This window comes from Danio rerio, chromosome 25 (assembly GCF_052040795.2).
Source record: "Danio rerio strain M-AB ecotype USA chromosome 25, GRCz13ab, whole genome shotgun sequence".
Classification (NCBI taxonomy): Eukaryota; Metazoa; Chordata; class Actinopteri; order Cypriniformes; family Danionidae; genus Danio; species Danio rerio.
Window position 1 is genome coordinate 11,394,510 of NC_141045.1, and position 288,358 is coordinate 11,682,867.

The window sequence follows — 288,358 nt, forward strand, 5'->3', positions numbered from 1 at the left end:
TAATTGGCTTCATTATGTCTTCTCTCCACCAATCAGCTGGTGTGTAGTATGTGGCCTGGCATAACATGGCTGCCATCACTTCATCCATGTGGTTGCTGCACACTGGTGGTGGATGAGGAGATCCCCCCAAAAAATGTGTAAAGCAAGTGTCCAGAAAAGTGCTATATAAATGTAAGGAATTATTATTATTATTAACTGGTGCTTAACCCAAATATCTAATCAGCCAATCACATGTCTCAATTTTATTTCAATCTCAAACTTTAAGCATTTAAATGTCGTCAAGAGTATCTGCTGAAAGTCAAAAGGAATATTTAACAGACTTTGATTATCCCAAGCTAATATCTTAAACAAAAAAGTAATGAGTTCATTAGTCAAATATCCTCTACAGTCAACAGATCTGTAATTAATTTTAGTAGAATTAGACCACGTCCACAAGTATTTTTATAAACAGTTTTCTCAAACTGTGATACACTCTCAAGTGCAAGTCATTGCCAAATCAGCAGGTGGTCATAAAAGCCTTAGAGCAGGGGTCACCAATCTCGGTCCTGGAGGGCCGGTGTCCATGCAGGATTTAGCTCCAACTTGCCTCAACAAACCAGCCTGGATGTTTCAAGTATACCAAGTAAGACCTTGATTAGCTTGTTCAGGTGTGTTTGATTAGGGTTGGAGCAAAAATCTCCAGGACACCGGCCCTCCAGGAACAAGTTTGGTGACCACTGCCTTAGAGTAAAGCCAAATTGGCCAATCAGAAAAAAGTAAATAGTGTGCACACTGACGTCACAAGACAAAAGCTTTTGTTTAATTTTTTGATCAGATTTATCTTTAATCACTGATGGGCATCACGGTGGCCTAGTGGGTAGCATGATCACCTCACAGCAGGAAGGTCAGTGGTTCGGCCTCTGCTGGGTTAGTTGGCTTTTCTGTGTGGAGTTTGTATGTTCTCCCTGCGTTCACGTGGGTTTCCTCCGGGTGCTTCAGTTTCCCCCACAAGTCCAACAACATGTGGTATAGGTGATTTGGGTAAGCTCAATTGTCCGTAGTCTATGTGTGTGAACGAGTGTGTATGTATGTTTCCCAGTGATGGGTTGCAGCTGGAAGGGAATCTGCTGCGTAAAACATTCGCTGGATAAGTTGGCAGTTTATTCCGCTGTGGCAACCCCAGATTAATAAAGAGATTAAGCTGAAAAGAAAATGAATGAATGAATAAATAAATCTTCACTCTGCCTGGAGTTTTACAAAAGTTTTGGTTTCTGTCACCTGGTAGGGTGTTGTCATGTGGACGAATGGCCAAACTACCCATGTAAAATATCCTTGTTCGTGTGGACAAGGCCTTACCGTGGTTGTCAAGCTAACTATAACAGATTGGAAAGATGTCATATGATAGTTACTCACCCATCGACAAAAACACCCAATAAAATCCATCACGATACTTTCTCACAAAGCAAATCCACCTTTGTGGCAAAGTTGTGTATTTAATCAATTTTTCAATTCCCACTTCATTGGCAGCAGATTGTTTGGAGCTCCTCCTTTTAATTAGCTTCCCTGTTGCACCGGGGCATAATGTTTCAATTAGACACTTAATGAAATTCAATGATCATAAAATACAATTACCACCGTGGTGCAGCTCTTCGCTGAAACCAATTAAGGTGGTGGTAACAAGCGAGAAGAAGTTCTTTCATCATGGACGAGAAGCAGACAGGGGCCTGGGGACGTGTGCTTCTGTTCTCCTGTTAGCACTGGCGTGGGCAGAGCGAAATGGTGGGAGGCCTGGCGTGGTGCTTGACCCTCTTGAGACAAGCAATTAATGGTGATTTGCAAGTTGCTGAGGTGATAACCAGATGTGTGTGCTTCGGCAACCGCTCATTTATCTCGAAGTGAGTATTTCACTCCAGAATGCATTTAAGAAATTTAAAGTGGAGATTCTGTGCTACTTTAACAATCCTGGCTGCCATTGATCTGGATAAACAGATGTGCTCCAACATTGAGCAAATGCAGTGCTGGCATGGTTGAATTGTTCAGAAACAGTGGAATGTTTACAACATTCTGGGGGAGAATCGGAGTGTTGGTTTATTTATAGTTGTTTAAAGTTTAACTGCACTCTTTATGTGCTCCATTATTCTGTTTTAAAGGATCCTAATTTTGTTTTGGTGGTCTCCTTCAGCAGTTTTACACCCATCCAAGGCCTAAAACCCTCTTTCTAAGAACCTGTTCTGCACTGATGGTCTTTAGAGATCTTCCAATTACTGTGTGTGTTGGTAACTAAAAGCTACACATATTACCATATCCAAATTTCAACGTTGTAGGCTTCCTCAATACATCATATATTACTAGTTACTTTTATTTGAATGTAATTAGTATTAGTGGTAGGGTTCCTCACAAATTATTCAAGTTGTCCCAAGACAAATCAATTAAGTTCATTCATTAATTTTCCTTCAGCTTAGCCCCTTATTTATTAGGGGAAGCCAACTATTTACGCAGCAGTTGCCCAGCCGCAACCCAGTACTGGGAAACACCCATACATTCCCTCATTCAAACTCATACACTACGGCCAGTTTAGTTCATCCAGTTCACCTACAGCGCATGTCTTTGGACTGAGGGGGAAACTGGAGAAAATCCACATGAACATGGGGAAAACATGCAAACTCCACACAGAAATCCCAGCCGGGACTCGAACAAGCGACCTTGTTGCTGTGAGGCGACAGTGCTAACCACTTAGTCAGCATGCCACCCATCAATTGAGTAAATTGATCAAATTTAAGATGATTGAAAACAGTTAAGTTGTCCCAAAAAACTCAATTCAATCTCATTTTGTTGTTTTAGTTTATTTTAAAAAAGTAAAAACGTTTATAATACTTTTTTTGAGTGTAACATTACAATATTACTGTCTTTTAAATGTAATCAGTTACTTTTGTATTACTTTTAAGTTAATTTCACCAAAATAAGCACAAACATGACTGCATTTCCAAATGTTCACTTTAAATAAATCGTAAAGAATCTGAGATTTTGTTAAAAAATACATATAACATTAAAAATATTTTCGAAATGTATCACCTTTTTCAACAATAATCACAATATCTGCTCATTTTTATGACACCAGAATGCAGATGGCGTGTTAAGTTGTCATGGCAAACGTATACAATGCACGTTACAGTATATGCACCAATAAAAGAGTAGAAAATGTGTACGTTTAATAAATGAAATATTATTAGACTTTGGCATAATTTGAGATTAATTTGTGCGCATTTTACCACCTTTTTTTTCTGCACTCGATTCGTAAAGCAGTAGGCTTCAGACTACAGTCCCCAGGTTTGTGAGAATGTTTACAGCCTAACCATCACAAACATATTTTGTTACATGAATAATTTTACTCATGACTAGCTACAGATTAGAAATGCTTTTATATTTGACATTTTATACTTTCCAAATGCAAATTTGAATAAATATAAAAATTAAATAAATATTTATATTTTGAGCCAATTTTCTGAAATTACGTCGGCTCAATATCCTAGTGGTTAGTGCACTGACATATGGTGCAGTAGCATGTGAGGGTGTCCCGAGTTCGAATCCCGGCTCAAGGACATTTCCCAACCCTACCCCCTCTCTAAAATTCTAAAATTACACCTATAAAAGCGATGTATAGACATACTGGAGTAGGTCTCCCAAAAAAAATGACAACTTGTTGTTGAACTATGACAGTAGCTGTTTTGTTTGCAGATCCAGCGTTTGAACCATGTTAGTTCTAACATAAAACATCCATAATTACGCCCTAAACAGGGTCTTCTTTAGAGATAAAACTTACTTTTTTGTGCAAATTATATTGTTTTACATGCACACACATTAAAAAAAAATCTAATATTAATTTTGGTAAAAACATGCACTCGCTTTCCATATTATTTGAAATACATGTCAACATTACATATAGAGCATACGTTTGCTTTAGAAATATTATTGAAATTATACCATATTTTATTCTAAAACATAAAAACCACTTAGCTAACATGCTAATCTCATATATAAATTATATAAATTGTTAGGCTAATGATTGTAATTTACAGTATGCTATTTATTAAGAAAAGAATAAAAACCCTACTTACTAATCATTATTGTTATTAATGTTTTATTATTATTGTTATAAATAAGTAGGATATTGTTCATTTATTTATTTACTTTTACAATTTGACCCATTCAAACCACTGCAGAAATGTTCTAACCAACAGGCTCATGTCATATAGGCCTACAATACAAATGCGTTTCTTAATAAATAACCTACTATAAATTAAAACCATTGATGTATGTTATATATTTTTGTTTTTACAAGCTTTGGAGACGTAAAGTAAATTTCGCTTTTATATAATAGGTCACATATAGCTTTCGTCAAGAGCCACGGCTGCGTTCAAAATGGCATAAATGTTTTCAAAGTGCACTGCGAAGTGAATGCAATTGTCAATATGAAGATCGCTAAAACTGAACTGTAAAAATGCTTTAAAGGAAATTACACAAGAGAGATGATTTTTTCATTATTCCAAGATAAAATGTTGGAACGTTCGAAAGGAATAAGGCAAAAGGGGATAACTGGGAATAGAACACAACCAGGAACTTTGTTTTTAACTACTACTCTAAAGATGTAGTTGAAAACCTACAAGTTTCCTCGCAGTTTGGGAATGTCAATTGGCACGATGGATTTGGCAAATGTCAAATCAACGAACTATGTTTGTAACAACGGAACTTGCAACCTTAGTTGGCTATCGTTGGTATTTAGAAACGCACCCCTGTATAGTACTTTTTTACCAGCATATACTTCTTTCTAATATTATTAAAAATAATATTTTTAGTACATTGTTTAAAATGTGTTGTTGTGTATTGTGTTTCTAGGATTGTAAAAAATATTAATATATTATTATTTTTAAGAGTTCATACTTAGCTTTTACTTGATACTAGTTGCAGGTTTGGCATGCTGTCCTGGGAGAGAACCCTAAGCTTGGAGGTATTTAAGCCCAGGGCTCCCGTCTGGTTGTATAGCATAGAGGAGGGTCCAAGGTAGGTCTCTAGAGCTCCACTTTGTAAAGGAAACATGGGGTGGATGCGTGGATTCTTCAAAAATTAACAAACCAGGCTATATATATTGAAGGCTTGGATTATCCTGATTGGTTTATCAATGGTTGTATATGCGGGACCAGCCACGATCAATCATATCCTCTCGAAGTTAGTTTATAAAACTTCACAAAGTAATATACTTCTCTGATAACAAAGCTTTTTTTTAATGTGTCACTACCAGTAAACAAACTGTGAATATAGAATTAGCTTTTCCTTGTCAACGTGAGCCTGATTTCTCATCCTTCGAGTTTATGCAAAGTGGATCTGCTTTCACAGCACATGAAACAGCATCTTCTCGACATGTAAACAAACTCTTCCAGCTCTTCCTCAGTTGCAACTACTGTGTTTGCAGGGGGGGTAAAAGTACAGTAGACTTCGTTTGCAGGCTGCCACAATGCAAATTTGTTACAAACCTAATACTGCAGGGAAAGGAGAAAGTCTTTTAGCATTTAAAAAATGTACTCACTTCAGTTTTGAGTAGTCAAAAACCCTGACAGATGCCAACGGGAGCTGTTATTGAGTCAAATTATTGTTCTCGTTTATGACAGAGACAAATGGCTACTGTCGAAGGCAATTTTAAAGATGGGATTATGATTTTAGATACATTACAAATTGCAAATGTGCATTAGAGGACTTTTTTTGTACCTGTGGAGTAATGTAGCACTCTATCAATTCGACAGTAATATCAAATGTCGAATGCAAATGATGAAAAAGTTATGCGTGCCTGGAAAAGTTTGAGGTGTGGGAGGTAAAAACTTCAGATCGTCATTGCCTGTGGCTATATAAGGGACAATCAAATCACTCACCAGCAACGCTCGCCGTGTGCAGGGATTTCAGCCCGACGCAGACCGACCGCTGCGGAAAATTGGCCAGTGACCCCCGAGACGGGTCAGTCCCAATTCACAGATGGCAAATTGCGTGGAAGGCATTGATTAATGGGAAAGACACAACTCGTTATAGTCGGCGGTGTCATCCTCGCTCTCTGAGTAGCCCGGGCTCGCACCCTCTCATTCCCCTCCCTCGCCTTTCATCAAGCGTATGGATGAAATAACAATCTAACAATTGATCTCACCCCCCCTCCAGCAATTAATGGCCTTCTCGTTGGCGTAATTTGCAGAAGAGAATAAACAGCAACTTAACTGAGAGCAAATGGATGTGGGAGATACTTGTGTTCATTCGCCATTTAGCATATGAGGTACTTTGAGTTGATTGTCACTCAGAGGTAATTGGGGGTCTGCGTGTATATCAACACAGAAAGATGACTCTAATAATAGGACACAGCTATGTTTGTAAGAACACAATGGAGGTAGCCGTTTGTGAATCTGGAGATGACTGTAGCTAATGGCAAGTAGCAGCATACAGCAGTATATGTATTAGGTTTGATATACTGAATTGTGCAACCAACTTTACACAATTCCCAGCCACTTTATGAGGTATTTAGGTATTAGGGTTTTTTAATGTAAGCATTATTTAGAACACATTGAGGTAAAATTTTAATGGCAATGCATCAATTTTATCGTGACACAGCAGCCCAGATGATTTAGGCATATATCATTCTTTATTTTTTTCTCAAAATGTGTGTTAGAACATGTATCGCGTCATTTAATCAGCTTAATGAAGATCATATTATTTGATCTGTGACTAGTGATGGGCGCTGCAATGATCAGAGCTGCTGGATTTACAACATGTTAATTCATCAACTTCTCCTTAAATACATGAAAGCAAGTGGCTTAATTAGCTGAGTGTGAAGGAGAAGGGCTCCAAAATTTAACCCTAAGAAATGGGACACCACTACAGCACCCGCACACGTCAAACTATGTCATTGTGGTCTCTTGCTTTATATGAGTTCAGTTGATGGCGGTTGCTGTAGTTATTACAGTTGCTTTATTTTTTGGTATTATCTTCAAGAAATCACCTAAGGAAAGGATATCATGTAATCATAATGATCTAATGTAGCAATTAGATTGTAACTATACTGGGCATTTACACAGTGGATATATTCATTTATGTAAACACACCAAAAACAACATTAACATTATAGCAGACATTGTAAAAAGCTCATTCCCAGCCACTAGACGTTTCTGACAGGGTATTAGAGTGTCATAATGTTGTAAGACTGCTGTACAGAAGTTATTATTAGGGATTATAGATAACGATATTTAGTGGGTTTTACTGGGGGGTTTTTTTATAAAGCATGATGGTAAAACACGAACATGGTAATGAATATATTAAAACATATGCTTATTTGTTGTAAAACCCTTAATTGTTGGGTTTTATTTTACTTTTTTTTAAAGCTTGATAGTAAAACACGAACGTGGTTATGAATATATTAAAACATATGCTTATTTGTTGTAAAACCCTTAATTGTTGGGTTTTATTTTATTGTTTTTTTTTTTAAGCGTGATGGTAAAACACAAACGCGGTTATGTATATATTAAAACATATGCTTGTTTGTTGTAAAACCCTTGTTTGTTGGGTGTCATTTTACCGTTTTTTTTTAGCTTTTTTTTTTAAGCGTGACGGTAAAACACGAACGTGGTTATGTACATATTAAAACATATGCTTGTTTGTTGTAAAAATTCGCAATAATGACAAAAATATTATTTTGTGGATCTCCTTACTTACAGGTGCATCTATCTTGCCGTTTTGGCTGGTTTAATCTAGGAATTTTTCTTACCCCCTGGTTTTGAGTGTGGTCCTAAAAAATATTCATTCAAAGGGGTATTTACCCCTTTCCCTTAGCCCTACGCCTTCAAGCTTAAAACAATTGGGACACCCCTACCCCTTCACGGAAATGCTTAAAACGAGGGATAGGGGTAAGGGGAAGGGCTAAGGGGTAGAACTGGGATTAGGCCAAAAGATTCTGATTATGACTCTGACCCTCACACAACAAGGAATTAGTGTTGTCAAAAGTATCAACTTTAATACAAATCAGTACTGAAATTTTACAAAACGTCTATTTCCCACTAAAAATTTGAGCACTGTTACGTTCTTAAAAGTCACTGATTGGCCATTGTGTTTACATACTCAACAGAAAAGATTGTGATTGGCCGTAAAGATCATCAGTTCATTATGTATGGCTGCATTTTGTCTTTAAAACGAACGCTATGACGCTGATACTTTTCACGCTTACCAGCTGACCCCTTTGCCTCCGCATGAACGGCTTTCCCACTGTTACACGTTTTTTTTCTGTAGTTAGCCATGTATGTCGGCAGACTTGAGATGCAGAGAGGAGTTGACCACAACGATGGGGTTCGAGTCCAGTGAAGAACAGTTCCAGAAAGCAGGTAAGACAAACACAGAAGCCAAAAAAATATATGAAAACAAGTAAATAACAGGGTGAGAATATGGTCAAATCTAAAAACGTGGTAAAAATCAGGCGAGGGCTTTTCTTTTTTTGGATTGCTTTTTAAAATTGTCGGTAGGGTGTAGAAAAGTAGGTTGGTGGGTGGGTCAATCTGTGCTTTTGAAAACAATATTGGTTGGGCTTTGGGAAAGAGGAGGGTAAGTCAGTCAAACAGTAAAGCCTGGTTTATACTTCTGCGTCAAGTGACCGGCGTAACCCACAGCGCAGGCAACGCGCATGGCTGTGCATTTATACTTCTGTGCGCTGTCTCTGTTGGTCTGCATTAACACTTCCGAAACGCTAGTTGGCAGTAAGGTGTAAATGTGTCTCTGTGTCGAGTTTCTTCGCTGTTTTCTTGCTTCTCCTGAACACTTCCGGGATGTACAAGTGGCTCAAACTCGCTCATTTTGAGGCAGGAACCGGCGGACGTGCAACAACTTTAAATATGAGGTAAAAACAAAACAAAATTGTCCATCCTGAGCTCCTTTACGGTACTTCATACTTGTAAACAATCGCTCGCGCCATTCGCGCGGCTCTCGGTCCCGCCCAGACTGGTCAGCGCTACCAAGGCGACCAATCACAGAGCTTACGCTACGCGACGTTGCGACGTGTAGTTACATTTTTTGAGAGGTGCACGTCAGTGATGGCCACGGCAAAGGGCTATGCGTCAGCGACGCAGAAGTATGAATCAGCCTTTAGTCTGTCAGTCGACAGTAGCCTCTAGTGGATTTATGCGAGGACAGTAGGCACGAATGGCACTCGCGAGAGAAATTTGAGATCTCAAAAAGCATACACAGTGGCCTCTGATGGATTTGTGAAAACTAAAACTGCATTAAAATGTACTTCCTGAGATGTATCTGTAGCTCTCCAGATATGTATATAGCAGTACATTTTCAGAATGGGTTGAAAAAAAATATATATTTTATTCTTCTGAAAGTATGCAACATACTGAAGAAGCAGATGTAATCCATATTAATCTTCATCAAAACTTTCTTTCGAGTAACATCTTGTCCAGTGCCCCCTAGAAAGAGCATTTTTATTTCTATTTTATTTATTTATTTATTTGTTTATTTTTTTACCTTTTAAAGTGCATGCTTTTTATACGGACAGATGGCAAATTGCCCTGACTGACTCATAAAAGAACAGAGCAGTGCAGATGTATTGAAGAAATATCAGGTTTGATCCAGAACTCTTTCTCCTGCCGAGGCACAAGAAGACATATGGTTTGGACTCACTCACCTGTAAGAAGGTCTCTTTTTCTATAGCTGTCCAACAGAGGTAGGACAACAGGAGACACATTAACAATGACTTCTGAACAGAAATGAAAAAACTGCAGCAGTTCTTCGGGGATGAAAAGCGATCGAGTTGAAGATAAACGACCATATGGAAGTTAGAAATGTCATGGCAGTACATAGCGCTAGAAATATTATTTTTGGGAACTATTCCGTTAAAAAGTGGAATAAAAGCAGATGATGCATTTGACATGGATGTCAACACTGTTTTTCCGTTGCTACAGATATTGTTGAGCTGATGGCTTTGCATTTGCATATTTTGAGTGGGTATCTAATCCAGTGAATGCAGGTGCGATGTAAGAAAGAGCTTGGCTTGTTTTCACCTTCACCTCCATGCTGGGTTTTATCGAGGGTGGTGGAATTTGATTGACGGCGTACTACATCTTCACACATTTGCGCTGATGAAGAATACCTCTGCTTTTGCACTCATATCGCCTACACAGATAAACAACTAAATATCCTGACTGGAACAACATGAATGATGCCTCATCTTGGTGACAATTCAAAGATGGTAAGGTAACACTCAATCACACCACTTTGCAATGTGTATGCTTACAAAAGAAAGCAACATAGCCTCATTCTGAAAATGTAGCCCTATATAAATTTCTGAAGATCACGCAATTATGTAGCCAGAAGTCCACATAGCTGCATTTTGTATTTTAAACGAATGCTATGGGGTGTTCCTTTTTGGGCTAAGAGCTAACCGTTTACCTCCATATGTTACCAGTTCCAGTGGCTCGCAGCATACGTCAGTGGACTTTAGACGCAAGTGACGTTGACTGCAAAGACGGGATTCGAGTTGGCCAAAGGGTTCCAGAAGGCAGGTAAGACAAAAACAAAAGCCAAAAAATTAAATAAACAAGTAAACACAGCGTGAGAATGTGGCAAAATCTGAAAACGTAATAAAAATAAGGCTGCCGTGAGAGCTTTTCTTTGTCTGAATTGCTTTTTCAAAACACTGTAGGTTGGGTTTAGGGCAGGGTGGGTGCTGGTCAATCAGAGTTTTTTAAAACGCTGATGGTTGGGTTTAGGAAAGGGGGTGGGTGCGAGAATCGATCGATCGGTTGGTCAGTCAGTCAGCTAACAGCGGCCTCTGGTGGATTTACGTGAGAACAGCAGGCACAAGTGGCACTCGCGATACAAATGAGATCTCAAAAAGCATACTCAGCAGCCTCCAGTGGATACAAGAAAACAAGAACTACAAAAAATGCAGCTCCTGGGATGTATTTGGCACTTACCAGAAATGGATATAGGGCTACGTTTTTTAGAATGAGCCTGGGTAGAAAGAAAGTGTACAGGCGATGTCTTTATGGACGAATAATACTCCAAATTTAGCAAATACAGCAGTGCTAATCTGTTTTAAACTGTTGTTAGACAGCTTTTAAGCTGATTTAGGGTATGCTTACACTAAAATAATATAGTCAAAAACAGACATTAATTTGTTTATGAAAAATTTTCGACAATACAGTTAAGTTTAAAAAGCAGTATTATGCATGTTGGCCAGTAGATGGCAACATCATCAAAAACCTTAAGTATGCATGCATGGTCCCAAAATCCACACTTGTTGCTTTGATTGGACTAGTGTGCATCAATGAAAATGTAATATGCATTTCGACACATAGTGCTTCAAATGAATCTTCTTGATAACAAGTCTTTCGGCGTGAAGTCAGTACGATTGCTCAGCTGGATATTATCGGAAGTGAAAGATGAAACTGTGAAGAATCAGTGGATGAGGTCTGTTTTTGCAAAAATACCTCAGCATTATAGCCCTGCCTTGTGCTATTCTCGTTATTGTTCTGACAAGTGATACTGGAATATACAAGCATACAACAGAGGATTTGTCGGCAGTTTGTAAAAGAAAGGATCATAAAAGACTATTGATGTATGGGACTTTGTCAGAGCTCGACAGGAACTTTATCAGTACACATTTCATGAACCAGTTTCTTCCTCCATACCAAAATGCTGGGGGGTGGTTGAAATTACGTGAGTTTTCCGGGATAAATAGCAAAATGGGAAGGTGGAGCGAGATGGGTTTGAAATACGGCTGACTTCCGGGAAAATGTGAGCGTTGGCAGGTATGCTCACACATACATCTGCAATCTGACAACTTCAAAACTGTTGATAAGCCATGGTGGCCATTTTACTCTGTCTCGCGCTGAATGCTGTCGACCAATCTCAACAGGCTGTCATAGGTCCAATCAGTGCAGATTAGCTTCGTGCTGAAGAGGGGTTTGGGAACAAATAAATTGCTAAATGAATTATATGGGAGTCACTGGGATAATTTGGTAAAAATAAAGTCACATTATAAGACAATTAAAGCTTTTTTTTGACCTGGCATACACATCAGCCTGTTGTTGGAGACCTTTAAAGAGCCCATATTATACATGAAATAGGGTCATATCTTGGTTGTAAGGGTCTCCAACAACAGTCTAATATGCATGCAAGGTCAAAAAACACTTTCATGGTCTTATAATCTGCATTTATTTTTACCTAATTATCCCAGCGACTCCCGTATGAATCGTCCAGTGATTCATTTGTTCCCAAACCCCTCCTTAGCGCGAAGCTAATCTGCGTTGATTGGACCGATGACAGTCTGTCGCGATTGGTTGACTGCCTTCAGTCAGAGAGTGAAATGGCCAATAGCCAATCAGCAATATAAAAAGTAATCACAGTTCATACACGCTCGATAGTGTAGGCGTGGATTTTAGCTGCCACACACACACAAAAACACACACACACCTCCGGACGACAACGCTCCCGCTTCCGCCCGCACCCGCCAGGTTTTAGCCTGAGAACCCGCTCCGTTTTCTGCCCGCCGCGCCCGATCCCGCTAGAGCGGGGGAGAACACAACCAAAACTCACCCAGCTATACAGTCCAGACAGCCAAGCTGTCTGTATAAACACACACACACAGCACCAAGCACACAAAGCTCGTTCGCTCGCTCTCTCTCTCGCTCTCTCTCATACGCGCGCATGCGCACTAACACACACACAATCACCAAGCACACTCTCTCTTTCTCATTCGCATAGCAATATCCATGATATTGCTAAACAGCCCGCTCCCGGTCCCAAATTAAACCCGTTACCGACCGCTCCCGCGATTTATTCGGAAATTTATTCGAAATTTCGGCGCGGGAATAAATTTCCGAATAAATCGCGGGAGCAGAACTCTACCACGGAGCTCCATAAACAAAGCAGCACGCGTCGCGTTTTTAACGTGACTTTGCACGCGATAAGAGAATATAGCCAGTTAACCTGATATAGTACACTCGGTTCCAAGTAACAAATCACAACTAAATACATTTGCAAGCTAGAGTCAACGAGGCAACAACTTTAACCGCACGTACTTACACTTGAGAAATGGAGGAAATCCATCCTGACGTCCAGCAGTAAGTTACTCTTTACTGATCCTTCCTTTAACAAACTCAGATGAAGTATTCTTTGTAGCATGTAGCTTCCAGAAGTTTCCAACTGCTTGGTTATAATGCTGATGTTTCATCTTTGGGTAGAGACTCAATATAATATCCATCTGCAGTGTGACTTCAATCGACCGGCATGTTTGTGTGCGTGTGTTTGTGGGTGTGTGTGTGTGTGTGTGTGTCTGGGTTTCTGCGTCAGAGGGCGGGGCCTCAGGTTTGAAATCTCCCGGGTTTGCGCGTGCACGTGAATAACTTGGTTTCGTTCGTACGTCATGGCGAAACACCTAATGAATCGGTATCAAGGCGACTCGTTTGAAGCACTATGAGTCGACTCTTTTATAGATGAATCAACCGTTTCAAACACTGTATTCTTACAGATTTAAGCCTTAGCTGGATACTTCACTTCACTTAGAGCTGTGTTACACACTACATGGAGGGGAATTTTCAAAAACCCATAATATGGGCTCTTTAAAACCAAAATATGACCCTTTTAATGTGAAATAGGGGCTCTTTAAATTTTAACACTGTTAATTTTTTTATATAAAATTCTGGTTGATAATGCCAAATTAAAAAACTATTATTTTCAGGAAAATCAATAAGATTCATGTAGATACTAGTTAGATGCAATGGAATATAATGAGACTTGAACATTTTTTATTGCTTTATAAAGTCAGCATGTATTTCCTTCTGTTTGAAGCTAGTCTAGTAACAAATGAAAACACTTAAGAGACAATGAAGGTTTTCTAATTTAATAAAAAGGCAGAAAACTTCCCCAAAGTCCTTGTTGCAATTATATAAACTTATAGACACTGATGTTTTTAGATATTAGGGGCATTTTGTGCATGTAATTGCAAAATATCACTTGCAAGCATCGAATATAAAGTGTAATATGTGTAAGCTATATAAAGTAATTAAAAGCTCTCTTGGCTTGTCATATTCCCTGTTAACAGCTCTCTGTAGTTAATTTTCTCTCATTTAATTGCAGCATGAACACAAACCCTGAACCAGAACCACAGAGACGCTCGCTCATGCACTGAACGGCTGTTTAAGCTGCGGTGAACTCTGCACCCAGTGTGTTTAAAGCCTCATTATCATATTAGCCGAAATTGGCTAACAATGACTAAACAGGACTAGTGTTCTTGGATTAACAGAAGCTGGAGCATTATAGTACAAGCGAAACGGGCTTCTCGAGGCTTGTAAAGCGGAGCAAGACATCCTGCTGTGAAGGTGGAGTGCTAAGTCAACTGTAATCCACTTAAGATGGCTCAACATCATGAACTGCTCAACGCGCACAGAAGCCTGTTATTGCCATTTCTCACGCTTAACTCTCAAAAATCCTACTCTTTTGTTTATGATTGTCTTCATTTTGAATACTGACAATTGTTTTAAAGGGATTTTTCCCACTTTCAAATCCTCTTACTCAACCTTTAACCATAAGTTATTTGTTTTATTGCTAATTTATTTATTGATAATAATTAATGCAAGCATCATTAACTATAAGTATTACATTGTTACAGCTGTACTAGCATTCAAATGGGTATGATTTATAAGACAGAAGTAACTTTGTAAATGTCAATCAGTGATGGAATGCAAGAATAGTTTTTCCTACTCTCATAGTGGATGACAACAAGTAACTGCTGATGTGAACCCCCAGCAATCACATAGCAACAATAAGTAAAGATAAATATCTTTTTAAACCACATAGCGACAGTCTAATTTCCAATTATAACCCCCAGAAACCACATGCTGTACCAACACTCTAACTATATATTAAAACCCCTAGCAACCACATAGCAACATTCTAATAACAAGTATAAACCCAGCAACCACATGGCAACACTCTAACTACAGATCGAAACCCCTGGCAACCACATAACAACAGTCCAATTACCAATTACAACCCCCATAAATGACATAGTAACACCATCTATCTCTTAATCTGGACCCCCAACAACAACATGGCAACACTGACTTATTACAACTCCCGACAACAACATAGCAACACTCTAATAACCAATTACAACCCCCAGCAACTCATAGCAACCCTCTAACTACAGACTGGAACCCATGGCAACTACATAGCAACACTTTAATAACCAAATACAACCCCCAGCAAACACATAACAACACTGTAAATTGCAACCCTTTGTAGCCACATACCAATCCTCCAATAATGTATTACAGCCTCTGGCAACTACATAGCAGTGCTCTAATGACCAATTACAATCTCCACCACATAGCAGCACTCCAATCACCAATTAGAACACCCAGCAACCACAAAACAATCCACCAACAACCAATCAGAACTCCTTAGTCACCATATGGCAACCACCCAGCAGAAGCTTTGCATAGATATTTACATTTGATGTCGCCTACTCTATTGTTGTCTATTAGACGGAATGCGTCACTAGAGCCACCATTTTAGTACAGGGTAGGGCTCCTTTGAAATGAAAATGGGACTGGCCATCCAGAGCCATAGATATATACACATTAATACATATATCTATGATAAACGGCGGGGCATTGTCGACAAACAGTGTGTTAGTGTGCAAATGTATTATCCTCACTCCCTGTTAAATATAATCTAATCCATGTCCTGAAACACACCCCTCACCTGCTTTTATTTCTCATTCTAACAATCAAAGGACTGATTCGCTTGTGAATGAATCCCCCTCATGAACGACTCATTCACTTAGCCGAAAAGTTTCCAGCACCGCAGCATCTTGTTGTCATATTTAATTTACATCGTTTGCTTATTTTATTCAACAAAACTAGCATACGCCTAGTATTCAGTGCGAGTTGGTGCTACTTTGCCTTATGCTCAGTGCAGTAAGAGACTGTATTATCATCAATAATGTTACCTAGCACAAAAGTTTGAAACATACAAAAATGTATTTGTAAAATGTTCTGCAATTAAGCTTCTTTGTTTGCTCATTACTACACCCGTACACATCGCTAAAGTCCATAGTCTTGACTTGAGGTTGATTGACATTTGTCCTAAGAGCACTGTACAAATGTGGCAGCGCTATTAATGCATGCTCAGGGTCGGTAGGCCTCTGCGATATCTAGTGTATTCATCTATTGAAGCTTTGTAGCAACTGCAGGAAATCACCATGAACATTTTCTAATGTAAAAAATGTCATATTTGGTAATATACACAGTTTAGCACACTTAAAATGGCACTATTTATTAGTAATCGACTCTTCAGCGTACTTATTTATGAACACATTCATGCGTCGTAAGATATTTTAGCGAAGTGCTGAGTCATCTTTAATAAAGCCTGGCTTAATGTGACTCTGGATGGTGGCCAGATCTCCTCCTTTGCTCAATATATCACACATGTACAACCACAACAAGACTATGCGCATTACACCATCCATCCATCAGACGAGAGCTGCCGTCCCTCCTCTCCATCTTTGTCGGTGAGTGAAAGCACCTGTAAATAATTCCCTTTATTTTTGCAGCAGATTTTTCTTTTTATTTTACCTTGCTATTGTGTTACTTGTCTTTAGAGAGGTCCTGAAAAGCAGAAACTTTATCCTGGTATACCCCTGATTTCATATTAACCACTTTATCCACAGCAGACCTGTAGTGTTTTACTTCCATGTCGAGGTTTTGGGAGTGTATGGCGGTAATGCATTAGCATGATGAGAGTGGAAGGGTTCAGGTTCTCAGCTCACGGTTCAGGCTGTTGAATATTTTAGAGGTGTGATGATATTTAGATATCTGCTCGAAAATGTGCCATAAACCATCCAGCAAACAAATTACCAGGGATAAAAATCTCTGTTTGGGATGTGGGCTGCCGCATTTGCTGAAGAAAAGGTTTAGATCAGATTTTTTTCCAGCTGATAAACAAGAAGAACATTAACGGCTTATTTAGAATTCACACAACTTTCAGGAGCTTGAACATTTGAAGCAACAGATACTGCACATGTTATTTGTTAAATGGAAAAAGACTAAGGCTGTTTCTCAATATACGTTCTTCAGCGGTCTTGCGTCCTCGTGTTCTCGTGAAACGTCATCATCAGCTGCCTAAGTTCAGTTCCAATACTCAAGACCGCAAGTACGGAGGACGCGTGAAACTTCCCGGATGTGTTCTTGATATCGAGGACGCACCGATGCAGACTTCAGCACCGAACTCGCTCTGGACGTCCCAGAAGTCATTGCGACTGGAGGTGGGAAGCGCAGAATTTTATTTAGATTTATTATTTAAGTTCAGAGATATGAACTATTTACCTCAGGAGTTTCCCTAAATGAAACGGTGAAAGTAAACATTACCATGAACATCTTAATAAAGGAATAAACACATTAAGGGTGTTTGTTTGCTGAAATTTGTATTAAAATCTGTTTTATTTATATTGTGCAGAGTATATTTATAATGTTTTTATGCAAAGTATATATTTTGAAAAGGGGAAAAACAATAAATCGTTGTATGAATGCTGTAATGTTTAAATAATTTACCATTTAAAACACGTGAAGGTCATGTGATCATCAGGAAGAACGCAGCATCTCAATTCTCAAAGGACGCATTCTCTGCCCTCGCAGTTCGTTCTTCCGAGGACACCTGGCAAGACCGCTCTCCACAAGAACACAAGTCCGTTCTCTGCGTTCTTGAAATTGAGAAACAGCCTAAGATTATTGTCGTAATCTGCATGAAAATACTTAATAGAAATTTCACAGTCATTTTTAATTAACTTTTCCAGCAACATTGCACATTTTTAGGAAACTGCATGTTGTAGTGCTTTAATATAGATACTATTATAGTTGCTATAACTAGTTTTAAGATTGTTGTTCTCACTGTGTTTTGTTTTCAGACTAAATTTTTCAGAATACAGCAACCACATAGCAACGCTCTGATAACCAATTACAATTCCCAACAAGCGCATAGAACTGCTCTAAACTAGGGGTGCCCAAGCTCGGTCTTGGAGGTCCGGTGTCCTGAAAAGTTTAGTACCAACCCCAATCAGACACTCCTGGGCTAGCTAATCAAGCTCTTACTAGGCATTCTAGAAACATCCTTGCAGGTGTGTTGAAGCAAGTTGAAGCTAAAATCTGCTGGACCCCGGCCCTCCAGGACCGAGTTTGGACACCCCTGTACTAGGCTTTCTAGAAACAACCTTGCAGGTGTGTTGAGGCAAGTTGGTTTTAAAATCTGCAGGACACCAGCCCTCCAGGACCGAGTTTAGACACCTCTGCTCTAAACCAATTGCAGCGCCCAGCAACAAAACAGCAACACTTTAACATCCAATCAAAACACCAAGCAACCACATGTCAACCACCCAGCAGAAGTTTTGTCGAGATAACAAGTAGGCACAGTTGATATTTTTCCCATGTTTAAATCTAGTTTTTGACATTAAAAGTGATCTTATAACTTTATCTTAAATAAAATTAATAGAAGTTTTCATCATCACACTGCACAAAATGCAATGTCTTGTTTCCAGTCCAAAGATCTAGATAAGTTTTTTCTTAAAGAGGACTGTCACTTTAAATTCAAAAGAGATTGTGCTTTTTAAAAGTGGTCAGAGCTACAAATGCCTGTGTCAGCATATTCAGAGATTGAAAAACACATCTAATGTCCAATGCTAATGAGGGAGAAATAGTCACTAATGGGCGGAGCTTTCCCCCAACACAGGGTTATTCTAAAAATGTAGCCTTATATACATTTCTGGAGATCACAAAATATGTGGCCAGAGGTAGATATGGTTGCATTTAATTTTTACAATGGTATGATGATGTTTCTTTTTGCGCTTACCAGCTGACTGCTTCCCTCCATATGGACCGCTTTCTTTATGTTACCAGTTTGTCCAGTTGCACGCCGCGTACATTGCAGGATTTGAGACACAGAGTGGAGTTGGCCGTGATGAAGGGGTTCAAAGCTATTGAAGAATGGTTCCAGAAAGCGAGTAAAACAAAAACAAATGCTAAAACATAAAATAAGTAAATAACAGGGTGAGAATGTGGTAAAATCTGAAAACGTGGTAAAAATAAGGCTGCTGCTTCACTTTTTCTGTATTGCTTTTGAAAACGTCGTTGATTGGTTGTAGGGAAGGAGGAGGATGGGTCAGTTGATCAGTCAGTCAGTTATTCAGTCAGTTAACAGCGGCCTCTAGTGGATTTACGCAAAAAGAGCAGGCGCGAATGACACTCGCAAAAGAAATCTAAAAAAGTATAAACAGTGGCCTCTGGCAAATTCGCAAGAACGAAAGCTTTAAAAGAAACGTAGCTCCTGGGATGTATTTTGCACTCTCCAGAAATGTATATAGGTACCTAAAAAGAATGAGCCTGGGTTGTCACAGACTGCTGAACTGTTTAAATCTACAATAAAATTGATGTCCCTTTAAAGCGAGCTAATTAATTTGCCAATACAAGTAAACTAATTAAGTAAACTAATTGTGTTTCTAGCTGAAAACTAGAATATTTAGCTTGTGTTAAGCGTAAAAAACACTTCATTTAAAAAAAAATATATATATTTTTTTTTTTTATTTGTATAGACTGTACACTGTAAACTGTAGTTGATATGCTTTTAGACTAAACTCTGACGTCAAGTGGATGTGAATCCAAATGCGTGTTTCTGGAATTCATAAAAATTCTCAGTGAATATTTCATTCCAGAGTCGTTTTTTTATGTTATAAATCATACAGAAGTAAACACATGGGTAAACCCAAAATACTGCCTGAGGAGCCTGACCTTGCAGAGGGGGAAAATATAATAAAAATGAAAAGCAGGGGAGGAAAAAATCCCTTCCAGGGAGGCTGTAAAGTTAGCACGTCTTCCAAGTGTGCCCCCGGTGTCAAGCCCATTTCATCGCTGTTTAAAAGTTGGGCAGGACTGCACCGGATAGCCGAAGAATAAATTCTCCTCTTGGCTATATGGAGGGAAAAGCAGCTTATTTGTGATGCAGTCTTGAGAATGAACCAAATACACTCCGGGGAAGAAAAGTGCCTTGGGATAGAGAAGTGTGTAAGATGCACGGAAACTTGTGCAGGTTTATCTCCTTATGTTCTTTTGAGTGTTAAATCTTCCGACAACTTCCCAAGAATGTTTGCTTTAGGTTATATATAGAGCATGACACTTTCAGTCACCAAACTCATGAAAAAAAAACTGTGTACATTCTATAGGGATATTTTCTAGAAACATGATAATTCATAGTAGGAATGAGCTAATTCATTTTAACAATATGGTAGAAGCATGCTAGCAACATGTCAATTCATGTATAAATCATGTTAACAGCTTGCTAACCATGACAGAAACATACACATGAGTGCAGAATTAAATTACTGCTAAATTAATGCTAACTAGCTTTATGCTGGTTAGCATGAAAACAAAATGTTTTTTAAATAAATATTTGAGGTAGAGTGCCAACATGCTAATACATTCTGGATACATTTTAATTAATGGGAGGAACATAAGCTAATCCATATTAACAACATGCTTTTAATGCTAGAAACATGCTAACAACATGTTGATTCATGTATAAATCATGTTAGCGGCATGCTAATCTTGAAAGAGGCATGGTTGAAGGATAAAAATTCTGCTAAATCAATGCTAACTAGCTCTATGCCAACCAAGATAACATATATGGTAAAACCTGGTGGAAGCATTACAAACATGTTCATTAAGAAAGGTTAAACATGCCAGAAACATACATTTGAAGTTTCTTCAAATAAATTGAGATAGAGAAACAACATGCTAATGCATTCTAAATATATGTTAATTCATGATAGGAACATAAGCTAATTGGGTAACAATATCCTAGCAGTGCTAGAAACATGCTAGCAACATTTTGATTCATATATAAATCAAGCATAACAGAAACATGGGTGTAGCATAAGAATTCTGCTAAATTAATGCTAACTAGCTATATTCTAACCAAGATCGCAACATATGTGGTAAAAGCTGGTAAAAACATTAACAACACACCAGAAACCTGAAGGCAAAGTGTTTTTTAATAAATATCTGAAGTAGAGAAACATGCTAGTATTCTGGAAACGTTTTATTTCATGGTTGGAACATAAGTTAATTCATGTTAGCAATATCAACGCTAGAAGCAAGCTAACAATATGTTGATTCATGTATAAATCATGTTAGCAGCATGTTAATTACAACAGAAGCATGGTTGCAGGATAAATACTATGCTAAATCAATGATAACTATATGGTAAAACCAGCCTGATCTCGTGAGAAAACGGAAGTTTTTGTCAGTTTAGTGACTAATTCGTGCGAATTCTTAAGAGTTCAGTTGTATGAAAATGAAAGATTTTAAAAAGGAAGCGTGGCACCCAACCCCACCCCTACCCCAACCGTCATTGGGTGATGAGCAAATCATACTAAATTGTACGAATTAGATCGTACGAATTTATACGAATTAGCCACTAAATCAAACAGTTAAAACATGATGGAAACATTAACATGTCAATTAAGAAATGTTAAACATGCCAGAAACATGAACTTGAAGTGTTTTTAATTAAATATTTCAGGTAGAGAACCAACATCCCTACTAAAATAACAGCTTAAGCCAGGCTGGTTGGCTGGTTTAAGCTGGTCTACCAGCCTGGTTTTAGAGGGGTTTGGGCCATTTCCAGCCTGGTCTTACCTAGTCAGGCTGGGAGATGACCAGCTTAAACCAGCTTGACCAGCCTAGCCAGGCTGGGTGCCCAGCCAAAACCAGCTATCTCCAGCTTAAACCAGGCTGGTTTTAGCTGGTCATTTTCCAGCCTGACCAGCTAAGACCAGCCTGGAAATGGCTGGAAACCAGCCTGGAAATGGCCAAAACCCCTCTAGAACCAGGCTGGTCAACCAGCTAAAACCAGCCAACCAGCCTAGGCTGGTTTCAAGGATGCTAATACATTCTAGATTTATGTTATTTCATGGTAGGAACAAAAGCTAATTCATGTTTACAGCAGGTTATCAGCAACAACATGTTGATTCAAGTATTTAACAACATGCTAAATGCTAATCAGCCAGAAACATGGTTGTGACATAAAAATTCTGTTAAATCCTTGCTATCTAGCTATATGCTAACCGAGATAGGGTCATATGTGGTAAAAACATTATGTAAACGTTAACAACTTGTTAAAAACATGCTAACATGCTATTGCTAATATGTTACTTCATGGTAGGGAAATAAGATGTTAACAACATGCTATCAGTGATAGAAACATGCTAACAACGTGTTTATTCCTGCATTTATCAGCATTCTAATCAGACAAAGATATGGTTGTGGCATAAAATGTCTGCTAAATCAATGCTATAGCTTTATGCTTACCAAGATAGCGACATATGTGGTAAAACTATGTTAAAGTTAACAAAATATTAAAAACACACTAACGTGGTAATTTCTTGCTAGCCAAAATTTTTTTTAAGGTTTTGTAATCATGTACATAATGTTATTTTGTGCTAGCTGTTGCTTAAGCCGATATATATACATCTGTTCCCTGGCATTTTATCATTACATGACAAGTTTTTGATTTGTCTTTTGTACCTTCGATGAAACTGAGTAGGCTAACTTTATCTGACAGCAAAGAAACTTTTTCGCCAAGGCCATCCTTTGAATGAAAGCCTTCATGTTTACGGTCTCTGTGGAATAAGAAATCTAGGCCATAATGCTAACCAATTACTCTCTCTCTCCCTCTTTCTCTCAATGCAATTATGAATATTCACCAAAACATTAAATATTGATTGACCCGTGTTAACTTTGAGTCACAGTGAAAATTAAAACAAATATTAATCACATGCCGGAATGTTAGCAAAAATTTATGAGGTCCAGCACAGAGTCACAGAAGCAGCTGAAAATTTGCTGAGATAACGTCTGTGTTTGCATTCTCCAATCTCCAATCCTAATAGAGAGGGCCGTCTATGTCCAATTAATTCTTAAGCCCACTGATGCACACCTTTTGTTATTAAGGACATCCGTGTGTGCTAGCAGGAATGACTAAATGTCAACCTCCTGTGCTCACGTTCCCCTTGCGGGATGCGATAACGTTCCTTCTTATTGCGTTTAGAGCTCATCAGGTTTGTCCTTTATCTAGGGGTGTTAATGGACCACTTCACTAGCTATCTGTATGGTGAAATAACCCACAAAATGGAGGAAATGTCATTGGCGCTGACGTGGTGTAGCGCATTTATTGTGAGGGTGTGGCAAATGGTGTGAAGAGACGCCAGATGCTGTACGAAACTAGTCAGACCATCATAAAGCAATCTGCATTGGCGTATGGTGGTTATTTCTGGTGGGTGTGTGTGTATGTGTGTGCGCTTTGACCTACCTTCACTTTTGGGGACAAAATTGATGAAAAAGTTCCCAGAAGTGAGCTAAATCTTTTAAAACATTTGTCAAGGTAAGTCAATGTAAATGTTCTTTTACTGGTGACCTCAATAGAAAAGTGAAGCATAATTGGTAAGTATTATATATTTGCATGAGGATTGTTGCAATGCTAGTTGAACCATTTTTGCCTTCAGATTAGCATTATTCTTTGTGATTTAACAAGGTGCTGAAAACATGAAAAGATTTTGATCCATGTTGACATTTTATTTTCAATATTTGAGGTCTCCACACTGATGTATGGTAATATACTGTATGCAAATTACATATGAAATACGAGTTCCTATTTGTATTTCACATATATACTGTAGAACATATGTCATATGTGCAACATATATTTAGAAATATAAAAAAAAGTATTTTTCGTACATACACTTTTCAATCATTGGAATAACATTAGCTGTAATGTTATGTAAGGTTTCAAATCATATCATAGCAAATATGGCCATTTATATACAGTTGAAGTCAGAATTAGTCCCCCTTTTATTTATTTATTTTTATAAATTTACCAAATGATGTTTAACAGAGCAAGGACATTTTCACAGTATGTCTGCTAATATTTTTTCTTCTGGAGAAAGTCTTATTTGTTTTATTTTGTTTAGAATAAAAGCAGTTTTAAAATTTTTATAAATCCATTTTAATGTCAAAATTATTAGCCCCTTTAAGCTCTTTTTTTTCTCTCGATAGTCTAGAGAACAAACCATCATTGTTCAATAACTTGCCTAATTACCCTAACCTGCCTAATTAACCTAGTTAAGCCTTTAAATGTCAATTTAAGCTGTATAGAAGTGTCTTGAAAATTATCTAGTCAAATATTATTTACTGTCATCATGGCAAAGATAAAATAAATCAGTTATTAGAAATGAGTTATTAAAACTATTGTGTTTAGAAATGTGTTGAAAAAATATCTCTGTTAAACATGAATTTCGGAAAAAAAAAAAAAAACGGGGCTAATGATTCAGAGGCTAATGTTTCTGACTTCAACTGTAAATTTGAACGTTTATGTACACATTTGAAATTCAGATGGTTGAAAAATATAAATATAAAAGAGTAATTTTTGCAATATTTTGAAATATTTTTTGCATATATGACATATTTTATACATGTGAAATCCAGATATGAACTTGTACATTTACATGTTCACGACCTGACTATCTGGAACCCGCATGGACCCAAGATTCCTACAGAACTCAGTCAAATTTGGTAAAGGTAAAATCATAGTTTGGGGTTACATTCAGTGTGGAGGTATGCAAGAGATCTGCAGAGTGGATGGCAACATCAACAGCCTGATCAAAAAATTTGTGCTGCCCGTTACATTGCAAACCACAGCAGAGGGCAAATTTTCAGCAGGATAGCCCTCCTTCTCATACTTCAGCCTCCATATCAAAGTTCCTAAAAGCAAAGAAGGTCAAGGAGCTCCAGGATTGGCCAGCCCAGTCACCAGACATGAACATTATTGAGCATGTCTGGAGTAAGATAAAGGAGGAGGTGCTGAAGATGAATCCAAAGATTGTTAATGAACTCTGGGAGGCCTGTGAGAACGCTTTCTTTGCCAGATGACTTTATTAATATGTGATTTGATTCATTGCAGAGATGTATGGATGCAGTCCTCCAAGCTAATGGGAGCACACACAATATTAATTCTTCATCCACTTCACAATGACTATATTCTGTACTGTACATTATTTCTGTTAACTGACAAGACTTTTGTCAAAGCAAAGTCAGACCTTACTGTCCTAATTAAATCATTAAAAATCAAGACATTATCATCTCAACCAGGCTGGTTTTAGAGGTGATTTGGCTATTTTCAGGCTGGTTTCCAGCCATTTCCAGCCTGGTCTTAGCTGGTCAGGCTGGTAGATGACAAGCCTGGAAGTGCCCAAAACCCCTCTAAAACCATGCTGGTCAACCAGCTAAACCAGCCAACCAGCTTAGGCTGGTTTAAGCTGGGTTTTTTTTTTTTTCAGCAGGGCTTTGTAAAATAAGCGTAATCTAGAGGCCTTTCCTTTTATTTAAACCACTTCTGATACCAAATGATCAACTAGAAGTCAAGTTGTTATTTGTTGTTCCTAAAACTGCGACAAGACTGTTGTCTGGTAGTGTATGAGATTTCTATTTGGGATGTGGAGAAATGGCATGCTAAACATTATCTCACTCTTACATTCTACAAATATGTTAATTCATGAATCCATTAATTCATGTTAGCAATATGCTATACATGTTAGAAACATGCTAGCAATGAGTTAATCCATGTATAAATCATGTTAGCAACATGCTAAATATGACAGAAGCATGGTTGCAGCATAATAACTAATTTTTAACTAGCTATATGCTAACCATGATACCAACATAGCAACATGCTAACTAAAAAAAAAGCTAAACATGCCAGAAACAAGCTGTCTGTATTCTAATAGCGCAAATCCTTTGGTCTTATCCAACTGAAATGAGTATAAAGTGCCATAACAGACTAGTGCTAACACACTAGCCGCTTAAAGTAGCTACAAATAAAATCAAATCTAAACATATGATTTTGTTAGCTCGCATTGCTAGTTTTGTGGTGAACAATTTATTTGTGCATGTCATTAAGAAATTAAAAAAAAAAAATTCCACTTGTAATCTTTGATTGAAATGTAAAAATACACTTCCTGTTTGTTTTTTAAAGTTACATTGTCAGATTACGTCTATCTGAGGTATTGGGCGTGGTAAACATACTTAGCCACGCCCTTCCAACTGTCAGTTTTGACAACAAATAGAAATGTTGAGGAGGTGTCTATTAAGTTATAATAACTCTCCCAATTTCCTAATCTTTCTGAATGAAATGCCTACTTTATTACATCCAATCAGTTCGCAGTAGAAAAAAAAGCCCCGCCCACTGTGTTCTCATTTAATATTCCGTTTTTTCATAAAACTGTCACAGTACAATAAAAAAAAAATAGCCGCAGCTTCCAGTTCATGTGGACTTTAGGCATGAAAAAGTACCATTCAAAACAACTTCATAAAGGTTTCCACTCTTACCTGTGAACCAGTACAGTCCAGAATCAAGTCTAATTAGCAGCGATGTTGGCTTGGTCAGATTAAAGGTCAGGTAGTTCTCTGAAGCATGTCTCCTGCAGTCCCAGCCACGCAGGTGTGAGCAGGTGTCAGACGCAGTCAGGCAGAAATCTATCTGTCTGTTCACGCTCCTTAAGGCCCGAGGGAAAATGAGCAGCATCTGCTGAACAGGTTCATCTGTTGTAAAATTGGATGACTGCGTCTACCCACAGTCCACCTCGACTCAATGAGAGAGGGGATAAGGAGGAGGGATAAGAAAGAGGAAATATAGTGACTGTGATTTGTTTGATTAATCTTCGGGTCAGTGTTTGATTGAAAATCATATTTGCTTACAGTTGTGATTCATTATTAAGTATAATAATAATAATAAATATAGCTGCAAGCAGCAATTAAGGGGCCAAGCACTATTGGCCATAAGGTGGCGCTGCTCCAGACGTTTTTGAGTACTTTCAGGGCATGGGGTTGAAGATGCATACCATGTTTTGGAATGATATGTGAATGTGTTGGTAAAATATAGCATTTTTCGCCAAAAATCGAAATGGGCGACGCCCAAAATGGCTGACCTGTGAAATTCAGACATCATTCTACTCGGCATGCTCTGCCGGATGTAATGAGACCAGTTTCATGAGTTTCGGACGAAAGGTTGAGACGTTATAAGCCAAAAAGCAAGTTTTTAGTATCTCCGGACCACTAGGGGGCAGTGCGCTGAAACTCCGCAATTAACCTTAGACCCTAGTTGTCATAACACACACCAAGTTTGGTGTGAATCGGTAAATGCGTTACGGAGATATCTCCTCAAGTCTATTTTCGCAAGTTCTTTGTTAAACTTGATCGCAAGTTAAATAAAAACGGTTGGTCTAATCAACTTGAATTCCATAACTTTTGGTTGGCATGGTCTGTAGATCATGTGATTCAATTTTGGTGAAAATCAGAGACACGGCCTAGGACGAGTTTGATCAAATAGGTTTATCAAATAATTTAAAATAGCGCGAAAAAATTCATGACGGAAAATGACGTCATAGGGTGCGTTTGAATCGGACTGAGCCAAGGAATCAGAGAAAAAAAGATTTTGATTGTAGCCCATTCGGTTCAAAAGTTATGATGATAAACGTATGTGAAAGTTTGGACAAGTGGTGGCGCTAGAGAGTTTGATTTTGAGACTTCATAATTGGCCTGATTAATGTTAATACTGGCCTCTATCATTGTGCCAAATTATACAACTTTCCCGCATACGCCTATATGGGCTGCCATTCAAATCCGGCGGAAGAAACGGAAGAATAATAATAATAATAATAATAATAATAATAATAATAAATAGCTGCAAGCAGCAATTAAGGGGCCAAGCACTATTGGCCATAAGGTGGCGCTGCTCCAGACGTTTTTGAGTACTTTCAGGGCATGGGGTTGAAGATGCATACCATGTTTTGTAATGATATGTAAATGTGTTGGTAAAATATAGCATTTTTGGCCAAAAATCGAAATGGGCGACGCCCAAAATGGCTGACCTTTGAAAATCAGACATCATTCGACTCGGCATGCTCTGCCGGATGTAATGAGACCAGTTTCATGAGTTTCGGACGAATGGTTGAGACGTTATAAGCCAAAAAGCAAGTTTTTAGTATCTCCGGACCACTAGGGGGCAGTGCGCCGAAACTCCGCAATTAACCTCAGACCCTAGTTGTCATAACACACACAAAGTTTGGTGTGAATCGGTGAATGCGTTACAGAGATATCTCCTCAAGTCCATTTTCGCAAGTTCTACGTTAAATTAGTTCGCAAGTTAAACGAAAACGGTTGGTCTAATCAACTTGAATTCCATAACTTTTGGTTGGCATGGTCTGTAGATCATGTGATTCAATTTTGGTGAAAATCGGAGACACGGCCTAGGACGAGTTCGATCAAATAGGTTTTTCGAAAAATTTAAAATAGCGCAAAAAAATTCATGACGGAAAATGACGTCATAGGGTGGGTTTGAATCGGACTGAGCCAAGGAATCAGAGGAAAAAAGAATTTTGATTGTAGCCCATTCGGTTCAAAAGTTATCATGATAAACATACGTGAAAGTTTGGACAAGTGGTGGCGCTAGAGAGTTTGATTTTGAGACTTCATATTTGGCCTGATTAATGTTATTACTGGCCTCTATCATTGTGCCAAATTATACAACTTTCCCGCATACGCCTATATGGGCTGCCATTCAAATCCGGCGGAAGAAACGGAAGAAGAAGAAGAATAATAATAATAATAATAATAATAATAATAATAATAATAAGAACACTAACGAAAGCAATAGGTGCCTACGCACCTACGGTGCTTGGCCCCTAATAATTACTTACATTTATATAGCGCTTTTCTGGGAACTCAAAGCGCTTTTACACAATGGGAGGGATCTCCTCATCCACCACCAGTGTGCAGCATCCTTCTGAATGACGCGACAGCAGCCATTTTGCGCCAGACCGCACACCACACACCAGCTGATAGGTGGAGAGCAGACAGAGTGATGAAGCCAATTGAATATGGGGATGGTTAGGAGGCCATGATGGACAGAGGCCAGTGGGCAGATTTGGCCAGGAGGCCGGGGTTAAACCCCTACTCTTTTCGAAGGACATCCTGGGATTTTTAACGACCACAGAGAGTCGGGACCTGAGCAGTATAGCATCCCCGTCACTATACTGGGGCATTAGGACTCACACAGACCGCAGGTTGGGCGCCCCCTGCTGGCCTCACTAACACCACTTCCGGCAGCAACCTAGCTTTCCCATGTGGTCTCCCATCCAGGTACTGACCGGGCGCAGCCCTGCTTAGCTTCAGTGGGCGACCATGTAAGAGTTGCAGAGAGCTAGCTGCCGGCTGAGTATACATGAAGCTACATGCTAGTTACATTTGAGCGAATAACTAAAGTAAACCATTCATTTTAGTTTAATGTACAATACTATCATATATCCAACCCAGGCTCATTCTAATTATGAACACCTATATCCATTTCTATAGAGAAATATATATACACTTCGCAGGAGCTACGTTTTTTGCAGTTTTTGTTTTCGCAAATCCACCAGAGGCCGCTGTGTATGCTTTTAGAGATTCCAAATTTCTCTCGTGAGTGCCATTCGCGCCTGCTGTTCTCAGATACATCCACCAGAGGCTGCTGTCGACTGACTGACTGACCAACCGACCTCTGCCACCACCCTTGCCTTAACCCAACCAATAGTGTTTTTAAAAGGCACAGATTGACCCGCCCACCATTTCCCTAATCCCAACCACAGTGTTTTAAAAAGCAATCCAGAAAAAGAAAAGCTCTCACCTGAGTTTTCAGATTTTACCACATTCTCTCCCTGTTATGTACTTGTTTGTTTAATTTTTTGCCTTTTGTTTTTGTCTCACCTGCTTTCAGGAACCGTTCTTCACCAGACTCAAACCTTGTTGTTGCAGTCAACTCCACTCTGCGTCTCAAGTCCGTGGACGTACATGTCGAGCTACTGGACAAACTGGTAACTGCAGAAAAGTTGTCCATATGGAGGTAGGCGAGAAAGGGAATGGTGCCATACCGCCCAGTAAGCATGAAATGCAGCCAGCAGGTAGTACTAATGGCTGTTAGCTTGCTTAATGCAGACTAAACACAAAGAATTTGTTTGTTTACTTGTGGTGGTATAATGTAATGTGAAACATTCAAGCAATTAATTAATATATGTTGTAAGCTTACATCAGAAAATCAATAGATTAAAAGGGGAAACAACATTTTTAATCAGGCACAAAATGGAGAACCTAAAATGGCTGACAAAGATTGCAAATAAAATAGAGCTCCATTTGGAAAACTATAGCTGCGTCCAAAATTCCATACTTCCATACTATATAGTCTGCTAAAAACAGTATGCAAGCCGAATAGTATATCTAAATTCATAGAATTCAAGAGTTCACACCTAGCTGATGATTGATAATAAAGTGTATTTGGCATGCTGTCCTGGGAGAGAGCCCTGAGCTCAGGATATCTTCGAGCCCAGGGCTCCTTATTGTTTGAAGGGCGAGAGGGGAGTTTAGGTAGGTCTCAAGAACTCCCCTGCTTGTGAACGTGCTGAGATATAACTGGCTAAGATGCTAGTTTGAAGTTGTCAATTTACTTATGGTGTAAGTCTTTTGACAAGGGAGAACATGCAAACTCTGCACAGAAACACCAACCGGCCTTGTGAGGGGTCGAACCAGCTGCGTTCTTGCTGTGAGGCAACAGTGCTAACTACTGGGCCGCCTGGCCACCCTATCAGGAGAAGGGGAGGATTAGGGGTGGAAGGGGGTGTTCTTCAAGTCGAAGATGACTCGAGTGGTAAACTCTGTTTATTTATAGTGTGACAGTATTCATCTGATTGGTGCAATATACAAAACTGATGCTGTACAGTACCAGCCATGTTCAATCATAAGCACATGATCCTCTCAAAAGTAATCAATCAACAAACCGCACTTCGAAAAAACGCATGTGAGAATTACTCAGATGATCTAGGTGTTGGATGGACGCTATGCTATCCCATGATGCGCCGCAAGAGAATTCATGAATGGAAGTGAATCTGGTAGGTCACGTGATGACGACAAAATGGTGGATGTTGTACATCCCGTGTTCCAATCATACTACTCAATTCATACTGTAAACAATGTACTTTTTCTAACGGCCAAGTAGTACGTTCAAACTCAAATGCAGTACCAACTGAGTAGAAGGCGATTTCGGACAGCCTGTGACTACATATCTAACTATCAGATGACAATGATTTTATATGATTTTAATACAGTCATAGTGATTTAACAATAATTACTATAGTAAAATCCATGTAAATACCACAATTGTAGCAAGCCCATATTAACTAGAAAAATGAACGACAGTTTGACTGTAAGTTCTGCATACCTAATTTAATTAAATTTCCTTATGAAAATAAACCTGTTAACGTAAAAGTGGTAACCGTGTGTTGATTGGCATTTCAATAATCAAAATTTTACAACAAATACCATGGTTAAACTATGGTTAGTGAATCAAAACCATACTATACGATTACTCAACATATGCTCATTCTGAACACGTAGCCCCAATTACGTTTCCGGAGATTGCAAATTATGTAGCCAAAGCTACGTATGGCTGCATTTCGTCTTTAAAACGAACACTATGAAGAGGTATGACGCCTTTCCTTTCCGCGCTTACCAGCTGACGGTTTATCGGCTGGTTGGTCAATCAGTCATTCGCCAGTACCCTCTGGTGGATTTACATGAGAATAGCAGGTTCAAATTCCCCTCACAAGATAAATTTGAGATCTGAAAAAGCATACACAGCGGCCTCTGACAGATTCGCGAAAACAAAAACTGCAAAAAAATAAAATGTAGCTTCTGGAATGTATTTGGCATTCTCCAGAAAGGTATATAGGGGTACGTAATCAGAATAAGCCTGGGTTGCGATTACTATATTGTGGTTTGGCTATGTTAAAGGGTCGCGAAACAAAAAAAACACATTTTTTGAGCTGTTGACAGTCGTATATGTGTCCCACACTGCTAAAAACACTATTAGGACACCTATATTTCACTAAAAAGTGTAAATTGGTTGTTTTTGCGTCATTTCAAGCAAATTCGTACATCCGGTTTGATACAAATTTTTGAAGCTGCATCACGGTCATGACATAATAGCGTTGTATTCCAGCGTGCAGACTGGACGTCTGTGCCAGAGTGAGTCTTATTACGTCTTACAGTGTGTTGCATTAATGCATGAGTAAGGCTTGGTTCAAACCAATCAGCGCGTTCTATTGTGCAACTTCATTAATATTCATTACTGTCACAGTGTTTAGACAACACTCACACCACGTTGTATTGGCAAAACAAGCGTAAAGTGTTGCTTTTATAGTTTGCTGCAGTTAAGTTTCGTTTTTATTTTCTCTCTGTGAGAGCTCAGACTCACGTGTGGATTAACAGTGTATGCGACGCTCGACAACAATAACTTACTAAGGAGGAACATTGTTTACCTGAGAGCTGTTCTCATCTGCAAACGCTGAGATCCGGATTCGCTTGTAGTATTCTCTTCATAAAGACGCAGCTCTAGTTGCTGGTGATTGTCCTGTCTCTACAGATTTGGTAAGTGAGCGACCAGCGCTCTTTGTTTATTCAGTTTGTTCGTATCGAACTAAGTTAACCATTGCATCGAGTGTAAACATGTTAGCACCACAACCAAACTTTAACCTCCTGTAGGGTTTTCACCACATTTAGGGACCGGAATAACACACGCGGCTTTCTGACGCTACCTGTCGTGTGCATCTAAGTTTCCGGGAAATGCGGAGGATTTTTTTCTCTCATTCGCTGTGCGGTATCAAACATTATATCATCAAAATACACGCTTAGAGCAGTTCCTCGAATCAAATATCTCGTTTGTCGCGAGGGGCATGAATGAATTCCCTGAATGAAAGAGCCGAACTGCAGTTAAAAGTCCACCATTTAATAATTTGGCAAATAATTCGACTACAGATGTCCATGTAGGTTAAACACCATCACTTTCTACTGTGTGTGTGTGTGTGTGTTTTGACTCTGAAACTCGCGCATGCCCAAATAGACACTCCCAAACCATCCCACTTTTCTTGCTCCGACACTCCCCCCTAAACAGAGCTGGACACGCCCACTTTTCTGACTTTTTCCAAAGTAGAGGTGTGAAAACACCCTGCTGAAACGAGGGGGTTTCATGGCCCTTTAATTATGTTTTTGTTTGTTTGCTAGCTTAATTGTTTTGTTTTTTTACGTTAAGGAAGTTAGCAGAGCTAGCAAAGCATGTCGTACACTTCTACAATCTCTCAATTAAAGTAGATTTTCTTTGTTGTTGTTTGAATAGCCACAAACAATCGTAGGAAGAAAGTTGTGCAAGTGTGTAATTGAAGGAGTAAAATGAAAAACAGATGGAATAAATAAAAGGATTACACAACAGATAGAGCTGCTAGAAAAACTCCAAAAATGATGCTAATTTAGTTGTCTGTAAGAGGAACCAGGGGACTTTTTTGAGCTTCTTTCCACCACGAACTGTTTTGTATTGATCGACAGTGCTTTTTTTTTAATAATCCTCAGCGAGTTTTGGCGGCGTTCTCCCCAAGTCCCTGACAATCTGTTTCAGCTACGCCTCGCATCCCCTGGAAGCCCCTTCAGGACCCGCCGGCTAACTTCCCCAGCTCAGCACAAGCAAAGCAGATCAGAATCTCACTGGTAAATTTATGTAGTCTTTGTTTTTGTTGTCATGTTGCCACCTTCTTTGTCTCTCCCATGATGCAGATGCGCGCTTGGAAGTGGAAGAGGACGGATGGACCCCTGACTCCTTGGGGATTTCTGCTGAGGTTTACTTTCATGGCACTGTCAATAGCAATTACCGTGCAAGGTTTCTCCCCAAGCAGGCCTGGGAAAGATGCCGGCAGCCTTGTGCTCTCTCATTAATAAGACTGGAGAAAAGTTACCGGCAATATAAAACGCCTCTGACTTCAAGAATTGTGTCCGGTCAACACTCAAGGGGGAAACGAGAGGACACTGATGGAGAACGAAACCTAAAGCAATGGTTCGCAGACAAGGTTGGCGCCTTGTCAATTCCTGAGTGTAAATTTAAATTGAATTGGCCACAGCGTACAGGAAGTTGAACTAGAAAGGCAAGAAGAGAAAGTTATTCTGTCTATCTATTGTCTGTCTATCTTCCTGTTTTTCTGTCTAATCATCTATCTATCTATCTATCTATCTATCTATCTATCTATCTATCGCTCTCTCTCTCTCTCTCTCTCTCTCTCTATATATATATATATATATATATATATAATATTTCCTTTCTGTGTCTCTAATCGTCCATCCATCCATTCATCTTCCTGTTTTTCTCTTTAACCCTCCGTCAATCCATCCATCCATCCATCCATCCATCCATCTATTGATCTATCTTTATATCTTTCCGTTTATCTATCTTCCCATCTTCCTGTTTATCTATCTATCCTCCCATTTATCTATCTATCTATCCGTCCATCTATCTATCTTCCTGTTTTTCAATCTGTCTGTCCATCCATCTATCCGTCTGTCTGTCCAACCGCCCATCCATCCATCCATGTCTATCTGTCTGGCCGTCTATCTATCTATCTATCTATCTATCTATCTATCTATCTATCTATCTATCTATCTATCTATCTATCTATCTATCTATCTATCTATCTATCTATCTATCTGTCCGTCAATCTGTCTATCTATCCATTTATCTAAGTTCTTGTTTCTCTATCTCATTATAATTTACAATAATATGATTTTCTTTTAACAAATTTATATTCTGCTTTCTTATATTTAAAAATCAATTGCTGTCCTTCATTCTCTTTGTTAAGGAATTGAGCTAAAGGAATTTAGAAGTGACTCATTTAATTCTAAAAGGGGCAAGAATCAGTTACAAGTTAAAACTAAACAGTACAATGAACTGTGTAAATGAAACAGTCTGCATGATATAGGCTGAACACTATAAGCAGACAAATTTATAAATGCATAAACAACATCAGACGTGTGGTTTGCTCATTTTTTAGGTTCGTGTCCCAACAGTTGACAACAGCCGTTGTGAAGTATAGCTGTCAGAACGCTGCAGGACATTGGCTGGCATTGTACGTATAATTACGAAAAACACTTTCAGCATGAGCCATGGGACCCACTTTTCACCCATTGTTCAATATCCACAGTTTCGTGAATGCAAAGCTCAGCAATCCATCCGTCAGCATGCCCAGATTGTCAGATATTTTGATGCCGTGACTTTCCACATTAATAATTAACAAGCGCAGCTCCAATAACAGAAGCGTTTAAAATGGTCATTCATAAGCGGTTTTCCCAGAATCGGCCTAATTTCAGTGATTGACACTTCACCAAATGTGTCTGTAATTTGTTTTTGCTTGCTTTAGGATTCAATGTTCCACCAATTCGATTGCCCACACAATGCACATAATGCCCGTAGGGTTACAAATGAGTTCCTTTTGCAGGTTGGTGAGATGTTTTCCCATTGTTATGTCCTCTAGAGCAATCTGAGATGTTTAAAAACCAAGCCTGCCAGCTCATTTTACTAGCATCATTATCATTTGCCAAAGTCATCACTTTATATATCAACCTGGCATATATGTTTAAAAAGAGTCGAGAAGAATGAAGCTCTATTCAAGTACTGTTCTCCATGATGCCCCAACAATAGATTGCCAACCCTTCAATTGTCTAATTTTATTAATGTTTACATTGTCTGGCTAGCCTCAAGATAACTCTCCTTGTCCTTTTGTCCCTTATGGGACACTAAAGAACCACACTTCGCGGTGGCATTAAGCGAACATGACCGAAGCGTGAAGCATAACCATCCCATCCTGATTGCAGACCAACTTAATAACCTCTATCATATGAGCTGGCATTGTGAAACCAATGAACTGTAACCAATCATTCACATGATTGGACTATGGGGGGTTAAGCTTGGGTGGCCCAATAAAAACAGTTGGTGCTGAGTCGCAGTATTTATATAAGGGTGGCACAGATGGCTGAAAACTCTCAAAGCCCCCACAGTTCATTACTTTAGAGGTCCCCTGTTCGCCTCCAACCGTGTTTGTTCAACGCGCAGACGATAAACAAGAGTCATTGTGAGAGTCCCACCCTCATGTTTGCCCTTTAAAGCAAAACGTGCCATACAGATGTGGGAGGACTCCCAATGCATGCAGATGACACTAGCATGGTGATTTTAAACAGCGTAGCTGCTTAACAGAAGGCCTCTTATGAGTGTGTGTGATTTAGTGCTGTAAATGAATACTTTAGGGGGGAAGGATGTAGAAGATGGAAGGAACGGGTCGTGGCATAAAAGCAAAAACATGACGACAGTTACTCATAATGCTAATAGCTGGATTAGCGCAGTATAGATAAATCCAATTACCCGGTAATGCTCACCCGACTTGCAGATTTATGTAGTTTAGTATGCACATTTTCTGCCTCAACGCTGCCGGTCACAGTTATTCATTGCCGTTTGCTTTGGAGGCACCAGAATTGGCTTTCGTTAAAAGACAACAGGCACTAAAAAGAATTTTGTGCTTTAAATGTTGGGCGATTTTCTGTGTCCTCATTGATTTTGTGTCTTGTCTTTTTCATTTATTCAATGTCAAATTTAAGAGTTTTCAGTGTAAGTCCTATTTGCAAATTTAATTTTACTAATGATAAGGATGGGGCGACACGGTGGCTCAATGGTTAGCAATTACCTCATAGCAAGAAGGTCACTGGTTCCCTGCTTGGTCAGTTGGCATTTCTTTGTGGAATTTGCATGTTTTCTCCGTGTTGACGTGGGTTTCCTCCGGGTGCTCTGGTTTCCCCCACAGTCCAAAGACATGCGCTGCAGGTAAATTGAATAAACTTAACGGGCCATAATGCAAGTGTGTATGGGTGCATGTCCAAAGGAAATAGAGTCGGGTCTAGATCCTGAGCACGGAGATGCGTAAACAGGTGCCGTGAGGCATCCAGTGCAGTGATGAAAACGAACCAGGAGATGCCGGCTGATGCCCAGGGAAACAATTCGCCCTGAGAGAGAGGCTCGCGCTCTGGAGAGCACTTAGTTTCTGGAATCGTCCAGTGAGCTCTTGTCGGCCCTTGGAAATCCAGGAGAGAAGGTTCCCTGCAGGCACAGGACATCAACATGACATCATATTGATGTAGTATCACAACGTACCCCAACGTCGTGGTTTTTGTTTGGAAATCAAAATCGGGGTGACGTCAGAATCCAATGTCAGGCTATTGTCAATGTCTAATGTCCAACATAAAATCAACCGAATATCATTGTCTAATCATGTTACACCTTGACATTGTGTGGACGTTACAAAACTTGACATCTATCAGAAGTTGTATTTCACTTTCCAACACAAAATAAAATCAACCAAATATCAATGCTATTTGATGTCATTATTGGACTTCAAAAATCATTGTCCTTAGACTCTGGCTAGACATTGAATTTTGGTCATCTGACGTCATGACCTAAATCTAACCTAATATTAACATCTTATGACATTGTGTACCTGCCAGTGGTGGAAAGAGTACTGAAAAATCATTTTCAAGTACTATTACTTGCTTAAAATGTAGTGTGAGTAAATTATCTGTTGTAAATATATACTCAAAGTATGAGTAAAAAGTAGCCCTTTCAAAAGTACTCGAGTAGGGAGTAGTATGCTATAAAAGTTTGTAAAAGTAAATGCATTTACATGTCATTTGTGGATGTGTGTAAACGTAACATTCTGTAGTTAACATTCTCATTTAGTTATTGCCCTGCAGGCACACAATGTCATAGGATGTTTGGTTACATTTAGGTTGTGATGTCAGGTGACCAAATTTCAATGTCTAGCCAGCGTCTAAGGACAATGATACTTTGATGCCCAATTACAACATCAAACGACGTTGATATTTGGTTGATTTTAGGTTGTGTTGCAAAGTGACCAAAATCCAACATAGAGCCAATATCTTAAACCAGCATCATATAGATGTCAAATACCAATATTCATCAGATATGGCAACTGAAATTCAATGTGTGATAGATGTCATAGTGGTAACGTCCACGCAACATTAAGCCGTAACATCATTGGACATTGATATTTTGTTGATTTTAGGTTGGAAGTTGGACATTGACGTCGGCCTAACGTTGGGTTCTGACATCAACTTGATTTACATTTTCAAACAAAATGCAACGTCCCCACGACAATGGGGAACAACGTCAATATGGCGTCATGTTAACGTCTTGTGCCTGCTGGATGTTTAAGGCCATTTCGGTCATCATACAGTAAACATGCGTAAAGATGTTGGACATCTTCTTGGACACTTTTAATGCTTCCAAACAGTTTGCTGCAATTATAAATCGCCCATGTCTGTGTGCGATTTGATTGGACAGGAATAACAGGACTGATTTTTCTAATCCCCATAGACAAGAAAAAATAAAGTAGTGACTACAGGTTGAAGGAAAGTAGTGGAGTAAAAGTAGCGATACAGCACTTAAAATGTACTCAAGGGAAAGTAAAAAGTACACATTTTTTAAATCTACTCAGTAAATTACAATATCTGAGGAATACTACTTAATTACAGTCATTTGAGTATTTGTAAATTGTTACTTTACACCACTGGTACCTGCTGGGTTTAAGTTTCACGTACCCATATCCGCAGCAGCTTTCCTAGGTGAATAGCCTCTGACATGTTGGAACAAGGTGTGTAAGGGAGGTCAGCAAGTCAGATCCGTAACTTCAGGATAAGGATTGGCTCTAAAGGCTGAGCTGGTCGGGCTAAGGAGTGAAGCAGGCCTGGGCCAGAGGCACAACTGGGGGAACGGCCTCCCCGTGGCGCCCTCCCCCCTGTTCCCACATTATCTGAGGCATGGCCTCTATATGCTGGATAAGTTGGCAGTTCAATCCGCTGTGGAAACCCCTGATGAATAAATGGACTAAGCCGAAGGAAAATTAATGAACAAATTTTCTTTTTAACTTTTTTTTGAGAGTTTATGGCGTTTCATCTTCAGAATTTGCATCAGATTTTTGTAATTGTTGTTGTTTTTCTAACAACACACAGTGTTACACAGTATAATCAATCACAAACATTTCTGCTTTATGAGTTTTTGCAGAAATTCATAACCTGCAAATTAATTCCATCAAGTATTGCTCCTTTCTGACTTTGCTGTAAACAATCAATAATTTCGTAAATAAGTAAGGAGATGAGTAAAAAAATGAATCCATTTTTTTTTTGGATGGACCAGCCGTGTAAGATAGCAGTTTTATAGGAGTGTTCAAAAGAAACACTTTGCAACATAATAAAGGCAGCAATTAGTATTTCCACTAAATAATAATTTCATTATAAGCATGTTGTTTGTTATTACTGCCTAGCAATTACTCGCCTAATAAGTCTCAACATAAACACTGAATAAAAGGCAACATTTGTCAGGAGGAATGTGCTGCTTAAAAAACCTGTGTACATGCTAACACTACGGGTGATTATAAGAGTTCTCTGGCCAATCATTTCCAGCTTGTTTTTGTCACGTTAATTGCACTTTAGTGTGTTTTCCTTACATCAGCACTCAAACCAGCCATTAAAGCGTACAAAGACTAGACAAGGTCACAAACCACATAGCCGAGCGAACTCTCGTAATCAAGGTTAACGCTGCAAATCTTGACAGATTTGGTGATGAAATTACACGTCACGTCCCTTCTGCTAAAAATACATTTGATTGAAATGGACATGTCTAGCGAAACAGCACGGCAGATGGAGCCTAGGGTGCTTTTGCTTCCTTTTCAGCTATTACGGGGTCCTTTGAGGGCAAAGGCTGATCTGAGTCAAGAGGAGACCTGTGGATCACATGGTGCTGTCTGATATTCCCCCGTAAGCCTGAGGACAGTGTCAGAGAGTGATTTCGGCCCCTCGGGAGTGACCGGGCCCGCCGCTGTGTCCCGCTGTCCTCTCAGACAATAGGAAGGGTAATGGCCTCCCTAAGGCCTTTCCTATTCAGTCTGATTAGACCACCTGCATCAGAGGAACCCGCCACTACAACAATTAGCTCCATTTATCAAGCTCACATCCTTGAGAGTTGGAGCGAGAGAGAGAATGTGAGAGCGAAAATAAAGGGTAGAAAGTCTGAGCGGACTCGGATGAAAAGAAAACATAGACAATGGCGGCAAAATTGAGCAAAGACAATGGGGAAACGAAGGCTGATGGGACAGTTGAACAAGACAGAACATTGAGTCGTTTGTGAGGAAATTAACATTAGTGTAAAGGCTCAATGAATGCTAGGTTGTAAACTAGTTTGCAAGGACTGTTAGCAGCAAAATGATGTTTTTAAAGGAAAACTCCACGTTGTTTGGAAATAATGTAGGCTCATTTTGCTACTCCACTTGAGATAAACAGATGAGTTTTACCATTCTTGAATCCATTCAGCCAGTCTCTGAGTCTGGTGGAGCGATGAATCACTGAATCAGATTAGACCATTAGCATATTGCAAAAAAAAAATGACCAAAGAGCTCAATGAATGCTGTAAACTACTTTGCAAGGACTGTTAGCAACAAAGTGCTGTTTTTAAAGGAACTTTTATTTTGGAAATACTTTTGGCTTAATTTATACCTCCCCTTAAGATATACATTTGAGTTTTATAACCCTTGAATCCACTAAGCCATTAAGATTTTAGCTTAGCTTAGCATAAGTCATTAGCATCATGCTCAAAATTGACCAAAGAGCTCAATAAATGTTACAAACTAGTTCATAAGAACTGTTCATGACAAAGAAATGTTTTTAAAGGAACACTCCACTTTTTGGAAATACTTTAGGCTCATTTTGCAACTCCTCTTAAGATAAACAAGAGTTTTACCATTCTAAAATCCATTCAAACTCCAAGTCTGGTGGGAACGATTTTAGCTTAGCTTAGCATAAATCATTGAATCAGATTAGACCATTAGCATCTCGCTCAAAAATGACCAAAAGAGCTCATTAAATGCTGTAAACTAATAAGAAATGTTATTAACAAAGCAATGTTTTTAAAGGAACACTCTTTTGTTTGGAAATACTGTAGGCTCATTTTGCAACTCACCTTGAGATAAACAGTTGAGTTTTACCTTCCTTGAATCCATATAGCCAGTCTCCGGGTCTCTGGGAGTGATTTTAGTTTAGTTTAACATGGCCTAAGTAATTAAATCAGATTAGACCATTAGCATCGTGTTCAAAAATTACCAAAAAGCACAATGAATGCTGTAAATTAGTTTGCAAGGACTGTTCATGACAAATGTTTGTTGGAAATACCAGCCTGATCTCAGGAGGAAACGTAAGTATTTTACATTTTGTCAGTTTAGTGGCTAATTCGTACGAATTCGTATGAGTTCAGTCAAATGAAAATATATGATTTTAAAAAGGAGGAGTGGCACCTAACCCCAACCGTCATTAGGTGACAAGCAAATTGTACTAAATAGTTCGAATTAGATCATACTAATTAGCCACTAAATCAAAAAGTTACGAATTGCCGTTAGATTGTTTTGGAAATACTGTGGGCTTATTTTACTACTCCCCTTTAGCTGAACAGTTGGGTTTTACCATTCCTAAATCCATTCAGCTTGTCTCCAAGTCATTTGGAGCAATTTTAGATTTGCATAAATCATTGAATAAGATTAGACCATTACCATCTTTTGCAATGCCCCTTGAAATAAACAGTTGAGTTTTACAACACAATCTCACGGCAATTCGTAACTTTTTGATTTAGTGGCTAATTCGTATGAATTCATATGATCTCATTTGTACATTATTATCCCCCAATAAAAGTTGGGTTTGGGGCCAAGGTTGGCTGTCATAGCTTAAATCGTACATTATCATACTACTAAGCTCATATGAATTAATACAAATAGCCACTAAATTGACAAAATATACAATAGTCACGTTCCTAGTGAGATCAGGCTCGAGTTTTACCATCCTTAAATCCATTCAGTCAGCCTCCGAGTCTGGTGGGAGTGATATTAGCTTAGCTTAGCATAATTCATTGAATCAGATTAGACCATTAGCATCTCGCTCTAAAGATGCAAATGATAGTTTTTCTATTCAAACCTAAAGATAATTAAAAATTTCCTAGGCCGACATGGCTAGGTACTATACTCTCAATCTAGCTATACCGGCTTAGAATTTTGCAACAAAAAATAGAAATATTAGAAAAAAGTTTACAATTCTTGGCATGAACAGGCCTTTATACTTTGAAGAAAATCCAAAATGTTTTGCTTACAAACCATTCTGACATTCCTCTCTCCTTCAAAAACACAAGCCATGCATCTAGACGCAGCTTGTCTGCCGATATATTTTTTTTAAAGTTGGCCCAGCACAGCAGGTGAGTTGGATTAATGCATTTTTTATGCAAGTTCAGACACACTTAAACCGGAAAAACATAACTCTGTGGTCCCATTCTCACTAATCCCAGCATGCACTGGGGAATGAATAATTCATGCGGTTACATCGTTTGATCATTTGGCAGCATCATTTGTACCGTTGATGTTATATTTTGATGTCACTTTTAGGAACTCAATGACATTAAGAATTAATCATTTAAGGGCATGCATACAATAGTCTTCTCATTCAGACAATAAAAAAGTAAAATCATTTTTTTTATAAAAAAAAAAAAAAAGATTGGTAACACTTTAGAATGGTCCAACAGTAAATGTAGTTATTATCAATAGCTAAATTAAATAATCTTGTAAATCATTTATTGATCATAGTTTAACGTTTATTTAGCATTATTAAAATCTAAAGTTAAAGTTTGGCTTGGTAACATTAAAGGGGGGGCTGAACAGTGGCGTAGTGGGTAGCACTCACAGTAAGAAGATCGCTTGTTTGAGCCTCGGCTTGGTCAGTTGGCATTTCTGTGTGGAGTTTGCATGTTCTCCCATGTTGCGTGGGCTTCCTCCAGGTGCTCCGGTTTTTCCCACAAGTCCAAAGACATGTGGTAAAGGTGAATTGAGTAGGCTAAATTGTCCATAGTGGATGAGTGTGTATGGATGTTTGGAAGGACATCCACTCCGTAAAACATATGCTGGATAAGTTGGCGGTTCATTCCACTGTGGTGACCCCAGACTAATAAAGGGAATAAGTCAAGAAGAAAATGAATGAATTAGTCAAAGGGGTGGTCCAGAGTGTATTTTTAAGCCTTAGTTGTGTTTATAAAATGCAAAAAAGTGTGTGATGATAGCGTTATATATTTTCTTAAATTTTCTGGAACATATTTAAATTAAACTGTAAGCCCTTCCCTCTTTGTGTCATGTCCTTTGGAAGCCTAAATACAGAAACAGAACAAGCTCTGTGGAAATAGCAGCGTTTGGATGCCATTTTAGCTTTCTCTGCTATAACATTACAGCACCTCTGGAAAACGCCCCTTCGCTGCATGGGTGTATGCATGTGGTGAATGCATGTAACCTGAAGCGTTTGTAATCTCACTAACCCAAATTTTTTTTCTTTTTTTTTTTTTTGTAGTCCCCAAACTTTGTTCGCTGTAGGCTTTGCTAAGCTAAATGTCTCCCTTTGCTCTGAACTTTGCGCATATTACATTCCGAGATGTTGTTTATGTCCACACAGCTACATTACACATCAACTAAAGTTGAAAATATATTGTAGTGGACCACCCCTTTAGTTAATGCACCATGAGTTAACATTATTTATCTTAAATAACATCAATGTTAACAAAGATGAAAAAATACTGTAATAAATGTATTACTAATGGTTTGTTCGTGATAGTTAATACATTAACAAACAGATCCTTATTTTAAAGTTTTACCAAATCATTTATTAGGAAGAAATATCATATAGATTACGGGAAAGACTAACTTAAAGATATAGAGCACCTAAAAATTAAAATTTACTTTCAAGCGGTTACAGTCTGTCACAGAAGGAGGACTTGGACCAGAACTGAGTGAGTATGAAACGGGTAAAGTATTTTATCTTGCAGAGGAAGAGCAGTGGACTAGTGATGGAATGAACCGCAAACTGACGACGATGAGGAACACAGGTGAAATTAGGAAACACACAACCAGGAGGGAGCCACACTAGGAGAGAGACAAAGATACTGTGGATATACTTGGAACAGACAAGGTAAGTAAAGTATCTCAAACGTGAATAGACTGACCGTGATAGTACTTTCTACAAAAATAGAATTGGGATTTGGCCTAAATGTAAAATGATTTGTATTACATGTAAAGATGTATTTAACATAGGCTCATTCTGCAAACATAGCCGTATATACACGTTTCTGAAGATTACAAATTATGTAGCCAGAGCTTCTTTAAAACAAACGTTGCGGGGTGGTATGATGCTGTTCTTTTTCTCCTGGAACATATTTTGCTCTCCAGAAACATAACATAATCAGAATGAGCCTAGTTTGGATGTATTATATCCCATATTAACTTGCTATGATTTCCTTTATTATTATGGATCCATTATATTATTAAAGGTGCAGTAGGCGATTGTCTTCAGAAACATTTGTTGTTGTGCTGGTTGAAAGCAAGTGTGCCGCAAGCCTACGTTTGAGTGAAGGTTTCGGCCGTTAGATCGCCCCCTGGGGGCTGGCTGCAGTACAAGTCATAAAGCCCGCCTCCTCCGTGTTAATGAAGGAGACTTGAGCCCAAATAAAAAAAAATATTACACTTGCAATAAAATGTCTCGAAAGATAGTTCTGGTCGATTAAGGCACTGGTTATTGTGCTGAAATAGGTGCAGATCTTCATTTTTGTAAACAGTTTGTTTTTAGCAGTAATTTAATGCTGGGCGTGTCATCGTGATTGACAGCTGTGATTGACAGTTTCTCAAAGCGCGGCGTCTGAGCTTTGGCAGGAGACTGAAGTAGACTGAAATGTTATTATTCGATTTCTGTGTTATTTTACCATGACAAAATGAGTTCAGCAGTAAACTATAGTTTCTGACATACATGATCCTGGTGGAACACTGTTTATTCGCTAAGTTCAGGGCTTTTTTCGGGCTTTATTAGTTTGCTGATACACGCCTAGCCACCCAGATAGCAAAACACAGTTCCGGCTAGATTCTCGCCTGCCGGAGACTTATCTCTTAGAGCTCAGACTGACTAATGTTACCTCTGCTGGACCTACTCCGGATGCCTGGACTCACTACCCAATTCCAGCCCGAGTCAATCGAGCCAGATGCGGCGGCCGAGCGAGCAGGCGCTGCCGCATGCGAGCCGGAATCAGCCCGCGACGCCGCGAGTAAGTTATGCGCTGCGGCCTGGAGCTGGCGCGATTGAATATATAAAACCCTCATATTTGTTAACGTTATTACATCCATTTGTGTTGATATGACAGCAAACGCATGCTGAGAAGTTCGGGGGACGTAGTTGATTTTACATAAAGCGTTTGATTGGAAGCTCGACTCTGCTCATTTTCGCGGCTCCTCCTCTGGCTCCATCAGACAATCCTTCTGCGCATGTCTGGCTCCAATTTATTTATATATACATACATTTATATGTATTTTTATATTTCGGGTAAGTCATGAAACTAAAAAATGTTCATCCACTTAAATAGAGTTGGGCCGACATCTCTCATAATTCCGATAAGTAGGCTAAACTGTCTGTTCAATTCAATTCAATTCAGCTTTATTTGTATAGCGCTTTTACAATGTAGATTGTGTCAAAGCAGCTTCACATAAATGGTCATAGTAACTGGAACAGTGTGGTTCAGGTTTTAGTGTTTAAGTTCAGTTCAGTTCAGTTTAGCTCTGTTCAGTGTGATTTAATCATTACTGAGAGTTCAAACACTGAAGAGCAAATTCATCGATGCGTAGCTCTACCAATCCTGAACCATGCGAGGCAGTGGCGACAGCGGAGAGGGAAAAAAAAACTTCACCTGATGGGAGTGAAGAAAAAAAACCTTGAGAGAACCAGACTCAGTTGGGCACGACCATTTTAATTTCTCCGCTGGCCAAAAGTCTTGTGCAGAAATTCATTCGCCGTGGTTTATGCTGGAAGATGGCCTCAATGAAGACTCGTCTGTCCCTGGAGCGTCGCTGGAATCAGACACATGTTCTCCACTCCCCATGACCATCAGCGCAGCAGCAGCTCAGGATATGGCCTGGTCCCGAATATGGAATCCTTGGGGTCATCACGTCGCTGGTCTTGGATCCAATTAGTGACTCCGCCTAATCTGAGGACCTCGGGATGAGTATCCCCAGGTGAAAATAGAGAATAAAGAGAATAATTAGCGTAGCTGCTGTTCATAGTGTATATAAGCAAGATGTAGAAGCCAGTGTGGAACCCGCTAGGTGATGCACTGAGTGTATGCTTTACTAAACAGATAGGTCTTTAATCTAGTTTTGAACTGGGAGAGTGTGTCTGAGCCTCGGACATTACCAGGAAGGCTATTCCAGAGTGTAGGAGCCATGAAAGAGAAGGCTCGACCTCCTTTACTTGATTTTGCTATTCTAGGTACTACCAGAAGCCCTGAATTTTGAGATCTTAAGGAGCGAGTTGGTTCGTAGCGAGACAGAAGGTTGGTTAGATAAACAGGAGCTAGATTATTTAGAGCTTTATAGGTGAGAAGTAATATTTTAAATTCAATACGAAATTTAACAGGCAGCCAGTGTAAGGAGGATAAAATTGGGGTTATATGATCATATTTTCTGGACCTGGTCAGAACTCTGGCTGCTGCATTTTGTACTAATTGAAGTTTGTTAATAGAGGATGCTGGGCAGCCAGCAAATAGAGCATTACAGTAATCCAGTCTCGAAGTCATAAAAGCATGGACTAGCTTTTCTGCATCTGAGATGGATAGCATATTTCGTAATTTAGCGATATTTCTCAGATGAAAGAAGGCAGTTTTTATGACATGGGATATATGGTTTTTAAAAGTTAGATTGCTGTCTAATATGACACCCAGATCTTTTATAGTAGAGCTAAAGCTAACTTTGTATCCCTCTAATTGTAAATTGAGTTGCGAGATCTGCTGTGTGCAAGATTTAGGCCCAATAAGTAATAATTCTGTTTTGTCTGAGTTTAAGAGAAGAAAATTGTTGGTCATCCAGTCTTTGATATCTTTGATACACTCAGTTAGTTTAGAAAGTTCAGACGTCTCGTCAGGTTTAGTGGAAATATATAATTGAGTATCATCTGCATAGCAGTGAAAGCTGATCCCATGTCTTCTAATAATGTCTCCCATAGGTAGCATATAAATTGTAAACAGTAAAGGGCCTAAAACTGATCCTTGAGGCACCCCATACTTTACTGGGCAGATTTGTGAAGGCTGTCCATTAAGATTTACAAACTGGTAGCGGTCAGTTAAGTATGACTTAAACCATTGTAGAGCCTGTCCCTGGACACCTGTAGACTTTAAACGATTTATGAGGATATTGTGGTCAATGGTATCAAATGCCGCACTAAGATCGAGTAAAACTAATAGCGAGACGCACCCTCGGTCAGCAGCTAAGAGTAAATCGTTGGTTATTTTCACTAAGGCGGTTTCTGTACTGTGGTGAGCCCTGAAACCTGACTGAAACACTTCAAAAATATTGTTCGTCTGCAGATAAGAGCATAATTGAGTGGAAACAACTTTTTCTAGTATTTTAGACATAAATGGAAGATTTGAAATAGGCCTATAGTTAGCTAAGTTGTTGGTGTCTAGTTGCGGTTTCTTAATAATAGGCTTAATAACAGCTAGCTTGTAAGAGTTTGGAACATGGCCTATAGATAAAGAAGAGTTAATAATGTTAAGAAGAGGTTCTCCTATAGCAGGCAGCAGCTCTTTCAGTAATTTTGTTGGAATTGAGTCCAGCATACACGTAGCTGGTTTAGAGCTATTTATAATTTTTACTAACTCTTCATGTTCTATGATTTTGAAGCAGTGTAGGTTATTATTATGATTTAATGAAATATTTACAGGATTTGGAGTATAAGCCGGTGCAGAAAGTTTGGCATCTCCTATTTTCTGTCTAAAGCCTTCTATTTTATTACTGAAAAAATTCATGAAGTCATCACTGCTAATTTGCGGTGGAGTAGTTTGTTCCAAGGATGACCGATTATTTGCTAATTTAGAGATGGTGTTAAATAAAAATCTAGGATTGTTATGATTATTTTCTATCAGTTTGCGCAGGTGCTCGGTCCTGGCAGATTTTAGAGCCCTCCTATAGCTGTACATACTGTCTTTGTACGCAATTCTAAAGACCTCTAAACTAGTTTTTTTCCATTTACGTTCCAGGGCGCGGGTTGCTGTTTTGAGCGCACGAGTATGACTATTATACCATGGTATAGTTTTAATCTCTCTAGCCTTTTTTAATTTGATGGGTGCCACAGTATTTAGTGTGCTAGTAAAGATGGCATCCATACTGCTGGTTACTACATCAAGATCATTTGAGTTTGCGGGTGCATTACGAAATAGAGAGAGATCAGGTAAGTTATTTATAAATTCATCTTTAGTTGACGGAACAATAGTTCTACTAGGGCGGAGTATTGGAGCGGGTTTGCTGATTTCAGGTAAACATAGCTTATATAGTAAGAGGTAGTGATCTGTAATATCATCACTTTGTGGTATAATGTCTACGTCAATAACCTCGATTCCATAAGACAGAATTAGATCTAATGTATGCTTTAAGCGATGGGTTGGACCCACAACGTTTTGCTTTATCCCAAGTGAGTGTATTAAATCCATAAACGCGAGCCCTAAGGTATCATTAGCGTCATCTATGTGGATGTTAAAGTCACCTACAATTAGCATTTTATCAGTTTTGACTAATAAGTCAGAAATAAAATCAGAAAATTCTTTTAGAAATTTGACATAGGGTCCTGGGGGTCTATATATGGTGATTAAAGCGAGAGATAACATAGGTTTTTGTATAGTATCTGGAAGCTGAACATTAAGCGATAATACTTCAAAGGAGCTAAACATAAGTCCGTTTCTCTGTTTAATATTAAGGAAATCACTAAAGATTGATGCAACTCCACCACCACGACCAGTTTGACGAGCCTCATGTTTATATAAGAATCCTGGAGGAGTTGCTTCATTTAAGCTAATATAGTCATTTTGTTTCAGCCAGGTTTCAGTGAGACAGAGTGCATTAAGATTGTTTTCTGTTATTATTTCATTAATGATAAGTGCTTTAGGTGCAAGTGACCTGATGTTTAGGAGACCAAGTTTTACGAAATTTGTATTTTCACTTTCTACTGGTTTTTCTGGTTTGATTCTTACTAGATTTTTCCTGGAGCACACAGTACGTTTATTTCTTAATCTAATAATAAGTCTGTCAGCAAATGCAGATTTAAACAACTGCTCAGCTGTTTGTATGCAGCTTCTCTGACCGCTGTTTGTGCATAGACGTGGTGCCTGTTCACAAGATAGGGAGAGAGCGCTGTCGGCGAAAACCTGCTGAATCAAAGCTTATTCAAAACCTCAATCAATATTGGAGTTACCTTTGCACGCTGGAGACTGGATGACACCATGGCTAAAGGATTTCTCTTAGACAGGTAATGTTCTGTTTTGAAACATTTTAGCTTCACGCAAAGCAGATGTTGTTGTTACAAATGGGTTATATCTTCACAGAAGTGTTGTTCAGCCACTAAAATCTTCCGGTTAAAGATTGATAAAACTATTTTCAGTTTCACAAGGGACCTTTTACTGCATCGGTAATGAAGATTCTAATTAGTTTAACAACAAGACACAAGTAAATACCGCTATTCTGCCTAGTCTCTCCCTTTATTGTTTAACATGCAACTCTAAATATTCGCTCTGAAATAGCATGTCAGTTTGGCTTAGTAATGAGTGTACTTCCTTCACGCTGCCAAACAAGCACTAGTCGCTTTTAACACATGAGAGAGGGTTCCTTTGCTATCAACTTTAAGGTGTCCTGCTGAAAAAAACAGCTTAAACCAGCCTAGGCTGGTTGGCTGGTTTTAGCTGGTCGAGCAGTCTGTTTTTAGAGGGGTTTTGGCCATTTACAGGCTGGTTTCCAGCCATTTCCAGCCTGGTCTTAGCTGGTCAGGCTGGGAGATGACCAGCTAAAACCAGCTTGACCAGTTTAGCCAGGCTGGGAGCCCAGCCAAAACCAGCTATGTCCAGCTTAAACCAGGCTGGAAATGGCCAAAACCCCTCTAAAACCAGGCTGGTCGACCAGCTAAAAACAGCCAACCTGCCTAGGCTGTTTTAAGCTAGATTTTTCAGCAGGGTGCTCATGCTCCTGTTTCAGGAGGCGTGGCTCTGGATGGCAGGGGAGGGACTGTGATTCAGAGATTTATGCTAAGCTGTTAGCATTGTGGAAAATCACCTACTGCACCTTTAAACCTGTCCAATTTAGATTGTTTATAAATCTCTGAAAAACATTTCAGCGAACGAGTATCTGCTATTGACTCTGTCAAATAAATAATGACTGATCATATATGATGACTGATAGAAAACTCAGTCTATTATTTTGAATGCAATTCAGAAACAACGTTCCCCATTCACCCGTCTCGATCGCCGTATTTATGAAATAATAAAAACTGTTGTTTATTGTGTACATTATTTATTAACAATACATGAAAATATATCGATGACGAGGTCCGAGAAGACATTATTAACTTTAACATCCGTCGTAACCATATATGGTTCACCCCATGCCTGGATTGTGTGTCCTGAAACAAGTGTGGGTCTGCTTATTATTGGGCGTGTGTTCTACACAACTGCAACCCAACACTGGGAAACACCCATATACACTCGGTCACACACACTACAGCCAATTTAGATCATTCAATTCACCTATAGCGCATGTCTTTGGACAGTGGGGAAAACCTGAGCACATGGAGGAATCTCACCCCAACACGGGGAGAACATGCAAACTCCACACAGAAATGCCAACTGGTCTAGCCAGGACTCGAAACAAGCGACTTTCTTGCTGTGAGGGGACAGTGTTAACCACTGAGCCACCATATCACCTAAAAAAACAACATAATCTACAAATCAATTACTAGCTGCCTCTGATCCTTAGTTTGTTGTCTTCATTTAATTTACCAAACGCTCACGAAAATGTCTCCACATACAGATAGATGTGCTGGCCAGCAAATTTGTACACTTAATCTTAGCAAAAAAATAGTTTTGAGCAAGTGCCGAGAGCACAAATGTGAGAAATGTGTGTATAAAGAGTCTGGAGTAACCGTTGTTTAAGGACTAACCTTGACACCGCTGTGCTATAAATGTGAGACTAAATAGCTCAGCGTAGATGTACGGCAGCGATGGGCAATTCTTTCTCTCTACAGGTCTCCAGAGGGATCCTCCACTGAACCGAGGGGAGACGCGTGGCTGTTTTGTCTCGGCTAAATATAATATGCTATATTTTTCAACGTGTTTTAATTGAGCAGGAGGTATTTTTTATATGAAAAAAAGAGATATTATAGAAGCAGGCTAAAAAAAAAAACACAAACAGTTTTTACCGTAAGATTAAAAAAAAATGGATCACCCCCTCCAAGACTCCTTCAGAAACTCTTCCAGCTACTTTCCTCTTGAGGTCAGAGCCAACTTGAGACTCTGCCGCAACGCACTCTTGCCTGCCAAGCAGGACAAAATTACGCCGCTCTTATTTCTCACTCCGAGTTCTAGTGCTGCCATTTACCCAATTATTGGTATTCCAGCCCGTGTATGGCCGAGGTAAAGCACTTTACAACGCGTCAACATAAGGGCTTTGCTAATTATCCGTCCTCCGAAGCCGTACTTCATAATGGAGGGTTTTCGCGGAGTGCAGGGGTCTCCAATTCCCTCTCGGTCACCGTGCCCCCATAATCCCCCGTCTCATCACTGTTGTCAGCAAGACAGTATATCCATCGCCTGGAACCGTGGCCTTCGCAAAAGTCCTTAATTAAGTCCTGATCACCCTTTCCTCTCTCTCCCTCTCTCTCTTTGGCATTAGTGTGTTTAATTTCCTGCCTTCATATCTCTCTAACCCTCGCCGATATTTTATTAATCAAGTTTCGACTCATGTGTTTGGAAAAGGCCGTGCTCTCTTTTCCTAGCAAAAAAAAGGGAATGACAGTAAAGCTCTATTCATCGATTTAGCCATTAAGCGAGGCTTAGGCTGAATAATTCTGTTGAAACATTGCTCAGGGGTTCGTTCTGGCAATATTTAGATTACGTATATATGGATTAGGCTTTTCAGTCTGCTGATATAGTGTCTAGAAGACCTACAGATGTTGTTTTTTATTTGAATAAGGTGGAGAGATTGAAAGGTTCATCTCAGACTGTCAGGAGGGTGTTTGTTGTTTGAATTGAAAAGTCAGAACTACAGAAAATATCGTCTTTCAGTTTTATAAAATCTCTTTGTGTCCCATAAATGTGTTTTTGCATTACACAGCGTATCTTCTTTGAAAAAAAAAAAAAATCTTTAAGTAATTTTTTGTTTAACTTTTTTTTGAACATTGAAAGCCATCAAATTTAATTTCTGCGGACAATTGCCCACTTATCAAATTTCTAAAGTGTCTTGACTGGCAGGAAAGCACTTAATCCACATGGATAGATTTTTTATGAGCTTTTAAAAACACCATTTGTTAGACGAAGAAAGAAATCTATGCTTGTTTGTTTATATATATATATATATATATATATATATATATATATATATATATATATATATATATATATATATATACATACACACACACACACGCTTTCATCCGCTTGTTAAGTGTGACGTCACGCGAAGCGGCTTCCGGGTCCAAGCGCTCTATTCATCTGAATGAGGAGACTCATGAAGTGGTAATAATAAACGTTTACGAAGCGATTTAATACTTTCGAAAATCACGATTGCAGTATATATGTCCATGCCTAATATCCGATGTCAGAAAGTGATAAAAAAATTATATAAAATTAACTTAAATGTGTGATAGAAATAAAACATGATCATAAACGAATGATTTCTCCACTCATATAAATGGCGACTTGGACCCGGAAACAGTATTCCATACGTCATCACTTAACAAGCGGATTGCGTTTAATGAGGAAACACACTAAACTTGGAGGGCTCATGTGTAATGCCCTGTCTTTGACAGCTCGCAACTTCACCACAGACTTTCTGAGTAAATGTACATAAGACACTAATACTCCGATTTTAATATGATTAAGATTATATTCTTATTAAAAGTCTACCGTGTAAGCAGCGATTTTATTAACCTAAAGGAACACCAAGTCACGAAATGCGGAGGATTTTCTTTCTGTTCGCCATGCGGTATCAACTTACAACAGATGTCAAAAGTTAAAAATGAAACACCCGAAATTGCATGAAACTCTGGATAACCTCAAATATATATATATATATATATATATATATATATATATATATATATATATATATATATATATATATATATATATATATATATATTCATGTTATGGTATGTTAGTTTGGGAGGACATAATTAAAAAAAATTCAGTAAGATCATTAAATGACAAAGAAATTGACACTACGCACTACATACCATTAGATTGGCTCTGTTTGTATGTTAAGAAGAACGGCTTTTGAACATAGAACCCCATCGACTTTCAATAAATTATCCAAAATATATAGACAAATTACCATGTTTGTAAACATTCAGGATGCACACGCAGGGAGGTGGTACAAAAAAAAAAAGGAGCGCTACATACAGTTTGTTGTTGTCTTAGAAATAAGTTATATTGATTACATATTATATATACTACTTACATAATGCTTTCAGCTTAGTATAACAGCTCGTCACCCAGTGATAAGCACAGCGATTCGACAAAACTAACGTTAAAGTGAGCGGCGTTCATCTGACAGGTCCATTTGCGATAGCACCCTCCCAATGAATATTGGATAAGACGAAATGCATCCAGCTCGAAATATACAATCTCGTTGAAGGTTATTTCAGACCGAATATTCAAAACGCCGTGGTAAACAATATAGGGAGTGTGTCACAAGTTGTCACTGAATAAATGTGTGATTATAAAACCAACTTTACCTTAATGACTTACACTTTCACGTTTCATTCTTAGCACTCAGTGACCGCAGTTTAATTGAGAAGAACTGTTTATGTAGATTGGACCCCATTGACCTTGTCAATTTTCCCTAAATATATTCTTGCCATATACTCCACATGTACAGATTTGCAACAATGTGGGGGTGAATAAATATTTATAAATAATTATATTTATTATTATTATTATTATTATTATTATTAAGAACTATTTTTAACCATTGAACCTCTTTTGCTTTAATTTTAATGAACATAAACGCGATCAATTTTTAAAAAATACCTTGACTTTGATTAAGCCACGCAGTTCAAAGTAAATTTTAGATGAAGAGATCAATCTGATTCATAATACCTTCATTTATATCAATGTCTGATGGGATTGAAATGACATTAGTAAATGATAACATACTGTAGTTTTCTTGTTATGACAGTCATTGAATGTCAAAGAACTACATAATTCACACTATATAGCATCAAATTAGTTCTGATTTTCCAAAATATGCCTTTCCACAGCCAAACAAGTTTCTAACAATGTGAGGCTGAGTAAACAATGACACCATTTCCATTTTAGGCCAAAGCGAGCGTTCATTCCAGCGCTCCTTTGATCAAACTTTAAGATGCGTTAACAAACCCGCTCGACTTCCGCCTTGTTTTTCGTCAAACGCAACAAGAAGCGCTCACAGACCAAAAAACAAACAAATGCTGAGCAGCATTTGAACAGACTAGAAGACAGCTCCGAGTGTGTACAAGCACTCTATCAAATCTCAAAACCAACAGGGTGCAGAATTCACTTCCACCGTCATACCGGCCCGCCGTGGCACAAATAGAGATCTTGGCATCTTTTGATACGCGGAATCCACAGGTGGCCCCAGCAGCGCTCTTTCAATTCCGATTTCATGACTGACACCCCTCTCTCCGAGACCGAGAAGGACAGGGCTGTGATTTTCAGGAAGGTCGACCGGAGGAAAGATGGACGCTTTGCAGCATGGGACTGTCTCGGGACAGTGTGAGCTCTAATTTCACAGCTGAGCTCCGCTGGCTGGCGCATTCGGACCGCCGTTTCTGATAGACGTGCCTCTGACCCGGGCAGAGATGGTGTCAGTAAGTATTTGATTTATTTTTTTCTCTCTTTTACACCTCTAGCTGTCAGATTCATTACCTTGGAGGCATCCATCTTTTCAATGTGACAGCGCATATAACAGATTGTCATGACAAGTGTGTTTTTAATTTTTTTTTCTTCCTTCCAATGTCAAAGCAAGCGGAATTGTAATGTGAGACGTATGTCACCTGAAAAGACAGTTATGATGCTATTATTCCAGTCACATATAGTTGTCTCAAAATAGATGGTGGCATAAGGGTAATATGTTGACAATTGGCAAACTGATAGCAGTAACCTTGTTGGAGATGTGACTGCAATATCTGTTGCGCTGTTAAACAGCTCTTTTCTGCCTTGCGGTTTGAGGTATAGAGAGCACAACGGATTTTATAGCATCTGTGGTGGTTTTTGATTATTCATTCAATCGAAGTAGCGGAAGGAAGCGTTCTCGTAACTTAAATGATCATCTTTGAGCCAGAAATCAATTGTTGGATGGGGGATCAGGAGAGATGGATTGAGCTTGTTCTGGGATTTCTATAAAAACACTAAATTCTTGTACACTGAGGTACGCCGAGAGATCTGGTGTAGGAACAGGTTTCACGCTAATAAATAATTACAAAGAAACGGAAAGTTTGGAAGAGAGTCAAATGCAGGACTTAGAAACCAAACGACAAAGAGTTTTTGATGACAACAGTGTGCCTCATTTTTGAGAAGAAAGACTGAGGCAGTTGTTAAACTCCAGTGGTAAAACAAGTGCAAATCCAAATATAATGACAATATCCCAAATGACATGAATTTAATGTGAAAATCTTTAGGTCTATTTGACATCCACACACTGATGTCACCAAAATAACGATCTAAAAAGCATTATAATATGAGAAAAGTTTGATTCATCTGAAAGCTTTAATTGCAAATTGACATTGGATTTTGTATTCCTACAATGCATGTGAACTACCTTGATGTCAAAACGACATTAAATTGACATGTAACACTGGTTTAAAACTTCATGGCAAAAATCTAAATTATACGCTGGGTAATGTAGTAAAATCTAAATTCAAATTGATCCCTAGGGATGGGTATCGTTAAGATTTTAACGGTATTACTACTTTTATTGATACCACTCATCGGTTCGGTACTTTAACGGTTCTCTTATCTGTACTTTTTGTTGTGTTTTATTATAAAACAAAAATTGAACAGAATTAACGACACATTATTTTATTATTACGTTTTTAATGTTAAAAAAAAAAGCTAAACAAATATTTGTATAAACAAATGAATAAAAAATGTCCTGTAAAAGAATGCACAATGGTTTAAAGGAAAATGACTTTCAGATTTTAACCTCGTTTCTTCTGGAGAAAAATCGACATGTTTGCCTTTTCTGGCAGAAGTCGGGATCTTGGTTCGTTGTTCTCCTTGAGTTGCAAAATGCAGTTGAATAATCAGATAATGTTTATGATTTTTCTTTAACACATTCACATACTGTAAATGAGTCACCAGGGGTTTGGGAGTTGACAACGTAAAAATAAGCAGTTTTTTTTTTTATAATTTCTTAATAAAATTAGTTTATTATTATGCTAAATTTGTAAAAACAGCTGACATAAAAGCATTTTTAAATGTTTAACATTTATCTAGGCAACAGCAGTAAAAAAAAAATACTGTTTTCATTGTAACCGAATGTGTGTGTTTATTCAACTATTAATAATTGATAAATTATTAGAGAGACCTTATGTGTTTGACTGCTAGCATAACGATGTGGATGATGTACCTTTAGCTAGTCTAGTCAGTCAAAAACTTTTCAATTGTCTTTCTGCAGTTAATGCATTTTTAAAAGATACTTTTTCTTAGCCAGATTGCTTGTGTTTCTGCTTTTACAAGAAAACAACTTGTTGCGTTTTTTGCAACGGGCATTGTCGCTGTCCACTCGGGAAATACAACCCGTTTGGTTCACTCCGCAAGCTTACGAGCTGTGTGTGCGTGCGAGTCTGTGTCGCGAGCTACAGCCAAACACGGTGAAGGCTTTTATACTTGACGTGCTCGCCGCTGTACTTTTGGGCGAAAACACGAGCATTTCTCATGTGAGATTGCCAACTGTGCAGACGAATATCGCAAATTAGAAAAGGTTGTTCAGTTAAGTTATGCTTCTGTAAATAATGTTTATTTAGCAATTATTCTCCAGTACTAATAGCAGAACCGTTAACCGTCAGAGCTTATCAATAGTTCTGTTTTTATAATTTAGCACCAATTATTACAGTTCAAGTCAAATTATTAGCCAACCTGTGATTTATTTATTTGTATTATTTTCAAATATTTCCCAAATGTTGTTTATCAGAGCAATGAATTTTTCACAGTATTTCCTATAATATTTTTTCTTCCAGAGAAAGTCTGATTTGTTTTATTCCGGCTAGAATAAAAGCAGTTTTTAATTTTTAAACCCATTTTAAGGTCAGTATTATTAGCCCCTTTAAGCAATATTTTTTTCGATTGTCTACAGCAGTGGTTCTCAAACTTTTTTCATCAAGTACCACCTCAGAAAAAAATTGTCTCTCCTAGTACCAACAAAATGAGCAGTATTGAAATACAGTAGCGTAGTAGGCCCAGTAAAGCAGCTACAACTCTGCACAGTTAAAAAAACGTGGCAGAATACCTCAGAATTATAGGCTATATGTCCTATATGGCATATTATATCCATAATTTTTGATAAATTTTGAAATGTGTGTAGCATGTACATGACATATTTCATTCCTCCGCGTACCACTAGAAGGAAACCACTGGTCTACAGAACAAAACATCATTATTCAATCTTTTTTTTTTTCTTTTTTTTTTTTGCAACCGGGGACCCGTGTGACATAGGTTGTTAATTCTACTATATGATAACAGGTACAGATTTGCAACAAAATGTTGAATGAAATTATATATATATATATATATATATATATATATATATATATATATATATATATATATATATTTATATATATATATATATATATATATATATATATATATATATATATATATATATATATATATATTTAATTATTTATTGTTCATAAAAATAGTTTTTGAATAGTGAATCTAATTTACTTTAATTTACAAGGACATATAGTGGCGAAAAAAGTATTGAAAGTGTCATGTTTTTGTTTATTTGCTGAGAATAATATTTCTAAAGGAGCTGTTGACAGGGAATTAAACCAGATTTTGGTAAAAACCCAAACAATACAAACATAAAAATAAAACAAAACAAATCTGAAAATTGAGTTGTGTAAAATCAATGAAATGACACAAAGAGAAAGCACTGAACTACTGAAATGTTTTTAATACTTTATATAAAGGCTTTTTTTGGTGATGGCAGCTTAAAGACGAGGACAATGAAGTCACATATGAATTGCTTATGTGTAAGTTTTCCACAGACTTTACCAGAGTGTAAACATCTTGATGATTCTGTGGGTCTTGTCTTTCAAATCTGAGCTTTATTTTGTATTTTCTATTGGATTCAGTTCAGGTGATGGGCTGGGCCATTCTACAGCTTGATTTTCTTTCTTTGAAAGCATTTGAGAGCTTCCTTGGCTGTGTTTTGGATCATTGCCTTGCTGAAATATCCACTTTGGTTTTATCTTCATCATCCTGATAATGTACATGTTCAACTGAAGAAGCTAATATTAATTTACAATGATGAAGGGTAGAGGGATGCTGAAGAACTACTAAAGAATTCAGCTGCTGTCTGGGCTTTCACTGCCTTTTTACACCTCCCTTTGAATAAAAGCAACCGCAGCCGGTTGCTTTTCTTCATAAAAACTGAATAAAAGCAATTTTTAATTTTTAAACCCATTTTAAGGTCAGTATTATTAGCCCCTTTAAGTTATATATTTTTTTGATTGTCTACAGCACAAAACATCATTATTCAATAATTTGCCTAATTAATTGCCCAACTAACCTAAAAGTGCACTTTATGCTGAATACTATTGCTAATATGTTCTGTCATCATGGCAAAGATAACATAAATTACTATTATGTTATATAAAAAACTATTAAGTTTTAGAATGTGTTGGAAAAAAAACTTCTTTCCAATAAACAAAAATTAGGAAATAAAAATATACAGCGGGGCTAATAATTCTGACCTCAACTGTATATTATAGTCCATTATTAGAATAGCTTTTAAAGCTCTCCTTACATACATACTCTTTCCTCAAGAGCAATTTTTCCCCTGTTTGTCATTTCATCCCTTTTCAGTCTGACATGTTGGCGGCACAAACCTGTCGACCTTCCAGACCTACAAGCTTCGGTAAGTCCAGTCGAATCTCCACCACATGACGAGCCAAGACTCTGACATGCCAAAAAGAAGAGGCCTTGAGGGGAATTGCAGGACATTTACTACCTTTGTCTTGGTATCTCTGTTTGGCCCATTATATGTGTCAAGCAGCGGGTCATTTTTCCCCAGCGTGGCCCAGGCTGTCGCTCCCTGTGGTGGCAATCACCTTGCTGACGGAGGCCTAGTCGGTGCGGCGGGTATTTTTCGCCAGCCCTTCGGCTTCGACCCGACATGCTGCAATCTTTCATGCGGACGCCTCTGTGCCACGTTCTTAAATAAAGGCAATGCATCACTGGAAGGAAAGGTGTCAGTTATAGAGAGCGAGAGAATGGGGCTAATGACTTGAAAAGGGGCATTAAAAGAAAAAGTGGCACATGAAATTCAGGCTTCTGTAATACTGGAGGTATTAGCAATTTTAAAATATAATGCAATTAATACATACAAATTTGATTATAAATGATATAATAGTTTAAATGTAAAATTATTTTAGAAAACTTATGTGAAAAGTGTAAATTATATACACTCACCGGCCACTTTATTAGGTACACCTGTCCAACTGCTTGTTGACTTGATCTGCTGAAATGTTTTTAAGGAGCTTCCTGATGCTGACTTTAATTTTCTAGTCATTTCAACTTGCATCAGTCAAGCTATAAGTTAAACTTTGTATAACTTAAAATGAGTTGAAACACGATTATTTTTAAAATAAGGTAAAGCAACATTACATATTTATTGTCGTTATATTTTTTACAGTGTATTGAAAAATAAAACCCTTTGAGGTAGAGATTTCCAGGTATATAATCATTTTGATTATGCACAAGCTTTTTATATTACATCAATGATAAGAAGCTCCGGTTTCCCCACATGTCCAAAGACATGCAGTACAGGTGAATTGGGGGGTATTGAATAATAGGAACCATTTTTTATTATTTTTGTCTCTTTTTCTTTTAATCAAACAATTATTTTTATTGGTCATGTAAGGGTCATATATTAACTGAACTTTTAATGTTGTGTGTGAGTGCTGTGCATACTAATTAGCATTTTTGCAGAAGTAGATAGATGCGGGTCCAAAATTAAATTCAGCTCTGCAGAAACTTCCTGTCTGAAAAGAGGTGTTAAAACTGAACACGGAACACAGAAAGATGTATACTTTGTTGTTGGGCAGAGAATTCGTAGAAAAAGAGAAAGTATGTCGAAGGTGTGGCCAATGGAGGACTGAACAATGACTGACAAGTGACGTTACACCAAAACTCCACCTGTTAAGATCGGTTGTGTATATATGGTGAAGTCAGGAAATGTATGTTAGTTGCGAACCTCTTGAATGTAATTCTTGTATTGCATTGGGGTAATGTAACCCAGAGCTCTGTCATCGAATTATTCATTTGTATCCAATAAATTGTTACGATTTTTGACATTAAAGAAAAACCTCTCCAGACCTTTTCTTATTGAACACGCATGGAATAGAGATAGATATTTCAACAGTTGGCTAAATTGTCGGTAGTGTATGTGTGTGAATGAATGTGTGTGGATGTTTCCCAGAGAGGGGTTGTGGCTGGAAGGGCATCCGCTGCGTAAAAACGTGCTGGATAAGTTGGCGGTTTGTAACGTTGTGACGACCCCAGATTAATAAAGGGACTAAGCCGAAAAAAAAGAATGACAAAAACAATGCCAAGAGTAAGTGCTTAATACAAACATCTTGGGCATATTTTAGAGTCTCAAAGGCTTTTAATGAGTCATGAAACTCCTTAACAACAGTTTCCATTTTAGGGCAAGTTAAAAACGAATTCCTCCAGCTGGCTGAGGGTGTCGTAGTGGAGATGTTGCACCTGTTCCAAACGCTTAAGCGCTGGCCATCCGTGCCAAAGCCAAACCACAAAATGGACATAATATTCTGTCGCCAAACTTGGACACGCGTGACAATGATGGAGCCCCGGCGAATGGACTTAACACGGCACATTTGGTAATTTGCACACCTACCTGCACTTCAGAGCAGCACAATTACCCAGTTCTTCTGGCCGGCTCGCCTCTTTTTCTTTTTTTTTACTCTTCATTGGCAGACTGAGGCGCACCTTTTTGGCCCTGTCCGGCTGCGGTTGCGACGCCGTGAAATGGACGTTAATTCCCTCCGCTATCTGTACCATGCAGAGACTGTTTTAAAGCCTACATATGACTCTCACTCTTCTCTGCTGCTACAATCATCCAAATGCAGCGAGAGAGAGAGAGAGAAAGCAATGGGTAAAAAAATGAAAACATCAAACAAACCTGTGAAATGCAAAACAGCGCAAGTTTTACATTTGGTTGTTGCCATCAGTGGTGCTTAATGAGAATTTCACCTTCCAAGTTTGAAGGTAATGGAGGGAGAGGGAAAAAAACTGCATTTGTTCCTTAAAAATAAGGAGATGATGTACATTATGCAGTTAAGTCTTGAGTAATGAATGGTTTGACCTGTGTTTGGGGCTGCTGTCCATGGTCCTGAAATCAATCCTCAATCCTCATTCCTCATATGCACCAGTGGGAGATACTGTACTTTTTCCCACTGGGAAGATAACAGATTTTTCCTTTCGCCTAGTCCCTTATTTATCAGGGGTCTCCACAGCAGAATGAACCGCCAACTCATACACTAAGGCCAGTTTTGTTTACCCAATTCACTTATAGTGCATGTTTTTGGACTGTGGGGGAACGGGAGCCAGGGGCATAGTAAGTGGGGGGGTGACAGAGTGCGTAGGGGGCTGGCAATTTAGGGGGTTATGTGGCGGTGTTCTGACAATCTTTGCTACCTCCTCAGAATGTGCTACCGGTAGCTTAATCTGTCATATTTCAGCTAAAAAAAAACAGGATTCAAGAGTTCACACTTAGATAATGCTTGACTATTTTAGCAGGTTTGGCATGCTGTAGGCGAAGCAGTGGCGCAGTAGGTAGTGCTGTTGCGTCACAGCAAGAAGGTCGCTGGTTCGATCCTTGGCTCAGTTGGCCTTTCTGTGTGGTGTTTGCATGTTCTCCCTGCGTTCACGTGGGTTTCCTCTGGGTGCTCCGGTTTCCCCCACAGTCCAAAGACATGCTATACAGGTGATTTGGGTTGGCTAAATTGTCCGTAGTGTATGAGTGTGTGTGGATGTTTCCCAGAGGTGGGTTGCGGCTGGAAGGGCATAAAAATGTGCTGGATAAGTTGGTGGTTCATTCCGCTGTGGTGACCCCAGATTAATAAAGGGACTAAGCTGACAAGAAAATGAATGAATTGGCATGCTGTCCTGAGCTCGGAGATGGATGAACCCAAAGCTACCGCCTGGTCGATAAGCATTTGGGGGGATATGAGATCAGGTAGTTCTCGATTACTTCCCAAGAATAGACCTCTATCTGCGGCAGTTTGTAGTAAGTGCTTGTGACTTTAACTTTTGTTACATGTTTTTTGAGTGTGGGAGGAAACCGGAGTACCCGGGGAAAACCCACACGAACACGGGGAGAACATGCAAACTCCGCACAGAGTGTCGACTTGCTCAGCTAGTGTTTGAACCAACGACCCCCTTTCTGTGGGGCAACGGTGCAAGCCACTGAGCCACCGTATTGCCCGTACTTAGAATTGAGGAGGAGAGAGAAGGGATGGATGGGGGGTTTCCAAAACGAATCAATTTAGAATAATCCGATTGGCTAGTTAGTAATTAGTGATAGGACTGACTACAGCTGATTCCTATCATGTGCCTCCCCGGAAATTAGTTTGTGAAACTTCACTTAGCACATCTTGTCAGCTTTAAATGTCTATCAGAATGATCTACCTACTTAAAGAAGGGTGTAAAAACAGGGGGAGCAGATTTTGTCAGCTTCAAATGTCAATCGGAATAAACTATCACTCTAATAAACAAATTAAAAATAAAACTAATAATTTAAAAAACTAAAAATTAAAGCAGTAGTTTACTCTGATAGGCATTTGAAGCTGCTACGCCTTTTTCTACTTTGTTCAATAAAGTAGTAGCTATGCAGAGATATGCTCTACTCCCCCTCCCCTTTGCTCTTCATCCCCACCCCCACTTTTCTCTTTGGAGATTGCTAATGTAACTATCATACACCCCGCCCCACCTTCCCTTCACTTTGGGCTTGAAAACGTCACTATCACCTCCGCTCGGGTTTCAGTTCAGGTGAAGCTAGTTCCACACAAGAGACAAAATAGAATCGGGGTAAAACTACATGATTGCAGTGCAGTTTTCTGATACGTTTGCTTTTAAAAACATTGGTTGAGTTTAGGGAAGGGTTTAGTTTAGCTTTACTTGAAAACCAATTGAGTAAACCAGTTGTCTTAAAATAATTTGTTGTTATTACAGTATATTTAATGACAAGTACAGTCGAAGTCAGAATTATTAGCCCCCCTTTAATTTTTTCTTCTCTTTTTAAAATATTTTCCAAATGATGTTTAACAGAGCAAAGAAATTTTCACAGTATGTCTGATAATGTTTTTTCGTCCAGAGAAAGTCTTATTTGTTTTATTTCAGCTAGCATAAAAGCAGTTTTAAATTTTTTAAACCATTTTAGGAACAAAATTATTATCCCCTTTAGGCAATTTTTTTCCCGATAGTCTACAGAACAAACCATCATTCTACAATAACTTTCCTAATTACCTTAACCTGCCCAGTAAACCTAATTAACCTAGTTAAGCCTCTAAATGTGTTACCGACTGGGTGGAGTGACAGAGGACAACAGGAGGTAAGATCCAATATGCAGTTTATTCAATGTCAGGCAAGCAGTGGTCATCAGGTGCAAACAGGTATATATAGGCAGTCCAGAATCATAAACGTTAAACAGGCTAAAGGTCGAAAGGCAGGTGGCTAAACAGGATAACAAGGGTACAAGGCTAGGATCGAGACACGGAGAAACAAGACAGGTAAACGCGTTGTAATGTCACACTGGGTAAACAAGACTCGGCAACCTGGAAGCGTCAAAGAGTGGCTTATGAATGGAGTGAAATCAGTCTGTGAACAAGGTCCAGCTGGTGATTGCAATCAGGATAGATGAATGAGCAGGCGTGCGTGTTTGGGAGCAGTGCATGTATGAAAATGTAGTCCTGGGAAATGCGGAAATGTAGTCATGAGAGTTCGTGTGAGAACCAGCGATCCTCTGGGAAGCGATCGCTGGTTGTGTGACAAAATGTCACATTAAGCTGTATAGAAGTGTCTTAAAAAATAGTAAAACATTATTTACGGTTATCATGGCAAAGATAAAATAAATTAGCTATTAGAGATAAATGGTTAAAACAATTATGTTTAGAAATGTGTTGGAAAAAATCAGCTCTCTGTTAAACAGAAAACGGGAAAAAATTAACAGGGGGGCTAATAAATCTCTACATGTTCAGTAGCACTGGTTGACTAGTATCTAAAAATAGAGCAGCATAAACGAAAAAGGACAAGCCCCACATTCTCATAGACAAATGTACAATAAAACGTAGCCTAATTAACATATTTCAGATTCGCAAAAAAGTAGACAGCGCCCTCTAGTAGATTCGTCATCTGAAATCAGCTAAGCTTACCCGGAGCAACGTATTTTTTTAGTATTATGTTTTATGTTACGTATTTTGTAACATATTGCGTTCCACAAAAATGTAGGCTGAGATATGTATTTCCAATGAGCATGGGTTGCAAAAAAGCCCTTGTTTGATAATTACTAAACATTATCAGGATTATCAGATATTTAGATATTAAGTGTACTCATCACGTTTTTCTTGAGGGTACACAAAAGCCTTGTGAAAAAGACTAATTCAAAGGCATTGAAATATATGTTTTTCATCTATGTTTTCCATCACCATGTCCCCTTAGGGCCTCTGTAGTTTTCAGTAGACGAGTTGATTAGCGGAGCGGGGGAAAGTTGGTGCTTTCATCAGTAGAACCAATGCGCAGAAACAGTCCTGACCTTTCATTGCAGTAATTTCAGTTTTTGTTATTCAGTGTTATGCCTCCTGATTAATTTCATTTGCTTTACCTTTCAAATGTTAATTCTTGGAAAATAAACGACAGATAAAAACATAAGTTGTTTTATAACTTCACAGCTATCATCTCAGCGAGATGAAAGCTGAGCATCAAGCGATTATCATCACATTCATTAGCATGAGCCATGCTTGCAAAGCAAATGAGCAGGGCCGAAGCCGCTTTATCTCTCCCCTTTCTCTCTGTCAACAGTAAATAGTCAGTCAGCTCATCCCAGAAGCAGGGATGGGTGGGGTATCTAAAATCTCTACTCAAGTAAAACTAACAATCTTAATAGTTACTTGAGTAAGAGTAAAGAAATATATAAAGAAGAAACTACTCAAAGTAGCTAGTTTCTTCTGATCTGATTGATTAATTACATTCATTTATTTTCTTTTCAGCTTAGTCCCTTAATTAATCATGTGTCGCCACAGGCCTGAACCGCCAACTTATCCAGCAAATGTTTTACGCAGCGGATGCTGCAACCCATCACTGGGAAACATCCATACACACTCATTTACACACATACACCACTTTCAGATTATTTTTCCCAATTCACCTATAGCGCATATCTTTGGACTGTGGGGGAAACCAAAGCACCCGGAGGAAACCCACATGAACACGGGAAGAACATGCACAGAAATGCAAACTGACCAAGCCAAGGCTCCTCACAGCAAGAAGGTTTTGCTACCCACTGCACCACTGTGAAGCCCCTTGGTTAGAATAAATAAAATTACATTTCAAACTACTTTGCTTAGCTATCACACACAACTTTAGGTCACATCAACATCATAACATGCCATTTGCAATAAAATCTCAAACAGACCAGATGTTGTCTTTTCCACATTCTCAACACAAATTTGTCAACGCCTGCATGTACACAAAGAACAAAAGTTGAACAGTAAATTTGAATGAAAAAGGCAAATGGGAATATAGCAGCTTCCCCAGGACTTGCAAAAAAGTAATATGAACAAAATCCTGGCTCACACAGTACATTTACTAATCATAAATGATTGTAGTATGTCAGACTGCAACAACATTGCTCCCATGTTACACTGTAAGATCTCTGTTGTCATGACTGATCAACTGATGCAAGAAATCTCACCTAGAGTTTGACGTCTCCACTCTGTGACACTTTCACTATCCCATGGTCTCATAAACCAATTGTAGGGTTATTTCTGAGTAGGGTCTGTCCGCGGATTTCAAGAAAGGGTGGCGTAACGTATAGGGCCACAACTTGTAGTAGAGACGTAACTTGAAGTCCAATTTATCTTTATTTCTATAGTTGAAATACTGGAACAATAAACAACGTGATCTCACCTAATGACCCGATCTAATCCTGTTTACATGAAATAAACCTGCTCCCGAGCAGGTTTGAGCTACCAGAACTGTTGCTATGACAACAACTCTCGATAAGTTTTAAAGAACCAACCGTTCCTGGATCGAGTCAAATCGTCAATAACCAAATCCAGCTAATTGAGTAATCCACGTACGAAGAACGGACGCCAGTGCAAGGCAGGATAAACGCATCATAATAGTCACGGTTACAACATGACAGGACTTAGCAAAGATGTGTGTGTGCTGTAATAAAAGTCCCTGTAATCAGTCAGTAACGATCCTCCGACTGTGTGTATGCATGTAATAAAGCTGAAACAGGAACAGCTGTGTGCGAGGTGCATGATGGAACTTGTAGTCCATACACCGGCGACTTTGTAGTTCTATGGGGATCTGCGTGTTTAGCTGTCATCTACAATAATTGGTGATTGTGACAGTTCAAAACATCCAATTTTTTAGACGTATTAACGTTATTGTTTGGTTACAAAACATTTAATTCTCTTGTTAAATTAATGTTTTAATAACAATATTTAAAGTGTTATTAAAACGTAACCCCAACAACACAGTGATGTTTTAGTAATTTTTAGAATGTTTATTAATTACAAATAACATTATGGAAACGTTCTACAAACATTATCTTTTTTGATAACTTTGAGAGAACCTTTGGAGCACTGTTTCCCAAGCCTGTTCCTGGAGGCACACCTACAGTACATATTTTGGATGTCGCTCTTATCTGACCCATTCATTTGAGGTTTTGGAATCTCTTCCAATGTTCTGATAAGTTGATTCAGGTGTGTTTAATTAGTAAGAGGTTGAAAATATGTACTGTTGGTGTGTCTTCAAGAACAGGGTTGGGAAACACTGCTTTAGAGAACGTTAGCCAAAGTAACAAGATCATTCCCTGCTAGCTAGGTCTGCCCAGGAGTACTCTTAGATGGAGAAGCCGACTATATTGCAACCACACATCTACAATGACATGATAAGCATTGGCACCTGTCGCAACAAGTTACTCGACTCTCAAAAAGTGACCACCCGCCATCTGAATGAGGTCTTCATTTAAGTGTAAGTACCGTGACACTGCCTGGAAACCAGAAATAAGTGCACACACACACACAGGCATACTGACTCTATTCCTAACAGATGGGACTCTGTCTGTTCTACAAGGGCCCGCCGGCATGTTATAGTAAGTGCTCCCTTGTTACAGAGAGCATTGGCACATATGCAGGGCCTAAAAAGGACATGTTAGCACGTTAGAAGTGAGAAGATCCATCACAGAGAGCCCAACATCTCCTGAGATTCTTCGTATTGGCGTAATCAACTTCCGTAAAAATACAATAATACCCAGCTTTCAAGTATTAAACGGCTCTACCTCCGAATTGTTCTCCCGACCATCTGATGTGCACACATGCTTCTGTTTTTCGATCGCCTTAGACAAAACAAACAATAATAATAACGGAATAATCATAATTTCCCCCGTTGAGGATTGAAATGAGTTAGTGGCTGAACTGAGGCTCCACACAGTCACGCTTTGCTGATTTGGAACCCTCTTTGTTGTGTGTGTGTGTGTGTGTGTGTGTGTGTGTGTGTGTGTGTGTGTGTGTGTGTGTGTGTGTGTGTGTGTGTGTGTGGCAAGACTGCATCAGGCGCTCTTCCCGCTGGGCTTTGTCAAACTGAAGCGCTATGTTTCCCTCTAGTGGACGGTTTGAGAAGCACAACCCCCAATCCAATAGCATCTGTGTGGCTGAGCTAAACATCCAAGAAAATAAATCACTCCTTTGTCAATACCCTCATCCGCGCATCTTGTTTGAGAAAAAGTCTCAAACGCTGGTAAAATCCATTGCAGCAAAGTGATTCAAATGGATTGATTTTTTTTTTACCTCACAAACACAAGCGTGCTGATGCAGCTCTAAGCAAAGACACAGCTAGGGTACTTTCCTGAGCACGAGTGCATTGTGAGGTTTATTTTATTGATACGTTGGCTCAAGGCTGATTTCCAAACAAAGGCGATATGAAGGTAAGGGAAAATCCACTCACCAATGATCTATCGGAATATCTTCCTCAATGGCTCTTTAAAAGACAACCTCCAAAATCAAGCTCACCATTTTCTGTTTACTTCATAACATTTCTTGATGTGAATGTGGTCAAATGTTGCTGGTTTTCTTCTTAAGAAGGGATTCCTCAATGGTCATCCCATGTAGCCTCAAGTTCACCTGCAACTGACAAGATTAATCTATCAGAAATCCATTATATTGAAAAGACCTAACAATTTTAATCATAATGTTAACCGATGTGGACTTGGACCAGATTCAAAAGTAGCCGGTAGGTTTAGGCCCTGTCCACACAAATATCCACACCAATCACAAATTTTGCACGTTCGCAGTAAACATATCACGTATTCAGCATTGTTCAACTGCGGGACGGTAATTTGCCTCTGTTCACATGCCTGCATTGACTTGTATGCAATTTACTCACAACATATTCTTCAAGAGATCACACTTAGATATTGCTTGTTTATGTTAGCAGGGTTGGCATGCTGTACCGGTAGAAAATCTTGAGCTCGGAGATAATTAAGCCCAAAGCAAAAGGGGGTACGAGATCAGGTAGTTCTCGAGAAACCCCTGAATTCAATTGGCCTACTCCTTGATTACTTACCACACCAGCGCATACCCATGTGGTGAAAGCTCAGTACTAAAGCACTCATATACTAAATTGAATAATATTTTAATGCAATTGAAACTGGTTTCTATTTTTGTCTTTAGCTCTACAAAAGGGTTATATATATATATATATATATATATATATATATATATATATATATATATATATATATATATATATATATTAAGGGTGTAACGATATGCATATTCATATAGAAATGTTCGGTACGAGACTTTCGGTTCAGTACGCATTACAAACAGAACGATCCAATTCCGACTAACATCTAAAAAGATAAAAGAGAATAATTTCAAAATATAATGTTTTCAGTGCAATAACGCTCAACGTGGCATCCTAGATGACGTGGCAGACAACATGCTGCCTTCCCCGCTGTCATGTTAAATAGTAGACCATCGCTTTTGAACTCAGAATATCACTTTATTAAAGCTCATTAGCAATCTTGCTGCCTTCTGTGTCAGCCTGCTCGTGTTGGCTCCGCCCTCGTTGCCCCAGCAACTCTGGACCCCGAAACAAAACAGCCAACCCCAATTACCCATTTACATATCATCACATCTGCCCACCTCCAAACACTACTCCAGTCACACACACGCTACCAGGCATCCCAATTCTCCAGGAAGTTTCGGAAGACTCCCGGATGCCCAGATAATCATCCGGAGATTAAATATATATATAAATTTATTTATTTATTTATTTATTTTTTTTTTTTTTTTGCTTATAAATGTATAAGTTGGCACCCCTACCAAGTTAGACCGCTACAGTAGTATTTGTTTTTCCTATACTATTTAAGTTAATACTTTTTCAGCTTTCTTCAAAATATCTTCTTTTGTGCAGAAGAAGGAAACTCTTAAAAGTTTGGAACATTTTTAGGGTGAGTAAATATTTTCATTTTCGGCTGAACTGTCCCTTTAATGAAATTCTCTAACGCAACAATGCTCTTCAACCTTTAGAACTGAAATTAGTCATAAAGCATTTTGTTTACTTCAGCAAATTTCCTGCTGTAATTTCCTGGTGAAGATTCAAAAGCCAATCTTATTTCGCTCTATGCAGTTAGATTGGATTTGAATGTAATATAGTTTCCCATTTTAAACAAATTTGCCTTGGTCTTAAATGACTTCAGTGAATAATGCAACAATGTTGGGGATTCCTGAGGGATCATTTCGCTCAGGGATTTAGTCATAGGAGATATATTCATTGATGCAATTTGGTTTCTCTAATGCAGGGGCGTCCAAACTCAAGGTCCTGCATAGTTTAGCTCCAACCTCCTTCAATACACCTCCCTGGAAGTTTCTAGTATACCTTGAAAGGGTTGTGAAGCAGACATTAGTCACGTTTTTTAACAATATTTTAATTTATTTTACCAAATTTTACAATGTTTACAGGGTCAGGATTCAAACAGAGGCCAAGGGCTACCAAATTAAACCGTCTATATTTACAAAATCCAGTTTCGTTGACGCAACAAAGCCCTCAACCATCAAAAAGGATAATTGATTAGCTTTTGATAGATGAAGGTTTAAACAGAGTCTCCAAAATCCAGAACTAGCCAGAAAAACACATTTTGGGAACACGTTCTGTTTACTTCATCAAATTTCCTGATGCGAACATAATCAAGGTTCCCACATTGAAGGCAAGGACAACCACACTAGACTGTCTATACATGATGAGATGAAATCAGCTTATATAACACAACCGTGCTCTCTTCATCTTTCGAAAGGGATACTTCAATGGCTCTCTAAAGTTGACAGTTCTCATAGACACTCCGAAAATCAAGTTTGCTAGTAGATGGGGAGTAGGAATTAGTCAGAAAACCATTTTAATTGAAACATTTTTGGTTTATTTGATCAAATTTCTCGATGAGAACATAATCAAGAGACAAAGTTAGACAAACTAAGCCATCTACAGTCATGCTGTTTTTGGTGGTATAAAGCAACAATGCTCCTTCAGCTTTTGGAAAACCCTTAAAATATATTTTTGACAACATTTTGACAATTCCCACGGAGCCTTTCAAGTTCACCCACAGCTGAGTAGTTGGAATTAATCAGACAAGCATTATTAATGAAACAGCTCATGTTTCCTAACATGTTCAAGATCTGAAAATAATACCAAAGCCTAGCTGTACTTGTGATGTTCTCAAAGCATTTTATTCCCATCCAGCTCCACTCCAACCATATAAAAGCATTCAGAGGGGATTTCCCAGTGGCACACGCCCCTCGAGAGATTACATTTCCCATGGAGCCTTTCGGTGCTAAATCAAGTTCACCAGCAGCTGAGAAGTTGAGAGAACAATCCCTCTGAAGACAATCATTTCAGTCTTTACACTTCTCAATGTGACCATTTTTTTTTTTGCTGTAGGCCTTTCAAAAGCAAGAGAATTTATAGAGCTTGAGTGAGCCGGTTCAAGTTTTTTAGTTTTAATCGATAGCTTCTGATGGCTCGACGTAGACCGAACAAGTGCATGAATGAACTTCAACCAAAACTCCATCAATCCTTGAGTCATCCGGTCCACTCCAGTGTGACTCAGAATCAATGAGAAAACCATTATTACTGGGCCACGTTGACATTTATATCACCAATTCATACTTTTCAGACATGGGCGCGTAGACGGGGTTTGACTTTGACAGAATGATAATAGCCTGAACTTCTAGAGAAAACTGTTTCGACGGTGAAACAAGGAATTACATTCTGTGAGCTCTTTCTTTTTTGACTCTGTCCACGGGAAGTCCTTGAGGCCTTGTGATGGAGTTGGTTTGAGATGTGTTTATTTGTGAACTTCTCAACCTTTACTCTTTGAAAACAACACTCTCTCCACCACGGGTAGATGTCTCACTTTCCGGGCAAAAGGGGCGTCCTGCTGAGCCGCCGCTGACGCCGGAGTGCTTTCATAAGGGCATGGCAAGCTAGGTCATATCCTTGATCCTCGAAACTGAGGAGTCTTTGGGGAAGCTCTTGCTAATGGCTTCAACTTGTGTGACAGAGAGAAAGACGACCCTTGACACTGATCAAGGACCAAAAAGCTACTCTAGTAGCTGTGGAAACAGTAGAACAAGGGTGTCGCCTCACAGTCCGAGAGTTCACAAATGGTGGAACCACTTGCACTGTTGACACAATTTTAACAGTGCATTATAAATGAAATTTAAGGAGCTATTCATACAGGATGCATCTTTTAAATTTCAATGTGCTACTTTTCCATTGTTTTCAGTGCATGACTGTTGCCCCTCACAATTTTTTGCAGCAACTTGCCTATGAGCACCAAGTTTTTAAGACGCCGTATCAAGGTACATAATTAAAACTTTTACACAGTGCGACTCATCAATGTCAGTTGCAAAGCACTGGACCAATCAGAAGAACTTGGAGGTGGGACAAGCATTTCAAGCTTCTGTTTTACAGTACCAAGTTGGCATTACAACCGTTTTATTTGACAGCAAAATAATCAAGAGATAGTGGCTGTCTCTCATACTGTCAAGTTCTACACCAGGGGTGACCAAACCTGTTCCTGGAGATCGACCTTCCTGCAGATTTCCGTTGCAACCCATATTAAACACACCTGCTTGTAATTATCAAGTGCTGTTCAGGGCCTAATTAATTGATTCAGGTGGGTTTGATCAGGGTTTGAGCTGATCTCTTTAGGAAGGTCGATCTCCAGGAACAGGGTTGAGCACCCCTGTTCTACACCATGCTTTTTCCTATGCTTGTTTTTCATGTTTTCTCAGACTGAATGGATATATATGCATATTTGGCATGCTGTCCAGGGAGGGGGCTCCACGTTCAGCAAGACACCCTAGTTGTGTTATTCCCCATGTCAGGATAGAGATAGAGAAATGGGTTCGAGTGCAATGTCTCCAGAAGCTCCCTTCGTCTTATGTAGGAATCAGGTTTAAAAGTGTAGGGTTGGGGTGGTGGAAGGATGCTGAAAGTCACGAGAAAATGGAGGTATGATATGCTTGACTATTTATAGGTTTTTATAGGGTTAGTCTTATGCTGATTGGATAATAGAACGATTGTCAATAACACATTAGCCTTGTCAAATCTGTTTGGGCTTCTCCTGAAATTCGTTTATAAAAGATCACTTAGACCAGGGGTGTCCAAACTTGGTCCTGAAGGGTCGTTGTCCTGCTTAGTTTAGCTCCAACTTGCTTTAACATGCCTGCCAGGAAGTTTCTAGTATATCGAGTAAAGCTGCGGTCACTTTTCTTCCCATAGACTTTCATTCATACGCATGCAAATGCATCAGACCGGAAATACAAGCTTGTGCAACAAGTTTTGCAGTTTGCTGCATTGCAAAGTTCAAGCTTGGTGAACTTTGACCTGCGAAATCGCATCACTTGACATTGTGAAACCAACTGAAGATCAAAACATGACCTCTGTGGACAGAAATTTAAAATATGGATCAATCGCTCGCTTATTTAAATGTCTAATCATCTTGTTTAATCCCGCCCCTTTTGGCAGTACCATACAGCAGAATTACGCAAGCTCATACTCTAGTGCAGTGGTCACCAAACTTGTTCCTGGAGGGCCGGTGTCCTGCACATTTTAGCTCCAACCCTAATCAAACACACCTGTACAAGCTGATCAAGGTCTTACTAGGTATACTTGAAACATCCAGGCAGGTGTGTTGAGGCAAGTTGGAGCTAAACCCTGCAGGGACACCGACCCTCCAGGACCGAGATTATTGACCCCAGCTCTTGTGTGACTGCAGCTTAAGAACTTGATTTGCCCGTTCAGGTTTGTTTGATTAAGGTTGGAGCTAAACTCTCCAGGACACCGGCCCGCCAGGACCTAGTTTGGACACCCCTGACTTAGAAAGTTGCCTAAGAGACTGTTGCCGTATGTCTTATGTTTTCTATGATGGTCCAATAGAAATCATTATAACATGCTGATTTTGTTGCCAAAAAAACAACAAAATGAAACTCTATTAAGTCTGACAACTACATAAGTGTTGAGTCGTAGCCCAAGAGTTCACAAATGGTGAAATCATTGGCAATGTTGACTCTATTGTAAAGAGTGTGTTAACAGTTATAATAAACCAATAAATAAGGAAATACAGAACATGCAGGAGAGGAAGATGTGAGAGGCAGCAACCATATTGGCACAATGAATTAAGATTCGTTTGTGTGTACATGTGTGAAATATTAGTTGGTATGCTGTTAATCTCAAGATTTTCTCACATCTTTTATGCGTGGTATGCTCAAATCGTCTCTCACCTACCATCAACAAATGAATTCTAATAATCCTTTGAAAGCTCGGCGTCTCAGTGAGGGTTCTTGTAGGAACGGGGGAGAGGCATTAGTGTGAGATGAACAAGATAATAGGGGTGGAGGAAAGGAGGGAAGGGAACTGTGTGAAAGAGAGCGCCAGGCGCTAGTGCTTTCCTGTGTTATTTGCCCTCTGATAAGCTCACAGTGCGCGCTAACCAGGACTCTTATTTTTTTTCTTTCTGCTTTCCGTTCTCTTTCGCCTTTCGTTCCCATCTCTTTCTATTACTCCCTGACTATCTCTGTCTCTCTTTCAAGTAGTATAGCAGCACTTTTCTCAGAATGTTCAATCAGAAAGAGGTAAGAAAGCAGGTGAGGGTCAGAAGGCAGGTACATGGAGTGAGTCTATTAAAGCGCGTGATTGCAATCGTCTTTGAGAATAGCCTTCTTGTGTCTCAGACTGAAATATTTCCCTTTGTGTTTCAGTGTTGAAAGCCTGATATCAGTGCGTGTGCTTTTGAATGGCTGCATTCGCACAGATATAGCATGAAAGAAGTTTGAAGTTTGAGAAGAAAGAAAGAGGAAAACAGAAGTGGTATTCAAATATTAGCATTGCTAATTCAAGCGGTAACCAAAATAACAGCTAAAATGTAAAATAAGTCAAAACTTATTGAAGATAGGACTCTTCCATTAGCATATTTTTCCGACAGTCTTTTTTCATGTTGTAACCTCTACTGATCAGGACTCTGAATTTCTCAACTTTCTGGATAATTGTAATAGTAAATGCTGGTAATCGGGAACAGACTGCATATGGTTTAAATGCTAAGAGGGACCCACAGTAAAGTCCATCTCTTAAATGCAGTTTACCTAAGATTCCTCTTCCAATTAAAATTCATAAAAGTGTACCTCTTGAACAGTGCTTAATTTGTAAATTGCCAGGTCCGGGGACAGATCGGTGCAACGGATCTGGCCTGTTACCAGGGGAGGGAGAAGTGTTGCAGACGAAAGAGCTGGAGGGTGGGGGACTTGTTGCAAATGAATAATAAGAGCAGGGGGGCAGGGTGTGTTGGACGAAAGTGAAGAGGGTTGGGGAGTCACGGAAGAAAGTGAAGAGAGTCTGAAGAGGGGGATTGGCAAAATGATCTGCTCTTGAAGTAACTACCTAGAGGTATTTTGTGGGCACCTAATAGGCCTATATTACTATTTTTTTTTTAAAGCAGTTTTATTTTTATTTTAGCAGTAAGTATCATATATTATTTTAAACAGGAGAACCTGAAGTTTCAATCTGTATAATTTAAAGGTCAAGTCTAAAATATTTTTTGGTCCAAAAACATATGAACAGACAGAAAATATTCCAGAATTATCCAGAAACGATTTTTTTTAAAAAGTGGCATGTTCTAGTTATTACAAACAAAACCATATGAAGTTTGTTTTTCTTTCTTTAGAAATACATGTTATGATGTTTTATACTTCCAAAACAAATTTTGTCTACATCCACCATTCCCTGAGCAAGTTATAGCAATTTATTTCAATGTTATTCCAAGGCGTTTTTCAATGGGGGAAAAAAATGCATTTGCTTACTGACAATGTATTTGCCCAAAAGTTCTGGGAATGAACTAAACAGAAAAAAAATGTTCCAAATAACAGAACACTGAAGCAAATTTGACTTTTTCCAAATAATAATCTGGGCATGGAGGAGGGACAATGCATCAATGTATCATGTCTGGTTTGTCCGGAGAGACAAGTGACGAGCGTTCCTTTGTCAAATCAGCGTTGTCAAAATTTGATGACGTAACCACACTGATTCCGGAGCCTCTGAAAGTCCGTTGTCCTTTATGCCAATCTTTGAATTGTATGGATTGGATCAGCGGATCAAAAGTTATTAAACATTTAAGAGCAATACTTATTTATAGCCGCGGGCGGCTGTCTCGGTCTTTAAGGGTTAAAGTGCAAATGTGTACCCAGCAGACACCTTGATACCAAAACGATCCAAAGCCTGTCAAACTTGATACAAAATCCGCCACATCACCCTCTAGCCTAAGACCAGTTACTCACTGAAGCTAAGCAGAGCTGAGCCTGGATGGGAGACCACATGGTTACTAAACTACAGTAGGTTGCTGTTAGAAGTGGTGTTAGTGAGGCCATCAGGGGCGCTCAATCTATGATCTGTGTGAGTCCTAATGCCCCAGTATAGTGAAGGGGACACCATACTATCATTGAGCACGCTAAACCAAGGTCCTGACTCCCTATGGTCATTCAAAATCCTATGGCACTTCACGTAAAGGGTGTCCAGGCCAAATTCCCTCCATTGGCCCTTAGCCATCATGGCTTCCCAATCATCCCCATCCACTGAATAGGATCTATCACTGTCTCTCCACTCCACCAATAGCTGGTTGGTAGTGAGCACACTTGTTTTGTTGTCCTGTGGCTGCCGTCACATCATCCAATTGGATGCTGCACACTGCTGGATGCTGAGGGGGGTTTGGAGAGACCCCCCTCATGATTGTGAAGTGCGTTGCCTTTATGTACATACAAAATCCAGTGTAAATTTGTATTCTGGACTTGAATCTTTCAGATGAATACAACTTTTTTTATACTATAATACTTTTTGTGGTGGTCAAATGGGATACAATGTGGGGATGTCAAGGTTTTAACAATTCATGATGTCAATTTAATGTTGTTTTGACATCAAGGCGCCTGCTGGGTACCTTTAGCTTTTCAATTCACCTATAGTGCATGTCTTTGGACTGTTGGGGAAACCGGAGCACCCTGAGGAAACCAACGCGAACAAAGGGAGAACATGCATACTCCACACAGAAATGCCAACTGATCCAGCCAAGGCTTGAACCAGCGACGTTCTTACTGTGAGGTGATCATGATAACCACTGCGCCACCTTGACACTAACATTGATGATATCACCACTAATGAAAAGAACCTTAAATTTGCACCTTAAAAAGTAGTAGTAGTAATTATTACTAATATTATGGGGCAGAGGTGTAATGGTGGGGAGTTCAAGGAGGGCTGCACACTGCCACCATTTACATAATAGAAGCAAACCCCACAACCAAGTTTTAAAAGCAAGTTTTTACTAAAGAGGAACCCAAAGAGTCCAGAAACCCTAGCTACGCCATTACCCACAGATGCTGTTTTCTGTACAATTACCAGTAACGTCATTAACAGCACTGGTTGTCATGGTAAAGCACAGGCTGTAATTGTTGTTTCAATGATTTTTACATCCATTAATGCCAGGTCAAGGGGCCGTTTGTCCTCCAGCCCCTGAAGACTTCATCAGTGAGGCTTTGATGATGCATTAGCCAAATCTCATATGAGGATTTCAGCCCCTCCAGGACGCTCCGGCTAATCCATATGAATTTCCATCTGTTCATATTCTAGATCGGTCCCCGATTTGATGTTTTTTTCTTTCTTTCTCTCTCTCCTGCAGGTGAGAGAGGCGAATGGAAACTGAGAAAATAGCCAGGATTAAGTTGAGGTAATGGCACTCGCGCTCTGCCTTTTGTGTGCTCAGCATCTGCAATTTTTTTTCCAGGATGCCATACAGGGCAAGTTAATTTTTCATTGCGCCACGAAAGGGGAATAAGATAGAGGGAGTGGAATAAAATAGAGAGGAGCTTCTTTCTCTCTTCCTTTAGATACTCATTTCACCATCTGATTGGTTTCAGCCAATCAGCTAGGCGCGATTTGGCCCGGTAATGAGGTGTGCTGAGCGAATGAGCTGTGGTGGCGTGAGCAGCTTATGCCGTGCTGAAGGATAACTGATAGTCACCCCTCCTTCCTCGCTTTCTTCCAGCCCTGCATGCGCATGTGTGTACGTATGGCCTATTTTTATGTGTTCAGCAGCTCAATATTCCTTCTCATAAAGCGCTGAATGGATAGTTGAAGTGCGTATTAGATTAGGAGTCAGCTTTATGGATGAATAAGGTATGCAAAAAACAGCAGGGATCGCAGCAGAACTACTTAACTTTGGAAAGGTCAGGGGCCGCAAGGCAGGATGTCTTATCTTATATATTACAGTAGATATTATGATCTGAAAAATTCAACTCAACGTGATTTTATTGCACAGTAGTGGCAGTTTTTGAAAGGGCTTCAGAAGCGAAAGGTACTTAAATTGCATGTTTATTCATTTTTATTGTATTTGCGGCTTTATTAGAAGATTATCTATAACAAATATGTCTGATGTGAGTTCAGAAGCTACCCATAGCAATTTGTTAAAGCAGGGCTATTCAATTAGTTTGTCATGGGGGCCAGTTCATGAAAAGCATCCCAAATGAGGGGCCGGAGAGATATTACTTGCAATATGAGTGATAACACAACTGCATATTAGAGTCCATATGCTGTATTTTTGCTCCTTACGACACCCACGTTGGCTTTTTCTACATTAGAATATTAATATGTTGTATTTTGAAACTACATAACATCACTGCATTGTACAATGTGGCTTTTTTACAAACATATTCAAATGTTGTATTTCGAAGCACAACAAAATCAGTGTATTGCTCAAGTAGGCTTTATCTACATTCAAATACATTCATATGTTATGTTTTAAACTGCGTAACAATTAGGGATGCAACGATTATAGATTTTGGTACTACGGTTATAGTCTGACGAATAATCATAGTTTTACGGTTATCATGATTATTTCGCATTTATTGAATTCAAAACAGTTTAGAAAATTAAAAGAAAACTGTTTATATTTTAAAGTGTTGTTTATTGCTGCTCAGTAACCAAATACAGCACAAAATATTTATAAAAAACAAATAGTCCATTTCACTCGTAAATAATTCACTCGACTTGTAAAATGTTTTTGATTTAAATATGAGTGATAATTTTACAATGAAAAAAAATGACAGAACAATGAATAAATCAACAAAATAACAATGAATAAAACATCTTATTTGTCTAATGTTAATTTAAGCTATATAATAGTTAAGAATTTAAATGAACTGTTATGTATCTGTGTTCATACATACATAATCGTTTTAATCATTTGTAATAATTCGTCTAACGTATCTTTCGTTTACATTGCACTAAAAGCCACGCACAACTCTCACCACCACAGCGTGAGATAATTTCAACTGTGTACGCCTGGAGGGCGCGAGTGCGTCGGTTTGCTTGTGAGCCGTGCGCGCACTACTCTCAATATGCACACGTCTCCATTGGAAATAATGAACTTGTTAGCACAATGAACAAAAGTTTTTTGGTTTTGTAATCTGTTTGAAATGAACGCAAGGTACAGTCCGTTCTGTCAAATGCACATGAAATGACAGCAGCAATTACTCAAATGCCCACAAACTTGTAAACAAAGAGTCGCTGTCAATTCTGAAGGAGATTCGCCATCAAGACCAAGTTGTGAATTACTTCAGAAGACCAGCATGATCAGATGAGCATTATCCAGAGGATGATAATGTGTAGATCCAGCCTGATCTCAAGAGGAAACGTAAGTATTTTACGTTTTGTCAGTTTAGTGGCTAATTTGTACAAATTTGCACGATTTCAGTCGTATGAAAATGTTTGATTTAAAAAAGGAGGCGTGGCACCTAACCCCAACCATCATTGGGTAATGAGCGAATCGTACTAAATTTTACGAATTAGATCGTACAGTTTCATACGAATTAGCCACTAAATCAAAAAGTTTTTAATTGCCGTGAGATCGGCCATAAATGAAGTTGGTGTCATGATCACCGGTGTCTGTTTTTTTATTCTATTTCTTTTTTTTTTACATGTTTAGAAATGAAACTTTTGAGACAGTTGTTGTTTGATTTTATTAGTGTTCCAAATATGTAATGTAGTGTAAGCTTGGCAAACTGTTTTTGGATGAGACTTGCGTCAGTCCTTTAAACACCCAACAATGGATTTGAGATTTGAGAAGGAAGATTATTACTATTATTATTATTATAAATTATTTAATATTATTTGTATAATGAATATGATTTATGAACCAGCCAATTATGCAAAGATCATGAAAAAAATCACGAAAAAACAGTCAATGTGTTTTTTTCCAAATATTCCAAATGTCATTTCCACCACTTTTCCAGAATGTTTTCAAACCAAGTTACATAATTTGAGATCCTGTGCCAAACGTCTTGCAGCTTCCCTCATTTTTAATAGCTTCTGTTAAATGCGTGAATGTAAATGAGATTAACAAATTAACACTTCATAAAAAATAAAAAATCCTCCTATACTTAGTATCTATGTATCCACTGCCTGAAAACTTCCATTAAAGCGGGGACAATTGTTACCACTCTCTCGCTCTCCCTGTTTTTTTTTCAGATGCTTTTGTCCAATTGACCAGATAATTATATAAAGGAACTGTTTGTGCTCATAGAATTACGTTCTATAGCAGTTTTTTTTTAAGAGAAGATTGTTTCTACAGGTGGTTTGTCAAGCCCACTCACCTGTCTGAACTTCACTTGGAGAATTTGATGTTTCCCCATTCGACAGAATGCCTGAGCATATTGCCTGAAAGGCATTTCAAAGACAGCCGCCTAATGACTTGCCGTAAGGAACTTTGGTTCAATCTTACTCCTTAAACAAAAAATATTACCACAGTAAATCTTTGTTTTTTGTATATACCACAAGTGTGCAAGTGTTTATTAACCAGGTCACCAGTAATTGATTAATCAGACAGCAAACAAATCCTACAATCTCCAAAACAAGCTTCTCAAATTGTTGGGTGTTTAAAGGACTGACGCAAGTCTCATCCAGGGCACGAAAGCTCATCTAAACCGTGATCTCTCGATCTCAAAGGTGGCGTGTTGAATTTTTCACAATCAGCCCCCACCGCAAACAACAAAAAAAAAGACTCCAAATCTGTGCTGAGACAAATCCCAGTCAAGTGGAAGAGTCCTGCTTTGATGTGGTGGATAACTAGAGAAAACTCTGCCAGCCCTTCTGCCTCACAATTTTTCTTTTAACCGAGAAGCTACATTCAAAAGAGCTCTCCAAGAAAAGCAAGAGAGGCTGGGAGGTTGTTCGCTCCTCCAAGTGTGTGTGTTGGTCTGGGATGCCACACAGATGGCACTGACCACAGGGACCGGATAAAAGAGCCAGATTAGGAATGGCTGCAGAGACCCTGCTGGGTTGTTGGTCGAGCTTTCCATCGCTCTGTTTTTTTTTTTTTTCTAGTCTTGTTTGTAGGTTGGTAGGCTCCAGTTTGCAACTCTCTCTCTCTCTCTCTCTCTCTCTCTCTCTCTCTCTCTCTCTCTCTCTCTCTCAAGCCCATTTATTGCCATTTTACAGCTCATTTGGGTCCAAGCGAGCAGCATGCCAGCACCTTCTCCCAGCTCTCAGTGACCCACTTTCGGTTCAAAACCCTCAAAAGAAGGGCAGATGAATTTGACCATGTCTGTTATTTAAGGTTACAAACTTGCGCCAAACTGCGGGCTATCTCTGGTTCGCATTCGTAATCTCGTTGGCTTGGAGAGAAAGGTATCGGTCATGGTGACTAAACAACAGGGAAGTATTAAATGTTCAGTTTTTTTACGCACATACAAATTCACACGAAATCCGATGCCAGGTTTGCTGGAAAAAGTTCAGTTGCCTGAAAGGATTGTTCGGTATCCAGACAATTAAATGTCATGTTGTTGCAGCATTATATTGTGGATTGCATTATCACAATATTTTGGTGTGAAGGAGCATGCAATGCATTGTTTAAGTTGTTTCCGAAGCCAGAAATTCAGATTTGATTGGAGACGGATTTTAGAGAGACGTGTCTGGAAGGAAATGCTAGTCCCTTGGGTTAAATATTGTTTTGTTTGGGTTTAGTTTTTCTAAATGAAACTTTTTTTACAGTCCCAGAAGCTTACAAAATTATACATACAGTCCTAAAAGCAATCATTTTACGTATTTTTTTAATTATTAAAATATTATAAGTTAAACGACTAAACTTATTTAGTTAAGTCATGTACCTGTACTTAATATGATTAAATACGCGGCATCAGTTGTCTATGTAAAACAATGTCAAGTGTATTGTCCCTGTTAAATAAAATAAATAAAATAAAATAAATAATCAGTTATTTATTGATATATTTATTATAGATATAACTGAGTTGATATTTTAATTCTGTTTAATCGTTTTGGGTTTTATTTTAGTTTGTTCATTTATTTATTTATTTTTTTTTTGCCATCTTCAGTCATCAGAACTTTGAATCGCAAACAGATTAATTTCAAATTCATTTATACTTACTCCCAGGTCCATTTATTTATTTATATATTATTATATTTAGCATTTACATTGAATATTTATCATTGATATTTATATTGAAATTTATCATTTATAACGCAGTTTATATCAAAGTTGATGATTATCGTTTATATCGAAGTTAATGTTTATCGTTTATATAGAATATTGTTTATATTTATATTGAAATGTATCGTTTATATCACCTTTTATTGTTGAAATTGATATTTATAGTTTATATTGAATATTTATTGTTTATATTGATTATATTTATATTGAAATTTAGCATTTATTTTGCCATTTATATCAAAGTTGATATTTATCGTTTATACTGAATATTTATTGTTTATATTTTTATTGTAATTTATCATTTATATCACTGTTCATTTCGAAGTTGACATTTTTTGTTTATATCGAATACCTATCGTTTATATCATTTATATTTATATCGAAATTTATTGTTTATATCACCTTTTATATCAAAGTTGATATTTATCGCTTATAACAAATATTTATTGTTTATATTTATATTAAATATTTATTGTTTGTATAATTTATATTTATATTGAAAATTATTGTTTATCACTGTTTATATCGAAATTGCTATTTATCGTTTAAATCATTTATATTTAATTTTATTGTATATCGCTGTTTATATCAATGTTGATATATATCGTTTATATAGAATATTTATCATTTATATTGTTTGTATTTATATTGCAATTTGTCATTTATATCGCCATTTATTTCAAATTTGATATTTATTTTTAATATTGAATATTTATTGTTTATAACATTTATATTTATATTGAAATTTATCATTCATATCACCATTTATATCGAAGTTGATAATAAGCACCATGTGTTTCGTAACACCTAATTTTTACGAGGTGGGTCATTAGCCCAACGCTCAACCCCCAACCTGGAAGACCAGGACATTCACACATACACCATAAACAATTTAGTTTACCCAGTTCACCTATAGTGCATGTCTTTGGACTTGTCAATAAAGGGGACACTTAAACAACACCCTTTATTTTATGAGCGGTGTGTATATATATAAGATTATTACTATTATTATTATTACATATTATTTAATATTATTTACATAATGAATATGATTTATGAACCAGCCTGCAATTTTCAAATTATGCAAAGATCATGAAAAAAAATCACGAAAAGACAGTCAATGTTTTTTTTTCCAAGTATTCCAAATGTCATTTCCACCACTTTTCCAGAATGTTATCAAACCAAGTTACATAATTTGAGATCCTGTGCCAATCGTCTTGCAGTTTCCCTCATTTTTAATCGCTTCTGTTAAATGCGTGAATGTAAATGAGAATAACAAATTAACACTTCATAAAAAATAAAAATCCTCCTATACTTAGTATCTATGTATCCACTGCCTGAAAACTTCCATTAAAGCGGGGACAATTTTTACCACTCTCTCGCTCTCCCTCTTTTTTTTTCAGATGCTTTTGTCCAATTGACCAGATAATTATATAAAGGAACTGATTGTGCTCATAGAATTACGTTCTATAGGAGTTTTTTTAAGAGAAGATTGTTTCTACAGGTGGTTTGTCAAGCCCACTCACCTCTCTGAACTTTCCTTCATAAATGCATATATGTTTTTTTTTTTTTTTTTTTTGGTTGGGGGTGGGTTGATGTTGAGCGATCATAAGAATTTCTCTCTTTCCAGCTTTTCATGCCTCCCCGGCTCTTCTCACAGGCTGATTTAAGAGCCGGCATTACGGTGCAGGAGATGAAATTATTTCATTCCTCTCCTCCAGCGCTCTTGATGGGCTCCCCTGCCGCTTCAGAGACACGTGGGGAAAGAGACGTGTCCTGCGTGAGAAGCAGATCTAGCTTTCTAACACGCGCTTGACCCTCCGTTCCTGCGGCAGAGCGAGCGAACGCTTTCAGCATCAAATGATTAGTGATCTGGAGCCCCAGAGGCCTGGCACTGAGCTCGGTATACGCTCAATTTTCTGCCATCAGCGAACAGTTAATGTTAGCCCGAGTAGCGGCACACACAATGGGACAAGGCGAGCTTCTATTCCATTTTAAAAGGCGACTTTGATGCGAGAGCTGAATTACATTATCGAAACTGGCCCCAAGTGTTTTGTCAGAAGTGATAATAGGCTGTTTTGTTTTGTTTTTGTTGCTTAATTATGTTGCCTTCATTGAGATTAATTTGTATGTACCAATTTTCACTGGGATAATATTTGTGTGTATAAATATATACAGTATTCCAGCATATGTTTTAAACAATGGATGCCTTTCCAGCCACAACACAGTACTGGGAAACACCCATACACACTCATTCAGACATACACTACAGCCAATATATATATATATATCTTTTTGGTCACACTTTACAATAAGGTTTGTTAGTTAATTTTAAGTAATGCATTTACTAACATGAACAAACATTGAACAATTCATTCACTACAGTATATATTCATGTTAATAAACGTTAGTTAATGAAAATACAGTAGTTCATTGTTAGTTCATGTTAACTCATGGTGCATTAACTAATGTTAACAAGCATGGACTTGAATGTTAATAATGCATTAGTAAATGTTCAATTATGATTAATAAATGCTGTACATGTGTTGTTCATGATTAGTTCATGTTAGTAAATGCATCAACTAATGAACCTTATTGTAAAGTGTTACCATATTTTTTTTATTAATGTAAGGGTAACAATAACAACATCATACAAATATGTTAGAAAGAGTATACAGATGTTTTACAGAGGAGTAAAGCATCAAATAAGCACATACAAGAGAAAATGTCCCAACAACCAGCATTTTTCAAAATATCTTCTTTTCTGTTCAAAATAAAGAAAGTCAAATTGGTTTTTAAACAAGTGAAAGAAAGAAACAGTAATTCTGGCTGAACTATCCCTTTAAGGTGCGCTATTAACAACTTTGTCCTTATAGCTTTGAATCAACTACATGACATGAGACATGGCTTACTTTTATACAGATGAACAGCCCCTGAATATTATTATTATAAAAAGGCTCTCATTTTTGCATTATCTCTTCATTTGTGTTCCGCAGACAGAAAATCAGGTTTGTGGTGACATGAGGTGTGCAGATAATGGCACAATTTCATTTTTCGCGGGGTGAACCGTCTCTCAATTGTTCGTATTCGAAATCTTGATGATAATAGAGCTCCCCCATTCCATAATATATGAAGGAAACGAGCAGTGGGATGTTGAAATTTTATTTCTGAAAGCAGCATCTAGTACTGCAGCTCTGTGTATTTCTATCCATCAACCTCGCGTTCCTCCTAAAATCCTAGTTGTAAATGTTTGAGGAGTGTATGGCGGCTCTCTTGAGCTTATTCTCTAGTACAGTAGATTCTGTCCATGCTCGATCACTAAAGTCCCTGTTTCCTCAATATATCCCTCTTTTGCGCACATAAATGCATGTTTCTCAGGGCTTTTTCTATCGTTATTCTGTGGACGGATCGTATTAGAGATGCACCTCCATGCTCGTGACTCAAAGGGAGCGATCTGACCCCGGCAAGAGCTGCTGAATTATGGAGACCACCAATGAAGTTTGTTCGCCTTTGATCCAATTCAGCGCTGCTTTTCTCTCAGGTAAGACTGTTAGAGGTGTTTAAGTCGCTCTTTAAAGTATTGTGATAAAATGACAATGTGGTATTATGATCATTTTAGCACTATTCCCACCACTTGGTAGCGATTTCCTATTTTCACCACCTACCAGTCAATACATATGATTTTGCTGCTTGTCCAAACTGCGCTGAAACAACACAATTATAATGATTTTTTTGGGGACAACCTAATTGTTTTATGTTTAGTCCACTTAAATTTGTTAACATTGCCAATAAGTGTTGGGACAACATGATTGCATTGTGTGAGACCAACACAATCTCAAGGCAATTCGTAACTTTTTTGATTTAGTGGCTATTTCGTATGAATTCGTAGAATCTAATTCGTACAATTTAGTACGATTTGCTCATATCCCAATGACGGTTGGGTTTAGGGGTGGGGTTAGGTGCCACACCTCCTTTTTAAAATCGTACATTTTCATATGAATTAGCCATTAAACTGGCAAAACGTAAATTACGTAAATTACTGCGGAATGAACAGCCAACTTATCCAGTATATGTTTTACGCAGCGAATGCCCTTCCAAATGCAACCCAGCAAACTCCGTGCAAACTAGGGTTAGGTATCGTTTGTTTTTTCTTGATACTGGTGCTTTTCGATAATTTTTTATCGATAATTCTGCGATTCTTTTTGTATTTCTCTTAATTCACACTTTATTTCTCATAATTGCAAGTTTAAAGGTTTTTCCGCAATTCAGATTTTATTGAAAGTTCAAAAATTTTAAAGGGCCATGAAACCCCCTCGTTTCAGCAGTGTGTTTTCACACCTCTACTTTGGAAAAAGTCAGAAAAGTGGGCGTGTCCAGCTCTGTTTAGGGGGGAGTGTCGGAGGAAGAAAAGCGGCTTGGTATGGGAGTGTCTATTTGGGCGCGCTGAATTTCAGAGTCAAAACACACAACCACAGCGGACAATGTGACTGTGTTTACATGGACATCTGTAGTCGAATTATTTGCCAAATTATTAAATGGTGGACTTTAACTGCAGTTTGGCTCTTTCATTCAGGGAATTCATTCATGCCCCTCCCGATAAACGTAATATTTGATTCGAGGCGCTGCTCTAAGCGTGTATTTTTCATGCAATGTTTGATACCGCACGGCGAATGAGAGAAAAAAAAACTCAGCATTTCCCGGAAACTTAGATGCACATGGCAGGTAGCGTCAGAAAGCCGCGTGTGTTATTCCGGTCACAAAATCCAACACGAGGTTATAGTTTGGTTGTAACTGTTAGTGCTAACTATTGCACTCGGTGCAATAGTTTGTTTGACATGAATAAAATACGAACTGAATAAACAAAGAGCACTGGTCGCTCACTTACCAAATATGTAGAGACAGGACAATCACCAGCAACTAGAGCCGCGTCTTTATTTAGAGGAGACTACAATCTGGATCTCAGCGTTTGCAGATGAGAACAGCTCTCAGGTAAACAATGTTCCTCCTTAGACACGTAAGTTATTGTTGTCGCGCGTCGCGTACACTTATTCATCCACGCGTGAGTCTGCGCTCTCACAGAGACAAAATGAAAACGAAACTTAACTGCAGCAAACTATAAAAGCAACACTTCACGCTTGTTTTGCCAACACAACGTGGCGTCTTTGCCGTCTACACTGTGACAGTAATGAATATTAATGAAGTTGCACAATAGAGCGCGCTGATTGGTTTGAACCAAGCCTTACTCATGCATTAATGCAACACACTGTAAGACGGAATAAGACTCACTCTGGCACAGACGCCCAGTCTGCACGCTGGAATACAGGCTATTATGTCATGACCGTGACGCAGCTTCAAAAATTCGTTTCAAACAGGAAGTACGAATTTGCTTGAAATAACGCAAAAACAACCAATTTACACTTTTTAGTGAAATATAGGTGTCCTAATAGTGTTTTTAGCAGTGTGGGACACATATACGACTGTCAACAGCTCAAAAAATGTGTTTTGGTGTTTCGTGACCCTTTAAGACATTAAGTTAAAAATATATAAATGAAAAAGAAAGAATTGCAAGATAAGCTCTGAATTCTGTGAATAGGCCAAAATGGTCACAGATTTGCAACTCATTTTTAATCATGTTTTTTAATGGAACAGAATGGATCACACTTTGCACTTTCAGCTCTCAAAGCAGGTCAATTTTCTTTTATAGAGGCCACAAAACATGTCTAAAAGGGACTCGGGTTTCTCTCTCGAGTAGAACTGATAGATGTGCATTGCTCTTTAATGTATGATGTGATATTATGATAATTTTACCACTACGCCTACCACTTTATAGTGATTTCCACTCTAACCTGCTCATTTTACACCCATTTGAATGACCAAGGTTGAGATGTGTCTTTATCTGCACATTATGTGTGTATCTATTTAATGGTCACAAAAAAAATGCAAGTTTCTAAATGCATGTCATTCGTCCCGTATTAGTTATGCAGTGTGATAGGTCGGCTTGGAGTTATCCTCCTTGATTTCCACTGTTTCTCTCTACCACGCAGTGGAAAATGACACATCAAGCTAAGCAGTAATGACCCGTATTTTGGCTTTTGGGGCGTTTAGGAAAATTGCTTCTATCCTGTTCGATTTCTAGCCACATGATGTCAGGTGTATGAGAGTGAAATTTGAAAGGAAAAAGTCACACGTGAGACATATTATGAAATATTGCTGCCGGTAATGAGATTAAATGAAGGAAAATAGAGTAATTTTACAAATCTCAAGCTGTGGTGTAAGACTTGTTCGAGTCTGCAAGGAAGTTTTAACGTTTTTTATCTTGACAATGGCATTGGCGAATTTATAAAATATTGTAACATTATAAGAGTACTGGAGTATGTTTTACATAAAAAAATCTTATCAGTCTTAAAATTTCACATTTTATTAAATTAATGTACATTTGATTAATGTTATTTATAAGGTGCTGTATTGACCTTATTCTAAAATGCGGAAGTGCGCCTGTTTTTGCGATTGTCTTAGAACTTCCGTTCCAGTCGCCTATGGGAGAAATGACAAGGAATAATAAATGACAGAAAACGGTCAAACTACTTGCTCTACAAACAAATGTTTGCATGACTATACAGACCCAAGTAGAATAATATAACAAGGAAATATCAGTTTGCAACATCAAACCGCGAAACGAGCAGTTTTTAATGTCTAAAAATGAATGGAAGTGAATGAGACCGGAAGTACCAAAAATATTCAAATGGCAGCGCCCGCTTGTCTGCGGAGAATAAGGTCAATAGGCTTTAAATCAAAATTTGCTTATCAACACATACATAAAGCATGTGCATATACACCTATAAATTACTCGCATGAACACCTATACTATTGGATGTTCAAAACATTATATATGAAACTTGCGTATATTTATAAACTTGACGCATCCATACACATGCATGCATATAAACTTCATCCTTGCATAAACACCAACATTAACACACACAAACATATAAACTTGCTGCATGCAAACATACCTCTACACACTCACATACTCATATAAACTCGATCCTTGCGTAAACACCCGCACATACACAAACTCGCTGCATGCAAACACCTTTACACACGCACATACATATAAATGTAAGTATAATGTATAAATGTGTGCATAAACACCCAAATAACACTTGTGCAAACATACAAAGTAAAATTCAGAAACGTATATACAATTAGTTGTGTGTATACATATATGCAAGTGATTTCATGTGTATATGCATGAATTCTCAGTGTGAAAGGAAGTAATTTCAGTTTAAAAGGAAGCAGATTAATTTCAGCGTAAAAGTCCTTTCAGCATAAAACAACAGCTGATTCGTGGGGTTAACTTGACCAACGTTATAAACAGAGATTTTTAATCAGCGTTTTCATTTGTATATGCTGAATATTTAACAATCAAATTGGTACCAAAATCTTGAAATTATAACAACTACATCGTAAAAACATGTAAAATGCATAATAATTATAATAATAAACAAAAAAGAAGAAGGGTATAGGCTTAATTTGCAATAGAAAAGAGAAGTTTATGAGTATACAGTATTCATAGTTCTGGTTGCTTTTCAACTTAAATGTCCATTAAGGGTTCTATCTGTCCATTTTATATATTTGTGTATGTAAAATCATAATTAAATTAAAAGGTTTAACATTAAAATATTTCTTACATATTTTAAATAGTTTATACACTAATATTTTTGACTGTTTTATATAACATTTGATCAATATTTAACAGATTTAATACCACCATTAATCACATTCTTTCTATTTCATAAGCTTGGCAATAACCCGATTCATGATAAATACTGTATGTTTGTGAATTTTATTTTATATTCTCGCGCAAGTGTTATTTGGGTGTTTATACAAGCATTGAGTTTAGGCATTGAGGCCATATATGCCAGTGTAGGTGTATTTGCATGCAGCGAGTTTGTGTATGTGCGTGTGCTGCTGTGGGTGTTTATGCAAGGATCGAGTTTATATGTATATGTGATTTAATGGCTCATCATCAATTATACATTGCTTAATATCGACTTTTATGCATCCAAAGAAGTAACGAAGCGAATAATGCTATTCGCGCGTCAATAGACGCATGAACATTTGAGTTTACTCGCTTTATTTGACCATCAAAATTCGCTTCATTCACGCATCAAATTCACTACAGAAAAAAAACGCGGGTTCGCGTCATGGGCAGGGCTTCTGTCTGCCTGGTGACTGTAGCTTCGTTGCTAAATGGCTAACATGGATTTTATTGAGAAAATAACTGTGTTTATGTGCCTTTTGAAAGCTGAAAAACAGTGTTGATTCGTTTGAAGCCGAGTCTGAGTCCACAAGATCCTTTCAGAAGTGCACCCAGCTCTGTGAGCTCATAAACTCCTCCAGAAACTTAACCTGGATGATGGAAGCATTTAGCAGTGCTTTTGACTGAGCCGAGCCCAGTTTGATGAACTGTTGTCGGTCTAGGCAGGAGGATTTTCCCACAGGACACCAACAACAGGTGCTAAGTCATAATCACGCCCCCACAAGAGCAAGCTCATGATTGGTTAACACGTCAAATGCGCCATTCGTGCCACGCAATTTGCGTCATTTGCGACATCCCATTCGCGGGAATTGTGCTACAGGATGTCTTTTCGCGCCTTTGCATTGACATAACATGTAAATTACTTGCGCTTGATGCTTCTTCCGCATCTGTTGAGAACACAGCAAAAGATGGTGGCAGGACAGACCTAGGACAGAGTAAAATAATAAACGGTCACTGTTTGCTGTGCAATATTTTCCCATAATTAAATGGGAAACCCACATGAACACGGGGAGAACATGCAAACTGCACACAGAAACGGCAACTTAGCTAGCGACTTTCTTGCTGTGAGACGACAGTGCTAGCCACTACACCCCATCATCAACTATTCCTTACATAATATCGACTTTTATGCATCGGAAGAAGTAACGAAGAGCGAGAGATGACGACAGGCGGCTGACAGACCCGTTCAGCCACTTCTCTCTCTGCATGTGTGTCTTTCTAATAGGTTATCCAGGGACTGCTGGATGACAGTTGCGAGTTGAAGGTGACCACAGTCGAAAAACTCGTACAGTCACCGCCACCATGGACCCAATTAAACCATCCGCTGACCCCGAGACGCCACACTCCTCGATCCCGTCCTGAGACGCCTCTCCGTGTCTGTATTTGTCGCAGGTACAAATGAAGTCACCTTCTTGTTATGGTGAGCGTGTGTGTTTTTTGTTTTCTCCAAGGTGTTGTGATCAGACAGCCTTTTCTTGGTGTTGTCAGTGGCTGCGAGCTTGCTTTAAATAACAAGAGGGAAATAGTAGGCACTCGAGGTTGTGCTGCTGACCACGAGGGAGTTTTGAGAGGGGGAGAGGTAAACAAATCCACTGGGTGACTCAAGTAATTAAACAAGGTACTATCAGGGGTTTTTAAAGTTTATATTTGGGAGGACAAATACACAATATTATGAATCGCAATAGTACTGTTTGAGTAAAAAGTCTTCTGTTTTGTTCAGTAGACTATCAATTTTAAAATAAATTTTCTAAATAACATAACAAAAATTTAAGATATTTCTAGACATGTTGATAGTCATTTTTAACTTCAGAAGTGCTAAAAAAAAAACATATTTTAAAACATCAATATTATGCAAGTTTGCTAAAACACCTAAACATGCATTTGATTGTCCATTGTAATTGTAATATCCATGTCAAATAAATAAACTATACTACTATACTAAACAAATGCACTAAAACACAATTAATTTATTTAAATAAGTTTTGGGTTCAATATTTTTATTATTAGAATTTTTTGCACACATTCACTTGAAAAAACACTTTTTTTAAACATTAACAAACTTGCATTCAAACAGTTAGACATTTAAAGGAAATAAATAAAAAAATTAAAAACCAACAACAAACAACAGTCATAAAAATAATAATTAAAATAAAATAAAATAAACATGCATTCCACAAACCAACCACCCACCAGTGCTATTCAACAATAAACGTAGTTACTAAAGGCATAATAAACATATTAATCACAAGTTTGTAAAAAGGAAATAAACGGGGACCAAATTATTTTCAAATACCAAAACCTTGTCTTTTAGCAGAGCAGCCATAATTTAAAAGTTGGAACTTTTTTCTTCCAAAACAAAAGGAAGTTTTTGGGCAGAGATCAACCCATATGAAACAAACTGTTGTTTTACCCGTGTAAGTCTCAAAAATATTTTGGAAACTCCAAATATAATTAATATAGGATCTGGTTCATTTGGAATGTTTAATGTAACTAAAAAAAACTTGAAATATTAAGTTCCAAAAACTGTAATTTGGGACACATAACATAGGAATGAAACAGGTTGGAAAATGTATTTAAATTATTAAAAGTAACATAAAACCAGCCCAATTTCATGCCGCAGTCACACTACAGTTTTAGCATGCAAATTTCTTTCTTACAGAGCTGCAAAAAGGGGCGGGATTAAACAAGATGATTAGACATTTTAAAAAAGTGAGCGATTGGTCCATATTTTACATGTCTACAAGAGAGGTCATGTTTTGATCTTCTATTGGTCTCACGCAGTCTCAAAATGCAATTTCCAAAATTGAAATTTTGAACGCAGCGACATACGTATCTTGTCGCTCGAGCTTGCTGTTCGGATCTGTCGCATTCGCATGAATATGAATAGAAGTCTATAGGTTGAAATTTGCAGTGTGACCGCAGCTTCATGAGGAAATTTGAACAAAAATTGGCTAATTGGCTAGCCCAGGTATGTCTGATTGGGGTTGGAACTAAACTATGCAGGACACCGGCCCTCCAGGACCGAGATTGGACATACCTGGGCTTAGGGAGGGAGGAGGGTGGGTCAGTCGATCGGCCAGTCAGTCAGTCAGTTAACAGTGCCCTCTGCTGAATTTACGTGAGAAGAGCAGGTGCAAACGGCACTCCTGAGAGAAATTAGGGATCTAAAATAGTATACACAGCTGGTGGAATCGTGAAAACTGGGACAAATTTGGTTCTTTCCAGAAATGTATATAGCGGTACATTTTCAAAATGAGCCTGGGTTGCATTTTTACAGTATATATTTTTATATCAGTAACAACCAGGACATCCTCTGAAACCCACTTAAAGATAATGCGACTCTCTGCTTGTATTTCTTTTTCTGCCCAAAAAAAAAAACAGTCAAACAGTCTGTGTTTGATTAATGGATGTGGCGCAGTAATGTCAATAAGTCCCGGTAGAGTTTAACAATGATACAGGACGATAAAACACACGCTGACACAACACCAAACATGCCCCGATTCCTAATTACAGATTCCCTTATATTAGACACACGGCATCAATCATAATGTTTACAATGACGCTCATCCCTTTGTGCTCGTGCGAGGATCATTTATTTAGCCGTCCATCTGTGTTTGTTATAGGGGTGATAAGGAGGTGGGCCTTTGTTTTAAACGAAAGCCGAGCTGCTAATGTAATTGGAATGAATCTGAAGTGCAGGTATATTCACGCTTTGTTTATCATGACCATAACTTGGGTTGGTTTATAATGGAGGCAGTGAAGATGTGCGTGGATTTACGGTGTGAGGAATGCAGTCAGACAAGGCCTGCAATGTCATTTTGAAGGTCGTAAACAATGTTGCAGGCCTCCGTGCTAATTTTATTGATGGCTTACTTGAGCCAGAGTGTGTGTGTGTGTGTGTGTGAGAGAGAGAGAGTTGTTCATGCTGTATGATTCCAGTTTGCAAGTAATTGAATAATGTGTGCTGTGTGTGTGATTGTATGTGTGTTTGTGTGGTTGGACACAATGAGTGTTTATCTATGAGTATGAGCTCCTGAAGTGTGAGACTACTTGTTTTATTTAATTAAATCATAATTATGGAAGATTTGGCTGTCGGTAGCTGTTTTGATCTTATCAACAAGTGAGAACAGATCAAGTTGTTGTTCTTGTTACTAAGCCCAAACACTTTAGAACAGGACTTCCCAACCTTTCTATCACCGCGGAACGGTCAACGATTGACAATTTTACTGCGGACTTGAAGGAGGGGGGAGAATGGGGTTGGTTTGTATGTTGCTAGACGACCATCAACCATTTTCTCAGAGGATGACAAGCAGACAAAACATCGATGTCACTCTGATACAAGTTTTATTCATGGAGAAAATTACAAAGCACTGCAGTGTTTGGGTGTTTTTCTGAGATAATTAGTCGACCAAAATGTGTATATTCCATACAAGCTGAAGCTGATTGGTCAGTTCTTGTCACGGGACTCGCGGTGCGCTCGCAGCCTTTATTCAACTGGGAGCGTCTGGAAGGCTTGAGTGTGTCACGCCACTTGCGCGTGATAGCTGTGTACATCCAACCTTCATTGGACATAACAAGCTTATTTATTTGCGTTATTTGGGGCCTCCAGCGCATGTTCTTCTTGCACAGACAGGCTGGATTCACCTGATTTGTTGACAAATGGGTTGCAGATTTTTTCCTTGGCAGTTCGTGGGTCCTTCACAGGGTATTTTCCTGTTAGCACAGAAACATTCCAAGGCTTAAATTTGTACGCTCAAGTGACCGAGATGTAAGCAAGAGTATATGGTCATTTTACAAAATAAAAGATTTTTCAAATTAAAAGATCGTTCAGACTCAGATAATAAATGATAAATGGAAATAAATGGAAATAATTAATGATTTCTTGTGTGGCCCGATACCATTTAGCGACACTTCCACTATCACGCCTAAATCGAGCGAGAGCATTTGGGCTGAATGTTTGACGGCGTCTATCAAAAGGAGGATGTTATAAAATCCATTATTACCAGAAGATTTCTGTGGTTTTATATTATGGGTTGTGCGGTGGGTCATCCCTGCGTTAGTAGTGAGAACACTCGATGCACGATGCCAACAGTCGGTCAGTGAGTAAACAAATATAATGAATGAAAATACAGGCCTGTGCGTACAGACATATAATATAATTATAATTTATCTTCCTGCCTGATTCCCGCTGAACTGGGTGGGTTGTGTGACATTTGATTTGTGGGATGTTCTGGGGGCGGGGTTTGCATGACTAGCTGCGAGCTAATAGCCCGACAGTGGAAACGCGACATGATTTCGGCCTCACTGCTCTAGTTCCCGGGCTTACTGCACGGCCTGGCCCAATAAAAGCCCTGGCTCGCACTGGCCCGGCCCAATAAAAGCCCTGGCTCGCACTGGCCCAACAGTGAAAATGGGGCTACTGTTCCATGAACCAGTACCGGTCCGCAGCCCGGTGGTTGAGTACCACTGCTTTAGAAGATATTTTTTTAAGATTTTTTACGTATATTTTTTGTAGATTTTTTTTTTTATATTGTTTTGACCAATTGATTCAATACTGCTGAAATTATAAGCAAATTTCATTTTTATTTTTAGTTATAACGTGTATGTTTATTATGGGTTTTATATAATTGGTTTTAGTTTAGCATTTTCTTGCTAACTAAAACAGAAACAAAAAATCTGATATTATTATTGCATTGCAAAAACACTTAACTTAATTTAAAGGATATTTTGTCAGGTAAAAAAATCTGCAGTTCTTTGTTGTTGGTTGCTATCCTTTAAATTTTTAGTTATAAAATATTGAAATAATTATTTTTTTTAATTATTTGTTTTCATTTACTGGTAATAATTGGATATTGGTATTGTTTAAAAAAAATCTTTATAGAAAATCATTGATGTGCGTGTTTGTTTCAATTATATATTAATACTATTCATTTAAAATAAAAAAAACAATAAATAAAAACTTTCTTCATCTTAAAATTTTCTCTTAAAGGTTGTTTGACTGGTTTAATTGAGTAAAGAGTATTCTAAATATTTGCTACTTATTTAATTTAATTAAAAATAATGTTTATTTTTTTGTTTGAATCTGATTTTGATTCCTAGCACTTTAATGTGGATATTTTAGCCCCTTCTGTGTTCGTGCTTCTGTATTTATGTACGTGTACACTCACTTCATTCCTCTTTGAGTGTTTGTTTACACCTGATCAGAGGCTCCATAATCTATACTCTTTCCCTGCGGCTCTCTCTCCATCTGCTCTAAACTATTCTTTCATTTAAACCTTAATCTCACAAAAGCTCCACCAAGCGCATATTTTTCATTTGATTTACCAGGGGCAGCTGAGAGAAAGATGGCGCCACTGATATCGCCATCCCCACCATGATAACATCATCTCCGTCATCTCCACAGCAGGCCGACTGAGTATCAGGGTTTCTGTTTGGTGTCGGTAAAAAAAGGCTGTAGGTACCGTTAAATCGTCTGTGGTAAAGCATAACACTAAAACATGTCATCAAACGCTGAATTCTGGCTCGGTGTGCGCTGTTAGATTACACAGCTGATATCAGAGCTGTTTGCATATGCAAATGTTTTTCCAATACGGAGAGATGGAGGGGAAAAATGAGTCTTTTATTCCAGGCATGATCCTGGGTCAATTTGCAGGAACATTAGGACATCTATAATCGCTCGGTTTCTTGATATAGCATGAAATGACTCTGTGAGTTCGTAGCAAGTTCATATTGTTAGTAGTTCCTCAAGTTAGCACAGTTCTGTCCAACACCTTAGCCAGACCTTGTTATGCATATTCATATTACTAATATTTTATACAAATAGACTAACATCGCCTTAAAATTAAAAGCTAACATTGTTCTGTTTCTTTGTGTAATGCTAGTATGTTAGCCTGATGCGCCAACCCAGTATCACAGCAGTTTGTTACGAAATGCTATCTATCAATACATGTTTACAGACACTAGTTTTGTGTGTTTGTTTCTTAACCGAACAAAAATTGTTAATTTTGTTGTGGTGTCAATATTAGAAGCTAATAACTATGAATTGGCTAAAATAGATGCTAGCACAGTTATTCAGTTGTATAAAGCTATATGACAGAAGGCCTAGAGATGGTAAATTGTTTCTCAAATCGCAAAATCAGTTGCTAAATCATCTCAAAACTACACTACCACAGTTCTGTCCAGTTGTATGAGTTAGCCAAATGTGCTTGTAACAGAACCATCAGATAGGCCTACTGCTTTTGGGGCACCAATTGATGCAAGTACCATAAAGTACATCAGAATGACAGCTGGCACAGTTCTGGAGAGCTTTATTTTGCATCAAATGTGCTTATTATCAGCCAAATGTGCTTGCTAATACTAGATGCTAATTTAGTATTATTACTAATACTAGATGCTACTATGCAACTACCACAGTTTTGTCCTGTTGTGTAATGGTAAAAATTTAGCCAGATGCACTGAGCCATCTATGGAAAGTAGCCTATATAGTGTTGTTTTTGTCTTTCCAATTGATGTAATTGATTGTTAACAGCTAGCTGTCAGAAATCACCTCGAAATGTAAGTCATGGCATTTTTGTCTACCAGTGTAATGTTAAGAAGGTAGCCAGCTTGGCAGCTAGAGCCATACAAATACTGCTGTTTTTTTAACTGATATTGCAAATATTATATGCTAACCACCAGAAATTATCAATTGGAAGCTAGCACAGTTCAAACAAGTTAGCCAGTTGCTCTTTGTGTCATACACAAAGAACACTGGTGCTTTTATTGCTTAAATCACTTTTATTAGATTCTAACTACCAGAACCATACTGAAAAAACAGCTTAAACCAGCCTAGACTGGTTGGCTGGTTTTAGCTGGTTGACCAGGCTGGTTTTAGAGGTGTTTCTGCCACTTCCAGGCTGGTTTCCACCCAGCCATTTCCAGCCTGGTCTTAGCTGGTCAGGCTAGGAGATGACCAGCTAAAACCAGCTTGACCAGCTTAGCCAGGCTGGGAGCCCAGCCAAAACCAGCTATGTCAAACTTAAACCAGTCTACTCAAGCTGGTTTTAGCTGGTCATTTTTCAGCTAAGACCAGGCTGGAAATGGCTGAAAAACCCTCTTAAACCAGGCTGGTCAACCAGAATAGGCTGCTTTAAGCTGTTTTTTTATTAGGGAAATCACCTCAAAATGTAAACTAGAACATTTCTGTCAAATTGTATTATTGTTGTATTAGTTACTAGAGAGGGATGCTAACTGCTATTCAGTTCTGTTATTACTAAATAAGACAGCCAGATGTGTTTCCAACACAAAGCCATATATTTAATGAATAAGTTGTTTTGTTACTCAAATTGCTAATGTATGCTAACTACCAGTTCTGTCTAGTTGTATTAACTATGCTAACCTGTGCACTTGCTAAACTGGAGTCATATTTTTGATTCTTGAACATTCTAGTCATGTGAACCCTATAAAAGTCATAAGGTACTTTCTATTGGCCCCGAAGGGGTTCTGCTGTGCCCTTTAGTGTCTGGCTTTTGTGCTAATAACACAGCTTTCCTGAATTAAATTTCTTTCCATCTCTCTAACGAGGTAACCTTTCCAGATGCCCACTAATAATATTACATTTCCTCCTTTTGGGCCTAGAGAGAGGCCACAGGGAGAGCCTGAGCTCCAGGACTCCTTTATATGAGCTGATGTGATGAACAGGAGTGTGAGAAATGCTTCTGTTTGAGACAGATACATGTAGACACAAATACAGGGCTGACATGTCCTATTATATAGCAGTTGCTATTTTTCTAGGTGGCCCATTGACTGGGTTTAAAGTGTTTTTGGAGGCTTTTAACGCTTTTTTAACTAGTTAGGTGGGGAAACAAGCTGCCACTCTTAGATAAACCGAGCACAAGTTGGTTAAAGGCTGAGAGACAGTCTGAGCAAACCTTCTAAGTTGGCTTTCTACTCTTTCTGCATTTTCCATCTGGTCTGTCGTTCTATGTATCCACCCAAGCTTAACCATAAAAACCTAATTTTGGTTTTCCAGTCTTTAGTGGTCTTCCCAGTGATCCGAAGATTAGAAGTGTTAGAAGGGTTTTGGACAGTTTTCAGGTGGTCAGACTGGGAAACCAGGCTTTTTGGCCAGGTTGAGAGACAATCCAGCTAATATGTCATTTGGTTTTCAGCTGCCTGAACAACCTAAATACCCTTAAATCTCATGAGAATTTCTTGGAATCATGGTTTTAGAGGAGATTTGAACTTATAAGTTGATCAGACTATATATTAAACCAGTTTACTGCCCAAGCTGAACGCCAACCTGATTTCACTAATAGGACATGCCCCTGGATTAACATCTAAGGTGATCGTGGAACAACATTCCAATCAGAATTAAGAGATACAGTTACAGTTATGTTAAGTTTAGGCTTTCAGATAGGTTTATGCACTTCTACATGATTGTTATTTAACTATTATTCCCCTCTGAGTTATGGTTGGGTTTAGGGGTAAAGAATAGGATCGCATTGGACTTGGCAAATCATGACGTGCCAAGCCAAAACACTGTTTTGGCCAAGGTTGGAGACCATCTAGATAATTTGTTTTTATCAGACTTTGAGATCTTTGAGCTGGTCTGTTTTTTCGTTTTGTTTTAAATGTATTTAAATGCTTTTTAGCTCCCCAAACCACCTAAACACCATTTAGGCCAGTTTTGAAAACAAGACCAGCCAACCAGCTTTGCTTTAGAAGAGTTTTAGATACTTGTCAACTGCTTAGTCTAGAAAAAAAAAAGTTACCTACCCAGTCAAAACCACTTAAACACCTTTTTGGCAGGACTGTAAGACCATTTTAAGCTAAGCAAACCAGCGTATGCTAGTTTAATTAGCTTGTAAGCAAAAAGACAACACAATGGCAAAATTACCAACAACATTGTACTAATTGAAACCAAAATATATACATGATGAAGCCATGCTAATCAATAAAGCTAATAGCTGGACCACAAAGCTACAATAAATTTAAACTTGAAGGTTATTTTTTACTTTCACTAAATAAAGAAGTTTAGTTAAGCAAGATCTCAGCATTTTAAATGAGAAGCACCACATCGTGTCTGTTTTTATTTGTGCTGTTCCGCTTTTACAATTGTGTCGAGACAGAATGAAATGGCTGCTGAGACGTTTTTCAAGGGGCTTTCATTTTTAACACTGAGCTTTATTTTCCCGCTCTGCATTGGAGATGACGGTGGGAGAGCAGAGATGTGAATGAACACATTGAGCGGCACCTAAATAATCTACGGCTTAAGTGTAAGAACCCGGGAACGAAGGCTATAGCCACAGAGGAGGCTGATAGCGCGTCAGCTCAGTCTCCATGTTATCGCGCTACACAAAAGAGCGGCTTTTATCCACACCGCTGAATAGGCTCGTATCTGCCTTTCTAGGAAAAAGATTAGCACTAGAGAGAGCGAGGCTGAAAAAAATGCACCACTCATACACTCATATTTGTTTGCGTATGTGCATGCGGTGACACTTCGGAAAATAAGAATAAACATCAGCAAGTGACTGGCTTTGAATCTTGTCCTTACCTAGATGTGCAGTTTTGGTCAAAATTATTGGCACCCCTGGTAAAAATGTGCAGTCATATATAAATTTGTTTTGTTAATGCTTTTTATTTTTCATTCAAAACATTCAACTAAAGCATTGAAAATTGCTTATTAGGCCGATATTTGAGAAGTTCAAATCAATAGAGATGTTATGAATCATCCTGATAGAAAATATTGTCTTAATGCACGGTAAAGAAGCACTCTCTGAAGATTACAAATAGAGAATTGCAGATATTAGTTATAAAAGAGTTTGGGATCATAAAAAAGCAAGTCACAGAAAATAAGAGCTTTTGAACAGCAAATACACAATATGTGTTTATTTATTGCACACAGGGATAAAAAAGTACCCTGTTTCCACAGTTAAATATGCTGCAGGATCTTTAGTGTTGCTTATTTTCGATGTCCTGGACATGATGTTCAAAGTACAACCAATTACATCAACCAACAGACAAAACACAAATGAAACTGGACTGCCTATGCTGGAAGTCTTTTAATGGGCTATGGTTGAATCTTCGAAAAGAGCAATTATCCAAATCGACCTGAAAAATGGGTCACTGAACATAAAAGTAAGGTCTTTTCAGTACCCTGACCCGGGCCCTATTAATAATGAGTGGCTGAACTGAAAAGTAAGAGAATCCTGAAACATATGGAGAGATTCTGTGTGGAAAATGCTCTCTAATCACTTTCTGAGCTATGGTTAAATCTTCCACAAGAGCAATGATCAAGACTGACATAAAAAATGGGTTACTGAACACAAAAGTAAGGTCCTCCTATACCTTGACCAGAATTTTATTGAAAATGATTTGCTTAACTGAAAGGGCAACATAATCCTGAAACATCTGGAAATATTCTGTATGGAAAATACTCTCTAATCCATTTCTGAGTTTTTCTTGAATCTTCTATAAGGGCAATGATGCAAATCGACATGGAAAATGTGTCACTGAACACAAAAGTAAGGTCCTCCCGGTACCCTGCCCTGAACCCTATTGAAAACCCTATTGAAAGGGCAAGAGAAACCTGAAGCATCTGGAAATATTCTGTATGGAAAATGCTCTCTAATAACGTTCTGGCCTATGGTTTAATCTCCCAAAAAGGCAGTGATCCAAATCAATGTGAAAATTTTGTTACTGAACACAAAAGTAAGGTCCTCCCAGTACCCTGACCCGAACCCTATTAAAAATGAGAGGCTGTACTGAAAAGGCAAGAGAACTTGAAGCATCCGGAGAGATTCTGTATAGAAAAAAAGCTCTCTAATCTCTATCCAAGTTTTCTCCAACCTCACTGAGTATTACAGGAGAAGATTTAGAGCTGTTAACTTGGCAAAAAGCGCTACTGTTTTGACCAAAGTATATTGTTTTATTTGACAAAAGATTTTATTATATTATATTATTTTATTTAATTGCAAAAAAAAATTATTCACAAAATTATTTTCTCAGCTTTGCTCGTATTTACCAAGGGTGCCAATACTTTTGTCTATGACTGTAACTATGAAGATGATAATGAAAATCCTGTTCTAAAAATCATTCAGAATAAAACAGCAGCAGACCAAAGCTGTTACTGCAACAACTGAGTCATTTCCCAACAATAAAACACTTTAATTACAATATTAGTTAATCATTTGTGTTTTTGTTAACAGTCGTTAAATTAACTTTCTTTAATAGATTGATGGTGACACGGTGTCTCAGTGCTTAGCACTGTCGCTTCACAGCAAGAAAGTCGCTAATTCGAGATCCAGCTGGGTCAGTTGGGATTTCTGTGTGGAGTCCAAAGACATGCAGTATAGGTCAATCGAATAAACTAAACTGGCCATAGCGTATGAGCGTTTATGGATGTTTCCCAGAGCTGGGTTGCAGCTGGATCGGCATCTGCTGTGTAAAACATATGCTGGATAAGTTCATTCCGCTGTGGTGATCCCTGATAAACAAAGGGACTAAGCCGAAGAAAAATGAATGAATGATTAGATAGTTTACACAAGCTGGATTCACTGGCCAAATGCACTAATGGACAAACTGAGGACATCTGGTGGTCACAAGTAGGTAATGCAAAAAGAAAAGCATATAACCAGGTTGTTATGGGTGGACGCAAATACATTTGTTTAATATATTTATATCTAACACTTAGTGCAAATGACTTTTAATCTAATTTTGGGTAGGTTTTAATGAATTATGAGTGTCCCTAAAGGTCATAATTATGGTATGATTCCAGCTCTGCTTCCCACAAAGAGTAATTTCCTCCCATGAAAGGATCGAGTTCAGAAAGCCATCATTCAATGTTCTTTGTCTGGGAATCTGTGCAGGATACGGAGTGTACAAACAGCCCTGGTGATGTGCAGTCGTGCGGGTTCGGAGACAAAGACATAGTGCCTTCCGTTCCGTTTTTCCCCACCGCACACGGACATTAATCACAGAGCGGATGTGGCATTGACAGACAGCTGGATATCCCAGCATGCACACGGGGAGAAAACTTTATCTTTCTCAGCCTCCCTCCAGCTAATTCCAGACGCTGCGGTTTGTACTATAATTCTGAAACATTATGCAGGGCTGTTCTTTATTTCAGATGGCTTAATTAGCATCAGTTGTTGTACATAAACATTGGGCTACTATATACGTATTGTAAATTACTGTATATGACATCTGAATCTGATTATTTGTTTTGTGCTGAATTTTTGGGAGAAATTCCGTCTGGAAAATATATATTCGGACAAGTAAATATGTTTAATTCAAATTTACCCTTGTTAATCATACTTGCTATTAGTATATATACAAACAATTTATTTATTTTTAAGTCATTTCCAATCATGTTAACTGTTTGCTTATTTCTTTGTGTAATCTATAACTTTTATGTATTCGTTCATGTATTTTTTTTTATTATTATTACTGTTTTGAGGTGGCATTAGTGGCAGATAGATAGACAGATAGACAGACAGACAGACAGACAGACAGACTATAATAATGTTGATACAAGTGAGTAAATGTCCTGAAAATCTGCTTCTGCAGTCAGTAATAATGTCTGATATTTGCTCTCTAACAATATGCTGCGTGCTTGTTAAATGATTGGTTTGTTTTGCTGTGAATGTTGGTGATGTACGTTTGTTCCACAGGTGTTCAGCAGCTCACAGTTGGTTTCCTGCTGGTTTGAGGACTCATTATTTGCTGTAAACAGGTGGAGATGAGCAGCACTGGGGTTCTGGGAGAGCTGGAGGATTCATACAGTGCAATCTTGGTTTTGGGGCTGATTAAAATATAATGTATGTTGTGATGATGTCACTCCATTGATTGACTGGTTTGATTGAATGGGCGAGTTGTTGGTTGATTGTTAAATTGATTGATTGATTCATCAATTCATTTATTAATTAACTGAGTGGTTGATCAATTAAATTGTTGATTGATTGGTTGAGCGGTTGATTGTTTAATTGATTGATTGCTTGGTTGGTTGATTGATTGATCAACTGAACGATTGATTAATTGATTGATTGATTGAATGGTTGGTTGAGTGGTTGATTGATTGATTTATTGAGTGACCGAATGATTAATTGGCTTGTTGGTTGATCAATTAAATTGTTGATTAATTGATTAATTATTTGATTTATACACTGAGTGGTTGATCAATTAAATGCTTGTGTGATTGGTTGGTTGATTGATTGGTTGGTTGGTTGATTGAGTGGTTGGTTGGTTAAGTGGTTGATTGATGGATTGGTTGATGAATTGAGTGGTCGATCAATTAAAATTGTTAATTGATTGGTTAAGGGGATGTCAGGTTGATTGATTGAATGATTGATTGGTTGATTGATTGAATGGTTGGTTAAGTGGTTGATTGATTGACTTATTGAGTGATTGAACGATTAATTGGTTTGTTGATTGATCAATTAAAGTGTTGATTGATTGATACACCAAGTGGTTGGTCGATTAAATGCTTGATTGATTGGCTGATTGATTGATTGATTGATTGATTGATTGATTGATTGATTGATTGATTGATTGATTGATTGATTGATTGATTGATTGATTGAGTGAGTGGTTGGTTGGTTGAGTGGTTGATGGACTGGTTGATTAATTGAGTGGTTGATCGATTAAAATTGTTCATTGATTGGTTAAGGAGTTGTCAGGTTGATTGATTGAATGATTGATTGGTTGAGTGGTTGGTTGATTGTTCAATTGGTTGGTTAATTAATTGAGTGGTTGATCGATTAAAATTGTTAATTGATTGGTTAAGGGGATTGCAGGTTGATTGATTGATTGATTGATTGATTGATTGATTGATTGATTAACTCAGTGGTTTATCGATTAAATGGTTGATTGATTGGTTGTGTGGTTCATTGTTTGATTGGTTGGTTGGTTGATTTAGTGGTTCATATATTAAATAGTTAACTGTTTAATTGATTAGTTGGTTGAGTGATTGGTTGTTTAATTGAATGATTTGTTGAGTGATTGATTGGTTAGTTGGTTGATTGATTAAATTGTTGATTAATTGATTGATTGATTCATTGATTGGGCAACTGAGTGGCTTATTGATTACATTGTTAATTGATTGGTTGGTTGAGTGGTTGATTGTTTAATTGATTGGTTGGTTGGTTGGTTGATTGATTGTTTGGTTGGTAGGTTGATTAATTGAGTGGTTGATTAATCAAATAGTTAATTGATTGATTGATTGGCTGGTTGAGTGGTTAATGGTTTAAATTCTTTTGAGTGGTTGATTCATTGGTTGGTTGGTTGAGTAATTGAGTGGTTGATTAATTAAGCAATTGAATGATTAATTACCTGAGGGGTTAATTGATTAAATGGTTGATTGATTAATTTATTCGTTGAGTGATTGCTTGATTCATTGATTGTGTAAAATGTAATTAGAAATGTAATAGATATTCATGAACTCCCCTATATGATGTATTACATTTAGGACAGTATTTGTGTGGTTTAAGTATGCAAATGAGGTATCTGGTAATGCATATGGAAATAGTCTAACATGCACAAATAAATATACAGCCTAATATCTCAAGCAAACGTAACGTATTTTGTTTTAATTTTGTTTGATAACCACTGTAACCCACAATTAATGTACAACTTTATTTATATGTTGATTGTTTTTTAAAGTTTTCAGAAATGGTTGTATTCATTTATATTTTAGGTAAACAATTCATACCAACCAGACTTTTTAGCTGGCTTACATTTATTTATTTTATTTTGTCAGTTTTGATTTATTTTGTTGACATTTGGAAGTCAACGTTTTTACAGCGAGGATGTCATTTTTTTTTAACTCAGTAAACAGTGCAAAAATCAACCTGTTTATACGACGAAAGAAAAATAAAACCTGCCAGGAAATATAAACAAACTACTGTGTAAAAACTTTCAGGGTGTAAATAAAAATAAAACTGAAAAAGTATGATGTAAGTGTGACTGAAGTGGAGACTTTTTTAACCAAACAACTTTAAAAGACATATAGTTGCTGAAATCTACAGACTAAATAGATAAAGTGCAGCAAAACAACCACTTAAAAATGTATTTTGCTCCATTTTTTTCACCTAAAGCAATAGTTCCCCCAAAACTAAATGCATTAAATGTGTTATTCGCTGAAAATCCATCTTCGCCAGACATATTAATGAGGGCGAGTAAATGATGATGGAATTTAAATCCACATTTAACCTGACTTACAGGTGCATGGGTCATATTTCCATACAGAGATCACACTGTCAGTCATCCTCCATTACAAGTTTATTGTGGCGGCGCGACTTAGGAGGGGTCGATCTCTGCCGGCATGTTGTATATTTATGGGAAAGAGAGGGAGGCTGACGTTTAATGAAGCTGTGCAGAACGGACCCGACAGGCAGCGTTTTCCACCGCAGGCTCACTCTAATCTCCGTTAAAATAAAAGATAATGAAGCATTTAAACCATCTGAACCTCTTTCAGCCTGTGGCCACACAGAGAGACTTGATATGGAGAGACAAGGCGAAAAGCGAGCTGGTAAAAGAGGAGAAAGGGAGGCTGTTGTTGTTGGGTCAGAAGAGTTCATCAGCCTTAAGGCCTGGAAAGGAGGTGCTAATGCTTGAATGTCAGGTTACGTGTTGAAAAGTTTTGCAAACAGACAACAAAATAATAACTGTTTACATGGTTCTACGAAAATGACTAAAAGCGAGAAAATGTGCATGTCAGGCCACTAGATGGCGGTCACTTTGTACAGAAATGTCTGTATATATTGTGCTGTAGTCTAAAATTGTTGTTTAAATTATTATGTACTAACTGGTATTGTAATTTAATGTGTATTTATGGTGTATGGCCATACACCTTAAGCAATCAAGAGGGGGAGGGGTCTCTCCACACTAGAGGTCTGCATTCCCTCCCGCGGGACCCGACCAGATTTCTGTGGCGCGGAAAAAAAAAATCCGAATAAAGCGCGGGAGCGATTGGTAACAGGTTTAATTTGGAACGGGAGCGGGCTGTCTAGCAATATCGCGCCCAACTCCCGAGCGACATGCGTTTGTATGTGTGTAATTGAAATACCGCGATGCTGTGTTTAGCTTGTATGTTGCTGTGTGTATGTGCGCACGCTCGAATGAGAGGTGTGTGTGTGTGTGTGTATGCACGCATGAATGAGAGAGAGAGAGCTTTGCCTGTGTGTGTGTGTGTGTGTGTGTGTGTGTGTGTGTTAGTGCGCGTGCACGCGAATGAGAGAGCTTTGCCTGTGTGTGTGCGTGTGTGTGTGTTAGTGCGCGCGGATGAGAGAGAGAGAGCTTTGTCTGTGTGTGTGTGCTTGGTGCTATGTGTGTGTGTGTGTGTGTGTGTGTTTATACAGAAAGCTTGTTATAGGCAGTTTGGACTCTGTATAGCTGGTTGGTTTTCAGTTTTGTTCTCCCCCCGCTCTTTCCAGCGGTATCTAGCGGGATCGGGTGCGGCGGATAGAAAATGGGGCGGGTCAAAACATGGCGGGTGCGGGATTTAAAATTTAGTCCCGCGCAGATCTCTACTCCACACCACCACCTGTGAGCAGTATCCAATTGGACGATGCGATGCCAGCAAAAGGACCACTACGCCAGTGTGATCACCACACACCAGCTTTAGGTGGAATGGAAAGACAGTGATACAGCCAATTAAGTAGATAGGGATGATTGGGAGTCCATGATTGGTATGAGGCAACAGAGGGAATTTGACCAGGACACCAGGGTTACACCCCTACCCTTTACAAGAAGTGCCATGGGTGTTTAAAGAATGAACAAAGTCACACTTTATATAATATGAGATGATAAGGTTGTAGTTTTAAATGTTGAATTTTGATACCAATTTTCAAACCTTTTCTAGTCACAATGTAAACGACCAACCAAAACGCTTTTCTATTGCCAACAAGAACAAATCTTGTCAACAAGAACAGAGTCTGCTACAATCTTTAGAAGGTTGCGGCAGGTCTTTAAGACTGAAATGAAATAAGCTGTTTTCTGCTAAGGTAACCTGGGGGGATGAAATATAATTGGGTAAACTGATAGTGGACGGAGTTAGATAGAAATTTTGGGAAATCACGTTTATAAAGTAGAACAACTGATTTTAGCATTGTTTTTTAGCTAAACAATTATGTTAACTTCAGTGCTATCTTACAGCAAGTTACTTTGTAACTTTTTGATTTAATTTAATTCACCTTTATTACTATAGCGGTTTTACAGTGTAGATTGTCAAATCAGCTTAACATAGAAGTTCTAGTGAACTGAAACTCTCAGTTCAGTTTTCAGCCTTCAGTGTGGTTTAATTTTCACTGCTGAAAGTCCAAACACTGAAGAGCAAGTCCCAAACCAACCAAGCCAGTGGCGACATTGGCGAGAAACAAAACTTCACCAATTGACAAAAGTGAAAGAAAAAAAAAACCTTAAGAGAAATTAGGCTCAGTTGGGCAGACCATTTCTTCTCTGGACAAACTTTGTGTGCAGAGCTGCAGTCTAGGTGCCGGAGGCTGTAGAATGCTGGACACCCATCATGGAGAAGCTGCAGTTGTGAGAATGTCACCGGCAGGTGTTCAGGCTTGCCCATGGAATCAAAACAGAGACTCATCTGTCAGTGGGGTCTTTCGAGAATTAGTCTCATGCACTCCACTCCTCTATGACCACCACAGCATCAGCTCAGGATACGGCCTGATCCAGGATTATGGATTCCTCTAGAAGTCCTCTATGGTTGACATCTTTTCACAGGTCTTGGATCAGTGGTGCTAAACAATGTCTAAAGGCCTCGGGATGAGAAATAGGGAACAAAGAAAATAATTTAGTGGCCAATTCGGATTAATTTGTATGATCTGATTAGTACTTTTTAGTATAAGTGCTCATGCCCCAATGAGTGGTTAGGGCAGGGGTGGCCAACCCTGGTTCTGGAGAGCCACCTTCCTGCAGATTTTTAGTTGCTACCCATATCAAACACACCTGAGCCAATTAATTAGGACGTGATAATTACAGGCAGGTGTGTTTGATGTGGGTTGCAACTGAAATCTGCAGGAAGGTAGATCTCCAGAAACAGTTGGCCACCCCTGGCTTAGGGGTAGGGTAAGGGTTTGAAGGCAGGCCTCCTTTTTAAAATCGTACATTTTAACCATCTCAAGGCAAGCGTTGCAGATTTGCAACAGTTAAAAATTAACTACCTTATTACTCCAGATACATATTTTATGAGTTTTTTTACTCAGAGGTACCACTGCAGGACTTGGTTGTCCATTAGCAACAAACAGTTTCCCCACTTGCACACCAGATGACACGAAAGACAAAAACTGTTTCTTGGAGTACCACATGACAAAGTGACTTAAAAACATAACCTACTCTATGAGGATTTGAGATTTTGGATTTGGATCCCATATTGTTTTTGTTGTTGTTCTGCCACAGAAAAGCAATTTGTTACACTGTTTGAAAAGTTTTATAAAAAAAGTTATTGTTTATATCATATTCAGTGTCTAATTACCACACTGGGCCAATGTTGCAAATCTGCAACATCCCAGAGCGCCTTGCATGTGAAGGTCTCTCTAAAAAAAAAAGTCAGGATTCTATTGTACTACCCCATATGATAATTTTCCCCAAATATCAGATTTTTCCTGTTTCTAAAACTTAATTTGAGCCTGAGAGGGTTAATATGAAATAAGTTGTATGAATTCATACGAATTAGCCACTTTTCTAACAATACATAAAACAGTTACGCTTCCTCGTGAGATTGTGCTGGTTAACATGTTTATTAAATAACTGCAAACATATTATAATATTCTTATGCTTATTATGGTAGACATATTATGGTATTCTTATGCTTATTATCGTAAACATACTATTTTTTTCTAATGCACGTCAACTGCTAAATTCAAATCTTCTTTCCTGTACTGAGGCTTAGGACAAATCATCCAGCTAGCAAAACATAAGCAAATCAATAGAATGGGGATGGCAACTACAATTTGACACAACGCAGTGTGAATACCGTTTTTGTGCATTTCCTCATTATGCTCAAATGTTAGGTCTGTAGGCGGAGAGTAGGTGGTCTTTTTGTAAGGAGAAAAGTATTCTGATCAAATGTATTTTCACCATTTTCTGAAAGTGGTCAAGCTCAAATGAATTTAGAACCCGTTAAAGCCTTTATTTAGCATTGTCCACAAGGGTGTCAAAAACACTGGTTAATACCAGGTGTAAACAAGGCCTAATATAGCTTCAGAAGTCTCCAGTTTTGTTCAAACGTCCATCTCTCTTTCTGTTTTTTAATGTTTAAATGTGCCAGTCTGCTTTCTTAGTTGCATCATAGCAATTGCTTCCAGGATAAAAAAAAACATGAGAAAAAAGGGATGCAAGAAAGGCTGCAATGAATGTATGATGGAGACAGCGAAAGAGTGGGAACAAAGATAGAGTAACACACAACAATGGCAACAAACAGGGTAGGAACATGTTTACTGCACCACATGCCGTGTCCCTCACCTCTGTACTGAAATTACCTTTTCTCTTGAGCTCAGATCCACGAAACCCCCACAGCCAGCAGAACCCGGACAATTAATGTGTTTCTGTTATCCGTACAGTCCAGCTCTGTGTCTTTTCTCCTTTAGCCCCATGGAGCAGATACATCTCTGTGGGACCTGCCCTCACCAGCGCAATCAACCCAAACAAAGCTGCGTGATCAAAGTATACTGCAGCATAAACAAAGCTCGAGAGCCCTGCTCGCCTCCCTCAAGCTCCGGGTTTTTGATGATGAAAAGCCACTCAGTGTTCAGAAAATGATCTATTTGAAAACATCATGGTAATTTATTTTGGTGCATTTGTTTGAGTTTTGAGTTTATTCCCAACTTCGGTGCACTGACACAAACATTGCCAGAGAGGTAAAAGTACTAAAGCTTGGAAGGTTTAGAAGAACCATTAAGTTGACTTAGTGCCATAGAACTTTAAACATTTTCCATGACACCATAATACCTTTAAAATCCTATGCCACCACAGAAGAACTTTTTTATGCCTTATAACATTAGCCATTTCCTCTGATGCCACAGGGCACCTTGATAGGAATTGATCTTTCATGGCCTCATTGGAAAAAGGTTTAAGTTTGATTGTCATCCATGAAGAATATCTCATTCCAGAAAAGGTTTTAAGAACTGTTCATTATCGTCGTGTAACCTATAGTTTTAGAATAGAAGTTTACAGTAGTTCTAAGACGCAACTTTCTTAAAAATACAGGTTCTAGATGGAGTTCTCTTTAGCAATGCCATAGAAGAATCATTTTGGATCACTAACAAACCCTTGTGTTAAAAGTTTCTAAAAGAAAAACATCACCTAAAACCTTTTCCACTTTATGGTCCTTCAAAAATTGAATTGAAATGAGTCAAGCTGTGCCAAACTCTTATCATAAAGAGAGCTTGACTCGTTTCAGTTCGAGATTTCCTGAAAAAACATTTTCATTGCATGCCATTCCACCTAACCGGATTTGCTCCTTGACTACCAACAAGAAGATCATTTGGACTACTGACCACAATGCTGCCACTTCCAACCCAGGCGCATTCTGAAAACGAACCTCTATATACATTTCTGGAGACCACCAAAAACATTGCAGGAGCTATGTTTTAGTTTTCACAAATCCACTAGAGGCCACTGTGTACGCTTTTTGAGATCTCAAATTTCTCTTGCAAGTGCCGTTTGCGCCTGCTGTTCTCACGTAAACCCACCATAGGCAGCTGTCAACAGAGTTTGACTGACTAAATGATTGACTGACCGATTGTCTGACCCATCCTCCTCCTTCTCTAAACCCTACCAATTGTATTAATTGACCTGCCCACCCCTTCCCTAAACCCATCCAACAGTTTTCAAAAGCAATCCAGAAAAAGAAAAGCCCTCAGATTTTTAACATGTTTTCAGATTTTTACCATATTTATTTGTTTATTACATTTTTTGGATACTCTTTTTGTATTAACTGCTTTCTGGAACACAAACGTACATAGCGAGCTAACGGGGCAAACTGGTAACAGAGGGAATTCCGTCCATACGGAGGTAAGCGGTCAGCTGGTAGGTGTGAAAAGGAATGGCATTATACCTCCCTATTGCATTTATTTAAAAAATAAAATTCAATTCAATTCAGCTTTATTGTATAGCACTTTTACAATGTAGATTGTGTCAAAGCAGTTTGTCATAACTGGTCATAGTAACTGGAACAGTGTAGTTCAGTTTTTAGTGTTTAAGTTCAGTTCAGTTTAGCTCAGTTCAGTGTGATTTAAAATCATTACTGAGAGTTCAAACACTGAAGAGCAAATTCATCGATGTGTAGTTCTACCAATCCTGAACCATGCAAGCCAGCCAGAAATGCAGTCATATATAGCTCTGGCTACATCATTTGCGATCTCTAGAAATGTATATAGGGCTACGTTTTCAGAATGAGCCTATGTTGGCCATTTCAGGTGTCTTTTTTTGCTGTGGTTTAAAAACAGACATGACAACAAGACATGAGTGGCTTCTGCTGACTAGTGGGTAGGGTCTTGTGTCACAAATCCAATGAGGCTGATAGGAACGATTTTCTCAGACTAAAAAGTGATCTATAGTGTGTATATTTGGTGGTATGAGGCTGGCTTAGAACCTCATCTGAGGTGGTACTAAAAATGTATTAGGCACTAGGTACAGAATGCATTGGGAAAGCTCCCAAAAGTAAGCAGTAACAAACCAAACCAAGCTGTACCATGCAGTGGAAAGTGCCTTCAAGAACCTTATCTAGCACAGCGATAGTTCAGTCAGGCCATGTAGGCAATCAGCTGAATATCTGCTCCAGCCACTGTCATTGTTCTATTATATCAAGGGTGTCCTGGAGGGCCGGTGTCCTGCTGATTTTAGCTCCAACTTGCTTCAACACACCTGCAGGGATGTTTCTAAAAAGCCTAGTAAGAGCTTGATTAGCTAGCCAAGGTGTGCAAGAACCCCCCCCCCCCCCCCCTTCTTAGAAACCATACTTTCAATAAATTTGTCAATAAATGCGGAAATTGCCAAAGTGGTCACGTCTGAACTGCAATAAAAAATAATATTTGTCCAATGCAAAGTAATATAACCTTTAATTCCAATTATTATTAGAACTGCAAAATTTCACTGAATCATTATGAATGAATCAAACTTTTTAATGGTAACTTGTGAAGTTTCTACAGTGCAGTGCAAAAGAAACATTTGAACTTCAGAAGATTGCTATAAGAGAACCTTTTATAACCTTTTAAACAAAAAGAAATACCTTCTAGTGCTTTCAATGGCCAGGGAGGACTTTACCTTTCGTCTGTTAACAGATCGATACCTAGAATCAATATGCTGATCTGAAGAGCTTGTACTGTACCATCAAGAACTTTTACTTTTAATCTATAAAATAACCTTCTAGCTAACCCAAGAACCCTACACAGCCAGCGATAGTTTCTCATGTGAAGAGGTTTCTCTGCTCAGGCTAAGTGTGTACACACTCATGCACTTTATTGCCAATTTCCTTCATATTCAGTCCGAGCGTAAGAGAGAGAAAGAGAGAAGGGCCTTACTCATAACATGACTGGAGCTGCTTCTGCTAGGTGATGCGGTGTGAATGTAAAACAGCCCTGTGGAGCGAGCTAGAGGGGACTGCTGAGAAACCAGCGGTGGTAATATCTGCTGTCTCACCTCAGCGCCTCTCCTCATCTCTCCTTGATTAGCTGAGAAATGCAGTTTACACTTCACCCCTAATGAAGAGAGAAATAGATGTGTGTGTGTGCTTGGTAAGGGTCGAAGAAAGAGACTAAAAAGAAACACTGTGGCTTGTTTTAGTAAGTCGTCCCTCTTCCCTTCGGCGATCTCTGAATCGTTGACCACCAGCTGGGAGGATCACGCTCACATTTAAGTGCACTTCTATCTGCCGCAACCTTTATGAAATCCTAATTGAGGATGACAAGGCAAAGTGTTATTTGACTCTTCCTTAAGGCATGAAATATCCCCATAAGCACTTCTTGGAACAGACACAACACTCATTAAAAGGCTTCAGTTTAAAGTCTGTGTGCCACAATAGTGTGATGGTTGCATATTTTAAAAGTTTACTTCCCCGGTTTGGCTTATAGTATAAGTGGATTATTGTAAATACACCACTTGTTCGGTTTTACAAACAGAGAGATGAGTCTAAATTAGATTTGCATTTCCTTAAGGAAATATCTAAAAGAATTGAGTTAAACTTTGGGGCTCTGTGTAAATTCTTGATACCTACAAACCTCAACACTATTAATGCACAGTTCAGTAGGCAAACTGTAGTTCGCTGAACAGAACGTTCCATTAATGTAAAGTCAAAATAAATTTTCTAACTTCTTTAATTGTAAAAACAAAAGCAGAGGACTGTTAGAGAGACCTGAATTAAATATTCTCACGCTAAAAGAACACAAAAACTAATATAACAAGCGAACCAAACGCCGTAGCTGGACGTGAGCTGAAATAAGTCCCAAAACAGCCAAGACACGGTGGAACGGCTCAGAAATATCCCGCAAAACGCTAAACGAAGGTCTTAACAAGACACCATGAACAAACAATTATGAACTGAAAACAACAAAAAGAAATGTTACTCAGATATAGGTGCAGAAATTAACCACAGCAGAAGCGGCTGATCAGAACAGTTGATTTTCCATTAAACAAATTTTAAACAAATCCATTAAACAAGACCGCAACAACAAATGTGGAGTACAGCAAAACATAACCATGTGACAACAACACAGACAACTACAGAAAGAGCACACACCCACAACATGACTAATTTGTATATAACTGATTTGTTGTGGTACAAAGAATATCTACAATAAAATATAGCAATAAAACCAGTCCAAAGAATATTTTGCATGCGTATGGTGCATTTACAGTGTTCTCTGGTCTTCTCCCGTCTCATTAATTTTTAAATCAATCAGTTCAATGAAAAAGTCAAATTAATGGCCACTTGTCGCCACCCACTGGAGAAACTATGTAATTTGTATGTAACCTTAAGCAAATGTAACGAAAACGTCCACAATGTTGACGCACAGTTCAGTGTGCAAATTGTGAGTTATAGAAAATTAAAGACCATTCAAGAGACCTGTATTTGAATATAATTGCTTGTAAATTTACATTTAGTCATGTAGCAGATGCTTTGCTCAAATCGACTTACAATGGAGGAGGCATTCAGCGATTCAACATGAAGAGGGAATACAAACAAGAAGTGTTAATTATACAAAGGAACTGTTAAGGCTGAAGAAATACTTCTGCGTCAAACACCGGCGTATGCTACGGCGCTGACGCATAGCCCTTCGCCGTGGCCATCGCCGTCACTGACGTGCACCTCTCAAAAAATGTAACTACACGTTGCAACGACGCGTAGCGTAAGCTCTGTGATTGGTCGGCTTGGTAGCGCTGACGAGTCTGGGCGGGACCGAGAGCCGCGCGAATGACGCGAGCGATTGTTTACAAGTGTGGAGTCCCGTGAAGGAGCTCCGGATAGAAAGTTTTGTTTTGTGTTTACCTCATAGTTAAAGTTGTTGCACGTCTGCCGGTTCCTGCCTCAAAATGAGCGAGTTTGAGCCACTTGTACATCCCGGAAGTGTTCAGGAAAAGCAAAAAAGCAGAAAAGAAACTCGACACAGAGGAACATTAACACCTCACTGCCCACTAGCGTTTCGGAAGTGTTAATGCAGACCGACAGAGACAGCGCACAGAAGTATAAATGCACAGCCACGCGCGTTGCCTGCGCCGTGGGTTACGCTGGTCACTTGACGCAGAAGTATAAATCAGGCTTTAGTGCTCAGGGAATAAAGTGCTAGAGTTAAAAAGGGGAGTGTTTTAGGGCCTACACACACTATGCTAACCGAACCGTGCCTAGGCGCGATTTACTTGGCCTTTGGCGCGGTATGCTTGTGTGTGTGCAAAACGTGCCTGAGCCTGAAACTGAAAGGGTGACTTTTAAGGGACTGTTTCATATAGATTTATTAATCATTCTTACTGTTCAATGAACACAAACTGTCGTGGATTATTAAAGACGCAAAACCCTCACTGCACGACAGCTGCACCTTCAGCAAACCTCACAATTCCTGCAGCATGAGGACTTTATAGTTGTTTATGAGCGTCAAAAGTGACTGACCTGTTCGGCGAAATATTTGACTGCGTGTCACCGCATATCAAACGACTTAAACGATATAACTGAAGAAATCTCCACTGAGCTGAGCGAAAGCGCTTACTGAACAGCGCATTATCGATGATGTAAGCGTGCCCAGGCCCGAATGTAATGTGAGTGCAGACCGTCGGGGGAAGCGGGAGGGGGGACAAGCGTGCTTTGGCCCGGTTAAAGGTTACCTAGTGTGAGTACGCCCTTTGAGAGAATAGAGAGAAGAGTTTCTACATGTGTTTTGTCAAGCCCCTGTGTAAAGAACACTTCATAAATGCTTTTTTTTACAGAATATGAAGTGATTGTTAGAAAGAATCTTGTGCAAAATTGGTGAAAAGTGTTAAAGTCTCAGGTCTCTTGATATTGTGGGGCTGCCTTGGCTGACACGTCTCAACAATATTGCATGAAAGTTGGGGACAGTACCTCTGCGTTTGGCAAATGGGGTAACAAAGGGTGTGTTCCAACTATACACTTCTCAGCCTCCCTGGGAAAGTCAATGCTAGGGTACTGGAGAGGAAAGTTGTCTCGTCCCTGTATGGACAGTCTATCTCCTGAGACTTCACCCCTGTGACCCGGCCCCAGATAAGCAGATGAAAATGAATTAATGAGTGTTGGTTAAAATGTCAGAGAGTGTGTTTTCTACAGGTGGTTTGTCAAGCCCACTCACCTGTGTGAGGCACACTCAGAATTGTATACTATTTTGAGCGTGTCTTGATGTGTGGTGGGTGGTGGGGTTGGAAGAGGTGGGCCTGGTTTTGTTCACAGGGGTTTAAGTAAAATAACATTATTAATAGTAATAGTACATTTTACTAAGCAAGAAACCATTCAAGAGATCTATTTAAATAAAACTGCTCAGTTACAGAAGAGAATTTACATTGAAATTAATCCAACAAACAGTATTTTGTACACTGTAAAAAAATGCTGGTTTCCACACAATTCTTTCATGTTGTCCCAACACAAATTGATCAAGTTACTTTAAAGGGTTTACAAATAGGCTGCGTGGTGGCTCAGTGGTTAGCACGGTCGCCTCAAAGCAAAAAGGGCGCTGGTTTCCCCCACAGTCCAAAGACATGTGCTATAAGTGAATTGTGTATTGAATAAACTAAATTGTCAATAGAGTATGAGTGTGTGTGTGCGTGTGTGTGTGTGTGTGTGTGTGTGTGTGTGTGTGTGTGTGTGTGTGTGTGTGTGTGTGTGTGTGTGTGTGTGTGTGCGCATGTGTTTGTGTGTGTGTGTGTGTGTGTGTGTGTGTGTGTGTGTGTGTGTGTGTGTGTATGTGTGTGTGTGTGTGTGAGTGAGTGAGTGTGTATGGTTGTTTACTGGGTTGTCGTGGGAAGGCTACCCACTGTGTAAAATATATACCAGAATAGTTGGCAGTTCATTCTGCTGTGTTGACCTCTGAAATAGAGACTAACTCGAAGGAAAATGAATGAATGAATTTACAAATATAAGGGGATTGAACATAAAACAATTAAGTTGTCTCACAAAAACCTCAGGAATTGTGTTGATTCAGCTCATTTTAAATAAATAGTTTGAACAAGCAGTAAAGATATATTTTGGAGTGTACATGTGAGGCAAATGTATGATGTCTTCCACTCCTGAAGTGTTTTTTCGTGTTAAAACCAGAAAAGCTTACAGTCTATTTTCTGTGGTAACATCTCTTTCTTTTTTCCTACACCTCTCAGAGCTCCAAGAAGTCCAGAACCTGAAAGTGCCAAACCGTGAGTGCCCTTGTCAAAAAAAAAAAAACTACATCGCCTTATAAAAGCTGAAAAACCACCTGCTGCGACAAGGAATTCTGGGTATGAGTGTGTGGCTGTTGCTGTTTGGGTTCGTAAAAGTCAATGCGTGGGGGATTTACATGTATGAACTGAAGCTAAAGCTAATCAGCGCACCACAGAGATCCATAAATCAAGCCCAAGCACCATAACTGCAGGCTTCAAAGCAAAAACAACATCAAACAAAATGTCATGATTGCACTATAATTTTTATTTAGACAACCACCATTTGTGCCAATTTTGATCGTAATCGCTTTCGTGGGCTGCGTTATCATTATCACAGACTCATTATTCCATAAGAATAGCCTACAGATGCAGAAGGACACATGATGGGACACGATGGCTTCCATCGGGATGATTGTTTTCGTCGTTTAGATTTATGAATGCATAAATATTGAACTGTCTCACTTGAAAATGTGCAATGACTCTCAGAGGCTGGATTCAAACTCTAGTGGTTTCAATTATTCGCCATGTAAAAGTCAATAGGGGGAATCTGTTGTTTGTGTTCAACAGTTGCAATTGGGAAAACATTCAAGTGGAGGAAAAAATGTGTGAAATGTTTGATTTTTTAAGGAGTAAAATGAATTAAAACCACCCACAGATATTGTTTCTGTTTTTACACCAGGTTGTTTATTTTGCTATTACTTAATTATTTTTGCTCTGTTTTAAAACAACCCGCAGATATTATTCCTGTTTGTATACAAGATTGTTTATTGAGCCATATGAATAAAATATTTTAGCTCTGTTTTACAAACGATTGTACTGCGTGGTTAGTTGAAACATGTTATTTAGTAGCATTAGTGTGTGTGTGTGTGAGTGTGTGTGTGTTTGTTTATTTGTTTGGGTGTGCATGTGAGTGTGCGTAGATGTGTGTACGTAAACAGTCAAGTTCAACTGAGAGATGTGAGCATTTATTCAATGTCAGTTGTTTAGTTGTATTTGCTATGCTTTTCTATCTTCCTTGCTTTCTTTCTTTCTTTCTTTCTTTCTCTCTTTCTTTCTTTCTTCTATTATTGTTACTATTTTTATATAATTTTGTTACTATTATGATATATGTTTTAGATATTTTTATTAAATTATATTTTATGTTATTAAAGCTTTAGGTAGATTTATTTTCTATCTATAATATGTATTTTAATATTAAGCTGTTCTTGTTTTACTGTATGTTTATATGTATTATTTTATTGTATTTAAATTTTTAATTGTGTGTGTGTGTGTGTGTGTGTGTGTGTGTGTGTGTGTGTGTGTGTGTGTGTGTGTGTGTGTGTGTGTGTGTGTACACAGTTTAAAAAAACACCACACAACCATTTAAAAAAAAAAGGCAGATTCATTTGACTAAACTTTTTATCTTTTAGCGAAGTTAGGATTATCAAATTTGCTTCTGTTATGCTTAATAGCAGAATAATGAAAGAGATGTTTTTTGAGAAATTGTTATAACTTTACTTGAAAGTCAAGTTTACATACAATAAGATTATTATGCCTCTGAAAAAGCTCAGATGATGGTGTCAGGGTTTTGAAAGTTTCTGATTGGCTAATTGACAACATTTGAGTTAAGTGGAGGCACAACTATAGAATAGTGTTTAAGGAAAACCTCAAACACACTGCTTCCTTGTGTGACAACATGGCAAAATCAACAAGCCAAAATTAAAAAACAAAAACTGATTACAATTAGCTAAATTACACTGGGAAAAGAATAATTTTTGGAGACATGTCCTGTGTTCTGATGGAATTAAGATTGAACTGTTTGGCCATAATGACCAGTGTTACATTTGGAGGACAAAGGGGGAAAGCTTACAAGCCTAGTTTGTGTCTGTTTTGCTGCAGGAGGGACTGGTCCACTTCACAGCATAGATGGCATCATGAAGAAAGAACATTATGTAGAAATACTGAGGCAACATCTCAAGACATCAGCCAGGAAATTATAACTTGGCCACAAACACACCATGGCTTCCAAACACACCATGACCCTTAGCATACTGCCAAATTAATTAAAATGTGCTTTAAGGACAACAGAGTGAATGTTTTGGAGTGGCCATCGAACTGTTGTATAAATATCACTATATGATATTGCATATATATATATATATATATATATATATATATATATATATATATATATATATATATATATATATATATATATATATATATATAATTTCTTTTTTATAATACAATTATGGTTTTATGTAGTTTTATTTTCTATCCGTAATATTTATTTAAATATTAAGCTATTCTTATTTGATATTTTGTCTTATTTCATGTTTTGTGTCTTATTAGGTGTATTATTATATTTTACACAATTTTAATTATTGTTTGGAGTTTGCATGTTCTTCCTGGGTTCATGTAGGAAAGTCCAAAAACATGTGCTATATGTAAATTGGGTAGGTCGTCTGTAGTTAGTGTGTGTGTGTGTGTGTGTGTGTATGGATGTTTCCCAGTGATGGGTTGCAGCTGGAAGAGCATCCGCTGCATAAAACATATGCTGGATAAATCGGCGGTTCATTCCGCTGTAGCGACCACAGATTAATAAAGAAACTAAGCCAAAAAGAAAATGAATGTGTTGTTATTCTTTTAATTTATTATTACTATTATTTAAAATGATGTTTGTGTTTATTATTATTTTTAAATCATTTTTATTTTCTCAAACTTTTTCTTTAATTGTTGTTATTTTAGTTTTTTGTTTATTAGATGATATGCTTTTCTAAGAATGGCACTGTCATGATTCTGTGTTTCCCCTGTCATGTGTTTAGTGCTTTTGTTTGGTCATGTGATTCCCTTGTTCTGTTTTCCCGCCACTTTTTCAGTATTTATTTGTTTCACCTGTGTTAACGCCCCTATTAGGTAATCGTGACTAGTGTATTTATACTCCTATAGTGTTTGTTGTTTGGTCTGTTGCTGTGGGCACACTAGAGATTGACCATGTAAAATTCTGTCAAATGGCCTTCAAAAAGAGGCAGGATTACATAAGATAATTAGATATTTAAGAAAGCGAGCGATTGGTCTATATTTAAAATTTCTATATGGACAGGTCATGTTTTAATCTTCTATTGGCCTCACATAGCCATGTGATGCGATTTTTGCAGGTCAGAGTTCACCAACTTTGCAATGCAGAAGTTTTCGCAGGCACTTGCACTTCCCGTCTGTCACATTGTTGTGTATGAATGAAAGTCTACAGGGCGAAAAGTGCACTGTGAGCATGGCTTTAATCGTCATTCTGTTCAGTCAACTCGTGTTGGTTGTTCCTATTCACCTGAAGATTCAGTAAAAAAATGTTTTATAACCTGTTTCATGTGCGTGTGTGTAGAGATCACATGACAGACAGTTCTGTTTTCAATTATTTCATATTTGTTAGCGCAGTAAAGCCTATAGTTTGTGAGTTATTAGCATGCTGTTGTATGTGAGCACAGTGTGATTTTCTGCTCATCAGTGTCGTCTCCTTCCTTCTGCTTGTACAAAAAGAGTGTGACATGTTCATTAAACAGCAGGAATTGCATTAATAACCCCGGCAGCCACATGTCACATCACTCTATGATAATTAGTCAAACAAACGACCAGAGGAAAGCTCATCACCCTGTGATCTTTCTGCCTCTTGCTCCTTCACTGTCACTCCAGTCTTTCTGTTTACTTCACAATTTTATAAACTCCATCTTGATCGCAATATCATAAAAATAACTATTTGATTGTCTTTTAAACAATAGTGGCGAATTTTTGTTACTTTTTTGTTTTATAAAATTTGTTTGGTATTTGGTATTTTTGTCATTTTGTTTAATAATTTGTTTCGTTTGTCTTTTTATGTCTGTTTTCATTTTATAGCCTAGAAAACTGTAATCAATAAATCTAAGAATAGAATACAAGTGATATACATTATATTTAATGTTCTTTGTAGATTATTTTATTTTAATTTGTTTGCTATTTTTATTTTGATAATATAGTAATAACAAAAACACTAAATATGAATAACAATCATATTATTTTATTTTAATTGTATAATATTTTTGTTAATTTGATTTTAATAATAACAAAAATAGTGTGTGTGTGTGTGTGTGTGTGTGTGTGTGTGTGTGTGTGTGTGTGTGTGTGTGTGTGTGTGTGTGTGTGTGTGTTTGTGTATATATATATATTCATTCATTTTCTTGTCGGCTTAGTCCCTTTATTAATCCGGGGTCGCTACAGCGGAATGAACCGCCAACTTATTCTATTCATTTATTCTAGCCGAAATTAAAGAAATAAGACTTTCTCCAGAAGAAAAAAATTCTTGCTCTGTTAAACATCAATTGGGAAATATAATAAAAAGAAAAAAAATGTAAAGTGTGGGGGGGTGTAATAATTCTGACTTTAACTGTATATACCAGTCAGCATTTCTGTGTGAAGTTTGCATGGGATTTCCCTTGTGAGTGTGAGTTTCCTCTAGGTGGTCAAGTTTCCCCCACAGTCCAAAGACATGGGCTGCGTCCTAAATCGCCTACTACTCAGTAATACATTTAAACATAAATAAGTTTAAACAGTAATAAATTTAAACATAAATGTACTACTTGGCCAGCAGCATGTCCAAGTGCCCATGCTTCTTTTCGAATTCTATGAATTTGCAGTTTTTAGCATACTATATAGTATGGAAGTTTATGATTTCAGACGCAGCTATGCGGTATAGTTGAATTGGATTATCTAAAATTGGCCAAAGTGTATACGTGTGTGTGTGTGTGTGTGTGTGTGTGTGTTTAGAGTACTGAGTAAATCATGTCAGAATAGTTGGTGGTTCGTTTTGCTGTAGCGACCCCTTTTTCTTATATATATATAATTTTTTTTAATGTTTCTATAAGGTTATATCTATTTTTATATAAGTTTGTATAAAATATTATAAACTATATAAACTTTTAAATGATGTCACTTTAAATTAATTTAATAATTAAAAATCAAATAAAATATTTTTATATGTTTATATTATTTAAATTTAGCTTTTTATGCAATATGTTTTTATTTTATTGTTATTTGTTAATGTTAATTATTTAGTGTGACTAAAACATTTATATTTTAAAGTTAATTTATATTAATATTTTATTTATTTCTTGCATTTCGGTTTAATACATTTTTATAATATTATATAATGTTTAATATTATTTATATAACAATATTTTTTCTTTTTATTTATTTATAAATGTTTATCTATAATGATGTGTGAATTATTGATCAAATCAGATGAAAACTAACATAGTAAAAGGCTGAAATGAAAGGGCCCACTGGGACCTCAGTTATGACAAAACATTATTTTGAGAACATGTAAGAAACACTGTGTGAGAATGAAGCATTTTCCCAGAGTCATAATCCCCGTCGTGTTTCTAAAAGTGTCGCTTTGTTGGTGTAATCGCACAATTTTGCATGTTTCTTTGCGTTTTTATCATTTTTCCAAGGGTTTGCCAGCAGCTCATGCTCTCCGCTGAGCTCCGTTCTGTCTGAATGAATCTTTCTGAATTAATTTGTTCAGCAAAACCCCTCTGCAGACACAAAAGAGGGCTATAATTGTTGCAAAAGCCTGTCGACCGTTTTCTTTAGGAGCTCATGACTTCCCGAAAGGAATATGATCAGCGCTTTTAAAACCATTCAAAATTATGTGTGTGATTTACTCATCTGTGTCGACTGGATCTGTGTATTCACTGTATCAACCTCAGCTCACCTTGTGGCTTCTAGAAGAGCATCTGTTGACCAATTTAATTGGACCATGGTAGATTTTATTTTGTTTTACCTAGAGCCAGCAAGCCATGTAGTGTTTTGTTTTGTTTTGTTTTGTTTTGTTTTGTTTTGTTTTGTTTTGTTTTGTTTTGTTTTGTTTTGTTTTGTTTTGTTTTGTTTTGGCCAGAGCCTGCAAGCTATGGAACGTCATTCAATCATTCATTTTCTTTTCAGCTTATTCCCTTTATTAATCTGGGGTTGCCACAGTGGAATGAACTGCCAACTTATCCAGCAAATGTTTTATGCAGCGGATGCCCTTCCAGATACAACCCATCACTGGGAAACACCCATACACTCACACACATACACTACAAACAATTTGGCTTACTTAATTCACCTGTACCGCATGTCTTTGGACATGTAGGGGAAAATGAAGCATTTGGAGAAAACCCACGCAACATGTGGAGAACATGCAAAGTCCACACAGAAATGACAACTAACCCAGCCGAGGCTTGAACCAGCGACCCTCTTGCTGTGAGGTGTATTTTATTTTATTTTATTATGACCTCAGGCCTATTTTTCATTTGGTTTATTTTATTTTCTAATAATTATTCTTTTTATTTTATTTAAATTTCATTTTTAAAAAGCTGAATGTCTTTTATTTGATTTGATTGTTTATTATATTACTTTATTCTACTAATACTTTTTTTTTTTTCTTTTGGAGCCTGCAGGCTGTGGAGCATGAAACAGATAACAGTTTTATTTTATTTTATTTTATTTATTTATTTTTATTTTTTATTATTATTTTTTTTTTGGCTTTAGGCCTATTTTTCATTTGATTTTTATTTTATTTTATTTTTTATTTTTTTGGAGCCTGCAGGCTGAAAAGCGTAAAACAGATTTGTTTTGTTTTGTGTAGTTTAGCTATAATTTAGTTTTAAAGGCTGTATTTTCATTTGATTTTATTTTTAGTAATTTTGCATTTTATTTTATTTATTTTAGTTTTAAAAAGCAAACTTTTTTATGTGATTTGTTTGTTCATTTTATAACTTTAACCTTTTTGTTGTTGTTTATTTGAAATACTTTGTTAAATATACATTTATTTGATTTTAATTATGTGATTTATTATTGTCTCATGTTTATTTATGCCCTTTAAAATAGTTTGCTCAGGTTAGTTTTTCTTGCAATGTATTTATTTTAATTGCTAGCTATTACTGTTCATGTTTAAGCTATTCCTCATCATTCATTCATTTTCTGTTTGGCTTAGTCCCTTTATTAATCTGGGGTCGCCACAGTGGAATGAACCCAACTGACCCAGTCAGGGCTTGAACCAATGACCTTTATGCTGTGAGGCGATTGTGCCACGCACTGCACCATTGTGACGCCCATTAAGCTATTTTGTTCAATTATTGAGTAATTCTTTTTTCTGTATTTATTGTTCGTTTTTCTAATTATTTAGTTTTTCCTTTTCTAGGTTTACATCATTTTCATCGAAATTGATTACATAAATTAATTAAAAATAATTAACTTTTTTGTCATTCTTTGATACTGAAAAAATAATTTGCTCTTAATTTTATATTCTTTCATTTATTATAAAAATATATAAATTTGTATTTTTTTAAATAGATATGTATTTTATGTTTTCTTGTTTAAATATATTTTAATGATATTCTTTTTATTTAGTTAAAATAAGTTTCAGATAACAATGTCTAATAAGTTAGTTAATATAGTAGTTATAGTAACAGTAATAAGTATTAATAAGTAATAGTAATAATAATAGTAATATATTAGTTTAATATGTTTATCAGAATAACATTTTTTGTCTTCATTACGATTTTAATGTTTTTGCTTCTGAATGTTGAAGCGTGTGTGCGTGTGTGTGTGTTTTACCCATCTGTGTCTGGTCTTCTCTCTGTGTGTATTTACACCCTCGGCTCACCCTGTGGCTTTCAGAGCGACTCTCACTCCAGAAGAGCTTCAGCCTCTGTTGTCCAATTTAAGCTTCTCCGCCACCGCCCAGCCAATCAGAAGCCTCCGTTCTCAGGAGCCAGAGACGCGTGTGGAGCTCGTGGTTTTGGAGGGCAGCGCTGGACGGCAGACATCGCTCGCTGGAGGTTTGTTTGGGCTGGAGCCTGCAGGCTGTGGAGCATGAAACAGATAACAGAGGCTTACCAAAGCATTGCTAAATTAACACACACACACACACACACACAGAAGAAGAAAAGGTGGAGGAGGATGATGATGATCTGAAGTGCTAAAACTGAAGATTTTTATATAGTCGGCATTAATGATTTTGTGGTTTTCAAACCAGCAGCTGGGGTGCCGGAAAAAAAAAACATAAAATAGCGGCCGTAAATTACATTTACCGTAAAATAACAAACAGTAAATTACAGAAATTTAACGGAAATATCTGTACTTTAACATCTGTTATTTTACGGTAAATGCACCCTATAGCTGTCGGAAAAAAGTACATGTACAATAGTAAATGAACAACCATTCATCCCTAAAAATATTGATTAAATAATTGGTATTTGTTTATTTTACATTGTGCCTATTTATATTCCAAATAAATTTTAAAAAGTATCTGTTAACAATGAATAATAATACTAATTATAATTTTTTAAAAAAGTATTGGCACCTGTGCTTTTGTGGTTTGTAAACTTTAAATTTAAGTCTTAAATTGGTACTTTTTTTGCCCTGAAGACGAATCTAAAAAGTTAAGGATGTTACTGTACATGTGGATAACATTAAGTCTAATAATAATATCAATAATAATAATAATAATAATACATACTTATGAACAATCATGAATCCCTAAAAATATTAATTAATTGGTATTTATTTACTTATATTCTGCATGAATAAAAATGATCTGTTAACAATTAATATTAATACTAATTATAATAACATCATCAATGTCTGTTTAAATTAAAAAAAATTATTTACCATTATTTTTGTATTTTATCTAATTTAATATTTATCCAATACACGGTATACAGTGTCCATAACAGTATACATAACAATTTGCTACATAACTATATATATATATATATATATATATATATATATATATATATATATATATATATATATATATATATATATATATAGTTCTAATTTTAAACATTTATTATTATATATAGCGCTAAACATATATACAGTTGAAGTCAGAATTATTAGCCCCCCATTGATTTTTTTTTTTTTCTATTTTAAATATTTCCCAAATGATGTTTAACAGAGCAAGGAAATGTTCACGGTATGTCTGATAAAAATTTTTCTTCTGGAGAAAGTCTCATTTTTATTTTAGCTAGAATAAAAGAAGTTTATTATTTTTTAAACACGATTTTAAGAACAAAATTTTTATCCCCTTTAAGCTAATTTTTTTTCAGTAGTCTACAGAACAAAACTATCATGTTTAGAAATGTGTTTTAAAAATGTTCTCTCCGTTAAACAGAAATTGGGAAAAAAAATTCAAATAATTCTAATAATTCAGTGGGGCTAATAATTCTGACTTAAACTGTATGTACACGCCTTACAAATCTATCTTTTGAATTCATATTTAGCTAATATTATTTTTGTGCATCATATTAGATTAATCAGTACTGAAGCCAAATCTGGAGCTTATCTAACAAAATAACTTATGATAACGGTCAAAAAACTAGTACAGACAAATTTATATGTTATTAAAAAGTTAAATACAAATTTTTTAAAAAGGCCAAATCAAGAGAAGCAAAAAAATTTAAAAACCTTGTTGAAATTTTGTAGGTTGTAATTTATTTTGCAATATTTTGCTATTTCTGTTATCTTTCAATTTCAAAATATGTTTGGTGACAAATATTATTTTAATAAATATATCTGTTTAATAAGTCTGTTTTGTTTAAATACACCAAAATACATTTTACAATTTACAAAATACAATATATTCTATATGCCTATTATATAGAACGTCCTATTGAATTTGTCCTGTCAAATATAACCAATAGCCTATCTACAAAACAATATATTATTATTATTATTATTATTATCAAATAATAAAATAGACACTCGACACTGGCTTTTGGCCTGTAAAACTACAAGCATTATTGAATTATATATTCTTTTATGCCTTTTTGGAGGTTTTCTTGGGGACTATTTGTAATATTTGACAGCACATATTCGATAGGACATTCTATATATATATATATATATATATATATATATATATATATATATATATATATATAAATATATATGAATGTATTTTTGAATATATGCTGTCAAATATTACCAATAGCCCATCCTTAAAACAATATTATTATTATTAAAAAATAGACACTTGAAACTGTATTTGGCCTGTAAAGCTACACACATCACATCACTCAAACATACACTCTTTTATGGCCTTTTGTTTTTTTTTTTTTCTTGATTCCCTTCTCCAAAAACAAGTGTTATCTTACATTGGAAAGTGTTTTTTAACCACTTACCATTCTCCCCGGCCAGTTCTCACAGAACGCATAGTCTTTGTACTTGTAAAGTAAAAACGAGTGAAATTAAAAATATATAGGCTATTTCGACTAAAAAAAAAACCCAAGTAGAGTTTTACGTGACAGCTTTCCCATTTCTCTTAGCTTTCTTTAGCGTTCTACCAGCGCCATCATGTGGTCAGAAGAAGAACTGCACGCTGATTGGCCCGTTTCAGAGAAAGGTGGCAAGTCAGTCAGAGAAATACGGTCATATTAACACACCGCAACACCGGACTCTGCGGTTCAACTGCTGTAATTAGACATTTGCGTGTAATTACTCGACCCATAACGTGCAGTGGTTCAACAAATAGACAATCCTGAAGACACACACACACAGACACAAGTCGCTCTCATTCGGCACAAATCATTCGCCTGATGCACCGCTCATTACTCTAATTACACAGTCATTGTTCTCTCACAAAAAGGACGTAAAATTGCAATTTAGCCCGAGAAATTGTCATTTGTATTCGTAATTGACCCTAATAAAATCATCCGCTCTCTTTCTTTTCTCCGTCTCTTTCTGCAGCTCGTGTGAAATATTGAGGATGACAGCTTTGGATGTGCTGATGAGAGCCTAATGAAGGAAGGGAAGCGGGATTTGACTCGTGTAACGAGAGCGCATGCGCAGTGGCTCCTCTTCTTCACCAACGCCCTAAAACCGAGTTTTCTGGCAGAGATTTTTCATGACTCAGCCCTAAAATTGATCTTAAATCTTAACCTGGATGTGGATTACAGCTTAATTTAATCGTCGAAGAGCTGGAATGGGTATAGAGTGGAATTAAAGGTATGATTCACTGAAGTTTTCATTTTTTAAAGTCCACCTGAAATCAAAATTAAAGGTATAGTACACTCAAAAAATTATTTTTGCTACTTGTTCAAACTACTTATTTAAAATGAGTTGAATCAACACAATACTTAAGGTTTTTTGAAGGAGGACAACATGAAGTTAATCCATTTGTGTTGAGAAAACATGAAAAAATGTGTGGAAACCAGTATTGTTTACAGCAGGGGTTCTCAACCTTTTTCACTTCGAGGGCCACCTCCTTTGAAAATGTTTTGAAGGCCGCATGTCTGACATATTTTCTTAAACTGTTTGTCAAGAGAGAATACTTATTTGAAACCTTTATTTATTAGCAAAACATTTCTTTTGCTTATTAGTATAAGCATAACCTACTGAAAAAAAACAGCTTAAACCAGTCTAGGCTGGTTGGCTGGTTTTAGCTGGTCGACCAGGCTGGTTTTAGAGGGGTTTTCGCCATTTCCAGGCTGGTTTCCAGTCATTTCAGGCCTGGTATTAGCTGGTCAGGCTGGGAGATGACCAGCTAAAACCAGCTTGACCAGCCTAGCCAGGCTGGCAGCCCAGCCAAAACCAGCTATGTCTAGCTTAAACTAGGCTGGTCAAGCTGGTTTTAGCTGGATTTAGCTGGTCATTTTCCAGCCTGACCAGCTAAGACCAGGCTGGAAATGGTTGAAAACCAGCCTGGAAATGGCCAAAACCCCTCTAAAACCAGCCTGGTCGACCAGCTAAAACCAGCCAACCAGCCTAGGCTGGTTTAAGCTGGATTTTTCAGCAGGGTAAGTATTTTTATCTTATTTTTATACAGCATTATATATATATATATATATATATATATATATATATATATATATATATATATATATATATATATATATATAAAACTATGAATAATGTATTTTCTTTTTTTACATTTGCCCACCTGGGACCCACCTGGGATTGCCCACGTGGGACCAACCTGCACTCCCAGAAATAAAGGTTTGCAATCTGTTACTGGGGTGGTACCTTTTAAAAAGGTACACATTTGTACTTGAAGGGTGCATATTGGTACCCCAAAAGTACATACTAGAACCTACACATTTAAGAGGAACACTTTTGTACTTTTTGGGTAGTAATATGTACCCTTGAGGTATTAATATGGACCTTTTAGGTACAAATTTGTACATTTCGAAAAGGTACCACCCCAGTGACAGATATGTCTACCCTTATTTCTGAGAGTGTGGGATTGCCATTAATTGTCAATAAAGTAATGAAAACAATTTTCAAAGAGCACACTAATGCTTAATCACAGCCCAGCTGGAAGATAGCAGCAGGGAATATCAACTGGGTCGGGTCAAGTCTGGGCTCGTGTAGAGTATCTAAAGTTTAATTCAAGGCCCTTAGTTTCTCACTTTAACCAACTTAGAATCGAATATTTTTTTTCTGAGCAATATCTGAAATGTCCCTCATAAACAAAGGGAGCTGAAACCAGTCATTTATGCAATTTTTTTCACCAAAACACTTTCAAATATGTAAATTTAAAAATGTCTTGCATGTTTATTAATCATTACATTGTGGAAAGGAACCCCAAAAATATTAACGTTTATTTTTACCAGTTTATTCATTAAATGTTTTATATATAAAAAATTATATAAATAATGTATTTACATTTTTATTAATTATTTATTTACATTTTAAAATATTAACAAGAAGCTCTGATATAAAAGATAAATTCATTTTTTTCGGCTTAGTCCCTTTTGTAGTCAGGGGTCGCCACAGCGGAATGAACCGTAAACTTATCCAGCCTATGTTTTATGGAGTGGATGCCCTTCCAGCCGCAACCCAGTACTGAGAAACATCCATACACACTCATTCACACACACACTACGACTAGTTTTTTTCATCCAAATCAACTATAGCGCACATCTTTGGACTGTGGGGGAAACCCATGTGAACATGGGGAGAACATGCAAACTCCTCAAAGAAATGCCAACTGACCCAGCCAGGACTAGAACCAGTGACCTTCTTGCTGTGAGGCGACAGTGCTAACCACTGAGCCACCACCATGCCGCAAAAAGCTAATTAACATTTTTTTTATATTAAAAATACATATATAAATGAAAATCTTTATAATGAAAAAGTAAAATTATTTTATTTTAATCCACAAACTCCACAAACAATGCAAACTCTACTGCTTTCTAATGAACATCTTAAATGTGCTGTGTTCTGTGTGTTTTCTTTGGCAGAGCTGGAGTGCAGCTGTTTGCAGTGTGAAGCTGTGGATGTCTGTAATATCCAGCACATATGTTCAGGTCAGATCTCCTCTGTGATTTACCCATTACAAGTCTTAAAGCTTCAGATTCTCTTTAATCAGCAGTGCGAAGCTAACCTGAGCGCCGCAACCTGCTGTTTCTGTGTGTCAGAGAGCGCTCAGGCCTCAAATCAAGAAAACAGCATGTTGGTCTCGATCAGAGCTGGGCTGAACTGAGAACGGGAGGCGTTCGGCTTGGGTTTGATCATGTTTTGGTAGTTCTGCAGTATGACGGGGTTGTTTTGTTTTTGCTAACAGGTTGTCTGGGTGGATTTAATGATGGGTCTTTTATAGAGGATTTTTAGCTTGGTTTAGTTTCACTTGATTGAATGAAATACGTTTTAGTTCAATTGATGTTATTTTAAACGATTTTCAAGAATTTGAAGCCAAGGGAAACCCACATGGACACGAGGAGAACATGCAAACTCTGCACAGTAATACCAGATGGTCCAGCACGGACCCGACGCCATTGGTATTCTTGCTGTGAGGCAAAAGTTTTAGTCCCTGGTCCACCGTGCCATCCATTCTGGATAAAGCTGCGGTCACACCAGAGTTTGAGTTTGCGAACTTCTGTCGTATTGCGCTGCTAAAAGGGGCGATTAGATATTTAAAAAGCAAGCGATTGCTCCATATTTGAAATTTTTGTCCAGAGAGGTCATGTTTTGATCCTCGATTGGTCTCACGCAGACTAGTGATGCGATTTCGCAGGTCAAAGTTCACCAAGCTTAAACTTTGCAATGCAGCAACCTGCAAAACTTGACGCATGACCCTGCGTTTCTGGTCTGACACATTCACGTGCGTATGAATGGAAGTCTATGGGAAGAAAAGCCCAGTGTGAACGCAGCTTAAAAGTGGAAGAAGGGGAGGAGGAGGGTTTCTTCCAGATGATGATGGCCGTATAAAGGAAATGAGGATATATATATATATATATATATATATATATATATATATATATATATATATATATATATATATATATAGTGACTTGATTGGAGGATCGTGATTAACTAATTTGTGCCATCTGGGTCAATCATGAGCATGTGCTCCTCACAAAATTAGTTTGATATTAAAGTTCACATATACAAAAACGATATGTTAAAATTAAAAAATAAACATCAGAACATCTAAAAACATCTAATAATCTAATAAAATTAGAAAACAAATCAAATCAAAATGTATGTTTAATTGGAAAAACAGAAAGAACATGTCAGACAAAAATTTTAAAATATTATGCGTTTATTTTTTTATTTTATATTTATTTTAATGTTTATTTATTTATTTATTTATAAGAAGTATCTTCTGCTGACCAATGCTGCATTTATTGGATTTAAAATACAGCAAGAACAGAATTTTTTTTATTTAAATATATTTTAAAATGTAATTTATTTGCAATTTCAAAGCTGAATTTTTAGCCTCATTACATCAATTAAAAATCATTATAGCATGCTGACTATGTTATTGGATTGGTTTGATTGGTTTCCTCCAGGTGTTACAGTTTCCCCCACAATTCAAAGACAAGTGCTGTACACTCAACGACCACTTTAATAGGAACAACTTACTAGTACCGGGTTGGAACCCTTTTTGGACCTCGTCGTAATCCTTCATGGCATAGATTCAAGAAGATACTGGAAATATTCCTTAGAGATTTTGGTTCATATTGACATGATAGCATCACACAGTTGCTGCAGATTTGTCGGCTGCACATTTATGATGCGAATCTCCCATTCCACCACATCCCAAAGGTGCTCTATTGGATTGAGATCTGGGAACGGAAGGGCATTCGCTGCGTAAAGCATATGCCAGAGTAGTTGGTGGTTCATTCTGCTGTGTTGACCCCTGATGGATCAGGGACTGAGTCAGAGGAAAATGAATGAATGAATGAAAAATAAGTTGACAAAAAATATTTTGAGTGTGTAAAAATGGTGGATTTAATTTATTTCTTTATTATTATTTTGCTAAATTGAAACCATTTTATGCGTATATATAAATATGCTTGGAAAATATTTCACTTGAAAGAAAATTAAATATGCAAATAAAGTTAAAAAATAATGTACATATAATGTGAAACATTACTTACATCACAGTAAAGCAAAAACACTTTTATTTTGAAATCATATTATTTTAATTAAATTTAATTTAAATTTTTCACATTTTAACATTTTTTGCGGCTTAGTCATTTTATTAATCAGGGGTCGCCACAGCGGAATGAACCACCAACTTATCCAGCACATGTAGCAGATGCCCTTCCAGCTGCAACCCATCCCTGGGAAACATTCACACACACACACTCATTCACACACATACACTACGGACAATTTAGCCTACCCAATTTACCTATGGCGAATGTCTTTGAACTGTGGGGGAAACCTAAGCACCGGGAGGAAACCTACACAAACATGATGAGAACATGCAAACTCCCCACAGAAATGCCAAATGACCCAGCCAAGGCTCGAACCAGTGACCTTGCTATGAGACGATCATGCTAGCTACCCACTGTGCCACTGTGACACCTTTAAAGAAATAATTTGCAATGTAATGTGCTTAAGTATTTTAAGTATTTTCCCTTAGTCTTTATTAATAATTTCCTTTTAAAACATTTAAGGAACCTAGTCAGCTCCCTTAAATGAACAAATAACACTAAAATGCAGACATTCTCACCCCAAAAAATGTTTTAGATAAAAGACTCACATGACTGTAAATAAATTATAAAAAAAAACATTTAATAAATAAACAAATATATACGTGTCCGCACAGGAGTGCATCCATATGTAATCACAGTTTCAGTGCAGCTTTAAGAGTCTCTACTGTACATGATGCCATCCCAGTTTTATAGATCTTCAAAACATAATCTCGTCTTGACATAATGGAAAGAAAACAGCACAGATGATGTGTACTGCAAAGCTGTTTTAAGGCAAGCATTCGTGGTTCGTTACGATTTGTTTACGTAACTATAGCAACTGCTGCGCCCGTCGCCATATGTTGCCAGAAACTACAGTGAAACACTTTTAAAAAGACACTTAGGTAGAGGGTGACAGATAAGAAGTTTGTTGCAATGCTCTTAATGAATTTCCTTAGTTAAATTACATAGGACTTTCATGCAAGCGGGCACAGGTGTTGATTGTAAATGACGTCACTTGCAGAGGAAGTGCAGTTGCTTGAAAGTGCAAGTGCGAGAGTGCAAGCCTGCAAGTGCAAATCTGCAGCTATTGGGTCAGTCAGTCGACAGCGGCCTCTGGTGGATTCACGTGAGAATAGCAGGCGTGAATGGCTCTCGCAAGAGAAATCTGAGATCTTAAAGCGTACACAGTGGCCTCTAGTGGATTCACGAAAACAAAAAATGCAAAAGCTCCTGGGACGTATTTGGCGCTCTCCAGAAATGTATACAGGGGTATGTACAGATTGCGCCTGGGTTGAATAAAGGAGGTCTTGTGGTGCAAAGAAATTGTTGTTTGAAGTCTGTTATTCACACTGTAATGAATGCAGGCTTCCAAACACACTTCATTCATGTTGTCCAAACACAAATCAATCAAGTTAACTTAATTGTTTTTTTTTTACAAATTTAAGTGGATTGAGCATAAAACAATTAAGCTGTCCAAAAATAATTAGCAATAATTGTGATTTTTACAGCTCAATTTAAATAAGTGCTTTGAACAAGCAGCTATTTTTTAAGGCAAACAGGATGGTTCAGTTTTCGTTAAACATCAACAGATTAAACTGGCAGGATTGCTGAAGCGTGTGTGTGTGTGCTTCATAGTGAAAGTAGCTCTCTACAATCCTTTTTTTTTTTTTTGGCATCATGCAAATACACTCACCTGGCATGAATATCAGCCAATCAAAGCAGAAGGAAGCAGGTAGAATAAAAATCCTCATTGGTCAGCGTGAAGTTCATAAGTTCAGCAGGCCTAAACACTGACAGGTTCACAGTTCTGTCTCTCTATCAAACTCAAACCTCTGTCCCGTACAGACACCAAACACTTCAGACAACTTTAACTTTCTAGTCCGACTGGATCCCATTATCAACATCTCTGGTAAGGAATCATTTCATTCTCTTTGATTTTCTACTGGGGAAAAAAACAAAGTTTGTTTGTCAGTACAGGGGATGATGGAAAGTTGTTTAGTGTTACAATGGATATACGAGAGCTGTGAAGTGTATGTCTTTATTTTAAAAATGAAAGTACATTTTGTTCCTTTTTTTGTTGTTTTTACTCGGGGAACTTTACCTCACATAAGGCTTTTTTGTTTTTTTAGATGCATGTTAAACAGGTTTGCAGGCAAACTTGTCACATATTTTAAGATCAACTCCAACTACTAGTTTGCACATTGCTGTTGAATTTAGAAAGTTATTTTAAAGAAAGAATTTACGTGATTTTGTCTACTGTACTATATCATACTATTAAAATACACACACACACACACACTTTTTAAAATATTTCCCAAATTATGTTTAACAGAGCAAAGAAATTTTCACAGTATGTCTGATAATATTTTTTCTTCTGAAGAAAGTCTTATTTGTTTTATTTCAGCTAGAATAAAAGCAGTTTTTCATTTTTAAAGTCCACTTTAAGGTCAAAATTATTAGCCCCCTTTAGCTCATTTTTTTAGATAGTCTCCAGAACAAACCATCATTATAAAATAACTTGCCTAATTAACCTAGTTAAGCCTTTAAATATCTAGTAAAATCGTATTTACTGTCATCATGGCAAAGATGAAATAAATCAGTTGTTATAAATGAGTTATGTTTAGAACTATTATGTTTAGAAATGTGTTGAAAAAATATTTTCTCTGTTAAACAGAAACTGGGGGAAAAATAAACATATAAACTAAAATTATTCTGACTTTAATAATTCAGGGGGGCTAATAAATCTGACTGTGTATAAATATTGTGTGTGTGTGTATGTATACATGTTTTTCAATTTATAATATTGTTTTACTATACTCTAATTTAAATCTATGTGAAACCTAGAATATTGAAATGTGAAGAAAATAATATTTGCCGTTAAATATATTATATTTTGTAACTTAAAAATACAAACAGTGGATCTGCTATTTAGCTAAATATACAAAATAAGATATTAATATAAATATTTAAAGATCTAGATATTTCATCCTCCATAATTATAATGAAACCATAAAACCTGAATAAATAAACCAAACAAAACATTTATTATTTATACATTTTGTAAACAGCTTTTTACTGCTTTAAAAGTATTTTGTGATCTATATTGAGTCAGAATTAAAATTATTTCAAGAGTTCACACTTAGATATTGCTTGATAATGATAGCAGATTTGGCATGCTGTCCCGGGAGAGAACCCTGAGATCGGAGATAATTGAGCCCAGGGCTCCCGCCTGGTCAATGAGCATGTAAGGTGGTACGAGATCAGGTAGTTCTCGAGAGCTTCCCCTGGTAAAAGAGGAAATGGGGTGGATGGGGGGATTCTTCAAAAAAGGAATAATGCTAGACAAGCTATTTATAGCTAGTTCGGAATAATCCGATTGGCTTACTAATGATTACAAATGAGAGACCAGCCATGATCAATCAAATCACAAGCTCCTCTCAAAATTAGTTTATGAAACTTCACTTAATAAAGATTTCAGACATGTTGTTGTTAAAATACAACAGACAAGTACAGCTAATGTTAATTTAAATGTAGGTTATAATATATATTTAATACAAATTTGATCATATAAATGGTATAATAATATAAATGTTATTTAAACTTGATTAATCATCTGTTTATCTGTTTAGTTCTTGAACCATTTTCTAAATTATAACTATATTTATCTATATTTATTATAGTATTATTAACTTTGAGTAAAAACTAAACTAATGTAAACTACTAATGACATTTCTTCCAAATATTAAATATATATATATATATATATATATATATATATATATATATATATATATATATATATATATATATATATATATATATATTTTTTTTTTTTTTTTTTTTTTTTTTTTAAATCTAAATAAAAATGTGCCGAGTTTTTAGACATAATTTTCAGACAGCACAATAACAATGTTTTAAATGCAGTTAAAAGAATAGCTAAAAATACAGTTCATGTTTTTAACTGTTAAATATTTTTAAATGTTAATTCTGTTAATATTTTTAGCTGTGTTTAAAAATTTAATCAAGAAAGTTTTGAACCAACTTTTAAAAAGCTGCAAAAAATGTCTTTAAAGGTCATTATTTGAATAAAAATCACTTTTCGCTTTGCACATGCATTGGTTGCTTATCTCTATATAATAAAATGTCATTCATTAATTTTTTTGTGTGTAACTCGAGCGTCTGGATTCTTTGTAGAGCCGATAAACCCTTTGCGAGTTGTGTACAACACAGACAAATGAAGTGTAAACGGCCCCTATGGCTTCGCAAATGAGAGAAGTGTCTTTGGCGTGTAGCCCAGCTCAGTGGCTCAGTTACTGTAAAGAATGTCATAAACACCAAAATATGTGTTTATAGTTTTGTTTTTCCTCATACATTACGATAGACTTTACTATAGTAACAGCAGTCTGGGATATAACACATCAGATGAGTTTCGTAATGCTGGAACGAATCTGGCGACCTGATTTTCCTGTTAAAAATGACACAATGAACGATTCATAAGTCATTTGATTTATGAATGATCTTTGAGTTGGAGGGGAAAAACGTTTCGCTTGTCAAATTACGATTGTGCAAAATACCCATTTATATTTATTTTATATGTTTCCTTATGTGACAAACATTTTAGAAAATTATGTTTTAAATTAATTGTACATTTTACGCATTTGTACATATAACAGTTTAATAAACAAACTGGTAACATTTTAGTTTAAGTAACAATCCACACCATTTACTACTGGACTATTACCTGCCTATTATTAAGATAACTGTTTATTAGCACTAATGAACCATCATCTACTTTTACATTCCAAGTCCTACCAAAAGCCCACACCTACACCCAACTACTACCTTACTAATTAATAAGCAGCTAATTACTAGTTTATTAAGCTAAACGTCTTAGTTAATGGTTTGTTAATAGCATGGATTATACAATAAAATAAAGCGTAAACAAATATTTTATCTATTATAATCTACTGTTAATATATGAACTGTTTATTAGCACTTATGAACTATACTACTTCTTTTACATACCAAGTCCTACCCAAAGCCCACACCTAAACCTAAACTCCCAACTACTATCTTACTAATTAATATGCAACTAATTACTAGTTTAAGTGATGCAGTGGCGCATTAGGTAGTGCTGTCGCCTCACAGCAAGAGGGTCACTGGTTCGAGTCTCGGCTGGGTCAGTTGGCGTTTTTGTGTGGAGTTTGCATGTTCTCCCTGAGTTCGCGTGGGTTTCCTCCTGGTGCTCCGGTTTCCCCCACAGTTCAAACACATGCGCCATGGGGAAATTGGGTAAGCTGAATCATCCATAGTGTATGAGTGTGAGTGAGTGTGTATGGATGTTTCCCAGAGATGGGTTGCAGCTGGAAGGGCATCCGTTGTGTATAACAAATGCTGTATAAGGAAACCCAAGATTAATAAAGGGACTAAGCCGAAAAGAAAATGAATGAATAATTACTGGTTTGAATTAAACGTCTTAGTTAATGGTTTGTTAACAGCATGGATTATACAATAAAATAAAGTGTAAACAAATGTTTTATTGATTTTTTTCTATTAAGATAATAACTGTTTATTAGCACTTATGAACTGTGATCTTATTTTACATCCCAAGTACGACCCAAAGCCCACACCTAAACCCAACTACTACGTTACTAATTAACAAGTAGCTAATTACTAGTTTATTGAGCTAAACTTCTTTGTTAATGGTTTGTTAATGGCATGGATTATATATTAAAATGAAACATAAACAAATATTTTATCTATTATTATTTATTGTTAAAATTTTATCTATTATTATCTATTGTTAAGATATTAACTGTTTATTAGCACTTATGCACCACGATCTTCTTTTACATACCAAGTCCTACCCAAAGCCCAGACCTAAACCCAACAACTACCTTACTTATTATTAAGTAGCTAATTACTAGTTTATTGACCTAAACATCTTAGTTATTGATTTGTTAATAGCATGGATTATACATTAAAATAAAGCATAAACAAATTGTTTATCTTTTATTATCTATTATTAAGATATTAACTGTTTATTTGCACTTATAAACCATGATCTTCTTTTACAGTACATACCAAGTCCTACCCAAAGCCCAGGCCTAAACCCAACTACTACTTTCGTAATTAATAAGCAGTTATCTACTCATTTATTGAGCTAAACGTCTTAGTTAATGGTTTGTTAATAGCATAGATTGTATATTAAAGTGTAAACAAATATTTTATCTATTTTTATCTATTAAGATAATAACTGTTTATTAGCACTTATGAACTGTGATCTTATTTTACATCCCGAGTCTGACCCAAAGCCCACACCTAAACCCAACTGCTACCTTACTAATTAACAAGTAGCTAATTACTAGTTTATTGAGCTAAACTTCTTTGTTAATGGTTTGTTAATGGCATGGATTATATATTAAAATGAAACATAAACAAATATTTTATCTATTATTATTTATTGTTAAGATTTTATCTAATATTATCTGTTGTTAAGAAATTAAATGGTTATTAGCACTTATAAACCATGATCTTCTTTTACATACCAAGTCCTACCCAAAGCTCAGACCTAAACCCAAGTACTACTTTAGTAATTAATAAGCAGCTGTCTACTCATTTATTGAGCTAAACGTCATAGTTAATGGTTTGTTAATAGCATGGATTATACATTAAAATAAAGTGTGAAGAAATATTTTAACTATTATTATCTATTGTTAAGACGTTCATTAGTACTTATGAACCATTATCTTCTTTTACATTCCATGTCCTACCCAAAGCCCACACCTAAACCTAACTACTCCTTACTAATCAATAAGCTAATTACTAGTTTAGTGAGCTAAACGTCTTTAGTTAATGGTTTGTTATTGAGTTTAAACATTAAAATTAAGCGTAACCAAATATTTTAATATTGTTAATAAACACAAATTAATGGAATAATTTCATCGAAATAACTTTAGCGTGAGAGCATCAAAACATTGAGTTAATCTGTCTAGTTTTTTTTTTTTTTAGGAAAAATACACAAGCTTCTAATATCCTTTGTTTGCTTGAGGTGTGAACATTATCTGTTGTTAGCATAGCTCCTGTCGGTTTTACACACATTCCATAAAATGATCTCCTAGGCCATCTCAGAATCAATAAAAAAGACAACTGAAGGTCAGATTTCACGCTGGAAGTCAATCAGCAGAGCCGAGAGCACAGGTAATGCTGTTCACATACGCTGTTAAACACTAATGCATATACGAGAAATAAACAGGTTCAATCAAACTAAACAGGTTTACAAGCCTTCGGAGGAATGTCAATAAGAGTAGTCAATGCAAATATTTCTGCCTCTGTTGTAGGCATTGCTACTGTCAGTCTGTCGAATCAAATTAACTTTGACTTTGTGTCAAAAAAACTAAACGGGTTTTAAAGAGGGATTCGTAGTTATGTGTATGTTTGTTTTGTACTGTATGCTTTAAAAATGCTAGGGGGGGACAACATGAAGGAATTCAGTTAACTTTAAGAGGATTGAACATAAAACAATTAAGCAGTCCTGAAAGAAAAACTCAAGAATTGTGTTGATTTGTCTCATTTTAAATAAGTATTTTGAACAAACCGTGTTAGTGTAAACTACTTATGACATTTTTTCCAAATTTTATTTATTTAAAATAAATGTTTTCAGACATACTGTAATTTTAGACAGCACAATACCAATGTTTTAACTTCAGTTAACCCTCCTGTTGTGTTCACATCCCACCCCCGTTGCTTTATTGTTCCTAGTAAAAACTCACCAGTCTGTTTTACCTGCTCTTATATTAGGACACATTTTTTCACCACCAGATTTTTGTTGATTAATTTTTAGCTGTGAACAAAGTGGTGTTTAATACTATTTAACATGATATGCTCATCCCCTAATGATGGTTGGGTTTAGGGTTGGGGTTTTGTTCCCTCTTTTTAAAATCAACTTGTATGAATTAGTCACTAAACTGGCAAAACGTAAAATAGTTACGTTTCTTTGTGAGAAAAGGCTGGAGGATCGGCGCATAAGCATGGAAAAGAGATGTATACCTGCAAAAGATATTATTCAGTCAGAAATGAGTGAGTGAGTTGGGGTGTTGTGTATGGCAGACATCCCAAGTTCGCCAAACAGGCCCCCACGAAAGATAATTGTGTTTTTTTAACAATGATACATTTGTAACCACCAACAATGCACTTCCGAAAATGCATAGAGACTCCCGGATGCCAGCATTCATACATCTATGCCCGGGAATGACTAGGGATGTCTGGTATGAGGATGTTTTCTGTCTGATGGACGTCTGATTTTTATCCGGTTATCTGTTCATTTGCTTTTGGGGTCGCTTTTAACCGGGAACACCTCAGGTGAAACAAGGTTGATTGAAAACATTCAAAATTTAATGAGGGGATCATCACTTTTCCATGTTCGAGTGCATGGTGTGGAGGATATTATAAGGCCTTGAGGTAATCAGATGTAAAACACTATATTCATAAGTCTTTTAAGTTAATAAAAGAAATAAGAAATTAAGAAATTATTATTTTGATGGAATTGCACTGATTTTCAATCCCAACAAATAAAATATTGTCATTTTCCTAAATTACATTTATTTTCTCAATTTTAAAGAAATGCAGTCAGACTTTTGTTGAATAAAACAAATATTAACATTTTACTCAAACCCATACATAATAAGTCCAGTAATTCCACAGAAACTGAAAGTCTCTACGCTTTCTCTGACTTTTTTGACTTGTAAGGGAACCATCACACTAAAAGCCCCAAAATATTCTTCATTCATTTTCCTTCAACTGAGTCCTTGATTATCAGGGGCCGCCTCAGCAGAATGAAGTGCCAACTATTCCAGCATATGTTTTACGCAGCAGATGCCCTTCCAGCTGCAACATATCAATGGGAAACACCCATTCACACACACTACAGCCAATTTTGTTTACCCAACTCACTTATACCACATGCCATTGGACTGTGGGGGAAAGTAAAGCACTCACCAACACGAGGAGAACATGCAAACTCCACACAGAAATGCCAACTGGCTCAGCCTAGACTCAAAACAGCAACCTTCTTGCTGTGAGGCGACAGTGCTAACCATTGAGCCACTGTCCCGCCCCTATCCCCATTTGTTTTGGCATCATGTTGTTCTAAGTGACTTTGCTTGTTTTCACTTTTAAATATTTTGGGATGGGGGCGGGACAGTGGCACAGTGGTTAGCACTGTCGCCTCACAGCAAGAAGTCCTTTCAGAAGTTCGAAACAGCTTGCCAAAGAAACCTTGAGTGTGGCGGCCATGTTGTTTTTTTACACCAATGTTCCTTTCACAAGTGAACGAGTGACTTCAAATGCAAAATTGCCAGATCTAACAACCTAAGCAGAAATTGGCATTGATGATTTGATTTTAAAAAGTTGAAGGAAGTGTAACTTTATGCAAATGAGCAGCAACCAACCAATAGCAGTCAAGTCTGTAACAATCACATCATCCATGTCTTACCAGAACCCATAGTTAAAAATAGGCAGTTATATTGATTTGAAGGAAGAAAACTGATTGTGTAGATACAATTTATATCTGTTTATTAAACAATTTGTTACCACTAACAATGTTCTGATATACAATGAGACATAAAGATGCATAATAAACATCAAGAAAACCAGTAAATTACTAACTTGCATCACCCCAGTTTATGTTAAGACCGACTGTAATTGTTTTCCATTGAGTTAGCATGTTGCTATGCTAACAGTGCAGTCTACTCGGGTATAACAGTGCCATACAATTATTTATCTATATATTTCATGATCAGGATGTGATTATGATTAGCTTTTATTACGCTTAACTCGTAAGGTAGCATTAAGCTAACTTCAACAGCTAAATTTAACACAAAGGGATTTAAAGCATTAGTTCAAAGCAGTTCAAAAGTGTTTTGTATAACGCTGAAAGTAGATCCGATGATATAAGCTATGACTGCACCATTGATCTAACTGTTTAACTGAAGGACAGGTGGACCTTTATGTATGCAAAGCAGCTCAACACACGGACACATTCCTGTGCAAATGTGTCTGCATGTGTGGTTGAGCGTGGCACGAAGGACACCTACGCAGCCTTCACCCCCTCCCTTTACCCCTCCGAACATACAGGACCTTTGTTTTCCCTCCCTGATCACAACTGGAAACTGGTATAACGTCTACACTTTAATTATACGTCCACTTTTGAGCTTGTGTGTATGTTTACTATTACAAGAATGTCGTCAAGTGTGGTGTTACTCTGCCGCTCGACAAGTTTCATCATGACTGATTTTCCATAGTGTAGTAGAGTAAGGCTTGGGGCTAAAAATTAGAGGGCTGTTGGATCGATGGCCACAAGTACAAAAAAACTCAACTCCATTCCTTCTTCCAACGTAAACTCTGATTCTTTTAGTCTACGTTAAGGTTGCAATGCGTCAGAAAGTGGCAGAATCATGTTTGGTTGTGTGGCAGCAAATGAAGTTTCTTTTCTGTTTCCTATATTCAACAGCACTGGATCATGGTCCTTCAGGCCAGTGGTGTCATGAGTATCCCAGCTACTGTGAGTGTTGACAACCAGCTACCTGCTTCTTGGACGACCCATTACAACTGCACTGATGGTAATATGTTATCTCATTTGAAACCTTGACATACGGAGCCTAACAAGGGACTCTTATGAAAATATTCCGTGGTCCAGTGCAAAAACAGTTTTGTTTATCACCCTTTCTGGCAGGTTAATCATTTACTCTAGCAGTCACTGCGGGAGTTACCAGGTTATCAGTTGCGGGGACCATGATATAGATAGTGAAAGTGATTCACACTTATCTAGAAATCATGTGCAGTACTTTATTTACATTCCTAACAGTGTGAAACTGTCTTCTCTATTTGATATAAGTTTTACCATTGCTAAAATACTGGCTTAGCTGCTCAATGGCATAAATTATGTCCTTTCTAACTTTGAGGTCTTCGACCTTGGTCCCAAAGACCCACAATTCAACCTCAATAAAACCCCTTAATAAACTAGGATAACGGTGGCTAGTGAAGTGCTGTGCAGGTAAAGCTCACTCCTCTGACCTCTAAAGGTGCTCTAGCGACGGAAGCCATGGTCTTTAGCCTCCTTGTTAGAGCAACCGACTCCCATGTGGAAGGTCACTAGTTTGATCCTAGCTCAGAGCTGGTTGGGTGATGTAGGACCGGTGGGGATTACATTGGTGCCGTGACCCAGATAGGAGTGAGGTTTAGGGGGTGAGTGTAACGGAGGCCAGATAGTGAAGTGCTGTGCAGGTAAACCTCAGACCGCTGACCTCTAAAGGTGCTTTAGCGGCAGACACTAGAAGCCATGGTCTTTACCCTTCTTCTTAGAACAACCAACCCCCATGCGGAAGGTCGCCTGTTCGGTTCCAGCTAGGAGCGAGTTGGGTGATGTAAGACCAGCAGGGGTTACACTACCTATTCAAGGAGTTTTGAATTTGGATGTGATAATCACAAGTGAGCGTGATGAGAAAGGTTGGAAATTACCTGTTTAAGACAGTCAGTCACGAGAAGCCAGTTTAAAGACTGGCACGATCTAAACAAATAAAACGTCTTTAGAGAATTTACTTCAACAAAGACACTGCTGGTTAATCAGCTGTACCCTCGAACGTAGCTTGGAGTAACATAGAGTACACAAGCTCCTAATCAATCATTTAAGTTTGTTCTGATACGAGTAGTATTTCTTTTCTGGTTCTTCTAGATCATGGGTGTTCATATCTGTTTATTGAGGGACATTGTCCTGAATAGATTATTTTCAACCTCAATTTGATGGACCTGGACAGCCAATTATTTTTCCAGGACAGAAGGTCCCAGGGGGCTTGCTTGAAGACTTTCTTGCTTAAGTCTGGCCCCATGTCAAACTGTAAGGTCTCAGTCGTTATAATGTCAGACTGAACAACAATGAAGAGGTGCAAAACACAGACACATGCAAGATCATGTGAAGTTTGATGTCATCAATCCATGACAGGATCCATAGGTTCAGTAACCCACATTCTGAAGTGATACCTTAAAGCACAGGTGACAATTCCAGTTCCCAGAGGGCCGCAGCTCTGCACAGTTTAGTTCCAACCCTGCTCCAACACACTTAACTGTAGGTTTCAAACAAGCCTGACAGACTCAATCAGTTTGATCAGGTGTGTTTAATTAGGGTTGAAACAGTGCAGAGCTGCGGCCCTCCAGGAACTGGAATTGACACCTGTGCCTTAAAGTGAACATAAATAATCTGTAGCATTAATTTGACTGATAACTTGCATTGAAGATAAAACCAGAAATGAAGCTGTTTTGACATTTCCCTGAAGTGGTTTTTAGTTGTTTTACTGATTGTGTCATTAGGTTTAGTGCTCCTATTGGTTATTGGCTTGACACTTGTTGTAAGAAATTCTAGCTGCAGGAAATAGTCTGACATTTTCTGACTCTGCCACAGAATTTAATTAAAGGAAACATTTGATTGCAACTGTCATGAATTGGCTCTTGGTGAACATGCCAAACTAGTGATCAGACACTAGAGATTTTATCTTAAGAACATATGAATCTTTTGAGATTTTTCCTAAATCTTTCTCAGATGATCAAGTTGTGGCCGAAAGGGGCTTTTCCCCACAGACTCAAAGTTTAGCTCCAACCTCAATTTGGCAGACCAGAATCAGCTAGGCAAGGCCTTTAGACGCTCTGGAAATCTCTTGGCAAATGTTTTGCAGTTGGTTGAAGCAAAAACCAGGGGAACATTAGCCCTCCCAGAAGTGGAGTAAACACCCCTTTAGATGATTTTGTCTCACTTAGCCATATTCTCTAAAAATCTTAAACATGTTTAAGCTAGATGGTTCTGGTCAAGCTGACCAATGTAGTAACAGGGCTTTAAAAGTGGCATCTTTTTAAACTGTTTTCCTTCAACTTGTATCCACAGTTTCTATGATGACGTCCAATTTTACAAGTCGACTCTGGACTCAGGATCCTCACCCACAGAATTGGACAAAGTTTCAGGTGTGGGAATGGCTCCAACAGACACTGGACATGCACCAAATTGATGCCACCAGCATTCCCTTTCAAAACTTTGACCTTGACGGGAGGCAACTGTGCAACATGAGCTTCCAAGACTTCACACGGGCGGCCGGATCCGTAGGTTCAATTCTATTTCAGAGCCTGACTGACCTCAAGTGGAATGGTAAGATCCAGATGTAATTCAGTTGAATCTTTACCCGGTCTACTTTGCCAGCTCTAAAAGAATGATAAATGGGATTTTGCCATGTAGAAAATGTCACTGAATCAACAAAGCTATCAAGAGGATATCAGATTGTTAAAGTTGGGTTTTAGTATTGGTTTTGGGTTGGAATTACTTGCTAATCTATGGTTTCCTTTTGATTGCCAGTGATGGAGTATGTTACGATTGGGGGTGAGGATAGGGTTAGGGATGTTGTGGTTGGGATTGACTTCGTTTTCAATTGTTAGCTAGCCAATTAATGATTATCCAGGTCAGAGCTATAGCCTTTGGTGTAACAGGGCTTTAGGTGACCTAGCTTGTAGTCCATTTCAAATTCAATTCTCCTCTCTCCTGTCCAATCATTTCTTGTCTCTCTTTGAATTTTCCATCAAATTAAGGTGAAAAATATCAAAAACCAAACTTAGTTGGTACACCATGGAACATGAACATTCCCAGCAGGCACGTTGATATCAAAACAACATCAAACTGCTGAAGCATGACATCAAAAACGCTAATCGGTTTCATGTCAAAACCTTGATGTCCATTTGACATCCACAGATGGATCCCATTTTGACCACCAATACAAGGACACAAAAAGTATTATAATATATGAAAGGTTTTTTTTCATCTCAAAGCTTCAATTGCAAATGATGACTTTGTATCTGTACAATGCATGTAAACTACCTTGATGTAAAAACAGCGTCAAATTGACATCTTGCATTGTCAAAAAACACGTCCAAAGTCAATTACAGGACTGTCTTATAATTAATTTTTGATGCCAATGTCAAAAGTCAATTTGATTTAGTTTTGACATCAAGGTAGTCAATTGACATCCAGTCAATTTGACGTTTTTTTTTTTAAGTTGTTTTGACATTGCCGCTGAGATGTTTATCTTAGTATTTGCAATCCAAATATTAAGCAGTTATGGATTATGCTGTGTTTGATACTTCCAATAATTAATACCAAGCTTCTTTGTCAGAGCTTGTCTGTTTTCAAAAAGGAAGTAATGGCAGGAAGCCACTTTTTTACAATATAATCATTATATTGAGAGAAAAATGCTTTTTGGCAATGGTGAATACTTCAAAAATCCAAATTTATTAGATTAAAAACCTGGCACAAAGCGTGTAACGTTTCGAGCCACACGGCTCTTCATCAGAGTCTGTTGAAGAGCCGTGTGGCTCGAAACGTTACACGATTTGTGTCAGCTTTTTTAATTTAATAAATTTGTATTTTTGGAGCTTTGGTGTTGCCGCCTTTGATGAATGTTTAATTTGCACCTTTTGTGTTTAGAGGGATGTGCGTGCTTTTGTACAATTTTTCAATGGTGAATACTTGCAAGCATGATTTTGGAAGGTCTAGCCATTGAACCTTTGTCCCTGTTGAATTCATTAAAATATTGAACAATCCATTTCTTACACTTGAATTTGTTTAAAGAATAAATAAAAATAATTTAAAATAAATAAAATAAAATAAAAAATAAAATAAATAAAATTCATGGTGAAATGCACACAATGTAATCCTACAAGTTTTTAGATAAACGGATTGTACATTACATGTACTTGCTAAATTAAATCATAAGGCTGCTTCCCAAAAAGTTTGTAAAAAGCCAGTTTACATTTGATACTACAAGTTTGATACAGTTTCCATTACGGTGTGTTACTAAACCTTATAAAATCTAGAAAAACGAATGCAGGTGAAATATGAGAACCGTACCAGCAAGATAAACTGGTTTACGCCAACATGATGTGGGAATGACTTGGAAATGTAATGATAGCCCTTGCAAAACACACTCTGATATTGAGAAGTGTTGAAACATTCCTTCATTTTTTTTTTTGTCGTCTCTCATTTATTGTCTTGCAGGTCAGTATGGTCAAACAGATATGTTCACACCAGCCGACATTAAAACAGAAATAGATGGTGAGTATTCAAACACAAAGTAAAAGCAAAAGAGATATTGGTTTCAACTGAATCCTTTTTAGTGTGAAGTTCACATCATTTCAGTGGATTTAACAATGTCTGACTCTCATCTGAGTATCTTTTGAAAGTTGGTGACTTTTTATGTCACCATTTTGTAACTAAGTCCTTTTATTTTTATTCAGCAGACTTCCCGTGTTCAATTCTCCCCTTCAAGGAAGAATCCAGCTTTTACAGCAATCCAGGTACCTTTTTTTGTGATTTATGTATTTTCTTAATAAAACAAGTTGGTGTGTGTGTCTGTGTGTTTAAATTATCGATGCGTGAACTTGATGGTTTGACAATTTATTTCCTCTTTCCTCAGAACTGTTTGATATTAAAAGTTCATTCCAGCCTAGCTCCATATTGCCTTCGCCAGCTCCTTCAAGCCCAGGTAAAAGACCTTCATTTGAATTATCCTAAAGCTAATGTTAATATCGGTTCTCTTTTGGCTTTCAATCATATAAAAAAGTTTGTGATAATCCAACACATACATATTATGTACTATGAAACCAAAATACTCCAAAATAACCACTAAAAACAATAATTGACAAAGATGGGGTTATAAAAAAAATTAATTACCTACCTACGCCAAACGCGGGTTCAACCATGCATACCGGTTGTAAAAAAAGACCGGTTGCAATAGCAAACATGTCGTGTTCTGTGGTCAGATGTCAAATTCGACTTAAATTTTACCGTACACCACACTGCGTTTAATGCCAACCGCAGATGTCTTTGGCTAACAGCCATCAAAAGAGCTAAATGGAGTGATGACCTATTGAAAAATGCTCGACCTAATTAAAATGCAGTTCTCATTTCATATCAGTAATTTCACTCAATGCTGAATCAAACACATTACTTTTTTTTGATTGCAGCAATGATGTCAGCTAAAACTGTTAAATATGGTTAATTAAACTGTGGACACTGAATGCCAAGAATGAAATGCAAAAGTGTAAGTTCACATACCCTGCCGTACGGGTGCAGTTTACTGTCAGAATGCAGTTGTTTTGCTTGTTGATGATTACCCAGGCCTTGTATAGCTCAATCTTCTTTGCTTGTCTTTGGCTAGGCAGAACCTCGGTTTTCAGCACTAGTTTCTGGTAATCATGGATCATTATTTCTTGCACATGACCACACAGAACAAAATTGTAGGCATCCAAAGAATTGTAGGCCTTTAACTCTCTTGGAAAATCATTTGGAGTTTCAATTTGATAGCTGTATATTTCCTCTTATCCAATATCCATTGGGAGGGTGCTATCACAAATGGACCTGTCAGATGAACGCCACTCACTTTAACGTTAATTTTGCAAAATAACTGTGCTTATCACTGGGTGACAAGCTGTTATAATATGCTGAAAGCATTATTTAAATAATATATGTAATCAATATAACTTATCCCTAATACAACAACAAACTGTACCACATCGGATGTCAATCCCTCGCTGTAAATGCTAACGCTCCCGATTTATTTATTTTTTTCTGCAACCTCCCTGTGTGTGAATGCTAAATGTTTACAAACCGGTAATTCGTCTATACTTTACTAAACTAAATAAGACACAGGTGTACAACATACGCAACCATGGCAACAAAAATAATCTAAAGAGCAACCAAGAAAAAGAAACTGAAATTAAACATATTAATACATAAATGACAACACAATACTGGCAGAAACATGGTATATTTACTGTATCTAATGATAATATCATAGTATCCAAATTCCATTATATTTGTGGATATACTGAAGCATATCAAGTTGATTTAGTGTTTTGCCAAGGTTATAGGTTCCATTCCCATGGACTCAATAGTTATAGTAAAATGGCATTCGCCCCAGGTCTGTCTGTTTGTTCTTCCTTATAGCTCCTGCTGCAAAACTGAAAGGATTTGTTCGCTGCAGGCAAAAAAGGACTGAGATCTGACTAGTTAGACTGTCATGCAAAGAAATTGCAAAGCTACTGATACTAATCAGAGTCTACCCACATTCATTAATTTTCAGAGATGTATAGTGATGAAGTACAACTATTTCACTACTGTACTCAAGTACTAAAAGGCTGTATCTGTACTTTACTGGAGTATTGATTTTTTTCTCCTACTTCCACTTTTACTTCAGTACATATTTTCGATGAGTTTAATACTTTTGCTCCAATAGATTTTTTATGTGCTGCACTGTTACTCGTTACTAGGGGTGTCAAAATTATTGATATCAGTAATAGATCATAACCGGTTATTACGTACTGACGTCATTTATCTCCTATGTGCGATGTCGCAATACTATGGCGGAGGCAAGGGCGAGTAAATAACGCTCTCACTATAATGAAGGCAGCACAGCACACAAGCCGCTATTTCACTACTATGAGGAAACGCTGTAAAACTCCATCTTTACCTCTCTCTCGCTCTCTCTCTCTCATACTTTAGACATTTGACTCGCTGGCCTATTTGTGAGGTAACTTTTCCTCTCCTCTTGGCTGTTAAAGTGATACTTGTGGATACAGACACGAGCATACCTGAGGTGCAAGTTTTCTCCACTGTGTCTATTACGGATTTTTTGTGTTAACCGCGTATTATGCGCATACACACTGTAACCGAGGCTATTCTTCCTGCCATGGGTGAATAGCGCTTTTATTTCTAAAGCCGATCGCAGCCCTTTCTGTTGAGCAGGTGAAGACAATAACCAATCAAAGGGGTGTAAGACCTCACCTGTCAGCACTTAAAAAGCAAGCAGGATAATATTTACATTAGTTTATTAGCTATAAATGCTCATGCTGTCTTCTGTGCATGTGTTGGAGTTTTGTTTGATGCATTCAGAAAGAGTGTTTTCTTTGAGCAGGTCAAATTAAAGGTACAGTTCATATATCTTACCGCCGTAATAAAGAATAAAATTGTATTACAAATAATATTTAAATATTAATATGTTTATTGATTTTATTTTGAAAAATAAAAAAATGTTTAAAATAAAAAATTCTTGTGTTGTGATGAAAAAATCTAATTATGTATAGAAAGCATCGTGAATGCACCAATGCACCGAAGATACCGAATTAAACCGAATCGACGGCATGATAATCGTAACCATACCAAACCTTGAGACCAGTGAAGACTCACACCCCTACTCGTTACAATTATAGACCTTTTTCTTGGCTACTGCATGGAGGGTGCCATAGCGGCCAGAGTCTTTTGGTAGAATGTTTAGAACTTCCGTTTACAGTGTTTACAACCGGTAATTTGCGATCGGAAAATGGGTTTCAATAGTGTTTTGAGTGGATTACGGAGTGTTTTTGTGACACACAACTTTGAAAGGTGCGTGTTAAAGCTGTTATAATCTGTCAGATCTGTGGTTCAAGCGCGAGAGAAAAACGTTCTCCTAGTTCACATAAATCATAAGCCCTGTTTCTTTTCGTTCTGCTTAATCACGTGCCTCAAAAAAGATATTTAAAATAAACAAAACAATATGAGGTCTTTTGACTGCTTTCTTTAATAACCACATTACACAATACTTGTACTTTCAGTACTTTAGTACATTTTGAAATAAACTTTATTAAGCTTTACTTTAGTACTTCCACTTAAGTATGGTGCTTAAAGAGCACTTCAACTTCTGCTCAAGTCACTTTTTTCGATAGAGCACTTATACTTCTACTTTAGTCTGGGTCTCTAGTACTTTATACATCTCTGTTCATTTTTACTTCGGCTTAGTCCCTTATTTATCAAAGGTCGCCACAGCGGAATAAATCACCAACTATTCTGGAATATGTTTTATGCAGCTGATGCCCTTTTGTCTGCATCCCAGTACTGGAAAACACCCATCCACTATGGCCAATTTATTGCCTCCCTATTATTAAGACATTAACCGTTATAAAGTATTATCTCATTCTGCATCTCTACATCCTACTCATTACCAAACCTATTAAAAACTAATATTATTAATAAACATCTAAAAAGTAGTTTATTAAGCTAGTAGTGTTAGTTAATGGTTAGTTAATACTGTGAATTATGATCTAAACTAAATTGTTAACGAAATATCATATTCACATGACTCTATAGACCTAAAATTATTCATAATACCCAAAATATTGTCACTTCTATGTTATGATTTTGACTCCTAAACATGTCAAACTACACATTACTTGCTTGTGATCTTTAACAACATGTCCAACGTCATCGAGAAGACGGAACTGGTGACAGACTTCTGCAAACAAGAGTATAATCAAACAATGGCTACTGAAGTGTAAAGGAAAGAGTTTGATAAAGTTTCATGAATAATTCCTGCACTTCACTGAAGCCAGTTTCACTCTCTGTTCTGGAGAATTTGCTGGATAAATGTGAACCTGTTGTGAACTCCAAATAAAAATACATGGATTTTGTCTATAAAAACTAGCTATGCACAACTAAACGCAGCCATAGGGCTCATGTTTAGTGCCAGATGGCCTGGTACAAACCCTTGCTTTACACTTTAATAATTCTGTAATTTTTAAGAGTTTCGCTTTCAGACTCTAAATTGATGGTAGGAGAGTAGTTAAATTATGCAGAATTACCCAACTTTAAGGCTTGCTATTGTTAGTTTATTGGTATTTGCTTAATTATGGCCATTTGTAGGCGCATTTTGCACTAGACGTGCTCTGATAGTTGCTGTAGAAGGAGGGAAACTGAGAGTCTGGGTTGAAGAAGTTAATTAATTTTAAATGATAGATAATATTAACCAAACCAAACTAAAATCATTATATAGCAGAATAGATGAACATCTTGGTTCTTTCATTAGGGAATTGAAAATAAATAATACACAGATCTTTACACTCCCATCATGGCTTTCATTGGATTGCACTCTCAGACATTTTGTTTACCCCATTTAGTGAAATTGAACAATATTTACCATTGCATTAATCCAATTGTTTTAATGGGAAACCCTAACAATTCAGCTCCAACACTCTTAAAATCTGCATAAATCAGATTTTATTTTATGCCAAATTCTACACAAATTGCAAAAAAAAAAAAAAAAAGCAGATTACGTCTGGCACTGCTCAGATTATGTCTGGCACTGCTGTCTGTCAGCATTTCTCAGGCACTAAATATCCAGCTCTGTTCTAGATTGGCAAGTTGTTAAGGCCAGAGTTTAATCAATCTTTCCAACCATGAGTCCAATTTTTCTGGGCCAAATTACAAAATTTAAGACATTATTCAATACATTTTCCACAATATACAGTTGAAGTCAGAATTATTACCCCCCTTTGAATTTCTCTTTCTTTTTTAAATATTTTCCAAATGAGGTTTAAGAGAGCAAGGAAATTTTTACAGTATTTGCAATCATATTTTTTCTTCTGGAGAAAGACTATTTTATTTCCGCTAGGATAAAAGCTGTTTTTAAATGTTAATACATTAAAATTAAATACATTTTAGGGTCAAAATTATTAGCCTCTTCAAGCAATTTTTTGATAGTCTACACAACAAACTATCGTTATACAATAACTTGCCTAATTAACCTAACCTGCCTAGTTAAACTAATTAACGTAGGTAAGGCTTTTAATGTCACTTTAAGCTGTATAGAAGTGTCTTAAAAAAACATCTAAGAAAATAATATTTACTGTTATTATAGCAAAGATAAAAGAAATTAGTTATTAGAAATGAGTTATTAAAACTATTATGTTTAGATATGTGTTATTCTCTCCGTTAAACAGAAATTGGAGAAAAAAAATAAACAGGGGTGCTAATAATTCAGACTTTTACTGTATATTCAAAATTTTGAGTTGTTTCTTTAATAAGATCAATTCTCTCTTCCAGATCCCAAGCGGTCACAAGTCAAAAGACACAGTAAGTTGACAGAATCTTCCTTTCTTACTTCCCTACAGGTTTATTTTCTGTTAATGTGTCCTAAACTTCACCCCAGTCTTTGGAGAGCCTGCCTGCAGCACTTATAACTGAAACCTCTGGCACGAAGACGTGCTTTTTCATTCAAGTCTTGCTTTAAATTCCTCCTCTTTCTCATTTCATTCACACAATCTCATATTTCACCAGACCCCCGTGGGACGCACCTTTGGGAGTTCATCCGAGACATTCTCCTGAACCCCGAGCGTAACCCAGGCCTGATCAAATGGGAGGATCGCTCCGAGGGCGTTTTCCGCTTTCTGAAGTCAGAAGCTGTGGCTCAGCTCTGGGGAAAGAAGAAAAATAACAGCAGTATGACCTACGAGAAGCTCAGTCGAGCAATGAGGTAACATCTTCACCGGAGTTTCGCAGCTTCTTAAAGATTTCCGATCAATATGCTGAGCTTCTGACATGTTTCTTTTTCCTCTCTGAAGGTATTATTATAAACGTGAGATCCTGGAACGGGTTGATGGACGTAGGCTTGTCTATAAGTTTGGCCGAAACGCTCGAGGCTGGAGAGAGTCAGAGAAATGAAGGACTTTTTTTTTTCTTCGTACGTAGCTTTTAAGTGAAGCCTTTATTTATGACGCTAGTTTTGTCTTTGACGCCATGGGACTAACTTACGCTGTTGTTTTTATAATAATCACGTGCCTGTCTGTCATGTATTTTTTTTTATCTGGTTGTGTTTTTACACACTCTTCAACACTGTTTACAAATGTACCATTGACTTTTTTTTATTTGAATTCCACTCGTGTCTGGAAATGAGAATTGTAGTTTTCTTTAGTTTTATTGTTTGGATTACCGTCATTTGTCTTGAACACAGGGCCCTGAGCCCTGAGAAGTGCTGTTGAATGAACTCATAGAGGAGATTTAACTCAGTGAAACACTTAAAATGAAGGACTGGGTTAAAAAAAACAAGCAATTAAATTGCAGGTTGTGGTTTATATTGATATGGATTTCAATATACATCCTGAATCACAAAATGCCACCTTGTACATTTTTCGATGTTTGTAAATAGATGTATGTTTTACAAATTCAATAATAAAATTGTTTTTAAACATTTGTTTTTTTTGAATGAAGCTTTTTACTACTTCTTTTGGTCAACATTGGACTATTGTGGTATAATTGTTTAGCTTATACTGTAGACTTTATTTCGCATTTCTGACTCATTTTTTAGAATTTGAATACTTTTTTACACAAGTTTACAGAGCACTGGTGTTTAAACTCTATCCTGGGGGGCCGGTGTCTTGCATATTTTAGTTCCAGCCTCAATTAAACACACCTGAACCAGTTAATCAAGCTCTTTCTAGGCATTCTAGAAAACTCCAGGCAGGTGTGTTGAAGGAAGTTGGAGCTAAACTGTTATTGAAATCTTGTAAATCTGAAAGGTATTTCTTGCCATTTTAAGTACATTTCTTTATCGAAATTTTAAGTTATTTTATTGGTCTCACAATTACAATTATTTCAAAAATAGAGTTTTTATCTAAAAATTCTGCATGACTTTTTTCCTCAGAATTTTCTGTTTGTAGTTTTGACTTATATGCTATGTGGTAATCGCTGTTCATAGGCCATTTTATGTCTCAGAATTTCTTTCTCCTTTTCTTTCTCAGATTTACAACTGTAGCCTAATTTTTGCAATTTGTAGTTTAGCTACATCTCTAAATTTATTCTTTGCAATGGGCTATATGAACAGCTTGCCTTTTTCAGCCAAAGGTAAACTTCCAGTAAACGGTTTCTCTGACTAATATCAATTTTATAAGCTTTCTTTACAGTATTGACATCACAATGTATGTAAAATAAAATCAGTTAAATAAACTTAAGCGTTCATTTATTTGTTCGAGCATAAAACGAGATGACCTAGCATCGTCAATACCAGCAGAATAGTACAGAAACTCTATTAATAATACTGAGGCAAAATAAATGTTTATATTTTAAAGACATGGCAGGGAAAATTTTTATTTAATGCAGTGCTTCTTGTCTAGTTTGAGACCTACTTTATTTCAAATATCTATTAGGCAATGAACATCACTGATTTTTAAAGAAAACAGACCTCAAATGTGCCAATTTTGTAACGAAATACAGTTCACCAGAAGTGCTTGATTCAGGTTACTGAAAATTAAAAGTCCTTCTGCGTATATCCTAGAATTATTTTTCTGAGTTTATTGAATATCTTATAATTCTTAGTCATTTTTAGTAAATGTCTTTATGAAAAACTGTCGAAATTTCAGGTTTATTTAGTGGTCTCACAATTACAATTATTTAAAAATTCAGAGTTTTCATTAACAATTCTGCATGGCTTTTTTTCATCAGAATTTCACACTTGTACACTGTAAAAAATTATATGATCAGTTATTCCTGGCAGCGTATGTTTTAGGTTATTGTAACTTATTAAACTAAGTTGATCATTTTTTAACTTAATTTAATTAAATTAAGGCAACCAGGATTTTTTACAGTAGTTTTGAGTTGTCTGATAATCGCTTTTCATAGGCTAGTTTATGTATCAGAATTTCTTTCTTCTTTTCTTTCTCAGATTTAAATGTAGCCTAATTTTTAAAGCCTGAAATTTGTAGTTTGGCTCTGAATGTATTCCTCGCAACGGGTTGTATACACAGCTAGTGTTTTTCAGCCAATGGCAAACTTCCGATGAACGCGGTTTCTATGACTAATTTAAATTTCATAAGGTTTCTTTTACAGCATCAACATGTAATGTAATTAAAATACAATCAGTTTACACTGCTAACACCATCAGTACCAGAAGAATAGCGCAGAAACATTGATAAGTCTGAGGTAATATATATATTTTTTTATATTTTAAATGGATGGCAGTGCTTTTTGTCCGGTCTGAGACCACATTATTTCAAACATTAGGCAGTGAAGATCACTGATTTTTAAAGAAAACAGACTTAAACGTGGCGATTTTGTAATGGACAGACAGTTCACTGGAACCGTCAGGCTGGCTGGCTGAAAATTGAAAGTCTGTGCATATACCCCATTCACTCTTGACTCCAATTTCTTTCTGAAACGACTCAACTTCAGCATCAGACGACGACACATTTATTTCACCTGACTGAACCAGCAGCTAATAACCCTGATAAGTTCAATGCTGGACGTCGAGCAAGTCTTTTATTTCCCCTTTTGTTGCTCGGATGGCAATGATAGCTAATGATTTGCGGCAGCTGTGGCCGGAGATGTTGTCAGTGTTGAGTTATGTCAGATAAGACGAAATGCCAGCGAGTTAATTGTTCCAGAGTGCGTGCCGCGGCCGCAGAGTTGCCTCCTCCGGACAGCAGATAACCGGCTCCCGCTGCTGCGCGCGATAAGAGCCCCTGACACCCGACGCACTTTCCTGTCAAATTTTTCATAGGCAAATCCCTCTCTCACCTCCCATCCCTTCCAGAAGCTTTGCAGTTCTTTTCATAAACGTGGTTTCGCAGGGATTTATTTAGATTTTCTTTTAATCCTTATCTTTATTCACGCCCACAAAATTTGCCAGTGAGTGTTATCGTTTCATATCTGCAACTGAAGAAAACGGGCTCGTATCAGGGAACAAAACACAGCGGTTGCAAATACTGAATGTCGCTGCTGGAGTGAGACATGCTTGACAATGAGTTTATTATATGTGCTGATGATAATCCATTAAGACAACGCACTTTCTGTGATGGTGAATCTTAAATCTTTGGCTGAGGCACTTTATGATGATATAATGCAGTGTTTTTAAATCAGACGCCCCTGGAGGTCTAATAAGAAACTGCAGGGATCCGGCTGGAAAAGATTTATATCAAATGATGACATGTTAAAGGAATATTTCCCTCCAAAATGAAAACGTAATCACCCTCTAGTGGTTCCCAAACTTTTATGTGTTTCTTTCTTCGGTTAAACACAAAATAAGATACTTTGAAGAATGTTGGAAATTATTGACTTTTATAGTAGGAAAAACAAATGCTTTGGAAGTCAGTGGTTACAGGTTTCCAACATTCTTCAAAATATTTTCTGTTGTGTTCAACAGAAGAAACTCGTGAAGGTTTGAATTAAGTAAAAGGTGAGTAAATGATGGCTGAATTTCCATTTTGGATGAATCACTTTAATTTCAGTGCTGGTTTAGTATTTAATAGAATGTTTTAAATTATTTTAATGAAATTCATTGATAATGTTTCCATAATGTTGCTTAATTATTATTTCTTAAATATTAAGAGTGCTCTCCAAAATTATTTAATATTGATTTTATTGTATGTGTTAAATTCATAATTAAATGAACACTAAAATTAGTGTACAAATTATACATTGAAGAATGGGGGGGGGGGTAACTTTTCTTGGCAATGTTAATTTGTGCAATTCATGCTTCATTGCAAACGAAATTACATCTAATATATTCATAAAATGTATTTTAGTTGTCAGTGTTTTGTGGGATAGGCTATTTACTCTGATCTGATTAGCTATTTTGGCTTACTTTACGACAAACTAAGCAAACAATGCATCTAATTTTAAGTTACTTTTAGGCAATATGTTGAAACAAACACCTATTTTTTGAGAAAACGTGGTTTTCTCCACATCGTGTGAACTCATGGGGTCCTTCCATACACCCAGTGCAATGCGGCACAATGCAATTGTTGTTTGCTAGTTTCAGCTTTGCGCAAGAATTGTTTTGACGTTTTGCGCCACACTGTTTAAATAGCAAATGCATTTGCGCTCATATGTGCGCCCATAGGTGTTCTGGTCTAAAAAAGGTGGCGTGTTGAGGCGCCTTGCTGGCACGTTGCTATTTTGAGAAACTATAATAGATTTTTCAATAGACCAGAACAAAGCTGGTCTAAAGTCCAGCACAGAGCGTGTTAGCTGTACGCCTCGCTTACACACTGCTTAATACAGACAGGATTTTTTTGAACACACTTCATTATTATTGTTCATTTATTCGTTTGCTGAAAATTAGAACTGAATTTAGAAACAGTTTTGAAACAAATCTTTGCGCTTAACAAACAAAATTAATTATTTTTAGGCTAAAGGATGTCTGTGCATAAAACAAGTTTCCCTATCCACGAAAGTGAAAGTGAAAGTAAACAATGAGGAGGCTCATCTCTCATTCTCGCGCTGGAGATACTCTGTTTAACTGTTTTCTCACTGGTGAAGCGCTCAATTTTTCCACTTACAAAGTCCGCCATGTAAATAGCAAATGCGCTATGGCACACCGCAACTGACTCTTAAAGGGAATGGGAGATGAGACTCTGATGGGTTTATTCTCTAAACACTCCTATAACTCATTAAGTTACAATTCATAAGCTCATTTTAACTCATAAGCTCAACCCTTTTGGACCATGTGCCACGGCGAAAGGTGGATTTTTCCATCCTTAAAATAGCAAAAGGGATTCCGATACGCCCTTGCGCTTTGCACTTTGCGTATGGATCGTCAAAATAGAGCTCATGGTGTCTGTCGGGGCTTTAAATCAGACTGTTGAACACAATGGTATGAACCATTATAGGGGAGGTCAAATGGATGTCTAATATTGTACTCGTTACCATTATTATTTAAAATAAAGAGAGTGAACTTTTTTCTTAGTTTATATATATATATATATATACATACAGTTGAAGTCAGAATTATTAGCCCTTCTTTGCAATTTTTCTTTTCTGTTTTAAATATTTACCAAATGATGTTTAACAGAACAAGGACATTTTCACAGTATGTCTGATAATATTTTTCTTCTGGAAAAAGTTTTATTTGCTTTATTTTGGCTAGAATAAAAGCAGTTGTACATTTTAAAGACCATTGTAAGGTCAAGATTATTAGCCCTTTAAGCTATATATTTTTTAAATAGTCTACAGAACAAACAATTGTTACACAATAACTTTCCTAATTACCCTATCCTGCAAATTGTGGCGTGTTGCATTGTTGTTATTAATGACATCTCCAGCGACTAGACGACGTCAACTCTACTTTGATAAAATAAAAGTCGTCTTGCAAAAATCTGAAGTCATTAAACCCCTAATATATATATATATATATATATATATATATATATATATATATATATATATATATATATATATATATATATATATATATATATTAGGGGTTTATATATATATAAACCCCTAATATATATATATATACATACATATACATATGGTACAAAGGAAAAAGTATATATATAAACATATATATAAACATATATATATTTATATACAAACATATATATATATATATATATATATATATATATATATATATATATATATATATATATATATATATATATATATATATATGACAAACATTTATAGAAATGTAATATAATATTTTTATTTGTGACATTTTAAACAACATTTCAAATCGTAATGTCTTTGGATCAAAAATAACTTGAGAAACATTAATAAAATGCATAGAAACCAATGATTACATGAGGTGAAGTATGAATGTAGTGTACATGAAACGAAGAATGCATAAAATGTGACTTAAACATGATTCTTACATGCAAATCAATTTTTTTTAATGTATGTCATGAAGATAAACAACAGTTAAATTGAATTCCTCAAGGTTGTGGTTTTGAGAAAAGAGAAACTGTGGTGGAGAAATGAATGGCATGTCTCACAGCAGCTCATCTTTCACTTCATCTGCTGCTGAATGAGCAGAAAAACTGAACATTTAAAAGACAGTCAGCTGTTCAGCGCAGGTCACAACACAACACTCAACACAAATCATGTGTGCACTGCGCTAATACATTCAGGGCTTCAAATTGGTTCAAACTGAAGTGATTAAACATTTAATTATGTCTTAAATTTTAACCCAAATAACAGAAACATTCTCAGAGCATTCCTGCAAGGGTCTCTCTATGTTTAAAGATTGTTAGGTGTTAATCTACGTTTTTTTTTTTTTTGTAATTGTGAAACTCAAAGTTATCCATTCTTCAGTAATGTTCTCAAAACGTGGGCACAAAAAAAATCATACATTGTTCATGAATAGTTTTTTGCTGATATTTTGTTCATGCACTGCAAAAAATGCAGGGATTCACACAATTCCTTCATGTTGTCCCAGCACAAATCAATTAAGACTGAACATAATAAAATTAAGTTGTCCCAAAAACATCTCCAAAATTGGCTCGTTTTAGCTTATTTTTAAAAAATAATTTAAACAAGCAGCAAAATAATTTTTTAGTGTGTCATTTATTGTTGCTTTAAAAGCTCCTTCAAAGGTACTCCTTAATAATAAATATTTGTTTTGTTTTATTTTCGTAAATATTGCTTTACTTTTTACTTTTTATTCAAAGTTATTCAAAATATTATGAGAAAATGTATGTATTTAACAATGTTTTAGTTGGAGTTCATTAAAGGATACTGATCCTGGCCTTCATGAAAACATTGGCACACACAAAAAAATATATTTTAGAAACTTTTAGAGGTTAAAAACTTTTTTAGAAATATTTAATTTGGACATTTGCTTTTTGCTGATACTTTTTAAAATATTACTTCAAAATTATTTTATTCTTTAATAATGTTCTGAATTGCACAAATGCGTTGTTTATACACTGTCCATGGTACTTTTTCCTTTGTACCAAATTTTAAACATCACTTCAAATCTATTTTCTTTAATGTTCTCAAAATGTTAGCACAAACACGCTTTGTATTGTTCATGTGACTTTTTCTAGAACTTTTAGTTGGATGTTTGTTAAATGTTTTATAAATGTTATATCAAAGTTGCCTGGTTCTTATTGTTGACGTGTGAAATGTTGAATTGTGTTGGACGTTTTCAAACATTACCACATTCTGTTACTTGTTTATTTTATTTTTGTGGCTTCTGTTTTTGTCTTACCCACTTTATGGAACTGTTCTTCGCCAAACTCAAACCCTGTCATCGTGGTCAACTCCTTTCTGTGTCTCAAGTCAGCTGACGAACATGGCGAACTACTGGACAAACTGGTTACAGCAGGAAAGCGGTCAACTGGTAAGCGCGAAAATGAGCGGCGTCATACCACGCATTAGTTTTAGAGATGAACTACCGCCAAAAGTATTTCACAATCTCCAGAAATGTATAGGGCTACATTTTTTTAGAATGAGCCTATGTTGTGAATGTTTTATAAACGTTATATCAAAGATAGCTGGTCTTTATTGTTGAAATGTGAAACGTTGAATTATATTGGACTTTTTTCTAATTTTCTTTAATGATTCTAAAAAAGTTAATTCTAAAGTTTTGCTATTCAATGTTTACAAAATGTTAAAGTGGAATGTTTCCTCAACATTCACATTCAACTCCTAATAAACAACCCAGGCTCTTTCTGAGTACGTACCCCTACATACATTTCTGGAGAGCTCCAAACACATCCCATAATCCGCTATCTCCAGAAATAGAGAAGCTCATTTTCAGAATGAGCCTAAGTTGTAAAACAAAACTTACTGCAAATGTTTTTAGCTATTTTTCAAACATTATTAAATGTTTACACTTTATTTACTTAATATTATTTGAGACTTAATTTACGATAACTTATCATATAATAATAAATTATTTTTTTATTTACATTTAATCAAACCAACTTTTTTTAAGGTAGTACAACTTTAAATTTTTATTTTCTGCCACAAAAACATGTTTGTGATGAATGGTGTGGCATATATTAGCCTCTTTCACACATACAGACCTCTCTTTAAAATTACCGGCAATTTTCCGGAAAGGTCTGTATTTGTGTACAGGCCCTTTTTGAAAATACTGATAAATTCGTTCTGGCTATTTTCCGGAAAGAGAAGTTGTAACATTATCGGTAATTTGCCAGAATGTTTCGATGTGTGAACGCAGAGTGAAGATTGCCGGAAAAAACCTGTTCACGTCAAGAAAAGTACTTTAGCCAATCAGAACACTCAGACGCATTCACATCTGCGCGGTTTATGAAAAGGAAAGCCTTTGAATATTTTTCCAGACACATTTAGCTGCTGGATGTTAGTTAGGTAACGTTTATATGTTCCTTTTTAATGCCAACTGTGTAAATAATTATCGATAAGATGCTTATGATAAGCTGTTGTTTGTTTACCTTCAAGCTCTGCTTCAGTTGCTTGACGCGTGTGCACGTGAAGCAGCTGGTGAGTGCCAGAACACAAACATATTATGTACATCTCGACATGCGAAAGTGTATCTTTATATGTTTTCATCGAAGTTGTTCACAATACTTCCATCCACAGAGTTTGTAATGTAGTCAAATGTACAAATACAAGCCCAGCCATTTAGAGGTCATTTCTGTTTAATGATGTCAGAATTTACCGTTTTTTTTTGGAATGGATGTGTAAACGGTCTTTTCCGGAAAAAATTATGTAACATCCTCGACTGTGTGAACAGCGATTTTATGAATTTACCGGTAAAGTCGTTCCAGAAATTTTCCCGATATTTATCTGTATCACTGTGTGAAAGGGGCAATTGTCTCTCATTAACATTATTAAATAGTTAGCCTTAAATTAAGTGTCTCCTTGTTAATGTTGTGCACAAACAAGTTATTTTAAGTTATACAAAGTTCAACTCAAAATTTTTAGTCAGTTTGATTAAGTTGAAATGACTAGAAAAGTTCATTTGATTCAACTGCTAAAGTATTAAGTCGACAAGAAAATCCTGGAGTGTATATATATATATATATAGTATACAGTTTAAGTTCACCTTAATACCCCAGCAAACGATTTTGTGTTTAATAGACGTCTAATAGGCATCTAAACGTAAACAGCTTGGCTCAAACAATGCTAAACTTGAGTTATCAGTTAAAATCTAATATTTAATAGACGAATTGCCCAAAACTAGTCATCGAACAGGCAGATTAGACAGACTTTGTGTTCATTCATTTCTATTTATTTGATGACTATAGCTTTTTAATGACGAATTTAGCCTTGTTTTAGCCAAGACGACGATGTTTAGACGTCTATTGCGCATCTATTAGACATCTTTAAAAACAAAAAAATGCTTGCTGAGACACCAAACATTTAAGTAAATGTAACTTATGTCTATTAGCTACAATTAATGCACATTTGAGAATAATTAACTCATTTTAATTGATATAATTTCAGTGTTTGATCTTGCTCGTGTTGCATGACAGCAATAGCATTCTGTTTTCCATGCTTGAACCAGACGTAACATCCAACACACCACCCAGATTATGGCCCAATTTGAATGTGTCATGTGTGTTGTACTCACACAGTTCAATATTTAAAGCGTGCTGATCATCAGATGCAGTCTCCAGAACAGGGAAGTGATGGGAGATAACGACACCTATAAAGACAGTGGCAACAGACAGGAGTCTATCAGCTGATCTGGGATCTGAGGGGGCTTTGTGCTTGTTCTGTGTAGTCTGGATCCATCTTATCTCTTCGCTTAACATTCACAAATCTCTTTGAGGTCTCGAATGAGGCGAATTAGTTCAGCTGATGGCGGACACCAATCGCAGTTGTCAAGTTTGCATGTTTACTGGTTGGTTTAAAGGGATAGTTCACACAAAAATTTTAATTTGGTCTTTTCTCTCAGCCATGTTTTTCTTATTTAAGTGTTAAAAAAGATTTTAAGACTGAAACTTTGGTTAAAGCTTAGTTTCACACAAAAGATTTGTGTTGGGATACCATGAATAAATTAGATTAACATATTAGACTTTACAAATTTAAAAGGACTGAACATTTAAAACAGTTAAGTTGTCCAACGACTAGAAAAGTTAAGTCAGCGAGTAAATGTACTTATTTTCCCTATACAGCAGGGGTCTCAAACTCAATTTACCTGGGGGCCGCAGGAGGCAAAGTCTGGGTGAGGCTGGGCCGCATAAGGGATTTCACAAAAAAAAAGTCCTCAAATGTCATTATTAACAGTTTTAATTATTTTTTCTGAACATGAAGTGTCCTGAACATTAATAGAACATTGAGTGAAGATTATGAACAGTTCTTCTGAACATGGCATCTTTTGCCTACTCCTTGCTGCCAGAGACTTGACAGCGCTTCTTCTCACAAATCTGAACCACATTTGGCTTTAGAGCGGAAGCAGTTGAGACCCTCAGTATAGCTTGAAGATGATCATCATTAAGTCTACACCTGTACTTTGACTTATTGAAGTTCAAGGTGGAGAATAACTTCTCACACAGAAAAAAGTGGGGGAACTCACTCAAAACTTCCATTCCCTCACCTAAAAAAAAGGCGTATATATGTATAAATAAAACACCCCCACCCCACTCCAGTCACATCAGTCTGTACCAGTCTGTATCTACCTATAATATATATAAGATGCAGGCAGCTAGGTAGGTGGTAGGCTGCAGATTGGTAGCTAAGTGGCAGGCAGGGGCGGGAACAGCTTACCTTGGTTCTGGCCGGGGCGAGTTCCCTCCTAACACTTCCCTCCCGTCACAGTGTCTAACAAAGGGGCGGGGTGCGTGGTGACGTCACCGGCATCCCCGCCCCTTAGTTTACACGGCGGGCGGGGAATGCCAGTGAGCGCTGTGTACGGATAGAATCAGCGGAGCGGGGAGCGCTCTCTCTCCCACAAAATATTGCACTGAGGGCCGCAAATGGCCCGCGGGCCGCGAGTTTGAGACCCCTGCTATACAGTATGGTGAAAAGTATACTGGGAACTAGAAATCTGCTTCTACCCAAAGAGTTTAAGTTCACCTTAATACCCCAGCAAACAAATTTGTGTTTAATAGACGCCTAATAGACATCTAAATGTAAACAGCTTGGCTCAAACAAGGCTAAACTTGGGTTGTCAGAAAAATAAAAATTTAATATCTAATAGACGAATAGCCCAAAACTAGTCATCGAATAGGCAGATTAGACAGACTTTATATGTGTAGTTATTCATTTTTTTTTATTTGATGATTAGTCTAGATTTTCACTCACAAATTTAGCCTTGTTTTAGCCAAGACGACGATGTTTAGACGTCTATTGTGCATCAATTAGACATCTTTAAAAACAAAAAGTTCTTGCTGGGACACCAAACATTTAAGTTGATGTAACTTATTTCTATTAGCTAATTTTATTTTATTAATCTTATATTCATTTTACTCATTTTGTTCTAATCATAAAGGTCTGTTCTTTTATTCTTCCATGAATGTACAGTTTACGTTAGACCAAGTTTGACCACTTTAACATCTGTTTATCACCAGACAAGATAAGTTCATGGTGATTTAACAAACTACATGTTCGGATGGGAGGTAAATGTAAATAAACTGAAATGTAGATGGTCAAAACTGAAGTTTTGCACTGATGTAACTGTGATTCATCCTGGAAGTCACTGATGACCTTGTGAGTATTACTAACTAGAAGAACGCACTCTGTTTCTGCCTCTCACTCTCTGCAGAAACTGTGGTTGATGTATGATCGTGTGACCTTCTTTGCAAAGAATAAAACTTTATAAGACACTTTGGGAAAGAATTTGTCTTCTTTACCACTGAGAGAGCCTTCTTAAAGAAAATTGCTACCACACTATCTACTGTGAAGTTACACTATATATCTGTTATTTCATAGTAATTTTTACAGTATGTTACAAAATCACAGTAAATTACAGTGAACTACCTTACGGTAATTTGCTTTGAAGTTACATACAGTATTTTACTGTAAAAGTAATGCAATTATTAGCCAGTAATTTACTGTGAATTTAAGGTCACTTTTTTCACAGTTAGGGTTTACAGAGAGTGGTCCGAAAAAGAGAAAATAGTGGCAGTTCTGTGGGCGCAAATGCCTTGTTGATGCCAGAGGTTCGAAGAGAATGGCCAGACTGGTTTGAGCTGATAGAAAGGCAACAGTAACTCAAATAACCAATCGCTACAATCGAGGTCTGCAGAAGAGCATTTCTGAACACACAACACCTTGAGGCAGATGGGCTACAGCAGCAGAAGACCACACCGGGTGCCACTCCTGTCAGCTAAGAGTTGGAAACTGAGGCTAAAATTAGCACAGGCTCACCAAAACGTTGTCCGGTCTGTTGAGTCTCGATTTCTGCTGCAACATTCGGATAATAAGGTCAGAATTTGGCATCAACAACATAAAAGCATGGATCCATTCTGCCTTGTATCAACGGTTCAGACAAATGGGCCTATTAGTACCAGTTGAGCATCGTGTCAATGAGCCCATCTGAGTATTGTTGCTGACCATGTCCATTCCTTTATGACCACAGTGTACCTATCTTCTGATGGCTACTTCCAACAGGATAACGCACAACGTCATAAAGCGTGAATCATCTCAGAGTGGTTTCTTGAGCATGACAATGAGTTCACTGTACTCAAATGGCCTCCACAATCACCAGATCTAAATCCAATAGAGCACCCTTGGCATGTGGTGGAACGGGAGATTCACATCATGGATGTGCAGCCACCAAATCTACAGCAACTGCGTGATGCTATCATGACAATATGGACCAAAATCTCAGAGGATTTTTCCAGTATCTTGTTGAATTTATGCCACTAAGGATTAAGGCGGTTCTGAAGGCAAAAGGGGTCCAACCTGGTACTAGTAAGGTGTACCTAATAAATTGGCCAGTGATTGTAAATGTTCATAAGAGTTTTTTTTTTTAAATCAAAAGGATTTTAGATGCTGATGACTCTTGAACACATCACACAATCTGAAAACAGTCTGAGAAGGGTCCATTCAGTTTCAGCTGGTACTGTACATCAACATACTGAAATAAAATCTTCCGGTTCACACACTGACTTAAAGACAATTGCTACCAGAATTTTTTAAATATAATAGAAGGTTTATGCATTTATTTTCTTGATAATTTTTTATTAGTTTTTTTTTTCACTTCAACTCCAGTGTTTGCCTTTACACTGTGAGCGGGACCACACAACGAGTAACACATTAATTGTTTTGACAGAAAATACCTTTCGGCTTTATTTGGAGTGACTTGTTGTACTTTTCCAAAAGAAACCACCTGAAAAAAAACAACACATATAGGTCTACCTATGTGTGACGTAGCATTTAGATATCAGTAATGGCCCTATTTGCTAGATCATTTAATTTAATATTTACTTTATAGCTCAAATATGCTTTTCAACTTACGTACGATGAGTCTATAAGAAAGACTTCCTGCTCAGGTTTCACACTTGTTTAATTAATCTTTTAATTGCTTCTATTTTTCTATCCATCACTAAAATAGCTTGACAGCATCCTAGACTATCAATTTGTTGCAGACATTATACTTTAGTTTGCGGACAATGTGTCTCATTCACTCCAAATATTTTTTCTTTCTTTTTTTTGTAATTTAATCCCTCCTGTCAAATGATTACACACCGAACTGGTGAAACCTGTGCGCTGAGAAGTAGATGCCACATACCACAGACAGGGGTTTCCCCTGCATACTAGGGTAAATGACACTAACCCACCATGCAAATATCAACAGCATCAGGTCGACTTATTTCCTTGTTGAGAATCTTTGGGAAAAAAAATCAAAATTATTATTCTACATAAGAGGAAGTAAAAATGACAGTAAATTGACAGGAGGCGTACAGACTGATAAACAAGGTTTAATACGCAATAACAGACTTGTGACTTAAGAACAAACATTTCCATTTAGTATTGTTCTAATCTATCTTAATAGACAGCCTTTTAAAGGTTATGTTAAGCGTGAGTCAGTAAATGTCTTCAGACAATCACACAACAGTTGAAATTCACACTTATAGCTGAACTTGATACAGTAAAACTCAGTCCAGCATTTCGTGTTAGTCATCAGTGAATATATATATATATATATATATATATATATATATATATATATATATATATATATATATATATATAATTTCTTCGAAAAATGTTGCAAAATATACAAAAGTGCAAGTTACAGTATTTATTTTAGACTGACGGGGAAAAATTAATTGGAAATATTTTCTTCATTATTTATCTTTTACCTATTTTAACAAGATGTTAGACAAGTCTTTGGTGTCTCCAGAATGCGTCTGTAATTTTTAAGCTCAAAATATCCATCGGATAATTTAATATAACCTCCAGAATCTGCCCATTTTAGTGTCTGAATACAGTGTAGCTGTTTTTGTAGCCTGTGGCTTTAAATGCAAATGAGCTGCTTCTCCCTGCCCACCGTTCTCACTTTTGTGTCTGCTTCTCATCATGCGTTTCGTCAGATAAACAGCAGCCAGTGATAGAGACAGACACGAATGAAGCTGAAATACAGCTCATTAGTCAAAAATACCAAGTAAGTTGATTTGATGTATTTGTGGTGGAGTTTATTCAAGCCTTTCTGAAATGATGAGTCTAACAAATACAGTACACGGACACACATATTAGTGTTTACTGACACCATGGGGCCATGGTGATTATATCAGTTAAGAATTACATAGCAATTTTACTTTCTTTATTATAAACATGTTTTAAAACATTTTAAACTTATATAAATCACAGAGAGTTGGAACTAATATTTTAATCCTAGTTTATCTAAAAATATTTATTTTAATATATTTGGATCCTATTTTAATGCCAGGAGATTTTAAAAAGAAACTTGTTGTGTTTATATCACTCCTTTATGACAGTGGACACATTATACCTACACACAGTTCTGTCTAAACAGCTTACAAAAGTTGATTTTCATCATAGGTGCTCTTTAATGCTTAAAGGGATTCACTCCAAACTAGGAAAATTCTGTCCTCATTTACTTATTCTCCACTTGTTCCAAACCTGTTTGAGTTTATTTCCTCTGTTAAACACAAAGGAAGATTTACTTAAGAATGTAGGTTACTGAAACATTTGTTTTTATACTCTCAGAAAAAAAAGGTCCTTAAGCAACAGTTTTGTCCCTCTGTAAAAGTTGTACCTTAAATAGTACAGACAAGACCTCTTTACTGTTCTGTATCTTTTTATGGTACAATTGAAATGAAGGTACACTGGTGTTCTCATAAAAAAGCTACATAAGTGTTGGACAACTACTTCTTTATTACAATATGTATGAAAATAAGTATTACTGGAAGGCAAAGTGATTTTATGAATAATTTCCATATTAAAACATGAATCATCATTAAAAAGCATGTTTAAAGAAACTCAGGAACATTCATTATTAAGTTTCTATAATTCAAAATAATAGGTAAAACAGAACTGTAGGCATTGTAAACTAAACATTTAGACATTTGTAATAAACATTTGGTAAGCATTTTCTGATAAATATATTTTCATTATTGATATTCCACCTTTTGGCATTTGCTTTCCACTACACACATGAGCTGGCAAAAGTCCTGCATTTGCAAAGTGTTCATGCAGAAATTTTTGTATTGTAAAACTAATCAAACATTGTGCACATCTTATTGTTGTATTTTAAAATTAAGTAAATTAAATTAACTTTATGTGATTGCAAAGATATTGTATGAAAATTGGAGAAAGAAATGTTTTATACTAAACATGGGAGAATGTATTTCTGTAAAAATTTTGTGAAAAGTGTTGTCAAATATTTAGCAAAAAATAGATCTTTTGATTGATGCAAACTTTTTTATTCTTTATTGAAATGAAAAAGGTGCATTTATACAAAAAGAAACTTTATTCTTTATTGTAAATGTATTTGATGTGTTACCAGGGGCGGACTGGCCATCTGGCAATTCTGGCAAATGCCAGAAGGGCCGGACTAATTTTTAAATGTGGGCCGGTCAGTTTTTTTTATTATTATTTTTTAAATTGTTTTTACGTGCAGGCAGCTTTTATCTCTTGCTAGATGTGATATTATGATGACGATAAATAAAAAACTTAAATAATGAAAATACATAAATAAATAAAAAAGAATAATAATAATAATAAATGTTAGGCATTTGGCCCAATCGGCAAAGGCCGCCTAATTTCAAGATGGGCCGACCCAATCCAAGGTTACCCGGACGTAATCAAAATCTGGCAAGAATGTCATATTATTTCACTATCTGTACACCAAAATAAATAGTGAATGTGCGTGTCCGTGGGTGGGGCTGTGTCGGTGTGGTAATGTGAGCTAATGTGGCTACAGTGCCAGGGCTGAATTTTTGTCCCAGTCCGCCCCTGCGTGTTACATTTACTGAAAATTAACTGACCCGTTTTGGATATAGCAAAATGCCTTTAAATAGTTCTTGAAGAAACATTTGATACTGTTAGGGTACAAAATGTCTTGTTTCTGTTGTGGTACATTCATGAATCAGATTTATACCTTTGATGAAGATGTTTTATCTGCAGCTTTTAAAAACCAAAGGTACATTTTGGTTTTACTATGGTACAAATCAAGTCCTCAAAGGTACAAACTGCAAAATACTATTTGTCTTTGTCTTAAAGACATGTGCAATTCTGTCCCATAAAAAGTTACTGCCCCAGTGACAAGTATTTGTACGTTCTTTTGTGCAAAATGGCACCATTTCTTTTCTGAGAGTGTACTATAGATGTCAATGGCTTCTTTTTTAAACCTTATCAAAATATTTTCATTTGTTTTTAACAGATTTTTTTTTTGCTCAGAGTAAAGTAGATGTTGTATAGCTCAGGCTACATAATTTGTGCTCTCCAGAAATGCATACAGGGGTACGTAATCACAATGAGCTTGTGTTGGGATAAAGCCTATGCCTTTAAAAAAGGCTTGGGCAAAAACAAAAAACACTGAAAAGTATTTTAAAATAAAATAGCAGATGCCTTATAGGCTAAGTTAAAGTATATTAAAAAAAACTGCAAAATGCAGCAGCCACAAAAATGTATCAAAATAAAATACTGTATTTTTGCATTTGAACAATACTACAAAGTACTTTTTAAACAGGCGCATGACATTCCATTGCAAACTTTCCATCCATAGACCTATTCGAACAGCGCCTTCACCATTAGACTGACATGATTTATGAACACCTATAAAAAAATGTAGCTGTTTATGCAAATAAACTCTGCTGTATAACCTGTCTCGAGCTTTTGAATATTAAATATATTTCATATGTTCTGTCACTTTAGGCACACATCTTTCCACTTCATTTCCTATACAGTGCAGCTATACCTGCTGTTCAACTTCTGGCATTTAAAACAACCAGTAAATTATTGTAGGAATGGCTACTGCAGGACTTATTTTCACGTTGTTTGTTTCAAAGATAAACATTTGGCAATCCATTTAGTACTATTATTTATTGAGTACATATGGACCAAAATCTCTGAGGAATATTTCTAGTACCTTGTTGAATCTATCCCACGAAAGGTTAAGGAAATTCAGAAGGCAACAGTAGGTCCAACCCGCAACTAGTAAGCATGCAATAATTTACAAGGTATTAACGATGAAAACCAAATCTCATTTTTATTTGTAGGCTAATTCAGATTCTGAGAGATAAAACTCCCTGAAATTCTGTCAAACACTTTTAAAATGTTTAATTAGAGGTGACTTCCTCATTGACAAACTATGTATAAGCCTACTAAATCCATTAATCATGTTTAATCTAATAAGTGGAATGGGGAAATGGTTTGTTTTTTTGCTAACCAAGAATAAATATGCCGCTGGGAAACAAGGCAGTGACTCCCTCAAAACAGTTTCCTTATCTGACTGCCAATGTTGCATAAATATTGCAGATAGTTTGGAGTTTTTAGATTTGTTTTGGTTTTTAATCTCATGTAAAGTGGGTTTGTAACCACTAGAGGTCAGCATAGGAACACTTTTATGTAAAATGCACAGCCTCACACAGGCTGATCAAATTTTCATGCAAGTTCATGTAAGGTTCATGTAAACTCAAAAACAAATTCTTTGTGATCAAAAGGTTTGTTAGTAGCCCTATTTGCCTTTTTCATTTCATTTGCATATGATCCTCTATTCGCTTACCATTTCAGTCTGGTAACAGTAATCCTTTGCCACATTTACATGTAATTTTCTTCTGTGCTAAATATGCTAATATGGTTTGGCAGGTACTTTTTAAGGTCTAAATTTATCCTCAGAACAGCCTGGGCAGAATCTACCCAATTCTTTTACAAAGATAATAGATAAGATGTGATTTATTGTCTCAACAAAGCACTTCCTTTTACGTAAACGCTTTATAAAGTAAATGTAAACATGCAAATGGAATTGAAAGGAAGCGTTTCTTAAAGTAGCATTATGCAATACAATGACAGTGAGAATTTTCTGCTTTAATATGTTTAACCAGCCGTGAAGCTTTGTCTCATTAAAATAACTTGAACCAAAAAAAACAAAAAAAAATGAGGAATTTGCAAACAGACATCTGTAATATTTTAGAATTATTTATACATTTAATATCATTTAGGGTCTTGAACAATTAGTTAGCAAAGACCAGTATTTACGTTTTTAATGATTAAAATTACATTCAATTATACATTAAATTATAAATAGTTTTTAGGAAAAATAAAATTTGAATACATGAAAAAAAAAAATTAAAATATTTAATTCAATCAATTTATTATCTTTATTTTTTTAAATAATGTATTTTAGTATTAATGTTTAGTATTAATACATTTAACCCTCTACAGCACGCATTATGATAAATCTGTAAAAAAAAATATATATATATACTGTTTTTCTTTTCTTAAAATAGCTTAACTTGAAGTGCTGTAATTTTTTAAAAATAATCTTTTTATAAGATACTTTATGATATGTTGCCATATGGCAACAACGTCCAACAGTGGATCTAACTTAGAAATGTAAAATTTAAAACCTTCCTTATAATTAAGCATTTTTTTTTTTTTTTGAAATACTTTAATTGGTGTTGCAGTATTATGAGCTTTAACACTGAACTTATAAATGACACCTAATACATACATTATCACAACTGATATTCCAACAGTTTTCATTCATTCCATTCTTTTTTGCTGAATATTATTAAAAACAAACCTAATATTGTATTATCATGTATATAACAAACAGTAAATATAAATATTTCCTCCAGTAAATATTATAACAAAGAAATAACAAGTCTAGTATATCCAGATGCATCAGAATAATGTAGCTACTAGCCAACAATGTTTATATATATTATATATCCTATTCTACACCTGTCTTATCTGCATCTAAGCTAACTTACCTAAACTTTCTCTATCAAATTGTCCAGTGAGCATCATTCTCATGGTCACTAAAACCTATCTCATCCTCACTTTCATCTGCAGGAAGAGCCAGTTCTGTCCTTTTCTTCTTTCACTTACCATAGAACATGGTGGTGCTCGCTAATACACTGTTCCCTGTATACATATCTATTCAAAAGAAGTATTGCCATTAAAACTAGATTTTATCCATAATGCAAATGCCATTAATATATGACTAATCAACATTATATTACTAGCATTCATGTTGTTATTGTTACAACTTAAAAGTTCACAGTTAACCTTGCTAGCAAGCTAACCCATAGCAATATTGCATGTTCCACTATTGTACAGTGTTGCCATTTGGTAACACACGCATTTGATCGATTTACAAAAAACTAATTTGATTTAAAAAAAACTTGTGAATATGTCATCATAACTTAATGGAGGTGATGTTTCAGATTTATTTGTGGATCTGACATAATTTAATCCTTTGTTTTTTATTGACGTTTACATTTGCATTTAGCAACTACTCAAAATAATCGCCAGTCTGTCAGAAATCGCGCTACAGAAAAACACTGGATGTCATGTGACTTAACCAAAGCACATCATTGGCAACTCTAAGGTCTTCCCTTTCCAATAAAAAAATACATGTTGGTATTAAAGAAACAGTGGCAGGGAAATGAACATAAGTATCATGTTGCCATATGGTTACACCGTGCAGTAGAGGGTTAAATTAGTGTTATATTGTGTCTTGATCTTATCATTATCTGAGGGTACAATTTTGTTCCTATAGGGAAACAAAATATATAATTGTACCTTAAAAATTGTCCTTTACGGTACAATTTTGTACCCAAATGTGCTATAAAATGTACAAAAATCTACCTTTCAAACTTAAATCTGGACATTGTACCTTTATAGCCCATTTAGAAAAATTGTACAAGTAGAAAATTGTACCCTAAGGACCAATTTGGGCCCTTTAAAAGAACAATTATGTATTTTGTTCTCTCTAGAAACAAAATTGTACCCTCACTGTACCTTTTTTTCTGACAGTGTATATAAACATTTATTTATAAACCTTTACGTTGGGGAAGTATTGAACACGTCATGTTTTATTCATGGGAATCAAATTACTAAAAGAAGCTGTTGACATTGAATTGAACCAGATTTTGGTAAAAACTCAAACAATACAAACATAAACATAAAACAAAATAAAATATCTGAAAAATAAGTTATGTGCAATAACAATGAAATGACACAATGAGAAAGAACAGACTTTGTCAAAATCTTGATAGTTCTGTGGATCTCGTCTATTAAATCTGAGCTTTATTTTGTATTCTCTGTTGGATTTAAGTCAGGTGATTAGTTGGGCCATTCTACAGCTTGATTTTCTTTCTCTAAAAGCCTTTGAGAGTTTCCTTGACTGTGTTTTGGATCATTGTCTTGCTGTAATATCCACTCTGGATTCATCTTCATCATGCTGATAATGTAGATGTTGGGCTGAAGCAGCTAATATTAATTTACAATGACGAACGGAAGGGGGTTGCGAGAGATTTTAGCTGCTGTCTGGGCTTTCACTACCTTTCTACACCTCCCTTTATTTATGTGTTCATTACTTACTATGCATCATTCCATTTAATTAAACATACCTGTAGTTAGTTTTGTTTTTGTCTTTGCATGTGGATTTCTTTGGTTGTTAACAACATCCACAAAAAAGTCAACAGCACCTTTAGAAATATGTTTTCTGATAAAATGGTGATGTGTTCAATACTTATTTCCCCTGCTGTATAAGTTACTCATTTAAGTTAGAACATAAATTAATAAAGGGGAAAATGCACTGTAATACTGTTTTTTATAATAATATTTTGCATTAAAATTAAAAATAAAATTTTATAAAATTATAGATTATGTATTTTTAAAATATGGTCTTTGGTCTTTTAAAATATGGTCTTTGCTATTTGATAATCATTTTAAACCATATTATATTTTCAGGTATTATTAAATGTTTTTATTTTTTATTTATTTTTTTCATTAATTATCTTGTTGAACCTAGAATTAATTTATGTATTTATTTGGGAAAAATATATAAAAAGTTGCTATTTATTTGTGTACATTATGAATCATTAAACCAACTCACTATGGTTTTACTTCACAGTTATAGTACAGTTAAACCACGACAACCACAAATTCATGGTTTTCCTGGATCAGACATAGTTTTACCATGGTGTTTGTAGTAATAATAACATAGTTATACAAATTATATTCAATGGGCCCAAACAAAATAACATGGTTGCTACACTTTTACTATACGGTTAATGTTTGTCTACTTCCCTACGTTGTGCACTATTACTCTGTTCTAAACTTTTTTTTGCAAATCTTTATAAACGTACTGTTTAGCCTTTATTGTTAATTATTTTATTATCATTTATGTTAAAGACTGAAAGCAAATAGAAATCCAAGAAATAATTGCATGAATAAATAGGCTATAGAGATAAATAAATGCATTAATAAATAAATATAAAAAAGCACATAAATAAACATAAAATTTAAATAAATACATAAATAAATCTAAAATATAAATAAACACATATATAATATGTTTGCAAATAAAGTTTAAATATAAATGAAAAATGCATGCATAAAATAATAAATAAAAGGAAGTTAAATTAAATTAATAAATTTACTATTAAATTCGATTTTAAACAACAAATATCTGTTTTATTAAGTCATTTATTACTTTTTTCTATATTTTTCCTATTGTTTCTTCATTCATTTTCTTTTCGGCTTGGTCCCTTTATTAATCAGGGGTCGCCACAGTGGAATGAACCGCCAACTTACGTATCTATTTAGCTTAACCAATTCACCTATACTACATCTTTGGACTTGTTGGGGAAACCGGAGCACCCGGAGGAAACCTACGCCAACACGGGGAGAACATGCAAACTCCTCACAGAAATGCCAGCTGACCCAGTCGAGGATTGAACCAGTGATATTCTTGCTGTAAGGTGATCATGCTACCCACTGATGCCCCATATTGTTTTATATCTTTATAAAAACACCTATTTATTTTATTTTAGGTTCTCCGTATATTTGCGGAATAATCTGAACTTTTTGGACTACATTTCTCATCATTTTCCTCATCCGTAACACTTAGTCGACCCTCCTGCATCATAATTGGCTGACGCGTCTCCTTCTTGCAGCCTATGATTGGCTCGATAAAACGCCGATCATACACCCACGCCAATCACAACCACGAATATTTGCTCAGAAGGCGGGACTTCCCATCTTAAAGCCTTCACTACAAATCCCACGATTCCCTCAATAATCGCATCATCCAGGAGCTTCTGGATCGCCCAGATAAAGCCAGAGGATTGAAGCTGACTGTGTTTACGTGATTTTTTGGCTCTTCCTGACAGCAGAAGGGCGGAACAGCGATGAAAATGGACTTAAATGCCATCATAGAGAAAATGGAAACGGGCGACCAGGACGCCGCACTGACAGCTTTACAGACATATAATAAAGAGGTACAGTTATGAACATTACGACTGTTTTAATATCATCAATGTCAGTGTTTTGCTCAAAAGGAGAGTATTTCTAGTTTAATACTATCAATGTTTTATTGTAAATATTTACATAGAGTTGCTTAATACAAGAATATGTCTTCCGTTTTATTAATATTTCATGTGAAACACCGTCATAACGGATCAGAATTATAAATGATGTCACAAATGAAATATATCACAACAACTCCTCTAGTAAACACATTTTGTCTAGGTAATATCAACAATAAACCACGAATATATAGCAGAATGGAATATAAATTACCATATTTATGTGGGATTTAAAAGAAAAGGGTCATGTTGTGGTATTATTTAGTTATATGTTGACAGAAAGCTATTACATAATGCTCTTAAAAATGCCTTACACATATAGTATATATATATATATATATATAATTGTCGTATTACTTATGATAGCAATAATATATTAATATAATAATAACAATAATATACACGTTTCACATGATTATCCTCTTTTAATCATGTCCATATCTCAAATAAACTGCTGTCATGTGGGCCTTTATTGATAACAATTATTAGATTTATACCAATCAAATGTCATCAAAAGTCTTTCAAACTAGGCATGGGCTGGTTTATGCTTGTGAAGGTTTGATAATCTTGGATAAAAACATCACTGTTACATGGTATTGTGATTACTGCTCTAAAATAAGTTCTTTATTATTAATTTTGGAACATGTCAGGCTTAATCATTGAAATAGGTCATTGACTTATGCTAGGTTTGTTAGTTTACAAAACACAGATTTCTTTACTCATTAAAACATACATAAAACATTTTTAAAAAGCCTTTTTGTGGATTTATTTCAGTTATTTAGCCTGACATGTTTACTGTTCCAAAACATAACATTATATATTAATATGTGTGTAATAAATGTGGTCATCTTACATTAGCACTTGCATAAATCTTACATTTATCATCTACCTCCACACATGTACTGTATGTTTGAAATAGGTATGGGACGATAACTGGTTTTATGGTTTACAGACATTTCATTTTCAGGTTCATACACATTTTTACTGCAAAAATTCCATAACTTTTCCAGCACTTTCAAGTCAATTTTCATGACTTAATGTTTCATGTAATTTCTACATATATGTGGTAAATCATAACAAACATCTAAATTTATTACAGCATATCATAAAACATGAAATAGTTTCAATTTATTTTTATATCCATTTATAATAGATGATGCTACACAGCACTAATCATGTGAGAGCATGTTTTTAGCCATGTCTTAGTAAAAACAACACATTTTCACCCACTGAACACAATATACAGTATTTAGTTTTACAATTTTTCAATTTACAATTCATATTTATAAAATCTTGGAACATTTCAGGCTAAATAATTAAAATAACTCATTGACTTTTTTTTAGGTTCGTTAGTTCACAAACACAGATTTCTTTACGACACATAAAAACACATTTTGAAAATGTGTGTGTGTTTTTGTAGATTTATTTGAATGATTTAGCCTGACATGTTTACTGTTGCAAAGTTTTATAAATTTTAATTTTAAATAAAAAATTTGTCAAATAAATACTGTACAGGGCTCAACAATAAGGATGGCCCAGGGCCAGCGTAAGAGACGCTCGGGACAGTAGACAGAATGATCAGTTTGGCAAATCTATTTAATTTGCAAAAAAATAAATAAATACCTGCACATTTTCCATGCTGCGATATTTTACTGCTAAATATTTTTTTTAAAAAATTTAATATTTAAATTCTAGATTCACAGACGTTATTTTTGACACATTATGTAAAATATGTGGCTAAGAAATAGCAAATAACTCCTTATTTTATTTATTTATTTTTTTGGGTGGGACCAGTGAAAATTTGGGCAAGGCAAGAAAAAATCTGAACCACTGATCCAATCGGGCCAGTAGAAAAAATCTTTAGCGTTAAACGCTGCTGTATACTGTGTTCAATGAGGAAAGTGTGTTGTTTTTCATCCACACATTTGAAAAAGAACTTATTTTAGAGCAGTAATCACAAAACCACGAAACCCTGATATTTTTATCCAAGGTTATCATACCTTCACAAACATATGCCGCCTCATGCCTAGTTTGAAGTTATGTCATTTCTTTGGTATGCAATCTAAAATATCGTTATTAATAATTTCCAAACCATGGTAAACCTTAAAACCGGTTATCGTCCCATGCCTATTTCAAACATGCATGTGTGAAGATAAATGAGACAGTGCTAATGTAAGAAGACCAAATTTATTACACACATGTATAGGCCTTTTTAAACTAATGATCCACTTAGTAAATGGGTTAGTGTGTACACTTCAGAAAACATGTTAACTATAAAAGTCATATGAGTTGAAGATCTTTGCGTGACGTGGGTTGGATTAGGACTCAAGCTACCTAAATAGATTGCCTAGGCTGACCCTGATGCTGTGTGAGCCTGTATCACAGATCATCATGCGGTTTAAGTGCTCTGATCATGCTTTAGGAAAGAACCGATGCATCAGGGAGAGATACTAATTAAGAATTGATGACTTATATATGATGTATTTGTTTTAATTGATTCCAAAGTCAGATCTACTTTCATTGTTTCTCTTCACTCCGTGTTGTGTTTGATTTACAGTGACCCAAAAAGTCAGGCTTGCAAATACATGCAATTTGGTACATAAATGTAGCAAACACATATATATTCATATACTGTATACACACATACATAAACATATCTAATTGTAATTTCTGTCATAGCAAATAACAACATGTACTGTATGTTGTCCATTTCCTTTTACAATTACCTGATTATTAATGGCAACCCGTAAAGTATGTTAATCTATTTGTAAATATCTGATTCTAGTTAATATAACTTGTATATTATGTTGATGATAGGGCATCCATCTGTAAATATTATCTATCATTTAACCTGAATTAAATTTTAACTTATACCTATAGCCTGCACTTGCTGCTATTGCACTGTTGGTTAGACCTAAACTGCATTCCGTTGCCTTGTACTTGTACAAGTGTAATGAAAATAAAGTTGAATCTAATCGAATCCAATATAGTTGAAGTACGAATTATTAGCCCCCCTGTATTATTAGCGCCCCTGTTTATTTTTTTCCCCAATTTCTGTTTAATGGAGGGAAGATTGTTTCAGCACATTTCTAAGCATTATAGTTTTAAAAACCTATTTTTAATAACTGGTTTATTTTATCTTTGCCATAATGACAGTAAATAATATTTTACTAGATATTTTTCAAGACACTTCTATACAGCTTAAAGTGACATTTAAAGGCTTAACTAGGTTAATTAGGTTAACTAGGCAGGTTAGGGTAATTAGGCAAGTTATTGTATGATGATGGTTTGTTCTGTAGACTTTCGAAAAAATATATACCTTAAAGGGGCTAATAATCTTGACCTTAAAATCGCTTTAAAAAAACTGCTTTTATTCTAGCCGAAATAAAACAAGAAAGACTTCCTCCAGAAGAAAAAATATTATCAGACATTAATAATTTCCTTGCTCTGTTAAACATTATTTAGGAAATATTTAAAAAAGGAAAAAAAAAAAAAAATATATATATATATATATATATATATATATATATATATATATATATATATATATATATATATAAATATATATATATATATATATATATATATATATATATATATATATATATATATATATGTGCACACATACATACACCACACACACACACACATATATACATATACAGTGGGTATATAGTGGGAACGGAAAGTATTCAGACCCCGTTAATTTTTTTTTACTCTTCCTTATATTGCAGCCATTTGCTAAAATCATTTAGGTTGTTTCCTCATTAATGTACACACACAGCACTTCATAATGATAGAAAAAACACAGAACTGTTTACATTTTTACTACTCATTTTAAAAAAGAAAAACTGAAATATCCCATGGTCCTAAGTATTCAGACCCCTTGCTCAGTATTTAGTAGAAGCCCCCTTTAGATCTAAGAGTCTTTTTGCTGAAGATGCATCAAGTTTTTCACCCATGGATTTGGGGATCCTCTCCAGATCTGTCAGGTTGAATGGTAAATGTTGGTGGACAGCCATTTTTAGTTTTTTTCAGAGATGCTCAATTGGGTTAAAGTCAGGGGTCTGGCTGGGCCATTCAAAAACAGTCACGAAGATGTTGTGAAGCCACTCCTTCGTTATTTTAGCTGTCTGCTTATGGTCATTGTCTTGTTGGAAGGTAAACCTTCGGCCCAGTCTGAGCACCCTTGAGAAGTTTTTACTGTCATTATGGGGTGCTGTGTGTACATTAATGTGAGGGAAAAAATTAGCTTAAATGATTTTAGCAAATGGCTCCAATATAACAAAGAGTAAAAAATTTAAGGGGGTCTGAATACTTCAACCTAGGCTCATTCTGAAAACGTAGTCCCATGGATGTTTCTAGAGACTGGAAATACGTCCCGGGAGGAACATGTTTTTGGAGGTTTTGTTTTCGCGAATCCGTGAGAGGCCGCTGTGTGCGCTTTTTCCACATTTTTACCACATTCTCACCCTGTTGTTCACTTATTCGTTTTAGTTTTTGGATTTTGTTTTGTCTTACCTGATTTATGGAACCGCTCTTCCCTGGACTCAAACCTGCTCGGGACTACGTTTTCAGAATGAGCATGTGTTGCAATACTTTCTTTCTTACTTTCTTACTTTTATTTTTTTTTAGTATTTCCCAAATTATGTTTAACAGAGCAAGGAAGATTTCACAGTATGTCTAATAATATTTTTTCTTCTGGAAAAAGTTTTATTTGTTTTATTTTGGCTTGAATAAAAGCAGTTTTTAATTTTTTAAAAACCATTTCAGGGCCAAAATTATTAGATGATTGATGAATGATTATTGTATTTATTTATTTTATTTATTTATTTATTTATTTTTATTTTTCCTTTCCCAGTAATGGTTGCAACTGGAGGCGCATCCGCTACGTAAAACATGCTGGATAACTTCCGCTGTGGCGACCCCAGATAAATAAAGGGACTAAGCCGAAAAGAAAATGAATGAATGAATTTTATTTGTCCTTATAGTTCACTGACAAGTTTTGAACAGTAAATGTACTCACATTTCAAAGATGAGAGATTTTTGAACGAAGAGTGCATTACCTGATTTTAAAATAATAGAAGATTTTTGGAAACAAAATACATTTGCAATGTTTTTGATATTGATATTAACAAGCGGTATATCTTCTAAATAAAATAACTCTTATGTATCCTGTTAAAGTTTCCCAGAGATGGGTTGCAGCTGGAAGGGCATCCGCTGCGTAATACATATGCTGGATAAGTTGGTGGTTCATTCTACTGTGGCGACCCCGGATTAATGAAGGGACTAAGCCGAATAGAAAATGAATGAATGAATATCCTATAAAAACATTTTAAACAGTGCATTTCTTGAATCTTCTATAAACAAATATTCGAATGTAAATGATAATTTTAATGTAATGGAAAATATTCTGCCTTAATGCATCTCTCTCTGGTGCAGCTTTCAATCATTGTCAACGTAGTTTAAAGTTATAACAAAGGCTAACAGAGCAGGTTTACATGACTCCACATGCATAATTGAAAAAGTTGTCCCAGAAAAATTTGATCGATAATAGGTTCTGAATGTCGATTTTAATTGCTTTGCGATTAATCCCCCAGGTCTACTGAAACATTGACCTAAATTAAAAATATATAACTATTAATACAACTATCAGATTGTAATAATTCAATATCTCTCTCTATCTGTCTTCTATATCTCTTGCTAAAACATAGAATTTAAGAATTGTTAGTAATTTAGATTCTAAAAAAATATATTATTGTTAATTATAATAATACACAATAAAATATACATTTTATAAAAGTTAAAATAAAATCTCAAAAACACAAATAAAAACTTCAACCAAAAGGAAAAATGTAACATAAAATAATTAAAAAAATTAATAAGACTGCAACAGAATCTGATAACAACTGTAGACATTAATTAATTAATTAATTAATTAATTAATTATATATATATATATATATATATATATATATATATATATATATTATTTATTTATTTATTTATTTATTTATTTATTTTTGTTTGTTTATTTATTTTTGGCAGTTTTGGTCCACCATATACAGTTTTTGTTTTAATTGAATTTATTATTTTATTTTATTTTTTATGTGCAGCTTGTATGTTGACAGTGATATTTCTTTTCTCTTTTAGAAATCACAGTGCTTTTCATTCACCTCTGGAGAAGAGGAGGACAGAGAGGTAAGAGTTCTAACCAAAAGCATGCACTTTCAGTATTCATAACTATTCCACTACTAAAATATCTGAAAGAAATAAGCTCATACTATATCCTACTGTAAAACACTGACTTTTTTGTGTGTTTCTTTGTTTTTGCTTACCCTTTGTGGTAGGATGGAGATATGATCGAGGTATACGGATAGTTCACTGTTTTAGACGTAGTGTAGCATTAGTACAGAACCCAAAGCCTATTTCTCATTCCTGATTTAATGATTTTGGTGCTTTGACTTCTGCAGATTAACAAAGACGGTTTTATACTGTATCACAAGATGCCGTGCAGAAATAAAAAAAGAAATACGCTTTGGGGATTTTGTGTTTCGTGAGAATCAGCGTGGTTTGGTATCTGTATTCTGTCATATTTCATTTGCATTGTTTACTGCAGGAATGTTTTTCAGAACATCGACGCTAGTAGTTGATCGATATGTACTTTTAATGGCCAATGCTAATATCTCGGGTCATAACCTTAAAATGGGTCACAGGTCTGTTGTTGTGGGTGGAGGAAAGCAGAGAAAAATCAATTCTTTATGTTGGCAATGAAATATTAGGCTTATATTAATGCAGGAGAGGATAGATTTTAAGAAGAGAGACAAAGGTTTGGTGCAACTTTGACTTTTACTGCATTGATTTATTCATTTGTTTATTCATTGCTAAATGTTTACATTTTATTTAGTTTAGTTATTAGTTTTAATGTGTTTAGTTCAGGTCATTCTAACTAAAAAAAAAAAAAAAAAAAATATATATATATATATATATATATATATATATATATATATATATATATATATATTTGCTGTATTATTCATAGAAATAAAATAAATGTATTAAATTAAATAAATCTATGTTGCATAAATTAAATATATTAAACAGATGTATTAAATAACATATAAAGGCGACACGGTGGCGCAGTGGGTAGCACGATCGCCTCACTGCAAGAAGGTTGCTGGTTTGAGCCTTGGCTGAGTCAGTTTTCTGTGTAGAGTTTGCATGTTCTCCCCATGTTTGCGTGGGTTTCCTCTGGGTGCTCTGGTTTCCCACTGTCCAAAGTCGGCACTATAAGTGAATTGGGTTTTCTTAAATTTGACCCTAGTGTTTGTGGTAATGAGTCTTTATGGATCTTTCCCAGTGATGGGTTGCAGCTGGAAGGGCATCTGCTGCATAAAACATATGCTGGATAAGTTGGCGGTTCATTCCATTGTGACGACCCCAGATTAATAAAGGGACTAAACCGAAAAGAAAATGAAATCTAAGTTGCATTGTAAAATAAAAACAAAAAAATCGAATTTGCATAAATTATATATATTAAATAAACATTTTTTTATAAAATAAAAACAAAAAATCAGATTTGCATAAATTATATATATTAAATAGTTTTTTTTATAAAATAAAAACAAAAAAATCGAATTTGCATAAATGATATATTTTAAACAAACATTTTTTTATAAAATAAAACAAAAAATTAGATTTGCATAAATTATATATATTAAATAAAGTTTTTTAATAAAATAAAAACAAAAAAATAGAATTTGCATAAATTAGGCATATTAAATAAGTGTATTTAATAAAATAAAAAACCCAAAAAAATGTATTTGCATAAATTATATATATTAAATAATTTTTTAAATAAAATAAAAACAAAAAAATAATTTGCATTAATTATACAGATTAAATAAATGTATTTAGTAAAATAAAAAACTAAGTAATTTATATTGTGTCCTTAACTACTATGTACTTACCTCAGAATATACATATTAAAGTAAGTTACGGGTCAGGTTAGGGACAGGTTTGGTGATATAGGTAAGTTTAAGGGTGGATTAAAGTGTAAGGGATGGTCAACAGTGTAAATTATAAATGTAATTAGAGAAATTAATTACAGATGTAATTTTATGCAGGTATTTAATTGATAAGTACAATGTAAAACATGTATTTACACAGTAAGTACATTGTAACGAATTATTAATTTCAGTGCAAGTACTTATTAGTTAAGGACACTTAATATAAAGTGGCACCATACAGACTGTAAATAACACTATAAAAAGCTTGTTTGGGTCATGAAAGGACAATTCACAGTTGGACTCTGAACACTGAGTTGAACACTGTCAGGCAGAATTTGAAGAGCTGTCAGTCAATCTTCCATGACTCGTATATTCAGCTGTCCAGCAGTCTGTTTCAGCAACATTCATTAAATTACTATATGAATAGCAGAAAAATGGCACACAATGTTGCTACTCGAGTAAAAGATTTATGCAGTGTTTGTTTGTAAACACATTGAATTGCATGAGCACAACCCTTATTATTTACCCAGGAACTGTGTTTCTCAGCTGGTGGATTGTGACCCAAAGACTGGTCAAGAGGCATTTATTTTTAGCGTATTTTTGTTGTTACTTTTTAAAATTTTTAGATCCATTTGGACCAAAATAATCGATAATTTATCACGATATAAAGCTATATTTGTACCTAATCAGCCATCAATGATTACTATGGGAATTTATTGCATTGATCCTTTTTTATTAATTCAAATGTAAATATAATTTTGGCCATTGTAAGTTATGGGCCACAAAACAAACAAACAATATGTATGTGTATATATATATATATATAGATATACAATTTTATTATATAAATATTTATTTATTTATTATTATTATTATTTTTTTTTTTTTTCAATTTTACATATTGGTCAAATAGTTTTTTTATATATCCAAAGATTTTGTAACACCATTTAATGGATTATTATATATAATTATTATTATTGTTGTTGTATAACACTATACTTGTTTAAATGTTTATTAGATAGCTGAAATTCATTGTTCATAAGTAATTATTTACAACTAATATGTATTTAATAGCATTTTTAGAAAAGTAGTTTAATGGATTTTTGTCTATGACATTTTCTTCAGGCTTCAGTTTGAAAGCTGCGTAGGCAAGTTTCCATTCATTTGTACTAAAATTGTACAATATTTTGTAAATGTTAATTAAAAAGTACTAGTGCCATTTTCATTAACCAAGTGTTATGCGACTAAAACCCGTTTCTATCAATAAGTTTTTCTTAATCACCAAAATTTTATTGTATTAATCTTTTTTATGATTATCTATTTTTTATAAAATAAAATAATAGTTTTTTAAGTTTTATTTAATATTTACAATGCTTATCCAATTATTAAAACAAAAGCAAGTCTCGTATAATATATTTACTAAAAGACAGAAAATATTACTTTACAAACCGTATTGTAAATAAATCAAATGAACATTTTCATATTAGTCAATAATATTTCTAAAATTTATTTAAAAACTAAATAAATATAAATTTAAACACATTTACACAATAAAATAAATACTCAATAATGTGCTAATAATAAACAGACTCAATGATGGGTTAACAATAAATAGACTCAATGATGGGTTAATAATAAATAGACTCAATGATGGGCTTATAATAAATAGACTTAATGATGGGCTAATAATAAATAGACTCAATAGACTCAATGATGGGCTTAAAATAAACAGACTCAATGATGGGTTAACAATAAATAGACTCAATGATGGGCTAATAATAAATAGACTCAATTGTGGGCTAATAATAAATAGACTCAATAATGGGCTAATAATAAATAGACTCAATTGTGGAATAATGATAAATAGACTTAATAATGGGCTTATAATAAATAGACTCAATGGTGGGATAATGATAAATAGACCCCGTAATGGGCTAATAATAAATAGACTCAATAATGGGATAATAAAAAATAGACTCATTAATGGGTTAATAATAAATACACTCAATAATCAGCTAATAATAAAGAGATTCAATAATGGGCTAATAATAAATAGACTCAATAATGGGCTAATAATAAATACACTCAATAATGGGCTAATAATAAATAGACTCAATGATGGGCTAATAATAAATAGACTTAATGATGGGCTAATAATAAATAGACTCAGTGATGGGCTAATAATAAATAGACTTAATAATGGGCTAATTATAAATAGACTCAATAATGATCTAATAATAAATAGACTCAATGATGGGCTAATAATAAAAAGACTTAATGATGGGCTAATAATAAATAGACTCAATGATGGGCTAATAATAAATAGACTCAATGATGGGCTAATAATAAATAGACTCAATGATGGGCTAATAATAAATAGACTCAATGATGGACTAATAGTAAATAGACTTAATGATGGGCTAATAATAAATAGACTCAATGATGGGCTAATAATAAATAGACTCAATGATGGGCTAATAATAAATAGATCAATGATGGGCTAATAATAAATACACTCAATAATAGGCTAATAATAAATAGACTCAATAATGTGCTTATAATAAATAGATTCAATAATGGGCTAATAATAAATAGACTCAATAATGGGCTAATAATAAATAGACTCAATAATGGGCTTATAATAAATAGATTCAATAATGGGCTAATAATAAATAGACTTAATAATGGGCTAATAATAAATAGACTCAGTAATGGGCTAATAATAAATAGACTTAATGATGGGCAAATAATAAATAGACTCAATAATGGGCTAATAATAAATAGACTCAATGATGGGCAAATAATAAATAGACTCAATGATGGGCTAAAAATCTGCGGATTTCTGTGCGCACAGATTTCATGTGGGCCTAGTCATCCTTAAGTAGTAAAAGTTTGCTGAACATATATGCCGCTAAGCAATTTTCATAAGGTGCATTGAAACAAAAGCAGTGGAGAAATGCAGGCATGTAAACCAATAGTAGATGGTTTCCACCATATTACTCTCTTGTTTTCTCATTTCTCAGCGTCTGGGTGAGTTAGTGTTAAGCTTTTTGGAGAGAGACCTCCAGCCATCCTGCCAGCTGGCCTGCCTAGAGACCATCCGCATCCTGTCCCGGGACAAGAAGAGCCTGTCTCCGTTCGCCACCCGCCATGCTATGCAGATCCTGATTCGACATGCAGGGCTTGGGCAGGGAGAGGGCGTCACCCCAGAGATCCCAGATTTAGAGGTAAGGGTATGCTATAATGTCGATATTTGATCATGAATGATTAAAATGCCGCTATGACTTTATCAGAAAATATTGTTATATTGCGCAACAGTGCATTTTCAATCAGTTGCATATGACTTTCACCATAATTAAATCATTCATTGCTTCTGATTTACTTTTATTTGTCATAAAAGATTGGTACAATTTTTTGTTAAAGTCTGTGTGAAATCAAAATGGGCATGTTTATTTTGCTAGCGCACATTGTTATTCTTTAAGTGAATAATTGATCCGTGCAGGTTAATCAACTAAAAAATGTATTGGTGATCTTCAATCAAAGTATGAGCATTATCTTTTGCATTTGGAGTGGCGGTCCATCTGTGATGATGTAAGTTTGATGTCTTCAGGCACAATATTCTTTTTTTTATTTAATTTTTTTATTGATTGAACAGGGGAGTACAGAATTATACATAAATCAGTATGCAATGGAATTAACAACAAAAAATTATCATGTACGTTTAGTATTTTTTCCAGCAGCTTGGATGTCTTAATAGCTTTGGTATTACTCTGTATATAAGTAAGGGAATCATACTTTTTTTTTTTTTTTCCCTCTCTTTTGCCGGTGAGATAAATTTCGCAAGCACAGACTCTAGTTTGACTGCGGCTTAAGTAAGTCTCAAGTCTTAACCAGGGATGGAGCTAGGGGGGTAGCCATGGCAACCATCAACATAATCATGGCCACTCCATTGGCCACCCCACTCGTAATAACCCAAACACCACCCCCACCCGCTTATCTTTCATTCGTGAGATGAATTTGGCAAGCACAAACTAGTGTGGCTGCGGCTTAAGTAAGTCTCGAGTCTTAACCAGGGATGGAGCTAGGGGGGTAGCCATGGCCACCATCAACATAATCATGGCCACTCCATTGGCCACCCCACTCGTAATAACCCAAACACCACCCCCACCTGCTTATCTTTTATTTGTGAGATGAATTTCGCAAACACAAACTCTAGTGTGGCCGCGGCTTAAGTGAGTCTCAAGTCTTAACCAGGGACAGAACTAGGGGGGTAGCTACAGACACAATCAACATAATCATGGCCATCACATTGCCCACCCCACTTATAATAACCCAAACACCACCCCCACTCGCTTATCTTTCATTCGTGAGATGAATTTGGCAAGCACAAACTAGTGTGGCTGCGGCTTAAGTAAGTCTCGAGTCTTAACCAGGGATGGAGCTAGAGGGGTAGCCATGACCATCATCAACATAATCATAACCACCACATTGGCCACCCCACTCATAATAACCCAAACACCACCCCCACCCGCTTATCTTTTATTCGTGAGATGAATTTCGCAAGCACAGACTCTAGTGTTACTGCGGCTTAAGTAAGTCTCAAGTCTTAACCAGGGATGAAGCTAGGGGTGTAGCCATGATCATCATCAACATAATCATGGCCACCCCAATCGTATTAACCCAAACACCACCCCGCCTGCTTATCTTTTATTTGTGAGATGAATTTCGCAAACACAAACTCTAGTGTGGCTGCGGCTTAAGTAAGTCCTAAGTCTCAACCAGGGACGGAGCTAGGGGGGTAGCCCTAACCACCATCAACATAATCATGGCCACCCCACTTGTAATAACCCAAACACCACCCCCTACCGCTTATCTTTTGCCGGTGAGATAAATTTCGCAAGCACAGACTCTAGTGTGACTGTGGCTTATCTAAGTCTCAAGTCTTAACCGGGGACGGCGCTAGGGGGGTAGCCATGGCCACGATCAACATAATCATGGCCACCCCATTGGCCCCCAATAACCTAGCCCCACCCCCGCTTATCTTTCGTCCGCGAGAAGAACTCAAACACTGAGTTCACCTCAATTGGATCGTAGCTCGGATTCAACTGTGCGATTCCTTCGTGAGGGGTGAGTAAAATTTCAAGCAATCCCATTACCGATCAGGAGGGTTTAATTGCCTCTCAGTTCTCCCTGTACACTGCAAAAACCAACAAAGGCTCATTCTGAAAACGTAGCCCTATATACATTTCTGGAGAACGTGAGTTATGTTGCCAGAAGTATGTAGGTGGACTTTAGATGCAGAGAGGAGAGGACTGATTGGTTGGATTTAAGGAAGGAGGGTGGGTTAGTTGATTGGTCAGTCAGTCAGTCAGTCGACAGCGGCCTCTGGTGGATTTACGAGAGAAGAGCAGGCGCAAATGACACTCAGGAGTGAAATTTGAGATCTCAAAAAGCGTACAAAGCAGCCTCTCATGAATTTGCAAAAACAAAAACCGCCAAAAATTTACCTCCTATTACCCCCTATTTGACGGTCCACAGAAATGTATATAGCGGTACGATAAACAACGAAGCTGAAATTCGGCTCAATTAAAAGAAGAGTCACGTGATTAAAAGCAAACCCAACACCTGCAAAAATAAATATAAAAAAATACATTTGTAATATGATATTTTTTCTTCCAAATGGCCCACTTAGGTGATCGTGGAGGCTCTGAAGTGCTTATGCAACATCGTGTTTAACAGCGAAGCAGCGCAGGAGGCCGCAGCTGACCTGCAGTTGATGGTGGGTTTAGCAGAGCGGCTGAAACAGTGCCGGGAACCACAGTGGAACCATGACGTGCGTTTCTTCGATCTGCGCCTTACGTTCCTGATCACCGCCCTGCGTGTGGACGTGCGGGCTCAGCTGGCACACGAGCTGCGCGGGGTCAGTCTGCTGTCCGAGGCTTTGGACGCCACCTTTGGACTCTGCTGGCCGGACATGTATGAGGTGGCGCGGGCTGGGTTCGACGGCTGCTCAGAGCTGCCCCCGCTGGGCAGACAAGAGACCGAGAGAGTCATGGAGATCCTCAAGATCCTCTTCAATGTTACGTTTGATTCCAACCGACGCCATGTGGACGAGGTGAGACTTGGGTTAAATATTATTAAATATTGTTTTAAGAGTGTCAGTTATTTTTAATATCGTCATAATCTCAGAAAGGTCACTGAATAAGCGTTACACACCCGCAGCAATAAGATCTGTTCCCCCTGTGTAAATGACTGCGTTTAATTAGTGAAGCAGATCTAAAATGCTTTCATGGGACTTGTGTTGTTTTGGCGTGTGTGCTGTGCTGGTGTGTGTGTGATGCAGGAGGAAGCAGCCACATACAGACACCTGGGAGCCATACTGAGACACTGCATCATGAGCAGCGCAGAGGGAGAGGAGCGAACAGAGGAGATGCACAGGTGCCCACACACACTCATGGACGCACACACAGACATCACACATACCGTACACACATCATGAGCGGCGCAGAGGGAGAAGAGTTAACAGAGGAGATGCACAGGTGCACAGACACACACACACACATACTTGTATATGTGGTTTATGAGGACTCTTCAAATGCATATTGTAGTTAATACTGTAAAAACCACTTATAATATAACTTTACCCTACCCCTGCCCTTTAACACAAAAAAACTGAAGATCAAAAGTCCCTGTTAAGTGTGATTTTTTTTTAGCTTTTTGAATTATGAGGACATAAGGCATGTCCTTGTAAACCACTTTAACACCTACATCATAAACAAGTCATTATACAATTGTGTATCCTCGTAAACCACATGAATGTGTGGATTATGTGTCCTTATAAATCACATATGTTGGGTTTTCATGTCTAATGGGGACTTTTCATAGATGGAATGGGCCTTATAATACACCCGGCGCAAAAAGGTGCGAAACGTGTTTGATTTTGTTGCCATTTTCAGACCAGCGCAACTGTAATTTTCACATTTTGCACCATGTTGTTTAAATAGTAAATCCATTTGCACCACTTTGTGTACTCATGGGTGTGCTCGTATAAAAAGGAGGTGTGTTAAGGCGCATTTTTGGTGCGCTTGAGGAACTGAAATAGACCGCGCCATTGACCAGCTGAAAGCTGGTCTAAAGTCCAGTGCAAAGTGCATTAGTTTTGCGCCTATGTGGGTTCAAACGGTTACAAATTTCTTAATACACACAGGATGTACAGCAATACACAAATATATTTACCTATAAAAAAATAAATGATTAAAATGTTACAAAAATTATTATTTTTTATAAATATAAAAACCACTGCTTCCATGCCTCATCTTGGGAGGCTTTTTCAGTTCATTCATGATAGTTTCCATTTATTTAATGTTATTATTTTAGCAGTATTATTTATTATATGCATATTTATATATGTTTTAATAAAAAAAAAAGTTTAGATTTGTCCACCTCTCGGGTTTTGGAGACGTATGGTATGCATCACTATATAAGGCATAAGAATAGGACGTGTGTTTAGATATAACTCAGTAACTCAGATTTTTGACCACACTTCGTTATTATTGCTCATTTATTCATTTGCTGGAAATTAAAACTGAATTGAGAAATAGTTTTAAAACAAATCTTTGCGCTTAACAAACTAAATTAAATATGCAGGTAATGAATGTCTTCAGTGGAGTGCGTACAACACCATTTCCTTATCCACGAATAAAATAAAGAGGCCAATTGGAGAAGGATCATTCTTTATCCTTGCGCTGCAGATGATCTGTTTCAGTTTTTCCTACTAGTGAAGCGTTCAGTGTTTCCACTTACAAAGTCCAACATGTAAATAGCATTACTAAATAGCAAATAGACTCTTTAAACGTTTATGAAACCCTTGAGTACTTTTTTGAGATTTTAACAGATTTGTGTGTGAGCAGCATCACTTAAGACAATGTTAGCATCTGTTAGCTTTAATTGTGGGGAAAACTGGATAGTTTGGAGCATTTGTCAGGCAATTTCATCCTCCGGATTTAAAATTGTTTTTTGGGCGGGATCAAAATCGGTGACGTAGCGCAGAACTGCAAGTGCAAAGATGATGCGTTGGTTTCTCATTATTATTCATAGCGGAGTTTTCTTATCCTATGAGAAGAGCCCGCTTCTTAATTATTCATGACTGCACATGCTTTCCGAAGGCAAGGCAGACCTGCCAGTGCCAAGCTGTGAGATCCTACCTTGATAATTGGGTGAGGCCTTGTCCACGGACCCACGGCACACAGTGTTTAGCTGTTTATGAAGGGTCGTATGTGTTTGTTTCCATGATCCAAGGGGTTTGTTGCATGTTTTCCCCACGATGCTGTCAGGGCCGATACAGCAAAGCTGTGTGTGTGCAGCAAGCATTTTTGTCGGGAGAGCAGTACAAGAATTGGAGAATGGTGGACTTTGTCTTTTATCAGGAGTTTGTTCACATTTAGACACATCTGTCCATATTTTAATATAAAATTATAAATAAATTTCTCAACTCTTCATTAAAATATCATGTTTCATGTCAAATAGTTGGACACAGTGACACACTGGCACAGATTCTCAACCGTCTTGCTCTGATTTGTAAAGATTGGTAACTATTTAGAGCAGAACCACTGGGATCTCAGCCCCAACTAATTAGTTGATTTGTTAAAGGAAAGTAAAATAGATCTGAACATGTTTTACAGCCACACAGTGAACCTTCTGGGAAACTTGCCGCTTCCGTGTCTGGACGTCCTGCTGATGCCTAAAGTCCAGCAGGGCTCCATCGAGTACATGGGAGTCAACATGGATGCTGTCAAAGTGCTGGTGGAGTTCATGGAGAAAAGACTCGACCGGGTGAGAACATTAACACCTCAAATCTACACTTTAAACCACATTGGCTCATTCTAAAAGCGTAACCCTATATACATTTCTGGAGAGCGCGAATTATGTAGCCAGAAGTACGTATTGCTAAATTGTTTTGTTTTTAACAAGAACATTATCGGGCGCTATGACGCTGTTTCTTTTCTCGCTAATAGCTGACCACTTACCTCAATATGGTAATATCATATGGATGACTTTTAAACTGTTACTAGTTTATCCAGTGGCGAGGAGTTGAAAAAATCAAGCCCGGTTGGGTTTAGGTAAGTGGGAGGGTGGGTCATTTGGTCAGTCAGTCAGTAAGTCAGTCAGTCAGTCGACAGCAATCTCTGGTGGGTTTATGTGAGAACAGCAGGCGTAAATGGCACTCGCAAGAGAAATTTGAGATCTGAAAAAGCATACACAGCGCCCTCTGGTAGATTCATGAAAAACAAAATCTGCAAAAAAAAAACGTAGCTCCTGGGACGTTTTTGGTGATCTCCAGAAATGTGTATATAGCGGTACGTAATCAGAATGAAAAATTAACATTCATCAAATGCAGATTGTAACTGATGTTGTTGTTTTTTTCTAAATATATAAATAGTTGATTTAAGTACACATTTTTGTATTATGTGGTAATTCATTTTGTATCATATTAATGAATATACAAATAGGTAATCATTTTTATATGCATATATGTTAATTAAATGGATTGTATTTGTTGAATATTTAAGTTTGTGACATTTTTTATTCTTTTTTAAATATTTATCAAATATTTATATCTGTAATTTTCACAGTATTTCCTTTTTTCTGTCATGCCGTCTAAAATTTTCATTAAAAATTTGCATTTTTCTCAGACTCGTATGTTTATGTTGGGGTATTTCGTTTTAAAGACCTCTAAAATAGCATATTTTTTGCTATAAACTTAAAATTACTGAACCTACAGACTGGAGCCTGATAAAAATTTTCATTTTTTTAAAGAAAATTTTAAACAGCTTTTAGAGCTTTTTGCATCTAAACTCTTCATATATACAGTTGAAGTCAGAATTATTGGCCCCCCTTTGATTTTTTTATTCTTTTTTAAATATTTCCCAAATGATGTTTAACAGAGCAAGGAAATTTTCACAGTATGCCTGATAATATTTTTTCTTCTGGAGAAAGTCTTATTTGTTTTATTTCGACTAGAATAAAAGCAGTTTTTTTTTAAACCATTTTTGGTCAAGATTATTAGCCCCTTTAAGCTATATATTTTTTCGAAAGTCTACAGAACAAACCATCATTATACAATAACTTGCCTAACTACCCTAACCTGTTTAGTTAACCTAATTAACCTAGTTAAGCCTTTAAATGTCACTTTAAGCTGTATAGAAGTGTCTTGAAAAATATCTAGTCAAATATTATTTACTGTCATCATGGCAAAGATAAAATAACTCAGTAATTAGAAATGAGTTATTAAATCATTAATTATCATTAACCTAATAATATCTAATAACCTAATAATTATTTTATATTTTTAAGTAGTTTTTAATAAATTAACAACTGTTTTTTTTACATTTTTTTATTTGTTATTATTGTTTTTTGTATATTTTTCTGGTTGTCTGCTGTCTAAATATGTTAAGTATAAATCAAATTATTTCATTGTTTAATTATTTATTTTTAATTATTTAAATAAAATTAATTAAATTATTTATTAGGTAATTATTTTTTGGAAGGTATTTTAGGAAATAAACAGATATAAAATAGATAATTCACTGTTTTTACTTTACCTTATTTTTATTTGTATCTGTGTATAGTATATAATGTATGTGTTTGCTAAATTATATATATATGTATAAAAAGTAATTTAGTATTTCCAGATTATATAGATTATGCAATCACAACCAGCTGACTGTTTACAAAATGTTGACTATATTTTTGCCCACTTCTTGTTTAAAATTAAATATATTTTTATTTGCGTATAATACATGTAACATTTAGGTTTGATGATCTTAAGGTATTTTCATAGTAATCCCACAGCAATTTCCTAACTTTTTGATTTAGTGGCTTATGCATATGAATTCTCAAGATCTTATTCATACAATTTAGTATGATTTGCTCATCCCCCAATGACGGTTGGGTTTAAGAGTGGGCGCATCCTTTTTAAATTAGTACATTTCCGTACAACTTAACTAGTACAAATTGTACGAGTTTGCCACTAAACCAACAAAACGTAAAAATAATTACGTTTCCAGTAACAATGGATATTTTGAAAAGCTCTCCGCAAATAAATCATCCCTGAGCTGATGTTTTGCTGTGCTTGTACCTGGTTAGGCTGAGGTGAAGCACCTGCGATGAAGATATTTTTGTCTGCTCTTTTCTGGGAGCTTCTCCACACCTGTGTTGTGCTGGTCGGTTTGTTATTGTTTTTGCGCTGGGATGTGCGATGGGAATACTTTGAGAGATTTCTACGCCTGGACACAGCTGGAGCTCCGATGTAAAACAATTTGCCTGCTCACCTGTTGATGTAGTGTTTATTTTCCCAGGGAAACAAGCTAAAGGAGACGCTTCTGCCCTCGCTGAATCTTCTAACCGAGAGCGCTCGCATCCACAGAGAGACCAGGAAGTTTTTACGGAATAAAGTAAGATATGATGATTTCATTAGATTGTTTTATTACCTGGGCTTCGAGCATAGTTTCATATAATAAAACTCTTATAAATTCTAAAGAATATCGTAAAAAATATTAATAAATACCTCAGGCCTATATATATATATATATATATATATATATATATATATAAACATCTAAGAAGTTAGTATGATATATCTACAACCCCAAATCAGAAAAAGTTGGGACAATATAGAAATGCAGATCAAAAAGAAAAAGAGAAAGTAGTGATTTCCAAATTTACTTTGACTTGTATTTCATTGCAGACAATATGAACACAAAATATTTCATGTTTTGTCTGGTCAACTTCATTTCATTTGTAAATATTAAGCCTAATCTGAACAACCATGATCTCCGATCCCTCAGGAGCGGCAGTGTATTAAGAATTGTCATTCGTCTATAAGCCATATCACCACATGGGCTCAGGACTACTTTGCCAAACTTTTGTCAAGTATCGCAATACGTAGTTACATCCACAAATGCCAGTTAAAACTATACTGTGCCAAAAGGAAGCCCTATGTTAACAGTGTCCAGAAGCGCTGTCAACTTCTCTATGTTTTGTCTGCAATTAAAGACAAGTCAATTAAATTAAGAAATCGCTACTTTTTATTTGTGTTTTCCATACCGTCACAACATTTTTTGATTTGGGGCTGTAGGAACTTGATACAGTTTGTCACTGAAAACTATGTCCATTGGGATGACACTATGTGCTTATTTTAAATCGGTAATTCCACAGAAAACTTTGATTAGTTGAAGGACCCCAATTCAGGATCATGTGACTGAAGCCCCCAATGAACGAGCACCTTTTAAGCTTTTGTCTCAGAATTTTTCACAAATTTAGCTTAATTTAGCTTGTTTTGTTACTAAACTTTAGCGTATGTTTTGTTGTCCTTTTGTGATCATTGAAAACGTCCCAACAAGTCATGAAGGAATACTTTTTTAAATCACAATTTCATATATAATACTTATGATAATAAGTGTCCAACAATAAAGATATTTGTATATTATTAAGGGTTGTATTGATTTATTATTGCTAAATCACAAAATATGACATTTTTACGGTAATTTTAAGCAAAACCGTAAAAAAAAAATTTGAAAGAATTATTAATTTGCCTTCATCTTAGTCCCTTATTTTGATGAAGCTAGTGACCCTTAGAAGGGCATTTTTTTGTCAGACGTCTCACCGGTCAGCTATACATCCACGCTAAAATATCAATGTAAAAGTCATTATAGCTTTCATAGAACAGACCCAGCTCCCAACCCAACTTTGAGAGTAGATTAATGGCGATATTTTTTTTATCGCGCGATAAAAGTCTCGTGTTAACGCCGAAAACGGCCCACCACTAATTTGTTGTCTTCTTCATAGGTGCTTCCCCCATTACGAGATGTCAAAAACAGACCTGAGGTCGGTAATGCTTTACGAAATAAGCTGGTTCGTCTGATGACCCACATCGACACAGATGTAAAGCACTGCGCGGCTGAGTTCCTGTTTGTGCTCTGCAAGGAAAGCGGTACGTTTAAAGAGGAGGAAAATACTTGCTAATTTTAGGAACCCAAGTCTGTTTCTTTCTTGTTTTTCTTGATTTAAGCTTAGAAAATGAGAAGTAAATATCAGAAATGCATTATGTGTTATAGTAGTGACTCCAACAAATAACCCCACACAAATGTTGTCATTAAACTACAATACTTTTTTTAAAGTAACCTCAATTATAAATGGATTTGACGAAAGATCAGAAAGTAGTAATAATCATTTGATCCTCTCTGCATTAGTGTCTAGGTTTATCAAGTACACGGGTTATGGTAATGCAGCAGGACTGCTGGCCGCCCGGGGACTGATGAGAGGCGGTCGAGACCCAGGACATTATTCAGAAGATGAGGATAGTGATACAGAAGAGTACAGAGAGGCCAAACCACAGTATGTCATGTGCATCATTTTCAGAAATCATAATCCCCAGCTGTGAGTGTAAAAATGTGTAATTATTTGGTGTTGTGTAGCATCAATCCAGTGACTGGTCGCGTGGAGGAAGAACAGCCAAACCCTATGGAGGGAATGACTGATGAACAGAAGGAATATGAAGCCATGAAACTGGTCAACATGTTCGACAAACTCTCCAGGTAATACAATGCAGCCACAAAAACTTGAATGTCGATGGGCTTACAAAAATACAAGACATATCCAAGCAATTGAAGTTTTAATAAAAAATAAGAGGACAGGCCAGGTACAAAAATCGAACAGAGACAAAAAGTACAACACAATAAACAAAAGTGAATCAAACAACGTTTAAACAGGCGTTCAAAAAATATAATCATAACATGAAACAAAATGAACAAACAAACAAACCAAAACGATGAGTCAGTGAGCAGACTAGGACCAGATAAGAGCCGGACAAAACAAAACAGAATCATGTAAACAGAGTGCATGAGCAAACAGCAAATATCCAAAGGCAAACTAAACCCAAAATAACAAAGCTTATAAAGACAACAATAATTAGACAATGACAGACAGCTGGAAACAATTAATATAACCAGTGTCCAGAAAACCACAAGATGGGGCTACAGCAGACGTGACAATATTGGTCAATAATTATTAAGGCAGCCATAATCTGCACAATAATTTGGGGCCTGAATAATGTTTTGTATTTCATATATTGTGGAAGATTGTGGTTCTTCTGAATAACTGATCATCAATATCACCATAAACAGGTTATTCTGAAGTATCGGTTGCCTGTGATGTCATTCTGAAGAATTCCTTTAGGCTTTTTCAAATTGTCATTCTGAATAATCATTATGAATTATCGGCTATTCATAGCTGAAAATCTGAATAATTGGTATCAGCAAAGACAGTTGTTATTCTGAAAAATTGGCTGTTGGTATCGCCCGTTGTCATTCTTAATAATCGTTATGGGCATAGGAAAATGTTACTCTGAATAATTGGTCATTATTATCGGCAGTTGAGAATCTGAATAATTAGTATCGGCATAGGCAGATATAATTTTGAATAATTGGTCATTATTATCGGCAGTAGAAAATATGAATATCGACATTGCATAGGCAGATGTCATTCTAATTATCTGGTTATTATTATCGGCAGTTGAAAATCTAAATATCGGTACCGCATAGGCAGATGTCATTCTGATTTTTTGGTTATTATCGGCAGTTGAAAATCTGAATATCAGTATCACATAGGCAGATGTCATTTGGATTATTTGGTAATTATCGGCAGTTGAAAATCTGAATATCGGTATCTGCATAGGCTGATGTAATTCTAAATAATTGGTCATTATTATCAGCAGTTGAAAATCTGAATATCGGCATCGCATAGGCAGATGTCATTCTGATTATTTGGTAATTATTATCGGCAGTTGAAAATCTGAATATCGGTATCGCATAGGCAGATGTCATTCTGAATAATTGGTCATTATTATCAGCAGTTGAAAATATGAATATCGGTATCGCATTTGGCAGATGTCATTCTGATTATTTGGTAAATATTATCGGCAGTTGAAAATCTGAATATCGGTATCTGCATACACTGATGTATTTTTGAATAATTGGTCATTTATTATCAGCAGTTGAAAATCTGAATTTCGATATCGCGTAGACTTCAAAACAGTATGATGTAATAATTGCAGACATTGTTTCGTTTCAGGGAGCAGGTGATCCAACCAATGAAGATCGGAGCTGATGGTAAAATGACTTCAATGGAACCACACGAACTCCATCATTTAGCCAGCCAACAGTTCGGAGAGTCCAATAATTCTGACAGCGACAGCGATACAAACTAATTCTTCCAGAAAGTTCCAAAGTCATTCTTCCCGAAAGTTCCAAACGATTTCTTCCAGAAAGCTCCAAATTACTTCTTCCATAAATTTTCAAACTAACTCTTCCATAAAGTTAATTTAATTGCTGCTTTATAACCGAGGAAAACCTGATGATTGTTGTTGTTTCACATCGGTTGGGGTTCATTGTTTTGGCAGGAACTATTTACTTTACAGCGACAATAAAGACATTGTTTATTTGCACATTGCTAGTTTATTAATGCAACTGAATTCATTTAATGGAACTCCAAATTATGATGCATCACAAAAGCACAGATATTATTTTTAATTTAATTGAATGTGGCGTGAGAACAAAACACATTTGTTGCACTGGATGACAGCACTTATGTTTATTTATCTATTTATTTATTTGTTCAGTTTTAGGCTGAGCTGAGCTAATTTTTTAAGTTATGATAAGCAGACTTTAAAAATATTCACGAGATATTTTATGAGGATCAACGGTTCGACTTAATTTAACCCACAAGCATATAAAGCCTCTTGTTATCAACTTTTCTTTTGTTCTGTGTGGTAAAGAAATGAACTGCGGTATATTGTTATTGATTATTGGTGTAGTTGTGTATGAAGGACTGAAGGGAATGTTGTATGATTTGTAAAACACTATGTTAAAAGAGATTTATTGTGAGATATTAATAAAAGAACTGTATTGGTCGTTGTCTCTTGTGAAAGTTTTCGAAACACCAATTTATAACACTTTTTTTTTATAATAATTACGATAATTACTAGTGATACAAATACAGATTTTAAAATTGTAATGGTCGTGGCTACAAAACACAACCATCACTGTTGATGGGTAACATGTAGAGGAATTTATGAATTTTTTCCCAGTCACACACTGTAAGTTTTGGACACAATTGTGACTGAAAGGTACAATTACATTATAGGTAAGTTGAATAATTGATGGAATATGTAATAAAAATTCAATTTATTATTGCTGTAAATTATCGATAGATAGATAGATAGATAGATAGATAGATAGATAGATAGATAGATAGATAGATAGATAGATAGATAGATAGATAGATAGATAGATAGATAGATAGATAGATAGATAGATAGACAGACAGACAGACAGACATACTCCTGTCTATATAAGGTCCCAGGGTTGGCAGTGCATGTCAAAGCACAAACCAAGCATGAAGACAAAGGAATTGTCTGTAGACCTCCGAGACAGGATTGTCTCGAGGCACAAGGCTGGGGAATGTTACGAACAAATTTCTGCTGCTCAGAAAGTTCTAATGAGCACAGTAGCCTCCATCATCCGTAAGTGGAAGATGTTTAGAACCACTAGGACTCTTTCTAGAGCTGGCCGGACGGAGGCAACTCCCTGTCTAGAATTTGCCAAAAAAAAAAAAATCTGAAGGACTCTCAGACCATAAGAAACTAAATTCTCTCTTCTGATGAGACTAAAATGGAACTCTTTGGAGTGAACGCCAGGCATTACATTTGGAGAAAAGCAGGCACTGCTTATCACCAGGCTAATACCATCCCTACAGTGAAGCATGGTGGTGGCAGCATCATGCTGTGGGGTTGTTTTTCAGCAGCAGGAACTGGAAGACTAGTCAGGATAGAGGGAAAGATGAATGCAGCAATGTACAGAGACATCCTGAATGAAAATCAGAGTGCTCTTGACCTCAAACTGGGGCAAAGGTTCATCTTCCAGCGGGACAATGACCCAAAGCACACCTCCAAAATATCAATAGAGTGGCTTCACAACAATTCGGTGAATGTCCTTGAGTGGCCCAGACCTAAATCCTATTGAACATCTCTAGAGATATCTGAAAATGGCTGTACACCGTTGCTTCCCATCCAATCTGATAGAGCTTGAGAGGCACTGCAAAGAGGAATGGGCAATAATTCCCAAAGAGTTTTCCCAGGTGTGCCAAGCTGTGGCATCATATTCAAAAAGACTTGAGGCTGTAATTGCTGCCAAAGGTGCATCAACAAAGTATTGAGCAAAGGATGTGAATACTTATGTACATGTGATTTTTCAGTTTTTTTTTTTTTTTTATAAATTTGCAACAATTTCAAAAACTCTTTTTTCACATCGTCATTATGGGGTATTGTGTGTAGAATTTTGAGGAAATTAATGAATTGAATCCATTTTGGAATAAGGCTGTAACACAAAAAAATGTAGAAAACGTGAAGCGCTATGAATACTTTCTAGATGCACTGTAGATAGATAGGTAAATTTGTAATGATTATTAGCCTACTGGCTTTTTTCTTTTGAAACACGATGGTATTTTACTTGTAAGTGTTAAAGGAGCTGAGATGAGGAGACAAACCTGTGGTCTGAGTGACAGATTAAGAGTACGAAGCATTGAAAATTTCTTTCCTACCCCTTTCAAATTTCACTCACAATCGCCAATGAAAGTTTACATCCGACACAGTAGGTGACGATAATGAGAAGTTAGTAGCCATTGAACAAGGATAAGAAGAAGAATCACGACGGCGCATCTGCCCGTCCTCCTTTCCTTTAGGTGGCGGAATCGCTTCATTCTCATTCGCGCTCATTCAATACACCACTCCAGAAAAAAATTCGTGACAGCAGCAGCGAAATCCTCATCATTTTCTCTCTCTCAAACACTCAAAACTTCTGCATTCAAGATGAAAGATGTGCTCGGGTTTCTCAAGCAGCAGCAGAGCCAGAGCCCGACGCCGGAGATCGCCGCAGAATGGCACTCGCTGGAGGATTTCTACAACAGAAAGTAGGAAAACACCGGAGAATGAGGGCTAGCTGAGTCATTTAGCGTGCTAGGCTAAAGCAGAAGAGTATTTACTCATACACATGAATTGAATCGATTTTGTACAGATCGAAGTGTGTTTACAGACACATTATTTTCCTAATGTTTTTCTAATTTGGTTGCCGTTATTGTAAAGTAAGCTATAACGTTAGCTTGTTTAGCAAGGCAAAGCTGAAGTGGCAATGTAAGTTAAATATAATGTGCTGTTGTTGTTTCAAATGTTTTATCTGGAATAGTTTTAAATCATTTGGAAAGTTAAAGTAGACTGTGTTCCAGTGTAAGACACTGCTAAAGATATGAAGTTTATTCAGTTGTAAAGGTTGTTATTTATTACATCATTACAACGTGTACTGTATGTATACTCGCCGGCCACTTTATTAGGAACACCTTACAAGTATCGAGTTGGACCACCTTTTGCCTTCAGAACTGCCTTAATCCTTTTCATTCAGATACTGGAATTAGATTCAACCAGATACTGGAAATATTCCTCTGAGATTTTTGTCTATATTGATTTGATAGCATCACGCAGTTGCTGCAGATGTTTCGGCTGCACATCCATGATGTAACGTTAAATCTCCTGCATCCCAAAGGTGCTCTATTGGTATGAGATCTGGTGACTATGGTGGCCATTTGAGTACAGTGAACTCAAAGAAACCAGTCTGAGATGATTTACGCTTTATGGCAAGGTGTGTTATTTTGCTTAAAGTAGCCATAAGAAGATGGTACACAGTGGTCATAACGGAATGGATATATATGGTCAGCAACAATACTCGGTTAGAGTGTGGCGTTAGTACGAATGGGCCCAAAGTGTGCTAAGACAATATCCCTCACACCATTACATCACCAGCACCAGCCTGAACTGTTGATCCTAGGCAGGATTTATCCATACTTTCATATTGTTGACACCAAATTCTGACCCTATCATCCAAATGTTGCAGCAGAAATCGAGACTCGTCAGACCAGGCAACAATTTTTTAAAATCTTCTATTGTCCAACTTGGTGCCATTTGTAGCCTCAGTTGTCTGTTATCAGAAATTTGCATTAACAAGCAGTTGCATAGGTGTGCCTAATAAAGTGGCTGGTGATCGTGTATGTATGTGTTTTTATATTACTATAACTTATTTGGGTATATTTTAAAATGTTATGTATCCCCATTATGCATCATTACTTTAGTCTTACAATATTGTTCTTTCAGACGGATTGTCAGGATTCTTCCAATAACACAGGAGACATGATTTATTGTTTATTGCTTATTTAGATTCCCATTAGCCATTCCAACTTGATTTCACCAAGTAGGACATTTGCCTGGATAAACATCTATGTTGATCCTGGAACAACATTTCAATCAGTCAATCAGAATTAAGGGATACGGTTATAGTTTATGTTAAGTTTAGGCTTTCAGTTAGGTTTATGAATTTCTACATGATAATTATCCAGCTATATTTCCCTCTGATTTTGGAAATTGATGGGTTTAGGGGTAGGGAATAGGTATGGATTACATTTTTTTAAACAAAATTATGTTCCAGGATCAACATGGATTCAAATCCAGGATCCATCATACTTGGCAAAATCCTGACGTGCCATTAGGCACCTACCAATGTGTAGTGGCTAATATTAATGTGTCCCACCAAATGAAAAAGCAATTTTAAATTCAATTACAAAACCCACTCATCATCCTTTGGCTTAGTCTTTTATTTATTAGGGTTCGCCACAGCGGAATGAACCACCAACTATTCGGGCATATGACCTTCTAGCAACATATAATCAAAACCATATAAAAAAAATAATGGAGCAATTTCATGCAAATGTCAACCTTGCCATGAAAAAGTTTTCACTACAATACGGAATCTGTTTATGTTTTTTTTTTTTTTGCAGGCTTGTATTTTACAGTACTTTAGAAATACACAAAAATGCATCTGTCAATGTTTTCAAACTACTATATTTGATTTTCTAAAGTCACACAAGAGGCAATTTCAAATCTGTCACATCCATAACGGAGAAATGTCATCCATAACGACACATTTTCCTCATAAATGTGAAAATATTAAATAGAAAAAAAACAATAATTTTAGTTTTATAGCACGCCAACTCATATCTTTTTGATTATCATTGTTTCTTTTGGTTTGTGCAGTTTAATTCACAGAATTTCTACAACGTATGCTGTGTACTGTAAACCTGCAGACTTTGTCACATCCATAACGCATGTTTATTTTCCACATTTAAAGTACAAAACATGTTTACTGATTAATATTTTTCTGGTTCTTTAACATTTTTTCTGGAAAATATAAACAAAAGTTTCCATATAATGTTAACGTATACTTTCTCTGCGAATTTTGGTTTTGAGTATTTACTGTAAATGTCACATCCATAATGCTGGAATTGCTTTATAATATTAAATTAAAGCAATACCAAAACAAATTAAAAAGACAAATTTACACCAAACCTTAACAAAAAAATGATAGATTGATAGATAGATAGATAGATAGATAGATAGATAGATAGATAGATAGATAGATAGATAGATAGATAGATAGATAGATAGATAGATAGATAGATAGATAGATAGATAGATAGATAGATAGATAGATAAATTGATACATTGATTGATTGATTGATTGATTTTAAGGCTATTTGGCCCTGTTGATTTAAAAGCAGATTAATTAACATTCAGTTTTTTTTTGTTTTTTTTTTTGACAGATTATGGCATCAGTTGACTCTGAAGTTGACAGTCTTTGTACAGGACCCCTATTTCGCCAAAGGGGATGGTCTCATTCAGGTAGCAGATCCGACCACAATTCATCTATGTTTGCACACTACTTAAATGTGCCACAAAACCTTTTATATGTCTGTTTTCCACAGCTCTACGAAAACTTCCTCTGTGATTTCGAACACAGGTAAGAAGCCAAAACACATTAGTACACTTTCATTTTTTTTCTTTTTTTTTTCTTTTTTTTTATTTTTTATTGAGTGTATTTAATGCTCATCTACTATTACCATTCATTTTCCCAATGTGTAGGGCCAGACCGTATCTATCTTTCTGTAGAGAATTTTGTTAAACATCTGCAGATTTATGCAGAATGATTTTAGGAGTTTCATAACTAAAAACTTTAATATAAATTTTTAGCTTTTATATATCCAATTAGATCCAAGTATTTGGTAAACAAATAAAGTCCATCATAAAATATATCTACTAAAAGACAGAAAATACTACTTTACTAACTGTATTGTAATTAAATCATATGAACATTTTAATATTACGTTTATTGTATCACAGTAATATTTGTGAAATTAATTTTAAAACTGTATAAATATAAATTTACACACATTTACACAAGTAAACAAATAGACTCAAAGATGGGCTAAAAATCTGTGGAAATCTGCAGATTTCTGCATGGACAGATTCCGTGTGGATCTACCCATTTGACTTGGTGAGATCAATCACTTGAATCATGAGAATGGGCGAGGCTAGAGATCTTTTTGGGCTCGCTGTGACTCCGATTGGTGGATTTGTTGCATGGCATCATGGGTAATGTAGTTTCCCCTCTAAAAAGTTGTCTATTAAGCACAATTGTTTTCAAAATAATTTGAATGATTGTGAACCAATGGATTCAACAAAGGCCAACACAATCCACCTCAGAGCTCTCAGCTGATCTATTATTCAAAATTAATTTCCCTGTGGAGAAAACTAAATGGTAATGAAATTTTTGTGGAATCCAGACGGTAGCACTTGTTATCTGTGAAACTTATTTGCTAATTAATACTTTTTGTTCCCTACAGAATCAACCCATTGTCCTTAGTAGAAATCATCCTTCATGTTGCAAGGCAAATGCAAGGTACATCATTGTCTATTAACAAGTCAACAATAATATTGCTTGCTATTGAAAGTTCTAATGTTTTCTTTGTTTTAAACAGATCCGAATACAGCCATCACCTTCCTGGAGAAAACAAAGGAGAAGGTGTTGCGTTTTTCCTCATGTGGTTGAGTTTATAGCCTGGTTGTTTATCCACTGAAGTCATTGTTTTGTTATTTTTTGCCCAATCAGGTTAAAGCGAGTGATGAAGCTGTTATTCTCTGCAAAACGTCCATTGGCAGCCTCAAACTCGACATCAGCGATCTCCCGGCAACAAAGGTCAGTCATTGGCATGTTTTCATTTTTGGAAGGCTCATACATGTTCTTATTTAATGTCTTTGAACACCAAATCTGATATTTTCACTTGCATTTTCATGTTCAGTGTGTAACTAATAATCCTAATAATAATTCAGGCCAAAAAAAAATCGCCCCCAAAATTTGAAAATACTTTTTTATAATTAAAAAAAAAAAAATTCACATTTAAATATTTTTATTTGTAAAAAAAAAAAAAAACATAAAAATCAGCATGACCTGCTCACGAAATAAATAATCACCAAAAAACGAGAAAACAAAATTCACTCACAAATTGTTAGGATCATTATTATACTAACATTAATCATAACCTGTTCAAATCTAACCCACGAATAATGCCCATTCTCCAGAAATTAATAGAAGAAGTGGAAGAGATGCTGAACAATCTCCCGGGTGTGACGTCAGTGCACGGTCGATTTTACGACCTGTCCAGCAAGTATTACCGCATCATTGGGAACCACGCTTTATACTACAAGGACGCCCTGCGATACCTGGGCTGTGTGGAAGCTAAAGACTTGCCAGGTAAATATAATGATGGCTGATGTTTACACTTTCACCACAGGATTCTTGCAGGAGCAACAGCGCCATCTAGTGTTGCATCCACACATCCACAGGTATAAATGAGAATTGAGGTTTACTTTTTCACTCGCGTTTTTGTGGTTTTCTCACAACAGAAGCAGAGCAGCAGGAGAGAGCTTTCACGTTAGGTCTGGCTGGTCTGCTCGGGGAAGGAGTTTATAACTTTGGCGAACTGGTGGGTGTCTGTATTTTTTTACTGTGTTATACTATTATAGAATTTATTTACATTTTAAATGTTTTAGGCTTTATTTTATTTTTGGATTTTATGAAAATACACACTTATTTTTGTTGTGTATTTTTAAATGTGCTTTGTTTTATTTGAGTTTTATTTCTTGGGATAATTTCAGGTATCTTATTCATTTTTCTACTATTTTTACCAATGAAGCTGTTTAATTTAATCTGCTTCAGAAACATGTACTCTTGGAGTGACCTATTTTTAATGTTGTCAGACAGTGATTTTTATCTGGAGAGACTTTATAACAGGGATTCCTAACCGGTGGGCCTCGGCCTAGTGATTCTGAGTGATTCTCAGTGATCCTGAAGGTGGGACGCGAGATTAGAATTAACTTTAATATTATACAATAAAATTTTTGGGTTTCTTTATTAATATGCTATATTAAAATTATTGTAGTAATGCACTTTCTCTTGTTCTCTGTTTGATTACTTAAAACCTCATGATCGTGTCTGCAGCTAGTGCACATCAGTCTGTTCATTCACAAACTATGCGTGAAAGTGAACGCCTCTCTGTGTATCTTTGTGTGAACTATTAGTCACTTTATTTTGATGGTCCGTTTGTTGATTTAAGTTACATTGCATCTACATGTCAACTAATTCTCATTAGATTATAAGTAGACTGTTAGATTGGGGTTAGGGTTTAAGTTAGGGTTAGGGTGTAAGTTGACGTACTTGCAAAGTTTCTTGTAGTCCGTTAAATGTCTGTTGAAGGAGCAGCATCAGCAGATAATAAGCAGACAGTCTACTAATACTCAAATGGACCATCAAAATAAAGCATTACCCAGCAATTTAATATATCCGCATAGTTGTCCAAATTAATGTCCTCCACGCCCATATAGGAGGATCTAGCGAGAGGCTCAAATATGTTTCTGCCAAAGAATGTAAAATAAACCTGCATATGAGCTTCATGACGTCATTGTAGTGGTAATGATGACTGGCATCTAGCTTAGCCAATGGGGAGGTGAACTGGGCAGACTTTAAGAAATGATAGGAAGAGAAAGAGGGAGGAAAAACAAACAAACACAGGCACATATACTGAGCCGTAACAATGTTGATACACTTAAAAACAAAAGCTTTCGGTGCCAACAGCCTAGTGTTTAAGTTTGCCAACATATAGCACCAAAATGCTCAGGGCGACCCGAGTTTGATTCCACTCTCAAGGTCCTTTGCCCCTCTCTCTTCTCACAATGATTTCTTGTCAATTCTCCTAATAATGTACTATGGTATTACTCTGATGTTCACAGCTGATGCACCCGGTGCTGGAGTCACTCAGAAACACAGATAAACAGTGGCTGATCGACACACTCTTCGCATTCAATGCCGGCAATGTGGAGAAATTTCAAGCCCTCAAGACGGCGTGGGGCCAACAGGTCTGCAGATCATCTTCCACACAAACCAAAAACAGTCTTTTTCTTTCTTTATTTTCACAGTGGTACTAATTAATGCACTATTTAAACCGATTTCATTTTTGTTTTCCCTCAAAAAGCCCGATCTCGCAGCTCAAGAGGCCAAACTCATGCAGAAGATCCAGTTACTGTGTGTCATGGAGGTAAACGCTACTGTTTCTGTGCTAGTATTCTGAGCAGGTTCATTCATTCATCCATTTTCCTGTAGCTTAGTCTATTTCAGAGGGCGCCACAGCAGGGTAGGGACTGTACATCAAACAATGTACTCGCCCTCAGGCCATCCAAGATCTCAGTGAATTAAATTAATTTCTTAAGTGGGATATTTAAAGAGGATTTTCAATGACTACCAGCACTTTAAGACTAAAAAAAAGCCAACAGGCATCCTGACTCCTGATAATACATTGAACATTATTTACAACCCATCAATGTATTATTATGGAAACACTGCAGGTAAACAGGGTAAAAATCTGGTATTCATCAACATATTTCCCAAGTTACATTAAGAATGGCAGACCGTTTTTTTTGTATTACAAGATTTTAAAATAATGTATGTTTAGATATGCAAATGAGGCATTCTTTCATGAAATATGCACTCATTTGCATACATTTATTGCACAAAAAATCTGAAGTCTAGTTTAAAAGTCTTGTTTCTTTTTGCTTTTGGTATGTTAGGGTCAAATGTTTTTACAGAGAGGATTTTGTGAAACTATTTTTATCATTCCATACTTCAGAAAAAATACGCAGTTACTTTTTTGTACAATAAAATGTATATAATCAGGATAATTATGCATTGAACATATCACTCTGAAAAAAAACCACCAAACGAGATCACTAGTAAAACTGAAATTTGTTGTAAGTTTTATTATGAATAATATAATATGTATTATAATCAAAATCTCTTCTCAAAAAGTTTTTAAATGTGCTTAAGTGTTTAAAACAAATGCTTGAGATTCTATTTTTAATGTTTTCTTGACATTACACCAAGTAAAAAATCTCAAATTTGACAATCACATGGGAAAATCTGGGTTTTTGCCATCAGTTTTTTTGTTTTAATTTTTTTGGCACACAAATTAGATGTTGCTTTGCTTGTTTTGAATCACCAAGTACCACAATTTCAGCTAAAACTCTACTTTAATAGTTCAACTGAAGCGATAGCGTCACCGCCATCTTGTGTGGTCTGGTGCTGGGTTAGAATAGATTATATGTATTACTGTATAACATAGTGTATACAGTACAGTGCATTCGGAAAGTATTCATAGCGCTTCACTTTTTCCACATTTTTTTTATGTTACAGCCTTATTCCAAAATAGATTACATTAATTTATTTCCTCAGAATTCTACACACAAAACACCATAATGACAATGTGGAACGTTTTTTTTTTAATTGTTGCAAATTTATTTAAAAAAAAAAAACCTGAAAGATCACATGTACATAAACATTCACAGCCTTTGCTCAATACTTTGTTGATGCATCTTTGGCGTCAATTACAGCCTCAAGTCTTTTTGAATATGATGCCACAAACTTGGCACATGTGTCTTTGGGAATTATTGCCCATTCCTCTTGGCAGCACCTCTCAAGCTCTATCAGGTTGAATGGGAAGCAATGGTGCACAGCCATTGTCAGATCTCTCCAGATGTTCAATAGGATTTAGGTCTGGGCTCTGGCTGGGCCACTCAAGGACATTCACCGAGTTGTTGTGAAGCCACTCCATTGATAATTTGGAGGTGTGCTTTGGGTCATTGTCCTGCTGGAAGATGAACCGTCGCCCCAGTCTGAGGTCAAGAGCACTCTGAGGGGTTGGGGGGGTCGAGTAAACAGTTCTGAGGTTGAATGAGAGATGTATACAAGATGTAAGATGATAAATAAATAAATAAATAAAAATAGTGAATGAGGGGGGTAGGGTGAGGGGAGTAAACAATTCTGAGGTAGAGCAAGAGATGTATACACGCCAAACCAAAGTCAATTACATAAAGTCAACACAACCTGCAAATAGAGGCGATTTATTGCTGCTTGATGCGGATGATGAAGAGTGAGTTCAGGTATTTGAGGCAAGTTTCACATTTTTATGGCAAAAGTATCTCGAATTCTTTTACCTTCGCACCGCACAGCAGTAATTTGGCTCCATTTGGTGAAAAACATCCTGTGAGTAAACTAGAGCAAGTGATGTGGTGCTCCAGCTTAAGGGTGAATAAATGAAGATGACATTTTATTTTAGGATGAACGATCTCTTTAAGAGGCACTACTTTGAGTAACTCATAATTCAGTTGCTGATTGGTTGTCTTCTTCACAGATGACCTTCACTCGGCCGGCCAATAACAGACAGCTGAGTTTCCAGGAAATCGCACAGAGCGCCAAAATCCAAGTCAACGAGGTGTGTGTGTGTGTGTGTGTGTGTGTGTGTGTGTGTGTGTGTGTGTGTGTGTGCGCGTGCGTGTGTTTGTGTGCATAGAAGATGTGAGTTGGAGTGTGTAAAGTCTTGATCTGCTGTGTGTGTGTGTGTGTGTGTGTGTGTGTGTTCAGGTGGAGCTACTGGTGATGAAGGCTCTTTCTGTGGGACTGATTAAGGGAAGTATCGACGAGGTTGAGAAGAAGGTTCACATGACTTGGGTTCAGCCCCGAGTGCTGGACGTACAGCAGGTAAGTTTATTAACAGATTAGTTTTTTGTTTGATTTATTAAATTTTTGTTGTCATGTTAATTGTATTAATAGTTTGATAAGTAGTTGTATTTTCTGTGCAAATGTTAGTGTAGTTTTAACTTTGCTTTTGAATTTTTAGTAGGTGATAATTAATAAAAATATGTAAACGCTTTTTGTTTTTTTGTATTTTTTAGTTAAAATGAAAGACTTGTTAATTTATACTTTGTTTTTTTGTTAATTTGTATTCGTTTTTTTTTTTAATTTCTGTTTTCACGTTCATTTTATTATTAGTTTAATTAGTTGTTTTTTATAGTTTTAAGTAGGTGATAATTAAATATCTAAACTTTTTTGTTTGTTGTATTTTTATTTTATTCTTTTAGTTTAGGTTTACTTATTAACCTGCTTATAAATTTATAGTATTCATAATATTTATGTGTTGTGTTATTGTTAATATACATTTTTATTTACATCATTTGTTTTACTCCTTTCACTACAATATGTACTGGAAATATTTTTTGGTTAACAAATATATAAACATTAAATACATTAGCTATGTTTCCATCTACCTATTTTTATGTGCATTTTGTATATGCGCATAAAAAATTGGTTGATGGAAACGCCAAGATACGCATACAATTTAAAAAAAGAGCAAAGAAAATGTACACGCATAACTTAGTAGGAGAAACTTTTTATTTGATGTGAAAAGATGCAGATAAACTGCGATTGAAACACTTTTACCGAACAAATTTCACGATGAACATTAAAAAAGGTCATGTGATTTTATTATAAGAGATCATGTGATGATGAAAATGGAGAAACCAGCAGGCTGAGCACATTGTAAAACATCTGAAATGTTGTTTTGGTCATTCTAAAATGCCTTTAACCGTTTCAGTATTAGTGTTATTATATTATTAATGACTTCCAGAATTAAGAGCGTCTGTTCCGCGTCTCATGCATTCAAATGCCACCGCTCTTTCACTGCATGTCAGGAATGCTATCTCATTTATTAAATAAAAAGATTCACACAGCTTCTCTTAAAGCAGTAAATTCAGTTTTTCACTGTTAATATTTGCCGCCAGTTAATCAAGTGACAATTTTGTTTGCTTTGACTTTGAAATGAAGACGCTGCTTTATTCACACATCTTTTATGCGATATACAGATTTGCGCATAAGGTTCATTCACATTTATGGATGGAAATTTTCACAGTATGTCTGGTAATATTTTTTCTTCTGGAGAAAGTTTGTTTGTTTTTTTCGGCTAGAACAAAAGCAGTTTTTAATATTTTATTTTTTATATAAATTTTAAGCTCAGAATTATTAGCTCCTTTAATCTATATATTTTTTTCCACTGTCTATAAAACAAACCATTAATATACAATAACTTGCCTAATTACCCTAACCTGCTTAGTTAGACCCCTTTTAACCTAGTTAAGCCTTTAAATGTCACTTTAAGCTGTATAGAAGTGTCTTTAATAATATCTAGTTAAATATTGTTTACTGTCATCATAGCAAAGATAAAATAAATCAGTTATTAGAGATGAGTTATTAAAACTATTATGTTCAGAAATGTGTTAAAAAAAATCTGCTCTCCATTAAACAGAATTTGGGGGGAAAATAAACTGGGGGGCTAATAATTCTGACTTTAACTGTATATGCTGAGAAATCAGAATTTGTATAGAATTTTGTTTCTGAAAATCAGACATAAAAATTCTGGGCCGAAACTGAACATTTAAGATTTTGATTGCTTAGTCTAAGACCAATAATTCTTCATAATATTTCATGAAATAATAAATAACTATTACTAACCAATTTTGTAAGATGATTTAAATGTAACTAAATTTATACTGATTAAACACAAGCCAATAAACACTTATGACATTTTTGTTCTGAGAACTCATTGCATCTCATTACATAAAGTTTTATGTAAATTAATGCAATTTTTATAGTCTTTAAATTCCCCATTTATTTATTTATTTATTTATTGAAAACATTTAGAGTTTCGGTCTCCTGTAGCTTTTGAAGAAACCTGCATTTAATAAAAACATTTGTCTCTATAATTTTGTTTAAGAACAGAAAGTGTCTAACCTGTAATCTGTGTGTGTTTGTTTGTTTGTTTGTTTGTGTGTGTGTTTGTTTTTGTGCTTTCTTTTGCCCAGATTAAGGGCATGAAGGACCGTCTGGACTTCTGGTGTGGAGACGTGAAGAACATGGCAGTGTTGGTGGAGCAGCGGGCGCAGGACATCCTCACCTAAACAAACACAGCTGACCTTCCAAGAGTCCCTCACTTCTTCTCTGTGTATCTGCATTCTGTCATTAAAGTTCCTCGTTTTCACAATCACTCTTCTGGGCTTTATGTACAGCATTTAACGAGTGTGTATTCATTACATCACACTGTTTAGATCAACATGAGGTGAGTAAATGACGACACAGTAAAGCAAGTGACCTTTTTTCTACTCATTTAAACAATGAAAACATTTCTTTTTTTAAGTCACTTTACATGAGACACAAATTGGCAAATTTAATTTAAAAAATTATATTAATGTAGATATTTGGTTAAAATTGTTCATTATATATATATTTTTTTTACTAATTATTTTTATTTTAGGATTAATTTGTCTTATTTAAAACATGTCAAAAAAATCTTTTTTAATTTACAGAAACTTTTTAGATATTTTATAGGTTAATAAACAAATGTTTAAGTAATTTTAAGCTACAAAAGATTACATTTACACACACGTAAGGTTAGTCATTTTACGCCTACAGCAAATGTATCTTGATTTTATTTTTTTTGTACTGAAAACTAAAAGCCTTTTAATTGGTAAATTCTTTAATTTATTTACTTATTTTAAGGTAGAACGTGTTCTTTTTCCTCAGTAAAATGATGATCAAGACATCTGTGTATTATACACTCACTGGCCACTTTATTAGGCAAGTCCCGTAGCAGCAACTCAATGCATTAAGGCATGCAGACATGGCCAATTCGATATATTTCAGTTCAAATTGATCATCAGAATGAGGAATAAAGGTGATTTCAGTGACTAAACAAGACATTTATTAAAGCACGAATCATCTCAGACTGGTTTCTTGATCTTGACACAGTACTCAAATGGCCTCCACAGTCACCAGAGCTCAATCTAATAGAGTATCTTAGGGATGTAATGGAATGGGAGATTCACATCATGGATGTGCAGCCGACAAATCTGCAGCAACTGTATGATGCTGTCATGTCAATATGGACCAAAATCTCTGAGGAATTTTACCAATACCTTGTTGAATCTATGCCACGAAGGATTAAGGTAGTTCTGAAGGCAAAAGGGGGTCCAACCTGGTACTAGTAAGGTATACAGTGCCTAATACTGTACCTAATAAAGTGCCCAGTGAGTGTAGATATGTCCAGAATATCTGGTTATACAGTATTTTATTTAGCAAATTTCCATTGTTAAACTCTAATTCATACTGCTGTTATTTCCACTCCCACACTGACATTTCCTGTCCTCAAACAATGGACAAGCATAACAAAACAACAGCCCAGAATCCTTCTACACCAAGACTAAGCCGGCTTGTTTCTCTATAGGTGTAATATATTAAAATAAAACTCTTTCTAAAGCCGCACTTTTGTATTTAAAATTTCTATTCTATCTTGATTTCAGCTGTTGTGTTTAGCAGATTATGATTCATCTTGTTTCATTGTGTCAGAAACATTAGGGCGTCTGTTTATATTATATGTTATTATTACATTCATATTATTCATATTTCAAACGAAATGTTTTTTATATTTGCTCAGAATTTGTCTTAATTTCAGTCATTTTAACTTACGATTTTATTATCCGCTAAATACTTTAACATTTTATTATATCATAAAATAATTTTTCATAATATTTTCTTAAAATTTATATTAAATGTTTAATATTTGCCTTTTTTAGTTAAATTGACTAAATATTTATTGTAGTTTTTACATTTTTTTCCATTGTAGAAGTTATTATAATTCTTTGCTTTCACATTCGATGTTGAAAATGTAATTCCTTTAACAGTGACTTCTTCATTTGAAACCGTATAGTGTCAAGTTTTTAATACCATAAATTACATAAACACAGACAATATTGTTTTAAACTTACAAAAAAGTCAATTTGTTAAACTTTTTAATGACAACATTTGTAGATCAAAGTTTAATAAAGTAATTATATAAATATATATATATCTAAAAGAGTTCAGATGCAAAAACCTCTAAATGCCGTCTGAAAATTTCTTCAAAAACGATCATTTTAATTAGGCTCCTGTGTGTAGGTTCAATAATTTCACTTTCATGACAAAGAATGTTACTTTTATGGTCTTCAAAGCGAAATAACTCATAAACAAAGGAGGCTTAAAGTAAAATGCTCATTTTCTATGGAAATTTCAGGCTTTCAAGGGTTTTTGCATCTGAACTCTTCATATATTTGTTTGTGGGATTTTTTTTATTATTTTCTTTTTTTTTACAGTTCTTTTCTGATCATGATTAGATTTGCATAGTTAGATAATTACTTTTTTTTTAATATATATTTTTATTAATATTTATATAACTATAAGTATATCGTTAACACAAAATTGACAAACACTGGTGGTTTAGTGGTTAGGATTCGGCGCTCTCACAACCGCGGGAGATTATATTTTAATAATTTTTTTTAAATCTTATGATCATTTTGATAACAAAAACATGGTTTAATGTAGTCTTTTATGGTCTAATGTGTAGTTGATATCAGCATATATAAGTACACCCTCACAAATCTCTCTTTTAAATTCATGTTTTAATAGGAAGCTATATGATATTATATTTGTGCATATTCATTAGATTAGTCAGTACTGAAGCCAAAACTGGAGCTTATCTAACAAAAACTGTTACGATAAAAGTCCAAAAACTAGTACAGCCAAATTTATATGTAATAGAAATATATTAAATACAAATTTTAAAAAAAGAGAAGCAAAAAAATTTAGTTGAAATTTTAAAGTTTTTTTTTTGTTTTTTTTTTTGCAATAATTAGCTTGAATTTAATTGTATTATCTTTCTATTTCTAAATATGTTTGGTGACTAAAATAATATTGTAATAAATATATCTCTTTAATAAATCAGTTTTGTTTAAATGCACCAAAATACATCCCTATATTCACTGAGAAATGGATAAAAATATTCATTTTCAAAATGGGGTGTACTCAGGTTTGCTGAGCACTGTATTTACACGTTCATTTATTTACTTTCAGCGTTGTTTGTCCCTCAGTTTGGTTGCCATATAATCCTCTCCCAACGAATATAAAGCACAGCATGCGTTGTCTGTTTAAAGAGAAATATTTTAATGGATACAGACCAGTTCAAGTACATTCATTTATTCAAACATTCAGAGGTTTAAATAGTCTTCTTAAGGAGGGAATGCTCATTTTTTATTCTTGTGCTGCTCCTGGACGGTGCTTGTAGTCCTCCAGGTGAGACAGGATCCAGCCGGACGGGCCCAGGATGGTCACAAACATGACCGACAATGCAATCACTTGCTCCTGCATCAAAAACAAACACATTCATGAGCTGTTCAATTATTATTTGTGGGAGATTTTTCGTCATAGTACTCAATCCAAACCTATTTTCCCAAGTGCTGAACTTGCGTTGCTTATATTTTTGGTGCCTTTTCCCTTAGAGATTTAGAGAAATGTTGCTTTTCCCAGGTGAAAAAAAGGCTTTTATGTTGATTTTAACTAGGTCCAGGCTAGTAGACCACCACAGACTGGTAATAAACTAGTGTTTCTAACTATTTAGCTTGGATGGATAAAAAAAACAATAGATGCCTTTGTGTTAGAGACTGTTGAAGGGATAGTTCACCCCAAAACAAACATTTCTGTCATTATTTACTTACTTTTTACTTGTTCCAAACCTGTTTAACTTTCTTTTATTTTTGTTGAACACAATTTGGAAAGGAGTTTGGAAACTGGTAGCCATTGATTTCCATATTTGTTTTCCCTACCATGTACAGTTGAAGTCAGAATTATTAGCCCTTCCGTTTTTTTTCCCCCCAATATCTGTTTAATGAAGTGACATTTAAAGGCTTAACTAGGTTAACTGGGCAGGTTTGGTTAATTAGGCAAGTTATTAAATAACTATAGTTACTTCTGTAGACTATCGAAAAAATTATATAGCTTAAAGGAGCTAATCATTTTCTCCTTCATTTTTTAAAAAAAAATTGAAACAGCTTTTATTCTAGCCGAAATAAAACAAATAAGACTTTTTCCAGAAAAAAAATATATTATCAGACATACTGTGAAAATTCCCTTGCTCTGTTAAACATCATTTAGGAAATAATTAAAAAGAAAATTCAATGTCAAAAATATGTCAAAATATACCGGGTTATAACATTCTACAAAATATCTTCTTTTGTGTTCAACAGAAGAAATCTCTAATAAAGGTTTGGAAACACTTGAGGGTGACGACAAATGGAATTTTCCTTTATTGTTGGTTGAACTATCTTTTTTAAGGTGATATTAGTTGGACTATTAATAGGGCTGGGTGATTTGGCCTAAAATCTAAATCTTGATTAGCTGACTATTTTAACTCTATTACGATAAATGAACAATTATTTTGTTTTTATTTTTTGCCTTCATAGTTACCTGAGAGGTTTTGTACAGTAAATATTTTCACATATTACAATTAAGTGAGAGATTTTTGAACGAAGGGTGTATTACTTGATTTCAAAATAATTGAAACGCACACTATCTACTATCATTATTGATTGAACATCAACGTTGAACACACAGTAAAACACACATTGCCTAAAACCAACAGTCATTTTTTCTGATAAAAAAGTGAAAATAAATAACTTGCACTTTTGGAAATAAAGGTAATTATTTTCACTATAGAAGTAATTATTTTGTAGTAGAAAATATCTCGCCTTAAGGCAACACTGCCACAGCTTCCAGTCATTTTAGTGCGAATGTGCACGACATTTTTAAAGAGGTGCACTGGACCATACTCATGAGTTCAATGCAGAAGTATAAATCAGCCTTAACAGAGCGGGGTCAGGTGACTTCACATGCGGTAGGCAAAGTATTTGACCTGGAAAATTTGATCGATTATAAGTCCTGAATGTTGATTTCGATTACTTTTCAATTAATCGCCCAGCCAGAATTTGTAGACATTATTTACCCAGCTGTTTGGTTTTTGGAGATATGGTATTAGGTTTATAGACGGTCTGAAGTAGTCTATGTTAGCTTGTGTTGGAAACATTTTAAGAACTTACACCAGCTAAAAAAATAAATAAAAAAGTGCTCTTAATCTTTGTAGCAAAAAAAAGCTCTTTTTTTCACCTTTGGAAAATGAAATGCATCTGAGGTGTTTGGGATTTACATCTAGTCAATGCTTCTAGCATGGGTCGGTATATGTTTCAGACGGTATGATAACCTTGGATAAAAATGGCCTTTTCTTGGACTAACAGCTAACACCAGCACTATTTAGCAGTCAAAATCAAATACAGCTTTCCAAGTGAATAAACAAAACTGAGGTATTTGTTTTGAGACATGATATAGTTAGTTCTGCTCCATGCTGATAGAAATAATAGACCAGGCAGTAAACAACCTTTTTCGACTAATTTAGGCTAGCTTTGCAAAACACAAAATGAATGTTGAGTGTCTTTGCCCTTCGATAATATAAGACATATTTGGGCCAAGTGCAGATTTCAATAGTTAGAGAGTAAAATCGAACTCAAGTATTTATGAGTGTAGATTTGGTAACTTAGCTGGCGTGTGATACTAGCAAGCCACAATGGACGAGCATTTAACCGGTATTTAATTATGTTTATATCATATAGTTATCTGGTTATATATTACTAATCGAATTGCCTAGTCAGCTAAAACCAGTCATAAGCTGTATTTCCCAACAGAATAACTTTATTTGTCCCTCAAGGTCATAAAACTGGCACGTTTCCAGAAACGACTAATAAGGTAGGACTTTTTTTAAACAAGTGTATTACATTATACAGAATACAATGACTTTCTTCCCATTTTTGGCTAAAAAATGTCGATTTGACACAACCAGCCCACGCGCCATTTCCACAGAGCATACGTGAGCGCGCAAATACTATCAATGGCGTTGTATTAAAGGATTAGTCTCGTCGCACCTTTATTTATAGTGTGATTATAAATTCATAACAGGCTTGAGCTTACATATAGCTAACAAAATATATGAATACACGAAGGTATAATCGAGAAATGTTATCTTTTAATATCTGACGGGCCATCACACACGTGCGCGCGCTTCAGCTGCTGGTCAAAGTGCGCAGCGACTGGTTTACCTGAAAGTCAACTCATACTTACCCCAGCGGAAAGCGCATGTTTAGCTGGTTTAGCTGTGATGTTGGCTTTTGGGATGAGCTGGTGTCTCATAGCAGCCCTCAGGAGGGTGAAAGAGCGATTGAAGCCGGACATGGTCCTGTTTTTCTTTTTGGATTATGAACAGTATTGTCCAAAAAACGCCTGTGGCTCGAGCGGGCTGGAAATGAGCTGTGCAGTTTTCTTGTCCACCTGCCAAGTTCCTATTTAAGGACAGGCTGAGGGGGGAAAAAAGAAAAGAAATGAGTGTGTTTGCCAATCCGAAGCAAGTATGATAAGCTCGCTGGGTTTAATTGGTCGTCCGATGCTGTCAAGATGGAGAGTGTTTTCGTGCCTGCAGTCGGACTGGGCTGCAAACTGCGAAACGTCTCCAAAATTTATAGGCGCTTATATTACGAGGCTCTGAAACGGAAGCGAAAGCCACAGAAAGCAGAAGGTGAAAAAAATGTGTATTTGTTTTTTGCATGCTTTTATTTTTACATACGCGCAGTTTTTTTTTTTAGTTAGTTATTTTACAATTAGAAAAGCGCAAATTTAGCAAGAGCAAAACATGTATTATATTTTGATGCAATAAACAGACCAAGCTAGTATGCACTTATTAGCAACAACAAACATGTCTGTAAAAATATAATTCTGTAAAAATAAAACAGTGCATTTTTAAATAAATATTTGTATACAATACAGAATATGAATTGCATTGTCAATGAAAAAAAAATTGAAAGAAAAAAAGGAAAGCATATGAAATAAACCTCAATTAATTACAGTAGATAAATTAAACTCATTACAATTGAAATAGTTATGGTGGCTTGAGAAAGCCAACATACTGTTTGTTACATACATTCTTCCGTCTTCTTCTAAAAACTAACTTCTATATGCATCTCCTTCTAGAGCAGGGGTGTCAAACTCAATTCCTGGAGGGCCGAAGCCCTGCACAGTTTAGTTCCAACCCTGCTCCAACACACTTACCTGTAGGTTTCAAACAAGCCTGAAGGACTCAATTAGTTTGATCAGGTGTGTTTAATTATAGGGTTGGAACTAAACTGTGCAGAGCTGCGGCCCTCCAGGAACTGAGTTTGACACCAGTGTACTAGAGCGTTCATACTACAACCACCAAATTAACACCAAATCTCCAAACTGGTCTGTCTCGGGTTGCTAAATCTTTTCCAACTGATCTTTCTGAAAATTGACCTGGAAAATTCAGAAAAGTTCCAATGACTCAACATTGGACCAAACTTTATGACCTCACAACTTTCCACCAGACTGTCACACACTTAATGTTGGGCTCATTTAACTCGGACTACCAATCTGCCAATCACTGATGTCCTTTCAACTTACTAGCAACACCCTAGCAACCACTTACGGCACCTTATCAACTGTCCCATAGACTTCCATTGTAAAAAAAAAAAAAAAAACTGCCATTGACTTTACATTGGACATACCAATAACATACCAATTCATGCTAACAATAAACTATTACATTCTAGAAACATACTATCCACATACCAGTCAATACTAATCTACACTAAATACATCCCAACAAACATACTATCATAATAGCAACATGCTAATTCATACTATTCATGCTAACAACATACTAGTTTATACTATAGTAACATGCTAGCGACATGCTATTTCATACTAGAACTATGCTAACATATGTACTTTTCTAACTGTTTCAAACTTCTTAAAACTACTTGAATTATTTTAAACTTTGAAACTACTTCAAACTTACAGACTCTGCTTTCTCAAGCCACCGTGAAGTTTGTCTAGGAACTTTAATTTTCTAGTTCTGATTGCTTTCTTTTTTCAGAAAATGAAATAATATTTAAATAATGACATACTTTTTGGAGAAAAGAAAAGAAAAGTGGTTTGACATTATCCGACAGCTAGCTCTGCAACTCTCACATGGTGGCCCACTGAAGCTAAGCAGGGCTGCCGGGTCAGTTCCTGGACAAGTGACCAAGTGGCATTAGTACAGCTATCAGGGGGCGCTAAACCTGCGGTCTGTGTGGGTCCTCAGTGAGCATTGTCTTTCGGATGAGACATTAAACTGTGGTCTTTAAAAATCCCAGCATGTTTAACCTGACATCCTGGCCAAATCTGCCCACTGGCTTCTGTTCATCCCTGTATCAGAATTGGATCACTCTGTGATCTCTCCACCAATCAGCTGATGTGTGGTCTGGTGCAATATGGCTGCCGTCATGTCATCCAGGTGGATGCTGCACACTGGTGGTGCATGGGGAGATTCCCCCCAATGTATGAAGTGCAGAGCCAAGACTCGAACCAGCGACCTTCTTGCTGTGAGGCGACAGCGCTAACCACTGAGTCACCAAACAGCTGAAAACATTTATACTTTATTGAATACTTTATATACTATTTTGACAATAAGCAGTAAGTGTATTTGATTATTTTAATGCTGTTGCAAAGAAATAACAGGCTATTAGTTAATTGCGTCAAGTTCTGCGCTCGTAAAAATGGACACAAAAGCAAATCAACTTGATTTAATATGCAGTCTTGAAAGCGAGTGCACTTTTGAACTTGTTCTGCAGCGAACTGTTTATCTTGGTTAACCACAGAGTTCCTGCTGCCTCTCCAATAATGAACCAGGAGATGGAGCCAGATGATTTATTCAGCAGAACGCATTACATTGAAGAAAAAAACAGAGTCCTGAAAAATGTTATGAATTTAACTGCACAACTATTTTTACACTTTGATAATGCTGTTTACTGAGCTCTGAGTCGGCATACGACACTATTATGACTATGCTGAAAATGCAGCGTTGTATTCACAGTGTAAATATATTTAAGTTTGGCCAGAGGAGAAAAGGTTGTGCCCAACTGTGCCTGCATGGTTCCTCTCTAGATTTTTTCATTCACTTTGTCAATTGGGGAAGTTTTGTTCTTCACTGCTGGCTTACTTGAGGACTTGTGGAGCTGCGCATCAATGGATTTGCTCTTTAGTGTTTGGACTTTCAGCAGTTAAATTTAGACCACACTGAACTGAATTAAACTGAACTTCAGTTCTGAAAACTGGACTGACACAGTTTCAATTTCAATTTACTAGAACTTCTATGATAAGCTAAACACAATCTAGATTGTAAAAGCGCTTTAAAAATAAAAAAAATAATTCAACTGAATTTAAGAGCAAAAAATTGTTTCAGTGAGGTTTTTTAACTTACATTTTTAAGGGGAAAAAAGTGTTCAATTAACATGCTCTTAATTGACATTGTCCAAGAGGAAAGTAGGCCTACATCACGATAAAGAGATGATGAAAAACAATAAAATACTTGCAGGTTCATTAAGTCAACAACTATACTATGTGAGCCAGTGGCGGCCTTAACCAATAAGCAAAATTAGTGCGCCCCAAACAATGCCAAGAATTGCCTAAATTATTCATGTAGCTCATTTAAAAATTTTCTATCATGTTTTGTAAAATTGGCGGTTCATTCCGCTGTGGCGACCCCTGGTTAATTAAGGGACTAAGCCGAAAAGAAAATGAATGAATGAATGTTTGTAACCATTAATATTTTAATGTTATTACTTATTTTCAAAACCGGTGGCCCTCATAAACAGTGGAACGTTACTTACGTACTGCACGTAAATATTAAAATCTAACCACAAATATGGCTCATTAACTGTACATAAAGTTAGTTTGTGAACCTTTTTTTATTTGTGATTTACAATAAGAATATAAAAGTTCCACTTAAATATATATTTTAACATGCAGTTTATATTACTATAAAAAAATACAGGAAATATATATATATCTATACAGAAAAAGAATGTTTCGAGTTTCAATGCTTGGGCCCCACCTGGAATTGCTTATGGCCCCCAAATCCCTAAGTCTTACCCTGTATATAGCCTATATGGGCAAATAATACAGTGCGTACAGAAAGTATTCATAGCACTTTATTTTTTAATGTTACAGCCTTATTCCAAAATGGATTAAATTTATTTATTTCCTCAAAGTTTTACACACAATATCCCATAATGACAATGTGGAAAAAGAGTTTTTGAAATTGTTGCACATTTATAAAAAAAACAAAAAAAAAATACACATGTACATAAATATTTGCTCAATAATTTGTTGATGCACCTTTGGCAGCAATTACAGCCCTCAAGTCCTTTTGAATATGATGCCTCAAGCTTGGCACAGCTGTCTTTGGGAATTTTTGCTCATTCCTCTTTGCAGTACCACTCAAGCTCAGATGAGATGGATGGGAAGCGACAGTGTACAGCCATTTTCAGATCTCTCCAGAGATGTTCAATAGGAATTAGTTCTGGGCTCTGGCTGGGCCACTCAAGGACATTCACCGAGTTGTTGTGAAACCACTCCATTGATATTTGGCGATGTGCTTTGGGTCATTGTCCTGCTGGAAGATAAACTTCATCTTTCCCTTTATCCTGACTAGTCTTCCAGTTCCTGCTGGAGTATTCCTATGGGGTATTATGTGTAGAATTTTGAGGAAATAAATGAATTTAATCCAATTTGGAACAAGACAGTAACAAAAAAAAATGAGGAAAAAGTGAAGCGCTATGAATACTTTCTGGATGCACTGTAAATAAACGTAGGCTTACAATACCGGTATACGTAGCTCCAGACTATACGTACAGAGGTGTTTTGAAGTATTTGTTTTGCCAGTTCTGTTTATGAACCACAAACGACCATGTGTTAAAGCTAGACATTTTCTTAATTGTATTACTAGATATATTAATTTCAGATGCCATGGGTAGGCCCACACGGAATCTGTGCGCGCAGAATTCCCCAGATTTTCCACAGATTTTTCGCAGAATTCTGCAGATTTCTGCAGATGTTTAGCCCATCATTAATTCTGTTTATTTACTTCCGTAAATGTGTAAATCTGAATTTATTCAGTTTTTATTATTTTTTATTTCATATATTAAGGTTTTAGTTATGATACTCCGCTGGATACTCACAAAATAATTCTGCAGAAATCCGCAGATTTTTACCAAAATTCTCCGCAAAAATAGCAAAAAACGTCCGCAGATTCCGTCTGGCCCTGGCCATGGGGCAAAGGTGAATAAATTAATTAACATTTTAGGATGAGCTATTCCCAGGGGCGGATTTAGTGATTTGGGGAATCTAAGCAATTCCAGGAATGGGGCCCAAAAGTCCTATACACTCTGTATTTATTAATTTATTTTGTTTGTTTTGCTGACTGAAAAAAAATAAAAAAATTATTGTTTCATTTTTAAAACTGTATCTTCATATGATTTGACAGCTAAGATGCTGCATTATTGGTAGGTGGGGGACAAATTTGCAAAGACTTAATAATTATGATACACTTATTTAATAGACGCTTAACTTTACTAAATAATAGAGAAAATATACATGAAACAAAAATGTTTTATATATATATATATATATATATATATATATGTATATATATATATATATATAATTTATAGATATAATTTATACTTGAAGGTATTCATTGGGGGTTACGCTTACCTCTATTATTGGTTAAATCTGCTCCTGACTGTCCCTATAAGCTGAAAAAACCCATTATCCCAGTGATATAATTAATTGTTTTTATGCTTGAGTTAGTATCTTTTCATTTGTACCCATATGTTTGTCTCTGCCAATAATTTAAATTAATAAAAAGCCAAAATGCATACACATTTGAAGGTTTTTAAGTAGGCTATGCAACGAAAATTGAAAAATTCTGTCTAAACTTGTATGATTTTCTTCTGTTGAACACAAAAAAATGATATTCTGTATAAATACTGTATGTCAATCGCTGTTTTTCCTCAACAATCTTCCTTTGTGTTCAACAGATGTCTCTTATATAAGTTTAAACGAGTGAAGGGTAATTAAACAATGACCGAATGTTATATTTGGGGTGAACTATCCCTTTTAACTTTATAGCTCTCTGAATGTGCATTGCATGTATTGAAGGCATGTGACCTTAAAAGAGAAGTCGTTTTTGACAGAAATATGCACTTGCTTTCCAGAGATTAAGTTTGTAGATAAAAAATGGGCACACACTGTTCAACAGATAGCACGTAGTGATAGAATCTTTCCAGTACAGTTTGCGGTGAACATGTGAGTGCAGTGAAAGGAGCCATTGCTCTCTGGACAAGCCTCACGTCTGCTTCACATGATCTGATCTGAGCTTCTGCAGCTGTTGGAGGTTTTTGAGGTCATCTGAAATTTCTCGATCTGCTGCCTTAAATCTATATATGCACATACAGAGAGCTCTTTTGATCGAGAAAAGTGCAACTAAATGTGGAACTGAAACCAATGTAAATGCATAAAATAAGAACAACTATGGATGTTTTACATTATACGTTAACAAATAAAAGCAGCTTTTAAAAGCGATAAAAAAAAATCTGAAGTTGATATGAATAAACACTTTTTTATGGCAATATTAAATCTAATATATGGGTTGACGATGCATTTTAAAGATCAGGTCGGGATCAAACTGTCAATCACATGTGATCGACTGAAAGCAATGCACAACCGTCCAATCAATTTCAGACACAAAATTGGGTCCCGCACAACGTTTTCTCACTTGAGAAGGCATTAATGTGCGTCACAATAGGGCAGAAAAAATCTCAGTGTTGTGTCATGTTGACTTTAAAAGCATAGTTCACCTAAAAAACAAAAGATCCACTTAAGTCGTGACGTATGGAATACTATATCCGGGTCCAAGTGATGACCAATTTTTAGTCATATCACACATTAAAGTGAATTTCATTTAAAATCATGGTGCACATGACATCACAGACACCAATATTTTAACAATTTATAAAAACAAATGACTTTCTGGCCATCTGATATAAGGCATGGATTTATATATTGCGATCGTGATTTTCAAAAGCGCTTTCTAAACGTTTATTATTACCATTTGATATAGTTTGATATGGCGCTTGTACCCCGATGCTGCTACACGTGACGTCACACTTAACAAGCGGCTAGTTTCTTGCACCGGCCAATTTTGTGTCTTTGACCTCAAAGTCGGCAGCTAGGTATTAGTTTTGTTTTGCCTGTACCTATTTTTTTGACCCTCAAAGAGCCAATAGTTCTACTGAAGACGAATAATGTTGGCCTGAGGTGAGTAAATAAACAGATAATTTGTCAAGTTTGGGTGAGCTGTTGCTTTAAAATCTTAATTAAATCAAAATTTACTGTTAATTTTCCTAGCGCACATCAAGGTTTTTGCACACTGAATCCCAAATTTTTGTCCGTAAGTTTCAAAAGTAAAAAATAAATTCAATCTCACGTTGTGTCAATTGTGACAGACTGCATCCGAAACCTTCATCCGTCATTAAAAAAATAAAAATAAAAAATAAAATATATATATATATGTTATTTATTTATTTTATTTTTTTGCATCCGAAAAGGCATTTTTGTGAAGCGTTTTGACAATTCAGGGCCAGCATACAAACAAAAATGCAAAATGGCGTCGGAATATGGAGCCAGATCAGTCTCAAAAATAATACATTTACAAAATACAATTCATAGATCCACAATTTGTGAATTTAAAACATGATTTAACAATACACATATTCAATGGGTAAATTCAAAACATGATCCGAAAATACACAAATCCAATTCTTAAATTCAAAACATGATGTGAAAACACACAAATCCAATATGTTAATTCAAAATATGATTTAAAAATACACAAATCCAATTGGGTAATTCAAAACAAGATTCATAAATACACAAATCCAATTCGTAAATTTAAAACCTGATTCCAAAATACACAAATCCAATTTATTTGGCGAAAAATTTTATGATTTTTATTCCTGAATTTTTTACAAATTTACAAATTGTGAATTGTGCTGCGCATTTTTGAATTTAATTTTGTAAATGTATTATTTTTGAGTCTAATCTGGCTCCAGAAAAAAAAAACTATATAGTATAACACAAATGTTTTGTGGTTTATTGTATGTTTGCCAGATGACAAATTTTTCAGATTTGAATTCGAAAAAAACATACAAATTTTAAAAACTCACTGTGCAAAGACCTTTATTCTTTAGGTAAACTAACAGTCCATGCAAATTAATCCACCGAAAAAAAAATGTTTTGGTTGTCTTCAAAGTCTGAGCGTTTGCTTCCGCATTTAAAGTGGTGGTCCTTCTCTTTTCGCATCAACCTAATGGCTTCCATAGCAACTGCATAGCAATACTCTTAACCCTGACCCTCTTATACCGTTAGTTTGCTAAGAGTGTATGATGAGCAAAAGAAAGCCCCGCCCCTAAACAATATTCCGTTTTAATTGGAAATACACCAAAATACTAAATTAAAAGTCTCAGCAACTTCCGATTCAAACAGACCTTAACCACAGCCCTCTTACCGTTAGTTAATTTGTCAGATTAAGGAGACATCCAAAATATCTACTGTTGGCATTCCTTAGAGAACAGGGTTGGAAAACACTGTTCTAAAATCTAAAAATCACATAATGATCAAAACAAAACCATTAACACTCCAATAAGTTGCGAGATCAAAAACCTCTTCGTACATTTGATATTTCATTCACTTTAGGCAGATTTGACTTATGTGTTTAACTTATGGTTTAAGTACTTCGTTAACTTGTGTTTTTATTGCGTCTTTGTTTGTTTTTTGGATTTTGAAGATGCGCAACAGCGCCCTCTACCACATAACAGTGAAAACACAGATTACGACAAAAATTAAAGAGCAGACACAAACATCCTTTCCCACACATATTTGACATAAATAGATTTATTTTGAAGTCTTGAACGGTACAAAATATGTCACACTGTACATAAACCTTCGAACTAACGGATAACAAAATTACGGGGTGTGAAAAATACTGTCAGTTGTCTTGCATTCGGCGACTTCAGCTTTTGCAATCCTTAAAGAAAACACAATCATAGAGGTTAAGCAACACAGCACAACATGAAAAACTAGTATCTTCAACAATTAACGAAATTAGCGCACCTTTGAAAACTGCGTACCAGCTTTTCAACCCTGAATTGGAAATGAAATGATCATCAATGTCAGGAACAAACCGTCTTCCATCTAAAAAGACCCCAAAAAAATAGAGAATGAAACAAATTGAAGATCATTAGCCAAAACAAACACTCTTAACAGGCGATCAATTCGATTACTTAAAGTGTATTGAGGAGGTCAGTCGTAACTCACGTTTTCCTTTTAAGTAAAGCATGGATTGTGGTCCCCAGTTTTTAGATAACGAGCTCTATAAAAGACAAATGAGTAAGAACTTGATTATAATAGATGCTACAAACTTCAAAAATAAATAAATAAATAAAATAAGACATACCTTTTGAATGCAATGAGACTCTGTCACCAATAAAAATAACACAAGTGTCCATAAAATCCACACTCTTGATATCTGAAAAGAGAAAACAGCTAATAATATATCTGTAATACTATAAATAAATGTATAATAAAATAGGTATATATGTAAATTTACCATTTTTGTTGAATCAAGAATCGTTTTTGATGGGAAGAACTAAACAAATGTGAAGAGTCCGGTTGTCTACTCCTCTATTTATGTCCTTCTTTAACAACAGGACTCAGGATTCAATAACAACCCCCTGCGAGAAACATCGCTTGTTTGTACCTTGTCCTATCATGGAAATGCTCTCCATATTAACCTGCACAAAAGCTTGACGTCAAGAGGATCTGCTGTAATGAAGATCGATACAGTGAGGTTTTCTCCAGAAGAAAAAAAATACACATGATGTTTTTGTTTTTGTTTTTTTCTGGAAATAGTCTCAAAGTTGTATCTGAAATTACTGTAATGAGTTTTTTTTTAGTAATTTAGTGGTTGGTAGGTGTTAAGTGAATAAAAAGAAAAGAATATAAGAGTAGAATGAAGGAAGTCAATATGGTATGGAAAGAGTATAAATCACAGATGGATAAATATTGTGACAGCTCCATTAAAAATAAAATTGCCACACTGCATTTGTAACACACAGAAATAACTGTATTGAGTGCAGACATAAAATCCCCAACACGAACACTAAAAAACATTCCAAAACAAGGAACAAGCAATAAATATGGAAACATCGCTTCTGGTCAAATTGATTACAAAAGTGGTTTTGTTAAGGACTTTGCTATATTTTTTTGGTCTCATATTTTAGATTTAAACAACATAGCCTTTATATTTATGCATAGAAACATGAATCAAATGTTCAATTGTGCAGCGGAAAAGGCAATAAATTAAAATAATAAATAATGAATGTCAAATATATAAATAAATGCTTCAAATATTAAAATCACAAACGTGAAGTGGTCGGAATCAGCATAAATAAATGGAAGAAATATATATTTATATTATAAGCAATAGTTTAAATGTTAGAAATAACATATTGTTCATATTTAAATAACAAGGTCTTAACATAGAAACAAAAGCAAAAAAATAAATGCAAATATCTAAGTATAGAAATATAAATAAAATGTTCAATTGTGTGGATGAATAAAAAATAAATAAACAAATAAATAAAAGCAAATATTAAAACAGAAAAAAGTTTCATTCAAATTGTGTGGAAAATAATTAAATAAATAAATTAATAAATAAATGCAAATATTTAGAAATATAGAAATATAAATATATAAACATAGAAATATAAATAATAGGTTAATTCAAATTGTGCAGATGAATAAATAAAAAAATAAATAAACAAATAAATGCAAATATTTAAGTACAGATATATAAATAAAATGTTCACTTAAAATTATGTGGATAAATAAACAACCAAACAAATAAATAAATAAATGCTAATATTTAAATATAGAAATATAAGTAAAATGTTTAATTTAAATTGTGTGGATGGACGGATGAATAAATAAATGAATAAATAAATGCAAACATTTAGGTATAGAAATATAAATAAATTGTTCAATTAAAATGATTTGGATAAATAAATAAACAAATAAATAAATGCAAATATTTAAATATAGAAATATAAGTGAAATGTTCAGTTTCAATTGTGTGGATAAATAAATAAATAAATAAATAAATAAATAAATAAATAAATAAATACATTTATAAACAACTAGACGAATAAATAAATAAGTACAGAAATAGAAAAAATGTCATATCAAATTGTGTAGATGAATAAATAAACAAAATGCATAAATAAATAAGTAAATAAACAAATAAACGAATGAATAAATAAATAAGTATAGAAATTTGAATAAAATGTTCAATACAAACTGTGTAGATGAATAAATAAACAAACAAACAAATAAATAATAGTAAAAATAAAATTAAAATATAAAAAATAAAATTTGAATAATTACATACATAAATAACATGTTAACAAAAATAGAAAATAAAAAGTGGTCTAAATCAACAGAAATAAAGGTACACAACATATATATTCGAAATAATAGTTCAAAAGCAATATATCATTCATATTTAAATAACTTATCTGTTACACAGTGTGTACGCAAATCTTTACAAGCGTCTCGTACCGTTTCAAGCACACCAAAGCAGAACCACCTGTTGAAAAAGCTGATTAAAAATCCCACCTGGATCAATGTGTGCCAGCGAGCATTTGTTCCTGAACTACAGATTGAATTGCACGCGGCTGGATTTGAATATTGAGCGGACGATCTGCGTCAGGCACTGGCCGAACTCCTCCAAAATCATTCTCTCAGCGTGAGCCGCGATGTGGCCGTCCTTCTGGGCCTCCTCAGCCTGGGCGAGCAGACAGCCGCATGTGGCTTCCACTACATCGCGCGTGATGACCGATACAGGACACCTATCAACACACAAAACCCTACAGCTCTCAATTACTGCCATCTGAAAAACAAGCAGCAAAAGCAGCACACAAGCAAAGGCCTGTAGCATCCGGCTCGCTTTACAGTGAGCTGAGCGTTCAAAGAAATGCTTTTAAAGTCAAACGTCCCATTAATTCTAGATTTTGCCTTTTGAAGTAATTCGTTGGGTAGATCATTATAATCATTAGATGAAATTTGTAGAGATGTAATTTCTCAGATTACATATTTTACATACATATAGTTAATGTCGGTTCAAGTTGGCCTCATTCAGCATGAAGAATCATCTGCGGTTGAACAGAACGCTCTAATTGGTTATTCAGCAACGAATCAGACCGTGAGAACAAATATTGAAAAGATGTAGCAAGTAAACAATTCAAGAAGGAACACAAAGAAGCTTGCTGTAATTTCACTACATTTCTCAAATATTTGCAAATGATATGGATTATTAGATTATCAGACATATTTGCTAGTGACATTTACTCTGGTAATGGTACTAAACGATTTGTTTACGCTTTGTCTGTGTGCATAGAAAAGTTGGCATTGGTGTGTCCCAGCCCTCAGATAACTTTTATTTGATTTCACATGTCTTAAAGTAGGATAATCTTGTACTATTTAGACAGATAAAGAAATACATTCATTCTTTATCAGGAAAAAAAACATCAACGGCTTTTAAGTGCAATGTTCGGACAGCTAATACTTTAAAATACTAATGACTTGCTGTTAGTATCTGATTGCTATTTAGTGTTAAAGTGTCTGATTGTTATTTCAAGAGTTCACACTTAGCTGATGATTGACTATGAAGCTAGTTTGGCATGCTGTCCTGGGTGAGAGCCCTGAGCTCTTAAGATCCTCGAGCCCAGGGCTCCCTCCTGTTGCAGGGTGAGAGGGGAGTTTGAGCTCAGGTAGATTTCGAAACTCCCCTGTTGTAGTAGCTAATGAAATGATAGTGATTGCTCTTAAGAGATGACTACTTACTAGGAGCATGTCTATGGCGCCGATTTGGATTAGTCAATTAACTTAAGTTGCATGTTTTTGGACGGAGGGAGGAAACCGGGGAACCCCGGGGGGAAACACACGTGAGCACTGGGAGAATGTGTAAACTACGCACAGAAATGCCAGCTGGCTTGGTAAGGACTAGAACCAGTGACGTTTTTGCTCTAAGGCAACAGTGCTAACCACTGGGCCACCGAGCCACCCATTTAGGAAAGGAGGAGGAGTCGGAGTGGAAGGGGATTCTTAAAAATGAAAATGGCTGTTATATGGAACTTAGAGTATTTATAGTGGTTTAGGAATCGTCTGATTGGTGAATCATAAATTGAATAATGCGGGACCAGCTGCAAGCAATCATAAGCATGTGATCCACTCGAAATTAGTTTATGAATAAACTTCACTTCAAGTATGAGTAGAGCTTTTAACCTGACATCACAGACACATATTTCATCTTGACAAAAATAAACATTTGCATATCATTTTGACACATTTGAGAATGAAACGTAACAAGACGATGGAGAAAAGACAATGATAGTTTATTTGAAACCTTATCTTGTGTATGAACTACAAACTCTGATTTCTATAATCGATCTCCATCTTTTTTTTTTTTTTAAAGGTCATGAAATACTGTTTACATGAAAATCAATCCAGTCATCTTTTACAGCAGATCTCGCTCTTCTTTTTAAAAATCTTTTAGAACAGTTTGGCACATGAAAAATTGAAATTTAAAAAGTTTTTATTCATTTATTTTTTTGTTTTGTTTTTTTATTTTCAAAATGTATTTTATAGAAATCTACCACTAGAACAGCATTCCCTCTCAGAGACGAAAATAAAGAAGTTACGTGGAACGGCGAGAGAAAAGAATCTCGTTCCCTCCTAAACTGAAACCCAAAAACACAAATGTGTTTTCATGATGGCACATAATAACCAATAATGATAATAATAAATCCACAAGAACTTAGAAAAAAAAAATTATTTTTATTTTTTTTAAAACATGGTGCTCACATGCACATCGCTAAAAAATACGCAAGCGTAACGGTCAAACACATCAGTCAAGCATATGTTTACAATGAAAAACAGAGCATTGGGGAAAAGATGCATTCTATGTGAACGGCCCCTTAGGGTGCAATTGCAGCAGAATCTGACACGTTTCTTCTGGCATTTTCAGAACTTATGCACTCATTATCAGGCAAGCAAAGAATTACAGCAAAGAATTGAATGTTGTTTTTGAAGGGAAAAAAAGTCTCCTGTACATACATGTAAGCTATGGCTTGGACATGATTTCTACTTATATATGTTGGGAATGAATTAAGTACTGTTTAAAGGGCAAAATTGAGCAGTTTGACAAAATCCCAATTCCAAAAACCCAACAGAACAATGGATCATTTGTTAATGTGGTGATTTAATATAACTTTCATTAAACTTTACACTTTACTATAACCAGAACTTGTTAGGGATGGTTTGATTAAAAACAAAAAGTATCTTTCTTTTCAAATTTAGATTTTATATAGGTTTTATAGCAATAAATCTTGTATGAAAAAAATTGCATTGACAGTGACACTGAAAGGCTTTTGGATTCACATGATCTGCCTGGCAATTATCCTGAACGATTTTGACAGTTTAAATGTAATTGATATGACATAGTCGGCGCATCGCTGACAGCTCAACTTACTGCTGTTAGTGAGAATAATCGTGTATGTGCTTGCGGCGTTGTGAAATGTTTTACTATATAGAATAACTCTTTTCTGTGTGAATGTATTTTAAGATGACATTTTCTTCTGGGATGCAATGCTGGATTTTCTGCATCATTACTGCAGTCTGCAGTGTCACATGATTGTTTAGAAGTCAACCTAATATGATGATCTGCTGCTCAAGAACCACTCCTTTAAATAAAGAGTCATTTTGACAAGAGTTGTGCTGCTTAATGTAATGGTGTAGACAGTGGTATGCTACATTCATTGGTACAGTGTTCTTACACCTTTTCCGAGGTCAAATTTAAAGGGGTGGTCCACTAGGATATCATATTTTAAACTGTAGTTGATGTATAATGAACCTGCGTGAACACAAACAACATCTCTGAATGAAAGACACTTAAGTTCAATACAAAGTGGGACATTTGCTAATACAGAGTTAGCTTAGCAAAGCCTACAGTGAACAAAGTTTGGTGACTACAAAAAAATACATCCTTTTTAATGATGTCATAAACCCGTCAGGTTACAAGCATTCACCCTGCGCAGAAGGGGCATGGCCAGATGTGCTGTAATGTTATAGCATGATGCTTCCTGGTGACATGGAGCTGACTTCAGCACATTATGTAAGTTGACCAATCAGGCTGCGTTCGCACCAGACGTGGAACGCGTGTCAAGCGCGAGTGATTTACATGTTAAGTCAATGCAAACGCGCAAACAGACATCCTGCGGCACGACACGCACAAATGGCGCACCGCGAATGACACAAATTGCGCGAATGGCGAGGTGCGAATTAAGGGTTTTGCGCGTTTGACGCACGTTTCACGCAAATTGCTTGAGTTCAAAAGTCTGAACTGTTGGACGTTGTTCACAGAAGTACCATAACAAACAATCCAAAAATTTTTTTACAGCACTTCAAGTTAAGCCATTTTAAGAAAAGAAAAACAATCAAATGTATATTTTAATAGATTTATTATAATGCATGAAGTAGAGCAGGGGTGTCAAACTCAATTCCTGGAGGGCCGAAGCCCTGCACAGTTTAGTTCCAACCCTGCTCCAACACACTTACTTGTAGGTTTCAAACAAGCCTGAAGGACTCAATTAGTTTGATCAGGTGTGTTTAATTAGTGTTGGAACTAAACTGTGCAGAACTGCGACCCTTTTGGAACCGAGTTTGACACCTGTGAGGTAAAGGGTTAAATGTGATTTATTTTAATTTGACTTACATTGTAAATTTAGCCTATATTCATTTTAATGACCTCCAAATGTTACACACACACACATATATATATATATATGTATAGCTTTTGCAAATGTATATTAATGCAAACACCAAAATGTCTTCTTTGAAATTCTTAGCACACTTTGACTATTTTCCGTAAGCAATTCAAAATGATTTATTATTGTACTGTTTTGTACCTGGTGGGGAAGTAGATGTCATGCCTGTCCTGCTCAGAGCTCTTCTTCATATCACAGCCTTCATCATAGTTTCTACAGCCCACACACTTACAGGTGGATGTGCACATGATTTTGGCCTGGATGGAATTACACCATAAATTAATCACTGAACATATACACCAAAATCATGCCAGCACCGCTAATGGGAAAATATGAGCTTGATAAAAGTCAAATCTTCAAGTAAGGATTCAAATAGATTGTAATATTAAACCAGTGTGTAAAGCTCAGTCATCTAATATTAAAATGTATTTAATGGAGTTCCTCAAACTGTAAATTAAAATAACCAATACTGGCAAGAGATTAAAAGGAATTTGGGAGCTGTTTTTGAGGTAGTCATTGTTTTCACAACAATAATTAATAACGCTATCTTTATCCTGCACGAGCCCCCATTTATATTATAAACCACAATTTAATTCACAAAAATGTGTTAATTACTACAGAACTCTCTGGAAACAACAATCAGAATTATTATAGTTATTTTAATCCTGGACGAGCCCCTATTTATGTTACAAACCACAATTTAATTCACAATAAAAATGGTTGATTACTGCAGAGCTCTCGAGAAACAACAATCAGAATTATTACAATTATTTTCATCCCGGACGAGCCCCCATTTATATTACGAACCCCAATTTAATTCACGAAAATGTGTTAATTACTACAGGACTCTCTGGGAAAAACAACATAAATTAATAAAGACATTTTTATCCTGGATGCGCCCCATTTATTAACAAATCCTAATTTAATTTACATAAATGAGTTAATTACTACAAAACTCTCAAGAAGCAACAATGTTATTTTGATCCCGGACGAGCCCCCAGTTACGTTACCAACCCCGATTACAGAGCTTATTCGGGGAGGGGTTGAATAACTTAAAAAAGGAAAAAGTTGACTGTGAAAGAAAAGAAAAAAAAAACAATACAATAAAACCACGCATGCAGAAAACAAACCCCACAAATAAGAATAATAAAGAATAATAAAGCTTAAATAAATAGATATTACCTTATACAGGTGGAAAAATAAGTATGAGAAATTGTTAATTTTTCTGGCAACTGGTAAAAAAAATGTAATAAAAAATTTATAAACCACTTAAGTCACTCATGGTTAAAGAATGAACTGATGCTTTACACACTGCATGTTATGATCTTTTTCATTAAAAACTCAGATAAAAGTTGTTGTTTTTTTTTGTTGTTGTTTCCAGGGTAAATACTTTTTTTTCTCTTTCTATTTGAGAATTTAGGTATTTCCTGGTCTCTATATGTATTTTTGGTCCCACTTTATTACAATTCTCGCAATTAATAAGCTCTTAACTAATACTTTTGACTGAATAAACTTCTAATTTGGTGCTTATTATTAGTTAGATATCAGGAAGGTTTAGATCATGTAGAATATACACTACCTGACAAATGTCTTCTTGTGGATCCCAGTTGTAAGAGCAACAAATAACTTGACTTCTAGTTTATCATTTAAAAAAAGTGGCAGAAGGTAGATTTTTCCATGACCCCAAGATTCTCACAAAAAATTATTCAGTATGGGGGCATGCGAGATTTCTGCAGAGTGGATGGCAACATCAACATTCTGAGGTATCAAGACATCTGTGCTGCCCATTACATTACAAACCACAAGAGAGGGCAAATTCTTCAGCAGGATACAGCTCCTTCTCATACTTCAGCCTCCACATCAAAGTTCCTGAAAGCAAAGGTCAAGGTGCTTCAGGATTGGCCAGCCCAGTCACCAGACATGACCATTATTGAGCATGTCTGGGGTAAGATGAAGGAGGAGGCATTGAAGATGAATCCAAAGAATCTTGATGAACTCTGGGAGTCCTGCAAGAATGCTTTCTTTGCCATTCCAGGTGACTTTATTAATAAGTTTTTTGATTCATTGCAGAGTGGACACAGTCCTCCAAGCTCATGGGAGACAAAATATTAATTATTTTTCCTCTGCACCATGACTTTATATTCTTTACTGTACATTAATCCTGTTAAGTGACAAGACGTCTGTCTAAACAAAGTCAGACCTTCTTGTTCTAAGTAAATAATTCAAAATCAAGACATGATCATGTTTTATTTTGGTAAAAGAAGCATAATCTAGAGGTCTTTGCTTCTCATATAAGCCCCTTCTGATACCAAATGATCAACTAGAAGTCAAGTTATTATTTGTTTTACCTAATTCTAGGCAACAAGACTTTTAGTATTAATAAACTGCCAATATTTTAATAACAAAGCAGGTAATACACCACTAGGTTATAGTGAGAATTGGTACTAACACTAAAGTTACAGTATTTTCATTCTGAAAAGGAATAATAATAATAATAATAATAATAATAATAATAATAATAAACGTCCCAATTTACCTCATAACACTCGCAGTAGTTCTTTAAGCAGCCCGAACGTTTGCAGTTACAGCCTTTTGTGTGACATCCTTTCACATTCCCCTGTTTCCTGCTGCCAATTTTAGGCCGAAAAGCCCCTGGATTCCTGTCCAGACAAGCCTAGGAGCAATACATATGATGTATAATAAGCTTATAAGTGGCATGAAGTTATTTGCGTTGATGTATTTTAGAAAGTGACTGTGATGTGGTTCACCTTTACAGCCTGGGATCTCTCGAAGACGTGTTCAGTGTTATTAAAGCAGTTTGTGCATTTACAGCTGCTGCAGAACTCTCCATTGGCAAAACATTCACAATAACTGTCAGAGAAATTGTTTTGTGTAAGCTGATTTATTTTTAGCACAGTTGACCAATATATTTTTTATACAGAAGCATTAGTCATCGTGAAGAAAGTGAGTGCAAAACAGATGACTGTGTTGAGTAAACAAGATGTTGGGTAATATAACAGATTCAGCTGAGGTCACGTTTGATGGCAAAACATTCAAGTTGAAAATACCTACAGTTTCAGACACTGAGATTTTGTGCAGTTGCAAGGCCGCTTTGATTTTTCCCATTTCACACTGAAATAAAAATAAGAGTTAGGAAACATTTGAAGCTACTTCTTAGTTGAAGTCACTATTTAGCAATGAACATGAGAGCATCATTTACAGTAGTGACACTCATACCTTTCACATCCTTTGGTCTGAACAACTTCTTCATGTTCGAAGGCCTGAGTGGGGTAAAGTGTCTGATTGAACTAAAAAAAGGGCAAAAATGTTATTTATTAGCTTAATCCTTCCTCAAGTTATAATAGACAGTTAAAGTCAGAATTATTAGCCCCCCTTAGATTTTTTTAATATTTCCTAAATGATGTTTAACAGTGCAAGGACATTTTCACAGTATGTCTGATAATATTTTTTTCTTCAGGAGAAAGTCTTATTTGTTTTATTTCGGCAAGAATAAAAGCAGCTTTTAATTTTTCATGAACCATTTTAAGGTCAATATTATTAGCCCCTTTAAGCTTATTTTTTTCGATAGTCTACAAAACAAACCATCGTTATACAATAACTTTCTTAATTACCCTAACCTGTCTAGTTGACCTAATTAACCTAGTTAAGCCTTTAAATGTCACTTTAAGCTGTATAGAAGTGTCTTGAAAAATATCTTGTAAAATATTATTTACGGTCATTATGGCAAAGAAAAAATAAATCAGTTAATAAAACTATTATGTTTCGAAATGTGTTGAAAAATATATTTTCTTCGTTAAACAAACATAAAAAAATAAACAGGGGCTAATAATTCTGACATATATATATCAGTAAATTTTGGGCTTGACATTAAATTTTAAAATATGTACCTAAATTAAATTCGACAAGAAAAGAAGAACCATTTACATTGTAGCCTCTAATTATTTAATCTTTTTTTTTTTTGCTCATTTGTCAGCTGGTTTTTAGTTATTTCCAAAATAATAAAAATTTTTATTATTTTAATAGATTCTAAGTTATGAACAACAATTGTACGGTTATTTTATTAGTCTTAGTTTTAACTTCAGAACAAAAATAAAAAAGAGAAAACAATACAAAACTATTCAAATGTATGTTTAATTTACATAAATGTCTACTCAATGACAATGGGACAATTCCATCCATATTGTGATATTTTATTTTTTACAAAGATTTAAAACATATGCTTCCAATGTATATTAAAATGTTGTTGTTGTAAAAAAAATATTGAACTAAAATTAGAAAAAAAAAAGTAAAAAATGTATAGCAAATATATAGCAATTTTAAAATTGATAAAATGTATAGTTTTATATTACCAAATTTATAAAAAAAAAAAATTATAATATACAGTTGAAGTCAGAATTACTAGACCCCCGTTTATTTTTTCCCCAATTTCTTTTTAATGAGAAGATTTTTTTAACACATTTCTAAACATAATAGTTTAGTAACTCATTTCTAATAACTGATTTATTTTTTATTTGCCATGATGACAGTAAATAATGTTTTACTAGATATTTTTCAAGACACTTCTATACAGCTTAAAGTGACATTTAAAGGCTTAATTAAGGTTAATTAGGTTAACTAGGCAGGTTAAGGGAATTAGGCAAGTTATTGCAGTGTTTCCTTTAGGATTTTTTCCAGCTGTGGCGGCAGGCCTTTTTTTTTTTACACAGATCTACCTACTACCTGTGGCGTTATTATTTCAATGACAAATGTCTTGAGCGCAGTATTAGAAGTCGGGATCGCATTTATGTACTACGAGCATGCGAATCTCTGTGTTTGCGCGCCGATTTTCTCTGCTTGTGCACAAAACTTCTTGCACGCCCCCTCAAATATTTGTCGCTTCAAGAGCGCGCAGATCTTCTTGTGCGCTCTCAAATAAACGCTGCTGGGTGCGATTTAGTTTATCAGATTTGCTAGGATTATTTATCAATGTCTACAATAGACCTACAGAGTAGTATTAATGCGTCCTGAAGTAAAGTGAAACGGCTATATGTCGTGTTTGCTGGCCTCACGCATCACGCACCTGTCAGCCTGTCAGTCAGACAGTCAGCATGTCACCTTTAAGGGTAAACAAATGACGCACAGCACTACTACGGTTACAGAAAAGTTTGCGCTATTATAATTCACTTACCCTTTAATAAGTTTTGGTGCGATTATTACACGCTATTAAAAAAAACTAAATGTTTTGAATGAAAGCTGTCATGTAGCTGTGGCGGGATGAATTTTGGCGTGGCGCCTCGCCATGGAAGAATGAATGTAGCGAAAACCATGTATTGTACAATGATGGTTTGTTCAGTAGACAATCGAGAAGAACAAATAGCTTAAAGGGGCTAATAGTTTTGACGTATGCTGTAAGTAATTAAAAGCTGCTTTTATTCTAGCCGAAATAAAACAAAAAAACTTTCTCCAGAAGAAAAAATATTATCAGACATACTGTGAAAATTTCCTTGCTCAGTTAAACATAATTTGGGAATATTAAAAAAAGAAAAAAAACATTCAAAGGGGGGCTTATAATTCTAACTTCAACTGTATAGATTTTTTCTGGATCATATTTTAGCGCAAAAAAAGTTTTTTTAGAAGAAATGTTCAAACTTGTCATGAAAATAATATAGCAATGCAAAACAATTTTAATATTAGAAAAAACAATAATGCTTAAGCCAAATTTTACTTTCGCTTTATTTTTGGTTCGATATACCAGGAGCGGAGTGGGACTAAAAATCAGCCCTGGCATTGTAGCCACACCAGCCCACATTACCACTCCGACACAGCCCCACCCAAGGACACACACATTCACTACCTATATTGGTGTAGATGGTAAAATTATGTAAGCAGTACTTATTTAAGAGATATTAAAACATTTAATGTATGTGACTGGAACAAAAACAACCCATTTATATATGCAATCATGTCATTCATTTTCTTTTCGGCTCAGTCCCTTTATTATTCTGGGAATCGCCAACTTATCCAGCATGTTTTACACAGTGGATGCCCTCAAAGCTGCAACCCATTACTGGGTTACCCAATTCCCAATTGGCCTACCCAATTCACCTATAGCATGTGTTTGGCCTTGTGAAGGAAACCAGAAGGAAACCTACGCGAACATGCAAACTCTACACAGAAACACCAACTGACCCAGATGAGGCTCAAACCAGCGACTTTCTTGCTTTGAGGTGACAGCACTACCTACTGCGCCACTGCACTACCCCCTTTCGAGACTAGTTCAGTAAAATTTTATGTATTTGGCAATGTCTGACTTGATTGCCTATCCCTTTTTATGGTCCATCTCTGACAATTAGCTTGGGTTGCACTTACTGTTTGTTTGACATTCTTGCCAGATTTTGATTACGTCTGCGTAACCTCAGATTGGGTCGGCGAATCTCGAAACCAGCCGGTTGTTGCAGATTGAGCCAATGCTTAACATTTACTATTATTCTTACTATTATCACCATCATCATCACCATAATATTCACATCTCGCAAGAGATAAAAGCTGCCTACATTTAAAAAAACAATACATATGAAAAAAAAAAAATTTAAATAGCTGACCGGCCCACATTTAAAAAATGGTCCGGCCCTTCTGGCATTTGCCAGAATTGCCAGACGGCCAGTCCGCCCCTGCTATATACTATATGGAAACAGTTCAATCAAGGCTAAATTGCATCAGCCAATGATAAAGTTTATCTACAGCACTACCTGTGAGACATAATGTTCTGGTGAGAGGCTGACTGTGACTTCTGCAGATGTGCTGTGGGTCTGAGGAGCTTCAGCGGACACGATCATCTCTATGTGTCCAATGTCTGATCCTGGAAAGACATTCAAATACATCAGCATAAACAAGAATACAAAGGTATAGAGAGTATTAAAAAAGTGATTCTACTGAGAAAACCAGCCCTTTGGTGCAGGTGGCCAACCACTACAGTACATGCGTTTCTACTTCTAGTATATCTTTATCTATGACTGTAAACTAATTCTAACAGGAAATGGGTTGAAATGTTAAAAGTTATATAAGACAAAACAACCATATGTTAACGCAAAAAACAAAAATGATCATATACAGTAGTCATAGAAGCTGAATACATCAACAGTAAGAACTTGTCAAGGCCAGAAAGAATTGCTTGTATTGTTTTTTATTACCTCAGATGTCGAATATTTTCACTTTACACAACGAAAACAAAATTTCATGCGACACTTTGATGATTAAAAATGTTGAAAATTAAGCTATAACATCAAGGTATAAAAGATGAAGTGATATGCACAGACTATTTAGGACAATTCTGCATAATTATAAGGCGATGCTTAGCTAAGCTAAACTGTAGGTTTTGTTCCCTATGTTCCCACATGTCAGATTCAAATTCCATTAAAAAAAGACCCTTTAAATTTAATCTGATCAGAAATCATTGAAATATTTAGGAATTCATTCAACAAAAGAGATTTCAACATTAGCAAAAGTAAATTATGATCCTCTACTAATAAATATTAAAAATGATATACACAAATGGAATGCCATTTCTTTCAGAGCTTTAATCAAAGAATTGACGCAATAACTGAATGTCCTTCCTCTATATTTCGATTTATTTCAAGCTCTCACAATAGAAATTCCCCAAACACATTGGTCAGAATTCAATAAGACCATTTGTAGATTCATTTGACAGGGGAAAAAACAAGGATTAAATTAAAAACAGTACAACTTCCAAAGGAACAAGGAGGAATGGCTTTACCCTATTTTAAAGATTACTTTTATGCAGCCCAGACTAAATATCGTGTTAAACTATGTAACCCAACATATCAAGCTAAATGGAAAGACATCGAAATTACACTAATAAATGATCCTCCAATACAAGCGATATTGGCACATAAAAACCTGGGGGCATACATAGAAAAAAAGCTAAATTTATGGATTAAAGCCCAATTAAAAATTTGGAACATTATAAAAGAAGAATATAAACTGAATGATAAACTGCAAATAATTCAATGGTGTATGACCCTCAATTTAAACCAAATAAAATGGACTATAGATTTAAATCCTGGATTTCTAAAGGAATATTAACATTCTACTCACTCACAGAGAGAGGCCTTTTAAAAACTTTGAAAGTGTGAAGAAAGAATATAACCTGGATAAATCTGATTTTTATAGATACCTATAAAAAAATATTAAAACTAAAATAGACCCGGATGACTCAAAACTAAAAATGTTTACAGATGCCTATATAAGCAGTGGGAGTAAGGGTATAATGTCAAAACTTTATAAAGGATTTAGATGTAATAAACCCTACGGCCCACACAACAGAATATGATAAAGAAAAAAAAGAAAAGGAAAGTAATCTCATTATTCCGGAGGAAGAAAGGTTGGTCATATGTAGATTTACATCAAAATGTACTAACTCACATATGTGGAGAGAATTTGGATGGAAATGTCCAATAAGATTTTTCATCACGCCAAAACAAAGAGCATACGCCATGGGAAAGGACACTAAGTGCTGGAGCCTACAGTATGTGGGTCTCATGAACCTAATCATTGGCACATTTTTTGGGAATGTCCAGTAATAAAACAATACAAAATACAGTAGTTACAATAACTATAATGCAAGTTAAGATAAACTCTTGTTAAATAAACCCACTGAAACTGGTACAAAGGATTTTCTTATATCGGTTCGACCTGCACTTAGGGACTCTATGTCTCCTACCAGAGGGAAGCAAATTATGTGGGAAATTGGATCATTCAGAGTCCTTTCCACCTGATTAGGGACACAATTCTCATATAAAACTTGAGGATTAAAATATTCATCGTGCCTCACAATTTTCCATTCTGACGAGATGCATCAACTTAGATTTACACAGTACAGATAGGTTGCCAAACCACACTGATATCATATCCAACAATGCTTTCAAGAAAAACCTTATAAAACAGCATAATTGTCACGATCACCAGAGATCGTAACTCCCTAGATCGCTGTTTTGCACGCACAATCACTATGGACTAAAAATCCGCCATTGTTGGACAACATTTTCATATATGCACTCCGCTCACATGCACATGCTTCCTCATTCTGACTGATTACACTCGCACCACCAGAGGATTGTCAAAGACTGATTACACACACTATTTAAGCAGCCGACTCACTCCCATTGCTGAGTCTTGTTTACTGTAAGTGACATTTCAACGCGGCTTCTTTATCTTGGTTTTTTGTGTTTTGACCTTTGCCAAGTTTGTCTTTTTGTCTCTGTCTGCCGCCTGCCTTTCGACCTCTCGCCTTATACTTTGACTACGATTCTGGTAGTGATGGTGAAATGACGCTTTCTGAACCAGTGAAGCGCTCGACCCAATTGTATTGGAAAAAGGTTTGTTAGGTTCGAAGCTTTCTAAATCAGAGCTCGATGAGGACCTCTTCTGGTTAGTGTGGGAATGCACTGTGTTGAAATAATGTCAAATGTTCACAACTGACCAACTCATTCATGTAGTAATACAACAACAGTAACACAAACAAATTATTCAATTACTGTAGTTTTTACACACAAGGTATGTTACGTTTCACCACCGATGACTGTAGTAAAATCCAAGGTAATCAAAACTATTTACATTTATTGTATTCTAACTAGTCCTTCACCCACCCACTCGTTCCAAGCAGGGAAAGAATCAGCGATTCCTGCACGGGAGGTGAATGCTGTAGTAGGAGGCTATGTGAGTGATGGTTTTGGGCTGCACTCGCCAGCTGGCCTACGTTAAACATTATACTTCGATATGTAGGGGTTTTCTTTAAAGATAGTTGTAAAAAAAAAAACACTAATACACTTCAGTATGGTTCAAAACCTTTTTACTATAAATTACTATTGTATTTTTTATTTTATTACTGATGTGTGAGACCGGTGCAGTGCTTTGAAACACTAGAAATGTATGTAATCGACGTCTAATCTCTCGCTATACACTTTACTAACCCATGGGGGTGTTTAGATTAGATTCAACTTTATTGCCATTACACATGTACAAGTACAACGCAACGACTTTTGAATCAAAATTCGAAGCAGTCACGTGGGTAAAGGCAAAAATGAAGCTTCGGATGTCGTCAATCACGTGATGATGGCAAAATGAATCAAGCTTTTTATGATACATGCTAAAGCCTTGGTGCACAACGTCACATCACTAGATTCTGTATTTCCTTCACATATCTGTTTGCACCTGTGTTGACCATTGCTCGCCTGACTACCCCAATAAACCTGCAAGTATATCCTAACTCAGTTGTCTGTATCACTCCCCGTGTTACAATCATAAACTTTTTGTTAACTCTAAAAAGATGTTACCTCCATAAAAAAAACGATCTCTGGTGTAAACGAGAGCAAACCCACTCTGTGTGTTGTCCATGAAAAAGAAACGTCAATGTAAATGCCCAAGTATTCTGACTGAGTAATAGGATGGTCATGCACAATCACTTGATGATGGTCACCTATACACTTTGGGTTAAATACCATCACTTCTGTTTTCTTAGTATTTATTTTATATCATTTTTATCACACTAATCAATTAACCGGCTAATAAAATGTATTTTATCATCAAATATACAATCAATTTTGTTTTTCCAGCTCATTTAAAATGAGCAGAATCAACACACATCTTGAGTTTTTTGTGACAACTTTATTATTTTAGGTTTACTTCACTTAAGATTGTAAAAAACAGGTTAACTTAACCCATTTGTGTGGAACCCAGCATTTTTAGGTCAACTGTTTTTTGACCTAAAAAGAGCACCTACTTCTGCTACCCACAAATCAGGTAATCAGCTAGACCTTATCTACACACGACACTGCTTCACTGATCAAACAATAGTAACTCCACTACAAATATCTGATCATTTCCTTCTGTCTCTCAACATCCACATTACTCCTGAGCCGCCACACACTCCAACACTGGTTACCTTTCGCAGAAACCTACGATCTCTCTCACCCAATAGACTATCCACCATTGTTTCAGACTCTCTTCCTCCATCTCGCAAACTCACTGCACTTGATTCGAACAGTGCCACTAATACACTCTGCTCCACACTAGCATCATGTCTAGACCGATTATGTCCTCTTGCATCCAGGCCAGCCCGTGCCAGTCCTCCTGCACCCTGGCTCTCGGATGCTCTCCGTGAGCATCGCTCAAAACTTCGGGCTGCGGAGAGAATTTGGCGGAAAACTAAAAATCCTGCACATCTCTTAACATACCAAACTCTTCTGTCCTCTTTCTCAGCTGAGGTTACTTCTGCAAAGCAGACATATTACCGTCTGAAAATCAACAATGCCACTAATCCTCGCCTACTTTTTAAAACATTTTCCTCCCTCCTCTATCCTCCTCCTCCACTCGCATCCTCCACACTTACTACTGATGACTTTGCTACATTCTTCTGCACCAAAACTGCAAAAATCAGTGCCCAATTTGCTGCACCTACAACAAACACGCAAGATACAACACCAACACCACACACACTCACCTCTTTTTCTCAGCTCTCTGAGTCTGAGGTGTCCAAACTTGTGCTATCTAGCCATGCAACCACCTGTCCACTCGATCCCATTCCCTCTCATCTCTTGCAAGCCATCTCTCCTGCAGTCATACCAACACTGACTCACATAATTAACACATCTCTTGACTCTGGTTTATTCCCCACTACATTTAAGCAGGCTAGGGTAACCCCACTGCTAAAGAAACCCAACCTGGACCATACGCTACTTGAAAACTACAGACCAGTATCCCTGCTTCCATTCATGGCCAAGATTCTGGAGAAAGTAGTGTTCAATCAAGTCCTGGACTTTCTTACTCAAAACAATCTCATGGACAACAAGCAATCCGGCTTTAAGAAAGGCCACTCAACTGAGACTGCCCTGCTCTCGGTCGTGGAGGATCTCAGACTGGCTAAAGCAGACTCTAAATCATCAGTCCTCATTTTGCTGGACTTGTCAGCTGCTTTTGACACTGTCAACCACCAGATCCTGCTATCTACGCTTGAGTCACTGGGCGTTGCGGGCACTGTTATACAATGGTTCAGATCTTACCTCTCTGACAGGTCATTCAGGGTGTCTTGGAGGGGAGAGGTGTCCAACCTACAGCATCTAAACACTGGGGTACCTCAAGGCTCTGTTCTTGGGCCACTTCTCTTCTCCATCTACACATCATCTCTAGGACCAGTCATCCAGAGACATGGATTCTCCTACCACTGCGATGCTGATGATACCCAGCTATACCTCTCTTTTCATCCTGATGATCCCTCGGTTCCAGCTCGTATCTCAGCCTGCCTGTTGGATATTTCACACTGGATGAAAGATCATCATCTTCAGCTGAACCTCGCAAAAACGGAAATGCTTGTAGTTTCTGCCAACCCGACTCTACCCATAACTTTTCAATCCAGATGGATGGGGCAACCATTACTGCATCCAAAATGGTGAAAAGCCTTGGAGTAACGATTGATGACCAACTAAACTTCTCTGACCACATTTCTAGAACTGCTCGATCGTGCAGATTTGCACTCTATAACATCAGAAAGATCCGACCCTTCTTATCTGAACATGCAGCTCAACTCCTTGTTCAAGCTCTTGTTCTCTCCAAACTGGATTACTGCAACTCTCTACTAGCTGGGCTTCCAGCTAGCTCTATCAAGCCTCTTCAACTGCTCCAGAATGCAGCAGCATGAGTGGTCTTCAATGAACCTAAACGAGCACATGTCACTCCGCTGCTAATCCGTTTGCACTGGCTGCCAGTTGCTGCTCGCATCAAATTCAAAACTCTGATGTTTGCCTACAAAGTGACTTCTGGCCTAGCACCTTCTTATCTGCACTCACTTCAGCAGATCTATGTGCCCTCCAGAAACTTGCGCTCTGTGAATGAACGTCGCCTCGTGGTTCCATCCCAAAGAGGGAAAAAATCACTTTCGCGAACGCTCACGCTCAATCTGCCCAGTTGGTGGAATGAACTCCCTAACTGCATCAGAACAGCAGAGTCACTCGCTATTTTCAAGAAACGACTAAAAACTCAACTATTTAGTCTCCACTTCACTTCCTAATCTGCAATTGCCTCTTTGAATATCACACTAACTGTACTAAAAAAAAAAAAAAAAAAAACTACTAACACTTCCCTTCTTAGACTTTACAGACCTGAAACTTGCCTTTAGTACTTATTCAATGTTGCTCTTAGTTGTGTAAATTGCTTCCTTGTCCTCATTTGTAAGTCGCTTTGGATAAAAGCGTCTGCTAAATGACTAAATGTAAATGTAAATGTAAATGTTTTACAGTCTATGTAAATCTCATTCACTGTAAAAAATAAAATGCTGGGTTCCACACAATTCCTTCATGTTCTCCCAACACAAATCGATTAAGGTAACTAAATCGTTTTGACAAATTTAAGTGGATTGAACATAAAACAATTAAGTTGTCCAAAAAAAACTTAAGAATTGTGTTATTTCATAAGATAAGTAGTTTCAAGAGTTCACATTTAGCTGATAATCATTAAAGTGTATTTGGCATGCTGTCCCGGGAGAGAGCCATGAGCTCGTAATATCCTTGAGCCCGGGGCTCCCTCCCGTTAGAAGGGCGAGAGGGAAGTTGGAGCTCAGGCAGGTCTCAAGAACTCCCCTGCTTGTCGCCGTGTGAGAAGTGTAAACTAAGGTTGTCTTAGATGATAATTTGGTTTAGTCGATGACTATGGTTTATGTTTTTGGACGGTAGGAGGAAACCGGGGAACCCGGGGGAAACCCACGCGAACATGGGGAGAACATGTAAACTCTGCACAGAAACACCAACCAGCCCAATAGAAGGTTGCACCAGCAGTGTTCTTGCTGTGAGGCAACAGTGCAGCCACTGGGCCACCGTGTCGCCCTATCGGAAAAAAAAGGGGGAAGTAGGGGTGGAAGAGGGGAAGCTTCAAGACGAAGATAACTGGAGTGAAAAACTGGTTATTTATTAAGGGTGAAATCGAAATCGATCGAAATTTATGCTCAACTCCGATTATCGAATCAAAAAATAGAATCGTCGATGCTTCCACGCCCCCATGTCGCGTTAGCTTGGCTTGCCAAGCAGGAAAAAAACATGCTTGTTGAAGTGCTTGTTAAACTGCAGACGCAGGAGACCCGTCAACAGAGCTTAAATCCTCTCCTCTTTCAATGAAGTCACCGGTGTGGAAGTATTTCCAGTTAGCTATGTAGACAACGTTCATGTTGTCGACAAAAAAACACAGTTTGCAAGCTCTGCTATGTACGTATTACGGTTGGGATGATAGACGATGGGCGCATCGCGATCCTCCGCCCCGCACCCGTTGTAAATCCGCTCGCGAAAAATACACACTCAGGCCCTGTTTACACTAACATGTCTTTGTTTTTAAATGGCATTTTAGAACGACAACGATCCACATCCACACCGGCGTGTAGCGTTTCTGAGCAGCCCTCCTTCCTCACTACCGCTGAAAACGCACATCACGTGACCACACACACTCATTCACACACAGACACAGACGCACACACATTGTCATGCGCTAGAGACAGCGGGTCAAGGCAGTCATCGGGTCAGTAGACTGCTTCCATCTTTTACTTTCACACAAGTACTTAGTCATTTTAGCGAACACCTCAGATACTGTTGGCTGGTTCCTGTTGGTTGTGCACCTTTTTTTACAGACGCCATTATAATGACACAGATCACTGCCTATTCTCGAGTCCAGCAGAAAAGGTGATTGACAGGTGGTAATTATGTGTGTAACTTACCTTTATTCATTTAATGTATGATTTGTTTATGGGTAAAACAAAGACCATGCAAGTCAGGTAGTTTAAACGGTAGGCTACAAATAATTAATTTGTTATTAATTAATTAATTATTCATAATCGAAAATCGAATCGAATCGAATCGTGACTTTAGAATCGAAAATGTAATCGAATCAAGGATTTGAAGGATCGTGACACCCTTATTATTTATAATGCTTATAAGCTAATGAGGAGCCAGCTGTGTTGATCATAAGCATGTGATCCTCTCAAAATTAGTTTATGAATAAACCACACTTAAACAAGCAGCAAAAGTTATTTTTTGAGTGTTGTTGACCTGTTTTGATTTCAAAAAGTTGGATTTTTTTTCACCCAAATTTTTAGTTTTTACATCTCTGCATAAAATAAGTATATTCACTACTGTGCACTCCATTTGTCTTAAAGTGCACAGACCACGAGAAACCTTCCTTAAGCATTTAAAAAACTTGACATAAAAATGACAAGAATAGCTTAATTTCCTATCAAACATTAATGCATTTACTCATTTTATATGCAATAATGAAAGGTCTGTTTGACACTAAAGTATGTGGAGAATGTGTAGAAAACCCAGTTGAACAAACAGTACACAAATGCATAGAGCTCACGGAAAAATAAAGGATAAGAATGCATGCTGGAGCTGTTTAAATCAATTTTAAGTGTCTATGATGATGACCTGGTTCATGGGGTGAGTGGTGTTCAGAAAAGAAGCTCTGGGCTGGCATAGACACAGACTCTGCGTTCAGATCCGACATCATCGAGTGAGGAATCTGATCCGGACTGCAGTGGTTCAGCACCATGACAGGCCCTCCGACGTTCACATCACACACAACCTGCACTGGCACCTGCAACATCTCAGAAAACACAGCCTGTTTCATCACTTCAGTAATGGCTGAACGGCACCGAAACATAAAGGTACAGTAAGGCCCTGACATTTGTGTTAAGCTCGATTCTCAAGATTAATTTCAGTCCTAGTCAACTTTAATGTTTACACTATTATTTTAAAGAGGACCTATTATGCAAAAATTACTTTTAGAAGGGGTTTAAACACAGTTGTGTGGCAAAAGACTGAATATAACCAGCTTCTAATTGTAAAAATTTATTCATTTTATTTTTTATAATCCCACTTCATAAATAGCAGTCTGCAGAAATACTTTGATTGACATTCTCCCTTTGTACATGTTATCAGAGGGAGAAAGCCCCAGCCCTTAGTGACGATCTCTCCCTCATTGGCATAGGACGTTAGTCTTGTTTTTAAATCTGCCACTATGCTGACACACAGGCATTTCAACCTCCGCCCTCTTTTGTAAAAAGCACAATCCCATTTGAATTTGAAGTGACAGTCACCAAAATGCCACAATTATGATCAAAGCCTAAAAGGGGCAGTTTCAGAGAGCTACATTACTTGTGTGGTATTTTGAGCTGAAAATGCACATACTGTACACGCTTTAGGGACATAAGAGACTTATTTCATATCTTGTAAAGGGAATGATAGGTATCATTTAAAACCAAATCAAAATATATATGCAAAATGGTCTTTTATTAGGCATATTTCAGCCCACTTGTTTAAAATTTAGCTTTTACAGTTATTCAAATGAATCACACCAACAAAGCAATCACACTACAGTGCATTTAAATCAAACTAAAGGTGAACACACCTTTAGTGTGCATCTGCAGGGTATATCAGTTCACTGTGCTTGTAAACGTGCGCTGTAAACGTAAACATACTGACACTGAGGAGAAGAAACTACAGAATAAAGTGATTATTTTTGTTTTATGTTGCACACAAAAGGATTTTCGTAGCATAATAATATTCAGATTTAACAAGTCTGTTTTGTGGATTTTTTTTGTACCTTTCTGAAATCAAATAAAATATTGGGCTGCACAATACTGGGAAAATATATTATATGTGGTATTGCTCCTAAGTACTGCATTATGATATTTCTTTATTATATAAAATTTTCCTAAACAAATGCTATTTTTATTAGCTATGTTTTTAAATAATTTATTGATGTAATGATATCAAAATAAAAAGCTTAGCACTGTCGCCTTTCAGCAAGAAGGTCACTGATTCGAATCCCGACTGGGCCAATTAGCATTTCTGTGTGGAGTTGTATGTTCTCTCCGTGTTCACGTGGGTTTTGCTCAAAGTTCCTCCAAGACATGGAGAGATATTTGTTTCTCTGCTGTGTTTTATAAGAAATATTTCTGTGTTAAAAGTTCCAAGTGTATTGTACAGTCAACTTTTGTATAGTAATGTTAGTCATCATTTTAACACCAGGCATGCATTAAAAGGAAATTTTTTGCTTCCCATTTCAAAAACTAATGCAAAGCAACGTACCGTGATGTATAGAGGAATGAAAATATGGAATGAATTGCCATCAGACATTACATGCTTTGTAACAAGTAAAAGGAGGTTTAAAAAATCATTTAAAAAATATTTAATGGAACAATATTAAGTGGATTGTTGATTTGGATGTTATGTATGAATTTTGTATGTTAATGTTTTTATTAGTCTTTGTTGTTGTGTATTAATGTAATTTTGTGTTATGTTCGATGGACCCCAGGAAGAATAGCCACTACCTTGGTAGTGGCTAATGGGGATCCTGATAAAAAATTAAAAATAAATAAAATAAATAAACATGCGCTATAGGTAAATTGGATTAACTAAATTGGCCATTGCAGGGTTCAACAATAAGGACTACCCGCTGGCCTGGGGCCAGCGTGCAAGAAGCTCAGGACAGTATACAGAAAGTTTGCTGGCCCGATTGGTGCTAGTGCTGTCTTGTCACTAAAGTTTATTTGGCTGCAACTGTTTGTAAATTGCGTGCTTTCATGCCCAGACGTTTGTTTCGGAACCTGTCTCGTTTGCCCAGTAACCGCGGTTCATGTGGCATATGTGAATCCCGCAATCGTGTTTGAGTCTGCGCCAAATCAATCGTTCTGAGATCGCAAACATGAGGTGGTATTGGCTTAATTAAGCGGATTGATTGTAGTAAAACAAAACGATACAACGAACCAGCCTATATCACAGTGTATTATGGTTGTGTAATGACCGAAATTACCATCTGATAATTTTTCCATTTTTTAATCTAATAGTTTGTATTAGGCCATTTGTTTTGTTCATTTCGACACCTCAAAAGAAAGATCCACATTGCTTCATGATCTGACTGCAGTCCCGGTGTTGTGGCGAGAAATGCACCCCTGCACGGACCCCCTCCATAGACTTTCCTTAGCATTCATAGTGTACATTTAAAAAAAAACTCAAAGGCCATAATTGATTAAAACGTAAGCTAATATGATTATGTTGATGGATCAGGCAAGAAATGAAATGCATTTTAAATCTAGGTTTACAAAAAAATGAAAAATAAAAATATTGACAGTATTAAAGATTGATTTAATAAGCCGGTTTAAAAATTAGGCATTTTGGTGGGTTTTAAACAAATAAAAAACATAAAATTGTTGTAGTTTTCAACTAAACCACACATTAAACAATTCACTTTAATCAAATCAGTATTGTATTTAAATTAAATCGTTTTTAAATTGTCAGTTGTATTTAAAGAAAAGTTATGCTGAAAAACTAAATGGCTGACTTCTTTTTTTTGGTGGGACCAGAGAAAATTTTGGCAGGGCAAGTAAAAATCTAAACCACTTGCCCGATTGGGCCAGTAGAAAAAATCCCTGGCATTGAACCCTGCATTGTGTATGAATGCGTATAAGAGTGGATGGGTGTTTCCCAGTACTGGGTTGTGACTAGAAGGGCATGTGCTGCGTAAAACATCACCAAGTATAGTTGGCGGTTCATTCTGCTCTGGCAATCCCTGATAAATAAAGGACTAAGCTAAAGGAAAATGAATAAAGATATTTTTCCAATCTAATTATTGCTTATTAAACTGATTATACAATACCTCATTATAAAAATAAGCACAACCCTGTTAGACCGTGCGCTGGGGCGCAGAGCATATTTTTCCGTCCTTAAAATAGCAAAAGTGAATTCGGACACGGCCTTTATGCTTTTGCGTCATGCGCTTTAGACTTTTGGCCTAGATCATTAAAATAGAGCCCTACGAATGAGTGAAAACCTCAGCAGAAATTTTGATTGGCTGGTGACATTTTCTCCACTCCAGGATAAAAATAGTGAGGCCCCATCTGATTGGTCAAATTTAGATAAAAAAACCAATGTACATACATGCATACATAAATACATGTAACTTATCACACATGTCTGCGATATGAATATTGCGTACATTAATATAACCGCAATAAAAGTAATGTTACAATATATCAAGCAGCCCTAGTTGGGAGCCTTGCTGTAAATGGAGGATGAGGGAGCTCTCTGATTTCCCAGAAAAAAAATAATAAATTGTGCGTCAAAGACAAACAAAGGTATTTTGGGATGAACAAAGAGGATTGGAATGACATGACGTAAAGTAATTAAAAATATACGTTTAATGCGCAACCATGTAGAGACAGAAATGACATGCCATTATGAAAATAAGATATTACATACAGCTCTTTAGCTTGTTGATTAAAGGAAGTTGTGATCTGGCGCTCTATAGAAAATAAAATTAACTTGTTGGGGCGCCACCCTACTATAATGGTAGGGTAAACACGGAACGCTTTAACCATATGTCTTCAAATGACTCCTGCTCACATGCCTGACTAGATTTGTTTTAGTCTTTAAACTATTGTTAAAATTTCATTTATTTATTTCATCATCTGAGAGCATTACCTGACAAATATTGGATGTCTGAGCTGGAATCTTCTCCACCATCTTGTGCTGGTCATGGGGTGACAAAAGAAGAGCGTGTGGCTGATTACCCTGATAAATGACAGACAAAGAAGCCATTTAGTCCCTCTGAACCATGCATATGCTTCACAAACACAAACATCTTCAATGCGGAACATTATATTAACATGTCTGAATCCTTGGTGTGTAGAATAACTGTCCAAACTGTAAACATCTGCACCATCAGAGCCCAGACTGGAGACAGTTCGACAGACGTCTCCCTTATAAGATAAAAAAAAGAATTATATTACATTTAAATGCATAGATTTCAATTTAAAATTTGGTACAAAGCACTTAAAATGGGCACAATAAGCACATAACATATTTTTAAGCCAGTGCACAATAGTTAATATAGCAGGTCACTTAATATAATGTAGTGTTGTATATTAGAGTTTGTAACATTTAAAATGATACCTTTTAAAATACTTATACTCGATACCAATATACACTCACCGGCCACTTTATTAGGTACACCTGTCCAACTGCTCATTAGCAAAACTTTCTAATCTGCCTATCACATGGCAGCAACTAAATGTATTATGGCATGTAGACATGGTCAAGACGATCTGCTGCAGTTCAAACTGAGCGTCACAATGGGAAAGCAAGGTGATTTAAGTGACTTTGAACGTGGCATGTTTGTTGGTGTCAGATGGGCTGATCTGAGTATTTCAGAAACTGCTGATCTACTGGGATTTTCACGCACAACCATCTCTAGGGTTTACAGAGAATGGTCTGAAACAGAGAAAATATCCAGTGAGCACCAGTTCTGTGGGTGAAAATGCCCTGTTGATGCCAGAGGTCAGAGGAGAATGGCCAGGCTGGTTTCAACTGATAGAAAGGCAACAGTAGCTGAAATAACCACTCGTCACAACCGAGGTATGCAGAAGAGCATACCTGAATTCACAACATGTCGAAGCTTGAGGCGGATGGAGTACAGCAGCAGAAGACCACACCTATAAGCTAAGAACAGGAAACTGAGGCTACAATTCGCACAAGCTCACCAAAATAGGACAATAGAAGATTGGAAAATCGTTGCCTGGTCTAATGAGTATCGATTTCTGCAGGGATATTTGGATGGTGGGTCAGAATTTGGCCTCAGCAACATGAAAGCATGGATCCATCCTGCCTTGTATCAACGATTCAGGCAGTTGGTGGTGGTGTAATGGTGTGGGGGATATTTTCTTGGCACACTTTGGGCCCATTAGTACCAATTGAGCATCGTGTGAACGCCACAGCCGACTTGAGTATTGTTTCTGACCATGTCCATGCCTTTATGACCACAGTGTACCCATCTTCTGATGGCTTCTTCCAGCAGGGAACCGCGTCATAGACCACGAATCATCTCAGACTGGTTTCTAGAACATGACAATGAGTTCACTGTACTCAAATGGCCTCCAGTCACCATATCTCTATCCAATAGAGCAAATCTGCAGCAACTGCGTGATGCTATCATGTCAATACGGACGAAAATCTCTGAGGAATATTTCCAGTACCTTGTTGCCACAAAGGATTAAGGCAAAAAGGGGGGTCTAACCCGGTACTAGGTGTACCTAATAAAGTGGCCGGTGAATGTTTATTGTCATAGCATTATTTAAATAATGTTTATGCATGTCTTTTTTTTCTTTATTTGACAATTTAAAATCTCATTCCCACCTTAAAAATATCTCAGATGTTTTACTACTCATCCATAAAAGTCTCAAAAACATTTTCACTTGCCCAGCTGAAAATAAAATAAATAAATAAATAACTGAACTAAGGAAATTATGCCACAGCATTCCAATAGTTTCACAATTCTTAATTCAAATTCCAACATTAGAAATAAAAAGGGCTAGCCTAAAACTTATAGAAGATAAGTAAACTGAGTCAGTAATTGTTCATTCATTTATTTTCTTTTCAGCTTAGTCCCTTTATTAATCTGGGATCGATACAGTAGTACGAACCGCCAACTTATCCAGCACATGTTTAACGCAGCGGATGCCCTTCCAGCTGCAACCCAACACTGGAAAACATCCATACACACACGTACACTACGGTCACTTTAGCTTACCCAATTCACTTGTACCACGTTTTTGGACTGTGGGGGAAACCGGAGCACCCAGAGGAAACCCATGCCAATATGAGGAGAACATGCAAACTCCACACAGCAATGCCAACTGACCCAGTCGAGGCTCGAAATAGCGAACTTCTTTCTGTGAGGCAATTGTGCTACCCACTGCGCCACCGTGCTTTATGTATTCTTCAGGTATATTTTTTTGTTGTTATTTTTAATGTTAACAACATGTTTGGGCTGCAGTCACTTTAAAACATTTCTTCCTTTAATTCTTAATTTATTTTTAGTTCAGTATCTCGTAGTTCTTCTTAAGTGTTGAATTTTATTTATTTTTTACATTACTACCTAATATTAAACTTTTAACTGTTTAATTTTGTGTTTCTAATCAGTTTTGTAAATGTTTTTCATTTTAGATTTAGTTGTTTTAGTTTCAGGTTATTCATTCATTCATTTTCTTTTCGGCTTAGTCCCTTTATTAATCTGGGGTTGCCACAGCAGAATAAACCACAATTTATCCAGCATATGTTTTACACAGCGGATGCCATTCCAGCTGCAACCCATCACTGGGAAACATCCATACAAACTCACTCACACACAAACACTAAAGACAATTTAGCTAACCCAAATCACCTATACCACATGTCTTTGGACTTGTGGGGGAAAACAGAGCACCTGGAGAAAACCCACGTCAGCACAGGGACAACATGCAAACTCCACACGGAAATGCCAACTGACCCTGCCGAGGTTTCAGGTTATACTAAAAGAAAATAAGGAACTATAATCTGGGCATTTAGCTGAATTAAAATGAGTTTTTATTTATAATACGCTTATTTCACGCGGCCGCCATTTTAAAGAACCAAAGCGAGGCTGCGGTGGGAAGAAACCTGGAAGTATAGGACCAGCACTCTAAACATTGCAGTAACATGCTGTGTACTACAATCCTCCAGCTGTTGCCGAGATTAAAAAATGCAGAAAGTTTAATTTAAACAATTAAAAGCAATTTAGCATCAAACAACATCACAATCTCAGTGATATGTTTAAGTGTCCTCCTAGGCTTCAGTTCATGGCAGCAGGTAAACACCATGGGGACGCTTTCCTGCCTCAGCCTATGTAACCTGGTGAGCGATAAAACACTGCAGTCCTCTGTAGCACACTCTTGTGTTGTCTGTAATAGTGTTGTCCTGGTAACATACTGAAGTTTTAAAACCGTCTATTTCCCGCTAACATGGAAGCGCCGCTGAGCGCGGATGACTGGACTGATCTTCACAGCTCTGATATCCCTTTTTATTTTTATCATTCATTCAGAACGAACCTTCGAACCACCAGGAAGGCGAGGAAATGATAAATTTGTGTTACTTTCTTTGCTGATAAGATATACAGCCAGCTACACAACATTCCAATGTAACTCCCACTGATACTTCCGGGTTTCTTCCCACCGCAGCCTCAATTTCACTTTTAAAAATGGCGGCCGCGTGAAATCAGTCTATTAACAGTAATTTTATTATAAGGAACCAAATAATGTTATGGTTATAGCCAGGACCAGAAGGAATCTGCGGACGTTTTTTGCTATTTCTGCTGAGAATTTTGGTAAAAATCTGTGGCTTTCTGCTGAATTATTTTGGGAGCATCCAGCGGAGTATCATAACTAAAACCTTAATATATTAAATAAAAAGTAATAAATTACTGAATAAAAACTGAATAAATTCATATTTACACATTTACTCAAGTAAATAAATAGAATTAATAATTGGTCTAAAAATCTCCAGAAATCTGCGGAATTCTGCGCGAGCAGATTCCGTGTGGGCCTAGTTATAGCTTAATATAATAACTGATTATTTTTTTATTTCAACTCTAAAGTCATTTCCCATATAAAAATTAATCACTTGAGACGTTATGGGATAGTTCACCCATAAATGAAAAATGTACTCACTATTTACTTGCCCTCAAGTGCTTCCAAAGAATTCTGAAAACCTGTAACCATTGACTTCCATAGTGAGAAAACATATGGAAGTCAATGGTTACAGGTTTTCAGCATTCTTCAAAATACCTTCTTATGCATTTAAAAGAACAAAGAAACTCAAAGAGGTTTGAAACAAGTAAAAAGTGAGTAAATGATGACAGAATTAAAAAGATTTAGGTGAACTATACCTTTTAACTAACTGTTTAAAAGTAGGGTATTGTGGTTTACAGATGAAAGGTAATGCTAGTGTGAATATTCAGCTTTATCCATTGAAATGTCTCATTAAATACTCAGCACACTCACTGATGACATGCTGTATTGAAAAGCCTCATGGGATGGCCATCCACCATACTGTACATGCTGATAATGGCTCGGCTGAGCCAGCAAGTATTCGGAATAGGCCGCTGAGCTAAAATGTGCAACTTGAGGTATAGGATCACGTGCTACGGGATGAAGAATCCTGTATGTGGTGTATTCGTCCTCCTCCATTCTGGAGTATACAGGTTCTGCTGAAGTCTGATGGCTGACGAGATTTCCCATTCCAGGACTTCCATGAGGGTGTTGGAAAGGGGCCACTGACCCTTCAGGCAGGGCTATTCTGTAGGTGTACTCGTGCCCTTCCAGCTCACTCATTTTCCTGATACTGTAATGGTTCAGAGGATGGCGCTGGAGTCACAAAGAAAAGAGAACATCATATCAGTATGCTAAATGTTCGTTTTAGTATACACATTAGTCTTTTATGTTAGTCAGTTAGTTATTTATTATTTAAATCCTTGGTTTTTGTTTAATTTAAAAGTTTAATAATTTGTTATATTTTATTAGTGTTTTATGTATCCATAATTACTATTTATAAATGTTTGAGATTTATGCTATACTAAATGAAATCCAGCTAAATGTTATTGACATTTAGATGAAATCAAATACTTGTTTTTATACATTTAATTATTGTTAACAGTTCTTTTATTTTATTTAAAAATAAAATTGATGCATTTAAGTAACAAAAACTATTTATAAATTTAGATTAATTAACTATAACCCTGATCAAATTGGTTCAACATAACCATTTTAACTGTAGTTAGTTCCAGTTATTGTATCCTACTTCAATTGTTTTGAGCTAGAACTAAATGAAATGAATATGGTTAATAAATATGATTATTTAGACACTGTATGTTTCACGACACTGATGAACTATGGTTAGTGTAGCAAAACCATGGTTGCTGTATTACGTTATACTATGGTAATCATAAATCAACCATGGGTTTGCTACACTAACCATAGTTTAACCATTTAGTAAAACAATGGCTAAATAACTTCATTCTGCCAAAGAAACATGTCTATACTACACTTTTAGTATAAGAAAAAACATGGATAACGTTTATTTTCATAAGGGTAACCATTGTTTATATTTTTACTTTCAGTCAACACTGGTCTTGAATGACTAGAGTAAAACAACTAATAAATGTTCGTTTATGAAGTAAAATATACACAAATAGACACGTTTTGTAAACGTATAACGTTAGTAAACGGCCCCAGCTAACATAGCGATTCGGCTAATCATTTCCAAAGTCTGTCATTTCATTCGCCTCAGGAAATTATTATGAAGCCTATCGAGATTATAATACACTTACCAGACAAATAAGCAAATACAGAATTTTAAAATTACAATATTGTCTTAGCTGACACTGGATGCGTTGTTGACGTGACAGTTACTGTAAAAAAAGTGAATGTTATGAGTTCGCGCCACAGGGTTGCCAAGTCCGCGCATAGGCTACATTTTTATCACTTGCTGCGGGTGGTTAAAGGTTTTATGCATGAATTCCATTTATTATATGGTTGCCTTTAAATATTTTACTGTACCAAATTTATATTCCATGACATAAACTGTGCTAGGATGATGAAACAAGAGTAAGCACACTTTTGTTGCACAAGACTTTAGCCAGAAAACCAATGTAACTTAATAAACTAGTTTTCGTTTCCATGGTAACAAAAATACAGGACTTTTTTGAGTACACGAAAGGTAACGACTATTTTTATGATAACATCATGTTTATAATTACGATTATATAGTGTTTTAAATGTGTTTTAAAGGCATTATAATGCATTCAATGAGATAATATATTAAACGAATGGGAATAGCATATTTAGTTTTGATATAGGGTTTGTTTGGGAAGGTGTGTTGCGAAAATCTGGCAACCCTCATATAAAATCACACTTTAAATAGCGTTGTAAGAAGCTCACCTCATCTAAAGACATTTGGTACACTAATACAAAATTAATTATGTCATATTTGCTTTAGTACAAAATGGAATTGATTCAAAAAGTACAACTTATTTTCTTATCCAGCTAATAATTCATTCATTCATTCATTTTCTTTTCGGCTTAGTCCCTTTTTTAATCTGGGGTGGCCACAGCGGAATGAACCGCCAACTTATCCAGCACATGTTTTTATACAGCTGATACCCTTCCAGCTGCAACCCATCTCTGGGAAACATGCATACACACTCATTCACACTCATACACTACAGACAATTTAGCCTACCCAAATCACCTGTACCACATGTCTTTGGACTGTGGGGGAAACCAGAGCACTCAAAGGAAACCCACGTGAACACAGGAAGAACATGCAAACTCCACACAGAAACACCAACTGCTGAAAACAACAGCTTAAACCAGCCTTGACTGGTTGGCTGGTTTAACTGGTCAACCAGGCTGGTTTTAGAGGGGTTTGGCCACTTCCAAGCTGGTTTCCAGCCATTTACAGCCTGATCTTAGCTGGTCAGAATGGGAGTTGGGAGATGACCAGCTAAACCCAGCATGACCAGCTTACCATGGCTGGGAGCCCAGCCAAAACTATGTCCAGCTTAAACCAGGTTGGTCAAGGCTGGAACATGACCAGCTAAAACCAGCTTGACCAGCCTGGATTAAGCTGGACATAGCTGGTTTTGGCTGGGCTACCAGCCAGGCTGGTCAAGTTGGTTTTAGCTGGTCATTTTCCAGTCTGACCAGCTAAGATCAGGCTGGAAACCAGTCTGGAAATGTCCAAAACCCCTCTAAAATCAGGCAGGTCGACCAGCTACAACCAGCCAACCAGCATTAGCTGGTTTAAGCTGTTTTTTTTTCTCAGGAGGGCCAGCCGACAGCTAATAAATTACTTGGAAAATACTATATACATGTCAAGAAATGGTCAAATTGTGAACATTTTATAAAGGAGATTAAACAATATGGTACTACACTATGAAACCTTAAAAACAGGAAGGCTAAAAAAACATAGGAAGCATTATGTAAATTTCATCTGATTAAATAAATGTTTTTTTATTATAATTATCTTACCTGTTAATTTATTTTACTCCTGTCACCTGTTTATACTTTGATTGTACAACTAATATAATTTCTCTCATTTTTGTTTTGCTTTATTTGTTCATAATTGTTGTGAGATATTCTTGTACTAAGTTTGTACTCATTCATTCATTCATTCATTCATTTTCTTTTCAGCTTAGTCTTTTATTAATCAGGGGTCGCCACAGCAGAATGAACCACCAATTTATCCAGCATATATTTTACACAGCGGATGCCATTCCAGCTGTAACCATTACTGGGAAACACCCATACACACACATACACTACAACAATTTAGCTTAACCAATTCACCTGTCTTTGGACTTGTGAGGGAAACCAAAGTACCCGGAGAAAACCCACTCAAACATGGAGAGAACATTCAAACTCCACACAGAAATGACAACTGACTCAGCCGGGGCACGAACCAGTGACCTTCTTGCTGTGAAGCGAACGTACTACCCACCACGCCACCGAGCAGCCCGTACATTTAAACAATAAATAAATAAATAATTTTAAAAGGGAAACTTACCTCATCATTACTAAATATATAATACATTTTGATTGCTTTAAACCCCATATTTCCCATATCAGAGACTTTTTGGATGTTTTTTTCCAAGTTATAGACACTAAAAAGAATAGTTAAACCTGATAAGCTCACGCGAGGTCGTCTAGGCAAGGTGAAGTGTGATGAATTAGATTTTTTGAATTTAGATTTTTTTTGCAATATTCATTTACAAGTGTGTGTGTCTTCGTGTTTTTGTGACATATGAGGACACAAATTTGTATAATGAGCTACACTACAAGAAGGTTGTGAAATATGAGGACATTGCTCATGTCCTCGTTTCTCAAAAAGCTTAAATATATCACACAGAACGATTTTTTAAAAAGTAAAACTGTACACAGCGTCCTGAGGGTTGGGTTTAGGGGTAGGGTGTGGTTAGGACAATAGAAAATACAGTTTGTGTAGTATAAAAACAATGGAAACCTATGTAATGCAGGCCTGTAGCCAGCTTGGTTAAAGGGGTGGTTCTTTTTTCTCAAAACTAGGCCTAGATCTTTTTGCAGTTATTGGCCTCATTTTCTGTTTAACTATGAAACTTAAATACTGCATTTTAGTCACTTTTTAAGCACAAACTTTAGCTGGATTACCTTGTCAGATGGTCATAATAACCACACTTTTTAATGCTCCAACAATATTTTCTAAAGAGCTTAAATAAAAAAAATATAAAAATTGCTTATTTTTTAAAACACAAATGTATTACATTATATATCATTAGAAAAAAATAAGTATCTGTTAAACTTTTACATTAAAACCTGTGGCCCATTGCCATTTATTAGGCAAATAACAAACTGGCCAGCACATTCGACTTTCCTCAGTCACAATTAAAAAATAATAATAATTAAAAAAATCTATCATAATAATAATTTAGAGCTTCACGATTTTTCTAGCCTCTCTTGTAAAAAAAAAAAGTACATTTGAAATTTCATGGATAACAACAATAGCCATATTCAAATTAATTTGAAGATGGTCTGCTTTTGGTTATTTGTTGTTCAAGAATAAGATCCAAAAGTGTGTCTAAGTGCTGGTGAAGTGGGAATTTCGGACTCATATGGAGAAAACAGCCTTTTAAAACATGTTTTGTAACTGAAATCTACGTGCAATATCCTTAAAAGTGTACTTAGGATGCTTTCTTATAATTAGACTGAAACCATTTAAAACCCAAAAAGCCCCAAATCTAAAAATTGATAGCATGCTTGAGGCCTCTCCCAACAGTGATGTTATAATAAATGTGGAAAATAAATGACCATGTAACCATATTAAAGCGCCAGATAAGCATTGCGAAACCGAGTGAATGATTTTCTAATGCATTATCCATAGTCCAGTAAATCGGCTAAATCTGGAGGTTGGACGGATTATGAAACCAAACTCCGCCCCCAACAAGACTGAAGTTGTTCAGCTAGTTAAGAGAGCGCACTTGGGAGCCCTCGAGACGATTATAGGATGAAGGGTAACTTCGCTAAGTGCGGATCGGTGCTCATCACTGGAGCGAGCAGGGGTCTCGGTCTGCAGATGGTCAAACAGCTGCTCGCCACCCCAGAAAGACCCCAAAAGATCATAGCAACCGTCAGGAATCCAGCCGCTGCGGAGGTAGGCCGTCACATCACGCGCGGTAACTTCACTTTGTAATGAAACATGCTTGGAAGTTGCTTAAGGAGTGATTATTATGGTTTGTTTTCGTCTTCAGGAACTACAAAACCTCGCCAAAGCTCATCCAGACGTTCATATCGTGACCCTAGGTGAGTTTTTGTGTCACGTGACTGACGCGGACGCGCATAAAAACACTCACTAAAAACGAGTCACTGCTGTTTTCAGTGGGTTTAATGTAAATAAAGCGATTACATACTGAATATTACACTTATAAAGCGCAGTACACAATTTGTTTTTCGTAAATACACGTTTGTAGCATGCTTCATCTTATATTTGAATTAATTAATTCATATTTATTATGTAACAACAAGTATAAATGTCATAAATAAGTTTAGAAATAAATGTATAAATACTGTAAAGTCTATTTGCATTTTAATAATTCAAATAATTATGTTTTTGTATGCCATCCCAGCTCCACAAACTGCATAAATCATAATAATATGGTAATGGTGAAGTGTATTTCGTTAATGTGGCCAGCAGGTGGAGACAAAAGACTAGAAAATGCTACTTTTGACCAATAACAATCCAATTGTGACCAATTGTGTGTGTGTGTGAAGCTCTTCATACTTCCTTTTAACCATTTTACAAAAATCTAAAATATATTTATACACAAATTTAATTAAATATAGGATTCAACTGATGGTCAAAAACAAAAGGAGCCCATGGCAAAAGTGGAGACCCAGGTACACAATTACAGAATATGTTTTTCCACCAGTCATAGGTTTTACACTGATGTGTATGTTACAATTTTGAGTTTAAAACAATTTAATAGTTGCAAAACTACAATTAAGGAACAAATTATTATTTATTTGATAACTGGAAATTGATTTACAATATACTAATGCCCTATTTTTCTAGGCTTTATTGGTGATAATGGTCAGGAATATTAGACCATTATTTCCTTTAGCATAGGAAGAGGACAGAAACTAGCCTGACAGTAATTGTGTGAATTGTGGAGCGGGCTAAATCTAAAAAAAACATCTGTGTTTTTTAGTAAATGTACCTTTTTTTGTTTTTATTCTTGCCATAATTTAAAAATATTTGCAGAGCAACTCGTGTTCTGTCGTCATTAATATTTTAATAAACTTTAATAGGTAAAACTGTCCGAGATATAAACAAAAGCAAGTGATTCATCAAAGTTTGATTTAAAAAAAATCTTGAATTGTTATAAAAATCCTTAAAATCATTAAAATAATTAATAAAAACAAACAAACAAAAAATTTAAAATCTTGAACGATATTAATGATGTGACGTAGTTCCGGAAACTTCCTACTTTTCTGTTTATCCGTCTGACTCTTCGGTCAGTTTCTTTTGACCACCCCCTGTCGTTTTAAAGAATATCACAACAGCGATCGCACAAAGTATAAAAGCCTCATCCAATTCGCTAGGTTGCGCGCAGCCAGCAGATTTCTGCGATGCGGCCCCAGGCGAAAGTATAAATCCAGCTTTAGCAACCACTCAGAACACACTGTCAACAGCCTAGCAAGAAACATGCTAATCCATACTAGAAACACGCTAACCTACTGTATATGTAGTTATAACCGTTTCAAACTTCTTTAAACTTCAATTATTTAAATTTTGAAAGGACTTCAACCTTGCTAACCACAGAGCCATCGTGTCTTCTATCCAATATTTCATATATTTTTAAGCTGTATGCATTTCAGCTGATCGTTCACAGTAACAATGCTGAAGATCCAGTCTGCATGTGTGATATTTATCTGATCAGACAAGCCTGCTGAGCTGAATACTGTACATTTGAAACAAATGAAACCTTCTGTGTTTCAGATATATCCAATGAAACGAGTGTGAACGCTGCATCTCAAGCAGTTGAAGCCATTGTTGGGGCCAATGGTCTGAACTGCTTAATTAACAATGCGGCGATTGGTTTGAGCTCTGACCTGGACAGCGTCACTCGAGACGTCATGATGAAGACCTACGAGAGCAACACGGTTTCTCCTCTCTTTGTGACCAAGGTATTAGAGGATTCTATTTTCAGTAGTTGTCCATTGAGGGTTTATCCTCCATTGAATAGCGTGTGGTGTTTTTCAGGCTCTCCTGCCGTTGTTGAGGAGAGCGGCGGCTGAGGGGAGTGGTATGAGCATCCAGAGGGCCGCAGTGGTCAACGTTTCGTCTCTTCTGGGATCCGTGCAGCTCAACTGGGGCGAGGGTGCGAGCTTTAAGAGCTACGCTTACAGGGCGTCCAAGGTAAAACTTAGGCACTGAAAATGAATTACATAATGAACAACAGATAACAGCAATCAAAATACTTTGTTTCATGACTTATAGACAGCTCATTAAAAAACTATCACAGCCCTGCTGAAAAATCCAGCTTAAACCAGCCTAGGCTGGTTGGCTGGTTTTAGCTGGTCGACCAGGCTGGTTTTAAAGGGGTTTTGGCCATTTCCAGGCTGGTTTCCAGCCATTTCCAGCTTGGTCTTAGCTGGTCAGGCTGGAAAATGAGCAGCTAAATCCATCGAAAACCAGCTTGACCAGCCTGGTTTAAGCTGGACATAGCTGGTTTTGGCTGGGCTCCCAACCTGGCTAGGCTGGTCAAGCTGGTTTTAGCTGGTCATCTCCCAGCCTGACCAGCTAAGACCAGACTGGAAATGGCTAGAAACCAGCCTGGAAATGGCCAAAACCCCTCTAAAACCAGCGTGGTCGACCAGCCTAGGCTGGTTTAAGCTGTTTTTTTTTCAGCAGGCAGGGTCTGACCAAAGACATTCATCAACCTGAAGGATTTACAACCGGCAAAACACAAACAAAATGGTAAACTTTCTGGTGTACCGAGTGCTCGAATTTTCATTCAGTCTTTCAGTTGGACTAAATTAGTGTACTAATGTAGGGAATAGTGAGTGAGGGTTCTCAATCTCATTCCTGGAGGTTCGGTGTCCTGTAGATTTTAGCTCCAACCCCAATTAGACACACCTGGGCTAGCTAATCAAGCACTTACTAGGCTTTTTAGAAACATCCCTGCCTTACCTGCCAACAATCCCGTTTTTGTAGAGAGTCTCCTGTATTTCAGACCCATCTCCCGTATTTTTCTGCCCCCTCATCACCCCCACCCCTGCTGTGCACTTTGCGCGCACCCACGGATAAAATCTCCCGGATTTTATGATCTGAATGTTGGCAGGTATGATCCCTGCAGGTGTGTTGAGGTAAGATGGAGGTAAAATCTACAGGGCAGTTTAGTGGCATTGTGGGGAATAGTGATTCAGTTTTTATACAAGATGTAAAATAAATCTCTGATGCCTCTAGAGTGTGTATGTGAAGTTTCAGCTCTTGGAAATGTTTGATCTAATGTTTGATAGCTCTTTGAAATGGCCCCTTTTAGGCTTTGATTCTAAATTTGCCATTTTGGTGACTGTCGCTTTAAATTCAAATGAGAGTTTGAATCAAAAGAGGGCAGAGCTATAAATGCCTGTAGCTGCGTCCGAAACCGCATACTTCCTTACTATATAGTACGCTAAAATCAGTATGCGAGCCGAATAGTATGTCCGAATTCATAGAATTTGAAAATCAGTATGCGAGAAGTACCCAGATGACTTACTACTTCCGGCGAGATTCAAGAGTGCGCATCCCATGAATCTCATGATGCCCCGCGAGCAAATTCATGAATGGGAGTAAAGCGACGCAATTGACGCAGGTAGGTCACGTGACTATGACAAAATGGCGAAAGTAGTACGTCCGAATTCCATTCATACTTTTCACGTTTATACTGTATAGAACGTACTTTTCTAATGGCCGAGTAGTTCGCTTAAATTCTAATGCAGTACCTACTGAGTGGTAGGCGGTTTCGGAGGCAGCCTGTGTGTCAGTATAATGGCAGATTCAAAAGCAAGACTAATATCCTGTGCTAATGAGGGAGAGATTGTCTCCAGTCGGTTGAGCTTTTCCCTTTAGATGACTCATAAACAAGCGAGAATGTCAATCAAAGTGTTTCTGCAGACTGCTTTATATAATTTGTGATTATGAAAAAACAAATTAATATAATTAAAATTAATAATAAAAAAAAATTAATGCATTTTTACCAATAGAAGCTGGGTATATTTACTGACCCTTGCCACACAACTGTGTTTAAACCCCTTTCAAAAGTCAATTTTTGCATGATGGGATGACAAAAAAGCTAAATTTTCCACGACATGTCAACCATATTGCTCACATAGAGCAGTGTAATTTAATTGTGTCAAGACCTCCGGTCTCATTCACTTCCATACATTTTAGTTAAAAAAACCTCTTTGTTGTTGTAAGCTTTAATTTTATTATGATATTGTTCTAATATATTTGACTGCCAGACGACGAGTGGAAAAGAAACAATTTGGCACGAGAAAAAAAGACTAACCATAACAATAAGAAAAACATGGAATAATGCAATAAAAAAGGTACAGAAAAATTACATTTTGATAAATGGAAAGTAAAATTAAACCAATAAAAGCGAGTGGTTTGTGTGGCTTTGTGCTTTATTTTTTCATGCATAATGAAAATAACATCACGCTTTGGTATTTAACCATGGCATTCATATCACAAGCACATCTGTGGCCAGACCTCACAGTTTGTTCTCTCCAGATAATTTGTCCCTCTATTCCCTCTGCATAACATTGCTGTGTAAAAACTTGAGTTTTGAGTCCTGGGGCTGATGTGTCATATGACAGAAAGCTGCTGTCGACATTATTCTCATATGAGGATTAGCAAAAGTAAAGCAACACGGTACTTTTTGGAAAGGGTATTTAAAAATGGTAGTCTAATTAACTTTTTTGGTGTATTTAACAGTGGAAATGGACAAAAAAAACATAACATAACTCATGAAAATGGACCATTAGTATCATATACAGTGCATACGGAAAGTATTCATAGCACTTCACTTTTTTTTTTCACTTTTTTATGTTACAGCCTTATTCAAAAATGGATGAAATTTCCTCAAAATTCTACACACAATACCCCATAATGACAATGTGAAAAAGATTTTTTGAAATTATGGCAAATTTATTAAAAAAAAAAAAAAACTGAAAAATCACTGAGCTCAGGTACATTCTGTTTCCGCTGATAATTCTTGAGAAGTTTCAGCAGCTTAATTGGAGTTCACCTGTGGTCAATTCAGTTGATTGGACATGATTTAAAAAGGCATACACCTGTCTAAATAAGGTCCCAGGGTTGACGGTGCATGTCAAAGCACAAACTAAGCATGAAGACAAAGGAATTGTCTGTAGACCTCTGAGGCACAGGGCTGGGGAAGGTTACAGAAAACTTTCTGCTGCTCTGTCAACTGATACATTAAGAGAGGACGGGACCTAAATAGCTACTGGAGTAGTGTTTGTTTTATCACAGCTCTGGGGCATCAAATAAAGAGCAAATGAGAAGCGTCTTGAAGTGGACGGGTAATGTCATATTCTAGAGAGCATTTGTTTGGTCGGGAATTGATGAGAAATTGAAGTATGTGGTGACATAAAAAAAAAACAAACATTGCATTTAGATGGAAGTGAGAAACTGCAGGCTTTGGACGTTTATATCGGTTTTAGATTTCCTAAACGTGAATTTTGTTTTGGAGCACACTAGCTTATAGACATCTTTAAAACTAAAATACTGATTCTAAACTCTAAAAAATGTTATTTAAATTTTAATAAAACTCACAGAACCTTTAAATTAGCCTTTGATTTTTCATTTTTAAATACAGAGTGCGCTGAATATGGTAACAAGGTGTTTGGCTGCTGATCTGGAAGCTGACGGCATCTTGTGCGTGGCTCTTCACCCCGGTTGGGTGCGCACTGATATGGGTGGACCAATGGTGAGTCTACATGATGTTTTTTTTTTCTTTTCTTTTTATTCCTAAAAACGACTTTGATTTTAACCCATTTACTTCCCATTTACAGGCTCCTTTGAGTCCAGAGGAGAGCATTTCATCCGTGCTGTCCGTCATTGCTGGATTAAAGGAGGAACATCACGGTGGATACGTGGACTACACTGGGAAAAACCTACCCTGGTGATCTGCCCATACTGTGTTTCCACGCTTGTCACGTTGACCGAGTGCCAGATGACCACTGAGAATGCAGAAAAACAGCCTGTCTTATTAATTATTCATGTTTCCGCCTGTTTGTGTCCACTAAACCTGAGCCGTTTGTACTTTTGATTACAGAAAATAAACTGTGCTACTTGTCAGAAAAAAAATCAGTTATGATTATTGCTTTTATTGGTCAAATATATATATTTTGTTTTTTTTACTCACCGGCCACTTTATTAGGTACACCAGTCCAACTTTTCATTAACCCAAATTTCTAATTAGCCAATCACATGGCAGCAACTCAATGCATTGAGGCATGTAGACATGGTCAAGACGATCTGCAGCAGTTTAAACCGAGCATCAAAATGGGAAAGAAAGGCAATCTAAGTGACTTTGAACGTAGCATGCTTGTTGATGCCAGACGGTTGTTGGTGCCAGAGTATTTAAGGACAAATTTGAACAAAAGAAGATTGGAAAAACGTTGCCTGGTCTGATGAGTCTTAATTTTAGCTACGAAATTTGGATGGTAGGGTCAGAATTTGGCATCAACATGAAAGCATGGATCCATCTTGCCTTGTATTAACGGTTCAGGTTGGTGGTGGTGGTGCAATGATGTGGGGGATATTTTTTTGGCACACTTTGGGCTCATTAGTACCAACATAGCATTGTGTCAACACCACAGCCTACCTGAGTATTGCTGATGACCATGTCCATCCCTTTATGACCACAGTGTACCTATCTTCTGATCACTACTTCCATCAGGATAACGCACCATGTCATGAAGCACAAATTATCTAAGACTGGTTTCTTGAACTGTACTCAAATGGCCTCCACAGTCACCAGAACTCAATTCAATAGAGCACCTTTGGGATGTGGTGGAATGGGAGATTCGCAGCATGGTTGTGCGTCCGACAAATCTGCAGGAACTGTGATGCTATCATGTCAATATGAACCAAAATCTCTGAGGAATATTTACAGTATCTTCTCAAATCTATGTAGGAAGGATTACAGCAGTTCTGAAGGCAAAAGGGGGTTCAACTTAGTACTAGTAAGGTGTACCTAATAAAGTGGCCGGTGAGTGTATATTGGTATTTAACAAGATCATACATATTATTATGATATGATACAGAATAAAAATAATTACAGACTGTTAGTTTTCTTACTTTCCCACTATCCACTACATTTTTACTGCCTAAACTTTTCTGCTCACCAAGGCTGTATTTATTTGAGGTGTACAGTAGAAAATGGTCAAGAGCAAAATATTATTACAATAAATTAAGTTTTCCTGTTGTATGTAGTTTAATTCATTGTGATTTAAAGATCAATTTTCAGCATCATTATTCTAGTATTTGGTGTCATGATCCTTCAGAAATCATTGTGATTTGCTGTTCTATTATGATCAATTATTGCAACTCAATTAATTATGATTCATGTAATCATCAAAGTTAAAAACATTTTTCAGCTTCTTGGGATTCAGTAGGTAGCGCTGTCGCCTCACAGCAAAAAGATCGCTGGGTCACTGGTTCGAGCCTCTGTGTGTCTGTGTGGAGTTTGCATGTTCTCCCTGCATTCGCGTGGGTTTCCTCCGGGTGCTCCGGTTTCCATCACAGTCCAAAGACATGTGGTACAGGTCAATTGGGTAGGCTAAATTGTCCATTGTGTATGAATGAGTGTGGATGGATGTTTCCCAGAGATGGGTTGCAGCTGGAATTGCATCCGCTGCATAAAAACCTGCTGGATAAGTTGGCAGTTCATTCCGCTGTGGCGACCCCGGATAATAAAGGAACTAAGCCAAAAAGAAAATGAATGAATGAATGCATTTTAAATCTTTTTTACACACAATTCCTTCAAGCTATTCTAAAACAAATCGATTAAGTTAGCTTAATTGTTTTATGTTCAATCCACTTTAATTTGTAAAAACAATTAAGTTGTCCCTCCAAAAAAATTAGAATTTACGGGTACACACTCTAGCCCGGATCCAGAAAGCTCCCCCCTCAGATTTAAATAGGTATCTGGTTTAATAGTGTGGGGTTGGGGTGGTGGAGGGATGCTGAATTCGAGAGAAAACGGAGGTATGACATGTTTGACTATAGGGGTTTGCTCTTGAGCGGATTGGATAATAGAATGATTGTGTGTGTGATGACTTGGCCTCGTCAAAGACTGATCATGCTCCTTCTGAAATTTGTTTATAAAACATCACTTTGTGTTCATTTATTTATTCATTTTCTTGTCGGCTTAATCCCTTTATTAATCCGGGGTCGCCACAGCGGAATGAACCGCCAACTTATCCAGAAGGTTTTTATGCGCTGTCGCCTCACAGCAAGAAGGTCACTGGTTCGAGCCTTGACTTGGTCGGTTGGTGTTTCTGTGTGGAGTTTGCATGTTCTCCCCGTGTTGGTGTGGGTTTCCTCCGGGTGCTCTGGAGTCTGGTTTCCCCCACAAGTCCAAAGACATGCGCTATAGGTGAATTAGGTAAGCTGAATTGTCTGTAGTGTATGAGTGTGTATGGATGTTTCCCAGTACCGGGTTGCAGCTGGAAAGGCATCCACAGCGTAAAACATATGGTGGATAAGTTGGCGGTTCATTCCGCTGTGGTGACCATTAATTAATAAAGGGACTAAGTCGAAAAGAAAGTGAATATTTCTTCGTTTTATCATGTTACAGTATTTTTGATCAAATAAATGACTTTTTTTTTTTTTTTCAAAATATCAACATTTTAGACTGATGATTAAAGATATTGAAAACTAAAAGATCAGACAGAGGATAAGCTGAGTGGAATGCCATTTATGAGTTTTATTTTTGAATCCATCTCCACATCAGCCGTCGAGTGATTGTGAATACGTGGCCATATTGAAGGTTTAGCGTGTTATGAGTGTGAATGAACAGCCTCTGAGAGAGAAAGAGTTCAGCGTGACACAGTGGAGGAGGTCAGGGTGTGCGAGTGCTCACTTCGGTCAAATTTAGGGTTGACTGATCTCTTCTGATGTGAGAGAGGACGGCAGGCTGTCCAGAGCCCCAATTTCTGCAGGATGAAGAAAAAAGTACAAATGGGGACAATAAGAACAATTCACTTCCTCAGTCAAGATGCAGTTGAAGTCAAAATGATTCACTTTCTAGTGATTTATTTATTTTTTTCTTTTACAATTATTTCCCAAATGATGTTTAGCAGAGCAAGGAATTTTCACAGTATTTCCTATAGTATATTTCTTCTGGAGAAAGTCTTATTTATTTTATTTCGGCTAGATTAAAGCAGTTTAGATTTTTTTTAAACATCAGGAGGGCTACTAATTTTGACTTTAGCTATATATTGGGTGAACAGTGGATTTTTCTACTTTTTAGAACTAGAGAGGTTTATGATTTTATGATGAGGTCTGTTTATTAATATTGGAGTAAATTGGATAATTTCTAGTAAACGTTTTTTTTTTAAAGTTTTTTAATACGAGATAAGAGTGGAAATTGAATATATTCAACGAAATGAATTAGTCACACAGCAGATGATTTTCATAAATGTTTGTCTCAGAATATATTATAAAAATATCATCATGCATTATGTACCGGGTCAGAAAGAGGGTTTTTTGTTGTTGTTGTTGTTGTTTTTTTTGCAAGTAAGTTTTTTTTTGTACTGTTTTTGTCTTACGAAATCCAATATAAATATTATGACTATTTAAAATAATTTCAAAGTAATTTATTAAAAAAATAATTCAAATATATATTTTTTATTATATTAATGATTATTAAGAAATATTTTCTAATTATATTAATATGATTTATTTAGAAAAATGTTTTATTTTCAATGTTGGTAATATATTTTACTATTTTTTATAAATTTTTATTAATTAATTATTTTAATATTTAGTTGCTTTTTAGATTTTTGTGAAAAAAAATATTTGAAACTTTTTACATACAAAATATATTTGAAATGTCTTCTTTTACTGATTTCTTGCATTTTAATATACTATAATACATATAATAAATATACTATATATAATTCTAAATTAAATTAATAAAAAATATTTATAAAATTATATCTATAATAAATTAAATAATATGTAAATTCATATATATATATATAGCACTTAGCATAAATGAGTACACCCCATTTTGAGAATGAATATTTTTATCCATTTCCCAGTCAACATAGGTATTGTATTTTGGTCCATTTAAACAAAACAGATTTATTAAACAGATATTTTTATTAAAATAATATTTTTGTTACCAAACATATTTAGAAATGTAAAGATTATACAATTAAATTCAAGCAAAATATTTTTTAAAAAATACAACCTTCAAGATTTCAACTAAATTTTTACAATTTTAAGCTTCTCTTAATTTTGACTCTTTTTAAAAAATTGTATTTAATATTTCTGTTTAACATAAATTTGGTTGTACTAGTATGTGGACCGTTATGGAAAGTTATTTTTGTTATTTGGAGTTATAAGCTCCAGATTTGGCTTCAGTACTGACTAATCTCATGTATATGCACAAATATAATATTGTATAGCTTCCTATCACTAATATGAATTTAAAATAGAGATTTGTGAGGGGTGTTCTGTGTATAGTTTTTTTATATTAATTTATTTGTTATGTAACTTATTTATCCCCGCTTACCTTTTAATTTGAGATACGAAAGAAAGTCAATGATGGTATGGACGACATCCTCATCTGCTATCCTCAGAGCTCCTTAAAAAAACATAAACAAACAACTCATTATCGTTTATTATTTCCATTTCAACATCTGTGCATCTGTACATTAACAATTAATGAATATTTCAATCCACTCCCAAAGCCTAAAACAGCATTATTAACAATGTCAGTAATGAGCCCCGCCGGCGCCACATGTGTCTTACCTGTCTTGAAATCCTCATCTAAAGGCATTTCTCTCTTTCCTGCCAGTCCGTGTTTGTCGCTGAGGCTCCTGTGACTATCAATGGCATCTGATCATAAAAGCACAACCACACACACACACAATCCCAATGATCATTTGAAGAGGCACTCCAATATTCACCAGCAGACCCTGCAGCCCCGCCGCTCATATTCATATTCATTTAGACCTCCCCGTGGCACACATATGGTGCTAATGCCACATTATGCCAGGAATGTCTGGTTTTGTTTTATTGGTTTGTTTTATTGTTGTTGTTTTTGTTTGGGACAGATTGAGTAGAGCAACCTGCAGGACTTGAGTCATGGAATTGCTTTTTTTTTGTTGCAATGCGAAGCACACACACGCTCACAGGCTTGTGAATAAGAAGTGCACATACTTGTATCAAATGCATGCTTTTAAAATACATTCCTCGCGGTTTGTTGAAACTACTTATTTAAAATAAGATGAAAAAACACGAATCTTGAGTTTTTTTAGGACAACTTAATTGTTTTATGTTCAATCCACTTAAATTTGTAAAAACAATTAAGTTAACTTAATCAGTTTGAGTTGGGACAACATGGAGGTATTGTGTGGAACAGCGTTCGCTGCTTTTTCAAACTACTTATTAAAAACGAGCTGAAACAACACTTTTATTGTCTTTTTTTGGGGACAGCTTAAATGTTTTATGTTCAATCCACTTAAATTTTTTAAAACGAATAAGTTAACGTAGTTAACGTTCCTTCATGTTGTGCCAACACAAATAGATTGTGTGGAACCCAGCATTTTTTACAGTGTAGTTCAATTTATCAAGGTATATAAACTGTAAAAAATGCAGGGTACGACACAATTCATTCATGTTGTCCCAACTCAAATCTATTAAGTTAACTTAACACTTTTAACAAATTTATGTGGATTGAACATAAAATATTAGGCTGTCTCAATGAAATCTCTAGAATTGTGTTGTTTTTTGAGTGTGTATATATATATATATATATATATATATATATATATATATATATATATATATATATATATATATATATATATATAATATTATATATATATATATGTGTGTGTGTGTGTGTGTGTGTGTGTGTGTGTGTGTGTGTGTGTGTGTGTGTGTATTTTTGAGTGTATATTTGAGTGTTTTTTTATCTACTTGGTCATTTTTAATTTTCTATTATATATATATATATATATATATATATATATATATATATATATATATATATATATATATATATATATATATACACACATATATATATATATATATATATATATATATATATATATATATATATATATATATATATATATATATATATATATATTTCACACTTGGAGTTTGTATTTATGTAAAAATGTAAATATTTGTACTTCAAAACATCAAGGTTGATTCAATGCTACTCGCAGCTTCTTTGTAAAATTTTGCTGTTTTGAATTAAAGTTATTAATACAAATATTAATCATCATATATGTTAATAGGCTAGTCATGCTTTGCATTTTTACTGTATATTGTAAAATTGAACAGTTTTTATTTAATTGTAAGTTAATAAATAAAATACACATTATTGGCGTGATTGTTTTTTTTTTTTTACAAGAAAATATTATCTTAATATTTCTTATTTAAAGTTTTGCATTTAATCAAATCAGTCAATGGAAAATATTATAATTATGAAAATAAACATAAATTAGGTCCTAACCAACTGCACTTACCATAAATTAAATTATAATAATTTCACAATAAAATAATAAAGATAATAATAAAGATAATAAATAATTTTTCTAACAAATGATCAATAAAATAATAGCTCGCAGTTAAGCGTCCAAAAATTCAGTTCACATTTTATTTTGAAAAAAAAAAATGTTTAATTTGCTGATTTCGAACTTTTATTTAATTCTTTTTTTATTTTAGCGATTACTAAGTGAAAATTGTTTCTACACTGATTAATAAGTGATATTTAATAAATTGCAATGGCGTGTCCAAAACCACATTTAGATTACTTGCTATGTTAATTTTGGTTTCACGTTTATTTAAAATATATATTTTTAATTCTAGTAATTGCTAAGTGTAAATAGTTTCTATGCTATTTAATTCATTAATAACATGTAATTGAGTGTCCAAAAATATCATAAATTCAGTTCACAATTTACTTTGAGAAAGAAGGACTTTCCGATTGTTTTGCTAGTGTCAAATTTCACTTTTATTATTACATTTAATGCTAAGCGAAAATAGTTTCTACACCACTTTTTTTCTGAAATATATTCATTTAAAGTAATATATTTTACAAAAGTATTCTGAAGTGTGCTTCTTTTTCACAAGTGCATCCGATGCAAAACCCAACAAAGAAACACAAGCAGAAGCTCACAGCAAGTGAACAAGCAGATAGAATAGAAGATAGAAAAGCCAAATACTAGTTTAAGTCTACCTTAGTGCAGGTAAAACAACAGAAAACGGATATTCTGAAAGAAATATGTCAGTAGTACTAATTAATCAAACTAAAGATTACATAATAAGCCTGTGTTTAGAAAGTCCATGCATTTGCACACAGAATATGCATCTAAAGTATGCTTTAAATTAAAGCTCGATGCATCGATCTTTCTGGTTTTCTTTCCGAAAAGATCTGATTCATTCTGAATTGTAAGCTCCACTGGGAAAAAAGCACAAAGCGCGAAACGTCACAGAGCAATTCCTGGTCTGACTTCAACAACCTGCAGGAGCTTTCTTACATTGACCAAGCAGATCTTCTCGCCCCCTTGCACTGGGAGTATCCTTAATCTGTATAAGGTGATCAATACGACCTGAAACACAGGGAGCTTATATGTAACTGACCTACACAGGTGTACCTTCATGAGCTCAGCATCACTGACCCCAAAACAGTTCATCAACAGGCCTGCTCAGACAGCATGTGCAAACTACTAATGTCTATTTTTTTGTATGGTTTAACCAATATAATGCATTCAATCCATTTTGACCTATAATAGTTCAAAAATTTAATTTGTGGCTGTTATGGAGTTGGATTTGACCCTCCAAAGTTACATTTCTTACAATAATATTTTGTAAAGTGTTATACATTATGTTTTTTTAGGTCATTTTCAACCCAGGAATGCTTGGAGAACTTTAGGTGAAGAGATTCAAGATTACTTTTTGTAAATTTATCTATGAAGCTAAATTACTTTTGTTGTTTTTTTTTTCTTGTTTTTTTTTATAAATCAACCAATTTGGGAACAAAATTTTGTTATTTTGAAACATAATCGTTTAGCAAATTTCATTTATCTATATTTATTTAATTTATAATTTATCTATCTATATTATTAGATATATAAAATAGTTAATGTTTTGAGGAGTGATGAGTTAGCAATTTAATTAAATTCCTTTTATATAAAAGACAGAATAATACTGGTAATTCTCGGATTATGTGTTGTAATAAATTTCATAAAATTATACAATAAATAATTTCTTTGTGAATATTCAAAAATATACTTACATTTTGCATTAAAATTAGAAATTCTCAACTTGTTATTTGACAGAAATTATGTAAATAATAACAAGGTAATAACAAGGATGAAATCATCAATGACATCAGATTAAATATAGTTTAGTAGTTCTAGCTATTAAAAAATCTTGGGGTCCAATAATATTGATTTTTCTATGCATTATAAGAGTTAAAATGTAGACCTGAGAGCAGCATGATTTGTTAATAAACAGCTATTGGGAAAGACAGAGAGAAAGAGGGATTATAAGAGAGGACAGACAGATGGACAAAGCGGACTCACGAGGACCGAGGAGGTAACCAGCACTGTTCAGGGTCCATCCTCTCTTCTCTTTTGCCTGTTTTACACAAAATGTATTCACATATAAAATATATATATATACATATATATATATATATATATATATATATATATATATATATATATATATATATATAAACAAGATACAAAAACATACAGCTTAATCATAAATTTTTTTTTACTATTTTTATTCAGACTATATATATACATACACAGTTGAAGTCATAATTATTACCCCTCCTCCTTGAATTATTAGCCCCCGTTTACTTTTTTCCCCAATTTCTGTTTAACGGAGAGATTTTTTCAACACATTTCTAAACATATTAGTTTTAATAACTTATTTCAAATAACTGATTTATTTTATCTTTGCCATGAGGACAGTACATAATATTTTACTAGATATTTTTCAAGACATTTCTATATAGCTTAAAGTGACATTTAAAGGCTTAACTAGGTTAATCAGGTTAACTAGGCAGGATAGGGTATTAGGCAAGTTATTGTATATCAATGGTTTGTTCTGTAGACTATCGAATAATATTTATAGCTTGAAGGGGCTAATAATTTTGACCTTAAAATGTTTTTTTTTTATTAAAAACTGCTTTTATTCTAGCCTAAACAAATCAAATAAGACTTTATTCTAGAGAATCAGACATACTGTGAAAATTGTCTTGCTCTGTTAAATATCATTTGGGAAATAATTTAAAAAGAGGCTAAATAATTCTGACTTTAACTGTATATAACAAATGTCTCTTTTAAATTCATGTTTTTAATAGGAAGCCAATTTATATTTGTGCACATTATGTTAGTCAGTACTAAAGCCAAATATGGAGCTTATCTAACAAAATAACTTACAATAATGGTCCAAAAACTAGTACAGCCAAATGTATATGTTATATAAAAATATTAAATACAAATTTAAAAAAGAGGAAATATCAAGAGAAGCAAAATAATAATAATAATAATTAGTTGGTGACTAAAATATAATTTAAATAAATCTATCTGTTTAATAAATCTGTTTTGATCATGCACCAAAATGCATCGCCTATATTCACTAAGAAATGGATAAAATATTCCTTTTCAAAATGGGGTGTACTCAATTATGTTATAATCTATATAATTGTATTTTAGTAATTAAATAGTAGAGTGTAAATAAGTGTTTCATATGTCTGGTTGGAAGATGTCACATTTAAAATGCATTATCATACTTTATATATTTATATTTATTTATTTGACTATTTATGCTGTTTAATTATTTTGATAAGCTGAGTTAGAAGGTCTTAATTAAATGGCAAAAAATAATACAGATTACATTGAGATTACATAATAAGAATTTGTATCAAAACTACACAATTTAATCTTAATATAAAATTATTTATAACTATATTAAAATAAAAAATAAAAAAATATTTTACCTAATGTAAAAATACACTTTTTAACAGTGATTTTTAGTATTTTATTGTCAGGTTGGGGCAACAAATTTTAGCTGTATTAATTGTAGACAGATAAATTATAATAATAAATAGTAAATATTTTGTTGTATGACTATTTTTGTTACATTATTAATAGTTTTACCGTCATATTTAATACTAACATTTTCATTAAATACACATTTAATGAATGTCTCTCAAATTACCCCATATTCCACACAGCATTTATTTTATTAATAATATTAGTAGTTCTAACATAACAGTGCAAATGTTGCTCTTTTGAATATTATTATAACTTTTTATTAGCTTAAAGGTTACACGTTTAAACAATTAAAAATAATTTTAAAAGCCACCTTGAATTAAATACACTCGAGTAAATAGTGAAAACTAAAGTTGTTTCACAGATTTTAAAGACGTGGCTGCAGGTTTCAACTTTCAAGTCAAATTTGCATTAAAACATTAGACTGTTAAAAATCAAAATAAAGAATCTTTGAATCAAAAGAGGTCTTACCGCGATCACCATCCCGAGTGTTTCTGTCAGAAACGCGCACACAATGAGAGACACACAAACTCCACCGACACACCTGTGCATCTGAAACAACACCAATGAAGCGTTATAAACAACGTGTTCTCATTAAACCTCACAGAATATAACCAGAGACCCGGACTGAGAATTTACCCTGAGTATCAGTTGGTCTTTGGAGAGTGAAAACACTGGTAATATTCCCGCCTCTTCTGCTGCTGGTCCTCTGATGCTCCTGTGGATTCGGGCGCCTTTTATTGAAAGGCAACCTCTAACCTCTGACGTCTTTACGTCAAAAGGTGACACCGGCAGGCTCTTCGTCACCGAGCAGAGCACATTTTTTGTTTATGTCCATGAGATCAGTTGATTATGGTCGCATTGATTATTGTGTAGTCACATCCAGGTTTATGTGGCACTCAACGATCCATTCAAGGACAAGGTATTATGGATTTTGCCTTTTTCTTCCAGTTTGACTTTTCCCAGCCCAGCACAAGCGACTCATATTTAACAGTCAACTAAATATTTTGTATGATATAATATAATAAATATAATATAATAAATTATGTAACATTTGTTAACATTGTCATTCCATAATTGTTTCACTTTGTTTAAATTCACTGTATTATTGATATATAATCTCTCACACCCACACAAACACACACACACATATATAAAATAATTTTCAAAACTGTGATTAACTTGAACAAAACATGTTAAAACAGCAGTTATAAAAAGTAGTACATGCACCACAATTAATATGTTAGGGGAAAACATCGTCAAATTTTAATAAAGAGGAAAAATCAAGAGAAAAGAAGAAAAATATTACATTTATTACATAATTATTAAAATATTACACTTAACTTAAATTTTGTAATTTTCTAGTTTTTTATTTTATTTTACTTTTTATTTTTGCAACATCTCACTTGAATTTAAGTGCATTATCTTTCTATTCCAAAGATGTTTGACGGTGACCATAATTTTATTTTAATGAATGTAACTAAAATAAAATAAATACACATTATATTGTTATAGGGGCTGTGCTCATTTATGCATTCATGCTGTGCAATACATATATATATATATATATATATATATATATATATATATATATATATATATATATATATATATATATATATATATTTAGTGCACCCCCCCTGTTTATTTTTTCCCCAATCTCTGTTTAACAGAGAAAATTTTTTCAACACATCTCTAAACATAATAGTTTTAATATCTAATCTCTACTAACTGACTTATTTTATCTTTGCCATGATGACAGTAAATAATATTTTACTGAATATTTTTCAAGACCCTTCTACACAGCTTAAAGTGATATTTAAAGGCTTAACTAGGTTAATTAGGTTAACCTGGCAGGATAGGGTATTTAGGCAAGTTATTGCTAGGGCCAGACAGAATCTGCAGACGTTTTTTGCTATTTCTGCTCAGAATTTTGTAAAAAAAATTGTGGATTTATGCAAAATGATTTTGAAAGTATTAAAACCCAAAATTTAATATATGAAATAAAAAATAATACAGCAAAACGGTGGCACAGTGGGTAGCACGTTCGCCTCACAGCAAGAAGGTCGCTTGTTCGAGCCTTGGCTGGGTCAGTTGGCGATCCTGTGTGGAGTTTGCATGTTCTCCTCATGTTCCCGTGGGTTTCCTCCGGGTGCTCCGGTTTCCCCCACAGTCCAAAGACATGTGTTTTAGGTGAATTGGGTAGGCTAAAGTGTCTGTAGTGTATGTGTGTGAACGAGTGTCTATGGGTGTTTCCCATTAATGGGTTGTGGCTGGAAGGGCATCTGCTGCGTAAATCATGTGCTTGATAAGTTGGCAGACCATTTCGCTGTGGCGACCCCTGATTAATAAAGGGACTAATCTGAAAAGAAAATGAATGAATGAATAAATGAATGAATGAATGAATGAATGAAAAAATAATACCTTTTTAACTTTTGTTAAATGCTTATACTGCAAATCCAATTAGATACACCTAATTGGTAAACAAAGCAAATCTCTTATATAATATATCTACTAAAACACATAAAATATTACATTACAAACTGTATTGCAAAAACATTTTCATTTTTGTCAATAATATTACAGAAATTAATTTTAAAACTAAATAAAAACAAATTTACACACATTTACACAAGTGAACAAAAAGACTCAATGATGGGATAAAAATCTCTAGAAATCTGCAAATTTCTGCATGCGCAGATTCCGTGTGGGCCTTTATTGTATAACGATGATTTGTTCTGTAGATTATTAAAAAAATATGTAGCTTAAAGGGGCTAATAATTTTGACCTTAACATGTTTTTTTTATTATTATTAAAAACTGCTTGTATTCTAGCCGAAATAAAACAAATAAGATTTTCTCCAGAAGAAAAAAAAATCTAATTTACTGTGAAAATTTCCTTGCTCTTTTGGAAAATATAAAAAATTAATTAATTAAAAATCAAAGGGGAGCAAATAATTCTGACTTCAACTGTATATTTTACTGAAATGCATTCATTTAAAAAATTGAGAATTGTTTTCCAGTGTTCAAGTAGTTTTCATATCTCTCTCTCTCTCTCTCTCTCTCTCTCTCTCTATATATATATATATATATATATATATATATATATATATATATATATATTAGGGCTGCTCGGTTTTGGTATCACGATTATCATGATTATTCAAAACCCTTATCAGTTGAAGTCAAAATTATTAGCACTCCTGAAAATTTTTTAAAAATAAATAATTTCCAAATGATGTTTAACAAAGCAAGGAATTTTACCAGTATTTCCGCTAATATTTTATCTTCTGGAGAAAGGCTTATTTGTTTTATTTTGGCTAGAATAAAAGCAGGTTTAAATATTTTGAAACCAATTTTAAGGTCAATATTATTAGCCCCGTTAAGCAAAATATTTTTTGATTGTCTGCAGAAGAAACTACTGTTATACAATGAACTGCCTAATTACCCTAATTAAGCCTTTGAATCGCACTTTAAATTTGAATGCTTGTATTTTGAAAAATATCTAGTAAAATATTATGTACTGTCATCATAGAAGAGATAAAATAAATCCGTTATTAGAAATGAGTTATTAAAACTATTATGTTCAGAAATCTTCTTTTCATTAAACAGAAATTGGGAAGGAAAAAGGGTTGCTAATATTCAGGAGGGCTAATAATTCTGACGTCAACTGCATATGTTATTTTCCACCCTGCAAAGGAAAGAGAATTAAATACAATAGAATAAAAATATGAAACAAACTGTGCTTTAAGCATCTTCACTGTCAGAAAAACACTAGCTACAAAAGCCCAGAGCAGTGAGGGATTTTCAAGTTTTGTTTGATTAATGATAAACACAGGCGGCAGCAGGAATTGCACGCTGTCACTTTAATGATTTCTTTTTCACGTGTCTTTTGATTCTCAACTCGTTTGTTTATTACACAAATGAGGGTTAATATGAATAATCACTAAACACCACAATTTGACACCTATTTGACCATTAAAGCGTTCACATTAAGATGAGATGTGTGCGCTCTGATCAGTGTGTGAATGAGACCGAATGCTGAACGCATGCTTCTGACTGCGTGTGCACGCCGCGCACACACACAGAAGCATGCTGTCTTTCACGCTTTAAAGAGCAACACATGTACAACTGGAAAAGGGCGGTATATGATGCAATAATCGTTTATCTCGATTAATAATTTTTCATAATCGTTAAAAATGCTACACGCCACTGTGGATGTCAAATCGTTGTCTTTCTAAAAAGTCAGTTAAAAACAAAGACAGTGTAAACAGGGCCTGAGTGTGTACTTTTCGCGAGCGGATTTGCAACGGGGGTGGGCGGAGGATCGCGATGCTGGTGTTGTCTATCGGACGAACCCTAATACATACATAGCAGAGCTTGCAAAACTGTGTTTTTTTTTGTCGACAACACGAACGTTGTCAACATAACTCACTGGAAATCCAAAATGCTTACACACCGGCAACTTCATTGAAAGAGGAGAGGGTTTAAGTTCTGTCGACGGGTCTCCTGCTTCTGCAGTTTAACAAGCACTTCAACAAGCATGTTTTTTTCCCGCTTGGCAAGCCAAGCTAACGTGACATGGGGGTGTGGCAGCATCGACGATTCTATTTTTTAATTCGATAATCGAAATTGAGCATAAATTTTTCGATTTTTAATCGAAATCGTGACACCCCTAATATATATATATATATATATATATATATATATATATATATATATATATATATATATATATATATATATATATATAATATACACACACACACACATATATATATATATATATATATATACATACATACACACACACACACACACACACACACACACACATATATATATATATATATATATATATATATATATATATATATATATATATATATATATATATATATATATATATATATATATCCTTTAACAAACAGCTGTTTCTTCTTTTTTTTTTTTGCTACTTATAACCTCATCTAGCAGAGGTGAAGAGGTTAATGCCGTTGGTAATTGCAAAAACCTTTGCGCCTTCTCCAGTCACGTATTTCAAGACCATCCTTTGTTTTTATGGATCCATGCTTATTGACATTTTACCAAATTCCAAAAAAAAAATCAGAAGACAATAAACACTTTTTCAAACCACATTTTGTCATGCTTTATTGTGTTCTGAATGCAAACTGTGTTCATATGTTCATACGGGCGGATTGTGCCTTTTAACACAGCACAGTTTTACAAAGTCACTCAAGCAATACTGATTGGTGACCATGAAAAAAACAATTACTCCAAAAATGAAGAAGAAGATGAGAAGAATCCCGATGGCTCTTCTCAAAAGGCTTTGCTGATGGAAAGCACTCTCAGATTGCTTATTGTCAGTTTCTGTGCGTTTGATTGGAGTCTGCGTGACAGTGTCATTCATCTGCTTCTCAGTTCCCCCAGAGCCGTGTTGTTGAGTGTTTTCTTCCTGATGATGTCCCTCACAGATTGGATGGACGATGGAAGCTATTGGTGACGAAGTCCTTGAAGAGATGGAGCAGAGTGCAAACTATTCATTGTCTTTCTTTGAAT

General features: G+C 36.1%; 9 protein-coding genes and 3 long non-coding RNA genes across 37 annotated transcripts in view; 6 read left to right on the forward strand and 6 right to left on the reverse strand.

The window, feature by feature from the left end:
* Window positions 1-5,563: 5,563 nt before the first annotated feature.
* LOC141380903 (uncharacterized) lies at window positions 5,564-16,442 on the forward strand. 2 transcript variants are annotated; one of them, XR_015526214.1, is made up of 4 exons: window positions 7,630-8,381; window positions 9,551-10,243; window positions 10,460-10,556; window positions 14,137-16,442. It is a non-coding gene; the product is annotated as an uncharacterized LOC141380903 (long non-coding RNA). The 2 variants fall into 2 exon arrangements; XR_015526215.1 differs by lacking the exon at window positions 9,551-10,243 and having other exon boundaries at window positions 5,564-8,381.
* A 27,038-nt stretch (window positions 16,443-43,480) lies between these two features.
* On the forward strand, window positions 43,481-51,994 carry LOC147830804 (uncharacterized). The gene is made up of 3 exons (XR_015526228.1): window positions 43,481-44,511; window positions 45,425-45,581; window positions 49,240-51,994. It is a non-coding gene; the product is annotated as an uncharacterized LOC147830804 (long non-coding RNA).
* Window positions 51,995-54,667: 2,673 nt separating this feature from the next.
* Window positions 54,668-155,936, forward strand: ehf (ets homologous factor). 8 transcript variants are annotated; one of them, XM_087311036.1, is made up of 13 exons: window positions 54,668-55,049; window positions 77,939-77,986; window positions 126,096-126,256; window positions 129,171-129,428; window positions 131,666-131,731; window positions 144,360-144,468; window positions 146,781-147,038; window positions 148,935-148,991; window positions 149,174-149,233; window positions 149,353-149,421; window positions 154,791-154,820; window positions 155,025-155,220; window positions 155,309-155,936. In XM_087311036.1, exons 5-13 carry the CDS (start codon window positions 131,702-131,704, stop codon window positions 155,406-155,408), a joined length of 909 nt encoding a protein of 302 aa, XP_087167162.1. In that variant the 5' UTR covers window positions 54,668-55,049; window positions 77,939-77,986; window positions 126,096-126,256; window positions 129,171-129,428; window positions 131,666-131,701; the 3' UTR covers window positions 155,409-155,936. The 8 variants fall into 8 exon arrangements, with proteins under 8 accessions (XP_087167162.1, XP_087167163.1, XP_087167161.1 ...); XM_087311037.1 differs by lacking the exons at window positions 54,668-55,049; window positions 77,939-77,986 and adding exons at window positions 85,960-86,303; window positions 91,810-91,976 and having other exon boundaries at window positions 149,177-149,233; XM_087311035.1 differs by lacking the exons at window positions 54,668-55,049; window positions 77,939-77,986 and adding an exon at window positions 124,360-124,681.
* A 22,181-nt stretch (window positions 155,937-178,117) lies between these two features.
* Window positions 178,118-202,384, forward strand: ric8a (RIC8 guanine nucleotide exchange factor A). Of its 5 annotated transcripts, none has more exons than XR_015525703.1 (12): window positions 178,118-178,321; window positions 184,562-184,609; window positions 184,759-184,776; window positions 189,441-189,644; window positions 192,110-192,532; window positions 192,761-192,956; window positions 195,099-195,249; window positions 197,775-197,870; window positions 199,264-199,408; window positions 199,668-199,812; window positions 199,893-200,012; window positions 201,547-202,384. XR_015525703.1 is itself a non-coding variant. In XM_087310703.1 (12 exons), the coding sequence occupies exons 5-12, from the start codon at window positions 192,194-192,196 to the stop codon at window positions 201,680-201,682; spliced, it is 1,227 nt and encodes a 408-aa protein (XP_087166829.1). In that variant the 5' UTR covers window positions 178,118-178,321; window positions 184,562-184,609; window positions 184,759-184,776; window positions 189,441-190,327; window positions 190,503-192,193; the 3' UTR covers window positions 201,683-202,384. The 5 variants fall into 5 exon arrangements, 3 of the variants coding, with proteins under 3 accessions (XP_087166829.1, XP_087166828.1, NP_001005588.2); XM_087310703.1 differs by having other exon boundaries at window positions 189,441-190,327; window positions 190,503-192,532; window positions 192,761-192,855; XM_087310702.1 differs by having other exon boundaries at window positions 192,761-192,855.
* Window positions 202,385-204,252: 1,868 nt separating this feature from the next.
* On the reverse strand, window positions 204,253-208,788 carry LOC147830805 (uncharacterized). Its single transcript, XR_015526232.1, has 3 exons — window positions 206,829-208,788; window positions 206,011-206,644; window positions 204,253-205,794 (listed from the first exon to the last, which is right to left on the reverse strand). It is a non-coding gene; the product is annotated as an uncharacterized LOC147830805 (long non-coding RNA).
* Window positions 204,266-215,835, forward strand: psmd13 (proteasome 26S subunit, non-ATPase 13). 2 transcript variants are annotated; one of them, XM_087310550.1, is made up of 13 exons: window positions 204,266-206,641; window positions 206,822-207,253; window positions 207,337-207,371; window positions 208,255-208,310; window positions 208,390-208,433; window positions 208,521-208,607; window positions 208,991-209,162; window positions 209,315-209,394; window positions 210,698-210,823; window positions 210,940-211,002; window positions 213,151-213,231; window positions 213,381-213,497; window positions 215,654-215,832. In XM_087310550.1, exons 4-13 carry the CDS (start codon window positions 208,304-208,306, stop codon window positions 215,747-215,749), a joined length of 873 nt encoding a protein of 290 aa, XP_087166676.1. In that variant the 5' UTR covers window positions 204,266-206,641; window positions 206,822-207,253; window positions 207,337-207,371; window positions 208,255-208,303; the 3' UTR covers window positions 215,750-215,832.
* A 2,963-nt stretch (window positions 215,836-218,798) lies between these two features.
* cox8b (cytochrome c oxidase subunit 8B) lies at window positions 218,799-222,200 on the reverse strand. The gene is made up of 2 exons (NM_001303042.1): window positions 221,823-222,200; window positions 218,799-219,020 (listed from the first exon to the last, which is right to left on the reverse strand). Exons 1-2 carry the CDS (start codon window positions 221,931-221,933, stop codon window positions 218,910-218,912), a joined length of 222 nt encoding a protein of 73 aa, NP_001289971.1. The 5' UTR covers window positions 221,934-222,200; the 3' UTR covers window positions 218,799-218,909.
* Window positions 222,201-230,533: 8,333 nt separating this feature from the next.
* Window positions 230,534-231,557, reverse strand: LOC146719389 (uncharacterized). The gene is made up of 5 exons (NM_001447107.1): window positions 231,265-231,557; window positions 231,112-231,183; window positions 230,973-231,027; window positions 230,769-230,849; window positions 230,534-230,682 (listed from the first exon to the last, which is right to left on the reverse strand). Exons 1-5 carry the CDS (start codon window positions 231,265-231,267, stop codon window positions 230,606-230,608), a joined length of 288 nt encoding a protein of 95 aa, NP_001434036.1. The 5' UTR covers window positions 231,268-231,557; the 3' UTR covers window positions 230,534-230,605.
* On the reverse strand, window positions 231,415-263,110 carry tesmin (testis expressed metallothionein like protein). 9 transcript variants are annotated; one of them, XM_087310269.1, is made up of 13 exons: window positions 262,995-263,093; window positions 261,441-261,803; window positions 257,256-257,348; window positions 257,071-257,160; window positions 253,015-253,183; window positions 244,288-244,397; window positions 240,776-240,846; window positions 240,611-240,670; window positions 240,307-240,409; window positions 240,075-240,212; window positions 237,680-237,795; window positions 233,331-233,563; window positions 231,415-231,476 (listed from the first exon to the last, which is right to left on the reverse strand). In XM_087310269.1, exons 1-12 carry the CDS (start codon window positions 263,013-263,015, stop codon window positions 233,368-233,370), a joined length of 1,530 nt encoding a protein of 509 aa, XP_087166395.1. In that variant the 5' UTR covers window positions 263,016-263,093; the 3' UTR covers window positions 231,415-231,476; window positions 233,331-233,367. The 9 variants fall into 9 exon arrangements, with proteins under 9 accessions (XP_087166395.1, NP_001410769.1, XP_087166396.1 ...); XM_087310270.1 differs by lacking the exon at window positions 231,415-231,476 and having other exon boundaries at window positions 233,218-233,563; window positions 240,776-240,819; window positions 253,015-253,192; window positions 262,995-263,094; XM_087310272.1 differs by lacking the exons at window positions 231,415-231,476; window positions 262,995-263,093 and adding an exon at window positions 262,766-262,887 and having other exon boundaries at window positions 233,218-233,563.
* Window positions 263,111-266,413: 3,303 nt separating this feature from the next.
* Window positions 266,414-272,841, forward strand: zgc:110339. Of its 4 annotated transcripts, NM_001017792.1 has the most exon segments (6): window positions 266,414-266,622; window positions 266,720-266,771; window positions 268,468-268,655; window positions 268,732-268,887; window positions 272,351-272,461; window positions 272,547-272,841. In NM_001017792.1, coding segments are annotated over 6 exon segments (768 nt in total). In that variant the 5' UTR covers window positions 266,414-266,475; the 3' UTR covers window positions 272,661-272,841.
* A 2,602-nt stretch (window positions 272,842-275,443) lies between these two features.
* Window positions 275,444-283,517, reverse strand: gal (galanin/GMAP prepropeptide). Of its 2 annotated transcripts, NM_001346239.1 has the most exons (7): window positions 283,440-283,509; window positions 283,272-283,352; window positions 281,316-281,370; window positions 280,269-280,340; window positions 277,522-277,608; window positions 277,283-277,354; window positions 275,450-275,696 (listed from the first exon to the last, which is right to left on the reverse strand). In NM_001346239.1, exons 2-7 carry the CDS (start codon window positions 283,350-283,352, stop codon window positions 275,635-275,637), a joined length of 429 nt encoding a protein of 142 aa, NP_001333168.1. In that variant the 5' UTR covers window positions 283,440-283,509; the 3' UTR covers window positions 275,450-275,634. The 2 variants fall into 2 exon arrangements, with proteins under 2 accessions (XP_087166370.1, NP_001333168.1); XM_087310244.1 differs by lacking the exon at window positions 280,269-280,340 and having other exon boundaries at window positions 275,444-275,696; window positions 283,440-283,517.
* A 4,405-nt stretch (window positions 283,518-287,922) lies between these two features.
* si:ch211-107e6.5 overlaps window positions 287,923-288,358 on the reverse strand; it is a 2,588-nt gene continuing 2,152 nt past the window's right edge. Inside the window, exon 3 of the mRNA XM_087311911.1 lies at window positions 287,923-288,309. Coding sequence (XP_087168037.1) covers window positions 287,985-288,309 — 325 coding nt within the window. The 3' untranslated portion in view covers window positions 287,923-287,984. The remainder of the gene's footprint in view (window positions 288,310-288,358) is intronic.

What these genes read in the sequence shown, in the direction of transcription:
- ehf (XM_087311036.1), top strand. Translation starts at nt 131,702, where the DNA reads ATGTCTGTAATATCCAGCACATATGTTCAG. An exon ending in GACTGACCTCAAGTGGAATG is followed by an intron (nt 147,039 to 148,934) that starts GTAAGATCCAGA and finishes ATTGTCTTGCAG; the next exon opens with GTCAGTATGGTCAAACAGAT. An exon ending in GTCACAAGTCAAAAGACACA is followed by an intron (nt 154,821 to 155,024) that starts GTAAGTTGACAG and finishes ATATTTCACCAG; the next exon opens with ACCCCCGTGGGACGCACCTT.
- ric8a (XM_087310702.1), top strand. Translation starts at nt 178,232, where the DNA reads ATGAAAATGGACTTAAATGCCATCATAGAGAAAATGGAAACGGGCGAC. An exon ending in TACAGACATATAATAAAGAG is followed by an intron (nt 178,322 to 184,561) that starts GTACAGTTATGA and finishes TTTCTCTTTTAG; the next exon opens with AAATCACAGTGCTTTTCATT. An exon ending in CGAACAGAGGAGATGCACAG is followed by an intron (nt 192,856 to 195,098) that starts GTGCCCACACAC and finishes CATGTTTTACAG; the next exon opens with CCACACAGTGAACCTTCTGG.
- tesmin (XM_087310269.1), bottom strand. Translation starts at nt 263,015, where the DNA reads ATGTCATGGAATATAAATTTG. An exon ending in AGAGATCCCAGGCTGTAAAG is followed by an intron (nt 240,213 to 240,306) that starts GTGAACCACATC and finishes TATTGCTCCTAG; the next exon opens with GCTTGTCTGGACAGGAATCC. An exon ending in ACTACTGCGAGTGTTATGAG is followed by an intron (nt 237,796 to 240,074) that starts GTAAATTGGGAC and finishes AATTCCATCCAG; the next exon opens with GCCAAAATCATGTGCACATC.
- psmd13 (XM_087310550.1), top strand. An exon ending in TGGAGAAAACAAAGGAGAAG is followed by an intron (nt 208,434 to 208,520) that starts GTGTTGCGTTTT and finishes TTGCCCAATCAG; the next exon opens with GTTAAAGCGAGTGATGAAGC. An exon ending in AGTTACTGTGTGTCATGGAG is followed by an intron (nt 211,003 to 213,150) that starts GTAAACGCTACT and finishes TCTTCTTCACAG; the next exon opens with ATGACCTTCACTCGGCCGGC.
- cox8b (NM_001303042.1), bottom strand. Translation starts at nt 221,933, where the DNA reads ATGTCCGGCTTCAATCGCTCTTTCACCCTCCTGAGGGCTGCTATGAGA. An exon ending in AACATGCGCTTTCCGCTGGG is followed by an intron (nt 219,021 to 221,822) that starts GTAAGTATGAGT and finishes TTTTTGATGCAG; the next exon opens with GAGCAAGTGATTGCATTGTC.
- gal (NM_001346239.1), bottom strand. Translation starts at nt 283,352, where the DNA reads ATGCACAGGTGTGTCGGTGGAGTTTGTGTGTCTCTCATTGTGTGCGCG. An exon ending in AGATGAGGATTTCAAGACAG is followed by an intron (nt 277,355 to 277,521) that starts GTAAGACACATG and finishes TGTTTTTTTAAG; the next exon opens with GAGCTCTGAGGATAGCAGAT. An exon ending in TTCGTATCTCAAATTAAAAG is followed by an intron (nt 275,697 to 277,282) that starts GTAAGCGGGGAT and finishes TTCATCCTGCAG; the next exon opens with AAATTGGGGCTCTGGACAGC.
- LOC146719389 (NM_001447107.1), bottom strand. An exon ending in AGTCTCATTGCATTCAAAAG is followed by an intron (nt 231,028 to 231,111) that starts GTATGTCTTATT and finishes TGTCTTTTATAG; the next exon opens with AGCTCGTTATCTAAAAACTG. An exon ending in CTGGTACGCAGTTTTCAAAG is followed by an intron (nt 230,683 to 230,768) that starts GTGCGCTAATTT and finishes GTTTTCTTTAAG; the next exon opens with GATTGCAAAAGCTGAAGTCG.